The sequence below is a fragment of the Odocoileus virginianus genome, chromosome 4 (genome assembly GCF_023699985.2).
Source record: "Odocoileus virginianus isolate 20LAN1187 ecotype Illinois chromosome 4, Ovbor_1.2, whole genome shotgun sequence".
Lineage (NCBI taxonomy): Eukaryota > Metazoa > Chordata > Mammalia > Artiodactyla > Cervidae > Odocoileus > Odocoileus virginianus.
In genome coordinates this window covers 7,856,164-8,109,310 of record NC_069677.1, presented here as the reverse complement: position 1 = coordinate 8,109,310, position 253,147 = coordinate 7,856,164, and the positions used below count along the sequence as shown (strand labels likewise).

The 253,147-nt window shown below is 39.9% G+C and overlaps 4 protein-coding genes, 2 long non-coding RNA genes, 2 other non-coding genes and 1 pseudogene across 11 annotated transcripts; 5 read left to right on the top strand and 4 right to left on the bottom strand.

Annotated features, from left to right (window-relative positions):
• Positions 1-10,050: 10,050 nt before the first annotated feature.
• On the bottom strand, positions 10,051-51,638 carry GTF2E1 (general transcription factor IIE subunit 1). Of its 3 annotated transcripts, none has more exons than XM_020911424.2 (6): positions 51,499-51,638; positions 45,689-46,166; positions 28,539-28,740; positions 22,395-22,636; positions 17,329-17,749; positions 10,051-10,269 (listed from the first exon to the last, which is right to left on the bottom strand). In XM_020911424.2, the coding sequence occupies exons 2-6, from the start codon at positions 46,134-46,136 to the stop codon at positions 10,263-10,265; spliced, it is 1,320 nt and encodes a 439-aa protein (XP_020767083.1). In that variant the 5' UTR covers positions 46,137-46,166; positions 51,499-51,638; the 3' UTR covers positions 10,051-10,262. The 3 variants fall into 3 exon arrangements, with proteins under 3 accessions (XP_020767083.1, XP_070322129.1, XP_020767084.1); XM_070466028.1 differs by lacking the exon at positions 51,499-51,638 and adding an exon at positions 46,633-48,427; XM_020911425.2 differs by lacking the exon at positions 10,051-10,269 and having other exon boundaries at positions 16,015-17,749; positions 51,499-51,637.
• Positions 37,662-37,800, top strand: LOC139034923 (small nucleolar RNA SNORA70). Its single transcript, XR_011487494.1, has one exon. It is a non-coding gene; the product is annotated as a small nucleolar RNA SNORA70 (small nucleolar RNA).
• An 88-nt stretch (positions 51,639-51,726) lies between the features above and the next one.
• On the top strand, positions 51,727-89,339 carry RABL3 (RAB, member of RAS oncogene family like 3). The gene is made up of 8 exons (XM_020911426.2): positions 51,727-51,829; positions 58,590-58,681; positions 72,675-72,804; positions 76,717-76,831; positions 79,179-79,329; positions 84,088-84,159; positions 87,409-87,447; positions 88,048-89,339. The coding sequence occupies exons 1-8, from the start codon at positions 51,784-51,786 to the stop codon at positions 88,111-88,113; spliced, it is 711 nt and encodes a 236-aa protein (XP_020767085.1). The 5' UTR covers positions 51,727-51,783; the 3' UTR covers positions 88,114-89,339.
• Positions 82,645-82,716, bottom strand: TRNAC-ACA (transfer RNA cysteine (anticodon ACA)). Its single transcript has one exon. It is a non-coding gene; the product is annotated as a tRNA-Cys (tRNA).
• A 7,236-nt stretch (positions 89,340-96,575) lies between the features above and the next one.
• Positions 96,576-138,933, top strand: HGD (homogentisate 1,2-dioxygenase). Of its 2 annotated transcripts, XM_020911428.2 has the most exons (14): positions 96,577-96,805; positions 103,450-103,521; positions 104,280-104,368; positions 108,144-108,249; positions 119,847-119,906; positions 121,506-121,597; positions 123,029-123,063; positions 123,901-123,980; positions 124,530-124,629; positions 126,692-126,816; positions 128,613-128,717; positions 131,059-131,185; positions 135,936-136,117; positions 138,583-138,933. In XM_020911428.2, the coding sequence occupies exons 1-14, from the start codon at positions 96,791-96,793 to the stop codon at positions 138,730-138,732; spliced, it is 1,338 nt and encodes a 445-aa protein (XP_020767087.2). In that variant the 5' UTR covers positions 96,577-96,790; the 3' UTR covers positions 138,733-138,933. The 2 variants fall into 2 exon arrangements, with proteins under 2 accessions (XP_070322128.1, XP_020767087.2); XM_070466027.1 differs by lacking the exons at positions 124,530-124,629; positions 126,692-126,816 and having other exon boundaries at positions 96,576-96,805.
• A 15,582-nt stretch (positions 138,934-154,515) lies between these two features.
• NDUFB4 (NADH:ubiquinone oxidoreductase subunit B4) lies at positions 154,516-160,477 on the bottom strand. Its single transcript, XM_020911429.2, has 3 exons — positions 160,231-160,477; positions 156,129-156,275; positions 154,516-154,638 (listed from the first exon to the last, which is right to left on the bottom strand). The coding sequence occupies exons 1-3, from the start codon at positions 160,408-160,410 to the stop codon at positions 154,576-154,578; spliced, it is 390 nt and encodes a 129-aa protein (XP_020767088.2). The 5' UTR covers positions 160,411-160,477; the 3' UTR covers positions 154,516-154,575.
• Positions 160,478-160,510: 33 nt separating this feature from the next.
• On the top strand, positions 160,511-160,956 carry LOC139034714 (uncharacterized). The gene is made up of 2 exons (XR_011487213.1): positions 160,511-160,602; positions 160,749-160,956. It is a non-coding gene; the product is annotated as an uncharacterized lncRNA (long non-coding RNA).
• Positions 160,957-188,067: 27,111 nt separating this feature from the next.
• Positions 188,068-210,262, top strand: LOC110149095 (uncharacterized). Its single transcript, XR_002317345.2, has 4 exons — positions 188,068-188,173; positions 198,886-199,098; positions 208,500-208,682; positions 209,373-210,262. It is a non-coding gene; the product is annotated as an uncharacterized lncRNA (long non-coding RNA).
• On the bottom strand, positions 196,378-196,968 carry LOC110149093 (mitochondrial import receptor subunit TOM20 homolog; annotated as a pseudogene).
• Positions 210,263-253,147: the final 42,885 nt, after the last annotated feature.

Here is a 253,147-nt window from a genome sequence, read left to right as displayed (position 1 = left end):
ATACATATATACATTATTATGTAGAGAGAAACTTTAAGTATTAGCTACAGCACAATGAATCTTATGCTCAAAACTTCTTATAAAAAAAAAAAAAAGAAAAAATAACCATCTTTACTAAGCACCATGGAGTCATGTGCGGAAGGGGCATAGGACTTGGAAACTGAGTGGGCCTGGATTCTAATCCCAATTCTACCACTTACTGCTTGTATGAACTTTAGCAACTCATTTAACCTCTTTGAGGTTAAATTTCTTCATCTGGAAAATGGGAATACTAACCCTTAACAGGGGCTTCCCCGGTGGCTCAGACAGTAAAGCATCTGCCTACAATGCAGGAGACCCGGGTTCAATCCCTGGGTCAGGAAGATCCTCTGGAGAAGGAAATGGCAACCCACTCCAGTACTCTTGCCTGGAAAATGCCATGGATAGAGGAGCGTGGTAGGCTACAGTCCATGAGGTCACAGAGTTGGACACGACTGAGCAACTTCACTTCACTTCAATCCTTAACAGTAGCTTTTGTGATGCATAAGGCTTATCAACTATGGAGACAAAATAGCTGTTATATTGAGATACCCACCACTTGTTGGCACCCCTCCTTAGATGATGCTCATTTGACTCCCCTGATGTTGGTACTCTTACAGAAGCTAGCCACTGCCAGGTGCTGGTAAGATGAGAACCATGTTTGAGAGGAAAGACAATGACGTGTTTTCTTGGCCATGAGTGGGATGGATACATGGTCCTTAGAGTTTCCATCAAGGCCACTTGTGGGCACAAGGTTGTTTCCTATAGGACATCAGCTCAGGAAGGATACCAAGACCCAGCATTGCTTACTACAGCAAAATTGTCTCTGGATTGTTTCATGTCAGGCCTTGATTTCATTGGCTGGCCTCATAGTGGTCTATGCACTGGGATTACATACCCTAATCCTCAAAGTCTACTATCACCTAAAAACAGCTTTTGCTTTTGGCGCTTGAAGTGTTGATCGCCACAATCTTCTCTTGGTAAGCTTCCTTATGCATTGGGTATTTATAAATATTTATGGAAGAAAAGAAAGAAAGAAGACAGGGAGGAAGGAAAAGGAGGAAGGTTGGTTCAAGGATGCAACACTGATTGGCCCTTGAGACCTAGGAAATAACATTCTGTTCTCAGAGTTAACCTATACAATCAGTTCAGAACAGATCAGATCAGAATATGCAAAGTCATCTTAAAGGAACAGTATTGATTCTTAGCCAAATAAGTGGTTCCCCAACCTGGCTAATGATCAGAGTCACTTGGGATCCTGTAAACATTCAGATTCCTATGCCCTTCCAGATCCAATAAATTAGAATTCTTGTTGAGAAAAAAAAAAAAAAATCTTTCTTTGTAAATCCTCTAGGTGCTGTTGTGGCAATAAACCCCAGCCTGGCTAGCAGACTGGCTCTGGGAACCATTGCAGGAGGTCTGAAAATGATCAACATATATAAATAACAATGTGTCGGTCAGAAGAGGGCTGGTAGAGCAAAGGGAATGCTTGGCACATTCTAACTCATGTAAGCAAAATTCTAGAATTGGGTGCCTGCCAGGGTGTCAGAAACATCAGACTTTCTGAAAAGCAGATTCCTTTTAAGATAGCAAAGCCAAATGAGCAGAACCTGATGTTACTCCCCTTATCAAAGTTCCTTGCTCACTGAGCAACCTTCTGATACTTCCTATTTCCTTGCAACTGGTCTACAGGGAGCAAAGGTACAGAGCAGGCTAAATGTTCCCCACTGTAAATTAATAAATGGGCATTCTGGTTATGTATCAGTCTCCTGTGAGTGGGCATGAGTCAGCATCTCAAGGCTGATCAACTCAGAGTTTCTGCCAAAACTGAATTCTGATGCTGCAAAACTGAGGGCCTGACTCTAGGCCCCACTGAATTCATCAGAGTAAGAGCATCCCATGTGGGCCCAGGAAGCCAGCCAGTTAGCCTCTCCTGAGGAGGAAAGTGAGAAAGGGCCCACTTCCCAGGGAGACACACTATAGAAGATTTTTTTTTTTCCCCATATATCTGTTCCCCAACCAGGAATCAAACCTGGACCCCCTGAAGTGGAAGTGCAGAATCTCAACCACTGGGCCTCTCCTAGACGTTTTTGATACTGTATGTGTTTTACTGGGTACATGAACTCAGAAGGGGTTAGGTTTTTACAGTAAGAGTCATTTACAGTGCTTTGTCTCTTCTCAAAGGACTTCCATATATATTAGCTCATTTGACACTTGAACCAACCTGGAAGGTGAGTCAGTCATATATTATTACTATACCTGAGATGAGGAATCTGAGCACATACTCACTTACCTTAGATCCAAAGAAAATGGTCCAGTTAGGACCAGAATCCAGAACGTCTGACTTATACATTATTCTTCTCACTTCTCCTCTAATTAAAAAAAAATATTCTAAATAAAAGCCTAAAGAGGCAATAGAATAACCCAAATGGGATAGATAATAACCCCAAGTGGGACTGTGTTTCCATGTGTATATGCGCAGCTGAGTTAAGGACATGGGTATGGAGGGGCAAAGTTGACCGTAGAGCAGAAGAGAAATCAGATCAGTGGTGATAATAAGAAAGCACATCACATTTTTTTCTTCTTAGCCCAGGAAACTGAGAAATGATTCATGTTAATTGGACAAACTATTTATTGAGCATCTGTTGTGCACAAGGACTCATGTCCTAAATGTTATCAGAGGAATAGAGCTTCAGAAAGAATATTTTTTAACATGTATTTTGGTGTGGTGAAGAGTGACCCCCCAAAATTTTTTTCTTTTTTTAACGCAGCACCAAAGAGTATGATCCACATCCAGGGTATATCAGGAGAGGTGGGAAAAGGGAGACAGTGTGGTTGAGAAGTTAACTGTAATTAGGACTCTGGCAGCCAAGACCATTTGGAAATGAGGGCTTGATGACACCTCAGCAAGGATGGATGTCTGTGCAAAATCTTTCTTGGGGAATAAAAAGAAGGCAGCTTCCTCAACACTTTTCTATCATTGTATTTTATCTTAGGTCTTTAAGTCCTTGCTGACTTCACCAGTGACAGTTCCCAAAATAAAGCTGTTTTTTTAAATGCTTTTTAACAATTGCATGAAAACAAAATCTAGATTCCAGCGATGCAAGAATTATGGAAGGGGTAAGTCCCTGGGCTCCTCCTTCTGCTCTGACACGCCCTTCAGCATGATCCACAGCTGGGACAAGGACTCCAGCCAGACCTCTGTTGATTAGCCCACAGACACTGCCCTGTGGCATGCTTCAGTCCTCACATTTTGCTAACTGGTTTCTGTTCATGAATCTGTACATTCTGGCATAAGCACTCTGGGGTGGCAAAGGGAGACAGAGCTGCCTGTTCCCCACCCGATTGGTTCATGTCTAGCTGGATCAGCCTCCCACCTCTCTGGCTGATTCATCAGGCTCGGTCTATTCAAACAGATGGGACTTCTATTTAAGTATTTTAATAGCATGCATTTAAGATACCCTATTGAGAATCTGATCTGACAGAGGTTTGATGAAGTGTTGATGTACTGAAAAGCCAGGCTCACTAGGTAAAGAACTTCCCAAGCCAGATAATTTGAATCAATTCAATCAAGTACTTAACTAAGGTCCGACTGTGCAACAGTATGTGCCCAGCATTGAGTTAAGAGAGCCAGAAGACATGTGGAATGCTTGGCAGACAAGCACTCAGAAACTTCTTTCTCTAGGGAGAAATAATGCATTAATGGATGTCTGTAATTTTACAAACATCTGTGACTGCTTACTATGTGCAAGGGGTTTGAGCAGGTAAGGAGATAAGCAGTCAGGGTAGTGGCCATAACATCTCTTTTATATCAAGCCTGCATCAATTATTTCAAGGGAAAAAGGATCTCTACTGTCTCATGATGAGAAAAAATATCTAACATTTATTGAGCACCTAAATTGAATGTACTGAATGTTCTTCAGTACACCATATTCCTTGACACCATACTCTTGTTTCTTATTACACTAACTTTAATATACACCCTCCAACTCTATGCTTATCCGTATCTGCTTTTGTTTTTTTAAAGAACAAATCTGATTTTCTTCAAAAGCTTTTCACTTCCAAGCTGGACGAAATAATGCTATCTTTTCTTCACAGCCTTTAACATGCCTTTTGGAACTGCAGTTCAGTACCTAACAGCATTTATGATGTCTGTGTTGGTCTCAGTCTTTTAGGTTTGTGAGACCTGGATAGTCAAAAATACTATAAGCTCTGTGAGACTAAAACAATTTATATTTGTTCAATTATTCAATATTTGGTTAGCATCTGTTTGTACCAAATCAGCACTGTGGGAAAAAATAGATATAAATAAGAAAAGAGTTCTCAAGGAGCTCACACATATATTCTCTACTCTGAAATGGAATCAGAATCTGTCTAGAAAGCACTTAGAATAGTGCCAGACACATAATAAGTCTTCTATAAATGAACTATCGTTAGCTGTTATTTCTCTGATACTACATAAATGAGTGAGAAGTAAAGATAAGAACTAAGAAAGGAAGTTACAACTGTTAGGTTACTTTTGTGGAGATATATAAGAAACCCAACTCAAAGAGCTTAAACAGTAAAAGGGACTTATTGGCTTATCTAACTGAAAAAATTCCAAAGAGTAATGATTGGTTATGATTCCATCAGGGTTTTGGCACCATTTCTTTGAGATTCTTTTGATACCACTCTCCCTTGTTTTGGCTTTATCCCTGTAGAAAGATAATTATAGTAACTACAGGCTTCACATTTATACATAACATCAAGAGGAAGAGAGAATTCAGCTCTTCTGGTAGCTCTCTTGTAAGTCAGGAAACTTCTTTGCTCAGTTCAGTTCAGTCGCTCAGTCGTGTCCGACTCTTTGCGACCCCAAGAATTGCAGCACGCCAGGCCTCCCCATCCATCACCAACTCCCGGAGTTTACTCAAACTCATGCCCATCGAGTCGGTGATGCCATCCAGCCATCTCATCCTGTCGTCACCTTCTCCTCCTGTCCCCAATCCCTCCCAGCATCAGGGTCTTTTCCAATGAGTCAACTCTTCGCATGAGGTGGCCAAAGTATTGGAGTTTCAGCTTCAGCACCAGTCCTTCCAATGAACACCCAGGACTTATCTACTTCAGGATGGACTGGTTGGATCTCCTTGCAGTCCAAGGGACTCTCAAGAGTCTTCTCCAACACCAAAGTTCTTTGCTCAAGGCCCCAGCAAATCCCCCTTCTCATTTCACCTTCTCATTTCAGTGTACCAAGTGAGTCACAGCTTTTTTTTCCAACCAATTTCTTGACCAAGAAATGCCATGACTACTTAGCTTAGACTGAGCTTCCCTGGTGGCTCAGCTGGTAAGGAATCTGTCTGCAATGAGGGAGACCTGGGTTCAATCCCTGGGTTGGGAAGATCCCCTGGAGAAGGGAAAGGCTACCCACTCCAGTATTCTGGTCTCAAGAATTCCATGGACTGTATAGTCCACGGGGTCACAAAGAGTTGGACACAACTGAGTAGCTTTCACTTCACTTGGCTTAGACTAGGTTTTTGACCCAGGCACTGTTATAAAGATGAGATTACTGTATCAGTTAGAATGTCCTGCTTATACTGATAATCTCAGTGACATAACAGCAAACATTTACTTCTTGTTCTCACTATATGCTGGTGTATGTCGGCAGGGGGAGCTCTACCATAATAGTCACCCTTGGACCCAGGCTGATGGAGGCTTCATCTCAACACATGCTTTAGCAATCACTGTACCTGGGCTCATTGACCAAAGCAAGTCACATGGCCACACCCACCTTCAACAATCTAGGAAATGCAATTCTATTATGTATATAGGATAACTAGAATATTTGTTAAGAGCTACAATCACTACTGGGCTTCCCAGGTGGCTCAGTGGGAAGAGCCTGCCAGTGCAGGAGACACAGGAGACGCAGGTTCAATCCCTGCATCAGGAAGATCCCCTGGAGGAGGAAATGGCAATCCACTCTAGTATTCTTGCCTATAAAACCCCATGGGCAGAGGAGTCTGGTGGGCTAGAGTCCATGGGGTTGTAAAGAGTTGGACAAGACTGAGCATGCATGCATGCACAATCACTACTACTATTACTCTTGGCCCAAGTAGGACCTGTACAGGTGACTATACAGGAACTTTACAGGAACTGTACAGATGACTATAGAATTAGCTTCTCCTGAAGCACATGTACTTCCTTGGGAAAGGGATCTCTTAGCAAAAGTTAGGTACTATTAGGAAGCGAACAATGAATGCTAAGCATGCAACTGATAATGTTTACTATAGAAGTTACATAAATGCAAAATGATCTCAGACATCAAACAAGTGGAGAAAACAAGATCATGAACAGACTGGCAGAGATTGAGGGAGAGAGAAACAACCACTGTAGGTCTGTAGCCATCTAGAGATCCGCACAGGAGGAAGGGTCCAGATGGAAACAGGCAGCATGGCCAGGGCATGAATTAGCATCTTTGTGGCTATGCTCCCCAGCCCTGCCATGGGAGCATAAAATGCATTATCAGGAAGATATATAGGGATGGTAGATGATTTGAGGGGCTTTCTCAAGTGAAGTACTGGATTGTCAAAGAAGTTGAAGAGCTGAAGCAGTTAAGAAGTTCTCCAATGTGCATGGGGGGGGCCAAAGTCATAATAGAACCCAGAACCAGTCATATTCTTAGACTAGGTTAAGTCCTTGAGAAGTAACCTATAGCAAAGACTTGTGACAGCTGGTACAGACAGATGAAATGAATCCAAATGATGGCAAAGAGAGGAGAGCCAGTACGAGATCTGATGCAAAGATGAGGCCTTCTGTCCCACTGGATCTACAAATGTTATAAGGAGGTCTCCATGTGAGAAGAGTGTAAATTTACATTAAAGCCATGTTTCTACCCAAAAGAGGCAACAGAATATAGAAGAAAGAGCTCTTCTAAGTCAGCAGTCAGGGAACTAATGTTTGAGTCCTAACAGTAACTGTAAATATGATACAGACGAATCATCATAAGCATCTTTCGACTTGTTTCCTTAGCTGAATAAGGGGATAATCATGCTTCTATCTTCCTCAGAGCTTTATGTGAATCAAATATGAAAGCCCCTTGGTAGACTACAAAGCCCTAGATAAATGTATGTATAGGACTGTAACAGAGAAGGGAAGAGTTGAGAGTGATTAGAATACAAGTGAGACTATTTCCAACTGAATGACAGAGGGAATAACAAAGTGAAGATGAAGTAGAGATATCAGTGGGCTGATGGGTACTGTCTATTAAGTCAAGACTTTTTCAATTACATTACAAGAGATAGAAACCCAATCCCAATTGTGTGCTCAGTTGCTCAAGTTATGTCTGACTCTTTGCAACCCCATGGACTGCAGCCTGCCAGGCTCCTCTGTCCATGGAACTTTCCAGGCAAGAATACAGGAATTGGTTGCCATTTCCTCCTCCAGGGCATCTTCCCAACCCAGGGATCGAGCCCACATCTCCTGAGTCTCCTGCATTGGCAGGAGGATTCTTTACCACTGCATCACCTGGGAAACCCCAACCCAAACTTGCTAAAGAATAAAACTAAACATACTGACCCTTATAATAGAAATAATTACAAAGGTAAAAATGGATTCAAGTATGGTAGGATTAAAGTGCTCAACCACTGTGATTGGAAATCACTCTTTCTCCATCTCTATAGTGTCTGCCTTCCTCTGCGTTGGTTTTATTTTCAGGCAGATTGTCCTCAAATGGTAACAGATTGTCGCCAGCTGCTACCAGCTAAGTAACCCTAGTAGAGAAAGGCAGTGCCTTTTTCCCATTTCAACCAAAGTCCTGAAGTAACTCTCATTACCTGGCCTGGATCATATGCTCCTCTCTGAATCAATCACTATGACTGGCATCAATCCCAGCTGAATCACATGGAGGGAGAGGGGGGATACATGCACACTGTGCGAGAACAAATGAAAACCTCCCACATCCACCATAGGAAGTAGGCTTAAGAAGCTTGTTCCTGAAGTGATGATTGTGGAGAAGAGGACACAGGACAGAGGAGGGAAGAACATCAAGGGAGGATTTGAAGAGGGAGAGTACCATTCATTGCAGAAAAGCAAGTTTAAAAAAAGGGATTTACCAAGTGCACTTTGGGAGATGGGGAAGTAGTGTAATAAGACAGATGGTAATCACAGATATCTGTTGGTCAAAACACTGAGAATATATTTAAGAATTCCCAAAGTGGCCCAATACACTCTTTGAGAAATAGTAGTTTAGGAGGCAAAAGCAGACACTGTCACAGACTTTGAATTGGTTCTTTGCTTGTTAGGTGTTTTTGTTCCTAACTGCTGAGGTAGGGGAGGGAGGGAAAAGGACTGTGTCAGTCTTGAAGGAACTAGACTAATGCAGGAGACACGGGCAGAGGTCTCCATATCACTGCCATAATTTTATAGCTTAATGAATCTCAGTGGAAAAAGCAGTAAAGAAATTATCCATAAATTTGCTACAGTTATAGCCTGTCAGAGAGATGTGAAATGTGAGTGACATACACAGCAGGCCAAGTCCTCTCCACCCACTCACTAAACATAAAGGCCCACCCTGTCTTGTCTTTTTTCTACCCTCCTACATACACATTATACCTGCACACAGGCATCTAACAGCAGGGAAGGATTCTCTTGGAACACTGTCAGAATCATTCTTTAGACCTCCCGGGCAGGTCACTACCCTGAAATGAAAAACTGCCAGCCTCCCATTTTTGAAGCTGGTGGAACAGGACTGATTAAAGCTGACTTCATACTGAGCGAATACTTGTGAGAGGCAATTTAGTTCTGGATCCATCCTCTGGATCTTAACAGTTTCATCACTACCACCCCTGATACTGGCACACTCCCAAGCATGTTCAAACAAAGGACTTCACCTTGTGCTTGACCAAAAGAAGACATTAGCCCGCTATGACCCTGGACTTAAAGGATTGGCTCTGTGACAGAGAACTGAAGCACAGAGATCACAGCCCCAGGTGAGTACTCAGATGGCCAGAATGAGTCTATGTTATGACTTAAAAGTCTGAAACCCAGGAAAGGATATAAAGGGCAATGCAGAGAAGCTAATTCCTTCACAAAAGAAAACCCAGGTTGCTTCAATTCTTACTTCATACACACACCTACTATTACTTGGCCCTCTGTAGCTGTTGCTCTGGTCACAGACCCTAGAGCTCGGAATATTCTCTGTTGATCCTCACTTCCAAAACAGACATCTTGGTTACAAGGCCCTGTCTACTCCCCAATGATTGCCAGTAATTACTGCACACAGTGCTGGGAAGGTGGTATGTTATAAAGAAACAGCACATAGACATTATCACAAACTCAGCAATTTCACTCTTAGGTATAGGCCCCTGAAATTGAAAACAGGTACTCAAATACATGTATATGAATATTCACAGCAGCATTATTCACAATAGCCAAAATGCTGAAACAATCCAAATGCCCATCAACAACTGAATAAATAAACAAATTGTGGCATATACACACAACAGAATATGACTCAGTCATAAAAAGAGAATGAAGTACAGACAAATGCTACAACATGGATGAACCTCTAAAACATTATGCTAAGTGAAAGAGGCCAGATACAAAAGGTCACATATCAAATGATTCCATTTATACAAAATAACTAGAATACATAAATCCATAGACAGAAAGAAGAATGGTAGTTGCCAAGGGCTGTGGTTTCCCCAGGAGAAAGGAAAACAACTGCTTAATGGGGAAGGATTTTGTTTTGCAGTGATGAAAATGTTCTGGAACTGGATAGTGAATAAACTAAATGTCACTGAATTGTTCAATTTAAAATGATTAATTTTATGTCATATGAATTTCACCACCATTTTTTTAAAAAGGGAGGGGGATACTAACTTAGCTGTTATATACCTTTATCGCCTTACTCCCTCACGTCTACCTAAAGATGTATGTAGAAAGATGAAGTACTGGCCATTATGGAACCACAAAGCAACAAATACTTGCCTCAAAAAAGAAAGACTAAGTATAAAGATAAAAGGAAGTTGGGTCTTTGATATCATGAAGGAAACCACGGAATCATCAATTTTAATTTATTAAGAGATAAATAAAATCTCCAGTTGAAGAAATAGCACAATCTTTGTTCCTCACAATTTCTCCTGTGAAGAATGACCTTAACACAGATTAAGTGAACAAATTCGCTTTAGTTAGATGCATTTGTTAGATGTATTTTGGTTAGGTTGGTTTCACCAGTTGCTGGGAAAAATGCACTTTGCTGCGTAGATCAGCACTCACCATCTGTAAGCATTCCAAACAGGAAGATAATTAATACAAAATAGCATCAAAAACATTAGGTATACAATTAGGTATACAAATGGAAGAGTCTTCTGTATAAAGGCCATGGCTTACTCCTGGCCTGGATAAACATACTTGTTTAATTCATTCAGTATTTATTGATGAGTACTTACTATGTGCCAGGCATTGAGTCAGGGATATGAGACAGAACACTGCAGTAAGCAAGAAAGATAAAGCCTTTGCCCTCATGGAGCTTACATTCTATAGCAAGGGGAGAGACAGAAATAAACACATGAGCAATCTCACATACACTGCCTGTTAAGATCACGCATACAGAGCACCAATTTAGGCTTCCCACTACTCTGATTTAGGACTGGTTCTGAGCTCCTCTGTCTCTGGTGTGGTTGCTTCACCAGATGCTCAGGTTCCTCACTTATCCAGGAGTCAGCAGCACTTTCAACATCACAAAATTGGTCTAGGTAGTCAACAATTCTCAGTTCCTTATCTCCAGTGCTAATGTCATCCCTAATATTTCATCCTACTTCAGGAAACACACAGAACAAAAAAAAAAAAACACCTCACCCCAACCATTTTCACCCATGAAAGGGGAAAAATTAAGCCAAAAGCAAAATTCACTATTGTTCCCAAGAGAAAGAGTCTATCAACAAAATGTAGCCTAGCTTTCTAGTAGATGATAGGGAGGAGTGGAACGTGAGCACAGCATTCAGGTCAAAAACTTGCACACGAGGAAAGATGTATAGTCACTAAGTACAATACATAATTCTAGCACCTGATGAGAATGTCCTAGACTAGTGCTGTTCAACAGAAATACAATGCAAGCTACAAATGTCAGCAATATAGGCAATTTAAAAATTTTCTAATAGCCATATAAAAGAAAGAAACAGCTAAAATCAGCTTTAATAGCATATTTCCTCTAACCTAGCATATCGATGGTACTATCTTTTCAAAAAATAATCAATATAAAAATTATTGATAAGGTATTTTACATTCTTTAATCCCACACTGAGTTCAAAATTTGGTATGTGTTTCATATTTACAGCACATTTCAATTTGGACTAGATACAGTTCAAGTACTCAATTGTCACAAGTGGCTAGTGGCTACCTTATTGGATAGGGCAGTCCTAGACAAAATACTAAGTTCTCTTTTCCATGAACATTGAAGCTAATGGCTCCCCAGAACTAAAGCTTCTAGGCGTCTCATTGGTTGCACCAAAGAAGCTATATTCTGCTACCCTGGGGACACAGTCCTAGGTACCATGAACCACAAGTAAACATAACTAATTGATTAAGAAACATATATATAAATAAAATTCAGGCAGGAACAAAATGATATGCCTTGGTGGAGAAAGAGTATGTTCTCCTAGTGCCAATTCATCTGTCCATTCATCCATTCAACATTTGTTGAGAGCCTATCATGTGCCAGAATTAATTGCACATGCTAGTATTCTGTCCTGAGTCTTTGGGGGCGGGGGAGTTGAGAGACATAAAAAAATAAACAAGTTCATTGTAAACAGCAATGTTATTATGAAGAAAATAAAGCAGGAAAATATCACCATGACTGGGAGAAGAGATTAAGAGAAGGCTTTTCTGAGAAAGTGTCATTTAAGCTGAGAATCAAATAAAAGTGACAGGAATGGAAAAGAAAGTTCTATGCAGAGAATATAGTTAGGGCAAAGACCTAAGGCAGGAAAAACCTTGGCATATTTGCAAAGCAGAGAATGCCAATGTTGTTAGAGAGTAGTTAACAGGAAGAATAATAGGTGTGCTCATAAAAGTAGTCAGGGGCCAGATCTCTTAGGACCTATAGAAAAGGGTCAGGAGTTTAGTCTAGATGTTATTCTAAGAAACAGTCAACGAAGTGTTTTAAGTGGGGGTAGGGGGAGGTATTAATATGGCCTGTGGTAGGCTGGTAGTGGTGGAAGTATAAGAGGTGAGATTTAGAATATATTTTCAATTTATTAGCAAGTCCCATCAGCTCTACCTTCAAACTTAGGTTATATAAATTAGATTATATTTTGAGTCTGACAGGATTTGCTGATGAACAGGATGTGGGATAGAAAACAGAAAGGATGGCCAACTACTAGACTTTTGGTGTGAGCATGTAGGTGAAATGATGGTGCCATTTATGAGATGTGAGCTGAAACAAGAATAAACTCTGCTCTCCCTCCTGTATTTCCAATCTTGATAAATGGAACAACCATTCAGTCAGAATACAGCTTCATCCAGGGTAGTGCCATATTCAAACAGACACCAAGTACATTAATGCCACCCCTCCAAAGTTTCTTAAACCTGTCCCCTCTTTCCATCCCCACAGACTTGTGTGTGTGTGTGTGTGTGTGTGTGTGTGTTGTGTAGTTGCTTAGTCATGCCTCTTTGTGACCCCATGGACTGTAGCCTGCAGGTTCCTCTGTCCATGGAACTCTCCAGGCAAGAATACTAGAGTGGGCTGCCATTCCCTTCTCCAGGGGATCTTCCCAACCCAGGGATTGAACCTGGGTCTCTTGCACTGCAGGAATATTCTTTACTATCTGAGCTATGAGGGAAGCCCTTTATTACTAAGCCTATTGAAATCACCTTAATAATCTCCAGGTTTCAACTCCAACCCAACAGCAATGCTACAAATTGTTTCCCTGCTTAAAATTCTCCAACAGTTTTTTTGAAAAGTGATTTGGCAAGAGCTATCAGTTTAAGATGGACATGTCCTTTGATTTGCTACTTCTCTTTTATGGTTCTATCCTATAGAAATATAGAATAAGGATATATAAGGGTAATTCATTATAGCACTTTAATAGTGAAAAACTGGACACTACCTAATTCAGCCTAGTCCTTATTTTTAAAAATGAATCAGATTTAAATATACAGATATAGAAAGATCTTCAAGATATTTCAAAAACAAATGGCAATGTATGTATGGGCAATTTATATATGATTGTATTCACTTAAAAAGCATTGCAATGTATTTGTGGGTATGAGTCTAAGTATGTTGTTTCTAAAGGTCTAGAAGAGGTCTGGGATGATACACACTGTCAACAATGGGATGGGCTGGGTGAGGAGTCCTCATTTTTTACTATATATACATATATATCTTATTGGATGAATTTTTAAATAATATATTTGAGTAACAACAACAAATTGTACAACTATTCTGTATGCCTTAATGTGATTAAAGGCACTTTAGCACCTGGCACTAGCCTTTGTTTCTACACAAATTTCTCAGACTTATTTACATCAGGTAAGTGATAATGTACTTTCGTGTGATGGGAAATGTGGGTTGAGTGCTGAAACTGGGTCATGTTAGAGACCTATTTGCTTTGCAACTGGAATAGGAATGGCAGCCTCTAGTACTCAGAAGGACAGCAAGATCTTTCTGAAGAGAGGTTAAGGTGCTTGTTCCTTTCCTTGAGGACCCACTAGAATTAGTTCATTCCTTTTTAGCTCTTCAAAGGAAGAAACAAAATTTCAAGGCATTTCCCGTTTCAACCCATTCGGCTTTATATGTTTTAAGAATACCTGTACTTATTCACAGTTTACTTTGTTTTCATAATATAAAAAGCCAATAGAAAGGACAGTAAGTTTAGTGCCACAGTTCTAGTTCCTTTCTGAAAATCTTCCTCATTTCCCCAAGAGATTTAAAAAAGAAAAATTTTTAAGTGACAGTAGCATAGCTCTGCCAGAGATAACAATGTGAAACAGCTTTGATGGAAACAAAATGCTAAACAAATAGAAGGTGGAATTATACCAATTTATAAATTTTAAAGATTTTCGTATTTGTTTTTTGACTGTCATCTCCTAGCTACTTTTTTTATTTTTAACCCAGGAATATGGAGAACAAGAAACTACACATATAAGTTCTTCTATTGCAGTACTGGCTGGGAATCTAGCCAAACAGCCAACTGGTAGAAAGAAGAGGAACTGCTCTTCCCAATCTCATTCCCATTCACTAATTATCTCAAAATGATACCAAAAAGAGTTATGAAATATTCAATTATTTCTTCCTCAGTTATTGAGGTCAGAAATGAAGTACCTTGGCAGGACCAGAAGACAAAAACCTAGTGAGTAATTGTTTATGCTCTGTTTTTCTACATTCTAAATCCTAAAGCTGCTACCTACACCAGCCCTTCCATTAAAATATCCTTCAACTGGCTTGAATTGCTATAGCACATCAAAAGACTTCTTCTTGTTATTTTGTTATTATTATTCAGCCTCACTTTAAAACATGTTAGCTACCACTTACCTTCACATAAAATATCAGAGCAGAAAGGAATATTGGTGATCCTACCATAATCCTCCCATTATTGACAACTGAGAAACTAGCCCAGGAAGATCACATCAGGTAATAGTGTCACACTGCAAGTGTCTAGTTAACTGGGACTAGAACCTAGTCTCCTGACTTCCAGGCTATGCCAAATTGGATATTTCCTTTTAATCATTTAAAGTTAATGCTCCTTAAAGTGTTCTGGAAAAAAAGTGGTATCTAAACGAGAAAAAGGGTTCAACTATAAGGGCAGATAGATTGGAAGCAATCTTCCAGCAGATACAAAGCTATGCATCACCTAGGGCCAAAGTTGTTTACTCATCACCTGACTTTGGTCAAGTGTATGAGGAATATTTATCTAGTGCAGAGAGAGAAGAAAAAAGTGGCAAAGTGAGGGGAGGGGGAAAAAGTGGGTGGAAAAATGGTTTCTTAGTTAGGGAAACATTTTGATAGACCACTTTGGATATGATAGGATCTTTCAAGGTCATACTTCGAACAGAAATAAAATAAAGAACTAAGTTATTTTTTCTAATACATTTATCACTTTCCAAGGCCTTTGGAAAGAAAAAGGTGATGAAAGGTGATGAAGGAAAAAGGAAGCTGAAATATTACAGCACTCTACTTGGGATGAAACATGTGAAAATGGCAAAGACACTCTTTAAGGACAAGGATGTGTATCATATTCCTTGACCACTCAATTCTGAATCCCTCCCATTGACCATCCCTTGCCCTCTACTATAATACAAGACTTCAGTGAAAATCTGCCACACAGACTTGTGTCCATGGTTACTGTGAGTCAGTACAGATGGTGCAGAGGCAAGGTAAAGAAGCCAGGGAAGCATGGAGGCCTCCTGAAGTAAGGAGAAACCTGGCCAGTGTAAGGAGAAACCTAGGATACCAAACAAAAAATGTTTCAAGGAAAAGATGGGTTGACAGCTCAAAGAGCAGCCAAAGAGGTTGAGAAATAAAGAAAATAAGAAATAAGACATTAAAAAAAAAAAAACTGAACAATTTCAGCACAGTCATAGGTTATAACACAGACTCCAAGAGGGAGATGAAAGAATAGATAACAGATAAGAAAAATAGAATGGTAGCTTCAGGAAAAAGAACATGCAAGTGAGATCAAGAAAAAAAAGCAAGAAACAAGTATTCGCTGAAATGAAGAGCTGACAGTTCACCTAGAACTACATTTCAAAACTTAACATCTGATTACTACTGAACTTCTTTCTAAACTATCATTGTTTAGAAAACAACAACAATGTTTAAAAGTTGAATAGCCCTATTTGCACAAGGTACATACTTAAAGTCATTCTTAAGGCAACTTATGGCCAGAAAAAGTTTAGATCACATACAACTGCATTGACTATTTGAAACAATGCCAATAAGAGAAAAACTTCTGAAACATTTTTCTTCATTGGGAAGAGTATTCACTTTAATTATGCTCCAAGATGTCACAGCTAGAAATTAACAAATTTCAGTCAGTATAAAATAGATTTATTGTCAATATTTAGTCATTAATACAACCCAGGTTAATGAAACATTACTTCACACAAGGCTCAGATGCTCGGAAATCTATCTTAACTTTACACATGTACTAAAAAACGATAAATACCTAAAAATGACAATGCAAGGAAAAATATTACAAAAAATACAACTGTAGACCCTTGTATGAAAATTTTTTAAAGTTCTGCCTTTGGGAATAATACCACGCTACATATCAGAATCAAAAATAAACTATCTTCCTTGAGGTTACAATGCTCAACAATATACTGGATGCACTCTAAAATACCATGCTTGACAAGAATCAAAAGAGACAAAGAAGGCCTTCAAAAAGGTTGAGAGAAAAAAACAAAGGAGTAATCAATTGTTATATGCTGATTTCTGCTGCGATGACCTCTTTAAACAATTTATAACACTGTGGAAGAACTGAAAAAGAAGGGTACCAGTCTCAGCTTTCTAAATCAGCACAAAGTCAGACGATTCTAAAGGGTACTGTTCCCAATGCTCTCAACTCTTCAATACTTCACATGGACTCCTTATCCTAAGCCCACATTTTTTTCTCTAATTTATTCCTAAGGACTTTCCAAACACACTTTCTGTTTTCTATTATCCAATATACAAACCACAAGGCAGTAAGCAAAACAATAACATCTGCCAGTCAAGTCAGTTCTAAAGACACCAGTTTTGGTTTAGATATTAATCATGAGACATAGGCATAACCATCCTCCTTCCAGACATACTCTCATCTCCCCTTACACAATGACTCCATCTTCAACCGTGAGGCAATGTAATACTTTAAGTTTTTTTTTTTTCCTACATCAATGACTTGCCTGTTGTGAAGTTGCCTGGTTGGCAGCAATATCAGGGGCTGTTAAGAATGCTTGGTCAGAACAGATAAAAAGGATGTGATCAGTGAATTACTGTAACCTATCATAATGGGCTTCTACAGGCAGACAGGAAGAATTTACCTTATAGACTTGTCACACTCATTTCAGAAGGGAGAAAAATGTGTCTTAAAAAGGAAAGGAAAAAGATTAGATAAGGGAATATAGCAAAATATTAATACTGTAGTAATAGGAAAGGGAATGCTTATAGCCAACCTACCTTGTGGGGGAAGTTTCTGGCATAAAATAATCAAACTTTCTCTCCCACTATTGTTTGCCCAAGATTAACAGTTGCTTTACATCAAAAGGGGCAGAAAGCCACTAAACACATTTCTTCAAAGGTAGGAAATCTCTTTTTGAAATGAGCATTAGAGAAAGGAGGAAAAGGTAGGGAAAGCTCACTCAAAGAGGTCCTCAAACATGCGTTGTCCCATTGCTATGTATGCTTCCTTTTCCTCTGGTGTCATTTGGGCCACCAGCTCTGGCTTCTGGCTCACTTCACTATACGAGAACGGACGGCCAGCCACCATGACAACGGGGTCATCTGCTACTTCCTCAAATTCATCGTCTTCCTCATCCTCTTCCCCATGATGTGCAGCCACAGTGGCCATACGGGGTGGAGAGTCATCATCTGACTCGCTGGTCTCACTCTCAGAGTCACTGCCGTTGGCAGCAGTCACGGGAGCAGCTGCCCCCACTGAACCTGCAGGGGCAGATGGGGTCTTCTTCTCATGAATAAGCAACGCTCGCATAACCTCCTCATTATCATCTGGCCCTGCACGGCCTTCTTCATGCTCCTGAAATGAGTCTATATCTATGCCGCCTGCAAAGAGAAAATCAGAAAATCAATATTCTTAAATATAAAAGGCACTCCTTTACAGCTTATAAAAGTTTAATATATTTAAATATAGGATAATATAAGATAACACAGATTCCGCTGGTTCCATTTTTTTGAGCTACTGTCCAAAAGGTATTCAAAATGTTTCTCACAAACTAGAGCTTAAGTAACATAAGCCTTAAGTATAGCTGACCCTTGAACAATGTGGGTTTGAACTGTGCAGGCCCACTTATACATGGATTTTTTTTTTTTTCTAATAGTAAATACAACAGTAATATATGATCCATGGTTGGTTGAATCCATGGATGTGGAGGAACTATGAACGTAAGTTATACTTAGATTAATCCCTGTAGTGTTCAAGGGTCATCTGTACCTGGGTCTGTTTTGATTTGTTTTGTTTTTTAATATCTACTTATTGATTGGGTTGGGTCAGGTCTTAGTTGGGGCACATGGCATCTTTACTGGGCACACAGGGTTAGTTGCCCTGTGGCATGTGGGACCTTAGTCTCCCAACCAGGGATCGAATGCATGTTCCCTATATTGCAAGGTGGATTCTTAACCACTGGACCATCAGGGAAGTCCCTGCACATGGGTTTTAAGAGACATATAGCTTGGATCTGAACCCTGGTTCTTCCAACATGCAAGCTGTAACACTTTGGGCAAGTTATTTAGTCTCTAAACTTCGGTACCTTTTTCTATACGATGGATGATAAAAGTGTTTGGCTTCTAGGGCTCTGGTTAAGAACATGAAATAATGTCTGTGAAGGACCAAGTTTGTAGCTGGCATAACAGGACATCAAAATAAAGCTCCTCGTCCTGCTTGGGGCAAAAGCCAAAGGCCTTACAATAACCTATAAAGTCCCACATCATCTGAACTCCTCCTGCCCAACTGCTTATCCCTTCTCTTACCCCTTGCTCGTTCTGCTCCAGTCACAGTGGCCTCCAAAGCATTCCCCGTGCACACCACACACACATTCCTACCTCAGGCCCTCTCCACTGCCCATTTCCTTTGCCTGGGATATTTTTCCTCTAGGTACCTCTACTCCCTTTCATCTCTCATGTCTTGATTCAAATTTTACATTCTTTCAATTCACCCCACCTCTATATTCTTAATGTTCTATTTTTTTCCCTATAGCATTTATTTTCTAACATAGTAATTTATGTCTAGTGCCTCTGTCACCTACTTTCCACAAATGTCAGTTCTCCACAAAAGATATTTACCTTTTCTACTCAGTGATATATCCCATGCACCCAGAATAGCGCCTACTGCTTGTTAGGTACTGAATAAATATTTGATGAATGAGTAAATAAACGGCAGCTTATTTTCCTAAAGCAAATTAAGTGTACTTTGAACTGTATCTAGGAATCTAGTATCAGAAAGGAAACTTCTCCTATCACATACTTCCTATCATTTTGTGTACATGTTACAAATGAAGAATTTAAGAAAAATATTTGCATCCTGTATTCTGAAAATAATACCAAATATAATGCCATTTAAAACACATAAAAGAAATTAAAATGTTGATTGAAACCTGACTCCTTTATTCAAATCCTGAGTAACATTTATTAGATGTGCTATTTTAGCCAAGCTACTTCATCTTTTCTGCTTCAGTTTTCTGAAGTACAAAAAGGGTGGAAAATAGTATTTATGTCACTGGATTACAAGGATGATTAAGTGAATATTTGCAAAGGCCTGGCACTTAGATTAGTGTTATCTATTATCATTATCAAGAGAAGACCTGTGTATGCTAAGTCGCTTCACTCCTCGTGGCCGACTCTGTGCAACCCTATGGAGTGTAGCCCACGAGGCTCCTCTGTCCATGGGATTCTCCAGGCAAGCATACTGGGGTGGGTTGGTTGCCATGCCCAATTCTGGTCATAGATAAAGTGAAAGCATCTTCTCACTAACATATGAGAATGAATTAGTCATAATCTTGGACATTTTTACAATTTATTGATAAAACTCCCAAGATGAGACATAAAAGAAAGAGAAAAGGAAATAGGAATTGAGAAGTTAAAAAGTTTAGATCAGAGAAAACAAGTTTTTGATAACATGGATGTAGAAGTGAGAATTGAAATCAAACTTAACCATTTAAAAATAGTGCCAAAGGCTGAACCTCCTTCTTAGGGCCCTTATTGCCAATGTAGTATTTCAAGGGGAAAAAAAGACAAATAATGTATGCAAGTCAAAACTAAATGAAGTCATGTCTAAAAGATTTCTGACAAGGTTCCTGAGAAACATAGGTAAAAAAGGAATTGATCTATTATAGAGAGAAGACAAAAAATAAGGATAAATGAAATCTCGAAATGGTAAAGCAGAAAAACTAGTTCTAGGAACAGTCTTATTTAACAGAGTTATAAATTACAAAGATGATGTGTACTGGGAAACTGTCAAGTTCACTGATGAGGCTAAGCAATTCTGGGTACTTAAAGGCCAAACTAATACCAAAAAAATATAGTAAGAGCTGAAGGTTGAATAAGTGGGCATAAGTGTGTCAGACCTAGTTTGTTTCTCAAACCTGCTGAGTTTGGGGGATTTTTTTTTTTAGTTTAAAAATTTTTTTTGGCTATGCTGTGCAGCAAGAGGGATCTTGGTTCCTTAATCAGGGATCGAACCCATACCCCCTTCACTGGGAATGCACAGTCTTAACCCCTGGCCACTAGGAAAGTCCCTAGATCTATTTTAGTACTGGCATAGTGTAAGAAAATCTGCTAGAGAAAAATAATCTAAAATATACTAAAAAACCTGATCTAAGCCATCACATAAAGGGAAAGAGAGGATCTGAAAAAAATTCCTGCATATAATTCTAAAGTTGTCTTAATATGCTTCCAGAATCAAAGCAATAAAGAGTCATGTAAAACCTGAAGGATATTTGAAATAAAATTCAAATAATTAATGATAAAATCATTCATAAATAATATGCATTGTTCTGGTCACTAGGTCTCAAGTAAAGTATATTACAATTGGAGATAGTCCAGAAAAGGACAATTAAAATAAGACAAAAAATGTAGGTGGAGATGACTTGGAAGAGAATGATTTGTAAGGAGAGTAGAAAAGAATTAGAATTATCACTAAAGTAATGAGGTCATGATTGAAGTCTATGAAATTCTTAAAGATATTAAAGTAACTTGAACTCTGAGGAAAATAAAGTGTAGGACAAATAAGACTCACTTTACAGTTCACTGGATAGAGTCTATTCAACTATCATAAAACCTAATGAAAGCAAATTTAGACCTAAGAGCATACACTATTTTATACACAGAAGGAAATATTCACAAAAGGGAACCAAGACTAGATGACTTTAAATAAGTCCTTATGATTTAAATTCCACCATTCTTGGAATTATAAACATTGAATGTTAAACTTATGAGCCTAATGGTATATAACACTGGCTAATAATAGTTTTATTTCATTCGATTTTGTTCCTAAGTTCACAGAAAAAAAGGCTTGTTGCTTCAAGAATAGGCAAGAAGCCAAGCTGGGGAAAACAAACCATTAAATAGTTGACAGACTAACTACGATGTAATCTAAAATAACTTCACATCAAAATAGCTAAACATCACAGCCAAGGTAACCAGTGGGTAGAAGGGAGACTGAAGTATGACTACCAAGGAAAATTTTTTTCCAATTGGAATTAAAAGACTAGAGAATCACACTAGAAGTATTACCTGCTTTTACCATCACTACCCAACCCCACACTACTTTTACAATTCTCAGCATACACAGTAAAAGAAATACTAATTATGAAGGGGAAAGAGGTTAGGGAAAAAGTAAAAAAAACAAGTGATTTTTAGTTACTGATGATTCTTTCAGCATTAAAGAACCAGACTCAGTGATACACTGGTAATGATACATAACCTAGGAACAGGGGTGGGTAGGTTATAATACTAATGAAATCTCACTAGAGGTACAGACTCCTTATTTCACCCCTGTTTCCCAGCTTCTGAGTAATATTTATCCAGTTTTAGCTTCCCATTTCCTACCTACTCTTAAAGCATCATAATTCAAAGTCTCTAAATCCAGTAATTTGAGACTAAAATTTATAAAGTAAAATGGTGCAACTCTCAAACTTCGGATTATTATGCAATTGTTAACACTTCAGGGCTCACAGAGATTTCTAAAAACTTCTGGTATAAAGTTCTGTCAATCTTCTTGGATGGTGAGATACTTGTTCTTTATTCATGTTATATCTTTTTATGTATTTCAAGCAGTACAACTCCTTTTTATTTATGAGGAGGCAACATAAAAAGTTGGGGCTAGTGTATAGTTAAGGCTCCCAATTCAAAGAAAAAAAAAAAAAACGCATGTAAAAAGGCAACAGAAGATTAAAGAAGAGATGAATCTGGCCACTTTGCATCCAAGAGTACTTTTGCAAGAAATTAAGACAAGACAATGACAATTTCTCAAATCTAAAAACAGAGATTTAAAAAGTTGTCTGTTATTTCAACTAAGTTGAAGGCTAATACAAGAATACTGGTTGGTTTTACTGCTTATTACTCAAGTTACTTTCTGCTATAGGGGATGGTTTTCAATAAAACTAAGAATTGCCCAGGCAAAATTTCTTTACCAAGTCAAGTTTATTTTCTACTGAACTCAAGACATATTCATCTTACTAACTTCTACTCTTACCTTCTTTCATCTCTTCAGAACTATATGCTCCTTGGACAGTGCTCTCTCTTAACCAAATAGGTCTCTCTTTGGCAGATTTCCCCTCCAGTGAGGCTCGATGAAGATCTTCTTGGTCATCCATGTTAATGACAACATTCTGAGTGTATAAGTCCTCATAGGAGGGACCCTTGGTGGTCCACGCCTCCCGGTGGTGCCCACCTGCCAGGCCAGCAGCTCCAGCAGCAGTTGCTGCACGGTCCTTGCTACATAAAGAGATCAGAGGAGGAAAGAAAGAAAAAAACTTGACGTCTTAGTGCAAGAAAAGAAGGGCAGCTGGGGAAGTGGTTACTGAAGTATTACATATAAATGTAATCATGCACACATGCTTTAATAATTCTGAGAATTTGCTCTTATACCTTTGGGTGACATTTACATTGGTTAGATGAACACGTCATATTTATATTTAAGTTCCTCAAACTCTGAATCCTCTGGTGTATACAAATGATTGAGGTTGGATAGATTAAGATGTTTCAATAAATATACTTAGTGAGAGGGGAGAAAGATATAGTGACATAGACCACTTAAAGACACTAGTCTGGCAAAACTCTCTCCCAGTAAAATCTTTGATGAGAATTTTGTTTTAAAACAAAACAAAACAAAAACCCAAAACAAAACACATGTTATATTTTTAAAAGCATCTTCTCAGCTGAATGCGGAAGAATTCAAAGTAGTTCTATGGGCTTTTTCCTGTCTTTCGTGTGCTGAGAAGCTAGAAAAGTATTCTACAAAGCCAGACTTCAACTCAGAAATCAATGTTCTTCTGCATCTCACCAAATAAGGCAAATCTTCATGCAGAGATTAGCCTCTTTTCTGTCAAGTTGTATCTCTGTCTCTGCACCTACACTGACTCTCCATATCCAGCTCCAGCTATTATTTCTACTCCATGGCAACCATAATCTATTTCTGAGTCTATTTTGTTTAGCATTTTACCTCTACTAGACATTATTTTCTTAAAAAACAATTTTATTTATTTATTTTTGGCTGTGGTGGGTCTTCACTGCTGCATGGGTTTTTCTCTGGTCGCAGCAAGCAAGGACTACTCTTCATTGCAGTGCAAGGGCTTCTCATTGCAGTGGCTTATCTTGTCGCGGAGCACAGGCATCAGGGCCTGAGAGCTTCGAAAGTTGCAGCACGTGGGCTCAGTAGTTGGGGCTCTCAGGCTCTAGAGCGCAGGCTCAATAGTTGTGGCCCACGGGCTTAGCTGCTCTGTGGCATGTGGGATCTTTCCAGACCAGGCTTTGAACCTGTGTCTCCTGCATTGGCAGGCAGATTTTTTACCACTGAGTCACAAGGCTCATGATCATCTTAGTCTACTTTAGGTCAGATCACTCCTTATTTTTCTCTAGTCACTTAATGTTTTCTCATCTCTGTTAAGTTTTAGTCTTTCTGCTGCTCCTTCTGCTTGTTTTACTTTCAATCTGCTCCATACTCTTTTGACTATACCTGATTTTCTGTGTCTAAACTCACCCATTATCTTTCTTTGCCTGTTACTGATGCCTTCTGCATCAACATCTATGCATGACTCCCTCCCTTTCTGTTTAGACAACTCTGTTTTATTCCATAAATTATCTCCATGTTTCATGAACTACCTGCTTACTTAGTACCTGCCCTGTATCTTTCTCCATACCTTTTGCTGTGTTCTTGTCCATGTCTATTGATTCCCTCGCTCCATATTTCTCTTACTTCTCTGCCATTTTTTCCCTAAATTTTCCCCATGAATCCTGAACTGTCTCCTGTGCAGTACCCTTTCTCATTCTGAGCCTAAGCAATACTTCATTTGTCTTTAAGTTCTGAATCACTTCTCTCAGAAGTCACTCACTCTTTTTCCTTCTCTTTGATCCTACTTCATGTCTGCTTACTCCATTGCTCCTCAATTCTCCCTGGGCCCACTTACATCTAATTAACTTTTTAGTCTGTTTAATTAAGATTTCTCTGATATATATGGGGGTCACAAAGAGTTGGACATGACTGAGCAACTGATATATACTGTGGTCCATGTATCTGATTGGCTCATTACATCTCTCCCTGAGAACACTATGTAGGTTCTCTGTAGGTAATCTTGGTTTCATCCCATACCTCCTTGCCTCTGGATATCTACAGACCCATTGCCACTTTTTCCCTCAAAAGAAGAAAAAAAAAAATGCACCCTCTCTAGCTGTACAAACCATGCTGATCTGGTCACTTAATCCATGCCTTCTAACTACTGCCCTTAGCTGTACCAGGGCTGCTTTGTACATCATTCTTTCCCACAGACTTTCTATTAGTTATCTCCTCACCCACTCTGAGTTTAGGCCTAGGAGGCATCTCTCTGTACCAAATCCATCTACCTGTCTTGCTATAGTTTAAAGTCTTATGTTACAATTGCAAATAACTGGTTTCTTTCTAGCTTTTATTCCTTTCTGCATTCATTCTAATGTTACTTTTTGCATTATTTACAATGTTGATCTCAATTTAATCCATATTTGTTCTTCATTCCTTTTCTGTCTTCCATGTTGTCTTCTAAAAGGTTGTGCTGTTGCTTTCACTATGTGAGTCTACTTAGTCTGGTGTAAGTTGTCTTTTTAAATGTTGGTCTCTCTCAAGCATTCAGTTTTCTCTTCTCTCTTAGCCTGATTTGTGTTTTCATGTTTCTGTGCTTACTCTACATTCTGAGTCTTTCCTCTCTCACCCAGTTGTCCCCTTAACTCCTTTTAATGTCTCTTCTATTTTCAGCTAATATTCTTAACTTGTGCTGAGCCTGTCCTATATGCCTGTCTGCACCCACATGCATCTCCCTGAGTTAGCCAGATGCCTTTTCTGTCTCTCTCCACCCACTCAGTTTCTCTAGTTCTGACCTGGCCAACTCCACCCTGTCCTTTTTCTCCTTCACCCAGAATCTTAAATGATCCACTCAACCTTTCTGAAGCTATTATTTCTCCATATCATCTTGAACACATAGTTATCATTTATGCTGTATCTTTAGCATTGACTCTGAAGACTCTTCTGAAGGTTGTTAAGTGTTCAGTAGTTTGGATAGGACAATTCAAATAAATGTGAATATAAGACTACTTTTAAAAACTCTTTTGTTTTCATTACTCCGTTACAGAAACTCAAGATTGGTTTTATTTTGGTTTGAGGCAGGAAAGATTTGGCCACAAGTTAAACAAATTATTAAATTTGGAAGAATTTTTTTAAAGATATCTTTAAGCATGGAGAATTGACTACACAGATTTTATTTATATCTTCACCAAATATACAGTCAAATCATCAGCAAATGTGACACTAAATAAAGTCCAGGTGAGAGATATCAGAATTTACTTCTTCTGCATGCTTAAATTTCTCCTATGGAGAGAATGTACACATTTCACTTAAAGATGACCAAAGTGACAATTCAGTTTTGAATCCTTTTACATTACTTAAATTGTAGAATTTTTAAAAGATGTATCTCTCACTTAGGGGTGAAGGAAGAATATTATTTCAAAACTAAGTTTTTAAAGATCTTTAAGGTGAGTATTAAATAAGAGATGATGGAAAAGGAGAGGTTACTGACAAGGAATTCCATTTAGGAAGGATAGGAAGACTTTAAATATCACCAGTGGGTTGACTTGCTGAAAGGCTGGAACTGTTCATCAGTTCTTGGGTTAAATCTACTGACAGTTTTGCAGAGGCAGCCTCTGGTTCCTGTTCTAGGGATAAGCTAGAATTAATTGGTTACAGATCAGGAGCCAAACAACAATCACACCACCAATTTTTTAAACAAAATAATGCCTTACTATTGTCTGTGTATTCCCACATCACTCTATTGATGTTTTCCTTTTCTTGTGCTGGGGCAGGGTGGCTACTACAAAACTGTTGTGCTCTGAAATAGAGCCTATAGTACAGAAAACCTAAATAAACACCACTTCCAGGATGTTGGATACAAGCAGTGGAACTTGTCAAATGCTGGTGAGGCCACCCTAGCCAGAGTAACACCTTCTAACCTAGCTCTTAACAGTCTTGTTCCTAACTAAGTAGAAGCAATTGTATTTTGTTCTGGCTGGAAGTCCAAGTACCCCATTCTATATTTCTTGCCTAGCTTCATTTCCCCCTTTCTTTTTATTGACCAAGCTATTGAGTAGCCTCTTTTTTGATTAGTATTTCCATCACTCCTAATGAGAAGCAGGTGATCTGATATACTGAGCCGCTGTTGGGCCTCTCATGTTGCTCAGACTTATCTCCAGCATGGACTGAGGGATACCTAAGTAAAGATCCTGGGATGGGAGGTGGACTGTGGTAAGTTTGGACAATAGAGGTAGAATGCCAATGGTGGTGGTGAATGAATACTACTACAGTGGGGAAGGATCTTAATAAACAAGAAGATAACTATATTTAGAGGAGGAAACACAAGTATAATTCACAAATAGTATTAATATTATACACTGTAAAGAAAGCAATCAGAGAAAATGTCTAAAACACACTTCAATATGAAATAACCAATAAGCTTAAAATGTATGTATTTTTGTAAAACAAATTTCCCTCACAGGCTATTCTGACAGGGTTGTAGTATTATTTAAATGCACAGAAAAAGATATAACAAATAAATTATTGATAAGAGACCAACAACCAGTAAGAAAAATTTAAGGCTATCTGTAATGTGGATGATACTGGCTGCCTATCAATTATGGCTCCTCTCTTTCTTTGTTTATCGATTTTATTCAAGTACTAATGGCTATTTGCTTCAAAGGACTCTGGGACCTTCCTTAGTCCTAGGAGGTAAACCTTAACCAGTCTAAGCACCAATCATGTGATCTCATTTTCTTTGTGAGATGCTGGCTTAGAAACAAGCAAATAAGCAATTCTGGCCAGTGAGACATTGGTGGATACAGCAGGATGAAGGTGGCCCTCTGAGAAAGTTTTCTTCCATCTTTAAACAGGACACAAGGAAGGGATGGTCCCATTTTTTGCACTTGAACATTTTCATCTACATGTGATACCTAGAAAGACATGGCCATCTTAGCTAGCTCCTCTGGTGGTTCCAAGAGGAGAACAGGCTGAGTTCAGCAGAGTAAATATGGAACAAATCTAGATCCTTGAAGATGTAATTGAGCTGTGAAATTAATTCTGAGCTGTGCTACCTAAGGACTTTTGGTCATGCTATAATGTTTTTCTTACTGTTCAAGCTATTTCTAGTTGGTGTTCTATTATTACAGATAGAGGCATTCTAACCAACACATATGCTAGGAAAGAAAATTCACATTGATTTGTTTAGATACAAAACCTTCTATATAATTAGATTGTTTTTAACCACCGAAATGAAATTCAATTTGCTCAGAACTGCCCAGAACTGGCTTTTCTGCAACATCTGTACCAGAGAACATAAAATACTAAGAGTGCTCCCAAAATCTATACAGTTACAATTTGGACTATTGGGTTCTATGGAAGGGAGTAGATGGGTATAAACTCTAAGCCATCAGCTTGAAACTGGAAAGAAGAAAGAAAAAGTGTAGAATAGGCGAGCACTCCCTGATCTCAATTCTTGTTTATGCTCTTCAAAGAAGAAGATAAACTGCTTTTTATGGCATGAAAAAATAAAGCTGCCTCTACAATTCAAACATTAGAATACACTAATAGAAACAGAGAGCCATAGAAAGAAGTATTAACCCATAAGTAACACCCACTTATACTTCACTGTCAAGAAAGTTGCACTGAAAGCTAAGGAAGGCAAGAAATGTGTGGTTAGAATGTTTCAAATACAAATTTAAAAAGTGATGGCTGTATTTCTTAAAAAACTTCGGGTTTCAGAACTTGACTAGGAAAAATTCAGATATTCCCAAAAGGCAGAACCAATTTGGGACTAACCAACAATTAGCAGAGTTGCAGCAGGCCCAACCAGATTGAGTACTTAAAATCAAACCTGACTATTTAAAGATTTTTGCCTAAGGCCCACACTGTTCTGCATTCAGTACAAACAAATTTCATCAAAGGCACAAGTTAATACAAGTGTGGCAGAGCTTAGAATCCACATAATCTTATAGTTTTTAGTCTCCTAGTAAATTACTTACCTAATCCTGTTCTCCAAAGTACAGGTGGTTAAAAAAACGGCGAGCTTAAAGGTGTTCTTGGTAAGAGTACAGAGCCTATACTCACCTCTGTTTCAGGGCTGGAATTTCTGTAGGTTCTGGTTCAAGTATTTCATGGGCCAAGTTTACATCCTCTGTCTCTCGAAGCAAGGCATAAATGGGCTCAATTTGTTCATTAAACCTTGCCAAAAGTGTGCGTGCATCTTTTTTGGGCATTGCTGATTCATCTTCTTCTACCTCTGTCTGGCAAAAGGTACAGCGGAAAGTTCCTACAGAGAAAACAAAAATCTTAAGTCAGGGCACACAAATTCTTAAGATTAACCTTTAGCAAACAGCATATATCTCCACTCTTCCTCCAACATTTTATTATCAAAACTTTCAAAAATATTCAAAAGACACATCTCTGTGCTCACCACTGAGATTTTAAAATTAACATTTTTCTATTGTTGATTTATCATATATGTATTCACCTATCATTTTTTTTGAAGCATTTCAAGTAATTTCACCCCTAACTACAGCATAGCAAACAGATTTTAATCATAACATTTCTAACACATTTATACTTATTTTAACTTGAAATCAAATTCTTTACAGCTTACCACTGAGACCTATACCGTGAAATCAACACTTTTCTTTTTGCACTGTATACACCTGAGTCTACATTATGGGGAAAGCCGAATAAATACCTAAAACCAAAAGTCTCCAGTAATTCTGTATATTGCCATAAGGCTATTTCTTCAAACTTACTACTTAGGTCTAAATCAGTTCAGTTCAGTCGCTCAGTCGTGTCTGACTCTTTGCAACCCCATGGACTGCAGCACGCCAGGCCTCCCTGCCCATCACCAAGTCCCAGAGTTTGCCCAAACGCACGTCCATTGAATTGGTGATGCCATCCAACCATCTCATGTGCTGTCACCCCTTCTCCTTCTGCCCTCAATCTTTCCCAGCATCAGGGTCTTTTCAAATGAGTCAGCTCTTTGCATCAGGTGGACAAAATATTGTAGTTTCACCTTCAACATCAGTCCTTCCAATGAACACCCAGGACTGATCTCCCTTAGGATGAACTGGCTGGATCTCCTTGCAGTCCAAGGGACCCTCAAGAGTCTTCTCCAATATCACACTTCAAAAGCATCAATTCTTTAGTGCTCAGCTTTCTTTATAGTCCAGCTCTCACATCCATACATGACTACCAGAAAAACCATAGCCTTGACTAGACAGAACTTTGTTGGCAAAGTAATATCTCTGCTTTTTAATATGCTGTCTAGGTTGGTCATAACTTTCCTTCCAAGGAGTAAGCGTCTTTTAATTTCATGGCTGCAGTCACCATCTGCAGTGATTTTGGAGCCCCCCCCAAAAAAGTCAGCCACTGTTTCCCCATCTATTTGCCATGAAGTGATGGGACCAGATACCATGATCTTCGGTTTCTGAATGTTGAGCTTTAAGCCAACTTTTTCACTCTTCTCTTTCACTTTCATCAAGAGGCTCTTCAGTTCTTCTTCACTTTCTGCCATAAAGGTGGTGTCATCTGCATATGTAAGGTTATTGATATTTCTTCCGGCAATCTTGATTCTGGCTTGTGCTTCTTCCAGCCCAGCGTTTCTCATGATGTAATCTGCATATAAGTTAAATAAGCAGGGTGACAATATACAGCCTTGACATACTCCTTTTCTTATTTGGAACCAGTCTCTTGTTTCATGTCCAGTTCTAACTGTTGCTTCCTGACCTGCATACAGATTTCTCAGGAGGCAGGTCAGGTGGTCTGGTATGCCCATCTTTTTCAGAATTTTCCACAGTTTATTGTGATCCACACAGTCAAAGGCTTTGGCACAGTCAATAAAGCAGAAATAGATGTTTTTCTGGAACTCGCTTGCTTTTTTGATGATCCAGCGGATGTTGGCAATTTTATCTCCGGTTCCTCTGCCTTTTCTAAAACCAGCTTGAACATCTGGAAGTTCATGGTTCACATATTGCTGAAGCCTGGCCTGGAGAATTTTGAGCATTACTTTACTAGCCTGTGAGATGAGTGCAACTGTGGGGTAGTTTGAGAATTCTTTGGGATTGCCTTTCTTTGGGATTGGAATGAAAACTGACCTTTTCCAGCCCTGTGGCCACTGCTGAGTTTTCCAAATTTGCTGGCATATTGAATGCAGCAGCACTTTCACAGCATCATCTTTTAGGATTTGAAATAGCTCAACTGGAATAGATGAGACTAATCCATTTTCAAAATTAAAGTTCAAGAAGCCTGTGTTGTTTTTATATCTATAGCTTTAATTTCAGCTTAATTACAACTTCAACTTGTAATTAAATTGTAATTCTTTAGAAATAACTCATATTTTTCACTTATACTATCACTTCCCTAATCTGGGGCACCATTATCTACTTAGCCTGAAATTAAGCTTCCTAGATCTAGTCTTTGAACCTTTAGGCTCTGTCTTTCCTATTCCAAGTTCCTAGGCCACTGTTTTCTTTATCTCATCCTCCTGCTCTGAAGTCTGTCTGATAGCTGAACCTCTAAAGTCCACAGCATCAAATTGAAATTTCTCATCCTAACATTCAAGATCCTATATAACTTGATCCAGAAACATATAACCCAACCATAGTCCGTTACTTGTCAAGTAAATTCAAACACTTGAGAGGCAATATACATTAACATCTATTTTATTGTATGTAAGTGCTTTCTTTCTAAAGTACTTCCAGGTACACTTTTTGATCCCTATACCAACCCTGTAAAATGATGTCAGAACTGAGGATGTGAGTTTTGTGATTTGTCCAAAGGCACACAGCCAACAAGAGAAATGCAGTAACAGCAGCTATTGTATACCCAGTGTTTACTAAGTGCCAAGTATGGCCAATCATCTGAAGATGGTATTATTATTAGTGCTCATTTAAATCTGTACAGTACAGAGATTCTAAGTGGTTAGGAAACATGTGAAAAATCTTATCGCTACTAATTGGGAGGTGATGACAGGATTCAAATCCAAACTATTATGATGAAACTCATACTCTTAAACATTACTTAATACCACTGGCCCGACTCAGACCTCCAGTTTGGTTCTTACTCTCAAATGCCAGGGATAGCCATCCTTCCTTTCTAACCCAATCAACCCAAGAGATTAAGAGAAATCACACAAGCACTTAGTGTCTGGCACACAGTAAATATGTAAAACATTTCGTTTTAAAAAGCCTAATATGTGATTGATATATAACCCCACCCTCAACCCCACTTCCCCTAGTAAAGAATAAACAATCTAGACATTTCTGCTTCAACATTAACACTAGACTCTACTGATATATTTCAAACAGAATAAGTTTCTCTACTGCCTCTCACACATAAAATATCCAATCACATGTAAATTCTTTGCTCATAAACCCTGTCTAAATACTCTTAATCCATCTTCCTGCTATCCATATGCTATCTCATCTTCTACATCTATTCCAAATAAGTAAAAAAGAGAAAACAGCCTCTCAGAGCTAAGAAGTAGCCCAGCACTCATATGTTAGACTGTGGCGCTTTTCTGACAAATGGAATCCACAAATCACCAGTATCAGATAAAAGGTTCTCTGAGACCACGATGAAAGTGAGGCAAAACCAAGTCAATTTCAGTCTGTCTGAATACAGATAAAAGCAAGGTCTGCACAAACACCAAAAAAAAAAAAAAAATTCTAGCTAACACAAGTGACTGCTGCTTCTTTACCAATTATAGTTTTAGCCTCAGCCTGGTCATCTCACTTCTGGGATAAGATTTATGAAGATATCCAATCAAAGAATTAGTCTCACTTCTTTTCTTTTTTTTAAAGTCTTTATTGAATTTGTTAAATATTGCTTCCATTTTATGCCTTGGTTTTTTTAGCCACAAGGCACGTGGGATCCCAGATCCCCAGACAGGGCTTGAACCCGCACCCCCAGCATTGGAAGGCAAAGTCCCAACCACTGAACCACCAGGGAAGTCCCTTAGCCTCACTTCTTGACAGTACCTAATCCACAGCAAATCTCCTCCAATTACCTGAATCCTCCCCAAAATCATCTAACCAAAGCCCATATTCTCTAAGTTTGTTTAGCAAAGTCTTGCTTAGTCACCACATGGTTCCCTATGGTGTGTGGCTTTCTTGCTACAGAAAGCATCAACAAACCCGATTTTGTTTACTGTGGGCATATATCTGATGGTCTTTGACTAATGGACATCAACACAAAGACTGACTTAACTGAACAAGGATACTATTTACCAAAACAAAGAGGAAGAACAAGTTTGTTTTTCTTTGTGGGAGAAAGATATCAAGGTGCTTTAGATCTGAATCCATTGGCCTTCAAAATGGATTTATTAGAAGTCAACTTACTATAACTTCTCGGAGAAGGCAATGGCACCCCACTCCAGTACTCTTGCCTGGAAAATCCCATGGATGGAGGAGCCTGGTAGGCTGCAGTCCATGGGGTCGCAAAGCGTTGGACATGACTGAGTGACTTCACTTTCACTTTCACTTTCATGCATTGGAGAAGGAAATGGCAACCCACTCCAGTGTTCCTGCCTGGAGAATCCCAGGGACGGGGGAGCTTGGTGGGCTTCCGTCTAAAGGGCTGCACAGAATTGGACACGACTGAAGCAACTTAGCAGCAGGAATGTTATAACTTCTGAGAGCTCAACAGTGCAATTTAAGATTAGAAATTTTGATGTAACCATCAACAACATATAGATGGTAACTGAAGCCATAAGGTAAATCAGAGTATCCAGAGATTAAGGAGAGTGAGAAGCACAAACAGTCAAGGTATAAACCCAAGGAAAGAGAAATCCTTGAGAGATAGAATTTGGTACAATCAGAGGGATAGGATGGTGTTTCAAGGAGAAAATGGTATGGTGCTAATTTTCAAGGTCAACAAGAATTGAAAGCTAGCTTTTATATTTCGTAAAGTCAAAGTAAAAGTGAAAAGTGAAGTTTCTCAGTCATGTCTGACTCTTTGCGACACCATGGACTGTAGCCTACCAGGCTACTCCATCCATGGGGTTTTCCATGCAAGAGTACTGGAGTGGGTTGCCATTTCCTTCTCCAGGGGATCTTCCCGATCCAGGGATCAAATCCAGTTCTCCCACATTGCAGGCAGATACCTTACTGTCTGAGCTACCAGGGAAGCTTTATATTTCGTAACAAAAGCTAAATAGAGACCTTGGCTAGAGAAGTTTTAGTTTATATGCTATCTTAGGGTGCATACATGCTAAGATGCTTCGGTTGTGTCCGACTCTTTGCAACCCCATGGACTGTAGCCCACCAGGCTCCTCTGTCTATGGGATTCTCCAGGAAAGAATACTGGAGTGGGTTGCCATGCCCTCCCCAGGGGATCTTTTCAATCCAGGCATCAAACATGCATCTTTTACATCTCCTTCACTGAGAGGCAGGTTCCTTACCACTAGCACCACCTGGGAAGCCCCTATCTTAGGGTATTCTCTAACTACTCCAGGCTGCCTCAGTTTCTTTATCATCTTTCACTCACCTCAAATAGGACCAAAAAGGCACATAAGGGAGAACATGCAATCTAGATCAAAGAATGTGCCAGCAGAGAGAAAATGAAGGGTACAAAGGTCCTTTAGGCCAAGTTTGACAAATGATGAGATAAGGAGGAAAAGATGAGTTCAATCACACTTATGTTTGATCATACACACCCATAAACTATACACACACACACACACACATATTTAAGAAAGTTACTTTACAAATAATCCCGTGTATTCATCAAAGCCAATCTGTGCAACAGTATTATTCAAGTCTAACATATGCAGGAATAAAGACTCGGAGGAGTTAACGTTTATCAGGTCAGAGCTTAAAAATGAAAATCACAAAGCCTAGATTCAAATACAAATCTTTCTGACTCAAAAGACTAAATTCACTGTACCATCCTGAATAACACATCCCTTTCCTAATCTATCATCTCTGCCAGCCACAATTTAGCAAACTTTCCCCATGTATAGGAAAGGCTCCAATTTTTAAAAATATGGAGCAGGGGAGAAGATTTGTAACAAAAAATATATTTAACAAACATTAAATGTATATCACATGCCTGGCATTTACTCTGCTGAGTTTTAATGTATTGGGATTGGCAGAATGATTAAAATATATCCAGATGTAGATAATTAACAGGTACTGAAAATAGGGAGAAAAAGATTTCTTAAAAACAGGTATTTCAAAACTATAATTTAGGGCTGTCCATTCAGTAGTATCCGAATTCTATGACTCAGGAATTTCTAGTGAAGGTAAGTTAAATGAGAAAATAAATGTAGACCTACTTGTTGGGATAAGAGGAAAAGAGGGAGAGTGAAAGAGTTTTATACAATTTTAACTTTCTCCCAAAATAATAAATGTAACAACCAAAATGAATCTGGGGCATGGTAGGAGGGGAGAAAAAGGACTGGGAACAAAAGGAAAAAAAAAAAGTCACATTCAACAAAATTCAAACTTAACACTTTCCTTTGCTAAACACAGAAAAAGAAAATTTAGATGACGTCTATAATGCTGGCCAAGGTCTTTGACTTAACTGTATACTCATTAACACATGGGACTCATTTTAATTATACAAGTATTTAGTCAAGGGAACAATGAATAAGTACAAGTAAAACAAAAGTGAAAAAATTGTTTATCCTCCTTAGTTTAACAAGAAGAAAATGCTATGGAAATTTATCACAATTGAGGAAAAGGGATGAAGACGTTATGAGTCAAATCCCCAAATAATTAGACATTATTTGGATTGTGTTTTTCCCTTTTTCATGCAAACACACAATGAGTAAGTCATTGGCTAAAGCCTAGAGTTCACTGTCAAAGATCTGCCAAACATATTCATTGCAACTGGACTATTACTCAGCCATTTTCCTATAACCCCCCCCCAAAAATCAATCCATCAATCAAAATAAAATAAGCCCAACTGTTTTGATATGCTACAGGTGCTGCAGTGCTGAAGCAGAAGTTATGCTGCAGCCCAAGTTCTCAAGGTTGGCCAAAGAAAGAGGCAGGATCAAATGTTTACTACTGCAGAGCCCTCACTCCAACACAGTGAAACTAACGTCCCAAGGATTTCCCACATTCTGCCTCCCTAAATCTTGCCAATCATCTTCTGAGCTGCTTTTCTGGAATTCATATTTTACTGAGGAGTGGTGGTGCTTTAGTCACTAAGTCCTAACCAACTCTTGTGACCCCGTGGACTGTAGCCCACAAGGCTCCTCTGTCCATGAGATTCTCCAGGCAAGAATACTGGAGTGGGTTGCCATTTCCTTCTCCAGGGGATCTTCCTGACCCAGGGCTCGAATCCATACCTCTTGCATTGACAGGTGGATTCTTTACCACTAAGCCATAGTCAACCCACTCTAGTATTCATGGGCTTCCATGGTGACTCAGACAGTAAAGAATCCACCTGCAATGCAGGAGACCTGGGTTCAATCCCTGGATTGGGAAGATCCCCTAGAGAAGGGCAGGGCAACCCATTCCAGTATTCTTGCCTGGAGAATCCGTATGGACAGAGGAGCCTAGCGGGCTCCACAGGGTTGCAAGAGTTCGTTAGGAGTTAGTGACTAAACCACCACCACTCCCCATGGGGTCACAAAGAGTCAGACATGACTCAGTGACTAAGCACAAGCCATAGTCAAGACAAAAAATTAATATCAGGTGTTGAAAAGTATAATAAAGAAAAGCAAAAGAGGGAAAGAGGATAAAGAAAAAGGAGGGTGGTAGAAAGGGGTATCATTTAATATACAGGAAATTTAGGGAAGGCTTCTCTGATACAGCAATGTGTAAGCAGAGACTAAAAAGATATAAAGGAGCAAGACATAGATAAGATAATTCCGCAAGAGAAAATAGCATATAAAAAGGCAAGGAACAATAAAGGGATGTCTGACGAGCACAAGGTGTAATGTGGTTGCTGTAGCATGAGCTAAGGAGAGTGGTAAAAACAGTCTCTGAAATCAGGGATAGGGTGGAGTAGAAGGGGATGGAGGAGAAGGGAAAAAGAGAATAGATAAACCATCTTCTAAGTTTTATTAAGAACTTTGCCTTTCTAAGGAGAGAAACCTTTTAAGGCTTCTGAAAAGAAGAATGACATAACCTAACGTGATTTTTTTCCTATTTGCTACAGCTTTATTCAGATGTAACCCACATACCATACACTTCACTGATATGTTTTTTAAAAGGGTCAGTGGCTGTTGTGACAGCTTACAAGCAAAGCAAGAGTGAAAGCAAGGAGACCAGTTAAAAGAGTGGTGCAAAATCTAACCAAGAGGTAATGACTTAATGTTTCTCGACAATTCAAAGAAAAAAATTTGAATAAAAATTTTTTACTTACCCTCACTCAAAAAGTTTCCAGGAAAAACAAAACAGAAGACAATTCACTTCATGCTAACACGAAGTAACTGGACTATAAATCAGTAGAATTTCAGTGAAATAAAGGGGAAACTATAAAACTTCAAGATATAGTACTAACATATGGGATTAATTTTACCATTCTTTAAAAATCCAACCACTATATATTATATATGTTAGAAATCAAATTTGGACATTGGTTCCCCTCCCAATGACTATTTTATGGATTATGTATTATGAGGAAAGGAAATAAGCTGAGGAGCTTGGGAAAATAAGATTGCCAAAAATTCTAAATATTACTTTCCATTATGCCACAATGTGTTTCTGAAGATAGCCTAATTAAAAAGAACATATCTTCTATATGAATGCTACTATAGAAATTTCAGTTCCTAACCAAGGCTTTCAAATTAACCAAAAGTGACTAACATTACCCTCTAAAAGCAGTGATAAAACATCCCCAAGCTTCTCTATATTTTTAAAATGTCAACTATTCTCCAAATAAAAGGGTGCTTTGAAATTAAGAGTTGAGAGACACCATATATGGTATAGAATAGACTGACCTTATCATTTTACATATCCTTAAAAAAAGACCTACAATGATTATAGGATTTTCCCAAGGAATAGTTATTAATATAGCTCAAGACTGGAAGCAACATGGCTCTGGAACCCAAATACACGGTCACTTTGCTGTCTCATAGGCACTGCTTAAAAAATAAAATGAAACAAAAACAACCTCTGAAAATGACATAGCCACTGAACACGCTGATAATGCAAAAAAAAGATCCACTGAATTAATAAGTGCTTTGAAATACTCTTACAATATGAACGTAAGTTGGTCAAGCATTAATAACCACAGCTGTTACAATAACAAAATATTTCATTAAAAATCACTTTCCCCATAGAGGTCTGATGTGCAGTGGCTGCAAACAGCACCCTCCCCAGTAGTGTATACGTTGTGCTGCATATATGGGTTGCCCTAAGGGACCCTAGAGACAGCCTTTTCTGGTGGACATTCAAGTCTGGCATGCTGTCCCAGACAAGTATGTACAGTGCCTTTGGAAATCCCCAGGGCACAGTGGCTATGGTCCACACTGACCAAGTCATACTGTCGATCCGTACCAAGCTGCAGAAGAGGCATGAGATTGAGGCCCTATTCAGGGCCAAGTTCAAGTTCCCTGGCTGCCAGAAGATCCACTCTCCAAAGACGAGAGATTTACTAAGTTTAATGCAGATGAATTTGAAAGCATGGTGGCAGAAAAGTGGCTCATTCCAGATGGCTACGGGGTCAAATACAACCTAATCGTGGTTCCCTGGAAAAATGGTGGGCCTTGCACTCACAAGAGCCTTGGCGCTTTCCCTTCCTTACTCATGCCCACAAATAAATCCTATTTTACTATCAAAAAAAAAAAAAAGAATTCTCTTGCTTTCTCAGATTTAGCTTACAGAGGAGGGAGGGTAGGGTGGACTTGGGTATATAAAGTAAAACTTTATATAATCATAAAACTTACCAATTGTCAACACAGATAAAGATGGAAAGAGCAGGGACTGGGCTGAGTGGGAGAGGAAGAAAAACTAGGTTTGCCATTTTAGTCTATATATTTTGAATCTTTAACAAGTTTACATTCATATATTAATTATTTATTTTTAGAAGAAAGAAAACAAATGCTATTTTGAATCTCCAAAAACACTCAACTAACTCCCTCTTAATACACAAAAGTTACACAATCATCCTTGGGATATTCTTTGAAAGCACTATCAAGTCCTTTGTTAAAACCTTTATAACTCAAAATGTTAATGGGTGGATCTATTAAAATGTTACACCAAATACTGAAGTCTCAAAAAGTTACCTTTTATTCTAATTTCCAAACTTCTTTCATAAAGCAAATTTCTTCAGTTTAACCGGACAAGGGTATGTGCATGAAAAAAGGAATTGCTATTATAAAATAGTAACAGACATGAGAAGAACATAGTTATATATTTTATACAATTATTTTACCTATAATAAAAATGAATTTGAAAAACCAGACTTCAGCAATCTACTGCAGAACATATAAGTTACACTGTAAAATATTCATTCATTTGCATGAAAAAGGAATAAAAACCTAAAGCAGATTTTATGTGCTTTTAAATTCAGAAGATCTCAAATATATTAATGATGTACACAATACAATTCCACCCCCAAAACTTCAATCAATGAAATTGGCTTCTGTCTTTCCTTAAATCAATACATCTAGATTTGGTCTAATCATGCATCATTCCTAGATTCTGTAACTCATTATAAAGGGGAAAAAAATATACTATGCCTGGGAAAGAAAACAAATTGAAGTGTAGTACTTGAGTGAATACTAAAGGAAGTTTATAATATATTCTCTGACTTAGGCCTAAATCAAATTTATCTCAACATACACTGAGCGGGCAAAAAAGATTCTCATTTTTGATATGACTATTTGAAAGACAATAATCAGTAGAACATTGTACACCAGCATCAAAACTAAAAAGCAACTCTTCACAAATGAATTTGCTCCTATGTAAAATACAAAAAGCATCAAAATACAAAAAAAGATAAATCACAGATAACTTTTTTTTTAAGTTTTCAAATCCTTAAACAAATTTTTTAAAAAATCAGCCCTAAAGGTTTTGGTGGAAAGTTAAGGGTAGAAGAGGTAAGACACTTATTCCTTACTTACTCTAATAATCACCTTCCTTTGGCCCCATCACCAATCTCCCCCAGTTCACACTTCTGAGCTTCCCAGTATAATTTTCTAATGAATCCATCCTGAGCAAAGATTTCAAATCAGCAACTGAGCAAAGCAATCCTAGAAAGATTCCTCTTTATGTTTGCTTGTGTTTTTAGCATTTCAGGAATTGAACACACCACTTATCAGACATCTTGTCTTAAGTAGAAAGAGATGAAGAGAGGAAAGAGCAGCCTGCTCTATGAAGTTAGTAAACATGAAGGCAACAAGTCTTGGGGCTTCCCAGGTGGCTCAGTGGTAAAGAATCTGCCTGTCAATGCAGGACACTAGGGTTTGATCCCTGGGGTTGGGAAGATCCCCTGGAGAAGGAAACGGCAACCCACTCCAGTATTCTTGTCTGGAAAATACAATGGACAGAGTAACCTGATGGACTACAGTCCAAGGAGACTCAGAGAGTCAGACATGAACCGAGCACTACACAAGCGAACAAGTCTTGAACACACTCACAAAAACAGGACTCTGACAGTTTTGAACTGAAGAGGAAGTTCAATGACGTAGGAATCAGGAAACCGATCTGTCTATATCAGAAAGCATACCTACAGTCACAAAGGAAGGAGGGACTCATGATTTAACCCTAAACTTAGAAATTAATATCCCAAGAAGAAAAGGAGTTTACTTGAATATTCTGAATGACCCAAAACTAACCACTGAAAGAGGTCCGTTTCCACTGTTGCCTATTTTTAAGAGTTATTCATTAAACACTTTAGTTTAGTTATGAAAGATTCTTTTACACTAATCCTAAACTCTGACTCTTAAGTCTTTTCCAAGGAGCCACACAAAAGGTGAATCCCCATGAAAGCTATTGTATCTCCCCTACACTCAATCTAAAATATTCCAGAAATCTAAAACATTCTAGAAATAGCCCTACATTATTACTCGAAATATCCTCTAGAATACAACACAGACATGTGTATAACTACCCCCACACACATTTAACGAGTTGAACTAGATAATCTCTAAGCTCCTATTTATAAAATTGTATTAAACACTCATTTATAAGATTCTTCTTTAAGAAATTAACTTATTTCAAAGTTTATTTAAAATGGGACCCCCCCCCTCAATCTCTAGGTGAATTCAGTAACAGGGGCTTTCCTAACTATTTTTAACCCAAACACCAAGCAATTTTATCCAACCCACAATAAAACTACACTTATCTGCCTTTACATAAGTAATAAAACTATATTTTTTTAACTTATTAACTTTTAACTTTAACTTTAATTTTTTAACTATAATTTCTAACTTATTTTTTCAACTTTTTTAACATTAATATATATATATATTTAATGGGAATAATAGTATTCCCATTGCTAAGAATCCTCTTAAGGAAAAACTTAAAAAACAAGAATAAAATGCTATATGCACAAAATATTTAAAGTATCATACCTATATCAGCTAAAAAAAAAAAAGAACAATAAAAGTGGCCCAAAGGGGTGGAAAGGAAAATACGGGAGAAAAATAACACCTAAAAACACATTTAGAACACTAGAGAGAAACAGGAGAGTTGCTGCATTAAGATACCAAGAGATCACAAACTATTCTTTGCTATGCAATCATAGATAATACACAAAAGGCTGGTGGTTTTGAGGTAATCTTTTTCTCTTCAGAACTTTTTCTGGCACTATGGCTATGTAATTTTTAAATTAGAAATGGAAAATATTTCCATATCATCTAACTTTTAACACCTAAAAAGAAAATATAATCTCCGCCTCCCTTCTGGGAAACATATTGCTGAATTTCACTTACAAGCATCATTAACAATATCATGGTGGCTGAGATTACAAAGTAGAAATGCTAAGTCTATCCTCATGGTCAGAGGCTTGCTAAATCTAAAATATGCATTTATGGACCACAAGATGCTATTTTGCTGATTGATGGGGTTTAATGCCATGATACCTTTGTTTTCATTACAGAAGACTCCCATATTTCAGGAAATAAAACAACTGGTTTTGTCTGATTAAGTTTCTGAAACCAAGGACTACTGGGCAAAAGCTAGACTATTCCATTTTAATAAAATTAGCTATACATATCAAGCATCAAAAATTTGGAGTTCAGGCCCTAGTCTGAGCTTCCATTTCTCAAACTACAGCTACTCTCCAGGTTTTGTGAATTTGCCTTCCCTCTTTTTCCACTTCAGTGACTTCTCTGATAGCACCTTTTGCACATTTCCTGTTGTTGTTCTGAGTCTTTGTGACTCCATGGACTGCAGCACACCAGGCTTCCCTGTCCTTCACCATCTTCCCAAGCTTGCTCAAACTCATGCCCTTTGAGTTGGTGATGCCATCGAACCATCTCATCCTCTGTCGTCCCCTTCTCCTCCTGCCTCTGATCTTTCTCTGTATCAGGCTCTTTCCTACAGGGGGCTTAAGAAAAAAAAAATCTGCAAGTTGCCTATTGAATGCCATTCAAAATGAGAACAGGGAGCTCTTTTAACCTGGATTGTTCTGTCCAGTATGACTTTTTGCTACTCCATGGACTGTAGCTGGCAAGGTTCCTCCATCTATGGGATTCTGAGGTAAGAATACTGAAGTGGGTTGCCAATTTTCTTCTCCAGGGGAGCTTCCAGACACAAAGGATGGAACCAGCATCTCTTGTGTCTCCTACATTGGCAGGCGGATTCTTTATCACTAGCACAACCTGGGAAGCCCTTTAAACCTGGAAAGTGAAAGTGAAGTCGCTCAGTTGTGTCAGACTCTTTGCGACCCCACGGACTGTAGCCTACCAGAAAAAAAAAAAAAAAAATTTGGAGTTCAACCCCAGAACACCAAAGACAGAATCTAAGTGGAAAGTATGGAAAGAGACTACACTCTTTAGGAAAAAGAAATGGGGGAGGGAAAAGCTATAAACTAAAGTGAGAAATCACTGGCTTCTATGTGAATTAACACTGGTAAAACAATTCTTGCCAGACCCAATTTCCTGGCCCAGAATTTCTGGATACTCATCTAGGAGTCACTACTCTCTGTCCCGTGGCAGAGTTGACCATACACAGTTAAGAACTTTTGATCAGGGAAGAAGTAAAACCTAGAGGGCTTCATCTAATTCCTGTGTACCATCTATTTAGTAACATAAATCACAGTGTATAAACCTAAGAACTGTTGAAATGGGAAGGGAAATAGAAGCCCATTAGATAGCACTGTCAGAAATACCATTAATCTCTAATAGCAACCAAGAAATAAAATAGCATTGAACAGCTCTAACTGAGAATGAAAACTGTACCAATTCAAATAGAGTACATTAACAGCAGAAAAACTTCCCTCCTTCTCCTCTGATACACATACCAAACATTTATTTCCCATCTTCTTCAAAATGAGGAGGAGAGAAATGAATACTGAGCAAAACAGGAAGGAAACAGACGGCAAAAGACCAAGATTTCTAAAGGGAATATACAGAAGAACAAGGGAGGGTGTCGAGGTATTAATAGTGGAAAAACAAAACAAAATCAAACTGACAAGCAGGTTGAGAAGTCTAATATCACCCAATCAGCATATTCTTTCCATAAAGGAAAAGGCCAAATGAAAAACCGAATCATAATCAAAAGGCAAGTACTTTCTTAGAATGGGGATCCCCATTGACTAAGAATTTTCAATCATGGCGTCTCAGGCTTCACTAAAGGGACATAACTGCCAATTAAGCTGACTATTAGTGTTGGCTGATCAGGGCACCCTCCCATGAGTGATACCAACGTAAAGGGACTTACTCTTGCTCTGCTGAACCCCATCTTTCCAGCTTCATGTTGACCATAATCCCTGTATTAAGAATACAGTGAACAGAACAGGCCTCTCTTCACACTGGCCACAAACAACTATTTCAGTTTTAGCTCTCTTATAAAATGTTTTCATGCTCCCTGATGCTGCTAAGCTAAGTCACTTCAGTCGTGTCCGACTCTGTGCGACCCCATCCCTGGGACTCTCCAGGCAAGAACACTGGAGTGGGTTGCCATTTCCTTCTCCAATGCATGAAAGTGAAAAGTGAAAGTGAAGTCGCTCAGCCATGTCCGACTCTTCGAGACCCCATGGACTGCAGCCTACCAGGCTCCTCCGTCCATGGCATTTTCCAGGCAAGAGTACTGGAGTGGGGTGCCATTGCCTTCTCCGTTCACGCTCCCTACTCTATCTCAACTCCCTCATACAAATAATCTTGACTGTATTTGGTTAGGTTACTTCTTCTACAAGCCACCTGTTAATTACAACTAATTTCTTTCAGACACAAACCCTAGGTAAAATTTGAAGAGCATCATGAATCAAACTCCTGAATACGGATATATAAGCAGTGGGATAACTTCCTTTTAGAAACTTTCATGAAATTAAATAAGAATCAAGTTGAGTAAATGTAATAGAAGCATGTTGCTTTAAATTACCCTCTCTGAGGGACTGGATAACACCTTCCACTGCAGTCAAGAGTGACGAAGACGACCACTTGTAACACCAACATCTGCAGAAAATCACAAAACCAAAACCCAGAGCTCCTTTAAGAAATCTGTTACAGTAAACAGCAAAAAAATCATGAGACTTTCTAGTTTATTTCGAAAGAGCTCCAGATAAAATCTACAATCTTCCTCTATAGTACACTCATCAATACTCACGATGGTTAAGATTTTCTTATAACTAAGACCTCTGCTAGTCAAGCCCTTTCAAAGTAAACAGTTAGGTTTAAACAAATTAAATATTTAACACAAAGGTGAATTCTTTAAATGATTTTTCATCCAAAATGACTGCCTCACAATAGATAAGGAAAAAAGTCATAGGCCATCATGCTCTTTTTGCTAATAATCTTAATTGATATTGGTATTATTTCCCATTAATTACAATGTACAATATATAATATATACACAATTAAACATGTACACAAACCTGTAATTTTTTTTATAATAAAGCATTTCATATGTGAAAAACTTAGATTATATTTTTAGACAGTTATTTTAAAGTCAGATCTATGAATGAGAAAGTCACCTGTATTTCTGAATTCAGTCATAACAAAGGGACAATCTAACATAACAGCAGTGATTCTTTCTATAGACTTTTTACAGATTTTTAATATAAAATCGATCTACTGAGTAATTAGTAAAACTATAGTCTCTTTTCCAATTTACAAATAGCAACACAACTATACAAGTGAGCAATTTAAAGTTTCTCATGTTAATGTTAGACGTTGTATTTTCAGAAAACACGTTTTGTAAATTCTATGTTGATCAGAAAAATCCTTAAAACTAAGTATTTAATCAAATGAAGCAAATAACTCTTGGTGACAATTCTCTTCTATCAATGAGTGGCTAAGAAACTAAATATATATTGTTAACTTAAGGGGAAAGGGTGCTGCCTCATTTCATCTGGTTAACTTTTACTTATCTTTTAGGTCCCTGCTATTTAACTTCTTTCAGAGGCATTCCCAAAACCAGATTAGCTGCCCTAGTTATGTCCTCCTGATAGCACTTTGCACTTCTAATATCCAAGTATTTAAGTACTAATAATAAGCATTTATTATAACTGTCTGGCAGTGATTGGCACAAGAAGGTGCTCAAATATTTGTTGAATGAAGAGGTCAAAAGTAAACTCAGTAAAGTCAGAATAGCCTCAAAGTTGTAGAGAAAGTAAACCCTTTAGATTAGGCTTCAGTTGTAAATAAGGGATGGGAGTGGAAGGAGAGGTGGAAGGGCCATGGGTGAAAGAATAGTCCATGGATGAGTAAACTCCCTTGTAAAGGAGAAATGCTTTGCAATAGCTCCTAAAAGTAGTATGACAAATAGGACATTAAGACTAAGAATGACTATATGCTTACTTACACCAATATATTCACTTTTATAATGATATATAGAGCTTCCCAGGTGGCGCTAGTGGTAAAGAATTCACCTGTCAATGCAGGAGATGTAAAAGATGCGAGTTTGATCTCTGGGTCAGGAAGATCCTCTGAAGTAGGGAATGGCAACCCACTCCAGTATGCTTGCCTGGGAAACCCCATGGCCAGAGAAGCCTGACAGGCTACAGTCCGTGCGGCCACAAAGAGTTGGACGCAACTGAGCACACAATGATATATATAATCAGTTTAAAAACTATATAAATCAATTTAAGATAAAGGATATACACTTTATTCTAAAAAGTTACTTAAAAGAAAGATTCATTAACTGGAAAAATCTCACCTGTCATGGGATCAAAGAGCTGATTCGCTTCTAAGTCTGTAAAAGTACTACTACAGACAGGACATTTGAAGGAAGCCCGGTTGGTGGAATCTCTCTCATCAGTTTCAATTCTCCTTCTCATGTGGTCCAATTTATATTTTACCACATTAACAAGAGTACGATAACTGATAAAGTAGTAGTTGTGGCGAGTGGTTTTCCCATCAGCAGCAGTCTCTACCCTCATTCTGCACTTGATGAACTTGTCTCCCTTTAAATTATTCAAGACTGATCGAAGTTGCTTCCGATCAAATTTGAGAAGCTCCAGCATGTCCTCCTCTTTCACACAGGGGTTTCGGATCAAGATGTCCAAGGCCAAAGCATGCTCAATGCCATAAAATCCCCGGATCACGTACTTGGCTAGCCGCTTCAATGCTGCAGGAACTTCAGTGACGACATCTGGATCTGCCATCTTTAGCAGCAAACTTCAACTTTAAATGTACTGTCAGAAAAAAAAAGAGAGAAAATTAGCTAGAATATGGACAAAGCAATCATTTTTTTTTTCATTTATTTTTATTAGTTGGAGGCTAATTAATTTACATCATTGCAGCGGTTTTTGTCATACATTGACATGAATTAGCCATGGATTTACATGTATTCCCCATCTCGGTCCCCCCTCCCACCTCCCTCTCCACCCGATCCCTCTGGGTCTTCCCAGTGCACCAGGCCCGAGCACTTGTCTCATGCACCCAACCTGGGCTGGTGATCTGTTTCACCCTAGAGAATATACATGTTTCAATGCTGTTCTCTTGAAACATCCCACCCTCGCCTTCTCCCAGAGTCCACAAGTCTGTTCTATACATCTGAGTCTCTTTTTCTGTTTTGCATATAGAGTTATCGTTACCATCTTTCTATATTCCATATATATGTGTTAGTATACTGTAATGGTCTTTATCTTTCTGGCTTACTTCGCTCTGTATAATGGGCTCCAGTTTCATCCATCTCATTAGAACTGATTCAAATGAATTCTTTTTAATGGCTGAGTAATATTCCATGGTGTATATGTACCACAGCTTCCTCATCCATTCGTCTGCTGATGGGCATCTAGCTTGCTTCCATGTCCTGGCTATTATAAACAGTGCTGCGATGAACACTGGGGTGCATGTGTTTCTTTCAGATCTGGTTTCCTCGGTGTGTATGCCCAGAAGTGGGATCGCTGCATCATATGGCAGTTCTATTTCCAGCTTTTTAAGAAATCTCCACACTGTTTTCCATAGTGGCTGTACTAATTTGCATTCCCACTAACAGTGTAAGAGGGTTCCCTTTTCTCCACCCCCTCTCCAGCATTTATTAAAGCAATCATTTTAAATCTAAAAAAATCAACCCATTAAGTAGCTGATAACCAGTATTCTTGGAGTGCCACAAAAGTACTCAAAACGTTGTTTTTAAAAGACTATAATGCCCAAGCATGTAACAGAGAACAAGATATTCCTCTAGAGTACACAAAAGATCACACCTAAAAAGCCTGACATATTTCTTTAATGGTTATTTTCATGACCTACAGAGTATTTAATTCCAAAAAGCAACATTATTTATAGCAATGATATATTGTATCAAGCCCATTTTATTTCAGAAAGAGAAACACAAAAAGGCTAAACAAAGTCTCATTCATTGTTCTTCATGCTACAGATCTTTGGGAATGCTGGGGGGAAAAAACCCTGAGAAACTTAGTTAGCAGTTAGCATATTCTTTTAAGTGTCTTTATTTCTTGAGTAAAATTTTTCGACCAAGATTAGATTGTAGGATGTTCTACACAGTCATGCTCTCATAATAAAATCATAAGAAACCAATAAACACCTAAATGACCAGTTGGGTTGTTTGGAAAAATTACTGTTATAAATCTGAAAGAAACGAACAACTCCATACCGCTTTACCAACCTTGAAAAGATAAATGACCAAATAAGCAAATGCTATTCAGTTCTTAACAACAACAACAAAGACCAAAATATCCTTAAATACTGGATCCCCTGCAAGCAGAAGCTAACTGTACCCAGAGAACAGACTTCTAGAAGCCCAAACCAGCATGAGCTAGACTTCCATGTGATTGTTAAAGAGCCTGGGATTTGAACTTGTGGCTGTGTGATTCTAAGCAAATTCCTTAACAACTTCAAGGCACACTTTACTCTCTGAGAAATAAGGATAATATCAACTGCCTCAATAAGGTTGTGGTGAATTAATGAGAATGTAATGTGCTTAGAGTGAAAAAAGTGAAGTCACTCAGTCGTGCCTGTCTTTGCGACCCATGGACTGTAGCCTACCACGCTACCCCGTTCATGGGATTTTCCAGGCAAGAGTACTGGAGTGGGTTGCCATTTCCTTCTCCAGGGGATCTTCCTGACCCAGGGATCAAACCCGGGTCTCCCATGTTGTAGGCAGATGCTTTACCATCTGAGCCACCAGGAATGCCCAATGTGCTTAGAAAGCACTTGTTCATAATAAAGTGCTTAAATATCAATTTAATATGTCCCTACACTACAAGGAAATTTCTAACAGACATCCTGTTGAACTGTTTCAATAGGGAATCATACTATTATTAATACTAGCTCCTCCTGACCCTTTTATTTAAAATCAGTAGTTATTAACCCTATTAGATTTAATACCTCTTTTTATAAGAAATATCTTTATATCCACAGTACTATAAAGGTATTTCTAAATAGTCAATAACATACACATACAGGGGGAGGGATATAATACCTGACCTGTAATAAAGGAAAAATAAAAGGAAATAGTTATAATATATATTTTGGATTATAAATACTCAGGCATGATGAAATATAAGAGATAACAAAGTAGCACCTAGATGGTGCTTGTGGTCCTTGAGGCTTTCTGTCATCCCAAGGCTTAAGGATGCCAAGCAACTGTCTGGGCTCAACACAAAAGCAGTATCATAATATACTAACAGATGTATTTTGTTCTCCTTTCCAATTTGGTCTATATGTTGTACTTGAACCTACTTTTGGGGGTCATGTTTTACATGCTCAACAACTGGCAGAACACAGTATGTGCTTTCAGAAACAGACCAAAGGATGGCAGGCAAATGTGAAGATAACCTACTTTTCTAGTATTATTTCCTACTATTATATTCCCCTCCCTGACCTTCTACCCCATATACTCCATTTTCCAGGCCAATGATTCTCAACCCTGGCTGTAAAGCAGAATCACCCAGGAGCATTTAAAAATACCCACCCTGGACCCGTTCCCAGAGATTCTGTTTCAGCTGGTCTGGGAGGGCCAGATTAGGCATCACACTGATTTTTTAAAGCTCCTTAGGTGACAAATATACAGAATAAGTCCCTGACTACTGCTACCAACAAACTGGGTACCTAGTTATTACACACCCCCACCAAAGCACATCCCATATGGGAAGAGCCCTGTACTATGATTCATTCAGCCTGTTACTTTTGCCTGAAACATCACAGGGGGCACTAAAGATTTGAAAAAGGGAGTGACATGATGACTCCAATAGGTTTAGGTTTTGAATCCCAGTTCCACCATTTCTTAGCCCATGACCCTGGAAAATTCTCAGCCTCCATCTTATCAGATTAACAGTGCCTTCCTCATAGCACTGATGTGTGAGGATTAAATGAGACAATTCATATGGAAGTAATGATATTAAGAGCTATAGTAATCAGACTTATACTATGAAGGAGAAGAAGAAATTACCAGAGGACAGGATGAATGAAACTTATTAGAGAAACAAAATCAAAAGGCCCCAACAATATATTCCAATAATATACTGGAAATGGAGTATTTTTAAAAATTTTAAATAGCTATTTGGGGTTTTTCCCCCATTTTTTAAGTGATAAAATATACATAACAAAATGTACCAGTTAAGCATTTTTAAGTAATAATTCAGTAATGTTAAATACATTCTTAATGATATCCACCTATCATCACCAACCACTTCCAAACTTTTCATCCTGTAAAACTGAAACATTATATCTATTAAACAATAATATACAGCTATTTGATTTAAGCCACTGTAACTGGAAGAAAAAAGCACTACTATGAGAAGTACATTAACTCCTGAAGAGAAACAGATTTGGAAGAATTGAAGCAATCAGTGTTAGTTGCTTGTCTTTGAGGAAATACCACAGGATATTACTGTGAAGATACCCAGGAGGCAGCTGAACAAATGAAACTGGAGCTCAGCAAAGAATCACCTTGTTCAAAATCTCTACATTCTAAAATCCTCCTTCCTGACCATGTGTTCTGTCCTTTTCTGCCTCTACTCCCCTAATTATGCTGAATCTCCTCAATCTCTGGATTTCATAATACTGAGCTAAGAGGTCTCAAACTGGCAACATCTACCACATCACTTGATTCAAAGAATGTTTTGAAAATTTTCTGAATTACTGGTCAACAATTAAAAATCATGAGATTTCACATTTCCATTTTCAGACACTCTTGAAAATTGGAAATATCTGAGGGAAAAATGTGACCATGTTCCCACACAGAAACAATTAACTAAAGAGCAGTTGACACTTCTAAACAGGGAAGGAGTTGGATTGGCCTCTGTTGACTTCTGAGTGTGTGACCTCTGGGGACCAGCCCATGTTTCTTTTTTTTTTTAGCCTCGGAGTTCATCAGTTACCTCTCAGCCTCACCTATGACCCTACCCAGCCCAGAGCCCCAAACGCAAGTCGGTTGTTTCTGAAGTATATGTATTACAATCATACAAACACTGGGCACAGAGGTGGAGAAACAAAGATGAAATGAATGCACTCTTTGCACTTGGTCTATCCTCCTCAGTCTCATTTCCAGGCATTCTCCAATTTCACCAGCCACACATGCGTTCCCCACTTCCAGGCCTTTGCACATGCAGTTCTCTCTGTCCCCACAGCTAAGCCTAAAGTCCCTTCTCCTAACAATCTGTCACATCTCGAATGACATTTCCTCTGAGACATCGTCTCTGGTTCCCCTTAGTAGATGAAATGAGCCCCCTTTCACAAGTTCCCACAGCTCTTTCCCCTTATTTTTTACAGTGAACCGGATACAGTGAACATACTTTCTCCATATCTACCTCGGAGACCAAGGGCTTAATCTTGTTCACCACTGACTTTCCAGCATGTGCCACAGCTGGTCAAGTGTCCCACAAAACTTTCAATAGATCCGCTAAGCACCTGTTCTTCAAATATGCCCACCCAGCTTCCCCTCAATTCACTTCCCCTACTGCGGCTTCCAGAGTAGAAAAAGACAGGGTATTGGAAACCCTCTTCTTAAACTTCAGATGGTTTTAGGCAGGAGGTGCCTAAAACAAATTCGTGTTTTTAAGGGCTTATGCAGGCTGCAGCGTGTAAGAGAAAAAATGGAAGGAGTGGATGTGGGGAGTCCTGTCAGATATTTCAGTTTACTCCTATTCCAGTTTCAGAGGAACTTGGACTTCCACCACCAACCGGCTTTCTCGGTCGCCACAGTGCTCGGTACTCTCCACGCCTTCGTGCAAAAAGCGGCATGATAACGCGAAACCTCCGGGCCAGCGGGCCTCCACGCGCCCGGTAACGTTTCTTCTCCTCCCCACTGCGACACCCCGACACCCTAAATTCCCTAGGACTCTACCAGCTGAGGACACACTCGGCGCAGTCAAGCCCGTCCTACCCGAGGTCGCATATGGGCCGCTCCGGGGCCAATGGTTCTTTGGAAGACCGAGAACCGAATCAAGAGGGTAGCTAAGGGGGAGGAGGAGAGCTAAGAAGAAAGGAGCGAAAAAGAGAAGACACCCTAAGAGGCGGCGCCTGGTCAGGGAACCCAGAACAACAGGGAACAAGGTTTACCAAAGTGAATCCTCGAACACTCCCACTACAGCTTCCCTCAGCGCCTCAACTACCGGCTTATCCGAGCCACGCCACTTGTGCGTCAAAGAAAACGCTCTATTCCTGCGACCAGCTTTAGAAACCACCCGCTACTTTCAACCAGGGGGGCCAATCAGCACTGTGAGGCCTTCAATCAAGAGTCACGCTCCTATTGGCCAATAACGTTGAAGGCGCTGCCTTTCAAACCCAGCTCTGATTGGCGTATAATCCCGGAATAGGCGTTAACCTCAGGAAGGCAATGACAAGATGGCGTCTCTGGATCGAGTGAAGGTACTGGTTTTGGGAGACTCAGGTGAGCGCCTTATCACAACCCTGGGGCTCCCGACACTTGTGAGTTATCCGAAAACCCTCCCCTTTCACTCTCCCTCCATCCACCCACCGACTAACTGATCCCGGCTCGTGGCTGAATTCCTTCTTAAGCCTTAAAGACTACACTTCCCAGAGGACTTTGCTCAATTTAACGGAGCGGCTGCGTCGTCCGGGTAGGGGGCGCGAAACCGAGGCCTTTCCTCTGCTTTCGCAGGTCTCTACGTCGGTTTCCAGGGTGACAGAAGCCCAGTGAGTCTTTGTTTTAAAAGATGTGCAGATACTGAGCGTTGAATTGAGCGCCAGGCTGAGACAGGGGCGAACCTTGCCTTTGGGAGATTTTAATTAAGGAAATCAAACATGCTCTAGGAAGAATGACACTGTTCCAAGTATTATTGACACTGTTCCAAACTTTGCACGTATTAACTCATTTAATCCTTAGATCGGTCCTATTACCCCATTTACAAATGATAAAAGTGAGGCGGAGAGATGCATGATTTATGATATTTACATTGTAAATGACAGAACTGGTTTGAGCTGCAAGTCCTCGTATCTAAAACACCAACCCATACTGTTTCACGAAACAACAGGTGGTAGTCCTGTTCTACTTTCAGTTGCACTTCTCTTTTCTTTGTTCTCTTTAACCTTAATTGAAAACCTATTATGTGCTAGGCTGTAAGAAATAGAAAATTTAAGATAGAGGCCATATTGTGAAGCAGCTAGAACAACGCTGAGCCTACCTTAATCCTAGTGTTAAACTTCTTACCTTGGACACTTGAGAACTGGAATTGAAGTCTGTGTTTCTCTATCCCCTTCACTATCTTTCTGTTTCTCCTAGCCTCCATTCCTAATCTTCGTAAGAACTTGGAATAGATGACAAACTTTGCTTTTCATGTGGTGGTGGTTTAGTCGCTAAGTCGTGTCCGACCCTTACCCCGGTGGACTGTATGTGGCCCGCCAGGCTCCTCTGTCCTTGGGATTTCCCAGGCATACTTGGGATTTTCCAAGCGTACTGGAGTGGGTTGCCATTCCCTATGCCAAGGGATCTTCCCGACCCAGGGATCAAACCCGTGTCTCTTGCATCTCCTCATTGCAGACAGAATACCGCTGAGACAGATTACCCTGATTACCAGGGCAGCCTGGTGCATTTCATAGATGTACTTTTCTAAATTGACCTTTGGATATTTGCTATGAGCAAAAACATTGTGTCAGATGCTTGGAGGTGGAGAGGATGTACTCCAAAGAGCTTGAAATTAGCCTTACCAAATGGAGTAAAATTGCCGTGGGGAGGAGTTTGAGTACCTTTTCAGATTACCTGAAGATTATTTTGCATTACAAAATATTTTACAGAGAGCATTATTTAATATTCCCTTCAGAAAGTTGCATAATGGAACCCTGTGAACATAATCCAGTTTATGTCAACTTTAGTTTTTTAGCTTGAAGTGATACTGAAGTTAATTTAATAAAAGCACTCAGTTTCACAGATAAATAAAGCAGTGGTGGTCTAAATGGACCTCACAAGAGTATCACCAAGTAGGATTTAGAAGAATCCAAAGCTAACACTTCCCAGTTGGCGCTTGTGATGAAGAACACACGTGCCAGTCCAGGACACATAAGAGACCTGGGTTCCATCCCTAGGTCAGGAAGATCCCCTGGAGGAGGAAATGGCAACCCACTCCAGTATTCTTGCCTGGAGAGTTCCAGAGATAGAGGAGCCTGGTGGGCCACAGTCCATGAGATCTCAGAGTCAGACAGGACTGAAGCAGCTTAGCACAGCACAGCACAGAGCTAACACAGTTTTCCATGACATGTAAAGGTGGGTGCTCTCTCTCATTTTTAATTCCGTTTCTACTGCATGTAGCAACCCATTCATGTTGACATCTTGTGCAAACTGTCTATTCTCCCCACCCCAATTTTTAAATACCTATTACATATAACACTGAGTTAAGTGGTAGGGATATAACTGTGGAATCAAGGCATTATGCAACAGGGTTGAAATGGCTGCTCTATTAAATGTGGAAAAGTGATCAGGCAATTATCAATAGAAAGCTTTTTAAAATTAGTCTTATAGTTTAGTTGTAAAACAGAAGACATAGCCATACCCACTAGGAAAGTGATTGATCCTGTCACACATTCACTGAAGTTAGGCTTTATGTGCAAAGTCAGTTCTTGTCTTTTTATAGTTCCCTTTTAACAGTGATTTGCTATCTGACATGTTAGAATATACTTTTTACACTTCATCTGACTTTGTATTTAAACTTCAAAGTTTACTTTTGAATAAAGGCTTATTTTTCCCTGTGAAATTTTGAGGGTTTCGCAAATATACAAAGGAATGACTTTGGATTTAGAAATCTGTTTGTATCACATAGAGTTACTTGATAATTGAATAAGGAATCCTGAAAATCTAACATGCACATACTCTTTTCTCTTTGATCCTTTGGCATAAGGAATGATATTAACACATTACCAACTCTGTTTGGCCCTGGCATTTATTTGATTATATTGAACTTTTTTACCCAGCAAATCAAGTGCATTCTTTTGATCTAAATTAGTTCTATTGATGAAAACATAGAATTAGAACCTCCTTAAATTCTTAAAGTTAGCCACTATTCTTAGTACTCAATTTGTTCTTACTATGTAAAGTTCATACCATGTTAGCTAACCCTTGTCACCCAAAACACCCAAAAGTTAATTCATGGAGAGCTATACAACATTATTGCATAGAAATGTTTACTCTGACAGAGTTAAACTTAACTTGAAATTCAATCTTTGTATCAAACTGATAACTAAATGCCTAGCTATGTGCCTCCAACATAAACAAGCCTACTTGCAAACACAAAAATCAACAATATGCCCTAAAGGCAATAGATAGCAGATGCAATGCAATGAATAAAAGACAAAGCTCAGTTTGAGTATTCAAAAATCTTACTCGCTTGTATATAAAAATAATAAATGAAAGGGAAATCTGAGAATATGTTTGGTTCAATTATATGAGCATCTAGTATATGAAGAGGTCACTAAAACCCAGTAGATAAATGGGTAGAGCACATCAATAGATAATTAATAAGAGAGGAAAAGCAGCTGGCTTGCAAAGATGATCATAATGTGTATCTTTACCAGAAGGTAAACAAATGCAGACTAAAACAAAAATGTCTCTTTTTTTCCTCTTATAAACTAACGAAGATGAAAAAGCAACTGCATACTGTTGAGGTGCAGTAAGACCTGCAGGCTTGTGTATATGGCTGGTGACAGAGTAACCAGATACAAATTGTCAGTGTATAACAAGAACTTTAAATGTTGATTTCCTTTTACATATTAATTTCATTCCTGGGAAGGTAATTTTAAACAAAAGTTTAAACAGACCTTTTCTTAGTATAGTGAAAAGTTCAAAGCACCCTAATATCTAATAATGAGAAAATGTTTAAATAAATCATTATGTCTACTCTCTGAACTTGGAGACATTAAAAATGTTTCTGAAGATTCTGTAAGAACATGGAAACTTTTAGCCAATAAATAAGTACTATTTGAGACCCTATTCTGTGTACTAGAAATAAAAAAATGAGTAAAACCCAGTCCCAGGCCTCAAAGAACTTAAAATTAAGCAGCAGTAGTAAAATCTAAATGAGCTGATATAATAGGTGTTTACGTGCTCTGTGGGAGAGTGTTCAGGGAAGTTGCAGAGGATGATGAATGATGTGCTCAGTTCTGCCTGTATGGAATATGGAAAGACTTTTATCTAGAATGATGCTGAGTCTTGAAAGATTAGTTCACAAGGCCGATGGGAGAGCGGAAATAGAAGGAGAGGCTGAGTAGAATATTTCAGACAAAACCAGCTGTATAAGCAAAGGCTTTTTCTTTTTTTAAAGTACCTGCATTGCATCACTCAGTCCTACTCTTTGCAAGCCCATGGACTGTAGCCCACCAGGCTTCTCTGTCTGTGGGATTCTCCAGGCAAGAATACTGGAGTAGGTAGCCATTCCCTTCTCCAGGGGATCTTCCCGACCCCAGGGATCTGTCCTGGGTCTCCTGCATTGCAGGCGGATTCTTTACCGTCTAAGCTACCAGGGCGCTTCCCAGGTGGCGCTAGTGGTAAAAGAATCTGCCTGACAGTGCAGGAGATGCAATAGACTGGGTTCCATCCCTGGGTTGGGAAGATCCCCTGGAGAAGGGAATGGCAGCCCACTCCAGTATTCTTGCCTGTAAAATCCTATGGAGAGAGAAGCCTGGTAGGCTACAGTCCATGGGGTCCCAAAGAGTTGGACATAACTGAGGGACTGAGCACACACGCACATGTATATGTTCACAATAACAATCTTCTTATAGAAAAACTCTGCTTATAATATTAAATCTGCATGCTGACAGTAGTGTTCTTCAGGTGAATTCTTTCTTCTTTTTTCTATACTTTCTACATAGTCTGAAAATAAAACTTATAATAAGAAGTGATAGGTCCATACACAATAAGGCACACAAAGAGGTATTTTATCTTTTATAACAACTAGTGACGCATGAAGACTTACCAAATGTGCTTGTTATAATAGCATCCTGAAATGTGTTAATTGAATGAGTAACCCTGCACAGAAACGTACATGGGATAGTTCATTCCCTTTCCTCTTCCTACAGATCTCTAAATACTAGCCCTAACATTAGTAACTATATTATCCTAAACCCAGGAGATCTATAATCAAAGAAAATACTGTCCTATGAATGGGAGAAGATATTTGCAAATGACATATCCCATAAGGGGATATCCAAAATATGTAAAGAACTTACACAACTCAATATCAAAAAATAATTAATTTTTAAAAATATGCAGAGTATCTTAATAGACATTTTTCCAAAGAAAACATACACATGAAAATATGCTCAGCATCTCTCATCATCAGGGAAATGCAAATCAAAACCACGAAATATTGTCTCACACCTGTCAGAATGGCTGTTCTCAAAAAGGCAACAAATGACAAGTGTTGTCCAGGATGTGGATAGAAGAGAACCTCAGGTACTCATGATGTAATTGTAAATTGGTGTAGCCACTGTGCAAAACTATGGAAGCTCCTCATGAAATTAAAAATAGTTGCCATATGATCCAGCAACTACTTCTGGGTATTTACCTGAAGAAAACAAAAACACGAATTTGAAAAGAGGTATCCACCCCTATGTTGCAGCATTATTGACAGTAGCCAAGATCTTGCCATTTATGACAACATGAATGGATCTGGAAGGTATTATACTCAGTGAAATAAGTCAAACAGAGAAAGACAAACTGTATGATCTCACTTATATGTATAATAGAATCTAAAAAACAAACAAAATGAAAACAGGCTCAAATACTGAGAACAAACTGGTGTTTGCTAGAAGGGAGCTATGGGGAAAGGGGTGAAATAGGTGCAGGGAATTGAGTTACAAACTTCCAGTTATAAATAAGTCACAGGGATATATTGTACAGCATAGGGAATATCACAAATGGTACTGTAATAGCATTGTATGGGGACAGAGGGTTACCAGACTTACTGTGGTGATCATTTTATAATGTATTTAAATGTTGTATACCTGAAACCAACATAATATTGTACATCAACTATACTTCAATAAAAAGAAAACTGCTGCCTCTAAAGAAAAAGGGCCATAATGTAGGTGGAGAAAAGTTGTTCTCCTTTTCCAAAAGATAAGTCTAGGCCAAGAAGTTGACAGCTTTCCAAAGATCACTGTATGGGAGAACTGAAGTATCTAAATATGAATTTGTGAAATGGTGAATCCCTGTCACTGACAGTGTTCAAGCCCATTCCAAAAGAGCAACTAACAGGATCTGTGAAAGGGACCTCTGCATTGGTGGTCAGTATAGAGGAGATTACCTCTAAAGTATAAGAGTACAATTCTAAAATAAGCTGAATAGATGAAATCATTCCAAAGGAAAAGGATTAGTTAATTTGAAATTGCCCTGGATGAATAGATCTCAAAGTGAGTTCCCTGGATCAGTAGCATCAACATTACCTGCGAATTTGTTAGAAGTGGCCAAATCTTTGGCTTCCATGACACACCTGCTGAATTGGAAGCTCTGGGGACAAGATCCAGCATTCTATGTTGTTTAGCAAGTCCTTCAGAGAATGCTGATACTAAATTTGAGAGAACCAGTGTCCTTAACCATCTTCTCTATCAGTGAAGCTTATTAAATCATTGGTATGTTCTGTTCAGTTCAGTTGCTCAGTCGTGTCTGACTCTTTGCAACCCCATGAACCACAGTACGCCAGGCCTCCCTGTCCATCACCAACTCCCAGAATTCACCCAAACCCACGTCTATTGTGTCGGTGATGCCATCCAACCATCTCATCCTCTATCATCCCCTTCTCCTCCCTCCCTCAATCTTTCCCAGCATCAGGGTCTTTTCAAATGAGTCAGCTCTCCGCATCAGGTGGCCAAAGTGTTGGAGTTTCAGCTTCAACATCAGTCCCTTCCATGAACATCCAGGACTGATCTCCTTTAGGATGGACTGGTTGGATCTCCTTGCAGTCCAAGGGACTCTCAAGAATCTTCTCCAACACCACAGTTCAGAAACATAAATTCTTCTGCTCTCAGCTTTCTTTATAGTCCAACTCTCACATCCATACATGACTACTGGAAAAACCATAGCCTTGACTAGACGTACCTTGAACACCCTTTAAACAACCATGCTTTGCGTAACATTATTACTGGTTATTCTCAGTCGTTTCAGCATATCTTTTATATGACTAGAGTGCTTGTATCTTTTACAGGTGTTGGGAAATCTTCCTTAGTTCATCTCCTGTGCCAGAATCAAGTGCTGGGAAATCCATCGTGGACTGTGGGCTGCTCAGTAGATGTCAGAGTATGTGTTTCTTATATTTTAGTTTTTCAGTGTCATATTAAAGATAACCTCTTCAAACTTGTGGCCAGATTACAGCCCTGTAGTCAGGAATAAATAATAACTAGCCTTTATTAAATACCTACTGTGTGCTGGATACTATGCCCAATGTTTTACATATCTTTGCTTATTTAGTCTTTTTTAAACTGTGAGATATAGCTATCAAAATCAAGGCACAGAGAAGTAAAGTAACTTGATCAAATTCATTCAGTTCATAAGTAGCAGAGTCAAGATTTGATTCTCATTAGTCTGATTCCAGAGACTTCACTTTTAATTACTGTGCTGTATATATCTAGAGTTCACTTAATGTGCTCCATAAATAATTCTGCTTAAGCCTTTACCACTAAGATAGCCAACTTTGGCTAGAAATACAGTGTAAAGGCAAAAGCTTCTGGAGTCTTATGTCTAGGTCATCTGTTCCACATCACATTTAGGAAACACAAGTGCTGTTTCCACTGAATTAACTACCTTCCCAGATATTTCGTTCTTGCTAATTCCAGCTAGTCCTGTCCAAGCCCCTCTTATATTGGCACACCTTTCTCCATTGAGTTAAGAAATAAATGAGGAGGGAATAGTAGTTTGCTTGATTGACAGCTATTATATTTTCCTTCAGTTCTTTGCACCTTTTGTTCCATAGTCTGTGATGTATATTGCTGAATATTAGAAATCTTTCAGCCTAAGTATTCCTTTTAAAGATAATTTCTTCTCTCTAGTTGCTTTAGAAAAAAAAAATTTTTTTAATCTTTGATGTTCTGTAGTTTTGATGACCTATATCTGGGGGTAGGTTAGTTTTTAGTCATCTTGATCAGAAGTTGTACACTTCATGTCTATCTTCAGTTTTCAAAATTTTTAGCCGTTATCTGTTTGCCTTGCCTTGTTCCCTCTATCTTCTCCTTTTGAACTTCCGTTGGATGTTTGTCCTCACATATTTTAATTGCACTTTCATGTTTTCTATTGTTTATTTTTCTGTGGTGCATTCTGGATAATGTACTCATATTCACTTTCCAGTTAACTAAGAATCTCTTCAACTATGTCTAATCCATTTTTTAATAAATCCACTCAATTTTTTTAATTTCAGTAACTGTAATTTTTAATTTCTAGTTGTTCCTTTTGGTTCTTTTTCAAATGTCAAAATTTTTCAAAATATTCTGATCTTTCATTAGGTTTTTTTATTTTAATCATTTTCAACATAATATTTCATGGTTTCTTTGGATCGTTCTATTCTTTTTTCTGAGTGGATGGCAGATCTCCTACTTGCTGTATATGCTGACTCGGCCTCATGAAAATGGACCTCCTGTATGGTTTGTAGCTCTTTGAAGAAGACCACATCTTCAAACAGAATTTTTTTTCCCGCTTCCCTTTTGAAGTCTTATATTTTATGTTTTGAGAGTACCATGTCTTTTTGTTCCGGTTGCTGCAGAGCTCCAGAGATTTCAGGGGTCCCTATAATTTCTTGGGTTGAAATGTCCATGCCATCTTAATAATGTTAAGTCCCCCAGTATCCAATTGTGGTGTCCATTTTTTGTAGATCTTTCATCAGCTCTGTACAAGGTCCCTGACAGAAAGTTTATCCTGCTTTCCTGATCCAGTGAACTGTCTTTCCTACTCTTTCACTGACTGGGCTGCTCATGAAGGGTCCACATTTCAAGAAGGGAATCTGTTCTTTGTCACTCATCCACATATACTCTCACCTTGAAAGTTGGAAAATGGATCCCTATTCTTGTCTGGGCACTGTAACTCTGGGGACCAACCCTTGAAACTATATCTGAATCTGGGTAAGCTCCCACTTAACATTCTACAGTTTTTTTCTTCATTTCTAGCATCTAGGGAATTTCCTTTTTTTCTTTCTCTCTTGAGCTTGTCTTTTTTATTTTAAAAAAAATTATATTTTTTGTGGCATTTCTATGAGTTGAAGTCAGAAGGGACTTGTCTGTGTCATTTCAGCCTACCATGTTCCCAGATTCTTAGCTATGGAAAGAAAAAGAAATTCTAGATAATGAGTTCAGTGACAACTTTAAGTTTGGTATACCCAGTAATAAGTTCTGGGCATGATTTCCCTTTGGACTTTTCGAGCTCCTTTTCCTTGAGAAAGTATGACATACTGAAAAGAAACTTAAATTTGAACTCTCACTTCCTTGGTCAGTCCACATATTGCCTTTGCTTCTTAAAGAGAGACAGACTAATCAGTTTACTTCTCTGAGCCTGTGTGTCATTTCCAAAATAAAGGTAAGTAATACCTGCTTTATCTAGCCTACAGGCTTGTAGGGAAGATCAGAGAAGCTTAAAACGTGTGAAGTTACGGTCTAGTGCTTTACAGTTTGAAGTTGAAATTGAACTTAAAATTCAATTTTCTGCCCTGCTTCCACTTGCCCCTCTTATCCATCCAGAGCCCAGTCTGCTCATATAATTTATGTTTTGTCTTATTTGGGTTTTTTTTCCCCTTTTCTTACTGAATCGGCTAAATCTCCAGTACGATGTTAGGTAGAAGCAGTGCTAACAGGCATCCTTGTCTCATTCTCAGTCTCAGGAAATTTTTCATGTAATACCATTAAATATGGTATTTGATATAGGACTTTTTGTAGATATACTTTATCAGATTAAAGTTACCTTCTCTTTCTATTTTAATGAGAGTTTGTATCACAAACTGGTGTTGGATTTTATCAGGTGCTTTTGCATGGTAATCATAATTTCCCTTCTTTATTTTGTAACTGTGGTAAGTTATGTTGATTGATCTTTAAATGTGAGACCAACTTTGCATTCTTGGAGTAAATCCAACTTGGTCCTGATGTATTCTTTGGTAACATTACTGGGTTCAGTTTGCTGATACTCTTTCAAATGTAGTGTGTTAGTCACTCAGTCGTGTCTTACTTTTGGTGACTCCATGGACTGTAACCCCCCAAGCTCCTCTGTCTCTGGGATTTCCCGGGCAAGAATACTGGAGTGGATTGCCATTTCCGTCTCCTGAGGATCTTCCTGACCCAGGGATCAAACCTGGATCTCCTGCATTGCAGGCAGATTCTTTACTGTCTGAGCCACCAGGGAAGCCCTCTTTCTTTTTTTTTCCCTAATATTTACATCTAAACTCATGAGAGACATTGGCCTATCACTATTTCTTATGATCTCCTTGTGGGATTTTAGTATCAGCATTATGCTAGTTTTGTAAAATGAGTTGGCAAGTTTTATTTCTGTGTCTGTTCTCTGGAAGACTTTATGTTTGGTTTTGTTTCTTCCTTAGGTATTTGGAAGAATTCACAATTAAAAACCTCCAGGCCTAAAGTTTTCTTTGTGGGAAGTTTTTAAATAATATTAAAGAAAATATGAAAATGACTATATTTCTTCCAAATCAATATTGGTAACATGTTTTTAAAATAACATCTATTTCATGTAAATTGTCAAAAAAATTATTTTTATACTCTGTCATCTTTCATTATCTATAGGATCTGTAATAATATTTCTTTTTTTTTTTATTGCTGATAGGGGTAATTTGTGGCTTTTTTCTTATTTTCCTTGTCAGTCTTTCCAGTCTATCAAGGAGCAGTTTTTGGCTTTGTTGATTTTATCTACTACCTGTTTGTTTTCTATTTTATTAATTTCTGCTCTTTTCTCTATGATGTCTATGCTTTCTTTGGGTTTAATTAGCTGTGTTTTTTTCTAACTTCTTGCACTTGGTAGTTGTTTTGTTGGGTTTGTTTCAGGCTTCCTTTTAGAGCTCTAAGGCTCTAAATTTCTTTCTATCCAGGCACAGCTTTAGTTGCCTCTCTGAAATTTTGTTCATTATCATTCAGTTTAGAATAGTGTCTAAATTCCATTACGATTTCTTCTCTGACTCATAGGTTGTTTAGAAATGTACCACTTAATTTCCCAACTTTGAGAATTTTTTTTACCTTTAAATTATTGATTTTTAGCTTACTTTCATTGTGCTTAGAACATATGATATATGATTTCATTTTCTGAGATTTGATGACATTTGCTTCATGCCAGTTTTGGTAAATATTTCATTTGCACTTGAAAAGAATGCAATTTTGTAACTGTTGGCACACATTGTTCTAACTGTATCAATTAGGTCAAGTTTGTTAATCTTTTGTTCAAATCTTGTCTATCCCACCTGATTTTCTTTGCTTGTTTCATCAGTTGCTAAGGAATGAGAATTTTATAATCTCCAACTTTAAGTGTGGATTTGTCTATTCCTCATTTTAGTTCTGCCAATTTTTTGTTTATATATTTTGAGGTTGTTTTACTAGATGTATACTAATTTAAGATTGCTTAAACTTCCTGAAGGATTTTATCATTGTGATATATCCTCTCTGTATCCAGTAATATGTTGCACCTTGAAGTCTGTTTTGTCTGGTAATAAAACAGCTAAATCCACTTTTTCCCCCAGTTTTATTGAGATATAATTGACATGTGACTTTGCATTAGTTTAAGGTGTAGCACATAATGACTTGATACATGTATATATTGAGAAATTATTACCACAATATCTTTATTATCATATATCACCTCACATAGTGACAGGTTTTTTTCTTGTTTTCATGAGAATTTTTAAGATCTAAGTGTCATTAATGAATGAATGGATAAAATGTATATGCAATGAAATATTATTCAGCCATAAAAAAGAAGAAAATTCTGCCATTTGAAATAACAAGAATGGACCTTGAGGGCTTTATGCTAAGTGAAATAAGTTAGAGAAAGAAAATCACTGTATTAACATACTTAGTTGTGGAATCTGAAAAAAAACAAACTCATGGGAACAGAGAATAGATTGATGGTTGCCAGAGTCAGGGGTGGAAAAGGGGGAGGGTTATTATGGGTAAAGGTAGTCAAAAGGTACAAACTTCCTATAATAAAATAAATAAGCTCTGGGGATATAATGTACAACATGGTAACTATAGCTAATAGTACTGTATTATATAAACCAACTTATTTTTAGTTAATGTTTTGTGGTATATTTTACTTTTATCTCTTATGTTTCCTATACCCTTATATTTATAGTGTATTTCTTGTAAATAGGATACAGTTAGGTTTCCTTCAGAAACCTCTGCTTTTGAAGAAAGTGAAATTAAAGTATCCTTGAGTTAGCTTATGATAGACTGCTGAGTTTTGAACTCCCTTCATAGTTCCAGGAAACACTGGAGAAGATGTAAAACTACCCAAAGGGAGTCTGGAATAAAGGCTATAGTAGATGAAGATGGTGTCATGTAGTAATGTGACAGATTTTACTGGAATGAGTGTGTTGCTGCTGCTGCTAAGTCACTTCAGTCGTGTCCGACTCTGTGCGACCCCATAGACGGCAGCCCACCAGGCTCCTGTGTCCCTGGGATTCTCCAGGCAAGAATACTGGAATGGGTTGCCATTTCCTTCTCCAGGAATGAGTATGTTACTGACTCCTTTAAAGCCAGGCTGGCCTGAATTGTATTACTGTGGAAGAGTGGAGCATGTGGGGCTGAAAATGACCTTGCTTTTATTACTCTTCATTGAATTGGGCTGGTTGATCTGTCTTCTTTGAGAAAAAGGCATTTCTTGAGTGACAACATAAGTAAAAGGCATTTTTAAACAATTTTAAGGAAAGTTCTGATAGACGTATAAGTTATTGTGACTATTGTTATAATAAGGTGAACAGTTCTTCCCCCTAGCAAGAATGATTAAATCTAATAAGACTTTTACCCAGATAAGTTGGAAGAACACATTCTTCTCTGGCAGCTTTTATATTGCAATTACAGCCTCTGTATTATTGAAACCTGTGATGAGTATGTCCAGAATCAGTAAAGATCCATAAATATACACTCTTCAGAACTCTTAAAAACAGATGCCCCATTTAGCTCATTTCACATCTGTTAAGAGCCAGCTAAAAATAGAGATGGTAAAGGTGATAATATAATTGTTTAATTTCAAGTGCTGAATGAAGCTAATGATGTTGAAGTATGTGAGTGAAAGTGAAAGTCGCTCAGTCATATCTGACTCTTTGTGACCCCATGGACTATACAGTCCATGGAATTCTCCAGGCCAGAATACTGAAATGGGTAGCCATTCCCTTCTCCAGGGGATCTTCACAATCCAGGGATCGAAAGTATGTTCTCAATAACTATTAACTTTTTGGATTTAGTATGCACTGCAGAGATGTTCATAACTGAATTGAAGGCAAAAAGGAGAAAAGTTTTATTTTGTGGTATTCTTCATTCATTACTGTGTTCTTATTTTGTTGCCTGAAGTCTAATGGGACCAATATAATGCATGGTTGTGCTTAATTATGAAAGTAAGACTTACAGAATTTAATATTTTCACAAACTATAAATAAGGAAATTGATTTGTCATTTCTAGTTTAATGGGATTTTTAACTCTTAATTTACACATTGCATACAATCAGTATTTATTGAATTCCTCTTGGGCATCATAACAATATGCAAGCAGTAGGGAGAAAAAAATTTTTTAGAGGCAGTCATCTTAACACTAAGAATATGAGGTGGGAACTAGTAGGTGGGCCAAGGGTTTATATAAATGATCTTTAAAATAATAGATTTATTGAATGATTGCTAACAATTTTTTTAGTGCTTACTTTGACTAAGCACCTATTTAATATACTAATCCATGACCCTTAATGCTCACAGCCTGTCAAGGTAGATACTGTTAGCTCCTCTATCTGACACATGAAGTAGCTGCGGCTACTTCTTAACTGCTTTGTTCATAATCACAGTGCCAGAAAGTAATGGAAATGGAATTCTAACGCAGACAGTCTGGTTCAAGGGTCTGTGCTTTTGTTCACTACTCTGTACTACCTTTTGTTCCAGAATGGTATTAAGAAGAGGTATTCTGGTGTTGTTAAATATAGTAATGAGTAGATTCATGTGAAGATTTAAATTTAAATGAACTAAAATTAAAAATTTAGTTGTCTAGTTGAACTAACCACATTTCAAGTGCTCAGAACTCACATATTGCTGGTAATTATTATATTTGACATTTCCATCATCACAGAAAGTTCTGTGGAATAGCTCTTATATAGAATATAAGTGTTACAGCAGTTAATGAGAAAAAGTGAAGTGCTTGTGAGGAACAGAAAATTATACTTAGTGTTAATGATTGAATGGGTAGCCTGGGCAACAGACAGCTGGACTGTTCCTTAAGAAGGGGGATATATATTACAGGTGAAAGAGAAGGAAATGGAAATTCTACTCTGGACGTGATGAATGGCAGGATCTATGAGCTATCCACCTGAAGCTGCCGAGAAAGCATTTGACTTGCTGAAGCTCAAGAGAGAATTCTGAGACGGAATCCTCTCTGTGGGGATAATCTTGAACCGTGAGAGCTGAGGAGGTTTTCAGAAAGGAAAATTTAGAAAGAGAAGAGCTGAGGGAGAGCCTTGAGGTATCTTTACTGAGTTGATGGTGAAAAGCGGGTTCAGAGAAAGGAAGAGAGGAGGGATAGCCAAGTGATGGAAAACCACAAGAGCGAAAAAGAGCCGAGACTCATGAAGGAGGGATTGCATTTTAGTGTGAAGTAGTATAGAGATGATGACTGAGGCCTGCATTTGGTAATGACAGTTAGTGCTGACCTTTTAAAATGCAATGAAATGTTAATAGAAACCAAATGATGTGAGTAGGCAGAGAGAAAATATAGACAGAGGTTTAAATCAATCTTTCACAAAGTTTAGAAGTTAAGTAAAGGAGCAAGTGAGTACAGAATAGAAGGGGAAAGTGAGGGTTTTGTGTTTTTTAATAGAGGAAATGAATGTGGCTGAAGGCAAAACAGTTAGCAGAAACCTTCATGATATTCATTCATTCATTCATTTGTTCATTCAATATATATATTGCATACCTCCTAGGTATCAGACACTGTGAAGAATGAGGTAAATTCAATTCCTGCTTCCCTGATACACTCACATTGTTGACTTTTATCTATCCTTCTGTCTTTTCTCCCGACTGTCTCCTAAGACACCTACCTTCCTGCCGTCTTTAATAATAGTTTACAGGCACACATATCAAACAAACTTATTAAAGAACATTTAAAACATATACTGCTCTTTCCTGGTGTGTATCATTTTCTTTACTAAATTTATTTCTTCTTTTTAAAAATTACAAACAATGAATAAACTCTTCAAATGAGACAAAACCTGTTATACTTGATCTTGATTTGGTTTCCAATAAAAAGTAAAGAGGTGAGTAAGTGAGAAGTACCAAAGTTACAGTATGGCTCCTTTTCCCATTTGATGATCAGCACTTACTGTTGCTGCCTGTTGAGGAAAACTGTTCCTTCTGTAGCTGTAAAGTCTGTCATGACTAAGTATTGGATCCCTGATGACCTGATTTAAATATAAAACACATTTCTTAGAGTTTGGCATTACCCTCCATCATGTTGAACTCTTAGAATAGCAGCAAGGTACCACTTACTGTGTCAAGAGCAATACTTGTTATAATGTCACGCTTTCCGTTGGAGATCACTCACCTGTATAAAAGATATAATGTCATAGCTGCAAGCTGTGATTTAAAGTTCTTAGGACTCGTTACATTTGAAGTAAGTTAAACTTAGTTTAATTCAGCAGTTTGGAAAGGAAGAAGGGCATCTTCTCTTCTAACTCTGGAAGGAAACATGAAAAGTTTTGATTAAGGAAAGTATTTTGTAGTGAAGAGTACAGATGAGTAGGTCAGTCCAGTTTGGGAGTATGTACTGCCAGAAGGGAACTGCCTAACAGACGTGGTACATTGCAAGTCTAGGAGGGCATGCTACCTGGAAATTGTGTTACATGGTGGCTGTTATGGAAGGAGGTACAGTCATTTAGGGGAGGCAACATTAGACATTTGAAATACCATTAGAGACAAAAGTGATGTACTTAAATGGTTGTCCAACTTAATTATGTATCAGAATCACCTAGGGAGCTATCTTTCAAAATTCAGATTTTTGAGCCCCACCCTGGAGGCATCGGGAGTTGTCCAAGAATTATTTTTTTTTAATAAGCCTTCCTATTGGTTCTAATTTAGTTTGTTCTCAAAACTGTACTTGAGAAGCACTGGAATTCAGTAAAATAATAAACAGAATATAATAAAACCTTAGAGGATGAGACACCCTGAATCTTTTCCTTGATTTAACCAAGTATATCCAAGTATCTAATATGTGCTAGGTATCATGCTATGTTCTAGGCTTACAAAGTTGAATAATATAGTTCCTGCTCTTAAGCTTAGGAATCTAATAGAAGAGATACTGGCAGATAAATGACAGTGTGGTTAGTGAAATGATAGAACTGTGCAGCATGTTATGGGAGCAAATAGGAGGAGTACCTAACCAGCGCTGGTTGGTTTTGAAGCCAGGGAAGGTGGCAGGATCAAGAGAACTTCATCAAAGTGTTGAGCTTTTTGATACCAGATAACTAATACCTTATAATAGCTCATATTGTTCCTTTCAGTGGTTATGCTTAGAAATCTTGATAAAATGTATTAAACATTTTCTTGCTTTCAAAACAGAATTCATGTAGTTTGATCTTTTTATTGATGATTTAACATGATCATTTATTATCTGTTATTTATGCCATATAATTGCAAAATAGTGATAACTTTTATCACATTCTACAGAATTACTTTCTGTTATCCACAGTGGTCCACAGCTACTGTGATTTTGCTATTGCCATTTGTGTTTCCTATCCTCTTTGTTGCCATTCTAATCATTGTCTTCTCTTAATGTCATTGTGACTATCTGTAGAATATCTTATTTATTTAAAATTTTCCTTGGACAAAGCAATTTGGATCTAAAAAAAATATGAATAAGTAAAAAGTATGAAGCATTCTGTGAAATATAGTACATGTATTTTATGATATATATTTTAACTACTCAGCTCTCTTTTTAAAATTGATTTTTATTGGAGTATAGCTGCCTTACAATGTTGTTAGTTTCTGCCCTGTGCTATGCTCCACTTAGTTGCTCAGTTGTCTTCCACTCTTTGCGACCCCGTAGACTGCAGTACGCCAGGAATCTGTCTGTGGGATTCTCCAGGCAAGAATGCTGAAGTGAGTTGCCTGCTCTCCTCCAAGTGATCTTTCTGACCCAGGGATAGAACTCAGGTCTTCCATCTGAGCCTCCAGGGAAGCCCAAGAATACTGGAGTGTGTAGCCTATCCCTTTTCCAGGGAATCTTCCCAACCCAGGAATCGAACTGGAGTCTCCTGCATTGCAGGTGAATTCTTTACCAGCTGAGCACCAGGGAAGCCCAATTTCTACTCTATAGCAGGGTTAATAAGCTGTATGTATACATGTATCTCTTTTTGGATTTCCTTCCCATTTGGGTCACCACAGAACACCGAATAGAGTTCCCTGTGCTGTACAGTAGATTCTCATCTGTGTTAAACATAGTATCAGTAGTGTATGTATGTCAATCCCAATCTCCCAGTTCATTCTACTCAGCTGTCTTACTTTTTATTTCAGAGCCATTTGATGCACATAATATAACTTCTTCATTTTAATTTTATAAGCAAGGAAACTGAGACTCAAAGATATCAGGGATTATCAGTAACAGTCAAGGAGTATGGTCTAGGCCTCCTGATACCAAAATAGTTCTGACTTTCTATAAAATCAGTGATTCTTAATTCCTTGGGGTTATAGCAAAATCATTTGGAGAATTTTCAAATTATGCATGCTGAAGACTGGACCCAAAAGTAACTGATTCAGTAAGTCTGGCATGTATATTTCTTTTTTTTTCTTAAGGACTTTTTTTCAACTTTGTTTAGATATAATTAACAAAATTATAAGATATTTAAAGTGTTTATTGTGATGATATACTATATTCTTATGCATTGTGAAAGGATTCCTCCCATCCAGTTAATTAGCACATCCATCATGTCACATGTTTATTATTTATTTGGTGAGAACATTTACATTCTGCTCTCTTAGCATATTTCAGTTATACAGTAGAGTGTTCCCAACTACACTCAACCACATTGTATATCCTCAGACCTTATTACTTTAGAGCTGAAAATTTACACCTTTTTACCAAATTCTCCCTATTTCCCCCACCTCTGCAACTCCTGGCAAACACTTTTCTGTTTTCTGTTTCTATGAGTTTAGCCTTTTATTCAGATTCCACATATAAGTGATAGCATGCAGTATTTTTTTTTTTTCTCAGTCTGGCTTATTTCACTTAGCATAATTCCCTCAAGATCCAACTATGTTGTTGCAAATGGCAGGATTTCCTTTTTTCTCATGGTTGAATAATGGAAGAATATTCGCTTCCCACAGTTTTATATCCTATCTTCTCTATTCATTCATCATCCATTAACAGACACTTGAATTGTTGTCATGTCTTGACTGTTGTGAAGTAGAACATGAGATTGCAGATAATCTCTTCAGCATCCTGTTTTCATTTCCTTTGGATATATACCCAGAAGTGGAATTGCTAGTTTATATGGTAGTTCTATTTTTAACTTTTTGAGGAATGTTAATTCTGTTTCCATAGTGGCTGAACCAGTTTACATTGCCATCAGCAGTGCACAAGGGTTCCCTTTTTTCCACATCCTTGCCTACACTCATTATCTCTTTGTCTTTTTGGTAACAGCCATATTAAAAGATAGGAGGTGCTGTCTCATACCTTTGATTTGCATTTCCCTTCTGATTAGTGATATTGAGCAACTTTTCAGGTATTCATTGACCATTTGTCTTCTTTGAAAAACTCTGTCCATTTTTAAAATTGGGTTGTTTGGGGGTGTTTTTGCTATTGAATTGTATGATTTCTTTGTATATTTTGGATATTAACCCTTTATCAGATATATGATTTGCAAATATTTTATCCCATTCCATAGGATGCTTTTTCACTTTGTTGCTTGTTTCCTTTGCTGTATAGAAGCTCTTTTATTTGATGCAGTCCCACTTGTTTATTTTTTTGCCTTTGTTGGCATGTATATTTCTAGAAAAGACAAATTCTTAAAAGATTCCGATGTACACCCCTGAACCACCATGTTATAATCTGGTTCTTGTCTATATTCTAATAGATAGAGTTGCCATATATCAGATTTCATTTCTGAGTAATAATATGGTACAAGCAATAAATGCTTATAAAGTCTAGACCATAAGAGAGAAATTTTAGAGTTTACTCTGAGTAAACATCATTGGAGAGTTTTGAACTGAAGGGGGATATGACCTAAGTTGCATTTTGAAATGGTCACTCTAGCTACTATATGCAAAACAAATGAAGAGTGGTGGGAAAGTGAGTCACTGAGGCTCTAGTGGGGAGAGCAGTTAGATGATTACATTAATTCAGGCAAAGAGGTAGAGGTCTTGAGGGTGTTAATAGTAGAGATGGTGAGAAATGAATGAGTCTTGAATATATTTCTAAGACAAAAGCAACAGGATTTGCTGACAAATCAGATATGTAGTATGAGAGGAGTTAAGTTTTAAGTTAAGAATTCAATCTTAAGTTTTTGGTCCTTCAAGTAACTAGAAGGCTAGAATTGCCTCTTACTGAAGCAGAGAAAATGGGAGAAGAATGGTTTTGGGAGGAAGATTGGGATATAATTTTTAAATATTTAAAATTTGAGATGCCTTTTAGACATCCTAATTGTAATCTGGTGATATGGACTGATAAGTCTGAGGTAGAACGGACTGATCCAGCACGGATGTATATTGCAGGTGGATTCTTTACCATTTGAGCCACCAGGGAAGCTCATCAACATATTTATGACATTTTAAATCATAAGGTTAGATAATATTGTCAAAAAAGCAGATGTTTATAGAGACTCAAGAACTAAACCTTGGAATACTCTAACAATTAGAGGTTAGAGAGTTGAGGACAACCCAAATGGAGACAGTAAAAAGCAGAACAGTATGATATCCTATAAGTTAAGTGAAAAAAGTACTGAAAGAGGAATGATTAGTTTTATCAGATAGTAGAGTAAGATGAAAACTGTTCATTGATCATTGGATTTAGCAATATGGAGACTATTAGTGACCTTGATAAGGAACACTTCAGTGGGGTGATTGGGTCAAAAGTTATGACAGGAATGGGTTCAAAACAGAATGTAAAGAAAAGAACCAGAGACAGTTGAGAAGAGACAACTCTTTGGAGGGCTTTTGTTATAAAAAGTAATAGAGAAGTGGTATGGTAGCTCAGGGAAGACATGAGTCAAGTTTTAAGATGGGAAAAATTATGGCATGTTTGTTTGATGATGGGAATTATCGAACAGAGAGGGAAAATGTGATGATGAAAAAGAGAATTGATAGAACTACCTCTTTGATAAGAAAGAAGAAATGGGATTTCATGCTTAAGAAGGGGATTTGGCCTTAGGAACACAGACAGTTATCTATAAGAGCTGCCAGGAAAGCAGATTATATGGGTACAGATGCAGAGAGTAGATAAGGGAAGAGCAAGTTGTAGACATTCTTTTCTGATTGCTTCTGTTTGGGGAAGCAAACTTATTAGCTGTGCTTGAGGATAGGAGAGAGTTATAGGAAATTTGAAAAAGAGGAGTAAGTGTGAAATAGTTATCTAGGAGAGGAAAAGTAGAAATCGACTATGGAACTGACTAAAGGACAGCTTCAAAGGTAGACTGGAATTTAAAGTGAATCCAGTTAGCTTGAATTTATATTTTTCTGAACATTATATTCAGTCGCAGACATGGAATACAGGAAAAGGTGGATATAATCAAGATTGAAATGTTGTTTGGTGAATACTATGTTGGGGGGTGAGGTAGGAGTGACAAAAATGACAAATCGTGGAATTTTTGCTTTGTTAGGAAGGAAGTGAAGATTTGGAAGTGGAAGGGAGAACTTCGGAAGATGTTAGGAACAATGAGCTATAGGAACCTTTGGGGTCGGAGATTATTATTAGAGTTGGTGTAGTAGAGAGAAGCTGAAAAGACGGGAGGTGGTAATCAGAGTCAGGGGGCAAGCTGCTGATATGGAAAGGTCCAGTGCTTTAAGCTGGAATGAGGAGGCTTACCAGTTTTCTTAGTGGCTATAATAATTATTCTGATGGATTGATTTGTTAGGTTCATGACTACAAAGAAGGAACTCCAGAAGAGAAGACCTACTATATAGAATTATGGGATGTTGGAGGCTCTGTGGGCAGTGCCAGCAGTGTGAAAAGCACAAGAGCAGTATTCTACAACTCTGTAAATGGTAAAGCTTTTTTTATTTTTACCATATTTTAGTGGTCTCAGATCATCTGATGTGGAATGCTGGACTCAGTTTAAGAAAGATATAGTATATTCACAGCTCTTAAATCTGCATAACACATTCCAGTTTGTGTTTTCTAGATTCTGACTATGTATTTCAGAACATTAGATATTTGCTTTGTCTAAGTACTTCTGTTTACATTATTGTCATAAACTAAATATTGAGACATAAAATTGTATTTTAGGTACTTGACATAAAACATGGAACTTTCAAAACACTGTCCCCTGGGAGTGCTTGCTTTTGCTTTAGTCAACTGAGTATATACCATTAGGAGTCTCATGGTCTAAGCCAGATGTCACAGAGATACTGAGATTTCTTTTGTCTGCTCCTTAGAGAGAGGCCTATGTAATTATAAAAGCTACCTAAGGATGTTTTCAGGGGTGCAGAAATTTCATCCAGTTACGTACAAATACCTGGAACAGACTTCCAGATAGAAGTATGTAATAGGACATGATTGCAGTTCATAGAGTGCCTACTCTGTGTCAAGGAACTGAACTATAGGCACCTGTGATTTACCTGTGGTTGTTTTTTTTTTTTTTTTAATCTTTTTTAAATTCAGTTTTTACCTTTTTTTTTTACTGTGAAATATAATTTCAGCTTCTCTTTGATTGATATACCAACAGATTTAGCATCTTACCCTTCCTTTCTGATAGATGCTTAGTTATTAATTGGACTTCATTTATACTATACTTAGATCTCATTCAATAATAGGTAAGCATTGTAATTATTCAGTACCATCTTCATTACTTATATTCCTCTTTCAATATCTTATCTCCCATATCATAAGGTTTTGTAGATACTACAAAAAGTAGAGAAGGCTCTTGTCACTGGATACATACTATAGAGTACAGGATGAGTTGTGTTAGTTGTATCAGACCTGTGTCCTATTTAACTCAGAATTCTATCTGAAAGTGTCACAATCTAACTGAAGAAACAAAATATTCATAAATGAAACAAAATAGTTAAAGATGGTGACATTAGTATATGATATCATAATACATGATAAAGTACATGATAATAGCATGTATTAATAGAATATATAAGTGAAAAAACATATAAGACTGGTATAGTGTTAGGTGACTAATGTTAAAGAGCAGGAGAGAAAGAAATGAGGCCTGGTTTATTATACTGGTCAAACGACTTGTCAACATTGGTATCAATCTGATTTGGCAAAGAGAAGTTTGGATAAATGACACTTTTGCTGTTTGATCTTTTTGAGAAAGAATTAGGATAAAAATTATAAATAAATAATAAAGTTAAGGACTATTCAAACCCTAGAAACTTCATGGAATTCTGAGTTGTAAACTTAGTAAGTACTGAAGAAATCCATCTAAATCCATATTTATTTGGTTATCTTTTTTATACCTACTATCCATTAGTGATTTGTATCTTCCTTGAATATTATTGAAGTAATTTCATATACGCTGTGTTAGTTTTACAGGTAAGACTGAGATACATTTCTGCTTCTTAAAAAATAATCCCTGTTAAGAAAAATCTTAATAGGGAAATCACAGACACAGAAAACAAAATTATGATTACCAAAGAGAAAGGTGGGGAGGGATAAATTATAAATTTGGGATTAGCAGATACAAATACTACGTATAAAATAGATAAATAATAAGGTCCCACTGTATAGCACAGAAAACTATATTCAATATCTTGTAATAACCCTATAATGGAAAAGAATTTCATATATATATGTATATATGTATAAATATATCTGAATCACTTTGCTGTCCATTTGAAACTAACACAGTATTGATTGATAACATTGTTATAACATTGATAACAAAGTATCAATGATACTTTAATTTTTAAAAAAAGAGAAAAATCAGTTTCTGAGTTCTTTGAGCCTACCTCTGGAAGATTTCTCTTGTTAGAAGCACATAAGGTTCTTTACTCAATCTACCATCCTTAGTTTTCTAAGAAACAGAGCATAAGGATCATTCTATTCAAATATACAGTCTGTTCTTAGCAATAACTTTCTTCTCTCAATATCCTAACTCTTCCCACTTGATGATTGAGGCTGATAATCCCTAAAGGAGACTTGTAAAGTGTCCCTCGCTTTCTGTTTTTAAAGATTTAGCACATATTCTGATCAGCTGTCACCCTTACTTCTTTCCTTTGGGCCTCACTGTGTCCTTTCTAGCTCATAATCTACAAAGCATGGACTCTCAGCCCAAATGAAAGAAGGGACATAAGGAAAAGGGTGCTCAGTGCCCTTAAAAACTCAAAAGCCATAAATAGAGATCCTCAAAACATCTAATAACTCATTTAGGCCTTTGTAATTTTTCACTCCCCCAGCCAAACCCACTCATATGTTGGTATTTATACCTAGGAAATAAGGAGAGGAGAAAGTATCTGCCATTCCTTTGCCCTGAAGTGACTTTATTCTGCTTTCCTCCAGTCTTTTACTGTCAGATTACTTGATTTCAAATCCTGGCTGTCCCACTTACCAGCCTCTCTGAGCCTATTTCCACATGTGTAAAATAAAGATAATAATTCTTATTTCATAGAACTGTTCTGAAAATCAAATTAGATGACACATGGAAAGCACAATATGTAGTACATAAATACTGAATAAATATTAGCTATGATTTTTAACAGTAGCTCTTGATTCCTTTTTAAGTCTGTCCCTGTTTCCTTAATGCGTATTAGAGCCCCTCATTGAGGAAGGTAGAGTGAATGCAGTTGGACCGAGGGGCCAGTGTCAGATCTCTATTTGTTCCAGATGCCAGGAGAGATGCAGATTTAACTTGAGCCACCTGGAACTAGTCAACTATAACTTGCGCAAGCGCCTTAGTTGTACAGTGTCTGTAAAACCTAGAGGAGCCAAATAATTCTAACTCTCATGCCCTTCTTTTTTCATATTTACATATCTTACATCTTGAAGATGGAAGAATCATCAGTTTCACATTCTCTCTTCACAGTAGAATCTGGGTAATATAAAAAGAGTTGGGGTTTGTTTAAAAACATATAGTCTCTTGACTCTAAATTTCACTCGGCATTAAAACATTTCCTCTATTGTATATATTGTATCATAATTACCTGCTTTGCCTTTCTGTCTAGGGTCTTAGCTGATTCTATTTAATTGTACTTCTCAACCTCATTATATTTTACAGTTTTCCTCAGTCTCCAGAAAGTCCATCTATTTTCTACTGTTTATACTTCTTAACTATCTTTTCCTGTCTCCTTGTGGCATATTTCTTTTGCTGTGTTTTAACTAAATCTCTTACAGATTGAGCAAGCTTACATAGCTAGGCATTAATTCAGAGAACTAAATGATTAGACTTTTAAGTTGATTAGGTCCAGGTAACCTTCAAGAAAACATCTTGTCAGCTAAAGAATAGAAGTTTGTATTAAATTAAATCAATACCACTTAAATAAATTTTTATTATTAAATATTTTAATGAGTGTAAATAATAGGTATATGTATGGTGTGTATGACAGATGCATAGTGTAGAAAAATAATCTTTTTGAATGAATATAATTTCTTCTATACTTACAGTAATTTTGATTCTTTTTATTGATGAAGTAGTTCTTTAATTAGGACCAGGCAGAGTAGGCACTCATTAAGTGTTTAATGAAGGAAAAAAAAGACATTCTAAGAGCTTAATGAAATTTTTGTCAGCTCTTGTAGAATTTTTTTTTAAGTTATATAACTGACAAGGAAAAAAATTTAGTTAATTACTTGTGAATAATTATTTGCAAGAACTTACAGAGGAAATTTTTAAATAATCATGTTTGAGTTTGTTAGCCATACCAGAATGCATTCATTAAGCAGTCTAATGCTTTGTCACTTGTGAAATGAAGAGGAAATGTTAAAATATTGACATTATTTTCTGATTATTTTAGGTATTATTTTAGTGCATGACTTAACAAATAAGAAGTCATCCCAAAACTTGTACCGTTGGTCATTGGAAGCTCTAAATAGGGATTTGGTGCCAACTGGAGTCTTGGTAACAAATGGGTAAGCCCAAATTACTTCACAATTGGTTTGAAATGCTATAGCAGTCACAAGAATGTACCTTCCAAAATAACCATTTTGTAAGATGTTTGATTAACAAATATTTTCTCCCAGTCTGTAGTTTGTCTTTTCATTCTCTTAGCAGTATCTCTCACAAAACAATAGTTTTTCATTTTGGTGAAGTCTAGTTTCTCTTTTTTTCCTTTATGTATTGTGTTTTGAGAATCATGTATAACAACTGTTTGCCTAATCTGTGTTTCTTTTAGAAGTTTTATAGTTTTTGGTTTCCTTCTAGATCCGTGATTCACTTTGAATTAGTTATAATGTTGTGAGGGTTTAGTTGAGGATGACTTTTGTATCTGAGTGTCACATTCCAAATTATTTGTTTTTCTGAATTCTTATCTTCTCTAGAATGGTAGATAAATACAGTAGTCTGAAAGATGCAAGGTTTTTTGTTTTTGCCAAAGTGGTATTGTACATATAATATGAAAACCTGGTTATCTGCCTCTTTTGATGTTATTATCAGGCTTATCCATTCATGATAAAATTCCTAATTTGTTTTTTACCTAATGATTTGAAAAGAAAAAAAGGATTTCCATACCAAATTTCAAATTGGATATAAGATTTAATGAAAGAAAATGAGCGAAAAGGAAAGCTAAAACAAGAAATGAGAGAACAGATTGTGTGTATATATTTATATATATATTTCATGTAACATATATGTTATGTTACATTTATACAATAAATATATGTATGTTAACTTGCAAAAGATTATGAAAGACTGCAAGTGACAAAAAAATATATGTGTCGAAGATGATGTTTGTTAAAATACATACAAAAATTTGTATGTAAGCCAAAGGTAGAGTATGGGGAGGGGAGTCCTAAAGGAGGACACTTTCAAAGCTTTATTCTCGGGACTTCCCTGGCAGTCTAGTAGCTAAGACTTCACACTCCCAATGCAGGGAACCCAAGGTTCAATCCCTGGTCAGGGAACTAGATCCTACATGCCTCAACTAAGAATTCACACACTGCAACTAAAACTTGGTACAACCAAATAAATAAACATATACTTATTTTTTTTTAAGAACTTTATTCTCTAATAAAGCAATTTTCAGTTTTGGACCATGTCTCCTAAGTCAGCATTGATGTTGGTAAGAAGAAACAAAAGCCTTGAACTCAAACTGTTATTGGTTTTGATGCAGTAATTAGAATGATAACATTTTTATGAAATGGGAGGTAAAATAGTTCAAAACAATTGAGCTCCAAGGCTGAACAGTAACTGAGGCTCTGTAAGATTATTGTGAAGAGCAAAGAGATTTGGTAATTTTATAGACACATATACACAAGATTTAGATTATTTAAAGAGAAAGGAAAGTAATGCCAAAAGAAGGAAAAAGCTGTGTTCACCTGGTTTGTATTTGTTGGGTTATGCAATATTGATTTATTGACATAAGGTGTTGCAACCAGACTTTGCTGACTGTTATAAACTGAGCTATGTCAGAAATCAAAATCTGTTTTATTTCTCATACGTGAGTAGAATTTGTATTAACTGAATAACATTGGGCTCTATGTTCCTTTCAGCAATAGAGTGACCCAGGGCCACCAACCCCAAGTGATTCTTACTGCCTGTTCTTTGTCTCCATGGCTCTCATGTCAGGGCAGACAGCTATTTGTTGCTTAATTCTTTCCTTTTACTAATTTTACATTTAAACTGTTTCCTGTTTCTTTCCCTTTCCATTTGTTGAATCCATCTTTCCCCAGGCAGTAGCATCAGCTATGGTTGATTTATTCTGGCCTTCAGCATTCCTATTTCTTATTTTCCTGAAATGATCTATTTTTCTTTGCTATTCACAGGCAGAAATAAGTATGGTGGATGTAAAGCTTATGTGTACTCCAGAAGGTACCCAGAAGCTTGGCATTCCCCTCTGCCAAAGGCTTGACTGCGTGCTAGGTTCCTGGGTTTTCTGTCCACTGAGGTTTGAATCCACTGTCTATATCTCCTCAGAAAAATTTCTGAGCTGTTAGCCTTAGAAGACAGAGTTTTAGGGGAAGTCAATCAGCCTACTTTCATATACCTAGTGGGCTCTCAATTTATTCAAGTAGTCCAGAAGACCCAGGGACAAATTTTGAGTAGTTGAATTAATAGTTGGAACTTGAAAGATGGCGAAGACGGACTAAAAGATGAACAGGCATGTGTAAGAAATTGGGAGAAAAGTAGGTTTACAGGTGATGGGTGAGCAAGAGTTAGTGAAGTATATGTAAAATAGTATAAGCTAGTTACATTTAAATATTACACATCTACATCAGAAAAGGTAAATTCTATTCACCTCTTCATTATTATTTATCACAGGGATTATGACCGGGAACAGTTTGCTGATAACCAAATCCCATTGTTGGTAATAGGGACTAAACTGGATCAGATTCATGAAAACAAGCGTCATGAAGTTTTAACTAGGACTGCTTTCCTGGCTGAGGATTTCAATGCAGAAGAGATCAATTTGGTGTGTATTTTCACTAATGCATGCTTGTTTTATTATCAGGAAAAGGCAAAACCAAAGACTTCACAAATTACATATTCACAGAAGAAGCTTTATATTTGAATCAGGCATTTGGGTTTTAGTCCAAACAGTAGTGAAGACTGGAGCCATACAGATTATGAGATGGGCACAGCCTCCTTGTGTGCTGATCTGTTGCAATGTTCAGACTTTGTTGTAATGTAAATCACAGGCTTTTTCTTGAAAAGATCTTCAAAAATCACACCAAAATCAAAATAATTAAGATGACAAAGAGTGGTCACTGATACTGTGCGTTGTTTATTCTTGCTTTAGAAAAGCCTCTTAGCTTCTTAAACTAGAGAGTTTACCTTAAAGGGAAAACAAACATACAAATGAGAAAGTTACAAACTGTAAACTAGGAGTGCTTCATAAGAATTAGTTTATATATACTTATATGTATTTATACCATGAACTGAGTCCCTTCTTGAGATATTTAGGTCAATTAAAACTAGACTTTAAAAAGCCTAGGAAAGTTCTCATATAAGCCAGTTAGTGTTGCTGAGGGAATGATCCTGGCCAGCAGTTTCAGTCATGGTTTATATGTCATTGTTCACAAGTAGGATTTCTGCAATATATCAGTGTACTGGTATTTCAGCCATGGTGGTGCTGGTTTAATACAACTAAGGGCTAGCATTAATGAAGCACTTATTGGTGCCAGGCACACTGTTTTAGTACTTTATGTACATTGTCTCACATGCATCATTGTCGCATCAACCCTAGAAGATAGGTACTATACGTATCTCCATTTTAAAAATGAAGAAAGAAGGTAATGATAACCCTATATGTGAGACAGCAAAAGAGACACAGATGTGTTGAACAGTCTTTTGGACTCTGTGGGAGAGGGCGAGGGCGGAATGATATGGGAGAATGGCATTGAAACATGTAAATTATCATATGTGAAACAAATCACCAGTCTAGGTTCGGTGCATGATACAGGGGTGCTCGGGGCTGGTGCACTGGGATGACCCAGAGGAATGGGATGGGGAGGCGGGTGGGAGGAGGGTTCAGGATGGGGAGCACATGTACACTCATGGTGGATTCAAGTCAATGTATGGCAAAAGCAATACATATTGTAAAGTAAAATAGATAAATTAATGAATTAAAAAAAATAAAAATGAAGACTAGAAGCAGAGAGGGGTAACGAAGCCAAGGTTACACAAGTGGAACCAGGTGCTCTAACTCCAGAGCCTGTGCTCTGCAACTAAACCTATTTTCCACTTAATTATCCTTCAGCTAACATTTAGAATCTTGGATCTGAAAGAATTATTAGAAATCATCTAGATCACCAAGTACCCAAACCTGACTGCATATTCTTATTACCAACAGTATTTGTGAAAATTTTTGAATAAGTGCCCTACAACTGGAGCTTTTTATTCATAAGGTGTGACAGAAGGACCAGGACTCTGTAATTTTAACGAATGACTCAGGTTATTCTGATGCCCTTTTTCTGTCTTTCAACATTGGTGAACGCTGCTAGGTTCAACCCCACCTCTACCCGCCATAACTGAGTTAGCTTCTGCCTGACATTCCACTGTTTTGTTTTTTTTTTAAACAATCTGCTTTGCAGTGGAGGTGCTTTTTTTTCCTCAGCTGTCAGCATTATGTCCCAGGTAGTCACCATCATAGTCCAAAGAATTCCTATTACATAGAATATATAATATCTTTCTTGAAGAAGTGCTGAGGTTACTTTTTTGAACATTGTTTCCAAAGGGAAAATTGCCATTCAATATGCTTAATTTGTTCCAGCAATTACTTTTAATGTATTTTAGAATGTATCTGTTTCAGTAGCTGTGAGTTTATGACAATCACCTAGCTATATGCTTTTCCTGTTTTACTTGCAAAGGCAGGGCCATCTTTAATTGTTAACAAGATGTAAAGGTACTCAAATAGTGGTACTTTGGCACACGTGGTCTCCACAGTGTTCACATACAACATACTTAAAGCCTTCAATCAGCGTACACTTTCCAGAGCACAGAAGAAACAGCAAGAGGGTCTTGAGGATGCAGCGAAGAAAAAAATGAGGAGGAAAGTTAGATAAGCTTTTCAAAAAGAGATAGCAGTCAAAAAGACTCAGCAAGTAAATATAAAGTCTCAAGTAAAAACTGATTTGAACAGTATTAATGTTAACGTCTTTGGTTCCTATATGAATTTACTTAACATTATTAAACAGTAAGAATTAACATAATTGTCTACCTCAAAGATAGAATCAAAGCTATCTTGTGTTTGGGGTGGGGGAAGGCAAATTGTTTAAATTATAAACAGGGAGGCGATTACTTATTGTTTTAAATCCTGCTAGGCTTGTTGTGGGCTTCCCTCATAGCTCAGTCGGAAAAGAATCTGCCTGCAATGCAGGAGACCCAAATTTGATTCCTGGGTTGGGAAGATCCCCTGGAGAAGAATATGGCAACCCACTCCAGTATTCTTGCCTGGAGAAGCCCATGGACAGAGGAGCCTGGCAGGATACAGTCCATGGTAGCAAGAGTTGGACATGACTTAGCAACTAAATCACCACCAGGCTTATCATGTCTAGCACAAATTTTTCTCTGTTATGTGTTTACTTCAAAGTGATCATTCTGAAGCATCTTCCCTAGTTAAGATTTCTTTCTCAAGCTTAGGCAAGCATTTAGAGCTATTAGTTTTCAGGCTTTGCCCTCAGTCATGATCAATAGCAGATAGTTTATAGTTCTTTGAGATCAAAAATTCTCATCCTAAAATTATAGGATTTCTCTAGCCTGGTCAACTTGAAATTGTTGAAGTAAGTTTTGGAGAGGTTTTGTTTTTTGTTTGATTTAATTTTTTTATTTAGTACTTTAGCTGTATGTGGAATCGTCTGAAGTCTTTTTAACAGTCTGACGATTATGTAACCAATATCCGTTTTGTAAAACATATCTACTTAAGGTTTGTCTTTTATACGCCCCAGCTACTATATAAATGTTCAAACATTATTTCAAATACAGTGTATTACACAATATTTCAGTCTATTTAATCCATATATAGAATTATCTTTTATTATGTTAAGTGCTTTTGTGTCTAAAAATTCAATCTGATGGCATTTTCTTGGAATGAAGAAAGAAGGAAACTAGTATTTCAGTACCTGCTATGTGCCGGAGATGCATTAAGAAAGTGAAAGAAATTGAAGTCGCTCAGTTGTGTCCGACTCTTTGCGACCCCATGGACTGTAGCCTACCACATTCCTCCATCCATGGGATTTTTCCAGGCAAGAGTACTGGGGTGGGTTGCCATTTCCTTCTCCAGGGGATCTTCCCAACCCAGGGATCGAACCTGGGTCTCCTGCATTGTAGGCAGATGCTTTACCATCTGAGCCACCAGGGAAGTCCTGGACATGCATTATCTCCTTTAATTTTCACAAAAATCCTATGAGATGAGTATTGCTATCCCCATTTCACAAATTAGTAAGCTTAACTCTAAAGGTTTTGTAACCTAACCAGTGTCACACAATCTAGAGATACTGGGATAGATACTCAGGTTCAGAGCCTACTGGCTTCTGAGACCTCTGATTTTTCTTTTACTCTACAATCTTTGAAAAGTTATTGTAGTCTCTTTTTTTCTTTTGAGGTTTTGGAAAATGTATTTTAGCTTCTAGCCAAAATTTAAAACGTGAGCCTTTAAATGTTGTATATTGGTAAAATAGATGATTGTTATAAAATATATTGGAAAGGAATCATGTGGGTATTTATCAGAATAAATTACAAATAAATTACAGTCAGAATAAATCCAACAATAATTAGGTCCCAAGGAACACAGATGATTTATAACTGAAAAATTAAATACTGTCCTGGCAAAGAAGCCTGTATCATATCCCCATGGTTGGGTTTTAAGTGGCATTTGAGGTAAAAATCATAGTCAGTCTCTTGAGGTGGCAAGTCATTATTGACAAGTGAAGGCAATTCAACATTGGATTTCCAGGAAAAGGATAGTAAACCATTTAAGATCTTTACTAATCATTGGAATGTACTATCATTATACTATTTCAGATTATTTTGTCTTTTCAGAGCCCCATTTTCTCTTCTTTATTCTGGTAATGTCTGTTGTTTCTTATTTAATTACTATTAAAAATAATAATGGTATTTTAAAATAAACTTATTATCTGTTGTTTGTTACTATCACAGTATATCTCTTGTTTACTGTTATCTTTACGGCCCACCACGGATGTGGCGCCTGTATTCGGTGAGTGAGGAGCCCCAGCAACTGCTCTGTCTGTTTTTTTCTCCTGTTACTCCTTTACTCCTTATTTTCATGCTTCCTACTCTTCCCAAGAACTTCAGAGTACTTAAGTTAGATGAGTACTGGTAAATAACTAGTATTAAATAGTGAAGTGTTATTTATTTTTGATAGCTCTGTTTCTGCTTTTCAAGGTAAATACAGGTAAGTCACGTAAGTAGTATCTTAGTTTTGTTGTTAGTAAGACATTACCAATCCTGTCTTCCGTTATGAAGTTATTTGATGATGAATACATTGGTCAGTGTCCTCTAAAATTGCCTAAATAACAAAGAGTAAGTGGCCTTGTCTTCCTTTAGCACTTTCCTTTTGCTCTGTGTATCATAATTTGAAAAATTACTTGAATATTTTATGAGTATGATGCCTAATATTTTATTATAGAAATGTGCAAGAGGAACAGTAATGACTAACAAAAAGCTTATGTTTCCTAACATTTAATTGTGGATCTTATGTTTTATCTCCTAGGATTGCACAAATCCACGGTACTTAGCTGCAGGTTCTTCCAATGCTGTCAAGCTCAGTAGGTTTTTTGATAAGGTAATGGCTTCAATTAAGTTATTTTTAAACTTAATTTATGTACCATGAGAGTTTAAATTCTTTGCAGAATGCTTTGTCTTTTTATTCCTTCATCCTGCACGTCACAGCTTGAATAATACTTGTTTTGAGCTCTCTTATCTGTTTGTATAATTGCTCAAGACCTGCTGATGTGTTTATTCTATCCCCAGTGTTCTCTAAGCAAAGGATGAAACCTACCAAATTCAAATAGTTTTTTTTAAAGTTACCTAATTCCCTCCTTAAAACAGTTTATGTTGGCATATTTTCTAGCTCTTTTTGTACTCATTCACTACCCCGAAGCCCCCATAAAATGCACTAAACTGAGGAGATTCTACTTAAAGTCCTGAGTTATTTTGCTCACCCAGCTACTGATATTCTCCCACATAAATGTTACTATTACTTTTAAGGCTATGTCATCATCTTGATTCCCTAATTTTCCCTATCAGAAACCTTTGCATTCCAGTTATTGACTCTTACCAGCATCATCTTATTGTCCTGAACTGGAATGAAAATGTAGAATGATTCAGCATACTGGTAAATTAGAGCGCTGTTTGTCTTTCCTTCACAAGGCCATGTCTCTGCATTGTATATAATATTGACCAAGGTAAACTGTTCACCCAATGTTGACATTGTGCAGTAAAGTGAAATAGGATGTATTTCTATATTATTATTGAAAAAAGATTAATTTCTATATTATATTTCCTTTTATAAGTAAATCTCCCAAGGAAAAAACTTCCCTCCTCATAGCTCTGTCTATGAGTCTTTTTTCTTTTAGCTATTTAGAGATCTAAATATTTGGCTCTTTTGTCTAATAGGTCAACATGAGATAGGCCCCACAGCTCATCCCTGTTTAAAATTGGACCACTGGGAAATTTTTGCTTCATTGTATAAGCTCCCAACTGGTGTGTGGCAGAAAAGGTACAGGTGTACTGAGATGGTGATCCCTTCCATTCTCAGAGCAGCCAAGGCCCCTGGGCCGGCTCTGCCGTTTACCCCATGTCACACACACATATTAGTATTCTCTAAATGTGCCCTGACTGAAAAAAAATGGTAGGAAGCACTACAAGGAACCAAATTTTCTTTCCACATTGTTTTCACAGTTAAAATATATGAGCTCCTATTTGGTTTAGATCCATGACCACCATGGTGACTCAGACAGTAAAGAATCCACCTGCCAATGCAGGAGACCCAGGCCCAATCCCTGGGTTGGGAAGATTCTCCTGGAGAAGGGAATGGCTACCCACTCCAGTATTCTTGCCTAGAGAATTCTGTGGACAAAGGAGCCTGGTGGGCTAGAGTCCATGGAATCAAGAGTCAAGACACAACTGAGTGACCAGCATATACCATCTGTGTCCCCTCGGAACATCTTATATTCATAGATCTGTGTCTGACATGGAAAGATCCCACAATATATTGTCTTAAATTTAAATAATTTGTTAATTTTATTTTTTACTTAAAAAAAATTTTTTTTCTACTCTCTGGCCATACCTCATGGTATGTGGGATCTTAGTTCCCCCACCAGGGATCAAACCCATGCCCCCTGCAGTGGAAGCACAGAGTCTTAACCTCTGTGCCTCCAGGGAAGTTGCTTAAATCATTTATTAATTTTAAAATTAATAAAATGTGATAAGTTATATCCCAGAGAAACAATGGATTATAGGCCAGTGTGATTCAAGTTGTCAGGCAAAGCTTTACTTAAAAGAAAGATATTAGAGGGAACTTGGTTGATTTTAAGAAGAGAGCAAGGTTTGATAGAATAATAACACAAGTTGAGGGCAGGAAATTGTGAGCAAAAGGGAAAAGTAACTTCTCTCTTGATTTCCTAAATCACAACAAAAGGTAGGTGGATTAAGAGGTTGTCCAGACCTCCAGATTGCGGTGGTTAGCTGAAAGCAAGGAACCTGGCAGCTAAATTTAACCCAGTTTTCTCTGCATCTTATCTTCCAGAATTTACAGGATTTCTTTTCCAAGAGGGTATCTAATCCTTTTCCACACTTCCTTCACTAGTAGTAATTCCTCTCCACTCTAGAGTAATAGAATTTTCCTGTCCTACCCTGGAGAGAAGAAAGAGAATCAGTTCTGTCATAGTTTTTGTAGGGTCAAGTATTTTAGATGTATACTAATCACTAACCAGCTTTTCTGTCTTTGAGGCCAATGAATGCAACCTTACCCTAAGTCTCTTGTGGCTAAAAGTAACTGAGCCATAGTCTTGAAGATAAAAAGAATCCAGGTGAGATGGCTGTCAGGCCAGTGGGAGCAAGCTGGTACAGGCCTGGAAGAAGACACTCTGCTTTATTCAGAAGAAATTCCTAGCTTCATAATTCTAGACTCTAATCTCTTAATCTCCAAATAATCTGTGTTCTAATCTGCTGAACTTTTCTTAATCACTACAGCTCTGTGTAAAGAAAATAATACTGTCTCTGGTGACATTGCAGTTTCTCAAGTGTTCATCATGTAGACATGTAGTACTCTTAAATTCATTATATAAAGGCGTATGTTTTGAAGGCTTCTTTTCAGTAATAGTGATGGATTTTGCCTTATTTCTCCCACTGACCAAATACAAACAGTTCTGAAACTAATGAATTAAGGGTGCAGATTAAGTCCATAAGAAGTTAATTGACCGATTTTGATATTGTGTCATCTGTCTCCATTAAGGACCTACAGAATTTACAACTGTGGTTACTGGAGGGATACGGCAGTTGACTACGTTATACAGACAGAGACCTCTTTAAAGAATAGTTGTGCTATTGTAGTAGCAAAAATTCTTTGCTTTTTTTTTAATTTGTTTTTTAATTGGAGGATATTACTTTAGACTGTTGTGTTGGCTTCTGCCATACAGCAGAGTGAATTATCTTATGGATTCTGTCTGGTGTCTTTTGGGGCTGACTGCTAGAGAGTTTTGAACCAAATTTGCAGCCAAATTTCCAGATTTACACTGGGAATTGCATGAGATCTCATGTCATTTTCTCTCGTTATTTAGTCATTTTTGTTTGTTCATTTATTTTTTGACCTAACGTTAATGTTTTCTGGAACTAGAGACAGGTCTTTATAAAAACACTTCCACAATCCTGACCCCACTAGCACTAGACTTAACTCGGTGTAGCAGATGTCTGTTGCTACTGAAACGACTCTTCACTTGGGTGTACTCCTTTCAGTGCCATCGGTGGTCAGCGTGCTTACTGCTTTTTCAAGGTATACATGCTAAGCCCTTGATATCTTTGTTTCTAACAGGTCATAGAGAAGAGATACTTTTTAAGGGATGGTAATCAGGTCTGTATCTATCTTTTTTGATAAAATGATTTCTTGAATTTGTGGAAAGGTTTGATTGATCTGAAATTAACTTCCAAATTCATTTTTTAGTTTTTTTTTTAAGAAGTTGGGGTGACGGGGGAGTACTTTGCAGGCCCAACCAACTGACTTTCTTCTGTCTTCTTAAATACAGAAGAAAAACTCAGATCAAGGGAAAATAAGGGTCTTAGAAACAAGAAGAATCCAGGAATAAAGTTACATTATAAAATAATAGGAAATAATTTGCTTGAGACTGCAAAGGTACATATCCATAGTCTATCACAATGCAAATAATTCATATGAAAGTCCAGCAGGTGAGTATTGTGAGTTTCACCTTCATCCTGTCTGATTTAGATGACACTATCACCAATTGCTTGGCAAATGTTTTTCATTTTAGTAGAATTTATTTTTATTACTTAATCTGCTGTGATTTTCTGAGTAAAACCTCAAAAAGAGAGTTCTTTTAAGAACAACAGCCTAATAATATACAGAAACAAAAAATAAGGAAAACATTTTAAAGGCTATTAGCGTTTGAACTTTGCCTGTTTTGAGTCCTAACATGATTCTCTTTCTTGCCTGCAGATTCCAGGCTTTCCTGATCGAAAAAGGTTTGGGGGAGGAACATTAAAGAGCTTACATTATGACTGAATTACACTCATCCTTTGGAAGAGTGAGCAAGCGGTGGCAGTTTTTCACACCTTTCTTCTTGCTGTATCGATTATTAATGTCTCAGCCTTTTAATGAAATCATCTTAAAATGCTACCCTTCAGCCTCACCCTTTAATGGAAAACTGAAAGGAAGTAACAGCGTAGGAGATCCAGACTTTGTCCTCATTCTCTCTATTCTTCACCTTTCTGTCCCTGTTTATAGATTATATAAAAACCTTGTGGAAATATGAGATGTCAAAATGATGCAGTAAATGAGCAGTGACAGAATGCTGCAGAGAAAATTTACTCTTGCCTAGAACTGGAGGATTTTTATGGGTCTGTAATTTTCCCACACTCATTGCTAAAGGCTTAATTAAGTACTTCAGAAATGTATCTCCATTGTTTTGCCTTCTGAGGGGAAAGGTTATGTTAACCAGCCCTGAGTTGTCCACCCCAAACAATCTCTGTCATTTTCAAAGAAGCAAAATGGTATTATTTAATTGTCTCCTCTTTCATCACACACACAAGGATGCCTAATAATAGCAACCCTTGTCTCTCTCTCTTCTCTTTTGCAAATGGCTCAGTGGCTGGAAGAGGCAAACTAATAGCTGGAGTTAAATATAAATAGATTAATAATACATAGAGAACAGCAGTACCAGTAAAGAAGAATTCTGCAAGAAATTGACAGCTCACTAAATCCTTCACTCTAGGTTACAGCTGTCTGCACCCTCTTACTGTTTTCTGTTTGGAAAAAGGCAGGGTGAAATCGAAGACCTGCACAAGGGAAGTAAGAGGGATTTACACCTTCTTCAGTTTTTATTTTTATTTTTGAAGGAAAAGTCAACTCCTAAAATGTCCCTTAACTATAGTCCATAAACTAAGAATATTATTCTTTGTGTTAACAATGCATTTATGGAGAGAAGTAAAAATAAGTTCCACAGCAACACATTTACATGAATTATGGACTAGGATTCTTGGATTTCATAATCTAAAATTTTGGGGGTGGTGTGTGTGTATATGCATAACTGTTCATCGTTACTTTTTTTACCCATCTTTTTTGCTTGTATAATTCCCTTTGCCCCAGTTCTTTATTAATATATAAACCTGTTTTACAAAAATTGTAATTTGCTGCCTTATTCAACAACACCTTTTCACACATATTCTCTCTCTAGCTTTGCTATAAGACTCCACACTCCTGATTTTGCTCCATATTAAAGTATAATAATAATATAATACACAGTTTCAGATTCTCCTTTTAAAACTAGGAAAAAAAACACTAAATTCTCTTTCTGTTCCATACTCTGGAAGTCAAGGTGTGCTGAAAATGGATATCAAAATCACAGTGTTAGAGAGTGCTTTTAGAAAGGCAGTTTTGGGGATTTGAGAAAGGATTTTAAAGCACTTTTCATCAGCTAGAATATTCTCCAGTCTTTCTTCACATCCTCCCCCACAAGAGTTAGCCCTGATTTCTTTTTTGACATAGAGGAGAACTATGTAAATCAGGATCTGTATGTGGAATTTGGCACAAGTATGTTGTAACAAAGGCTGTGCAGTTAGGAAGTAGAAACCAAATGCATACACAAAGACCTAAACCAACTGAAGTTCTTTGTGTTCCTTTTTTAAAAAATAAATCAATAGCCCTTCTTCCTCTTTCTTTCCCTTAATTAAGAAAAAGATCTATTCCAATTTCTGTATTTTCTCCCTTATTGAAAAATAACCCATCCCTGATGGCTTCAGGATCAACTTTGAAAAATTAACAGTACTCCACTCCATTTCTTCTTGCTGTCAGGCTTGACTCCTGAATTATAGTTTTCTAAGGAAAAATAATTTTTAATACTCTGCAGTATAAGTAGCAGCAAAATAAGGTTGTTTGCCAAAATGAATGTTATTAGCCAGAGTTCAAAAAGAATCTTTTGAAGCATAATTTTTGCCAAGACTTCCTGAGACCTCATAAAATTTGCTTTTAGGTAATAAACAAGTGTAAATACCAAATACTTTCTTAGAAGTGTTAATTAAATCTTCAATTTTCTTGCTTTCTTGATGGAACAAATTGCTAGCAATAGAGAAAGTTTTTTGTTTTCCCCTGTAGTGATTCAGATGTCTAACCAGTGTTCTTATTCACTGTGGAGGCACCCAGATACGAAAACCTTTGCCCATTCATCTGCCCCTCAGGTTGCTTGGTTTGCAACCCAGCTAAGGATATGGGTTGGTCTTTCTACTTTAGTGCTCTAAGGAAAGAGCTGCTCCAAAAGGGGTTGATCCATATCAGCTTTATTCAGGTTCTCAGAAGTCCCTGAACTTGAGGCATCTTTGATATAATCCAGGTGCCTTGACACTGCTGTTTTTCTATCCATTCTGAAAATGGACTTAATAGAACCGATGTGCTGGGCTGGGTCGTCAGACTGAGGTAAAGAGTTCCTAACCGGCCTCTATGATCAGAGGTTTTGAGTCTTCATTTCAATAGTGTGTGCTTTAGCACCCAGCCCAGGTAGGGCCTTGTATGTATATCTGAATGCTGGTTTAAAGCACAGGTAGCAACTGTTTTGAGAAGTTTGAAGGTCTAACAGGATGTCTGCATTGATTTAATATCTGTTAAAATTCAAAGGAGGATACCCTTTGCAGGGAGGAGGAGAAGGAAATAAAAAATTCATTTCTCCCTAATCCCAAAACTGAGTTAAATTACTGTGGTAGGAGAGGAAGGGTTGCAGGAAGCCTAGTCCTGGGAGAACCCTGAACCTCACATATTACCCAGTATATTGGCCTGATGCAGAATTGGGAGTTGGAGCCTGTCAGGGCTGCTCCATAGAGTAGGAAAGAGATCCAACTTTGAGTTAGTTAATTAGCACCTTCATTTAAGAACTCAAAGAAATGACTTTCAAACTCAAAAATGCATGAAACTCCTCTGAAGTGTTTATTTAAAATGCAAAGACTGAAATTTCTTCTGCCCCCTTCACTCAATTCTATGTATTGGGTTGGCCAAAAGGTTTCTTTGGTTTTTCCCATGAAGTCTTATGGAAAAGGCAGAATGAACTTTTTGGCCAACCCTATTATATGACATAGGGCCGGGATTTTGTATTTTTAACAGGCAAATTAGGTGATTTTAATGCAGGTAGTTCAGAATCCAGCCTTTGAAAAAAAAAATTCATATCTAAAAAAAGTAAGGAATACATGGATTGTAGACTAATGGCACCAGTTTTGCAGAGTTCATCAAAGTTCATGTTTGGGTTCCTCTGCACGATCACCCTGTAATGAACTGAGCCATGCCTCCCTCTCAAGACTATACACACCACAGCAATCGTAACCGATTGTCACATCCTCTGTTCACAAAACAGGAGATATTTGTCTTGATGTACTACTACCCATTTTTATTACTACTACTTTCTACCTTTGGGGTATATCTATTTCTAATAAAATACCATGTCATCTTATACATAGCCCCTCTCTTATACCATATTTGTTTTCTTAGCTGGCTAACCACTAAGGTTTACCAAGGTCATCAATAAGTCATGGTGAAGAGTGAAACCCCTAAACTTCAACAAAGATCTAAAATCTTGCTCAGTACCATCAAATAGATCAGCTAATCTATCAGTTTCATTTTCTTCTTGGAGGCATCAGTTCTGATGTCCTCCATCCTCTTAATTCAGGGGTCCCCAACCTCTAGGATCTGAGGCCTGATTATCTGAGGTGGAGCTGATGTAATAATAATAGAAATAAAGTGCACAATAAACGTGATGCTCTTGGATCATCCCAAAGCCATCCCCCTGCCTCATTCGTGGAAAAACTGTCTTCCACGATACTGGTCCCTGGTGCCAAAAAGGTTGGGGACCACTGCTGTAACTGCATTCTGGAGTGACTGCTCTCTAGGCGTGCCGCTCATCCTTCTCATTACCCTGTGACAATCCCCAGCTTCCTGGATGCAATGTTTTCCACTTACTTGGTGTGGATCAGTGGTCTTCCAACTGAGATGTGTGCATGTATCTCTTCCAAGAGGTACAAAGGCACAAATAGTTTAAGGGAATCATTTTCCAGGTCATTAATTCCCATATGAATGTATCTTTATTAACAGTACTTGTGAAGCAGCTCAATGCTGGTTCTTACTTCTTACCTCTACATTCACAATTGCCCTTTTCCCACTATAGAAAAGGAGCATCTCCCTAGTATTGCAATAGAAATACGGCTTATTGCCCCAGGGTGTAAATATCTTCAGGATGCCAACAAAAGGGCATTTCTAAATACTAGTTTTATTTAAGGATTTTGTCTGTTCCACTCCTCACAATTACAAAAAAAAAAAATGCAGAGCTCTTAAGGAATAGCTCCTGAGGACAAAGCAAAGAGCTTTCATAAGAAACATCCATGGCTATATGGCACTTTCTTTCATGTCAAGGCTTCTCACCATGAAAGAAATCTATCAAAATATGGAAGTAACATTTTTATCAAAAATAATTATACAGGCAAAGTATATATAATTAACATTTTTATTTTCCTAACCCTTTCTGAGTAAATGAGTTAGACAAAGCACCTCCAAGTGAAAAGGTGACAGTTACAGTAATGGTTCCAATAACTGGGTAACAAAGCCGATCCAAATCAGGTTTCCAATTATTTGCTTGCAATAAAATTAACCTCGTTGAGTTGTTAACTGATAAGTCATTAAAATAATATTTAATGGTAGATCAGTGTGTAATTTTTGGTGTTTAATTCAGAAGGAATTTCAGTGATATAAAAAATCCCTTCCATTCATAACCATTTATTTATGCAAACAAATTTTCTCAACATTTATGTCTGTAAAAGCAAGAACTAGGATTAAAAGATGTGGAATCCTGTGTCTTTCTAGAAATAAGAATTATTAATTCATGAATATATAAATTAAGGTGGGAGGGAGCCATTCACCTCATTAAAAGAAGCATTTCCAGAAAGACTTTATCTTTTATATTTAATAAGTATTTATCAAAATGTATAGTATTTATGGAATACTGTCCTAGAGAAGAATCCTCCAGGGTCCTGTCCGGAGGGTAAAACAATTGCTGGTAGCATTCTGGAAGTGCAATCAGAGAAGGAAAGTGGAGATTTCATCATCACTACACTTGGTTTTGGTCCTTTTCCCCACTCCCTGGTGTGTGTGAGTCCAGAGCTTCTGCAGAGAGTAAGCCTATCTTGTGCCAGAATCCAGAGGTGGCATATATCTGGTGTCTCCAATTCCTGGTCCTTTTCATATTCTTCACTTCACCTGTTCCCCACATCCATTCACTGGATCCCTCTCCCTCTGCCTGGTTTTTAGCATCTTTATTATTGCTCGCCACTTGGATACTGTGATTCTTCTCTGGTCCAGTATATGATTGCCTTACCCAGTATATTGTATGCCTTACACACAACCTGCTTCTTCCACTGGGTGTCTTTTTGAATGTTAATCACCCTGCCTCTTTCCCTTGCTTTAAATATCTGTCCAAACTCTCCTTTCTGAAAGACTTCCCTCACTAGACTCCACTCTATCCCATCAGTGCACTAAAAATAGGTTTTTGAATGCACTGCACTTCTCTTTGTACACAATCCTCCCTCGATGCATCCCCTACTGTATGTGACTTGGCTCAGCTATTGCCTCCTCAGGAAGCCTTTCCTGCCCTGCTAGTCAGAGCTCCGCAGTCTCTAATCCCTCCCATAACACCATGGACTCCTCTTCCTTGTCACAGGAAGAGTCCAGGCACCCTATTGTAATGGCCCATTTATTGGTCAGTCTCCAGTGTGCACCCTCCTAGAGGACCAGACTCATCTCTGTATCCCCCACATCTCACAGGGCCTGGCATATAGCAGGTCCCCAATAGCTGTGAAGTAAATATGTAATTAGATTAAAATAGAAAGCCATCAGACATAGAATCAAAGCTGTGTGTTTCTGTGTTTTATGTGTTCTCATTTCTCCTAAGTGTATATGGCACAATACCTGGCACATAGTGGTGCAAAGCAAATATTTGTTTTATTGAGTTATTTTTACAAAAACAGAAGACAGGAAATAAAGTGAACCCACTTGGGAAAAAACCTTAAATAGGATAGGTTTATTCGACCTTAAATATTTTCAGTCCCCTAAAATGATTTTCATTCTGTCAAGGATCTCTTACCACTTTCTTACTCTTTCAGAAATCTCTCACATCTTAGGAAAGAACTAAAACACCTCTTAAATCTGCCTTTAATGCTGATTCAGAAAGAGCACATGAAGTTTATGGAAAATCAAAGCAGTAAAGCTTTTCCTTTGTCTCTTATTGGTTCCCATCCATTTTTCCCCCTAATCACCATACTCTGGCTTCCAGGATCAATAGCAGTTCAAGAGCCAATGTACTCATAAACTCAGATATGCAAGAAATATTTTTCCTGAATTCACTTTTAATTTTGAGTCTGCATATTGCAGGAATAATAAAAACCTAGCCTCAGTAAAGCTGGGGTTTACAACTTCCCCCTTTGTCCCAGGTTTGCATATAAATTCCAGGGAAGCTTGTGTAATACCACAGTGTCAGCTGTCTGTGCTGACATATGCTGAGATGTGCTGTAAGTCCCCTGGTCTGCAGGCAACAATCCACACAGTGTGCTTCCAGTCTGTCACTTGTTTCTATCAACATGGTGCCTTTGGGCTGGTCTTTCTGCACTAACACCTCAGACACAAGCAAATCATTCTGCTGCTACTGCAGTATGCTGGAGCCTGGGGACCTCTGGAAGATGCTTAGGCCCATTTATCTAAAGCAGAAGGTGTCAAACTGGCAGACCATAGTCACTCACACCTATATGCATGCTTTTTTTGACATAATTGTATCAGTTACCTATCACTGCTGAACAAAACACCCCAAAACTTTACTGGCATAAAATACGTCATTCTATTTGCTCACAATTCTGTGTGTCCACAATTTGGGCTGGGTTTAGCTGGTGGTTCTCCTGCTGGTCTCACCTAGGGTCACATATGTGTCTGCAGTCATCTGGGAGCCACATGGCTTCATTCACACATCTGGCAGCTAGTGCTGGCTGTTGAGTGCCTGGACAACTCAACAAAGACAATGTGGTATAAATTCTTTAAGAATCTTATTTTCTTATGCCTGTATCTCTCTAATAAGAGACCCAAAGGTTATTTTATCCAGGTGGTATCCCATTCTCTTTGTCCAGATGGTGTCTCACTCTCAAGGAGGCTAGCCTGCATGGTGGTCTCAAGTAGCAAGAAATGGGAAAATCCTAAAGCACAAGCATTTTTCAAACCTCTGCTTATGTTGTGTTTGCTATTAGCCAAAGTAAGATTCAAGGAGATAAATTAAAGACTCCATCTCACTTTGGGAGGAGCAGCAAAGTCACATTGCAAAGGAGCATGTATGCAAGGTTGAAAGGAAATTGTGGGCATTTTTTACAATCTGTTATAGTGACTTCATTCATTCATTAATTCATCCATTCACTTGTGTAAGTTGCCAGTGTTTAAAAATTGGAACTTCATTTATATATCTTTAAAACTTAGCCTACCTTACCCATTTACATGTCCTACCTGGTTTGCTGCACTTGAGTTTACGATAATAAAGCCTAATTTACAAGATTGTTTTTGTGCAATTAAATGAGGTAATGTCTGTGGGAAAATCTGGCATGACCAGCACTCAATATGTGGTTTCTTCCTTCCTGAATGCCATTAGCCATGAAGTTGATACCTGACCATGGCTAAGGCGAGTAGCCAAGATGAAGGACAAGGGAATCATGGAACAGTGACTGGAAGATAACCCTTGGGTCTCTTGTTAGAGGTATACAAGCATAAGGAAATAATATTCTTAAGGAATTTATAAGAACACTAAATATATTTGAGAAATTAAGTGGAACAATAAAGAAAGAAAGTGAAATCACTCAGCCATGTCCTACTCTTCTTGACACCATGGACTGTAGCCTACCAGGGTCCTCTGTCCATGGGGTTTTCTAGGCAAGAATACTGGAATGGGTTGCCATTTCATTCTCCAGGGGATCTTCCCAACCCAGGGATTGAACCCCAGTTCTCCCTCATTGTGGGCAGACACTTTACAATCTGAGCCACCAGGGAAGCCCAAGTGGAACAGTAGTAAACATCTAAATTGGCTTTAACTGGAGTGCTTCAGGCTCTGAACTGTTCACCCAGCTCATCCCTGGGAGGCAAGTGTGGAGAGCTGTCCAGACCTGGCCCATGTTTCAGGCAGCTATGTGAAACTTCTGTCAGGGCGCAGCTCGTTTCCTCACTGCTCTCAGAGAGTGAACACTCTGCTGTGCTCCTGACCTGAGTCAGGACTGAGTGGAGAAGCCTTTGCCACACACACCAAGCACTAACTGCTACAGTTCCTCTCAGAGAGAGCTTTAAATTCTCTGCCATTAGTGATAAGCCTCCCTCCTTTACCTGAAACAAATAAATGATCAACCTTTATCTTGGGTGAAGAGGAGACAGGCCTCTGCAAACTCTTTAGAAACAGCCCAGGTTTACTAAAAACCAAAGGCAATTGTGAAAGCAGTTTGGGAACAAACATGCTGGACTTTCTCGCTAGCATAGGCCAGTTATTGATTTGAAATGCCTGTGACTGATTTGAGTGACCTGCTGACCAGTAAGCACAGTGATGAAGTGGAATAACATCCAGAGGGTGGTTTGCAGGAGAAGCAGAAGCATCAGGGCCTGGATTTCCTAAAATCATCACACCTGCAGCAGAAGGAAAATGGCTGAGTTGAAGGTAAGAAACTATCTGTCCACTTTGCTGTGGCTTTTTCAGCCACAATTCATGGAAGCTTCTGAAAATTCCAGAGAGTCAGAGTTAGCACTAACTTAGAGAGGCCCTGGTCCAAGCTACTGTATTCAAATCTTTGCCGTAAGCATGGCTGGGGCTGGAGGATGACAAAGAAAACAGATGACAGTCTAGTTGTCCATCTCTTGTCTTGTTCAGTTCATATATTATCTTGGGAATCTGTAGAACTTGTAAAGGCTCTCCTCCACTACGGACAGACACATTTCTCCCTGTGACTGTTTTCCAGTCCCTACTCTCACACACCTTCCTGTCGCTGCAGTTTCCTGGACAGCCTCCAGCCCACCAGTTAGATATGTTTATTCAGTTATTTTGAGGCTCACAATCAGCCCTTGACCAGCAGAAGTCCTAACACTTCCTCTAGGAAATAATCCCTTATTATTTAGTCTGCAATTGAAATATATGTATGATCGATGTGCTATTAATGAATTAACTCATAATCTTCCAAATAAATCTAGGATGGAGCTACTTTACCATTAAAGAATGTAAACTTCAGAGAGATTGAGTGTCTTGTTCAAGGTCACTGCTAAGCAAGAAAGGTGATGGAGACTGGATTAGAAATTAGGTGTGTTTTAATCCATGCCCAGGCTCCAAAGGGAGCCTTAGTGGCACCTGCTAGACTGAGTGCCTTAAGGCCAGGGAAAGGGAGTGTGTCCTCAGTTTCTAAAACCACACCTAGTGTCCACCTCAGGCTTGCATCAGTGCCCAAGACAGTTATGTGGAACTAAGTAGAATTACCCAGAATCTTGACTCAAGCCAAGTATGCCAGACTCCAGGCTTCTTTCCAGGGTATGAACACTTTCTGAATGCCCTCCAATTGATGCTGATTTTGAAAATCAAACATCTCCCTAGTTGATGGGGGTCCTAAAACTACTCAACACTGAAATAAAATCATTTGCTTCTTCATGTCTGATTGAGAGAAAGACTGAGAAAGAGTTCTCACTGTTTCATTTAGCAAATATTATGTGTTAGTACGTGATGCCACAAAATGACATAGGAAAGGAACGGAATCTGGACTAGGTGAGACCGAGAGAGAGTTCTTAAAGGAGGCTGTTCCTGAAAGATAAGTGAAAACGCTCAGTCACCTCTGTCCATGGGATTCTCCAGGCAAGAATACTGGCAAGGGTAGCCATTCCCTTTTCCAGAGAATTTTCCCAGCCCAGGGGTCAAACCCTGGTCTCCCACACTGCAAGCAGGTTTAGCATCTAAGTCACCAGGGAAGCTCTTCCTGAGCTCAGTCTTAGAGAGAGGTTGAAATTGACTAACTTAGAAGGGGTGGGGGCTAGAAGCAACCGCGAGTGCATAGGCACAGCACACAGACATCCCTGCGTGTTCTGAGATCCAAGCGTCAAACTGGAGTTGCTCCAGAGACAACCAAAGATGAGATACCAGGATGTGGTCAGTTGTATGTGTTTGGAACTTAGGGGGGAGGGGACAGCTAGAGAGACGTATCTAGGAGACTAGATACGTGTATGTGTGTGTTAGTCACTCATTCATGTCTAATTCTTTGCAACCCCATGGGCTGTAGCCCACCAGCCTCTTCTGTCCATAGAATTTTCCAGGCAAGAATATTGGAGTGGATTTCCATTTCCTTCTCCAGGGGATCTTCCCAACCCAGGGATTGAACTCTTGTCTCCTGCATTGCAGTCGAATTCTTTACCATCTGAGCCACCAGGGAAGCCCAGGAGACAAGACACAGGAGGTCATCATATCAATGATGGTAGTTGAAGCCTTAGAAGAGGGGGAGTACATAAAAACTTTATTTCCTGATGAAAAATCCTATAGGAAGTTCAGCAGGATAAAGACATCCTTACCATTTATAAATAAATTATATACAAAATCCTATCCTGCTGAAATTTTTAAGAAACTTAATATGCACAGCACCAGAACACCAATGTAAATTGCATGCTGGTCTTTGTTCTCAATTTCAAAGGCATTCTTCCAAGCCTGCTGTCTAATCTCTGCAAGGAAAGGTTAGCTCTAGAGATCACAGATCCAAACACAGAAAGCCAGATTGCATCATTCTAATCAATACACATTTTAAGTTTAAAAAAAAAATTTCTGCTTTTATTTATTCCTTGTAATGGATATGCCAACCCAAAGCCTCAAATGAAATCACATTTACATAAAAACAGCACAATTGGGGGAAGAAAAGTCAAAGGATATAATAATAAAGTTTAATTTTAAATGAACTTCACTATGTTCTAAAGTTGTTTCACTTCTACAAGTCTTGATTTCCTCATTTCTATAAGAAGAGATGTTTAACAAGCAGACTTTGGGCCCCAGGACTAAATATTTTGATTTATTAGGTTTGGGTCTGTATTTTTGGGTCCAAACCTAGTAAAGCTTTGGGAGTGATTTTAATGATTAGTTGGAGATGAGACCCCCACTCTACATAATTATTGTATCACTTTCCTGTTTCTGTTGTAACAAATTCCCACAGATTTAATGGCTTTAAATGACTAAATTTATTTTCTTATAGTTCTGGAGGTCAGAAGTCTGAAATACATTTCCATGGATTAAAGTCAAAGTGCTGGCTGGTTCCTTTTGACGACTCAAGGGAAGAATCCATTTCCCTGCATTTCCAGCTTCTAGAAATTTCTTGATTCATGGTCCCTTTCTTCACTTTCAAAGTGCATCACTCTGATTTCGGCTTCCATCATCATATCACCTTTTCCTCTTCTGTTGTCAAATCCTCCTCTACCACCCTCTTTTATGAATATATATGATTACATTTCAGTGAAGTGAAAAGTTGCTCAGTCATGTCCAACTCTTTTCTACCCCATGGACTATACAATCCATGGAATTCTCCAGGCCAGAATACTGGAGTGGGTAGCCTTTCCTTTCTCCAGGGCATCTTCCAAACCCAGGGATCGAACCTAGGTCTCCCACATTGCAGGTGGATTCTTTACCAGCTGAGCCACAAGGGAAGCCCAAGAATACTGGAGTGGGTAGCCTATCCCTTATCCAGTAGGTCTTCCTGACCCAGGAATCAAATCGGGGTCTTCTGCATTGCAGGTGGATTCTTTACCAACTGAGCTATCAGGGAAGCCCTGATTACATTTAGGGCACACCCAAATAATCCAGGACATTTCCCCATCTCAAGATTCTTAACTTAATCACATTTGCCAAGTCTCTGCTATATAAGGCAACACTCACAAATTCAAGGGATTAAGACATAAATATGTTTGGGGAGCCACTCACTCTTCAGCCTAGTGCAGTTTAATCTACTTGCAATAATCGGCAAGTTCACCTAGCAATCTATATTCTGTGTTCCCAACAAGGTTAACTAAAAATACTGGACCCTTTACACAGGGGGAAAAGGTAGCTATAGTTCCATCTCTGCCCTGACTTCTCTCTCTTTTCCTCATGCCCTGTAAAAGGAGGTGAGCTACAGCATCTGCTCATCCCATCAGGGTGTTATCCCAGAATCAGAGTCAGGCAAAAGCACCTCATAAAACTACTCTGACAAATAAATCATATCCTGGGGACCAAGTGAGAATTAGAAATCTGTACACTAGGGAGCTGCCAAAGAACTGACGCTACTGAAATTCCATGGAGTTCAGTCATTTGTTCTTTAGAAAGGAAGGATGTATAGAATTCTCTTGGAAGGAAACAAAATCATATTTTTATGTTGGATAAAATTATTCAGAAATCCAGATTGAAGAAAGCATATAAATACACACAAGACTAGCGCCATGACAGGCGCCCTGAGCTAGGAGGGGGCCTGAGGGTGGGGTGATTCTCCTCCTCCTCCAACGGGTCACCAGAGGCTAGCCAATCAGCACGCGCCCAGACGCGCCCAGTAAGCCGCCGGAAGAGTCCCCTGGAAAGTCCCGCGCGCGCGCGAAGTTTTAAAGTGTGTTTGACCAATGAAATTGCTTCACAAACATGTAACCAATCAGCTTGCGCTAACTACCCACTGCTTATGTTTGAAATCGAGCACCCTATAAATGTGTGTGGAAACTGGGGCTCAGGGCTCTCTGGCTTTGCACCACTGCGTTGGTTGCAGCAGGGGCCCTGACTCGAGTCAGCAATAAATTTCCCTTCCTTTGCATGTTGCATTGTCGAGGAGGTCTTCTCTTTTCCCGCTGGGGAATTCGGACATCGGGCATAACAAATGTCAGATTTATTTATTTTTTGAATAAGGTATATTTGTATAGTCACTGAATCAGCTGGGGTTGAAAGCTTGGATTTTCACAGCCGATATGAGCAGAGTTCAGATTCTGTCCTTGATCTCAAAGCCTTGGGAAAGCAGCTACAGAACACTGCTTCCTCCATTCTGATACATTCAGCAGTGAGGCACATGATATTTAAAGCTCTAACAAACTCATCTGTAATTTTTCTCTTAGGAAAACCAACTGGTCTGAGAATGACTCAGCAGTTTCCACCCTCCTCTTCAGCCAATGCACAGCAGCAAAGAGTGAGAAACCGATTCAGAACTCACACCTCTCTCCGAGCTGGGTTGGCTCCCTTCCAAACCACCAGCTGTTCTTTCTACTTTCTTTTCTATTTTTTAAACCAGTCTGAAGCAAATGCTTTAAAACTACACATAGCAAGTCTCTTTTCCTCTGTTTCCAATGTACAAATAACCCTGGACTCTGCTCTGAGGCCAGGAGTTGCAAAGAATGAAGCAAGTTAATGAGTAAACCTACCCATTCCTGCCAGAAACCTCAGCTGTCTTACTCAGCACTCGGTCCTGCCTGCCTCCCTTTGCAGAAACAATGCAGCAGTGGGACAAAGTGAAGGCATTGTGATACCCTGTGGCTTCAGTCAAGATGGGTCTAAAATTCCATCCCACAAAGCTGAAGATAAATCTGGGGTCATTATCATTTCTCAGCAGCTCAGATTCAATCCTCTTGATGGTGAGCACGAGTTTCATTTAGAGAGAAGAAAATTGTATTCAGTGGAGAGTCATAATGTTGGATGGTCTCTGCCATTTCCCCAAAGAAATCATTCCAAACTGCATGCCACTGCTGTTAACCAATCTGTGTGTAATATAACTTGCTGTTTTTAGTGCTGATAGATTTTCAAATATAAAAAAATACTGTGTCTGAAGGCAAAAAAGGAATATTTTCACTTCCATTGCTTTCTAGGTTCTAACATTTCACATTTGATATTCCTTCCAAGTATGGGCAGCTGTTGCGCTGCTCGGTGCTCACACATGCAGGTATATTCCATCCAGCTCATCCTTCTGCACGCTGCTGAGAACTCTGGAGGGCTTATCCTCCACCCACTTACATCCTTCTTATATCTCTTAGACGCTGTGCTCAGATGGTGGTATTTCACTCACTGAGTGAGGCTGCACTTTCATTTTCATGGGCTTAAACTAAGTACATTTAAGAAACAACTATGGGAAGAAAACAGCCGTTAAAGGGTGTGGGGGGTTGGTCCTAACCCTACTTGGGCTTCCCAGGTGGCCCTGTTGGTAAAGAACCTGCCTGCAAAGGCAGGATACACTAGAGATGTGGGTTCAATCCCGGGGTCAGGAAGATCCCCTGGAGGAGGGCATGGCTACCCATTCCAGTATCCTTGCGTGGAGAATTCCATGGACAGGGGAGCCTGGCAGGCTGCCGTCCATGGGGTCACACACACACACAACCCTACTTAGAGCAGGATACATACTCTTGCGTTGGCATAGGCTTCAAAGGAAAACTAAAACAATAGGTATCTATTGGGTACCTTCTATAAACAAGGCACAAGGCTATATATATAGAGGTAAACAAGATGCCATAGTTCCAGCCTTTATGGAGCTTATAAACTAGCAGAAAAGCCAGAGAGTGAACAAGAACTCACAGGTGTGTTGAGTGTTGTCAGAAACAGTTTCAGGGTACCTACACACTTTGTTGAGAAACTCTCTTTTCCTCTCTCTGAACGTAAAGTAGACAGATGGCAATCAGGATGCACTCCTTTGTGCCACTGAGGACAGATTCCGGTCAGACCCTTCTCCTGAAGGCCACCCATATCTTCAAATTTTGTTTTCCTGTATCCACATAGATGCAAACATATATACAAGTGCTCCATATGTGAGCCAGATGATATAGGCTTTTGCCTGCAGCCAGGTTGATTGGACGGCTTTTTCTCAAGGGTTTTGCTGTCAGATTGGATCCACATGTCTCCTTGTAGTTGCTTGTTTCAGTGTATGGAGGGGGAGTGGAGCGCCAATCTCAGGGAGGTTTCTGTCTAGGCAAGCAAGATCTTACTAACCTGGAGTTGAGCCTGAGCCATCTCCCCTCTCAGGAACTCCCTGATGGACCCAGAATTAAAGAACCTGTTCTTGGAGTGGGACAATTAAGAACAAGCCCATAAATCAATTAAGTAAGTACAGCTAGGGGTGGTGAGTCTATGCAATATCCAGCACTCTTCTCCCAATCTATTGTGGGTTTTTGAAATTCACACAGGGAAATTATCTTTCCTAAATGGGTCACATGCCAAGACATAGCAAAGATATGATGTATAGAACATGATACATAAACACATGTCCATCTAGAAATTTCTTACCTTCGTAGACTGTCAAATAGCAGAATACTCTTTAAGTCCCATTAATGCTGGCCTTTGTGTCTTGTCACATGCAGTACATTTCTGGATTCGGGAATGAATGTGCCTCAGAGGACCCTCGCTGCCCAGGTGCCCTGCCAGAAGGACAGGTATGACTAAATAAAATATTAATTAGAGAATGTATGACCAGCCTTCAGGTCAAGTGCCTCTTCCCACCATGGCTATTGTATTAGCCTGTGAACTGTCTAAAAGTTTTACTGATTGTTAAGACAGTTGGGATACTGAACAGCAATAATGCAAAAGTTAAAGTTGGATGATGGTTACCTATGGCAAAACACTTACCCCAAAATAAGTAAGACTAACTGTAGGGCTTTCAGGAGGATCCCCAGGTTCAGAGTTAGGGGACTTTCTTATACTTCTTTGAACAGCATAAGGTATGACAATGAGGAGAAAATAATCAGCCCTTGTTTTAAAATGTGTACACAAAGATGTTCACAGTAGTAAGACTATGGCAAACAAAAATCTTTCAAAAAAATTTGCAGACTATTTCATGGCATAAAAAACACTCATGACATACTGTTTCCTCTTTTTTAATGTGCTAATTATTAATAAGACTACACATATCATAAGGTCCCCATTTTGGAGGGTAAGAATAGAAAGAAATATACTCATATGTCAGCATTGGTATATTTCTGAAGGGTGAGATAGGTTATAATTTATAAATTTTATACAATAAGTTACCTAAAACATTATTACAAGAAGGATATATAAGTTGGAGATGGTCATGTGCAGTAGGTGACCCAGAGCATCCCCATCCAAGCCAGAATTCCCCCCACTGAGTTGTTTCATGGGAAGGTGGGATACCTTTCTGATGGAGTGATGTCATTTATTGCCTCCTCTGTTTTAGAATAATCCTCAAGTTTGCCCCTACAATCTGTATGCTGAGCAGCTCTCAGGATCAGCTTTCACTTGTCCACGGAGCACCAATAAAAGAAGGTATGGAAGCTATAACTAGTATTTAATTCTGCCTCCTATACCTGGGCCACAACCTCCCAGGGCTGCCCAAAATCCTGCTTCTTATAGGCTATGCCTTGGGTCATTGTCAGGGAAGGATGAATCTCATCTCCAGCTAGAATCAAGTGACTGTTGGAAGTGGAGAGAAGTGGAGAGAACAGCTGCATAGAGCCTAGAAAACAGACATATCTAGTTACATTTACAAACTATTGCTTGTACTCAGAAAAAAATGTGCCTCATAGTCTGGCCTTCCCCTGGGAATTATCCAGTTTTACTTGTTTTGTTTTTTTTTTTTTTTAAATACTGATTAACTCAAAGTTATAGGATATTCAGTGCAATATCTTCCTCAGCTGACTAGAAGTATTATGTTCTTTGGATGAAAATATTGGATAATCCAAGCATGGGTTAGATGAAAGGTCATGTATTATGGCCCCTTGTGGTTAGAATTAATAAGGTTTTTTCTCCTTGGAATTTACCTTTGCTGGAAACCAGCATGTTCATTGGCACAATGTGTCATGTTCCATGTCCTACAAGCCAGGTCAATGAACACACTCCCTTGGTTAACTCCTATGGTGCAGATAAGACACAGTAGATGTTGTGATTTGAGGAGGCAGTTAAGTGTTGTGACTTAAACAAGCAGTGTCCAATTGCAAGAATTTCAGACCAGATGAAGGTTTCCGAAAAGAGAGCTGCTACTTATCTTGGAGGTTGGGGGCCGAGGGTAAGCAGTCTTGTACTGCCTAGTGGAAGATGATTAGGTTTATCGCCAGAGAGTCTTCCTGAGAAGTAAATGAGACAGTGAGTACAAAAGCATCATGGACCACACAAATGATAGGTTGTTCCCCTTACTGATTAATCATGCCCACACTGCAGTCAGGCCTCCTGAGTTTAAATCCTGGATCCTTCTCTTTCTAGCTGTGTGACTTCAGGCATGTCATCTACCCTCTTAGAGCCTTCTGGTTTTTCATTTGTTAAAAAGATAATAATAGTACTTCTTTCATAGTCTTGAAGAGGATTAAAGGAAAGAATGTATGCAAAGTCCTTAGCACATTGCCAGGTATGTGGTGAGTGCGCAATTAACACTAATTACCATAATCATCATTATTGCCACAATAGCAGAGTATCTGCCTTTAATACATGGTATCCCTAAGAAGCTGTCAGAAAATTGAGTGGCAGGTGCTGTTATCACATCAATATCAATATTGCTTCTCTCTCACTAGATTTGCACGTGAAGAGGGGAAGAGATAATTTCCCATACTTGTCAAATCAGGATTAATTCTGTCACTATTTAATCATCTCTCTCTCTCTCTGCAAACCCAGATAGCCAAGGTAAGGTAAGCACACAGACAATTCTTGTCCATTCTAATTTATGATGGCCTGGCCTCCACGGCTATGTTCTTGACTTTATGACCCATTCACTAACGGGACACCTGGACTCTGAATTCTGCTGCCTGCCCCCATTATTCAGCAATATCTTCAGCCAGCGGGAGTAGAGCTCTGTTCCAGGAGGCTGAAAAGGAGCTGTTGGCATTTCATTAAGATGCTGGCACCATTCCCTGAAGCAGGATTAAATCTCTGTCCAGAGCAATGTACTGCTGCCTGGGGAGTTTTACAAACTCGACTGAAAAACAAAGGACCCTAGGCATGGTTCACCCATCTGTCTAGAACTCTTCAAAGGTATCCACAAGAGTTTTCTGAAAATGCTCAAAATCCCCAGGGGGAAGATGGAGCCAACCCCATCCATAAGTGAGAAAGTCTGGTATTCCTACATTTAGTCACTACTCATTTAAACTGCAGAGTTCAGGACTCCTCACCCACACCCAAAAACTATCAGAGAGTATATCTATCAGGGGTTGGTTTTTATGATTACTTAGCTGATCCTTTCGGTCCTGAGAAGGTAAAAGCCAGGACAGAGAATGTGGAAAATCTGGACCATCATAACAAACTAGATGATAGGGGTAGACAGATAAACAATTCAACGCACACCTATTAAGTGAGCACCTACTCTACTAGGCATTCTTGGTACATAAACTCTGAATCCTGACAACAATCCTAGGAGATAAGGATGAGGAACATAGACTCAAAAAACTTGCCCAGGATCTCACAGTTGGTTCTAAGATACACATGCATGTTCTCAATTTTGTATACTACTAGATGCTAGTGAGGCATAGTCATTAATAATTCATGGTCTGTGGTCCAATGCCTGAAATCACTTCACCTAGAGCTAGAGGCAACATAAGAAAACCGAACAAATCTAGCTTGATCTCCAGAATGACTCAGTTTGAGGCCAGGTCAGCTCCACCTCCTGAAGTAGGCTGTCCTGGGGCTTAAAAGGCCAGAACCTGTTCGAGCAGATCTAACCTTCCATCGCCCCAGGTGGTATTCCTCTGCCTGCTGTACTCTGTCGGGGTAACAGCCTCTGAGAGGACTTGGGTCCCTCTTAGTGAGTTTCAGTGTCCCTCTCAACTTCTGGATGGGCCTCCTCCTGGCGTCCTTCATTAAGATCATCTCTTACTGAAACAAAGCTCTGTGTGTGTTGGTCGCTCAGTCATGTCCGGCTCTTTGTGACCCCATGGGTCACAGTCTCCTCTGCTCACAGTCTGCTCGCCAGTCTCCTCTGTCCATGTAATGAATTCTCCAGTCAAGAATACTAGAGGGAGTTGCCATTCCCTTCTCTAGGAGATCTTCCCAACCCAGGGATCAAACCCGGTCTCCCAATTATAGATGGATTCCTTACTCTCTGAGTCACCAGAGAAGCTTGAAACAAAGCTATAAATGTGCTGTAGGAAAATATGGATAGTTTTATAATTTTAGAGTACAGTTGTGTTAATTTCCTAAATCTCTCACAAATTAACATAAAAAAGACAACCCAATAGAAAAATGGTAAAGAACTTGGGCAAGTAATTCACAGATAAATTACAAGGGGCCCATAAACATATAGATTCTCAACCTTACTCATAAATAAAGGTAATTCAAAATAAAAATGAGATAGCATTTTTCACCTAAGGTCAAAATTATTCATAATACTGCATATTTGTAAAGATGTGGGTAATCAGCCACTTCCATACATTATTGTTGTGAGACTAAAGTGGTACAGCAATTGGGCAATTTTGCTTATTATGCATTGGAAACATCTGAAAGAATATACAAGAAAATTGTTAAACGGTTCTAATGCCTCTGAGAATTGGCGTTGGAGAAATTAGAGGAGAAAGTCTTTTACCTTTTGTGACTTTTTAAATTGCTTGAATTATTTTTAGCACTGGCATGAATTAATTTTACAATTTTAAATAAGAAAATTGATTAATATTTCAAAACTGACAAAGAAACCACCTGTATTGTCTCAAACTGTGTGGGCTTCATTTTCCTCACTTACCTGAGCCAGAACAAAGATTAGGATCCAATGACATATATAAGCTAATGTTTTCCTGTGGGTATGCCTGTACAGATATCCCTCAAGGTACTTTCCCTTCCTTTATAGTTGTCATTGGGAAAGACAATTCTTTCTTTGCCAGCATGGAAACAACCGAAGGCTAGAGCCTCCAACTCTTCATTTGATGGGTAGAGTTGAAAGGTGAGAAGAGGCAGGGCTATGGGCAACAGTGGCTATTAAGAAGTGATGCTGTGTCATTGCATCTCACATTAAAGCCCATGGATCACTGTGGACCTGAGTGTCTTCCTGATGGTACTTCCTGAGACAGTCTGGGCATCACCCATAACATCACCCTAAGTCTTGTGTGTCCTTGTTTCCTCCCCACAGCTGGCTGTATAGGATCCTACCTTCAGTTTCTCACAAGTCTTTTGAATTCATTGACCAAGGCCACATCACTCACAACTGGGATGAAGTTGATCCTGATCCTAACCAGGTAACCTGGTCCTATGAGTTGGAGAACAGCATGTAACCAAAGCCTTAAATATAAACATTTAAGTCTAACCTGGGTCTTTGAGAAATCAGACAGATTTTTAAAATAAGTGCTACAGTGTATCTGTTCCTTTGCCCAAACTTGGGTAGGAATTTTGGAAGTGATTGACTGTGCCTATGCACATGTATGTGTATAAGCTTTCGTTTTTCTAGCTTCAGGAGTGCCCAGGTGAATGAATGGAATTTATATAGGTTGGTGAAAATATATCTACACATCTGTAGGCTGGTTTATTTTCACCTAAATTCACCACAGAAAACACATTCAACACTTAATCTATCTGAAAAGAGGCCTCTGATATAGAGATGAGAGGCTTGTTGTCTGACCTGGATTCTGTAAATCTGTTGTCACCTGCAAACTTCCATTCCTTGTCTGAGAGTTTCCTTCTTTTGGTCTAGTGACAAATGGGCTTTCCCTCTGCATATCATTTATGTACTGTGCTTTCAGTAATGAGAGACACCCAGTGCTATAGTAGACTGAGCTCTTTTTTTTACCTTCTAAGCACCCGAGTGTATTCTCTTTGTCCCTGAGTTTAGGTACGTGTCACTGATAACAAAAGGATAATGCAGAAGGGAAAACAGACCTAGGTTTGCCTCCCTGGGCTTCTACTTAACCTGTTGTCTTTGAGCAATCAAGTCACTGTTCATTCTCTGAGAATCTGCTTGATTCCTCAATGGGTTATATCTCAAATTCTCCAATTTCTCCTTTAGAGTTACAATGGTCATACTTATTTTAGATTAATAAACAGACCCAATGGCTTAATAACAGGACTCCATTATATTAGAAAAAAATAAAAACAAAGGATGGATACCTATACTTCTAAAGGATTCATGGTCAGGATAGAAATTAAGCATTTATTGGATATTTGTTTTGGAAAGTTGAGAAGGTAATTGAAGCACAGTAAGTTTTCTAATTCTTTTCTTGTTCAGCAAAGAGAATCCCCAATTAAGTTTCTGATAGTTCTCTCAAGTGGAGCCAAATTTCATATTATACAAAGGGACAAGGTGGCTGTTAAATCAGCAAGGAAAACAAGTTCAAACCAAATCATCTCTGAAAAATCCCTTAACTCCCCATTAAGTATAAGATACATGGTTTTGTGTGTGCTACTCTGTATGGTAATTCTTATGTACATTAAATTTGAGAACCATTGAGCTAAATTTGAAAACCATTGAGCATTAATTAAAAGAAGGATTACAGGCAAAATCCGTAGGCAGATATTTGGGAATTAAATCATGGGACCCTTAAGATAACTTTTAGCCATGGTACATGGGGTGAAGAGGGGAGTTCCACTGTGCCTGCTGCTAATGTCATTCACACAGTTATCTAAGACGCGATAATCTATGTACATCATCTTAGATGTGGCTGTGTGGGCAACAGTGGGGTCAAACATGTCAGTTTTTGTGGGGTGAGGGTGAAGCTTTAAACCTAATCTTTAAGGAAAATGTGTGTGATGTGTAATATGCTCAGTAATATCCTTTTATTGTATTGTATTTTTATCTCTATGACTATTATGATACATTTTATTTAACATGAGTGCAACCCTTCATAATGATTATTTGGGGTACAAGTGGCTTTTCTATGGAAGCTAACCTCATTCTGATAGAATTTTTCTGATTTTGTCTTATTATAAGAGTAATATATATTTATAAAAACTTAAATGATATAGAAATTAGCAAAGTAGAAAATGGAAGTCTCCCACCATAGGTGAGAGTCAAGTACATCAGTTGTGCATGTTAATTCATTATTTCATAAGTAGTTGGCACACACACATTCTGAGAGAGAAATCTGAGGAAACTGCATTTTTAAAAATTTAATTGAAGTACAGTTGATTTATAATGTATTAGTTTCTATTGTACAGCCAAGTGATTTATTTATAGATATAGACTTTTTCATATTCATTTCCATTATGTTTTATTATAGAATATTGAATATAGTTCCCTGTACTATACAGTAGGACCTTGCTGTTTATCTATTTTATATGTAGTGGTATGTATCTGCTAATAAGGAAACTGCATTTAAAAGCCTGAGTTAATCCAGAGGCGTCCAAATAGATGCATTGAGAGTTTCTGCTTGTTTCTAGGAGATCCTCAGTACACACTTGTTTCTTCCTCTCCTTCCTCATTTCCTTGCTTTGCATTTCTCCTCAAACTTGTTACCTCCCTCCTGTTCTTAATTCCTTCAAACACTTTCTCCATAGTGCATTTCTCCAAATGCGTTTCTTCTTCAATATTTCTCCTGCTCATTTTTGACTCTGTGCTCACACAAATGGGGACAGATGTGCCCCAGAATTCAATCGTACTTCGGGTTGGACACCAGTTCCATCAACGTGATGGTTTATCCTCCTCCAACTCTGTAATCTACACCTGCCACCCTGCTCCCTCTGTCCTGATACACACCCTGGCTGTTCTTGAAAAATTTATCCTTTTGTCTTTTTGTTTACACCTTCTTGACAAGTTAATATCTCTTTCCAATTTTATGCTTCATTAATTAACCATATCAATCTGCATTCATCACCCCCCCACCCCCCACAACCTCTTTCAAATATGTACTGCAGACTCTCACTGAGAAAGTCTGAGAAAATTATTTTTAGGTATCCATCTGACAGTCTTCTCAGCTGAAACCTGTACAGTAGGTATGTCTTTACCCATCACAGACCCAGCCCAATGCTTCATCAGCGTCACCAACTCCCTGTATTAGTCATCTCTGAGTATTTGAAGACATGACAGTTACTTAATGTTTCCTCCAAGGGAGCATTTTGGGATATGCTATCATCACCATCATCTGTGATTCCCTCCCAGGAAGATTGGAAATGATGTCCTCCAAGCCTTCATTTTCTTTTAGTGTATATTTAATTAATCACCTAAGAATTAATGCAAGCTTTGACTATATTTAGATTCAGCTGTGGACATAAGTCCAAACCATTAATATCTCACATAAGAAATATACCCAATTTTGTGCATTGTGCACCTTCCTCTAACTTCTGGAATTCCAGAATTTAACAAACAAATATACATCCAATTTAACTGTAAGTTTACCGATTTCAATTAGCATTCCTGAATCAGTGTTCCTCTTTACCAGTCAGAGTCCTGTAAAGTTTATCTTTGTTATCACTATAGCCCTAGCCCTAATGTCTTGACTGTTGGAAAATCAGTCTATTGACCCAGTTAAGCCTCAGCTGAGGAAATTGCCTATTAGATCTCAACCAGTATTATTTGGACCAAGTGAGAAATACTTCAAAGCTACTAAAAGATCACATCATAAAACTCCCTCTGCCTCCAGGACACACAAATTATCATAACTATTTCAAAACAATATCCTTACAGAGTGTTTGATGTCTAATTTGTCACTCTTCAGGTTTCACTATTCTAAACCCCCCCCCCCCCCCCACCAAAAATGTCTTGGATTTCCTGCCTCTTTAAGCTTTTGCCTGTCATTCCTATTCATAGTGACTCCTTGAGAAAGTAATCTAAGCCCACTTTATCACCTCTATTCACTCCTAACCTTTTGCGATACAACCTGCCCAGATCACTCTATTGAAACTACTACTATGTGTATTTTCTTTAAACAACAATAATAGCCCCTTACTATTAAGTCATGTTCTATTCAAAACTTACATAGAATGTCAGTGCCTAATAATCATACCAGTGCAGAGTTAAGTACTTCCAATGTTTTGGTTTCTTTCTTTCCAGTCTTCTTCTTTGCACATGTATGTAAATAAATAGGATCTGAAGTCTCATGCAGCCAGAGACCAAAAGTAATCAAAAATAATCCTAATCTTCATTTGCTCCTCCTGAAAACACTAAAGAGCATCCAGTATATGACCCACAGCAACACTTTTTAAAATCCTCTTTCCCCAATTTTCCCTGGACTCCAACCCTCTCATACCACTTTTCCGAGCTCTTATCTTTCCCAAGCAACTCAGGCCTGGACCACAAGTACCTGGCTTGCCTCTGCCTCTCCCTACCTTGCACCACCAGAAAATGTCAGAGTAGGTCCATATCCACTTTTCACAGCACATGCACACACACACATGCACAAAACATTGATTTACATGGTGAGACTGAAGTTCAAGGATTGAAGGAGTGGGAATGAGCGAAGCAGAATTTTCTGTAGGGATCAGGTAAGGGACAGAAAAGAGGCTATGAAAACTCTTAAATTAATGATGTTTTTTAAAAAGTATATGATGTTGTCTTTCTCTGTCTAACTTCACTTAGAAGAGATTATTATACTACTTACATGTGTAATCTAAACTGTAATACAAATGAACTTATTTACCAAACAGAAACAGGGAATTCTCTAGTGGTCCAGTGGTTAGGACTCCATGCTTTCACTGCTAAGGTTCAGGTTTGATCCCTGGTCGAGGAACTAAGATCCTGGAAAACATGCATCACGGCCAAAAACTGACTCACAGATTTAGAAAACAAGTGGGATGGGGAATAAATTAGGAATTTGAGATTAACAGATACAAATTACTATACATAAAATACATAAATAATAACGTCAATCTGTATAGCACAGAAGGGCTTCCCTGGTGGCTCAGTGGTAAAGAATCTGCCTGCAATGCAAAGGACATAGGTTCAATCTCTGGTTTCGGAAGATTCCCTGGAGGAGGGCATGGCAACCCACTCCAGTATTCTTGCCTGGAGAATCCCACGGACAGAGGAGCCTGGCGGGCTACAGTCCATAGGGTCACATAGTCAGACAAGACTTAGTGACTTAGCACGCACACACAGTCATGCTCTAATACAATTTTACATTCTGTTTTTTTTAACGGAAACATCATATTTTATGCTTTGTCCCATGTCTTTTCAAACTCTTTGAGTATAGATAGTTTTTCATGTGGCATAATTATCCAGTACATGTTTATGAGATAACTCCTTTATTTTCAGATAATTAGATTGTTTCTATTTTTATTATTATAAATCATCCATGGCTAAACACAACCCTTTTCTCCTCAATATCCCCAAACCTGGAATAATTGACTTGCCTCTTTTCTTCCTGGATCTCTGTCCTTTCCTGTGTTCTATGACATCATGTAAACCTGCCAAATAGGCCATCTCCAACGTCCTGAAATACTTTCTTGTCTCTTCCTTGTGTCCATCACCCTCTCGGGAGAGAGAGAAGTGCTTACTCTCCTGCTGCTCCTTTCCTCTTCCTTCTTGTCTTTCTTATCTTCTTTTCTTCTCTTTCTTATCCTCCACATCGGCTCCTCCCCTCTTTATTCGTTTGCAAGGGACTGACAACATCATAACTGTAAAGGCATAACTGCCTTTACAAAGTACCACAGACTGGGTGGCTTAACCAATAAATCTTTGTTTTCTCACAGCTGTAGAGGCAAGATGTCTGAGATCAAGGTGTCAGCAGCTGGGTTTCTTCTGAGGCCTCTCAACTGACTTGTAGTTGTCTGCCTTCTCCCTGTGTCTTCACGTCGTCTTCCTTCTGAATGTCTCTGTGTGAATTTTCTCTTTTTATAAGGACACAGTAGGTCGGTCAGGAGCCACCCCAACAGCCTCATTTTAACTTAATCACTTCCATAAAGACCCTATCTCCCACTGTGGTTATATTCTAAGGTAGTAGGGGTTTGGACTCACACATAGGAATTTTGAGGAGAAAACAGTTCAACTCAGTTCACCCTCTGCTTCCTCCATTTTCTTTCCAATTATCAATTAGTGATTCCCACTTTATTGGACCCTCTTTGCCTTAGAAGCAAATGGTTAATTGCTGTTGATAAGAAATATCCAGCTTTGGTGAACTAAGAAGAGGAATTCCTTGAGCAGCAGAGGGTTTTTCTAGCCCACTTCATTTCCTACCTATCCCCCAAATTCCCCACATATATACATCTCTGCAGGCAGAAATTTAACTTCACCCAACATAATTCCAGCCCAAAACTTGGTATAACTTGTAGGCCATATTTCAGGAAGTCAGTCCCAACAGTCAGATTTGGAAGCCATTCTACCTTCACTATGGAACCTCATTTACACTCTATCATCTTCTTCATCTTCCTCTCACTATCTTCCACATCTCCCATATTTTACATTTTAAAATCTAACAAACATCATTCATTTCCATGACATTAACTGTTACCTCTCTACAATATGTTTTACAAATCTCTCTCCCAACTCCAAACCCCATATGGGACATTGCCATGAGTATGTCCCACCTCAACAGGATCCATACTGAAGACATCATAGTCGCAGCCCGACTTTTCTTTCTCTCAGGCTTTATAGATTGGTTAATGACACAACCGACTCTTTCACACTCAACCTGCTTTTACCCCGCCACCACCCACTGCCCAGCCACTCCCTGGAGTCATCATGAAAATATCTCTCTCCCTTTACATTGAATTATGTGCCATGTTTATAAGATGATGATTCCCACCTACATAAAAGTTACCAAGGTGACTTGTTGAAGATGTAGATTCCCCAGACTCCCCCACCCCAGAGATTCTAATTCAGTAGGTCTGGGATGATACACAGGATTCTCTCCAGATGATTTCCGTTCAGATTGGCTCTAGACCACACTTTAAGGAACATTGGCATAGAATTGCTCCCAAGATGTCTTTGGTATCTATACTCTCCTTTCTTTTCTTAACACCATGTGATTTGGACTTCACTTCCTCTTAACTGACTGTTAAAAGGGCCTCCTAACTGATCCATGTGTCTTCCCACCCTTTCCTACACCTTACTGCCAGACTCAGCTTACCAAATTATTACTCAGAAATCCTTAAATCCTGCTATTACCTCTCTCTCACTGCCCAGCCAATCAAATGCAGACTCCCAAGACAGGTAGTTCACTATTGAACCTTTCGAACACCTCACTCTTCCATGTCCATCAGCCAACCTGGAACTTTCACCATCCTAGGAAAATAGTCTAAATTTTCCTGCCTGGGTGCCTTATGCTCTTCCATTTACCTAGAATTTTCCCTACTTCACTCACAAGTATCCACCCATCCAAATTTCACCCATAATTTAAAACTCCTTTGAGGCTCAGCTGGTAAAGAACCTGCCCACAATGCAGGAGACCTGGGTTTGATCCCTGGGTTGGGATGATCCCCTGGAGAAGGGAAAGGCTACCCACTCCAGTATTCTGGCCTGGAGAATTCCATGGACGGTATAGTCCATGGGGTCGCAAACAGTGGGACACGACTGAGCGACTTTCACTTTTATTTTCTTCTTAAATACTACTTTCTTCACTGAACTCTTCCAATATTTTTCTCAGAGTATTTGAGAGTAAGAGCTATGTCTCCCTCATTTTTTTACAACCTGAAGTACCCAGCATATGCCTTCTTCCAGACAGTATAATCACAAGTATTTGTTGAAGAATCTCCCTGATAGCTCCAATCCCATTGTCCTATAAATAGACTAGATTGCATTTCTCTAAATGCATTCACTGACGTTTGCCAACACCGCAGTGCACATTGCCCTGTTCAACCCTTTTAGACAGCATGCTGGCTCTTTTTACAGTACGTCTCCATCAACTTACATTTAATTCCTTGGAAAAGATGTTGGAGCTATCTGAAAACCAGATTATTCTATTGTGTGTGTCTTTTATTGTTCATGTGTAAGAATGTTAAATATGCCCTGCACCAGGAATTATTCCTGAGGGAACATTCCTCATTTCCAGTTACCCATTTCCTTGTTTTTCTATCATAATGTGCCCATATTGCAGGGTCTTCTCTTTCCCCAAGGGCAGAGACTATCATGTTCACCTCTGGTACCTAGCACAAAACCTGGCATGTGGAGAGGGATAGTAAATCATTTGAATAAGTGAATATATAGGGATTGGACAGGAATGCTGACCTTGAACGACCTTAGCAGGATTTGGGTCCCAGGAGTTAGACTAGGACAAGGCAACTCAGCCCTGGAGGAGCAGTAGGTAAGGGCCCAGATTAGAAGACCAAGTACAAGGCCATTAAAAGGAGCCAAAACCTGGGTTCAGGAGCCATGGACATCATGAATGGTTTTGGAAGCAGATCAAGACAGCTGAGATTAAAGGGCTCAGGGTTTAGATTACTAAAGGAGGTTGAGAGTGTTAGCGTCAGTTTTGAGTAAAGGAAATTTAACTGTTCTAAACTATTAGTTTTGTCACTATAAAATAGAGATAATAATTAAATTATGGGAGCCCTAGAAGGTTGTTGTGAGAATTAAACGTCATCCAACAACTATTTGTTGAGTGACCACTATGTTCCTTGCTCTGTGCTGGGTGCTGAGTAAAGGGTATAAAGCCCTTAGCTTTACACTCAAGGGCAAGGCCAACTATCCAGGTTTCTGTCCATGAACAAGTGTCATCTAAATACAATGCTAGCTCATCTTTTTTCAGCTTCTCATGAAAGACTTTTAAAAGTCTAAACCATTTAAAAAAAAAGAAGTCTAAACAAAGTACAGTGATTTAAATCTTCTTTACCCATACTCTTACTTATTACCTCTAAGATCTCCAATGAGTCACCCAAAGCCTGATTTCTTGCCATGTAAATTATGCTGCCATTTCCCTCAAATTCTAGGTTTTCCAAAGAACTTACTGAGCCACTGTTTTATTTTATCTCCCTCCCCTATCTCTTCTAGTCTGGGCTGAAATTCTCAGTAGTGAATTACCCTGAACCTCACCTAGCCATAGCTGTTGTTAACAATTGTTTGTACATTGTGATCACAACTGCATCTACAAGGAACTTCCAAATTCTTGAATAGATATTACCAACTTCTAGCAATATGTTTACCTCTAATCCACCAATGTTGTTGAGAGTATCCAACTCATACAATTTAGTTGCGACCAGCGCAACTTTGGAGGGACTCTCAATGAAGCAAAGAAACCAACTGTGGGAGGTGATACTCAGATCATCCAGTATATCTCCCAATCTTCTGACTTTAGAAATACTGAGTCCAATTCTCTAGTTTCATTTACATCCCTGAGCACAAATTTCGAATCCTGATCATTAAATGTTACCACGGATTCTCTTTCTCCTTTGATAAATTGAAAGAATTTTTACTTCTAACTTCAGTCTCTGTTGAAGATGCTTTTCAAGTTATTTTTGACCACCTCACTTATACTAAGCAAAACTTTATTTTCTAGTAGAATTTGCAGAACACAGTTGCAAAATATGTAAAGTATTGATAGAATTGAAAAGAGAAATAGATTAAATCCACCATTATAGTGGGAAACACCAACACCTCTCAAGAGTTGATAGAACTGAACAGAAAATCAGAAAGGATATAGAAAAACTGTGGGTTTTCACATGTATAAAGAATTGACTTATATTTTAGAAACAATTTTAGGACGTTCAGAAATAATTTTCAATTTACTAGCTATTGCCTGAATGTTACTGGACTTCCAAAAGTCTCACAAATTTGCTTTAGTCTTGTTCTTTGAGATATTAGTAATGTTCTCAGTGTCTTATATTTGCTCGTTCATTCTATCATTCAGTACAAATATATTAATATCTGCAATAGTCAAGATATTGTATTGGATGCTCCAATGGATTTCATTGTCTTTGAAATGTTAATAATTGCATTCCATGGCGGGGGGCTCTTTAGCAATAATATACAGTATGAATAAAATAAACTGTTAAAAATTTATAGACTTAAATTAGTTAATAAGAATGAAATGACTTTTCAGAAGTCACAGAATAAATAGGAACAGAGGGAGCAACAGAACCCATGTCTCCTGGGTCAGCCCAGTGCACAGTGCCCTTGGGCTGGCCTTGTATCAGAGAGTTTCTGCTCCACAGCATGCAGTTAGTCTGAACATCCGCGTTTAGTAGATGTTTCCACCCTCTACTCCAGGGCCTCTTCCTGTTTATCCTCTCCTCAAATTTGCCTCCCCACATTCAACATGATATTGCACCAAAACTCTTGCCTGAAGAAGACCCAAAACTCACTTCTTCTTCTGGATTTTGGGTTTATCAGAACCGCCTTGGGGTCTTTATTATTGTTTGTGATATGCCAAGTATAGTAAATTCTTTCCACTGGGAAATCTAGAATGATGACTTTTCTTAGGGTCAGGATTCTAGGTTGTATGATCTTCCAGGCAATCTTCCTGGATGCTGCTACTTCCATGTTGCTACTAAAGAGAGAGCAGCACATAACGGTTTGTGGTAGACCAAAACCCCCCTCAGTAAGCCAGCGGCACTTAGCTTTGGCCCTGGCTGATGTCGGGGGACTATCCTCCTATGTCCATGGTGCTCGACCAGGGAAAGTTTGTCCCCTAGTGACATTTGACGATGTCTGGAGACATTTGGGGCTGTTACAACTGGGGGAGTGCTATCAGCATCCAGTGAGCAGAGGTCAGGGATACTGGTAGACATCCTACAGTGCACAGGACAGCCCCCACAACAAAGAATTATCTGACACAAAATGCCAATAGAGTCTGAGAGGAGAAACCCTTTCCTTGATTCTTGCTCTCAGGTCCCACAACTCCTCCATGAAATGTCATCTTTAGTGGAATTAAGACTTTTCCTTCTTTCTGAAGCATGATTTCAATGTTTTTCAAATCAATGTCTTACATTCTTTTAAGGTAGCCCTAGAATGTGACAATCCTGCTTTGCCTTTAAGAAGTAAAGGCTGTTGTCTGACTGTGTGCATCAGAGAGCCAGGATCATCCCAGAGCCGCCTTTTTGCTGTTTCCTCCGGCTGCCTCTCTGGACTACAGAATGAGCTGAACCCCAAGACCTGCTGGAGGGCCAGCCTGGCTTGCGTTGACCAGGCACTGCAGCCAATGGAGCTGGCCCTTTGGGTGCAGGTCCCTCCCTGAGATGTCCTGAGGCTCCTGGGGCTATCAGCTGCCAGCCTGCCTGGGTCAGGCCTGCTGCCAAGTTGATTAATAAGTGCTGGGCTGATACTTCTAGTAGAGCTCAGACCTGCTGATTTTATTTCCCACTTGCTTAGATCATTTCATTATTAAATTAAAGATTGTTGTGATTTAAACTGCACTGTCAGGCAGCCTGGGGACAAGCACAGGGTTGGTGAAGAAACTGAACCTGGTACTGCACTTACTAAAGGCAATCTCAATTTTTCCTTTCTCTCAAAGAAATAATTCAAAACTCCAAGGGCTGGAAGTAAGAACTAGAACCTTCCCCTGCAGTGTCAGGAGCCCACATACTGAGGCTGCCACACCAGGAAAGGGAGCTGATTATAAATAGCACAAAGAGCAGCATCAGTCAAAACTCAATGATGTGCCTGAGCAAAATGTTAAAAGAAATAGTTTCTGAAATAGGAAACAGTGATTTTTCTATATTTTTGTAATTTAAAATGCTAAGGAATGAAGACAGTATGTATACATAAAGGTTAAATGTTCTCTCACACACACACACACACACACACACACACACACACTCACACACACCCACCCACCCTGCATACCCACACAAAACCCGACTGAGCCCCTTTAAGGAAATGATGGATAATTATTAAATTGAAAACAGCAAAATCACAAGTCGTCACAGCCTCACAGAGGGAGCAGCTGTCCTTTTTTATGCGATTTCTTTAGAAAGTCAATGGTTTCCCCTTTTGAAATAACTTTCCTGTATGTGTCTGTGTGTTTTTTTTTTCCAGCTGCGATGGAAACCATTTGAGATTCCAAAAGCCTCTCAGGAGAAAGTGGACTTCGTGAATGTAAGTCCATACTATCCACACCTGCCCACCACTCTCTTCTCTCCCATGGTGGGCAATACAGCCATTTTCAGGCTGGATGCCAAGCAGAAGCAGCCTTGGAGTCAGGAAGCAGACAGCACCACCTGCCTCTGCCTTCCAGGCTGGCCAAGGGATGTCTTACTTACCAGCACCATATGGCCCCTGACACCAAAGGGCACTCGTGAATTATTTACATCTCCAAACAGCCAGTGGAAATTCAGCATTTACCAACTTCAGGTTTCTTTGTTCTTGGCTACAACAGGGGTTCTGAGCTTTTTTGTTCCAGGGACTTCTTTGATAAGTCTGGAAGCCTATGTTTTTAAATGCATAAAATAAATTACATAAAATTACAAAGTAGCCAATTATATTGAAATACAATGATAAAAATATTCAAATAACAAATTTGGCTTGCTTTAGAGTAATATATATGCTGCCTTTTTAATGCACTAAATCACAAGATCTATGAAAAGATCTAATAACTATGGTTATTAAATATATAAGCATAAATATTTTGAGATATCTGAAACAACTATACTGTTACAGGCACTTCTAAAACCACTAGGGTTTTTTGCTTACATTCATTCACATTAATTCAAGGAAATGATAAATTTCAGTCAGAGGTTAGAGAAATACATATATCATTTTTTTCTCATCCAAGGTCATGAACTCTCCAATATGGATCCCTAGATTAGAATAGCATCAACTCAGGGTGGCAACTTCAGTTAGTACAATGAAGATTAGAAGTTCTGCTTGTTAGTTACAGGTGCTGCGAGTATTGGAACATCTGTGCTCAGAGAAAGCGTATGTGGGGGAAAGGCCAGGAGCTATAAGGAGGTGGGGCTCAAAGAAGCCGGGGGAGGGTTCTACAGACCAACCTCAGTCCTTGGCTTACTTAGGGAAGAGTCCAGGTACTTAGGCCAAACTGTTTGTATCCTATTAAATTCTTTATCCATATTAAATGCTCCAAGCCCTGTGCAAGACTCATCTAAACAGGCCCCAAACTTGCAAAATGAGTTAAAATACCAAAGGAAATCTCTCATCCTGGGTGAATTACGAATAATTCAGAGCTCCCTCCTTTCAGAAAGGCTCGTTAAGGTCTTTGGGACTGTGGGTTATTAGCAGAGAGGATTACAGTTGGTCAGAATACTTTCCTCTACCCTGTTCTGGAAAGAGTAGGGTTGACCCTATTTTTAAGCACACAGTTGCCCAGGTAGTGACGTGTTATCTGAGGTTCATTCATTGGGCCCTAATGCTGCAACCTTCCTCCCCAAGCTTCCTAGAGGCCTGATTTTACCTCCAAAGGAAACTCTATTTCAGGGTGATCTTAAGCACTACACTGATAAAACATCAAGTGATGAATTGATGTTCTCTAAGATCAATTCAGATGGAGCCATTAAGACAATCCAGATCTAGGGCCATGCCTAGCAATGAGGGTGGACTGACATCTACAAAACATAAAAGGCTCCCCATAGGCAGCCTGGTCCCAAAGGGAAGACCCTAGTAGAACTTGCCTCTGATTCTCAGGGACCTGGGGGAGGGCTGGCTGCATTCACCCTTCCCTCTTTTGCGGATCTTTCCCAGGGCCTGCATACCTTGTGTGGAGCTGGAGACATCAGGTCTAACAATGGGCTTGCTGTCCACATTTTCCTCTGTAACACCTCCATGGGGAATAGGTAAGTGCTCAGACCTACAGCAGGTCAGCCCCCTTCCCTAAGAGCTGCTGCCCAGAGGGTGAAGCCTGGGTGGTTGTTTCTGTTACTGCTTTTTTTTTTTTTTAACCCCAGAGCAATCTTAAAATACATTTAAAAAATAATGACAATAAATGAGCATTTCTATCTTGACTGACTCCTGTGACATAATAAGAATGTCCTATGCGTGTGTGCTAAGTTGCTTCAGTCATGTCTGACTCTTTGCAACTCCATGGACTGTAGCCCACCAGGCTCCTCTGTCCATGGGATTCTTTCCATACGAGAATACTGGAGTGGATTGCCATTCCCTCCTCCAGGGGATCTTCCCAACCCAGGGATCAAACCCGTGTCTCTTATGTCTCTTTCACTGGCAGGGGCTGGCGGTGAGGGGTGGGGGGTTCTGTACCACTAGCACCACCTGGGAAGCAAGAATGTCACATAACAATGCAAGCAGAAAAGGAATAATGGGGCACTGAAAGCTGGAGTAGTCCAAGAAGCATTTAGACTTTAATCAGGCTTGAGTCAGAATATCCTTAACTTCTAAGGTTCCCCAGGGTTGTTCTTGAGTCCGAAGTCATACTACCTGAGCAGCCATTAGGACTACCTGTTGGTGGCAGGTCAAGCTGACAGACTAATAACTGTGTAAACTTAAAGATCCTGAATAGGAGAACTTACATATTAGATTTTTTTTTCAATCAGAAAAACTTTTATATAAAAGGTATTTTCCCTTTTCCTTGGGAAGCAAAGTATCATAACAGTTTTGCCCACTATCTCTGAAACCAGACCACTGTGTTCAAAGCCCAGTCCATTCTTCCTGGCTGAGCGAACTTGGACAAGTCATTTAACTTCTCTGAGCCATGAATCAGGGCCAAGATCATGGCCCTATGACAAGACACTAGAGATGTCCCTCAGAGTTCAGTGTGATATGAGGTACCTCCTCTCTCTCTCTACCTGAGCTATCAAATACATTAGCCTTCATTCAGTTCCTGTTACCTTCCATCCACCCCCTTGCCTCAGAGCAGCCTTCTGCCTGAAATGTTCTCCTATATCACTCCCATCCCCAAGTCCTTGCCTAGATGATTTCTTCAGATCTCAAGTCAAACATCCCCTCTTCAGGAAAACCTTGGCTGCTGCCTCAGACTAGATCAGGTTCATTATTCTTTCAGTCCCCTGAACTGGACTTTTATGGCACCATTACAGTTTATGAGATGGTTCTGTAATTGTTGGATTGCAGTCTGACTTCCTACTAGACTCTAAGGCTCCATGAAGGCAGAGATGAGGTCATTTTGCTCATCATTTTATGCCTAGCACTAAGCCTGGCTTAGCCTATCTACTGAGCAATAATTTGTGCACTGAATTAATTTGTCTGGACGTTGTTAAAATAGAAAGTCATAGGAATTATCCTATATGTTTCAGATGTTTTTACAATTCAGATGGAGACCTCTTGATTGGTGAGTTTTAAAGACTTCAGACCCTTTCATTGATAATTGATCCCTAGTTATAAGCTGCTTTTTAATTGTATATATATTACTTTCCTTTCAATCCGTCTTATTTAATGTAGTCTACAGACTGAGGTGTAAAGGTAATTGGTGGTCTGGAAAAGATTCCTTGTACCTTCAAGCCCCTACCCTATTTCCTGGTATCCCTATCTTTGCTCATTTCTTCTGGGCCTTTCTGATCTGCAAGCTCTGGGCAACTTAAAAGAAATACAGGGTAAAATCAACATGTGATTAACTTATTGAGATAACTCTATTTGCCTTCAAACTTACCCAAGTAAAGATCATCTGTCATTGATATCTGCAATATAAATACAAATTTTCATGAAACCGTGAAGATGGAAAGTCTAGTAGGGATTTCTCTGGTCTCCTGATTCTTTCTTTTTTTTTTTCTGATTCTTTTTTTATGATCTTAGTACTGATATTTTGGAATGAACATTTTGATGTAAACCTTAGGCACGCAAATGCCAGCTTCCTGCTGGAACTATCAGAGATGGGTCTTTTTCCATCCTATTTCTGCTGCCCTTTCTGGTCAAGCCACAGAACTGTGCAAATACAAGCTCCTTATCTGGCAACCAAAAATAAGAAAAAAGCAGAGTCAATTTTTTCATTCATGCTTTTCTAGAAATAGCCAACTTAAGTTGTCAATTCTGACATTTTCCCCCATAAAACTCAATGAAGCACTTTTCATTTGGATTGAAAAAGCAAATGCCACCCTTAAGCCTTTCACTCTTCATGAAGTGGTTCTTACATGGAAAGAGTTACTCATTGCTGTCTTGTCTTTTATGTTAGTTCCCCAGAAAGGGAAACTTCTCATTTACACTGAGTTTGGCAAGATGCTTGTTCAGCCCAACGAGATCTGCGTCATTCAGGTTGGTGATGTGTCCCCCTCTCCTCCCAGCTTCTCCCTAATTTGGGAGCAATCAGATGTTGCAGCTGCTGCTATTTCTAACTCTGAAATTTCTCTATCATGTCTGGGCAATGGGGAGGGGAGTTTGAGTTATACAGAAGGCTCCCTGTGTAGAAGGATTAGCAGGCTTCTGTGCCTACTTTGTTTTAAAATAGCACACAATCACAAAGCAAAGAACATTGTCAATTCACTTTCCTGAATATTTATGCACACTCTGGATGATACTCTGGAGGGGACAGAAGGCAGTGAAGATGGATTTCTTTAAATTTTGGTGAAATCAAGGCACTGTTATCTCTGAACCCAGTGAAAGTGTAGGCTAGAATTGGTTTGGGTCACATATGTGATTAGAAGTTAAATTTTTTAAACTTGTCTTTCAGCTGATCACCTCTCCAACATAGCTCAGCAGACTATAGCATTACCTGTGCATGTGAAGTTGGCTGTAGCTCTCGGGCAGCTTCTTTATAACTATAGGTATTGGTGAGAGCACACCAGTGTCTACTTCCTGTTCCAGAGAGGAATGCGGTTCAGCATCGATGTCTTCGAGGAGACTAGAGGCTACATCCTGGAGGTTTATGGAGTCCACTTTGAGTTGCCTGACCTGGGACCAATTGGTAAATCTTCAATGCAGGCTTCTAAGCCTGACTTGAACTATAGGACACAAATAATTGCATGAAAGTTAAACATCCATCTCTCCTCCTTATCTCACTCAAACTGCAACTTTCCTCTCTAGACAACTTCTCCAGACCAAGTGTAGTTGGGAATTTCAGAACATATTAGAGCCCCCTGAGCAATCTCAGACTTCTTATTTCAGGTCTCTAAGTTCAGAGGCTCCAGGTGGTATAGTTGACCCATTTGATGAGATGATAGCTTCATTAATTAGCTGGTCAGTGCACCAGTTCATCAGCTTGTCCCAGTTCCCATGCTGTGCTGAGGGTAATGACCAGAACCACATCAAGGATGGCACAAGCCTCTTCCCATCACATACACGCATAACAGAGAACAATCCAGCCAAACCCACAATAAATCTTTCTCTAGAATAGCATACAGACCATTGGAGAGCAAGACAATCTGTACTAGAGTTCAGGTTATACAGGGTACACCCTAGAGGATATAAAGTCTGGGTTACTGTGAGCCAAAGTTTCCAGGAACAGCTTCATAGCAATCATAAAATATGACTAATCCTTGATGAAAAGTTGAGGAGAAATAGAGGAAAGGGACCAGTTTAAGAAAAAGTGTACAAGTGGGAATGGATTTCGTGGATAGAAGAGAGATCATTTTCTTGTCAGTGACTTATGAGTAGACAATAAAATGGGAAAAACCATAATAATGGCAGGGGCTATGTGACTATGGAAAGGGGAAATGGACTGAAAGAAAGACAGTCTATGGATGTCACATTCCTACTGAGCACCTTCTACAAAATCTACATACTTAAGAGTCAAAAAGCGTGCCTCACTCAGTGCTGTGAAGGAGCTAGAAACCACAGCCTCCATGAGGCAAATGAAAACTTTCCAAAGTGAACCAAATCCCTTACCCCCGATTCTTCTGGCAGGCTGGAGACAAAGAGAACAGGGGTCTGAGAAGTGAAGGTGGTAGGAGGGGATGTTCTCAAACCATCACTCGAGTGACAGGAGTGGTTGGGGAGATCGGGCCCTTGGTTTCATCTTTGGCTTGTTTGCTGAAGGTGGCGGCCACACCTCCCAGCTCTTCCCTTTCCTTGTCAACAGATTTTTTTAGAGCAAAACAGGGACAGCCCAGCATGTGCCTTCTGGTCACTCCTCTGGGGGATCCAGATAGTCAGAGGAAGGTGGGAGGCAGCCGAGAGGCAGCTGGAGCCACGGTGGGCCGTCTGTCACCTTCTCTCCACCCGCTCTGCCCACTTTGGTCTGGCTTCCTGCTGCTCCACAGCCAGCAGAGCCTCCGGGCGCCGTGCCACGTGTACCCTCTGGAAAAGATAGATAATTTGCTAACCAGCCGGGGGCCTATTTTTTTTTTTAACCCCAGGAACTAGAAATGATAAAACACTCCCTAGGTCTCTTCTCTCAGAGTTAAATTATGTTTTTGCACTTAGATTTTTCATTTCTGGTCTTCTGATTTATTTTCTTTCTCTGGAGGGAACACTCACAAAGCAAAGGTGAGCAGGCAGGTCTCCCTCAGCGGCAGACAGATTTGTCAGGCTGCAGGGCAGCGGTGCAGACGTGGATTGATTTTGAGTCCTGTCTGAGGAGCAGAGGCACGCCTGAGGCTACAGTGTGTAACCTTCTCCTTCTCAAGGACTGTCGATGAGTTCTAGAGTTGTCAGAGTTTTCTTGGGAAAAAAGGTCTGGTATTCGATCGTATCTTCCCTTTTCCTCTTTTGTACTCTTCCTCTCTTCTCCTCCCATCCCCTATAGTGATGAGGTAAGGCATGGAAAATGTTTATAAACCATATTCACTCTACAACTTTAGGAGGTAATGCTGGTGATGATATTTTCAGGATTTCTTTTTTCTGACCAAATTTCTTGGGTCCTCCTTAAAAGGTACCAGACTGGGATTCCAATGAGTCTTTCAACAAGGATAGCAAATTGTGGAGTGGCTTTTGACATAGAAGAAAGCCCTTTCTCTTTGTGCAACAGTGGCATCTTTCCTGTGTGATTTCAGAAGTGTCTAAAAGACTTTTGGATCATTATATTCTAGGAGCCAATGGCTTGGCCAATCCTCGTGATTTCTTGATACCTGTTGCCTGGTATGAAGATCGCCAAGTGCCAGGTGGTTACACTGTGATTAATAAATACCAGGGCAAGCTATTTGCTGCCAGACAGGTAAAGTAAGTGGCTGGACAGGCAGGGGAAGGAATGAATAATTATTAAGCACCTTCTGATTGCCAGGGCTTGTGTTAAGCATTTACATACATTATTTCACCTTTACTACATCACTAAGATACTACAATAAGGTGCTATTTGCCCTGTTTGTAGTCCTGAAAACAGTCCAGGTAGTGATAACTTACCAAATGTCACAGTAAATGACAGAATCAGCATTCAAACCCATATCTTTCTGACTCCAAGGGTCATGCTGTTTCTATTCATCAAGCAATAAAAAACCCCACAATATCTAAGTCTCTATAAAAGGTGGGGGGAACATAATAAACAGGCATGGTAGTATGGCCTGAAAAGGAAAATTAATTAATAGCAGTTCATCTAAGACTTATATTTATCAATAGTCACCATATTTCAAATACAAGCAATGACTGATAGAAAACAAGCAAAACTCAGTTAATTACTTTGACTTGGTTGATAGCACCAGACTGGTAAACTCAGGAGTTAAACAAAGGCATTGTCTACAGTCATACCACCCGGAACATGACCAATCTCAACAGATAAACAAAGGCATAGATAATAGTAATTTTAAAATAATAGTATAATATGTAATATACATTGTTACTTAATTTACTGGATATATAATGTAGTAGAATACAGTAACCATATAATAAAAATAATCCAAAGATCTATTCTATTTACCATTATTCATTTGATTTATTTTTGTCCATTTAACTTATTGCTTATATGTTGCTAAGGCATGTTATTTTCTTTGGACAGCAACTAGAAGGTATGCTCACCAGCAGAGGCCAATGAGTTTGGCATTTAAAATTAACTTCTGAGGGTTAATTGCCATCCTCAATGATACACAGTCACCTTCATATTCTCTGGATTGGATTTCTTAAAATGTATTTCAGAGACCATTTGCATCAGAAATTCTCAGGGTAGCTTGTTTAAAATGAACATGCTTAGATACTACGCCAGCCTTGCATAAATGATAACCCCTGGAAATTCAGTATGGAAATCACATTCATTTAAAGCATGTTCCCTGTATTGTATATGACATATATTTGACAGAGAAGCACCATTCTAGAGGCGGCCAGCAGCTCCATGGGTTTCCACTTTCTAAGTGAACTCTATGAAGGTTGTTCTTCCTTGTGTGCCATGATCTGTGCCCTGGGAGACTGATCTCCATGGACTGTATCACCTGGACTCGCTAGCCTAACTACCTTCCTATAGCAGAACACTGATCCTCTCTTAGGGCAGACCCAAGAAGCATCACCTTAGGATTGCTCTGAAATCTCAAGTCCTTGGGGCTGGGACTATTAGAGAACTCCTCAGCATCCTCACTCACCAACTCAGGCACTAAATCTATCAGACACTCCTTTGAGCAGCAGTTACTTGGAGAACAGTTGCAGCCAGTGCCTGCCCTCAGCACCAGGAAACCCAGATGGTGGCATAGGTTGTCAAAGAATTGCTGGCATCCACAGATTCTCACCATTGCATTAGTATTGTTGAAAAGGCACTACTTGGCCGTGCTTCTGCTGCACGTGTGATCAGAGGCAGCTATAACTGATGTACTGGAAGAATAGGGTCAGTGGCTCAGGGAGGACAGTTTGAGAGAAAGTGAAGCAACCATAAGATGATTCAGGGTGATATTTCTCCCAAAGGATGGTATTATTAAGTTATGCAAATAGAATCAAATTGAGAGACAGTAATGCCGAGTACAAACTGAGGAATCATAGCTACAAAAGCATTATGTGCTAAAATCACCCTCCCTGCTTTTTCTTTTTGTCACTTAGGATGTCTCCCCATTCAATGTTGTGGCTTGGCATGGGAATTATACCCCCTACAAGTACAACTTGGAGAACTTTATGGTCATCAATTCGGTGGCCTTTGACCATGCAGTAAGTCTGACCCATGGAGGAACCCTGGGGAGAGGGTCCCTTTAGGCTGGACAGGTCCACAGTAGACACCTGGTGTTCACAGATTCAACCTTTCCAGTGTTGCCTTGGAAGCCCGAGACTTAAGTCATCTGTCATTGTGCTGACAGAAATTTGAATCATCTGCTGCAAGGCTTCAGTGATGGAGTAAACAACTTCCCAGAGGGAGATCAAGACTAGACACTCAGCATTCACCCTGCCACACACCTCAGTTCTCTACAGGGTATTCACAGGAACTTTCCTTCCTGGCTAAGAACACGATTTCCTCCTAGACAATGTATCCCAATAAGAAAACCAACTGCTAATATCAGTGATGGAGTATTGAGAAAGGAAAATTCCCAAATTTGGAAATTTCTCTGTCCTCCTCATAAATACCAAAAGTCTGCCTGCCCACTTCAGAACTTCTACTCCTGGCTCTTTTTAGTTGAGATGGGACTGACAGCTCTCTTCTGAAGTTACTCGTAACATTCAGTGCTTGAATTTAAACCAAAAAATTCTAGAGTATGAACTCGGTCATATTTTTCACTCAATCAGGGGCTGCAAATAGGTCCCCAGTCTACAGTGCAGGCCCCCAAGGACCCACTTTCATGATAAAGTGCTAGCTCTGAGATCCTGGGGGAAAGTTCACTTTGCATAATAGATTAACTTAACCCACAAACTGGAGGGACAATTAGAGCAGAAGTCAGAGAACCAAAGACAGAAAGATTACTCTAAGCCAGTTCAGTTTATCTCTCGGGGCTCCAAACTACCTTCCTGAAGAGCAGCAACTCGATAAAACCAAGAGACAAGAAAACAAGGCATCATGCCCAAAGCAGCAAAAAAAAAAAAAAAATGGATCCCGAGACACTGAAAGAGCTTTTTTTGAGCCTCACTGCCTTTTAACAGTTTCAGATCATTTCTCATGACAGATGAAGAAGTATTCATTCTCGCAGCATTAAGAGTTTCTTGACTTGCATTTACACAGACATTCTTTGTACTGCAGCTATAGTTATTTTCCCAAAATTCAGACCTGATCTTTCTAACACTACATTACAAACCTTTGCAGGCTCCCTGTGGTTTAGGATTAAGTCTGAGCTTTGAAGCGTGGTATCCTATGCTCGTCACCATCTGGCCCTGGACTTATTTCCCAGGACCACCTCTGCCTCTCTCCCTCCTGCCAATGCACTCTGGGCTTTAGTTTTCTTGCTTCTTAACAAAATCTCTGTGCATTTTGATGTCTTTCCTGTTTTCTATGCTTAAAATTCCTTTTTGCCTTTTCCTTCCTTCCCTTCCCTTCCCTTCCTTTTTTCCTACCTTCCTCCTTCCCTCCCTTTCTTATTCCCTCTCTTTTTCTTTCTTTCTGCATTCATTCTTCAGGACCCACCTCAAATATCACCTCCTTTGTGAAGCCTTCCCTGATCTTCTCAGGAAGAGATAAGCACTCTGTACCCCTTTGGATCTCTATTTACAAAGATAGATCGCCCTTGGCACCTTGCTGTGATTCTTCAGACACTTGTTTCATTACTCCTTCTGTCCCCTTCACACACACTTGCCACCACCACCAATGGTGCTGAAGGGCCAGGAATAGAGTTCAGTCATCTTTGAATCCCCAACCCTCACATGACATCAGAAAGCAGACCTGATCACACTGACTGCCATTAAATTTGAATCTCAATCTTTCCACTGAAAGAGTCTAACATTCTTTACAAACACTGAAAGAGTCTAACATTCTTTTCAAATCATAATATTGTCCCCAAACCTATTCCCCTCTACACTACCACCACCCAGATGAGTGATGTATTAATATTTTAGGCCTGAGAGTCAAACAAGGATAAAAAAGCCATGAAGATACCGTCTGGAATCTCAGTGATTCCTCCAAAGAGATGTGCATCCTACATCTATCCCAACACTCAGATATTATTTTATTTCTATTTCCACCTCACTCTGAGCATCCCTTCTGCCAAGAGCTCCCTGCAGCACATGTTGGTTCCAGTCACTCTGACCTGAGGTTGGGAGGCAGGCACTGCTGGTTCTCAGACCCACAGGGTAGTATTTACATGAAATGGGGGCTCAGCAGGGTGAAAAAGCTGCTCAGAATCCCCTTGGCTGCTGTTAATTTATTTTGCTTCAAGCACAGCAAGAGGGGAAAGTCAAATGAGTGATTACTGCACCTCGATGACAAGCCCAGACTTCGTAGCCTGGCCTGCAGTTTGATCAGAAATTACAGTGTCACTTGAAAACCCCTTCAGCATGGGGGATGTGTGTCATTGTTGGTCACCTCCCCTTTCATCATGTCTTCAGGCTCTTTTTGTCCTTCCTTTCCCAGGACCCATCCATTTTCACGGTATTGACTGCCAAGTCTGTACGCCCTGGAGTGGCCATCGCTGATTTTGTCATCTTCCCACCTCGATGGGGGGTTGCTGATAAAACCTTCAGGCCTCCTTATTACCACAGTAAGTCATCTGCCAAGTTACATTTGGGGGAAAAAAGAGAGAGAGAGACAGCCAAGTGGTCAACATAAACCCTGGGGAACACTGCTAGAGGTTTTTCTAGAGGCAAGATGTCCTGCCCTGGCTACAGTTCAGAATCCTGCCTCCCAAGGCCCATTGCTGCTCCCTAGACTGTTAGCTTCTTAAACATCACAACTTGTGATGTTTGGCATCAAGTTGGCAGTGGCGTGTTGACTCTGAAGAGAAAACCCTGTGTAATGCCTAGAGCCCAGTTCCTCTGGCCCCGAAGAGAGGCACAAAGGCTGGTGAAGCTTGAAGCAAGACATTACCTTACATTTCAGGTGCAAAGGGAGGTGGATCTGTGGGCTGTTGTTTCTTAGTTTGTTGTTTTGGGAGAGTTCATTATCTCAGTCTGGCTCAAGAGCCAATAAAGTGTGCCTTCTCCAATGGTTTTGGAAGGGTAAAGCAGATTGCAGTCCACACCAGGGGAAAGATCCTATTCTGGAAGCAGTTTCTGCAAAGCAGTTGTTATCTAGAACAGATAACTTGTCAAATCTATTATTTTAATTTTATTAATATTATTTTTATTTGGTGAAAAGTGAAAGTGTTAGTTGCTCGGTCATGTCTGACTCTTTGCAACTCCGTGGACTGTAGCCCACCAGACTCTTCTGTCCATGGAATTCTCCAGGCAAGAATACTGGAATGGGTAGCCATTCCATTCTTCAGGGGATCTTCCTGACCCAGGGATTGAACCCGGGTCTCCTGCATTACAGGCAGATTCTCTACTGGCTGAGCCACCAGGGAAATTAAAAATTATTGACCCTTTCTTTATGACTCTGTAATAAGTTCTTCAAAAGTATTAACACATTTATTTCTCATAACTGTTGTTAGAGATAGGTATCATTATCCTTTCTTTTTTTTTTTTTTAAGAAGATGCAACTGAGCTGTGAAGGGTCAAGTCCTCACAGCTAGTTAAGTGGTGGAGTCAGTGAAGTATTGATGAAGTACTGGACGTGAAGACAGTCTGATGCCAGAGCAGACAGTCATGGGCATTAATGGATGTCCCTAGCACAGTGCCCAGTGCATGATATGCATCCAATAAGTATTTATTTAGTGGGTGAATGCATCACCAAGAATGAATAAGGTACCTCATGGTGTACTTAATGAAGGTAGCATTTTTAATTGTGCAGTAGCTAGCTATAAATTCAACCTAAATGTCAATGCACAATTCTCCTTCCTGGATATTGCACTTTTGTACACAGAGTTCTGGAAAGACTCTGAGGTGCATTTCAGCTGTAACATTCTTTTTTAAAAAGCCCCTTTCTTTAGTTAACCTCAGCACTTTGTCTCTCTGGGGCTCTTCTCTATATGTGCCCAGGTGCCAGGGCTTTGGCTAAAATGAGCAATGTAGGTGTTTCAGAGGGTGGAGGACAAAGGCCTTCAGAATGAAAGAAGGTCACTTCGTGGTCAAATGTCAGCATTGCCTTTTTCAGGTGACATCAGCTGAAAAGGATGCAATTAGTTTAACGCTTCAAAGACACCAGATACTTTGTGAATAGAGCTATAACAAATTTTGTCCTTTCTGAGGAATATCAAGCCCATCACATGTCCTAACTCTTCTCCTCCTGGAAGTTAGTCCCCTAGAGGACTTGTTGTCAAGGCGAGAGGCTTGGTCTGAACTATAGTCTGACCCTAACATACTAATCCTTGGTACTTCCCTATTTCACATAGTTCTTTATGGAGGGTGCTGTATATATGCCAGAGGCACTGGTTTTCAAATTTTAACATATGTCAGTGTCACCTGGAGAGTTAAAACATAGATTCCTTGGACCCACCCTCAGAGTATCCAGTGTAGGGCCTGAGAATCGGTGGGTTGTTTTTGCTTTTTTAAATTGGAGTATAATTGCTTTCCCATGTTGTGTTAGTTTCTGCTGTACCATGAAGTGAATCAGCCAGATGTATCCATCTATCCCCTCCCTCTTGGACCTCCCTCCATGAAAATTTTGCATTTGTAACAAATTCCTGAGTGATGTTAATGCAGCTGTTCCAGGAACCACACTTTGAGAGCATTAGAGGATATAAAAATCACTTATTAATAGAATGCCTTTAAAAAAATTCCCACAGGTCTGCTATCAGAGAGTTGAACTAGTTGATGTTGAGGTGGAACCTCGGAATCTGCATTTTGAGCTAGCAAGTCAGGGATTCTGATGCCAGAGCTCCACAGACCACATGCTGAGATATGCTGGCCTGGGGCTTGTCTTCCCCATCCAGGTCCCCTACTCTGCTACAGCGTTCAACCCACTGCTTGACTTTAATTTGTAATTCAGACTGCCTGAAACAAGTGACTTCATGAATGCTTCTTATAACTTCTTTTTTATAAATAACTCTGAAATAAATTTGGCTCAGGAGAGACAGATCTCAGAAAGGCTTGATTGCCCTGAGTTAGTTGGAAAAACCACAGAACCCTGAGTTAGAAATTATTTTTTACCAGAGACATTAAAAATAATGCTTTAGCAATAACCGAAATCTTTGCTACTTTGATGTGACTTTACAGAAGTGGAGAATGATTTCTGTAGAAATATTGCCTCCAGTCATCTTAATGCACCTTAGTCGACTGGATTCAGCATTAATCAAAAAGGCAAGGTCTACCTTCCCACTGTCCTTTGAAATATAGAAAATGATGTAGAAATGTCATCACCAACTCATTGCTACCTAAATTCATATTCAGATCAAAGCTGAACTCATTCTTGTTCTCTTCTTAAAATTAAGCCTTGAAGGTGACCCTGAGGACACATACTAGATAGAGGAGTATGCCAGAATATTTAAGTCATGAGCAGAACTGCTTTTAAAATGTAGACACTATATGCTTACAGTTACTTTTCCCCCTCTATTTCTGCTTCATGCAGAAACAAGTAGTGCTATAATCTAGGTCTTGCGTTTTCTGCAGGGGCCTGCAGCAACATTTTGGTTTCTGGGCAAAATGGGTACGATTGTGTGGGCAGTTCCACAAGGAAGAGAAGGGGACAACAGAGGATGAGATGGTTGGATGGCATCACCAACTCGATGGACATGAGTTTGAGCAAGCTCCAGGAGTTGGTGATAGACAAGGAAGCCTTGTGTGCTGCAGTCCATGTGGTCGCAGAGTCGGACATGACTGAGCGACTGAACTGACTGACGAGTATTTTGCCACTTGCCTATATTCACATGTAGGGAAGATGAGTGGCGTATTTATCATGTCAAATGTTAAACTTTGCAATGTTTGCCAGTGCCTTCCATATCTCTCTACTCTGTCTATGATTTGCAGTGTCAGCACTCTCACAGGACATTAAAGAGGCTGCTTCTTACTCATTTCTATCACAGTACTTAGCACAGTGTCCATATATGCTGGTTGGATGGATAAGCAGATGAATAGGGAGGGGAATGGACAAATGAATGGATGGATGCATAGATGAGTAGGTGTTTTCAAGGTGTTGTATTTCTTTTAATTCTTGCTCTAAATAAAAAGCTTTGTTTAAACAGAAATGTAAGATAGAAAGAGTGGGAACATGGTGATTTTTGTCAATTTTGTTGATTCCAGGAGGCACAACAAGGACCAATATACTCAACTTACATGAAAGCAAGTTTCCATTTGACTTAGGAGAACTCTCTAACGCCCAGAGTCCTCAGTAATATGACAGATTCCTTTGTTGAGTAGGGCACTTCAGTTCACAGGAGGCACGCAGGTTATTTATCAGGAATGATACACAGATTATTTCTGTATTGAGTAGAAGAGCGGAATCCCCTGGGCTTCCCTGGTGGCTCAGATGGTAAAGAATCTGCCTGCAATGCAGGAGACCTGGGTTTGATCCCTGGGTTGGGAAGATTCCCTAGAGAAGGGAATGGCTACTCACTCCAGTATTCTTACCTGGAGAATTCCATGGACAGAGGAGCCTGGCGGGCTACAGTCCATGGGGTCACAAAGAGTTGAACATGAATGAGCGACTAACACTTTCACTTTTTTTTCAGGGATCCCTTCCAGTATTAAGATTTTCAGGTTCTTTGAAGAGAATGTCAATGGAAAAGGAATGAATCTAAGAAGCATTTTGGAAAATGAAAGAATAAGATGATATTAGATTCAGATACAGAAGACATTTGCTAAAATATATAGTATTTATGGATTAGATTATAGATAATAAGATTTTTTCACACAAATTATTATTTGATAATGGAATCCAAGTCCAGGGTTCTTTCCTTATATCCCATTTCCAGCAATGTATACACACACACACACACACACACACACACACAGCCCACCACTTTAATTTTCTAATTTGTAACCAGAAATATGGTGATGCCCTGTACTACTGTGAGGCTATTTGGGAAGGAATTCAGATCTGGGAAAGTGGATGATTTTTATATGGGGCTTGTAAGCCTAGATGATGGAGTACATTCACTCTTTATCATGATTTGTATGTTAGTTATTATTAAAATTCTTGTTTGGGCCCTGCTTTTCTTTAGATCTAACATAAATTCGTTCAGGCAGTGAAACCTAAGTCCTCTGTTAATCTACACAGCCATGGAGTAGGGCTTTGCATACCAAGAATTCCACACTAATGAATGTTTTGTGGTTGTTTTCATGTCTATGTTCTTTATTATTTCTATGAAATTTTATGATTCTCCTCTCTTCTTGACATTCTGTGGAAATAATGTTTGAGAAGTCTTGGTGTTTGGGGTCCTTGCCTTGGATAATAAGAATACTTTTCAATCTTCCCAGGGAACTGCATGAGTGAATTCATGGGACTCATCAAAGGTCACTATGAGGCAAAGCAAGGTGGGTTCCTGCCAGGGGGAGGCAGCCTGCACAGCCCAATGACTCCCCATGGGCCTGATGCCGACTGCTTTGAGAAGGCCAGCAAAGCCAAGCTGGCACCTGAGAGGATTGCTGATGGCACCATGGTAAGCAAGTTAGATACGAGGCTCTGGTGGTCTCTGGGATCCCCAACCTTGTTGAGAGGAATGGTTATTTTTTATTTCTCCAAAGTCACAGAGGAGAAGTCTGGAGAGGAAAGTGTCTGTCTGTATGTTCCCACCTGTGTATGCACACACCCTTGTGTGTGTACTAGATGCCTGACGTGTTAGGATAAAAAGAGCTTTGTACTTGGAGTCAGGTCTAGGTTTGAATTCTAGCTCTTGGTTCCTGTGTGACCTTGAGGAATTTACGTAACTTCTCTGTGCTTCTTTTTCTCCATCTGTAGAAAAGTTAGGGCATCCCGTGAAGCTGGTGGCTGTGATTTAACCCTGCTGACTGCACCACACTGTTCAGACAAAAGGGGAGACATTATTAACACTGTGTCAGGAGTCTTCCCTCATCTGTATGTGGCCCTGTATATATATAGTCTATATATATATGTTCTGTCTCAGAGTCATCTCCTGCTTTTTTAAGTCATCCTCCAGGACCACAGCAGCAGGGTTTGCAGGATGTCACTTTTAGCTGGTTTCTCAAGCCCAGGAGGGTCAGGAAGCATTTGCCTGACTATAGTCAGGGCTTGTGAGCAGCAGTTCTCTCATTTTCTTTTGCTTTCCTTTGGCAAGGGATGAAACTGATGAGATTTAAAAGCTATTTTGTATTCTTCCTGTGTCACGCTGTAAACACTGAAACTGAACACAATTGCAGCTGGCTGTGGTACTTGATTTCATTTTATTTTTGCATTCTTGGAGGTAGAGTTTATGAACCACAAGGAGTAATTTTATGCGACATCATATGCAAACTTGCTTTACATTTTTAAACCAATGCCTTCAATGTTATCTGACTTTAAAATCAATAGCACAGACCAGCCAGACTCCATGCCCAGCTTGCAAACTACCTAAGCAGAGAGCTTATCTGCCCCTCTACCCAACACAATGCAGATTGCTTTCAGTCCTAACTCAAGGACCAGAGTCGATGAAGCTTATCTTCAGGGGCAGGGTGTGAGTCTCATCTGCCAGACCTCAGCTCCGTTTCTCCTTGCAAGGGCCTCTGCAGTTTCTGTAGAACACTTTGATCTCTGTGTGAGAGCTCTATGAGATATTCATCATCTTAAGCTACTACCTCCGAAAGTTCCTGGAGGTACACAGCCTATCCCATAGTTACCACTTAGTAACCTTGAATGCCCAACCTGGCTTTGGATAATGTTACCAGGGAGCAGTGTTCTGCAACAGTGAAGCACAGGACAGGGCTGTTTTTATGAGGAACAAGACTTTGGGTCTCCCTCCCCTTTTCCCATTATGTAATTTGGATTCAGGCTCATCCACATGCCTTATCCTTATACTACTTTGGAATAAATTAACTTTATAATACCGCCTTCATAGCTCAGCTGGGATGGGGCTTTGTTAGTCCAGTCAGACAGGAAGTCTCCTAAGAAGCAGTTAGCAAAGAGACAACAATAATTATGTCCATAATAATGATCTTTATATCTGAATAGTGCTTTATAACATGTCCAACACCTCACATCAAGTTTGTCATGGGAAGTCAAGCAGGGACCATCATCTCTATCATTATAGACAAAAAGAAGTTAGTACATATTAGAATGTATGCCAGACATTAACAGGGGTTCTCTGAGTTGTGGCACAAAGAGAATTTTTATCTTCCTTTGTCCATCTATTTTTTTAGAATTTCCAACAATATGAGTACATAAGAATTGTAGGGTTTTGTTTTTTTTAAAGCCATAATTGGTCAGAAAATCAGCAGTAGGTGAAGCTGGAATGTCAAGGATGCACAGGGCACTTGCATATGCTTTCTGTTGCAGACAAAACCTGCCTGAACATAGAAGGACACCCACCATTCAGAACCTTCTGGGACAGGGCTTTTAAAAGTGCAACAGCCATTCCTGCTCCCTTCTTCCTGCCTCCTCAGTCTCTTTTCCTTCTTTTCCCTTCCCTAGCCTATCTCTTGGTCAGAGTCCTGCAAAAAAAAGGCTCAAATCCCAAATCTGCAACTTCTCATTACTACCATCTTAGACAGTCACTTCCCAGCTCTGAACCCTAGTTTCCTCATCTGTTAAATGGGAATTATGTTCTCTCTCACATGGACATAGCCACCATAATGGCCCCTGAAAAGAATAATCCCAGGACTCTCCCACCTCTGCCCTTGGATCTAGCAAATTTAGCTCCATGGTGCTACAAGAACAATGTGATGCTTGTGTGCCCAACTCCAGTTTAGTAAGAATAAAACTTCAGTGTCAGAGAAGCTGAGGGTTTCATACAAGCTATCACCCACTTGTAAGTAGTAGAACCAGAGTCAGAACCCAAGGCTTGAGTATTTTCTCCTTCCCATGCAAGCACATGTGATTTATTACTCATATCTTCTCTCTTGACATCTAATCAAATGTGTTTTACTATCCACCTCACTTCCTCTTTCTTGTCTCCATCCTCATTCCCTACAGGCATTTATGTTTGAGTCTTCCCTAAATATGGCCGTCACCAAGTGGGGGCTGAAGACCTGTAACTGTCTGGATGAGAACTACTACAAATGCTGGGAACCTCTCAAGAGCCACTTCACCCCCAATTCCAGGAACCCTGCAGAAACTAATTGAGACTGGAGCATGATGCAATAGTTGAGAATGGATTTGTGTGATTGCCTTCAGAATCCCATGCCCTTTGGCAGTGTTTGGGGAGGGGGGTTGGTTAAAATGGGAACTCACTTTTTCATAGTCAAGGAACTTAAACATTTTTAGAAATGTATTAAGTTCTGTCAGCTTAATTACTCAATAAATACTTGCTGGTGTTCTGTGAAAGTGACAATTGGTCATAATCAGGCATTGACGAGGCAGGCGTGGGGTGAATGGGAAGGGGAGTCCATGAGATTGGACCAGGTGATTAGGTTCTCCTGGAATGAGAAGACAGGCAAAAGAACAGAAAGAAATGGGAAGTGGTATTTGTCACTACTTTGTAGTTTGAACACATTTCCCTCACTTTGTTGCCATAGTAGCAGTTTTGATATGCTGCTACCAAATTTTTATTTAACATTGAGTAATGAGAGTTGGGGCCTAGGAACTAGGGTTGCCAGATAAAATAAGATATCCAGTTAAATGTGAATTTCAGATAAATCATGAATAATTTTTAGTATATGTCCTGTGCATTACTTGGATATACCTATACTAAAAATTATTTGTAGTTTATCTGAAATTCAAATTTAACTGATATGCCTTTATTTTTTTTTTTCCCCCTCACTGCACAGCATGTGGGATCTCAGTTCCCTGACCAGGGATCGAACCCTCGCCTCCTGCACTAGACAGACAGAGTCTTAACCACTGGACCCCAAAGGAAGTCCCACACCTGTGTTTTTATTTACTAAATTAGTCAATCCTACAAGGATATGGAGGTCAAGAGATAAGCATGGTCATTGCCCTTACAGAGATTACATTATAGATAGGGAGACAAAATACGCAAACAAAATAATTGCAAATTGAGAAACATGCAAAGAAGAAAACAAGTAGGAACTGAGATGGGAATGATGGGTGGGAGGGGGACATCTTTCTTCAGGTCTTTGATGAAGCAACATTCAGCCAGACCTAAAGGATAAGACACCTAGGGCTCCCCTGGTGGCTCAGACAGTAAAGAGTCCACCTGCAATGTGGGAGACCTGGGTTTGATCCCTGGGTCAGGAGGATCCCCTGGAGAAGGGAATGGCTACCCACTCCAGCATTCTTCCCTGGAGAATCCCATTTTGCAAAGAGTTGGACAGAACTTAGCAACTAAGCATGATATACAGGTGCTTTGGGACCTGGGAAGGGATAGGAAGGAGCAAGTCATAGGAAAAGTAGGGTTGGTCTGGGGTGGGGTGGGGAAAAGGAACATTCCAAAAAGAAGCCTTGTGAATTTAAGGAACTGAAAGGAGGGTGAGTGTGGGGAGCCCAGGACCAGGCCATTGCAATAGTCCAGGCAAAAGACACCATTGTCCTGGACTAATGAAGTGGCAGCAGGGACCAAGTGGATAAATCCATGAAAGCTTTGGACTAGACCTGAAAGAACTTGTTAGTGGACTGGATGTAAGGGGTGTGGGAAAGAGGAGCTGCAGATGGTGTGGGACTACTGTGGGTTTCTGGCAGTGGCATTTCTTGGTCTCAAATGTTGAGGTATCTTAGTAGCTGATGTGCTTTCCCAAAGTTCCATACCATATTAAGATGTCTTTATTAAAAATTAAACATTGTAAACTAGTAAAACAGTTAATATTTTTAAATAAAAATTTTTTTAATTTTTATTTATTTGCCCAGCATATGGGATCTTAGTTCTCTGGCCAGAGATTGAACCCATGCCCCCAGCTCTGGAAGTGCAAAGTCTTAACCACTGGACCACTAGGGAAGTCCCTAGATAAATTTCTAAATTGACCACTACATCAGGTTGCCAGTGACTCGCCTAGACCCCACCAGTGATCACCATCCTGTGTTGGCCAGCTGCTTCCAGTTGCCAGCAACACACTCACAATATTGCCTGAGGCCCAAACCAGAACAAAAGTTCTGAGGAGTGAATGGCCCTGCACACAGTCCTCAACCAACAGAGTGGAAATTAGTGGATAAATCCGCCAATTCTCTTGCTCCATACCTCTGAGGCTTGTGTTCAGCCAGGGTATTAAGCTTCACTGCTCAAAGTGGCAACTTCTGAAAACACATCCATTAGTAGCTTCCTTCCCTCTTACCTACCCACACCCCTGCAGTGCTTGCTGGAATCTTCTCTCAACCCCAAAACAAGACAACCACTAAATGTTCCCAAATTCCAGCGCTTACATAATGAGCTCATTCTAGCAATGGCTCAGCAGTAAAGAAAGTGAAAGTGAAGTCGCTCTGTTGTATCCGACTCTTTTCGACCCCGTGGACTGTAACCTATCAGGCTCCTCCAGCCATGGGATTTTCCAGGCAACAATACTGGAGTGGGTTGCCATTTCCTTCTCCAGGGGATCTTCCCGACCCAGGGATCAAACCCGGGTCTTCCTCACTGTAGGCAGACGCTTTACCATCTGAGCCACCAGGGAAGTCCTCAGCAGTAAAGAATCCGCCTGCAATGCAGGAGATGAAGGAGACTCAGATTAGATCCCTGAATCAGGAAGGTCCCCTGGAGAAGGAAATGGCAACTCACTCCAGTGTTCTTGCCTGAAGAATTCCACGGACAGAGGAGCCTGGCAGGATACAGTCCATGGGATCATGAGTCAGACACAACTTAGTAACTCAACAATAACCCTCCTCTCTTACACAAACCTAGACTCTCACCTATTTTGGTTCACTCTGTTATCAGTGTGCTGGCAAAACCTTCCTAGAGCTAAAGAAACATTCTGGGTTTACATCCATTTAGCATCCAAGCCCGTGTACTTTATCTCCCTGTTGCCGGCAGCAACTTGTCAGCAGGAGACAATATTTCACCCAGGCCAGGCTGTTCACACTAATTAAAAAAAAAGATATAGTTTCCTTCTGTTGTGCTTCAGATCAGCTAGAAAGATCTGTATCATTTCCTTAATTCTCTACTCTTGAATATACGTTTCTCTATTATTCTCCTAAGAAATAAACCATCTGTTTGCTTAGAAATTTAAAACTCTTCTTAAAAAGAAAAAAAAAAAAAAAAAGCCACCCTGATTAGGTTTCCTCCAATGACAGGAGAGTTTTCTGCTAGGTATCCCTGACATCTTTATATATTTTCCTGTTAGAGAGAATGCAACAGAAGTCTCCCTTCTTTTTTTTTTTCTTTTTGGGAGACTTCTCACAGCCCAGGCTACTGGCAGTGGCTCTAGACAATGGTTCACAATAAGGGTGATTTTGTATCCCTCACCCAAGACATCTGTCAAAGCCTAGAGACATTTTTTGTTGTCACAACTGGGGAGGGTGTTATTGGTATCTGTTAGGTAAAGGTTTGAGAAGCTGGCAAACATTCTACAATGCACAGGACAAAGAATTATCTCGTACTGAATGTCAATAGTGCCAAGGCTGAGGAACCCTGCGGTGGTTTGCATCTTCACCTGTGCATTGGAGCTCCTGGTAGTTTCTGAAAACTGAAACTGAGTTTATCTCAGATCAGTTAAATATATGGCAAAAACCACTACAATATTGTGAAGTAATTAGCCTCCAACTAATAAAAATAAATGGAAAAAAAAAAAAAGAAATACTGAGGGTGGAATCCAAATGAGAATTTTCTTGAAATCCCTCAGGTAATTCCAATGCGCAGGCAAGGCAGAGGGCCACTGTTCTATTAAAGGAAACTATCTTAAAATCAGTATCCAAAACATTCTGTTTGCAATCTTTGATTCTGGTCCAAATCTGGGCTTCTTGGGTCTACAGAAAGGAGGTGAGAAAAGCTCCCAATGTTTCAGTGAACATACACTGAAATAGGATAGGATGGGGTATGTAACGAGCAACCACCCAGGAGGAGAAGCCACTATCAGGCAGTGGTGGGAAGGGCCACTGCCTGCCTCCAGAAAACACACACTTTGTTGACCAGATGGGGCACAGAGAGAGACGGAGCGGGAGAGGGAAGGTAGGAAACCTAAGGCCTAGATGTAAACTATAAAAATTAATGTGTCGTCTCTGTGTTGTAATTTTCTAGAGTGACACAAGAGTTATCACTTCTGAGTTTGAAGGAAGTTCTGCCCTTCCAGAAAGATATTTTACTACTAAAATGGAAAAAAAAAAAAAAAAAGGCTTGAGAGCTGACATTTAAATTTCTTTGTTACATTTAGTAAATAGTTAGGCTTCAGTTTGATATAATCAACTTTATATAATTGTGTGACAATCTGAAGTATATCTAAAATTAATCCTTTTGTGAGTCAGTGCGGTACCTAATTAAGAGGGCAGATGCTGAAACCAGACTGCCTGGATTCAAATCCAGGCACAACTACTTGTTAGCTATGTGATCCTGAATGAGTTATTAACCTTCCTGAGCTTTTGTTTCCTCAGCTGTAAAATGTGGATAAAGATAATACTTACTTCATGAAGAATTCTTACTCTGGAATCCAGACTGTACTTATAGCTGAATGAATTTGAGCAAGTGACTTAACCTGTGCCTCACTTTCCTCTGAAAGAAGGAAATGATTTATTTCACAAGAATTTGGTAGGGGTTTAAATGAGACAACGGGCTTCCCTGGGGGCTCAGTGGGAAAGAATCCACCTGCCAATGCACGAGTTGAGAGTTCGATCCCTGGGCCAGGAAGATCCCCTGGAGAAGGAAATGGCAACCCACTCCAGAAATCTCGCCTGGGAAATACCACGGATAGAGAAGCCTGGTGGGCTACAGTCCATGGGGTCTCAAAAGAACTGGACACGACTCAGTGACTAAAACAGCACAAAATGAGACCATGCATTGAAAGCACTCACACTGCTTTTGGCACCTAGTAAACATGGTCAGATTTAGATATTATTGTGGTTATTGTTGCTATTGTGATCCAGTGAATACTTATTAGTTTCTGCCTCAGAGAGGCTATTGTGTAGCCTACTGTAGGATATACTGGAATGAGTAAGCCAAGGGCCTTGTCCCTAAATAACTAGCTTTTAGCTGTGGAGGAAAGTATGCACTCTTCTAGTGCAATAAGTAACAGAAGCCCGAAGTGCAGAAAATTGAGAAGTACATATTGCCTTTTTCCATCATCTTTTAGGTCTGAAGAAAACCATATTGAATTTCAATTTAAGATCTCAACAGTGCATATTAATAGCTCAATTAAAGTGAAAGCTAAGACAGAATCTAAAGTGCCTTTGATATAAGTAGTTCGCCTATGACTAACTATAGAGCTTTTTCTGGAGGAGTCTTGCCTAACCATGTGGGCCTTTGGACTCTAATTAGCCTACTCTAGGTTTTTTTAAAACCTAAAATTATATCAGAAGCTTTGACACAACCCACTATAGCACTATAACAGTGATACCTCACAGAAAAACCAAGTGTGTGCAATTCTATATAGTTGCTGGAAGAGAAATTTAGCAAATGGAGCAGTTTTGCTCATTCATGAGCATTTACTGTCCTTATTTTGGATTTTTTAAATAAAATTAAAATCTGAACAATTATATTTTATAATAAATAAAAGGACATTGTGTCAATTAAGAGTGCATTCAATTATAAATGAAAATCTAACATTAGTTTAACAACTAAGACTTTATCTCATAAAAGAAGTCTGAGGTTGGCAGGTCAGGACAAAAACAATCATAACACAAAGTTAGTTGGGAGCCAAGTTCATTCTGGTTTTCTGCTCTGCTATTCCTGAATATTTCATTCCATCCCCAAAGAAAGGCAATGCCAAAGAATGTTCAAAATACAGCACAATTGCACTCATCTCACACACTAGCAAAGTAATGCTCAAAATTCTCCAAGCCAGGCTTCTCCAAGCCAGTACGTGAATCATGAACTTCAGGATGTTCAAGCTGAATTTAGAAAAGGCAGAGGAACCATAGATCAAATTGCCAACATCCGTTGGATCATCGAAAAGGCAAGAGAGTTCCAGAAAAACATCTACTTATGTTTTATTGACTATGTCAAAGCCTTTGACTGTGTGGATCACAACAAACTGTGGAATACTCCTAAAGAGATGGGAATACCAGACCACCTTACCTGCCTCCTGAGAAGTCTGTATGCAGGTCAAGAAGCAACAGTTAGAACTGGACATGGAGCAACAGGCTGGTTCCAAATCAAACAGTGGTGCTGGAGAAGACTCAAACAGTGGTGCTGGAGAAGACTCCTAAGAGTCCCTTAGACAGCAAGGAGATCAAATCAGTCAATCCTAAAGGAAATAATCCTGCATATTTATTGGAAGGACTGATGCTGAAGCTCCAATACTTTGGCCACATGATGCAAAGAACTGAATCATTGGAAAAGACCCTGATGCTGGGAAAGACTGAAGGCAGGAAGAGTAGGAAACAATAGAAGATGTGTTGGTTGGATGGCATCAGTGACTCGATGGACATGAGGTAACAAGCTCCAGGAGTTGGTAATGGAGAGGGAGTCCTGGTGTGCTGCAGTCCATGGGGTCACAAAGAGTCAGACACAACTGAGAGATTGAACTGAACTGCACTGAACTGATTCTTGGATATGTCTTAACTTCACCTCACTTCCATGTTCTAGGTCAGAGGAAGGGAGGAAAGCAAAAGGGTACAAGTACCATACTGTCTTGAGGACTGTGGCTTTGTAGTAGAGCCTGATGTCAGGCAGGTTGATTCCTCCAGTTCCATTCTTCTTTCTCAAGATTGCTCTGGCTATTCAAGGTTTTTTATATTTCCATACAAATTGTGAAATTATTTGTTCTAGTTCTGTGAAAAATACCGTTGGTAGCTTGATAGGGATTGCATTGAATCTGTAAATGTAGATCAATGGAACAAAATAGAAAGCCCAGAGATAAATCCACGTACCTACGGACACCTTATCTTTGACAAAGGAGGCAAGGATATACAATGGAAAAAAGACAACCTCTTTAACAAGTGGTGCTGGGAAAACTGGTCAAACACTTGTAAAAAAATGAAACTAGAACACTTTCTAACACCACACACAAAAATAAACTCAAAAGGATTAGAGATCTAAATGTAAGAACAGAAACTATAAAACTCCTAGAGGAAAACATAGGCAAAACACTCTCCGACATAAATCACAGCAAGATCCTCTATGACCCACCTCCCAGAATATTGGAAATAAAAGCAAAAATAAACAAATGGGACCTATTTAAACTTAAAAGCTTTTGCACAACAAAGGAAACTATAAGCAAGGTGAAAAGACAGCCTTCAGAATGGGAGAAAATAACAGCAAATGAAGCAACAGACAAAGGATTAATCTCAAAAATATACAAGCAACTCCTGCAGCTCAATTCCAGAAAAATAAATGACCCAGTCAAAAAATGGGCCAAAGATCTAAACAGATATTTCTCCAAAGAAGACATACAGATGACTAACAAATACATGAAAAGATGCTCAACATCACTCATTATCAGAAAAATGCAAATCAAAACCACAATGAGGTACCACTACACACCAGTCAGAATGGCTGCTATCCAAAAGTCTACAAGCAATAAATGCTGGAGAGGGTGTGGAGAAAAGGGAACCCTCTTACCCTGTTGGTGGGAATGCAAACTGGTATAGCCACTATGGAGAACAGTGTGGAGATTTCTTAAAAAACTGGAAATAGAAGTGCCATATGACCCAGCAATCCCACTCCTGAGCATACACACTGAGGAAACCAGATATGAAAGAGACAGGTGCACCCCAATATTCATCGCAGCACTGTTTATAATTGCCAGGACATGGAAGCAACCCAGATGCCCATCAGCAGACGAATGGATAAGAAAGCTGTGGTACATATACACTATGGAATATTACTCAGCCATTAAAAAGAATTCATTTGAATCAGTTCTAATGAGATAGATGAAACTGGAGCCCATTATACAGAGTGAAGTAAGCCAGAAAGATAAACACCAATACAGTATACTAATGCATATATATGGAATTTAGAAAGATGGTAACGATAACCCAATATGCAAAACAGAAAAAGAGACACAGATGTACAGAACAGACTTTTAGACTCTGTGGGAGAAGGCGAGGGTGGGATGTTCTGAGAGAATAGCATTGAAACAAGTATACTGTCAAGGGTGAAACAGATCACCAGCCCAGGTTGGATGCATGAGACGGGTGCTCAGGGCTGGTGCACTGGGAAGACCCAGAGGGATGGATGGAGAGGGAGGTGGGAGGGTGGATCAGGATGGGGAACACGTGTAAATCCATGGCTGATTCATGCCAATGTATGGCAAAACCACTACAATATTGTAAAGTAATTAGTCTCCAACTAATAAAAATAAATGGGAAAAAAATTAAGTATGAAGAGGGAAAAAAAAAAGAAAGCAAAAGGGTAAAGGGACAGAAAGATTTCTCTTTGGGAAATGTCTTTTATTGAGGAAAGAAAGCCCTCCCTAGTAGATTTCTCTTATGTCTTAGGTTTAGAACTGGGTTACACATCCACCTTTAGACCAAACCAGGTTCATCCCCTGGAGTGGGATCATGCCCACTTTCTCTGAGTTAAAGGGACTTCCACCAGCCTAAATAAACCAAGGTTCTATTAGAAGAAAAGGAAGGAGAGTGAGTGTTGACAAGTAACAGTTGATGCCTGCCATGGATATCTTTTTATGGGAATTCAGCAAGAATAACATGAGAGGTATTGGTTTTGAATCAAGTATTTTCATGTTCAAGCTCCAAGAAGAGATAAATCTTCTAATACTTGCTTTACACAGAAAAGTGCTCCAAATATCTGCCTGATTTCTCTCCAAATACATCCTTATTAAAGGTACAGAGATTTCCCAATACCCTCTACCTTCAGTTATGCATCAGTTCTGTTCAGTCACTCAGTCATGTCTGACTGTTTGCGACCCCATGAACCGCAGCACGCCAGGCTTCCCTGTCCATCACCAACTCCCGGAGTTTACCCAAACTCATGTCCATTGAGTCAGTGATGCCATCTAACCATCTCATCCTCTGTTGTCCCCTTCTCTTCCTGCCTTCAGTCTCTCCCAACATCAGGGTCTTTTAAAATTAGTCAGCTCTTCGCATCAGGTGGCCAAAATATTGGAGTTTCAGCTTCAACATCAGTGCTTTCAATGAACACCCAGGACTAATTTCCTTTAGGAGGGACTGGTTGGATCTCCTTGCCGTCCAGGAGACTCTCAAGAGTCTTCTCCAACACCACAGTTCAAAAGCATCAATTCTTCTGCTCTCAGCTTTCTTTTTTTTTTTTCTTTTATTTGAAGAACTGATGCTGAATGCTCTCAGCTTTCTTTATAGTCCAACTCTCACATCCATACATGACTACTGGAAAAACCATAGCCTTGACTAGACAGACCTTTGTTGACAATAGCCCACCCCATTATCAACATCCCCCACCAGAGTGGTATGGTTGTTATAACTGATGAACCTACATTGACACATCATCACCAAAAGCCCATAGTTTACTTTAGGGTTCATTCTTGCCATTGTACAGTCTATGGGTTTGAACAAATGCATAATGACATATATCCATCTTTATAGTGTCCTACAGAGTAGTTTCACTGCCTTAAATGCTTTGCCTATTCTTCCTTCCCTTAGTTGCTTCCAGATTATGGCCATTACAAATTAAGCATCTATAAACATCCATATGCAGGTTTCTGAGTAGGCCTAAGTTTTCAACTGTTTTTGCTAATGACAAGGAGTATGGTTGCTGGATCACATGGTAAAAATATGTTTAGTTTTGTAGGAAACCAACAAACTGATGAACTGCTGAAGTGACTGTATCATTTCGCATTCCCATCAGTAATGAACAATAGTTTTTTAAGCAGGGTTCTTGAAGAATTGGACAAGTTGTTGCTCCTATCCAAACCTTTCCTGTAGAGTTAGGCTGTGAGACTAGCGGATCTTTAACAATCCTTCCAGCTCTAACATTCTATGTACCTGTGAATGTGCTAGAAAACCTAAGAAAGTGCACATGGGGGTCCCTGCTCTTGAAGGCACCATCTTTTAATCCCTCCAGGCTGGACTGGCTGTCTTTCCTCAGTATTGGGCTTCTCATAACATCTATCTTTATCCCTTTCAAAGAATGGATAAAAATTGCCCTCTGAAGTCAGGTTGCCCAGATTTCAGTTCTATCTTAGTCCTTATTAGCTAGAGGACTTGAGCAAATTATTTAACCTCTCAAAATCTCATGATTATGAGATTTAAGGTATCATTCTAGTGATGATTTTTAATGTATGTTGGGAGATATGTAAAGCCCTTACTTTATCTTAGTACCTGGAACACAAGTAAAAGTTTAATAAATGTTGGCTGCTATAATTGTTCTCCATTGTTAATTCCTCTAAGAAGAAGCTGTACCTTCATACTAGTATCCTCAGTGCTTAGTAAATGACTGGAGCTCAATAAGTATTGATATATGATCAATGCAGAGGGGACTTGATGGTGAGTGTCCTACTAGAATTTAACAGGACACAGGTTCCTCCATCCCACTGCCTCCAGGAAACCAACCATCTTTAGAACCGGAAGGCCAACAGCAACTCCTTCTCCTTGTGGTCTGGCATTTGTCTCTCCTCTTAAAGTCCCTGATGGGACCAAACTGCTTCTGGACCACTCCTGCAGAGCATGATTTTGGAGCAGAAGCTGCCTGCACAGCTTCTAAGACATGGCACTGGGGTTACTGAAACCCTTCATGTCCATCTACCTTCATCCAAGCTACTCCATATAAAATACTACTCTTTGATACTGTCTCCATCTCACATAAAGAACAAAACCCTCTTTAGAAAACTTTCATTCATGTGAAACATATAACGTAAGTAGAAAAAAAGTGTTTAACTGTGCAAATGTAGTTTCGTAAGTCCCGTCTCCCACCTTTTCCTCCTACCCACAATTGTCTATCAGATTGCAGTCCTTGAGTCCCTCCTGTGTTGATTTCTGGAGCAGCCTTATTCAAGTTGCCTGTTTCCCCCATCCCCAAGAATTTTCCAGAGCCTAATTATTAAATAAAAGGAATGATTTAAATGTGATTGGTGGTAAAGAATTGACCCTACAATGATAAGGTGATAACTCCTTGTGATTATAGGAGAAATAAATTTGAACTCTAGTGCAAGTTTGCTCAAGAAATCTCATGTTGCACCAGCCATCTATCTCCAGGGGTACTCAGAGATCAAGTGTCAGATTTTCAGCTTGACTTTAATCTTATAAATCCTGAAACTTGGCCATAAGATCACTGAGTCTTCTAGGGATCATGGTCTCCAGGTGAATGATACTGCTCAGTTCCCTCCAGGGCACAGTGGGTATCAGCAGAAGGGGCCATCTCTAGCTCAGCTAGAGAAATGGCAGTAAACAAGGCAGCCAAAGAGGGAATTGTTGGATATATTACAATCATAGTGATGGGTACGAATGGATCCTATAATAGAAACATCATAAAATCCTATTGGTCCACACAAAGGTAGAAAGTTGGCAATGAAAGCTTTGGAAATTCAGAATCTTTGAATGTATTTGTAGGATTATATTTTTACTAATTTAAAATGCTGCTCATATTTTTAAATCATGCATTTGATTAGGACAGATTCTTTTTTAAATTTTATTTTTTTAATTGGAGGATTACTTTACAATATTGTGATGGTTTCTGCCATACATCAGCAAGAATCAGCCATACATATGTCCCCTCCCTCTTAAACCTTCTTCCCACCTCCCTCTCTGTTCCGCCCCTCTAAGTCATCACAGGCACCAGCTTTGGGTCCCCTGTGTCACACAGCAAATTTCCACTGGCTATCTATTTTGCATATTCTACAAAGTGAAATAAATCAGAAAGACAGATTCTTGTTCAGAACTCTAATATCTTCAAATATCCCATTAATGATCCTGAAGAATGTAGAGATAATCAATACCCTGTATTTTCCCCAAAGTTATGAGAAGACTGTGTGCCAGGAATGAGAAAGAAGAAAAATAAATCAGGGGCTGAACCCAATGGGATTTTGATCAGAGCATGAATAATCTTTTTCTTCAGGAAGGATCCATAATAAAGGGTAAAAAAAAAATAGTACTTAAACAAACGAGGCTGTTAGAGAAGCAATGTTGTTCCAGAGAGGAGAAGAGATGTCATACAAGGATAAGGAATTATTAAGAAAGCTGGCTCCTCATGCATGAGTATAAAGGGAAACTAATAGAGATAATATATTTAGAATCTTATAAAGCTTTCGACAGGTTCACATCTGAGTGAGTCATCCTGGGATTGGGAATGGGCTGCTTTATTCTGCACTGAGAACAATCTCAAAAATTGAAAACAATTTCTGGCCTAAAGTCTTACAACAGTCTGGTTCTGGTCATCCTCCAGCCTCTGTTACCCCAAGGTGTTCCTCCAGGATCCAGAATGATCTTTCAGGAGTGCAAATTCAATAAGCTTACTCCTGCTTAACACCTTCAAAGGCTTTCACTGCTTTAGAACTGCTTTAGAGCTGAACATACTACATGTTTGCTTTTTCAGTCTCCCTTGCAGCTAGAACTCACCCACATAACCTAAGCTCAGCCACTCCCATGCCCTGGATTCAGGAGCAAGTGACGGGAAAACACAATGGCCTTAAGGAACTTTTCCAGTGGCTGTACTTGTAACAAACTTGAGTTCTTGGGCTAACAGAGGCAGCTTACCTGTACGGGCTTCTACGCCCAGTGCCCAGGGCTAGTGGCATCAGTCACATATGGCAGCACTGAATGCTCACATAAGGCGACAACTCCTGAGTGTGATTTGGGGCAGTTTATAATGATAAGAACACATTGTTGAGTAATTCTCAATGTTAAAAAATTGTTTAAAAAATTCTGCCTATGTCTTTCTGGATCCTGCCTTCTTAATTATTCATTATTGGTTGTGCTAGGTCTTCCTTCCTGTTCATGCAGGCTTTCTCTAAGTGTGGTGATTGGGGGCTACCCTTCTTGGCAGTGCGTTGAGGTGGCTTCCCTTGTCGTGGAACACAGGCTCTAGACACAAAGGCTCAGATTGGAGCGTGTGATCTTAGCTGCTCCACAGCACATGGGAATCTTCCTGGACCAGGGATTGAACCTGTATCCCCCGCATTGGCAGGCAGATTCTTATCCACTGTACCACCAGGGAAGTCCTACTGTAAATGTTTTTCCTGTAACTAAGGTGTATTAGAATAACTCTCACAGGAAAAAAAGATTGGTATAATCGAGGATTCATATTCATAGTCACCTGTCTAAATCTGAAATCACTAAGAAGACATTTTACATCAGAAAAATTTGGCAGTGGATCTGAGCAAGCAAATAACCAAATAAACATAAATGGACAAAAATATATGAAGTTATATTATACTTCAATATTATGGGCTTCCCTGGTGACTCAGATGGTAAAGACTGCCTGGAACATGGGAGACTCAGGTTCGATCACTGGGTCAGGAAGATCCCCTAGAGAAGGAAATGGCAATACCCTCCAGTATTCTTGCCTGGAGAATTCCGTGGACAGAGATATGAAGTTATATTTAATAAATGAAATGCAAACTAAAATATTTTCATTAATTAGGTTTAAAATAATAGTTTTAAACTCAGAGTTTAATAGTTATAATAATAGTTAATACTCACCAAGACCTGAATGTGTGCCACTGTTCTAAATGTTTTATAATAACTCATACAATGAGTTTAATAAAAAATGTTTTACTAGTTTATCCATTTTAAAGATAAGGAAACAGAATTTAAATATATTTCAGGTCACTTAACCAGTAAGTGGCAGAGCAGGGATATAAAGCTAAGGAGGTCAGGGGTGAGACTGAAAGTTCCAAACAGCCAGCCCCCATCCTTAGGTGTGGTTCGAAAGTCACCTTAATAACATAAGACACCTTTTTGTTATCTCACTTAGGAAATCCCAAGGGTTTTAGAAGTTCTGTGCCAGAAACAAAGACTGAATACATACTTATTATAAATCATAGAACTAATGTTAACGGGATTTCACTTTAATTTGAAGTCATCACTAACTCCTGGCCATCTGGGGTTTCTTGTACTTCGGAAGCTGTAGATAAGAGAAAAAAAAATGGCTATTTATACTGGCAGCACTAAATGACCTTGATTACAAGGAACTAGGGTTGCCGTTACACAATGGGGGCAGACAGGGATACCCCTGACTCCCAAGGGATTCACTGGCTCATTTTCATGCTTCCATGCTCCGTGAGAAGTATAAACAGGCAGCTGCTGCATCAAAGGCCTGATGATGCTAGAGTAACTAAGGTTCTGGCCTTTGGAAATGAAAATCCTGGTAAGCAACCTAGATCTGCTAAAGTGATGGCCAAGAGAAGGGAAATCTAGAGAGCATGGTGAGGGGAAATGATGATTATCAGCTAGGGCCTCAACCAGTCTCAACTGTGGACAGCAGCTTGCTCCACTAGCCCTCCTGTGACACTGTACCTAACCCCCACCCCCCCAAATGACAGATTCAGTGTGTGCACAGAGGCAAGCTGTTCGAAGAGTGGATGAGGAAATCCTATGCCTCTTGTGCCTACTTCAATTCTGCTTGACCCATCTTTTTATTCCAATTGCTGCTAACTCTAAGCTGCCTGCAGGTGTGACTTCACCTCAGCTTCACAGCATGTCACCTGCCTTCTGCCCTAACCTTCCTTCATTCTCCATGAGATGCCTATAAGAACCCAGTCAGCCCGTCTGAGGCTTGCTCACACCTGGCAGTACAAGAGAATTAACTGCATGAGACAACTGTGGACCAAGAGTGAGAGGAGTGAGTGGTATATATTCACTTTTTCAAGTCTGAGGAAAAGTTGTGTGTTCATTCCACAGTGCTCCTCAGAAAGCCCCTATAAGAATTAAGCCTGTTACCCTCAGGCCAAGAGCACACAGTTGATGGGTTTTCCCTCAATCCCTGTTTCACTCTTAGCAGTCTGCCCCTTGTTCTTTCAGATCACTTCCTAACATAAAAAATCTGTACAAGCTTTTCTCTTGGGCTCTGCATTTTGGGGGTACACCAGATTCATGTAAGGATCAAATGAGAGAATAGTTGTAAATATGCTTTGAAGCTAAAACAAAAATACTCATGTAAGCCAGCCCCATAGAGCATGCTGTTCCCCCTACATTTGATTTTACTTTGTTCTCATAGATGAAATTGTCATCCCTTGTTTCAAAACTGAATTACAAAGTATGGGGCAACTTTTACTGAGCAATACTCTGTTACTTCATTTTCATCTTATGAGGTAGTAGACATAACTATCTCCATGCCATGGATGAGGATGTGGAGGCCTGGTATTACAAATGCTAAGCTCAAGCTAAGATTCTAGCCCAGATCTGACTTCCAAAGACCATGCTCTGTATCTTTTTACTTCTGTTCTTCAGCATGTCCTCCATTCTCTCTGTCTTCTCCCTAACAGTGGTCCCCAATCTAGCCATACCCAACACACCTCACCCTTTTGTGCTCCTGTTTTGCTCTGTCAGCCCCTGTGATCTTCAGGACCGAGATCAAATGCCATCTTCCTAGACAGAACTGCTTCTTCATCAGCTTGCCTACATCACTTTCCTGAATCACTATCTTTTTTTTTTTAAACCACAAGGTTGTTAACTGTTCTGCTGCATTTATGACGGGCTGGAGCCAGACAACAGCTTAGGTCTTAAATAGTACTAGATGCATAATAAGCACTCATATAATAACTGTTGAATAAACACTTGTCAGTGTGTGTACTCCTAAAGCACAGGGCCTAAGTTTGTCCTACTGACTGCTATACTCTCAGCATGTAGCACAATGCCTGGTTTATAGCAGACACTCATTTGCTAAATGACTGGATGAATGAACACGAATGTTTCTTCATTAAACTGTGAATTCTTACAAAGTGGGATTCTACAATGTTCAGTAAATGTTTGCTTATTCCAAGTAATATTAAGAAAGAAAAACTATTTATTTAATGATTAATTGATTTATTTAAACAATAGTACATATAGACATCATTGTCAGACTTAATATGAGATGCTAAATGTTCGATCCAATTTTCCTTCCTGGATAAGTTTTTCTTTCCTATCCTGCACAAACAGAAAAAAAAAAAAGTACATTAAAAACAATGCATTCTGGCACAATTAATTCATGGTATAACTCTGAAAAACAAGAAGAAACACTCCCAACCTAATTCCAATCTTTCATTGTCTAAAGTCTGCACAGTATGACTGAGGAAGCAATAATCTGAATAAGGGATAGTAAGAAAACACTCCTATTGAAAAATATCTACATTATCCCCACCAAATAGCATACACTGAAAGCAAAAGGCATATACCTTCTGGTAAGTGTGGCCTACCTTTCTGTTAAGCAATAAATTATCAGATAATGAAAATTTATACACTCTAACAGGACAGTGAATTGACCGGTTTAAGGCAGAGCTATTAACACATTGGTGCTAAGTGTGGCCTACCTTTCTGTTAAGCAGTAATTTATCAGATAATGAAAATATATACACTCTTAACAGGACAGTGGATTGACCAGTTTAAGGCAGAGCTATTAACACATTGGTGGGCTCCAGTGTAAATGGCAACACAAGGCCTGCGGGCTCGGGTTGGGGATCTAGTATCAGACTGGTCTAGTGTCAAAGATAAGCTTGGCTTTCTATGCAGTCACATACCCAGGCCTCTGATGTCAGTGATCCCCACACAGGCTGCTTCTGCTACTCTACTGTTGGAATATCAATGTTTTAACATTAACTCACACAATATGACCAATATAACTGAAATTCTTGCAGAGCAGACAGGGAACAAAGTGATACAGGTATTCTGCTAATATGTAACCCAATAAATATCTCTTTAAAAACAACATCTAAAGGTTAACCAGAACGGAAAATCTTAACTTCTGCACATCTAATGAGAAAAAAGCAATTAACTTTTAAAGTTATTTCTGTATCCTCTTGCTTAATATACACAGGTGGTGCAGTGGTAAAGAATCCGCCCACCAATGCCAGAGACACAAGAGACACAGGTTCGTTCAATCCCTGGGTCAGGAAGATCCCCTGGAGAAGGAAACAGCAACCCACTCCAGTATTCTTGCCTGAAAAATTCCATGAACAGAGGAGCTCGGTGGGCTACAGTCCATGGAGTTGCAAAGAGTTGAACACAACTGAGTGCACACACACGAACACACACACACAACTTCCTTACCTCATCTAGAATACACCAGGAAAACTCTTCCATGAGCTAAGTTCAAGTCTTAGATATTTAAAGGGACCAATTCATTATTTTAAATTCTAGAGCAGCCACTAATATTAAATTTGAAAAACCAAGAAACAACTGTGGTTTTTAAGAGGGAATATTTCTACATGACTTGAAATGATAGAGCAATAAAACTAAACATGTAAATGAAACTTCTGGTTTTTAATTCAGCTGGAAGGGGATGAAGGTAGGAGAGGATAAAAGAAAGGTAAGGAGGAGGAGCAGAAAGCCAAGAAGGGAATTATCGAGTGAGAGACAGCTGCAGCCAGCACACCAGGAACCTATCACACAGTCACCAAATACAAGGTCCAAGTACTTACTCTGTCAGTTTTGAAAACATAATACCAGAAGACGAGGGGCCCAATTCCAAACAGAGCTCCTAAGAGGGAGGTCTTGGTATTGGGTCTGAAATTGGGATAGACATTTGCTGATCTTGCGTAGGTCCAACGAACCAAGGCAGGATCTTCCTAAAATGAATGAAAACAAAAGATACAGGAAATGAAGTTCTACACTGAGAAGCAATCTCATCAGGACTTTTGTTCTGGAGCATAGGAGACACCCTTTCTTCTCTCCTACAGTTAAGGGTATATCCCAAATATTCCTACATAGCTTCAGAGACAATCACACATTTCTAGCATTTGTTGACTAATTTCCTGATGATCCTGTTCAGAATTTAAAAACTCATATTATCCTTCAGCTTTCTATTGATTTAAGAATCCTAATCATTTTAAGCAGTCAGAGAAGGCGCTTTTTTTTTTAATCCTTTTTTTTCTTTTTTTTTTTTCTGGATTGTTTTTGGCTTCACTGCCTTTCTTGAAGTATGACCAACAGAATCACACAGTATTTCCAATGAAGACAAACATTTCATATGCTCTATCATACTGTCAACTTTGTTTCCAGGACCCTTTCTAATGCTACACCCATGCCAGTCTCTCCAGGCTACAAATAAACTGCAGGAAGGATGAAGACTGAGGTAGGCTAACTCTGAACTTAAAAGTTTTTTGAGCTGCCTTGGCTGGTATTTCTAAGAGCAAAATTATTACATTTCACACTACTAAAATAGTTTTTCAAAAGGATAAAGTTGTTAAAGAAAAATAATCAGATCATCTCAGTTAAAAAAAGTAGTTGTGATGTGAGGGCCTAGTTAACTGGCAGCATGTGGGTTCTTAGTTCCCCAACCAGGGAACAAACCCAGGTGCCCTGTGTTGGAAGGTGGATTCTTTACCACTGTACCACAAGGGAAGTCTCCCAAGGTGACATTTTAAATGAAACTGTTTGCAGAGACAGTAAAGAAGGTAAAGACACAAGATACAGGTTCAATGGGACGTGTGAGCTCTATACCTGAAAGGACAAAACATCTGTCTATTCTTATATCTATCCCTTCCAGGGCACACACCAGCTTGGCTTTTCTCCGAACTCTCTGGCTATTCCCTTAGTCTCTTTCACTCACTTCCTACCTCTCTCTCCAATCTCTTAAGGGTGAACCTCAGACCTGTGGGTCTTCCCTATCTACATTCACTCCCTTGATAATTTCTAGTCACATAGCTTTAAATATCCACCTATAGGCAATTCAGTTCAGTCGCTCTGTCGTGTCCGACTCTTTGTGACCCCATGGCCTGTAGCCTACCATGCTCCTCCGTCCACGGAATTTTCCAGGCAAGTGTACTGGAGAGGGTTGCCATTTCCCTCTCCAGGGGATCTTCCTGGCCCAGGGATCGAACCTGGGTCTCCCGCACTGTAGGCAGATGCTTTACCATCTGTGCCACCAGGGAAGTTTAACCAGCAAATGTGATGCCAAATGTGATGTATCCCAAACCGATTTCCCAACATGCCATTCCACCTCCATCCCTGATCCTTTCACACTCTTCCCTATCTTGGCAAACTGCACCTTCATTCTTCACTTCAGTCAAAAACTTGAGTTATCCTTGAGCCCTCTCCTTCTCTTACACCACATATCCAATCTACCGGCTAACCTGGCTGGCTCTACTTTCAATACATAACCAGAATGGATCATGTCTTACCAACTTCACTGCCATCACCCTTGCAGACACCATCAACTAAGAAATCAGAATACTGCAAAAAGGTCCTAGTCTCCCTGCTCCTGCTTTTGCTCCCCCATAGTCTCTTTTCAACTAAGCAGCAGAGATGTTAAAATATAAGTTCTGATTATGGGACATCCGACTCAGAAAAGCCCTTTCAGTGACCTATGAGACCTGGTGTGATCTAGTTTTCAATCACATCTCTTCCTACTCTGCCCTCACCTTTCTCTATGTTAATCAATCACAACAGTCTCTTCAGTATTTGGGAGATTAACGAGGCACACTCCTGTTGCAGGACCCCTGTACTTGCTGTCCCCTCTACTAGAATGCTACCCTCCCAGAGCCAAGTGGTTAGCTCCCTCACCTCAGTTTTCTGAAATCTTCAATGTTACCTTCTAAGGGAGGCCTTTCCTGAGCCTTTCTAAAATTACAGCTGCTCTCTGTCCCTTCTACATACACACACACCCTAATCCCCCCTTCCTTGCTCTATTTTTTCTTCTCATCACTTACCACTACCTAACATGCTAAACAATTTAATTTTTTAACTTGTCTTCCCTCTGGAAACAAAGCTTTATGAGGACAGGAGTCTTTGCCTGTTTGTTCTCCACTCCAGCCTGTTTGTCACTCCAGTATCTATAAGAGGTCCTGGCATGTAACAGACTCTAAGCAATTACTTATTCACTAAATAAATCATTCTTAAAAGATTAGACAAAGAATTTCCATGAACTGCTCAATATAATAACCAGGCATTCATTTATTTAGGGGCTTCACAGGTGGCACAGTGGTAAGGAATCTGCCTGCTAAGGCAGGAAACAAGAGACACGGGTTCAATCCCCAGGTTGAGAAGATTCCCTAGAGTAGAATAGGGCAACCCACTCCAATATTCTTCCCTGGAGAATTCCATGGACAGAGGAGCTTGGCAGGTGGGCTACAGTCCATGGGGTTGCAGAGTGGGATATGACTGAGCATGCACGCATTTACTTAACAACGAACAAGGCTGGTATAAAACCTGTTTTACATGGCAAAACTATAACTGCTCTGGGTCACAGGACTGAAAAAGAGAAAATCTGTAATTTAAATCTCAACTCTGTCTGACTCAAAGACTCTTTCTTTGAGTCTTTGAGAAAGACTTTGAGAGAGACTGACTCTTTTTTTAAAAAACTACATCTTAATATCTAGCATACCAAACCCAATCACGTGAGTATATGTATAATGAATGTCTCTCTCCGCACCCTCTTCCAAGTGAAGGAGGTTCTGGCTGGAGACAATATAGCGAAACGTAAGAAGATGCTTTGCGTTACACAGACTATAGTTCAAACTCTGCTCTATCACTTGCTAGTTGATATCACTCTATGACATACTTGTCCTTCCCATCTGTAAAATGGGGACAGTAATAGAGCTTATTCTTCAAATAGCTGTGATATCTGAATATTATTCAGCAAGAGTTTCAATAGTGCCTGGCACACTGTAAATTCCCTTCAATCCTCATAACTTCCTAAAATTCCTACAGAATACCAATGTAATTGTTGGGAAAAGTCTATCTTTAAAAAATATCATACATCATATTTAAACAGCTCTTGTACAAAAATTATCTAAAAGCATGCTTCTTAATAATACCTTTCAGTTTACTGGGCACGTATTATGTGTCAAGAGTGTTATACAGACTATCTCATTTAACCTCACAAGGATCTATAAAGAATGTACTAACATTTTCATAAATGAAAACTATAAAACTAAGTTTCAGAAGGGTCAGGGATGTTGTATAGTCATATAGTTTGCCAGTACTTAGAGCCTTGGCGTTTGACTCCAAAGCGCAGAGCTTCAGTAAGCAGTAGCCTGTTTGGGTCTTTAAAAGGTAACAAACTGAAAAATCACTATATTCCCATCAGGAGAGAGCAGTACTGACTTAACTGTGAATGAAAAGTAGAAAACAGCTTAAAAAAAAAAAATACACCCCTTTCCCCCCAACGTTTTCTGAACACAAGCCAGGCACTGTGCCGGCCGGTCACTTGCCTTATCTCGTTTAATCCTCCTAAGAGCCTCATAAGATAGGAAGTACCATATTATCCCCATCTTTCTGACAGGAAAACCGAGGCTAAGCAGCAGGGTTCAACAACTGTTTCAAGATCATTCAGGGGGGAAGTGATCAAGCCGAGACTCAAACCCAGCCAGGTTTGAATCCAGAACCTGTCCTCTTTACCACCAAACATTCTGCCCAAGGTCAAAGGGCTAATGAACCGGCCTGCTCTCTGGGCCTGGAAGAGGACCTATGTCTAATGGTGACCACCCCGCTGCCTGGTCCCCCTGCAGGTCTGGACTGAGCAGTCAGACGGGACCGTCCTGACTCTGGCCCCTCGATTCCACCCACTGGCCCCTCACTCACGATAACCCCTCGGCGACTAGGGTCGTTGTACTGAAGCTGGTATTCCCGTTTAAGCCGGGATCTTATGGCCAACCGCTCGGCTTGTGCTTTCCGGGTTTCGGAAGATATGTCGTATTCAGCTGGGTCGAGGGTAGTAGGTAAGCTGGCCAAGCGCGACGGCTTGTACTTGGGGAACGACATCTTGACGACCCGGCGCAAAACTGCGCTTGCGCGACTCCAAGGCCCGCCCTCTTCAGTCTGACCTTCGTCCCGAGGAAGTGCGCCTGCGCGTTAGCCAGAGGTTGTAGATGCGTTAAAGTTCAGCTAGCTTCTTTCCTCACCCTTCCTTCCTCACTGTCCTGGCCCTCTAGTGGCGATCTGCGCTTGCGCAAGGTACTTTGCTCGCCTTCCGCCGCCTGTTTCCCTCGTGTGTGTGAGTGTATGTCCATGGGATTCTCCAGGCGAGAATACTGGAGTGGGTTGCCATTTCCTTCCCTCCCCTACTCGCCTCCAAGTCTGTCTTTTTTGCTCATTCCTAGCAGCCTTGTCTCTACTGACAAACAGAGCTGATTACGTGAAGTTCAGCTGACAGAAACGGAACTGACTGCGGTTCATCTCTGTGACCTGGGACAAGTCACTTCAGTTCTCGGCGTTTCCTCTTGCTTATCCTGGAGATAATGACCCTTATTGTTTCTACCTAGCAAAATTGTTGTGAGGATTAAAATAAAACAATGAATAGAATGCCAACACACTTTACAAAACTCAATTTCTTATCCAAGAAAAAGAAAATCTTTTCTGTACGTTTGCCACGTTAGATCCATACAACATAAGCAGAAGAGTGTTTTTCATTGGCATAGAATAATGTCTAACAGAATGATGTTAGAAACATTCCCTTCCTGACTATAGGTCAGAAAAAAAAAGAGGGGCGCGGGTTATTGAATAGACCTCTGGAATACAATATCTTAGTTAAAATATTAAAGCCTCAAAAAAAAAATTACTAAAGCCGCTTAAGTAAAATTCCTAGCAGTCTTCAGGGGCTAAGAACAATGTTTCACAGAGGTATGAAAACAAGTATGGGGCGTTGTATCTTGCTGTGAAAGATGATTTGGGGAAAAAAGAAGGGCAACCTAAAAGGAAAAGTTCTCCATCCCTACTGTCCTTCTCTTTCCCACACTATCACCAAAAAAAAAAAAAAAGGCGGGGGGCGGGGGGAGGCAACTTCAAATTGTATGCCAGGGTCTTTGGGTACTAATGATATACTCCTTTGGGTAAGACAGGTGAACAATATTTCCATAACTCAGGCAGGGAAAGCTGGATCAGCTTGGGTGAAACATCTGGGGACATGTAGGTATGGTTAAGAAATGGTTGCTAAGCAGAGAAGGGATCTAGAAAGTGCTGACACTTTAAGTGATGAGGAGCAGCACTACTGTCAAATTTATTCAACATTTTAATACTGTTTTAAAATATTTATTAAACACTCATTGCATGAAGCACACTGCACACTAATCAGTCAATCTTCTAGGCTCAGCGAAGGGAACACAGAAGTGAAGGATGAGATGTTTGTCTCTGAGGAGCTGACAATCAGTCGGTACAGAAAGAACAGACAGAATATGATAATATTTGCTAAGCAGTTTAATGTCCAAATGAATATGGAGCAAAATGGGTTCAGGAGAATGCAGGCTGAGGGAATACAGAAAAAACGAAGCTTGAGACAAATCACTCATACTCGATTTTAAAGGAGCAGGGGGAAGTTCCATTTTTCTAAAGTGTTTAAACAGATTAAGAAAATAAAAGCAAAATGAAAAGAAGGAACAGGTTGGAAATTCTAAAGGCTGTGTTGATAGCTTTGGAAACCTTTGTTAATAGATTAGACCCTGAAGGAAGAAGGACATGTAGAAAAAAGAAAAGAAAGAAGAAGTACAGTGAGTACAAACTAACTGACAGAGTTTTTAAAAAAGACTTTTTAAGGTTAAGAGAAGAGGAGAGACAGAATAAATTTCATCATTTCATTTGGATGAGTTAAGGGGGTTATCTCTACATTTGCTTGGTTACCATAAGGATCCCTTTAGATGATTGTTAAAAATATGAAGTCCTAGGTTTTGTTCTGCTCTTGTACACTTAGAATTGGTCTGGCAGTTGTAATTTTTACAACTTTCTGAGGAGATTCTTACAACATTGTGTGTTTGAGGAACACAGAGATAAATACAAGAGGCCTTCCTTTTCCCAGAAATGGCCATCTTAGAATGAATCTATTTATATTGGAGACATAGATTCTATAGTGAAAGGAAAAAACTTGATTGGGATTTTATCTTGAAGCAATGCAACCAGTAAATTATGAAACTGAATTTATCTTGTATTTATCACATTTTATTTTCCAACTGTGTGCTAATTCTGATAAATGAAGTGTTAATTTGTGGGGACATTATTTTTCTGTACCTCATTATTTTTCATTGCATTTGATTTTTTTTGTAGTAGGGTCAAATTTGCCAAAGTGTTGGAGGGCTTTGTCCAGTTTTCCCAACACTCTATCTTCATTCTTTGAATCCAAATTATTTCCTTTTGAAGCACTGATGTCATCATCATTCTTATTGATTTTTCTTGTTTTCACTTGTTACCTGATTTAGCTCTAAGATCCTCCTGTATTAGTGACTTTGCATGTGGATCTAGCAGTTCATCAATGTCACTTTCGTCAGTTTCATAATATTCCACATCTTTTGTAAGATTTGCAATAGACTTCTATTGCATTTGAGGACTGGATATTTTCAAATGGATGACCAAGACTTTGACAGGGTAGATGCAGGCACTAGGGTTAGCAAATGGAATAATTTCAGTGAGTAACAATTTCACAGGTGGTCATATCATCAATGAAAATTTTATGTTTTGAAAATTTTTACTTCTCTAAGAAATCTAATAGAATTTATCAGAATTTATTACAATATGGATTACAGGGACTAAGTACATGTGTCTGTACTTGGTCAGAAGAGAGTAGATGAAGTGTTAACGTGTAGAAGGAGAGAAGTACATGTGCGCAGGGGTGGTCAAGCTATATAAATGGGGCAGGATTTCAGGGAACAGAAGGTGGACAGGTGAACACAGAAACTATAGGAAGCAGATTAGTTCCAGCTTGCGACAATATGAAGAATGTTTCTTCTCTTAACTGTGTAGGATATTATGTAAATTTGTTAATAAACTCTTCACTCTGGGTTGAAAGTAAACCCAATGCCCAGAGATTTAGTTGATCGGTGATTAATAGGAGTTGACATTTAGTGAGTATTCTCTATTGTTATTTTTAAAAATCTTATCCTAACATTGAATGTTAGCAAAGGATATACTGTCAAGCTAATGAAAAGTCCCCTCTTCACAAGAGCCCTCTCTCTACTACCCTGGGAAGGACCCTCAAAATGTGTTCACATGGTCATTCTGTTTTTGTAAATTAGAAAAGGAAATCTATTTGAATGACAGTTTTCTAAGACTGCTGTCTCTCTCCTCTGTGACTTCCCCCTTCTGTAACATTTTTCACCTGTTGGGTAGGTATTGCAGTGACCTTAGATATTTGAGGGATCTTGACCACAAAAAGTGGAATTTAGTAAGGTATATTTATTTGATTCACAGCTACGCCAAGTGGAGTTGTTACTAGCCATTCAGGTACAAGATGTCTTCCAGGAATACTGTCATCGCCTAGTGTGCCATGAAGGTGCAGGATCAGAGTTTGTATTGTGATATAAACTTGTCCTGTGAAGCCTGGCCCTGGAAATAATGAGGGTAGAGGAAGAGAACAAGGTTTGAAAAACAGAACCAGAAGCTAATTTGTAGAAAATTCTTCTAGTCATCAGTGAATCATTTTTTCTGGAAGAGGGTGCCTCCCCCATGGGACAGCTCCTTTTCCCCCAAATTGTATAAACTTCAAGTCCCATCAAGTTTCTTGATGGATCTTCCTGTTTGTCAGTCTTGTTTAAGGCTACAAGGAAGAGACTCATAATGCTAGGTGAATTATTTTAATTGCATGGAAATCAAGGAACCTGGGGGTAGCAAGGAAAGCCATCTCTTCAAGAGCTGCATAACATCCTGGGAACTTGTTTTCCAAAACTGAAATGAACAACAGCTCAAAGAGAGAATAGGAAAAATACTCCAGAGTTTTCAGCATGCCACCTAAGCTCATGTAACCCACTTTCCCTTTGTTTACTTAGCATTTACTCTTCCTTTAAAAGAGGGCATTATTGAGTCAGTTTGACACTATTCAATCTAGGTTACCGCAAAGCACCACATGGGAGATTGGCTTTCATTATATCCAACTCATCTGTGGTTCTTTCACTTGGGCACTGTCCAAATGAGTTGTGAATAAGATTGCACAACATTTTACCCTAACAGATACACCTAAGTCAAAGAAGCTTATCATATTTGGAAAAGATTCACATAGAACTACTATCTTCAGAAGTAGATTGTATCCAGAAGATGATTTGAAAGTACACAGCCTCTTACAAACATACATCACTTTCTACATATTTCTTTCATAGCTTTTAAATAAGTCTTACTATCATGGAGCAAATCTCTCCATTTTATTATAGTTCAAAATTGTCTCAGCTACTTCTCTTTCCTTTTCTCTTTCAGAAGAGTTTTAGTATTAAACTGTCAAGTCCCATGAAAAAAAAAAATCCATTGGGATTTGTGTTGGAATTGCACCAAAGTTGTAGCTTGACTTGAGAACAAACATCCTTATAATATTTTATCTTCCCATATGTATTCATTAGTTAGGTCTTTTATTTCCTTCAATCATATTTTATAACTTTATCCATAAAGAATTCTGGCCTCTTCTTTTAGATTAATTCCTGCTACATTATAGATTTCATTGATGTTGTTAACTGTTTATTTTTCCTATTATATGTTCTGAATGATTATTGCTGGCATACAGTAATATTATTGATGTTAGTATGCTGATCTTGGAACCAGTATGCTTGCTGAACTTTTTAACCAGTCCTATTAGCTTTTCTATACATTCTTTTTGGTTGTTCTGTATAGTCAGTCATTATCTTATGAATATAGCAGTCTTGCCTTTTCTGTTCCACATTTTATACTTCCTTTTTTCTCTCTTATTGCATTAGCTTGGACCTCCAGGACAATATTGTACAATAGTAAAAGTAGTGAATCTCCTATCTTGTTTCCAGATCTAATAGGAAATCTTCTGTTAGTTCACTGTTAAATATGTTTGCTATGGGGCTGATAGAATCTCTCTATCATATTAATAAAACTCCCTTTTATTTCTTGCCAAAAGTATTTTAAAATAATGAATAATTGTTTAATTGATCAAATGCTGTTTCCACATTTCTTGAACTGTATGTTTTTTCTCTGTTAATTTGTTGAACAAGACAGAAAACCTTGGTAGGTTTTTCTGATGTCATGTGATTTTGCATTCTAGAATTAACTCTCCTTCATAGTCATGTGTCTTTTAATATATTGTTGAATTAAATTTATGAGCATTTAAAATAGAATTTTACCATTTATGTTCATAAGTGAATTGGCTCTTATTTTGTTTTTACCTACTTTTGGTAATATATTGAAATGAAATGAGTTGGATATATTTCCTTCTTTTTTTTCTTTTGGTTCTCCAAAACATTTTGTACAAGACAGGAACTAGAATTCTTAAAAGCTTAGTAGATTATCTTATAAAATTGTCTGAGGCTTCCATATTTCTTCAAGGGAGACTTTTGGCTTTCAATTCAATTTTAGTAATTATTATTGGCTTGTTCAGGTTTTCTTCCGGAATCATTTATTATAATTTACATTTTCTCAGGTATTTTTCTTTAAACTTATTGTCATAGTTTCTCATCTTACGGTCTCTTCAGTCTCCACTGTCTTTATAGTTATGATCCTATTTTTGCTTTTATTACTATTTATTTATTGCTCCTTTTTATCTTTCTCAATATTGTTAGAGTTCTGTCTACTTTGTCTTTTCAGAGACCTTATTTTTCATTTTTTAAAATTATTTCTAATCAGTAATTTTTTCTCTTATTTCTTCTATTTTTCTTGAGATTATGCCAGTGTTCTTTTTCTGGCTTCTTAAGCAGAATGCTTATCTCATCTATTTTTGTTTATGTGTGTTTTATAATTTTTATGCTTGTAATTCAGTATATTTTCGACAACATCTCTACAAGTTTTATTAGTATTTTCCTCATCATACAGCTCTGAGTATTTCATAATTTCCATTATGTTTTGTCCTTAACCCGTAATTTAGAAATGCAAAAGATGTTTTGCTTTGTCTCTTTTTTTTTTTTTGTTAATTTCTAATTTAATAGCATTATTGTCAGATAACTGTATAATATTAGCCCTTTGGGACTTCATATGTGATCAGATTTTTGTTCAGTTTGTTTTGTTTTTTAACACACCAGTTTTTAAAGGTTTCTATTTTATAATGCAGTGTTGCCAATTAATAATGTTGTGATAGTTTCACTTACACAGCAAAGTGATTCAGCCCTGTATATACATGTATCCATTCTCCCCCATTCAATCTGTCACATAACATTGAGCAGAGTTCCCTGTGCTATACAGTAGGACTCTGTTGGTTATCCATTTTAAATATAGCAGATAGACCATTTTTTGAAATATAACCTACATATGCACGTGCTATATATATATATAACTCTGTCATTTACATAACAGAGTTATGGCTCAGCCAGTAGAGAATTTGCCTGCAATGCAGGAGACCCAGGTTCCATCCCCGGATTGGGAAGATCTGGAGAAGGGAATGGCAGCTCCAGTATTCTTGTCTGGAGAATTCCACAGATAGAGGAGCCTGGTGGGTTACAGTCCGTGGGGTCACAAAGAATCCAACACGACTGAGTGACTGACACTTTCACTTTCATGCAAGTGCTAAGTTACTTCAGTTGTGTCCAACTCTTTGCAACCCTACGGACTATAGCCTGCCAGGCTCCTCTATCCATGGGATTCTCCAGGCAAGAATACTGGAGTGCATAGCCATCCCCTCCACCAGGGGATCGTACTGACCCAGGGATTGAACCCACGTCTCTTGTCTCCTGCCTTAGCAGGTGGGTTCTTTATCACTAGTGCCACCTGGGAAGCCCAGCCTACATATAGAAAAATGCATTAATCATACATATGATAGTCAATGAGTTATTATAATGTGAACACACCCCTGTAATTGCACAGTTGTTTTTTAATTGAAGTATAGTTGCTATACCTTATTATGTTGCAGGTGTACAGTGATTCACAATTTTAAAGACTAAATTCCATTTATAGTTATAATAGAAATTATAATAATATAAAATATTGGCTATATTCCCTGTGTACACATAGTCATTTTTATAATAGTTCTGGTGTAGCTTTAAAAGAATGTGTATTCTGTATTCATTGAGAGCAAGGTTAGATCAAGCTTGTTAATTTTGTGGTTTGGATTTCTCATATCTTTATTCATCTCTCGTATCTTTGTCTGCTTGATCTGTTTCTAACATGGAGGTGTGTTATAATCTTCCAATGCCATTGTGGTTTGTTAATTTCTCCTTGAGCAAAATTGGAATACCCAGGGTGAATTGAAGATGATATGAAAACGTGTTAATGTGCATGCATCCGTGAATTGTTTTTACCATAAAGACAAAACAGTTCATACATAATGGTTCGCTCACTCCATCCATTTATTGTGCTGTATACAAACCAACCAGAAAAAAAGATTTCTGCTTAAAATATACAGTGCACTTAGAAACACATCTGTCACATAGACAGATCCAAAAGCTTATGAATATTACATTTTGCATTCCTCTTCTTCAGAGACATCTTTTCATCCTAGTCATATATCTGTTCTTATTCCTAAAGTCACTTACATAAGCACATATTTGTACTTGAAAGGAACAATAAGTTTCCTACAGAGTGTAAGGTGACATTTTCTTGCAAGTTGTCAGTTTAACATAAAAGAGGGTTAATCCTCTTACCTGAGGCTATGTCATGCTTTCTTCTTGGGATAAAGTTCTGCCAAAAGATGCCCATCATCTTTTGCTTAGGAAAAGCAATAGCCTCCTAGTTGGTTTTCTTGTATACATGCACACATGCTACACTTCCATTTTTTTTCCCCACACAGCATCCAGTTGTTGCTATTCAGCCTCTTAAGTCAGGTCCAACACTTTGGGACCCCAAGGACTGCAGCACACCAGGCTCCTCTGTCCTCCACTGTCTCCTGGAATTTGTTCAAATGCATGTCCATTGAGTTGGTGATGCTATCTAGCAGCCAAAGTGACCTTTTAAAATATCTGTTATCTATCTCTCATAATTAAACTCTTACATGACTTCAAGATCTGGTGAGGTGTGCTCCCTACCTCTTCAGCTACACTTGGCCCCATGCTCCCCTTCACTGTCTGTGCACCAGCCACATTGGCCTGCCTTGAGTTCTTTTCTTCCACAAGGCCTTTCCACATACTTTTCCCTCTGCCATAAACATTACACTTCTATTCATCCTTCAGAACTCACTCAATTCCGTATTCCCTTAACTAACCTACAAGGTCAAATTCTCCTATGAGCTTTCATAGCACTATTGACGTCTGCTTTACAACACTGACTACAATCCTAACTTTACATTTGGTTTTATTTAGTTAATCCCTGTCTCTCCCCACTCCCCACATTAGAATATAGATTCTTCAAAGTCCAAGACCACATTGGGCTTGGCTCAGCCTGTATCCCCACACTAGCACAGTGCCTGGCATATCATCACAGTAGTGAATGAATAAATGACCAGTGGTCTTTCTTCACTTCAAAGAGAACATATTGATGAAACATGCTTACCCTTTTCTTGCTGTCTCTGCTTTCATCCCATCCTCACTTCCACACCATACTCCATGCTCCTCACCTCACCCCCTTCTGCTCACAGCCCCAAATTAAAAATTCCTGTCAAAACCCATAATGGTCTAGTAATGTAGACTTTTACTAAAGATTTTGTGTAGTAACAGAGGAGGGGTACATCACAAAGCAAAATGCCTTAACGATGCCCTTTAACATCTCTGCTTTTCCCCCTGGTCCTTATTTCTGCAGCAACTTTCTCATCCCTTTTCTTTTGCCCCCTTGCCACGTCTGCCCTGGGAGGCTTTCTAGCAAGCTACCTTGTCCTCTACGCACCTCCAGGTGTGAACTCAGCAAAACAAAGCAAGCCATAGACCAAGTCACAACTCCTAGAGTCCTCAGTTTATAGGGCCTCTTGCATTAAAGAAAAAAATTTGGAACAGAAAGTGTTGCCCTTTTATCATTTTTTTCCTTTGCTTGATGATCTTCTTTCCCTTAATGCCAGCCTATGCTCTCCCTGCAGTCTGTGGCCAACTGAAATATTATATCCATCAAGGTCCACTTCAATGCCAATTTTCTGAAAGCCTTTGCATAAAATGCCCAAGTAGAGGTGATATTTCTCTTTCCTAAGTATGTTTACTACTTCTTTTACTTTACTTACTATAGGCAATGTCACAGTTGTTTTTCTCTCCCTCTCCTTTAAGAGCAAGTTTGGTTTCTTATTCTACATGTCCCACTGGCTCAGGACCCTGTGCACAGCCCGCTCCAGTCCTGCTTAGATTGTAATGAAATTGTTCATGTGTCTTTTCTTACACTTTAGGAAAAGCCTCTTCAAGAAAGAGACTAAATTTCATGTTTCCAAATGACAGCTAATATTTCAGTGTTGGAGTCAGCTAGCAGAAACAACTCCTTGCTGTAAAGGAACTCTGTAGATCCTGTGAGTGACTGCAGCACAGCTTTGGTTTAATAGTCTTGGAGAGAAGTTCTCTCTCCAGGTAGAAAATATAGCTGACATTTTTGCCTGGGTTGACTCTAGCTTTCTAAAATGCAGCACCAGTCTTGCCCCTGAAAGACTAACAGAGCCCCTAAAAGAATTAGAGTCTAACTCTTACAGCTTCTTTGAAATGCCAGCGAAAAATGTTGGTGTACAAATTTAAGCTCCTGAGGTCTAGAGAGAGACCTGTTGCTAGCAGTCTATATTCTGCTACCATTAGTGTAATCTTTAGTCACCTTGATCATGCAAAAGGGTTGGAGGCCCAGTGATGCGATTGCTTCATGTATATATGGCTCACTGAGGGTAGTTAAGATATAATTTACCATCACTTAATCAAATTTCCTACCAAGCTGTATTTATGTTCTCAACATGAAACCATAAATATCTTTAGCTTCTTATTCTTATTAGCATCTTCATTACTCTAGATTAAACAGCAATAAAAAGTAAAATGAAGTTCTTTGGTTTATTTTTTAACATTTTTCCATTCCAAGAGTAATACATGTCATTATAGGAAAATATAAAAATAGAATAAAAAATCAAAAGATATTTTAAAATGCATAGTTCTACAACCTAAGGACAATCCCAAGATTTTTTGTCATCTTTTCCCACTTTTTTCCATGTAGAAGATATTTTTAAAACATTGTCATCATGCTATAGATATACTGTATTCTGCTTTTGCACTTGAGATTTTATGTAAGCATTTTTCTTTAGTATCTATTGTGGATAATAATATCCATAATATTAAGGATATATAAAATTCCAACAAGAGAAAATAATTGGAACTTACTTTATCTCCTATATTTGAACTAAAAAAAGAAGAAAGTATAATCAGTACTTAAAAAACACTGATTTTCTAAACATCTTACACTTACTCATGGAGTTATTTGCTTTTTTCAATTCGGTTTATCTTTGCTTCTCACGCCCTGTTGGTTCTTCCAGATGTTGGGCTCACGTCCAACTTTCCTGGCATCCTGTCAGTCCCATGAGGCTCCGGGGTAAACAAGCTCAATGTTTCCTTGACACTCCCCAACCTGGTCTATGAACTCTTATCATCCTATCATCCCTAACCCAAAGAGCATGCTTTTCATTTTTCTTGGTTTAGGCTCATTCTGTGCAGAAGCAGCCAATTCCTGAAAAATCAATTTCAATTGGAGCTAGTTTGCGAATGACCACTTAAGCTGCTGTAATTTATCATCCCACGATCTTTAGGAAAAAGACCTGACCTCTCTAATCTCCATTTTCCCAAATGGATCCCTAGACAGAGTTTTGGAGATAAATTAGATCATGCATTCAAAGCACCTGATGTAGGACCATTGTGGTAGGAGCCATGATAGAAAACGGTTAGATAGCATCTTCCTCTTTGGAAAATGGGGAGAAAGATCAAACAGGTGGCAAAATATATGCTGTTCTACCTCTGAATCCTAGTTTCTTCTCTCTTTTAAGATCCAGCTCTTAAAAAGTCTATTTCTTAAAAAACCTTCCTTTTCTTCTAAACATTCTAAAAATATAAATTCAAAGTTTTAAAACACACTTTTGTGGTTGTTTTTTCACAAGTGGTAAAGACAGTTGGATGTAATATCCCCCCAGAATCATTATTAAAATATCAGGATAACTTCTGGGTGGTTTTTTTTTTTAATTGGTATCTTCAAATATACACAAAGGAGAAGAAATGGTATAGTGAACCAACCCCATGTACTCATTCCCCAACTTTTACAATTTTAAATATTTTGTCAGTGTCATTTTATCTATTCCCCAACTTACACATTTCACTTTAGTTTTTGCTGGATTATTTTAAAGCAGTCTCTAACAGTGTTTTGTTTTACCCATAAATACTTCAGCATATATTTCTAACCATTAAGAAGGTTTTTTTCTCTACCTAACCACAATGCTATTATCACATGTAACAAAATTATCAATAATCTCAGTAGCATTTTAAAAATAGGATTCTGGAAAAAGCAAGCCAAAGGAATGAGTAATATAGAATTTCAAGCACTCGGGTAAGCAGTTTGGAAAGATGCTTTTGGCAAAATGGGTACTTTCACTCTTGTAGATGACATCACAGAACCAGATGCTGCCTTCTCCTACATATCCAAAATTGGATCTTCTTATCCCAGAATGTATTTCCTAGTTCAGTTCAAGGCATCAACCACCATCCAGGAGCTCAAGTTCAAGATCCAGAGTCCTTGTGTTGTCTTTTTCCCCTCCCCTCTCTCTGGCACTCCATTTTACCAGTTTTGAAGTCCTAAATCTCAAGGGGAATATTACTCATATCCATCCCCTCCTCTCCAATCCCACTTCTGCTCCTTTTGAACCCCCATTGTCTATCTCTACACTGAGGTATGGAAAGGTCGTCTTCTGAGTTCCCCAAGCAACAGAGCCTGAAACAAGGATTTGAGTATTGGTAATTTATTTTAGAGGTGATCTCAGGAGACCTAGGACTCGAGTAGGACAGGGAAGTGAAAGAAGCCAGTGCAGTGTGTGTTATCAAGCACTGCAGGAACTGGAGCTCCATCCTTCTAGCAAGTTCTGGGGCACATTACAGAACACACCTCAGAATCATCCCAAGTGACAGGCAAGGGAACTGGGATATTTATCCACCACCTCTCTACCTATCAGCGCTTAGTGGCTGCTCCCAGGGGCAAGAAGTCCTGCATTGTGTAAAGGCTGAGCATGCTACCAGTCAGAAGGCAGAGGGTCACAGGCCTTCAGCGCACAGTGGTGAATATAGAGGGGTACTAACAGCGCTCAGTACATCCGCCTCCCTTCTTGCTCTCTCCCCACACAAAGGCCACAGGCAACTTTCCAAAGTGCAAATCTGGCTCTAACACTTCTCTGTTCAATAAAAAAAGGGTATATGGATGATACTAAAAAAACAACCTTGTTCATTTCCCCTGATGGAGGTGACTGTCTGGAGTGGTACTTAACCATTTGATGCTGGGCACTTTTGGCATACCTCTGCATGGGGACAAGTTTTCAACTGGAGTTTGAATCTGAATGAGTCCAGTTGTGAATTCAGTGGAGAGAGAGAGAGAGAGCTTTATTCATATGTTTATCATTTAAACCTTACTTATTTACAGAACAGGTTGGGAGGGGAAGGAACAAGTGATTGCTTCTTGTTTGGATTCTGCTAGTGTAGCCCTTTACCTCTCTACAGTTTTCCATAATCCTTCCCAGCGGTGGAGTTCCTCTTTGCACCAATGCCACTGCACCAAAGCTATCATGGCAATACTTTGTTCTTCTTTACGCAGTCACATTATCTGGGAATCTCAGTGTGATCTACAAGCTTACATAACTTCCTAAATGAGCCAGCATGCTCATCAAGAAGGCAGCATGGTAGATCAGAAAGAACACAGCATTTGGTGTCAGATACAACAAGTCCAGTTCCTGCATCTGCCACTTCCTGACAGTATGTCAGACAAGTTATTCTGCCTCTCTGAGCCTTGGGTTCTTCCTCTTAACGAACAGAGATCAGAGTCCCTACCTAGGAGGGTTATCCTAAGGATTAAATCAGGTAAAGAACACTCAATGTGATAGATCAGAGACCCTGAACCAGTGTTCACCTTCCCCCATCCTACATCCTGATTTTACATATCCGGTGGCAAGTTCTTGAACTTTACCACCCTGCAGTGAGTGAAAAATGCTGATTTATCTTTGTCTGCTTTTAGCAACAGTAGATTTTAGATGAAAGTCCAGGTCAGTTCTTTGTAAAAGAAAACTGCTCTTGCTTCACTCTGGGCAAAGCAGCCACAGTCACATTGTATGTGAAATAAACCCATACCAGAAAGGGTAGAGAAGCTCTAGGAAGGACAGGGCTGGCACAGCCTGATCCAACCCCAACTGCAGTGGCAGCCAGAGGTCGCTGGCGTTGAGAGGCGACTTTGTGAGCACACAGTGAGACAGACGGCCAGAAAGACAAAATGTGCAGGAGAGGATGTGAAGTCCCCTCTGCATATGAGCGTTAGAAATAGTGTAGCAGAATGCCTTTTGCTGGAAGTGGCAGCGTGCAGGTGAGGGTACTGCTGTGCCAGCCAGAGCTGGGGCCCATGATGGAACTGTTTTTTCCAAAGTGCTTGGAACAAACAGCTCTGAGTTTAAATAAATAAATAAAATCCCAGTTAGCAAATGAGCACTGCTGCAAACGCTGTTCCCTGCTGGTCGCAGTACTGTTGGGGCAGGATTACCAGACAAGCTCATTTCCAGTATTTTTACAGCCAGCATAATACATAGTTAGCAGTCAGCTAGGGAAAATATTCATTTTTAAGTGGTGATCAGTGAGTGTACTGTCCCCATAAGAACAAAGAAACCTCTAAAAAGGAAAATCAAGAGCTAATCTTTGAAGGTAGAAACAATAGAACAAGGAAGGTTCTTTCAGATCATCAAGCTGTTCTGGTGATATTTAAATGCTAAAAAAATAACAGAACCTTTTCTTCAAATAAAATCTTACGCAGACTCTCCCCTTGGGAGGCAAATAAAAGGGCTGCTCCTCTGAGTAGGGCTGGGGAGGAAGACAGAGGGCAGAGTGGTTCTGGAGCCCCAGCCTGTCTCACTTTAGGTTTCCCCATGTGGCCCAGAAATAATTAGAAATCCTGAGGCCCCACTGACTCCACTGTGGAAATCTCTAGTCTAGTCCACCCTTCATATTGTACAAAGGAGGAATTTAGTCTCAAAGCTGAAACATGATTCATCTAAGGTCACCCAGCAGAATTGGGACTAGAGCCTAAACCTCTTGATTTTAAGTTTCTTGCTCTCCTAAAAACCACGTCCCCTTAAAAAATAAAAAAAAAAATTAAAAAGGTGTCTTTAAAGATAAAGTTACCTCATGAAATAGCTTGTTAAAGTAAGTGAGAAGGCCAGAGGCATCCAAGTATAAACACTGGCTTTGGAAGAGATCCCACTCTATCTTCTTGTCTTTTGGACCCAAGTACAATTTCTTATTACACTTATTTTAAGATCTTTGGTATGGCAGTCACAAAATCAAAGGAGAATTTCTAAACTAATGGTCTCTTAAGGTAGGATAAGTTTAACCAGTTGTGCCTTCTAGAAAATAAGAAAACAACTACAACAGCTTAGTGTTTTTTAATTAAAATATATAGATTTTATATATATATATATATGCACGATAAGAAGGGGATCTGAAATGCAGGGTGGATGAAGATGTCCAAATCAAGGTGCTCACACCGGGGAGCACAGGCACGTCAGACTTCTGATCCTCTTCTTTTTGTGAGACCCTGGACAAGTCACAGGAGAAGGCAATGGCACCCCACTCCAGTACTCTTGCCTGGAAAATCCCGTGGACGGAGGAGCCGGGTAGGCTACAGTCCACGGAGTCTCGAAGAGTCGGACACAACTGAGTGACTTAACGTTCACTTCACTTTCATGCATTGGAGAAGGAAATGGCAACTCACTCCAGTGTTCTTGCCTGGAGAATCCCAGGGACGGAGGAGCCTGGTGGGCTGCTGTCTGTGGGGTCACACAGAGTCAGACACAACTGAAGCGACTTAGCAGCAGCAGCAGCAGCAGGACAAGTCACAACCTCTCTGGACCTCAATTTCTTTTTAATCCATAAAATAAGTAAATCATCATAGTCATTAAAAGTTGATATTCGACAGAACCCTGACTTAGAACTTCCCAGGGCTCTGCGTCAGCCAGCACTGTGGCTGTTTCTTGTACAATATAGATCTCTGTCTTCAAGGCTGAGGACCTGGCCATATAATTACTATAGAAGACAGAGAAGCAGCAACGTGGAGACCACTGTGGGATAAAAGGAAAGAGGAAGGAGGAAAGCAGATGGAGAGGAAAGCAAAGGTTCTCCTTTCATGCTTCAGGGAAATAGATATGGGTCAGTATCCACCCTGTACATTTATGTGATACCTATTACCCTGAAGTTCTCTAAATGGCAAGACAAATGGCATATGTAGATGAAGAAAGGTCTGTAAGGCATAAACGGAAATGTTAACAGTGTTTTTTTCTGGGGTGCCTGATTGTGAAAGCCCTCCACTTTTGTTTTCTCCTTCCTTCCTTCCTTCTCCTGTGTATTTCCTAAATTTTGTATCTTATCTGTATATATTACTAGTGTCTCCCCAACCAGACGGTAAGCCAGATAACTGCAGGAATTTTGGTCTGTTTTGTTCACTGCTATATTTCCAGTGCCTAGAACAGTGCCTAGCCTTTGGTACTCAATAACTATTTACTGAGTGAATTAATGAGTGTATAATTGAAAAATTATATAAAAACAGACAGATCAATGGAACAAAATAGAGATCCCAGAAATAAATCCATGCAAATATGAACAGTTGATTCACCACCCAGGAGCCAAGAATATATATAATGGGGAAAAAACAGTCTCTCCAATAAATGGTGTTAGAAAAACTGGACAGTGAGAAAAAAAAGAATGAAACTACACCTCTGTCTTACACCATTCAGAAAAATCAACTCAAAATGGATTAAAGACTTAACCACAAAATTCCTCAGAGGAAAAAAATAGGATATAATTTCCTTGACATTGGTTTTAGCAATGTGTTTTTTTAAGATCTGACTGCAAAGGCAAGGGAAACAAGAGCTAAAATAAACAAATGGTACCATATCAAACTAAAAAGCTTCTGCATGGCCAATGAAATCATCAACAAAATGAAAAGTCAGCCTATTAAATGGGAGAAGATACTTACAAATTAAATCATGTATCTGATAAGGAGTTAATATCCAAAGTATTAAAGAAGTCATATAATTCACCAACAAAAAACAAAGAACCCAATTTAAAAATAGGCAGAAGATAGGAATACATTTTGCCAAAGAAGACATACAGATAGCCACCAAACATATGAGAAGATACTCAACATCAGTAATTATCAGGGAAATGCAAATCAAAACCACAATGCAATATCACACCTGTTAGAATGGCTATTAGTAAAAAGACAAGAAACAGTAAATGTTGGAGAGGATGTGGAGAAAAAGAACCTTGTACACTGTTGGTAGAACTGGAAATTGGTGCAGCCACGGTAGAAAACAGTATGGAGAGTCCTCAAAAAGAAAAAAAGATTGAAACTACCATATGATTTGGTTATTCTTACAATTTTAGGTATTATCCTAAGACTATTAAAACACTAATTTGAAAAGATGTTTGCACCCTATAATCTATTGCAGCATTATTTACAGTTGCCAAGATATGGAAACAACTTGTGTCTATTGATGGATGGATGGATAAAGAAGATGTGGTGTGTATGTATATACACAGCTTCTCTTCAGAAAGACATTGTGTCTTAGAACCTTGCATATTTAGCCAACTCCATCACACACATACACAATGGAATACTATGCAGCCCAAGAAAGAAGGAAATTTTGCCATTTGCAGCAACATGGATGGACCTAGAGGTTATTATGCTAGGTGAAATAGACAGAGAGAGACAAATACCATATAATTTCACTTATATGTAGAATCTAATAAAACAAACAAAACAAAACAAAAGCAAACTCATAGGTACAGAGAACAGGCTGGTGATTACCAGAGGGGAAGAGGGTTATTGGGGGAGGGTAAAATGGGTGGTGTGAATCAGTTGTATGAAGATGGATAGTAACTAGATTTACGAGAGTGATCACCTTGTAATGTATACAAATATTGATTTATAATGTACACCTAAAGTTTATATAATGTTATATACCAAATTTGGGGCTTCTCTGGTAGCTCAGTTGGTGAAGAATCCACCTACAATGCGAGAGACCTAGGTTCGATCCCTGGGTTGGGAAGATACCTAGGAGAAGGGAACAGCTATCCACTCCAATATTCTGGCCTGGAGAAGCCCATGGCCTTTACAATCCATGGGTTGCAAAGAGTCAAACATGACTGAGCAATTTTCACTTTAATATACCAATTTTACCTCAATTAAGAAAAATAGTGGTTTTTTTTTTTTATTGCAGGCAACTTAGATAATGTCTTAAAGTAGTAGCAGTGACTTTCAATTCTTTTGGACCATGGCCCACAGTAAAAAGTGTATTTTAAACTGTGACATCAGAATACATAAATCAACACACATGTATGACATGTAACAAAGATTTCACCAGCTAACACTTTATTATTGTTACTTGAGATGCATTCTGGTCTTTCTCATTTAACCTCCCAATAACTCAATGAGGATAGGGTTCTTAGCCTCATTTTACAGAGAATAAAAGTGAAGCTTGGAGAGGTTAAATAACTTGCCCCAAATCAGCAACTAACAGAGTTGGTTTCTACTGAAGACCTCGCTGATGTCAACCCCAAGATTCCTCCCTACAACACGTACTGTTTGGGGTTTCTAACCAAAGCCCTGACCCATTAGGTGTCACTTTAAGCTAGGAATGTTCAATTAAAGACAGTAGTAGCATGTGGTAGCAAATGTTAAAGTTTACCAGTGGGTGTATGTAAGGAAAGAAGAAGTAACATTTTTTCAAATGCAATATTCTAGGCATTTTACATTATTCAACTTAGTTCTTCCTACAACTTTCAAATTAGGTATCTTTTTTTTTTTCATCTTACAGATTTGAATGCAGAGAGGTTTATCAACATTTTAAAGATAAGTATTTACATAGCTACTGGACAGTAAGCTCTCCAAGGATAGAGACTGACCTTCTCATTCGTGTTTCTATTGATATCTTCAGTGCCTGGTACCTAGTAGGAGATCAATACACATTTCCTAAAGAACAGCAGAAGGAAATGGCCAAGTGTTAGATCCAGATCTGCCCAGCTCCCAAATCTAATTATTTTACTTCTGAATTCATAATTTATTAAAAACAATCGGTATTTGGCCTGTGATTTTTTAAACCCCGTACTTACTGCATAACTGGAAGTGTTATGAGCTCTGGTTCCAATGTCTGTTTGAAGCTCTAGGTACATAATTAGTTACCAAGTTCCTGTCTCTTGACTGAATCTATAATTAAGCAGGTTTCGTAAGACATACTTCAACATAGTCCCTGGTTCCCTAAAATGCGTTAACAGGCACCCAGAGGACCAGACTTGGAGAAAAACACAGGGCTGGAAAATATTTACTATATTCCAGTATCATTGCTCTCCTTGGTCACTATAACCAATTACAGAACAGGAAGGTGCTTTTTCATTTGTTTGTTTGTTTTAAATTAGTGAACACATTTTAAAAGGCATACACTCTTATAGAGTTTCTTCACAGTGCATCTTAGAAGTGAAACAAATTTTGACTCACTAGCACACAATGATATTAACATATTACAGTTTCTGTTCAGGAATTGGATAAAGGTGATAAATGAAAGATAAGTCAAGCATCCTGTTCTAGGAGGATGTGTGCCTGGAACCTTGCCCTTGCCTTCAGGACTCAACAAGGCAGGTCCAGAGGTCTGTGAATCGTCTTTATCTTCTGATGAAGAGTGGGTGAATAAAGTCATTTCTTCTTATCTTTCTTACTCATGTGTTGACCAAGGCTGTTGACCATGGCCCCAGGCATCCCAAGTCATTTCACTGGGGCTTTTCACCTGTGTGCTCATCTATTTCTTCATTCCTCTACTTTTTTCAGGTATTTACTAAGAGTTCTTATAGGCTCAGGCTCTTCAAGGTGCTGTGGGGGCAACAAGAGGAACAGAGCACAGGCTTCTAGACTCTGCAGGCATTTTTAATAATATACCCGGGACACAGGGTGACTGTGAGGCTCCCGGAAACTGAGCTGGTGACTTAACTATTATCACCTTCCTTCACCAGCTTCTGAGAGCTTGGGAAGTCTTTCCTGTTACTGTGGCCTGAAGAGTGTGATTCTCCCTTATTTCTCTCTGCACAGGGGTCACCATGACGTCAACACAAAGGTGGCCCTCTTGCCTTGAGTGAAATAGCACCTATGACTGCATGATCAGAGAGGTGTCAGCCCTTTACACGTTAGTCAGCGGGAGAAGATGCAGGATCGGTTTACTTTGTGGATAATTCTCCTTGCTTCCTGCAGTGAGTCTGGCTACCTTTATTTTCAGTCTGCACTAAATCTGCTGTTTTCATACAAAATATGTTTTAGCTTGAGGGGAAGACTGTCTCTCCTAAAATCAAATATTCTCTTTATATTCTCCGTATTTCCTGCTCTAAGTTTCTCTCTAGTAACATCTGCCCAGCTCAAAATCTCATTTTATTTTTTTAATTAAAAAATGTTTTTCTTTATTTGGTTGTGCCAGGTTCTAGTTTCGGCATGCAGCATCTTTGCTCTTCATTGTGTCACGTGAACTCTTAGTTGTGGCTGTGGGCTCTGATCAGGGATCGAACTTAGGCCCCCTGCATTGGGAATGCAGAGTCTTAGCTACCGGACCACCAGGAAAGCCCCCCAAATCTTTTTCCTTTAATTTTAAAGTTTTCTTTATTTATTTGAGTTGCACTGGATCTTTGTTGCTGCACGTGGGCTTTCTCTAGCTGTGGAGAGCAGGGGCTATTCTCTGGGTGTGGCGTGCAGGCAGCCCATTGCGGCGGCTTCTCTTGTTGCAGAACACGGGCTCTAGGCGCACAGGCTTCAGCACAGGCTAGCTGTGGTGCAAGGGCTTAGTAGTTGCAGCTGTGGGCTCCAGAGCGTGGGCTCAGTAGTTGTGGTGCTTGGGCTTAGTTGCTCTGAGGCAGGTGGAATATTCCTGAATCAAGGATCAAACCTGGTTTGATCCCTGTCCTGACAGGTGGTTTCTTAACCACTGTACCATGAGGGTAGTCCCCCCCCCCAAACTTTTTTTTTAAATAACAGTCTATTGAGATATAATTCACTCTTTTAAGGTATATAGTTCAGCGGTTTTTAGTTTATTTGCAGAGTTGTGCATCCCCATTGTCTATTTTCAGAACATTTTTATCCCAAAAGAAACCAGCTACTCATTAACAGTCATTCTCCAGTCCTTCCTTACCCCAGTCCCTGGCGATCACTAATCTATTTTCTGTTGCCATGAATTTGCCTATTTTGGACATTTCATACAAATGGACTCACACAATGTGTGGTCCTTTGTGACTGGCTTCTCTGAATTAGCATGAAGTTTTCCAGGTTTATCCATGTTGTAAAATATGTCAATCCTTCCCCCCTTTTTAACTGAATAATCAATTGTATGGATAAACCATATTTTGCTTAATCAGTCATCAGTCAGTGGACATTTGGGATGTTTCTCCTTTTTTTGGCTATGACGAATAATGCTGCTTATGAACATTCCTGCCCAATTTTTTGTATGGACATATGTTTTCAATTCTCTTGGATATATCTAGAAGTGGGGTTGCTAGGCTAGCTCAAATCTTAAATAAATATTTCTAATGGTCTTCATTCTTATCTGTTTCCCAGGGAGCAGGTTTCTCCATGCTCACTAAACAAAAGGGAATGACCAACAGCAGGACCTTCTTCACCAAGTCCTGGATACAGTACCTGCTTTTCCAAGTCAGATACAAAGCCCAAACATCTCCACTGTAAACAGTATGCGGCTCTGAAGGCTGTGGCAGACCAGGGTGGGGACAAGTCACTGCAGTGACTCACAGTTAACAGCAGCTTGCAGCTGCCAGAGGATGTATGTAGAAGCCACCTTTTCTTATAAATGAAGGAACATTTCCAGTTATGTCATTCTCTGCTTATAACTGATTCCTTGAAATCTAGTCCTTCATAGCCTGTCCAGGGTCTTGGACTGTGATCTCTGATGGTATGCGTAGCATGGAATAAGCAGTTTACAACCTTGGAATCCTAAACTGCCCTTTCCCCACCACCATCCACCCACTGCAGGTTCCCGTTTATAACTGAAGTCTGCCCTCTGCTGGTCATAGGCAGCTCAGCCCCACACCACAGAGCGGCTGAGCAGGTTTCTTACAAAATCATATCTTCTCCAGGAACATTTTGGAAATTGCTACAATTTATTCAGCTATAGAATATGGAGAAATGACATCTGCAGAGCATACCTCTTTTATTTTTTACTTTTTGATGTTTGTGGGTTTTTTCTTTTATTCAATAGTAGCAGGATTGGGCCAGTTTCAGTTATATTTGTGGGTCACTCTCATCTGTGATAAATAACCGTTATTTGTATTTATGCAGTGCCTGCCCAGGCCCTTCTGCTCCTACTGACTCCTGAGTCACTAAAACAAGCTCCTATGGTAGGAGTGGACAAGGGCTGTTCGAGACAGGAGATACTGCAATTTACAGGCTGTCAAGTGTCCCGTAACTTTCCAGAGGTGGTTTGTAGACTGAGTGGTGAGTAAAGAAAGACCCAGACACTGACTCTCCTCACGTTCTGTAGGGTGTGCTCTTCCCATGTTAGAAGGCTTCAGGGCATCAGGGATCCCAGGGCAGACATGGCAATCCTTTCTTCCTGTTCCTTTCACCCGGGCACTCTGGCCCAGACAAGCACGTGCAGGAGGACATGAAAGGTGAGTAGGGAAGGAAGCCAGAGCCCAGAAACCACAAGACAGTGAGAGTGAAAGTCTGAATCAGCGATCAGGGGAAAGCAAGAAGCTCGGGGAGGGGAGGTGGGTGAGAGAAAGGAAGAGTGGGCAAGGGTGGAACAGGGCACTGAAGAAGAGACTCCGTTTTTCTGAGGTCTATTCACTGCTTTCTGCAGTGCGGGTCACTGTAAAAATTTGTTCAGTTTGCAGTCAGTGAAGAGAATCCTTTCTGATATTCTGGAGTCTTTGAAAACAATGCTGTGCTTCTGACCTATTGTTTTGGAACATTTATACTTTCTGCATTAAGAGAAAAGCAGCACTTTTATGAAAGAAAAACAATTTTTAGAGATGGTTTGGATTTCTAACCTCTGAGTGAAGGGATTAGGGGGAACAAGGGCTCCTTATTGTGAGCATACATCCTGGCCAGAGGTCTGGAAATCTGTCCCACCCTCCAAGGTGATCCTCAAGTACAGCCATAGTGGGGGCCCCACTCCCCACCCCAGGGAAACCCTCCCCACAAGGGTCTGACTACCCCTGTCAGTCTGCTTGGGCCTGCAGAAGTCCGGGCTCAGGGTGTAACAGAGATCCCTGTGTCCTGTTCTTTCTCTTGCCCTCCGTTTCCTTCTTGCCTCCTCCCTCACCTCCTCACCTCGTCCTCTGGACTCAAGTTCTCTTCTCCCACAATGCCCCTCTCCAGACGTTGTGACTTAGAACTTAAGCACTTTAGGAAAGACAGGGCTCAGTATACTCTTATAAGAGGGTGGTGCTGCCCCTTTGAAATCCACCTGAGGGGGAGGTGGTGGAGAGAAAGAGAGAACCAGATCTTCTGCCTTTCCTCCTAGAGATAAAAGTTATTCTTAGTAAGATCAGGTTGGCACTGGGGAGACATGTCCCTTCCCGTCCCAGGGGCTTTCTTTGCACATAGCAGTTCCTCCTCTTCATGCAAGGAAGAAGACAAACAGGGAGAAAGAAAAGGAAAAAAGGAGGAAGGGGTCATCACTGTTGCCCTGGTGGGCTCTTCTCAGGACGTACTTTGGAATGCTGGTTCTGGTGGGCAGAACTGGACAGCGGAGTGCCCTCAGCCCAACCTCAGAAGGCCAGTTTTAATTCTAGCAGTCACTTTTGAAGCGAGAAGACTAAAGGCCAAATGAGTTCGCTTCAGGCCTTTGCAGGGCACTTTGTATGTGGCACATGTTTAATGTTTATTTATTAGCCTCCTGCTTGCACCCTCCTTAGGAGGAGTGTTCTAGCACTGCCCTCATTGGGCGTAAGGACGATTGTAATCAGTCAGGGAATTCAAGCCCTAGTATTAGCTTCGGAGAACCAAGAACTTGAGAAATTTTTTTTAAAAAATGGAAAAACTGAAAAGAGTGGGTAAAGCTCAAGAAAACTTACATAATCCGACTCCTTTAGAACCAGATGGTGAGATTCTGCAGAGTCGCCAGTAGGAGGAGCTCAGGCAGTGTATCAGAACACCAGCGCCCGGGTGGCCAGGAGCCAAAACCTCCGGATAAACAAAGCAATGAACCTTTGTGGTTTCTCTTAGGTTCTTAATCCTGGGAGGCTCAATCCGGGCCCTTCTGATTTTCGTCCTAGGGGACCCAGCTAGCTTCTAGTGGAACATTACCTGGTCCTGGATGTCTTTAAAACTCTCTCTTTCCCTTTTTATCCTTGCTTTCTCTCTTCCTCTGTTTCTAGTTCCTTTTCTCAAACTCTTTCAGTATCTCTTTGTGTGTATCTTCTTCTGCAATTTCCATTTTCTCTGAATAAATCTTTCTGCCTATGCTTCTTTCTTGTTATTTCTCTGTAACATCTGGCCCACTAGTAAATGCTGTGTGTGCTGTGGTCCCTTCGGTCCATGTCCGACTCTTCACGACCGTATGGACTGTAGCCAGCCAGGATCCTCTGTCTATGGGAATCTCCAAGCAAGAATACTGAAGTGGGTTGTCATGCCCTCCTCCAGGAGATTGTCCCCATCCAGGGATCGAGTCTGTGTCTCTTACGTCTCCTGCATTGCAGGTGGATTCTTTATCTCTAGTGCTGCCTGGGAAGCCCCTAGTAAATGTTAATAAAAAATAAATGGAGATGAAACCATTATAACTGAGCTCTGAAGACTTCAATATTTGGCACACACACACACAAAATTAATTTGAATATATCATATTCAAAAATTAAAATATATTGTACAGCAAAAGTGGCTAATTCTGCCACAACTTACAGTTCAGTCACATCTTCTGTGTGTATTCTGTCTCTGTCCTGCAGACCTGCTGCCCTCAACAGCCTGCAGTTCTCTGTTGTCCACTGTCTGCTGCCAAGCTGCTGCCCACCTCCTCCAAACCATTGACCTGCAGCAGTCATCTCCCTCCCTGAGCAGCCTAACAAGGTCTTTCAGGTCCAGAATAGTTGCACCTCTCTCTAGTGACACAGTTTGTTGTTTCCTAAGTAAGACCCAGCCCAGAACTCACTGGAACTCATAGAATTGGGAGTTGAGGCACTCCAGGTGAGAAAGTGGGGAAGGACTCAGCTTGCGCTCTGTTTGAAACCTCTTGTTCTCCAATATTCAGGTGACCCGGCTGGACCTGGTCTACTCTGCCAAAGTATTTTTGCTCACAGTGACTTTCTCTTGGGGAGCTTCTTGTCTTTCTTTCTCTCTAGATTGACACGTGGGGACCTCTAGCTTATCACACAGTATGTATCTGACCCCCTTTAAGACACAGAGTTTGCATTCTTTTTCTGGGTTTTTGGGCCCTAGGGACTCAAGCAATGCAACTGAGTGTGTGTTTTAACTTTCCAGAACATCTCATGGCAGTCAAGACACACCTCTAGTATCTTACAAAAGGATGCTTTGCCTGGACTTCACAGAGGCCCTGTGAGGGTCCTGAGCATGAATAGTATGCAGATGGCTCTGGGCAAAGCCACTCAGCAGGCGCTGTCTCAGCTCCAGGCCCTTGGTAGAGATGGAGGTGGGAAAGTGTCCACCCCATTTCTACATTTCGTGCTCACACCCTCGTTAGGATTAATCTCCCAGGATCCATCCTATGTCCAAATCTATCCTGTTCTATCCAGGTTCTCATTATTTTTCAGACCCTAATTTTCTATGTCCCTGAGAGGCAGATTCTAACATTTGATCTGGTAGGACGTGAGACTCTTTAATCTTGGCACTTTAACTTTCTTTAAGCCCCCTGGAGCCAAGGAAGGTGGTGGTGGTATGATCTGATCATCCCTCTTCCTGCTCAGTATTTGGTAACCATTATCATCTCCTAGTTTGAGACCTGTTTGGATCTAGTTGAGGACCAAAGTAGGGAGTAGGGGCCAGACGGGCAATACAATCCAACGTTTAAACGCACTAACCATTTGCTTGCCCTTGCTAGGCCCTGACCACACGGACAGCCTGAACAGGACATAGGCCCCACTATGTCTCCTCAGGGAGTAAATGCTTCAACTGGACTGCCCCACTATGTCTCTGGACAGAAATCAAAATGAAACTGCTACAGAAAAACCCAGTGCTGCAAAGTGCTAACATCATCAGGCAGGTTGGCTCTGCAGTGCAATCCATAATTTCTGTGAATTCCAGAACCAAGTGGGCTGTCCTATGACTTTCTAAATTAAGCTTCTGCATTACTTTGGAAACTTAAAATGCATTGCTTCCCACAGACATTGCTCCCAAATTAAACACTCTGTGCTTGTGCAGCTGTTCAGATGTTAGTGAATTGAGGATGGAAAGGTTCTTAAGAAGGGAAGGGTGGTGGGTGCCTAGAAAGGAGAAGGGAGCACTGCAGGGGTGGTTTGTTTTGGGTTTTTTTTTTAGGGGACTGGATTGAAGAGGTGGGGGTCAGGTAGCAGGGATTATATGAGTTGAAGATTATAATCAAGTAAGTACATAAAATGTTTTTTAAATTATTAGGTCTAGATAAGTATAGGTTAAGGAGATGCATTTATTATGATCAGGTATTTCAAAGCATGATTTTAAATGGAGAACTTGGTGAGCAGCTATTCCCTACCTCTAATCAGTAGGAGCCAGAAGGAATAAACACACATTACTAAGGTGGTATCTTAAGGTTATTGTGAGGCCCACTTCTGAAGATTGGACAACAGTTGAACTAGAATGGGTCACAGAGATTGTCTGGGCACTGTCCTCTGGAGGCCTTCACTGAAAGCAGCAGCCTGTGTTTCCTACAGTGCTGCAGGTGACATTTAGCATAGACGTGGGCATGACTTGCAGAAGCTGTTCTCCAGGTTCTCTTCTAGATTGGGAGAGAAAAGAACGCATGTAACATCAGAGGCTTTAAGCAGCAGCTGGAAAGAAAAAAACAGATAAAAGGCCCAGTTCCCTCTGGCCCACCTCTCACCAATATGCTGGGGCCCCTTCTATGAAGCCACCCTTGTGTCATTTGTTTCATAACTTGCACTTAAATCTTTGCCTACAAGAATGTGGGCCATTTTGGCAAACGGTTGTTCAAAGAGCCGTTGCTCACAAAACTTGTCTTCAGTATTTGGACTGGCTACCAGGGCTCTCACATTCCCACACATGCAGTCCCCACCTTATTGCTGGGCCTCTTCCAGAGAGGCAGCAGTTATTTGGTGCTGATGTTAACTGCTCAGTCTGTTTCCAACAGACTCCTCTTAGAAACCATTTTCATAGGGGTCAGCTGAGTGGTAGGGGTTGGAAACAGGGGTTGGAGCTGAGTAGAGTGAAGAAGTAAAAAAATCCACAGTTAGCCAGATAGTATCGCCCATGCGGCTGAGGAAGTAAGAGCCCCAGCCTGCAGCAAACTAGGCCCCAGGGATCACAGACACAGAGAGAAGCCCTGGACTCTGGCTGCCTGGCTCCCCCAGCAGTCCCAGGGCAGAGCCCTGAGGAGGCTGTTCTCTGGTCTTGCTGTGCCCCAGATTAGATGTTGTCCCTGGGCCACTTAATCTCTCTGGGTCTCGATTTTACTATCTGCAAGAGGAAAACACTTGTGCAAACACCTCTAAGGTTCCAATAAACTATGTCCTGTCATTCCATATGGACTTGTGTTTTGGTTTTAAACATTAATGACACCTTTTACCTGTATGGTGCTTTATGATTTATAAAGAACTTTCACATACTTATCTCATTTGATCCTAACAGCCATGCTATACGATAAGTAGGACAGAAATTATTCTCCTTGTTTTCGAGACTGAGAAACTGAGAATTAAGGAGCTTAGATAATTGTTATCACACAAACAGTAAGTGAAAAGCCAGGACTCCAGCCCAGGTCTTTTAAGTTGAGCTTAATTCTTCATTTTTTTGGGGGGGACGGGGGTGTTGTCCTGTATGCTTTTAAAATTGGGTAATTATGGATCATCTACTAGAAAAACGAACTTGGGATTTTTAGATGCTTAAACTCAGCATAGGCTCCAGGTAAAGTCCTCTTACTCTCAATCGCCCTATGAACTCACAAATGTTTGAATGCCTTGCTTCTCTGACCAGACTGTAAATTCCTTGGAGGTTCAGGCCATGTGTTTTCTCTTCCTTCCTATATTCCTTCAGTAAGCGTGATGGAGCCAAGCACCCAGCAGGGGCTGTTGCATTGCCAGGAGAAGGAAAGCAAAGTAAGACTATGAAATACATACATGGGACAGATGTCTGTTTCCACATTTGACCACTTGTCCTACAAGAACTGTTATTCTTGTACAAGTTCTGCCCAAGACAGTTACGTGATTGCCATATTATTCCTTGAGTTCTGTAACCCAGCATAGTGTCCCCTGAGAGCAGCAGTCATATTCTCCTCAGCATGATTTTCCAGGCACAGGATGGACTCATAGGTTCAAAGAGACATGGCCTCAGTGATCTCATGCCCCAGGAACATGATGTAAGTAAAAGAGGCAGACTGGCTGCCTTAGGTGGGGAATGGAGGTGAATTACTGGGCGGGGGGTTGGGGGGCGGTGGGGGCTGGTCTGAGCTAAAGCTGAGAGTGGAAGGAGTAATGAGGCAAAAGTAGCCAGAGCATCTGAGGAAAGTTGCCAAGGACATCTGGGTGCTGAAAGGAGGGAGTGCCTTCTGCCAGTGTAGGGGGGTGGGAAGGCCAGAGGGATGAATCAATAGGGCTGAGCCCACAGCCTGTGTGGGTTCTCTGACCACATGTGCACAACTGACACCAAGCCTCAGTGCAGTTTTGCTTCACATCCCTAGACCTCCACCCTCATCAGCGACTGTGACTTCAGCCCCTTCTTCAGTACTGCGAGGAGGGAATACTCGGTGAGAAACCAGAGGTGGGGACATTGACTTGATAAACAGAGATGGCCCCAACTTTAGACCTTTGCCTCATTATTACCCTGACATCTCTTCATTATCCTATTTGCCAAATCCTTACTTTCCCAGATTTGGTGGAGAAAGAGAAGGATTCTGAGATTTGTAAGCAGGACCACACCCAGTAAATGAGATCATCCCATACCCTAGGGACTGACTCAATTGAGCTCAACTGCCCAGAAGAATCTTAACTCCAGATGAAGGAGGTCTCTGTCTCTCACCTTGTAGCTGCCTAGGACTTCACTAAGAGAACACTCCTAGGGTAATAGAATATTAGAGATAACAGGCACCCTAGAAGTTACATATTCATCCAACACCCTCACTTACAGATGAGGTGTGAGAGCATGGTGATGACGTAAGTGTTCACCATGAGCAACACCCTCACTTACAGAGCATGGTGATGACGTAAGTGTTCAAGTCACTCAGGAAGTTAGTAAAAAAGCCTGGACTAGAACCTGAAAGTCTTGACCCAATACCAGGCTAGATCGTCTTTCTTATCTGATCCTGGCCCTTTGAGATGCCAAAAATCTCCAGCCAGGGACAACTCTAAGCAACCAAGCAAGAATGATCTGAATTTACAAAACTTCCTTGTGGAAGTACCTGCTCTTTAGGAGACTTTTTTTTCTTTCAAGCCATAGAAATCTATTTTTATTAAATAGATGTGTAACTTGGATTAAAGTAAGTAAATAAAATCAGTATGATGGCATAATACACAGCATTCATATCATTTTTTAGTTTTGCAACAAGATCCAAGATCTTTGCGTAAGAGTTCAAGGAAGTTCAAGGCTTCCTTTGTGGCTCAGCTGGTAAAGAATTCACCTGCAATGCAGGAGACCTGGGTTGAATCCCTGAGTTGGGAAGATCCCCTGGAGAAGGGAAAAGCTACCCACTCCAGTATTCTGGCCTGGAGAATTCCATGGGGTTGTCCATGGGGTTGCAAAGAGTTGGACACGACTGAGTGACTTTCACTTTCACTTTTTCAAGAGATCAGCCAGTTTAGGAGACTGTTTATGTTACAGCCAGGACTGGGAACCCTGTCCCTGCCTCCCTCTAAAACTGCCATTCTAAAAGCCTTTCTAGTGGCCAAGGCTGCCCCTTCTGGCCAAACACAGCACCTGATCTCCTCCTCTAATCAGACAGTCCTGGTGCCTCATGGTGGTGGGGGTGACACTTGTCAGATGAAAGGTGGAAGCAGAGAGCCTTGCACAGACACTCCATAAATGCTCTACAAGCGAATAACCAAGGTTCCAGCTCTTCTGCACTCCGTTTAGCTCCCCACTTCCAAAAGCATCTAGCAGACTTATGTCCAACCTGCAGATTAATCAAGTCAAATAAACAGAATTTATTGAGCTACAATTGGGAAGGCAGTCTACAGGGTGCTGAGCTTTATACAAAAACCAGCCTGAGTTCCTACCTTCAAAGGACTCACAGGCCAGTTCGGGGAGACCAGGTGAAATTATATGTGAATTATATCATAAGCAGCAATATAAGTGCTATGAAGCAACAAATGACCATATGCAAAATGATTGGAAGAGATAATCTGTGTATTGGTGCACAAAAGAAGGAGGCAATGGCACCCCACTCCAGTACTCTTACCTGGAAAGTCCCATGGATGGAGGAGCCTGGTAGGCTGTGGTCCATGGGGTCGCACAGAGTCGGACACGACTGAAGTGACTTAGCAGAAGCAGCAGCACAAAAGATGAGAACACTGAACTACACAGGTCAGGGAAGTTTATGGAAAAGGAAATATCTGGTAAGGACTTTAAAGGATGGGAAGAATTTAGAGGAATTTGGAGAGAAGGGATGGCATTTCAGAAACTGTAAGAAAAAGTACAAAAATAAAAAAATGCAAGTGTACTGAGGGTAGTGAGTAATAATAATCATAATAGTAGATGATGCTTATCATGTATCAGACTCTTTTCTCAGCAACTAACATATATTCTCTTGCAATTCAAATTATTTCTATTATTAAGCCATTTTTACAGTTGAGGAAACTGGGGCATAGAGGGGTTTAAGTAACTCACTTCAGGATACAACCTCTAAGTGACTGAGCTGGCATACCAGCCCAAAGGCTATATATCCAGCCACAGCTTTGTACAGCTTCTCTCATTATGTCTAGAGGAGTTGATTTGTTGAAAAGGTATGTTGGGAAAAACACAGAGGATCTTGATTTTGTGGGCAGCAGGGAACCATTAAAGCTTTCTAGATAAGGACGTGGATCTGGATTTAAGTTTTTAAACTGAGATATACACAGGAAGGGGCTTCCCTGGTGGCTCACATGGTAAAGAATCTGCCTGCAATGCAAGAAACCCAGGTTCGATCCCTGGGTCAGGAAGATCCCCTGGAGAAGGGAATGGCAACCCACTCCAGTATTCTTGCCTGGAGAATTCCATGAACAGAGGACCCTGGTGAGCTACAGTCCATGGGATTGCAAAGAGTCAGGCACGACTGGGTTACTAACACTTTCGCCTTCATACACAGGAAGAAAATCCTAAGTACATATTCATATAGGAAAAAACACAGAGAAATATATTAACTCATACATTTAGATGAGTATTAACTCATCCATTTCGTAGAGTGTGTTGTGCAGAGTTACTTCTGGTGGCCTCTCAGATCTTGAACTACCAGATAATCAAATCTGTGATTGATGGCACCAAGGGAACAACCAAAAGGTAAGGAGCCCCCAAATCTACCCAGGCATGTGCTCAAAAGCTAGGGACAGAGATACGCTGGGAGGAGGGCGTATAAAGGGAAATAGGAGGCATCTGGGTCAGAGAACAAGTGAGAAGTCAGCAGAATGAGCTGGGACCTCACGTGTATAATTCAACAATACCTTAACCATGATTGGATCAAAGCTTCTGGAAGAAGAAAAAAATAGTGCCAGCTATCTTCCTGAATATTTTATAATAGCAGATAATTTCTTCAGTATTTTTCTTCAATTTACAGGCTGAAATGGAAAATTCTATTCATGCACAGAATGCCATCTCTCTCTCTCTTTTTAAAACTCAATTTTGCTAATATATTCCATCAAAGACCTAAAGCTGAACTTGTTCTCATGACCATCCCCTATAATGAACATGGGACAGATGAAGTAATAAGACCTCTTAAAAGGGTGGTAATTGAAATGAGAGCGTCTTTTCTTTTTTTCCTCCAGGAACTGATGTACAAAGGAGCCTGCTCAATCCAATGAAGTAAAAACATTAAGTAATTGGAATCCTGAGCAAAGATTAGATAATTGTCTTGGATGGGACTTTGGGAATAGTCACGGGAGATGAGGCATCATCCTGTTGAGATGGTTTTTAGGGAATATCTGGTTTGTGTGAGTGTTGTTTGGCCCCTGAGTCACAAAGCAGGGGTTGAAGAGTTGCCCTTGGTCTGGGCTCCAGGCAAAGTTATGTACTTACCCTTGTAAATTGTGGTATTCAGTATAAGCATTGTTGCAATTTATGGCCACGCCTTCATGACCCCACTTTTGGAAATGGGCTCCAAGTCTGAGTTCTAAGCAGCTGTTTTATGTCCACCCACAGGAAAGCAGCACATACATGGTGTGGGGGTGGTTTGAGGAATGGTTTGTGAATGCTCATATCTTGTTCTCTTGAACATGTATTTTTTTTGTTTGAAGAATGAGTTGATTCACTTATGTTCAAGTGAGGGCAAAAAAATCACTCTAACATAAGAAAATCAAATGTTGTGTAGCATTCTCTCTTCAATCACGTGGCATTGAGAAACTGCGGCTGTTAGTCTCTTCTGTATTTGCTTTCTCCTCAGCTGCTACTTTTGAGAAGACATAAGCCCATGCCATACATTGAGTCATTTCTGGCTGAGGCTGTCATAATGGGTTTGAAAATGTCACATTCCCAGACCCACATTCTAGGAACCAAGTCATTACTTTTGGGCTCCTCTGTTGACATAAATTCTTCCCCTTCAGCCGGATCTCGAATATTTGGCACCAACAACAAACCTGGGCACCCATGTGGCCCCAGAGCCACAGTTCTTTCTGTGTTGACCCTTCTGTGTATGTTGGCCCAAGTCCCAGAGGTGAACTGTTACCCTGGTTTCCCCTCCTAAGTTCTGACTTATTGTTCTGCCTGTATTTCTGCTTCTCCCTCTAGCACTACATGTTCTCCCCAGTTTCATCCATCCTGCCCTTCTTTCTGCCAGTTGAAGTTACCTGCCATGTCAGGCCATGGAATGATTGTGCCATAGGACAGGCACACTTGCCTTATTGGGCCCTCATGTTGTTTCCTGTTCACTTAAGTTGGGGATTCCCTGGTAGCTCACATGGTAAAGAATCTGCCTGCAAATGCAGGAGACCCAGGTTCAATCCTTGAGTCTGGAAGATCCCCTGGAGAAGGGAATGGCAGCTCACTCTTATATTCTTCCCTGGAGAATTCTGTGGACAGAGGAGCCTGGCAGGTTACAGTCCATGGGGTCGCAAAGAGCCAGACACAACTGAGTGACTAACAACTTCACTTCATTGTTTTCTGTTCACGTAAATCAGTGTATCTCAGTAAGAAAGGTACCAGCTTCTAGGAAATGTATTGGAAACTCTAGGGGGCACTTTTGATTGTCACAGTTATTAGGAGGGTTAGTAGCATTTAATGAGTGGAACCAAAGGTGCTGGCTATTTGATCTTGTGCACCAAGTGTCGTGTGTCCTGTGCAAACGTCAGAAGTCACACTGGATATTTGTGTGGGAAAATCTGTTTGTAATTATGTGGTGTGAAATTCAATCCCATTTTACTTGGAAACATAAGTTACTTTTGTATATTTTAATATACACTGATTTTTCTGTAAATGCCTCTTAATCCTTTTTAAAGGAAGAGAAGACGGCACTGTGTTTGTTCAGAACTTTACCAATAGTATTCACAATTTCAGAAAATCATTTGGCTACCAGCAATTTCGCTATTCTGAGTTGTCAGCAAACGTGTCTCTATTACATTTGTCTCTGTCACATTCACTCAGATTTCAAAGCAACTGCTTCATTCTACCTCCTAGTTAGTCTTCCCTAAATATTAATATACTCCAATACATATTAGTTAGTTATAAATTATTCCTCTTCTACCAATAATTTTTCTTTATCTTTATCATTAGGACATTGTGTTGACTTTTAGAAAGATGTGTGTAGGAGGTTTCCCTGATGGCTCAGCGCATAATCAGCCTGCTGTGCAGGAGACATGGGAGACATGGATTCAACCTCTGGGTTGGGAAGATCCCCGGAGAAGGAAGTAACAACCCACTCCAGTGTTCTTGGCTGAAAAATCCCATAGACCGAGGAGCCTGGCAGGCTACATACAGTTCAAAGTGTCCCAAAGAGTCAGACGCTACTGAGCAACTAAGCACGTATAGGAGGTTTATAATTTGTGAATTCCTTTTCCAGATAGTAAGTAGGACTTAACAAAACATTCACTTAAAAATAGGTCGTTGGCTCTGATGGGGTTAAGAATCCTTGATCTAAGTGGATACTGTGGTACTGTCTAAAGAAGGCAGCAAAGGACTGAAGATGAGGTCAATGCATTCCTGGAAGGAGGCTGCAGCTGCCCACCAGGGTTTGCTGTAGCATCCCCTTGAGGAGCTGACCACTTTCCAAACTCCAGTGTTTATCCTCATCAGGTTTCCAGAAGTTTTCAGAATCCAAGGTCACTTGAATCACTCAAATTCAGGAGGTTACTCATAGCCAAAGTAGAAATTTATAGTGGGAGACATTTCTTCCCAGGGACTGAAAGCTTATGTCCACTGCCCAGGGCAGCTAGTCCCAGGATCAGAATGAGCACAGATGCTGAGCATAGGGCACACGGGATACTGAAGAGAGATGAGAAGAGGCACTTCTGTTCCACAGCAACCACAAAAGGCAGAATCTCTCCCCTGCACAGGGATTGGGTGTGCACTACCAAGTTAAGATGCCTTGGGGTTTTTATTTCCTGTAGTCCACACTGACCACTTCCCATTCTACCCACACCCTCAACTACCTTCACCCAGTCTTCCCCCAGGTGATGGGCAATTCAATTGATTATCTTCTATGCAATGACATTCACATTCTGCACCTGCCTTCCTCTGATTACATCCAAATTTCCTCCCTTGATTGGAGTTTCATGAGGTCCATGCATTTCAGTCTCTTGATTTACTCCCATGGGTGACTAATCACATCCATTGTCTGTGAATTTTACTATTGATAATTCAACTCTGAAGGTGACCTTATGTCCCTGGTCTCCAGAGTCATGGAGAGGGAGACCTCCCACTGCTGCTTCTATATCTGGCCAAAACTGATGTCCGAAACGAGGACTCAACCTCCTTTCCTGCTCTGCACCAATCCCTATAGTTGGCACAGTTCTCCTGATCGCTATCTCAGTCTGATAGAGAATATTCCCTGGTGGCTCAGTGGTAAAGAATCTGCCTGCAATGCAGGAGACACAGAATCGATCCCTGGGTCAGGAAGATCCCCTGGAGAAGGAAATGACAGCCCACTCCAGTATTTTTGCCTGGAAAATCCCATGGACAGAGGAGCCTGGCGGGCTACAGTCCATGGAGTTCCAAAGAGTCAGACACGACTAAGCAAATAAACAACAACAGCAACAAATTCCAGTCTCACTCCAGCTTCCTAGTGACTCTCTTCCCCTTGTCCTGAGTGGCAGTTTCAGCACAAATCAAGCTGGAGACCACCCAAATTATAACTGATTATGGATCAGAAAAGATAACATGGGCATCAGGATATTTGGTTGGGGGGAGATTGTGTTATTTATTTATTTATTTTTATTAAGCACCAAGGATCTTTATTCTTAGGTCTGATATTCAATCTGTGGCTGCAGGTAATATGTCACTATTTAGAGAATAAAAGGTCCAATTATCTTCATTCAAGTCTTCAGCCACAAAGTTACACCTTACTCTCATACAAGATAAGGGTTGGTAGGGGATTAAGGAGGTACACTGAGGATAAAAGCAAAAGGGAACAAACACTTTTACAAGCATATCGTCCCAGTTACCGTGAGGGTTACGTTTCAGGTTAATTTACAGAAGTAGTGACCGAACTATGATTTCAGTGAAAATCAACACATTATACCTTTTAAAAAACCAATTCAGAAATACTAAGTCAGGCAAGCATGCAAAATTCAGAGTATAAAAAATGCAAGGGCTGGCTGCCCAAACAGGTATTTCCCTCAGAAAGAGGGATTTGAAAATGCTGCACAGAACCAAAGGAATTAGAAGCTGAATTAGCAGACCCATTTCCTCAGTTTATATATGAGGCAAGTGAGCAGACATTAACTGGTAAAGCTTACTTAGCCAAATTAAGAATGTATAGACATCTAATTCCTGGTGCTATCAGCAACTACATGTATCTAAAATACAAGGAGATAAATATACAGAACACATCAAACCCACTGATTTAAAGAAAACATTTCAAGGGTGAGGGTGAAATTGTTACAATAGCATAGCAGCACATTACACATATTTAAGAGATTAAATGGAAAGAAATAATCTCTTATTTTAATGCTCAGTTTTGATGAACACAAGTTTCCAGCCAACTTTCTGATGTAGAACAAAACATGTACATTCTTCAGTTTTCTTCTATACTTTTTTGGGCCTATCTTTCAAAACTGAGCACTGGGTATTTTTAATGTAAGTAATGGGATGTAATTACATTCTAATTACACATTTTAAGAATAAACAAAATGCATATTTCAGTAATTCATAGTATATTTATAAAATGAAAAGCTCTCTATCAAAATACACTTTTCACTGGGAAAAATAAATAAAACAGACAAATGGATCTACACAAAGTAAAAATTAACTTTGGTAGACTTCACTGTGGAGGACAGTCCATAACAAGCTCCTCTGCCCTTACTCCCCCAGAACCGATCACCTTCAGAGTTAAGATTTTAAAAACATGTTTTAATTGAGATCATTATGTTGATATTTGTTTCTCATTCCACATCATCTTCAGCCAAGCTCTGAGCACTTACAATTCGCTGACCAACTGTTGGGAGCTTCGTCAGAAGCATCTGGAACACTGGCGGTGGAAGAGTTTGTTGCAACACGTGCAGTAACTGCTGCGGCTGTCCACACACAGCAATTGCATTTGTCAGATGGCCCACACCCTCCTCATATTCACCTTGAGCTAGTCATTCTTCACCAAGCTGTATTACTTCTAGAAAGAATTTCTGAACGGCTTCAGCATCTTTAAGGTCAGGTAACTTGGAAAGCCCAGCTTTCTCCTTGGCAAGCTTTTGTTTCTTTCTTCGTTCTCGCAGCCTGTTCTTGAAGTTGGGGTCACTCCGTCTCTTGCGGTCGAAGTAAATGCAGTAAACCGATGAAAAGGGCCCCGCACACACCGGCGGCGATGGCGCTGCTGCGGCCCACCATTGTCTCTCCACCGAGGAGCCGGTCGGCTGTGGCGGGGCCGCGAATAAGCCGCTGACCGCGAAGCCCGGATCAGGATCCGAGTGAGCGGCTCAGCCCCGACGCCCTGTTTGTTATTTATTGTTTTTGAATATACGGTGATTCTACTCATATAGATTGGTCGGAGGTGGAATGATGAGCTGATTAACGAACAGTCTAGTTAATTAAGAGAGTATATATAACATAGATGAACAATAATTTTTGAAGAATTAGTAATGAAATAGTTAATTCAAAAAGTATATTAATTATGGTAGAGTTGTTTTTCCATGGTTCAGAAGGGAAAAGCTCAAGGAAGCGTCCCCCCACTCCCACACCATTCGTTTTTGCATTACAGACCGAAATGATGTTTCCTCAAGCTCCTCGTCTCAATCACCTGAATCCTCTCAGTTCTTACCAGTGTTCTCTGTGCTCTTTGACTTCCCAGAGTTGAATCTTTCAGTAATATTTCCACATCAATAAGAATCAGTCACTTTAACCTCTTTGTAGCTTCAGCTCATTCTTGTATCACTTTCACTAACTTTTTTGTGAAGAAGCTCCCCTAACCAAATCAAGAATTTATGTTATGGTATTTCTGTAAGGCTTTAATTTAGTACTGTCCATCCTTCTTCATTAACAGAAGATACAGTAAATATAGCACAAGCTCATAGCTTTCTCCAAGAACTTTTAAATATTGAATAAACACTGAATGGAAATTTAAGTGTAAGAAATATTTTAAAGTGTACATCATTTATTCATTCATTTAATTATTCATTAGATGAACATTTATTAAACATCCATCATGTGACAGACACTGCTTTAGGCATTGGAGATACTAAGAGAGAAAGTCATGATCCTAGCTATCAAGGAGCTTATAGTTTAAAAGAAGAGAGACTGATACATAAAAATATGATTTTAACTCAGTGAAATAAGTACTACTGTGGAGGTTTGCTGATGATCAGTTGTGGCATAAAGGGACTAAATGATCAACTCTACTTTTTAAAAGGTGCTGCTTAGAGAACAAACTTATGGTTACCAGAAGCCAAGGGTGGGGGGAAGGGATAGTTAGGGAGTTTGGGATGGACGTGTACACAGTGCTATATTTTAAAATGGATAACCAACAACTGTATAGCACAGGGAACTCTACTCAATATTATGCAACAGCCTAAATGGGAAAAGAATTTTTTAAAGAGTAGATAACATGTGTATGTATAACTGAATCACTTTGCTCCACACCTGAAACTATTACAACATTATTGCCCAACTTAATCCAATATAAAATAAAAATTTCTTAAATTCAAAAATAAAAAAAGATTACAAGGTTCACAGAGGAAGATGCTTATAATGAATTGTGAAGAAGAGGTAGAAATTTTCCCGCTAGATAACAGTAAAGAGAGATGTTTCAGAAAGATGGAATAGTGTGTGCTAATGTAAAGAGGCAAGTAAGAGTAACTATTACTTGTTCCCAGTAACTGGGAACTGGAAGCAGTGTGATGGGACAATCCCTAAGACAAGACCTCATGAGACAGGGTTGGAAGGGCTAGATCCTAAATGGTATTGAATACCTTGATAAAGGGTTTGGATTTCATTCACTTGGCAGTGGGTAGTAATTGGGTGCTAAATGGGGAAGTGGTACAATCAGATCTGTGGTAAGAAGACTATGATCGATTCCATGTGGATGGATATATGGTAAGACTAGAGGTAAGGAGCTACTAGAGATAGATGAAATAGTTGGCTGACTACTGAAGATTCATGACGCTAGAAGGCATTTGCTCCATGAAGGTCAACATTTCCTAGATCTCTCCAGGTGGAATTGTGGCTAAAGGAATATGAGTAAAAGTGTGTAGCGCATTCTGAGCTAAGGTAGTTAAGGGAACCTACCTCATACTGTCTTCCCTTCTACAGCACCCCTGAACACCTCATGAAGATGGCTATGCCATAAGATGGAAGGAACCTGGATCGCTGAGTCAGAGAAGAGAGAGCTACCAAGAGATCCACCCAACCAAGAACACATACACTGAACTTTGCCTGCATGCTAAGTCACTTCAATCATGTCCAACTCCTTGCGACCCTATGGACCGTAGCCCACCAGGCTCCTCTGTCCATGGGATTCTCCAGGTAAGAATACTGGAGTGGGTTGCCATGCCCTCCTCAAGGGGATTTTCCCGACCCAGGGATTGAACCCGCATCTGGCATGTCCTACATTGGTCCTACATTGGTAGGTGGGTTCTTTACCACTATCGTCACCTGGGAAGCCCACACTGAACTTTATATGAGTAAAAAAGTAATTTGTGTGTGTGTTTAGTCTCAGAGATCTAAATATTGTTAAAACTGTTAGATTACCCTCCTCCAACTAATCTGACTAATACAGGAGGAGTATTAGGAGATGTTTGCAATATTTAAGATAAGATAGAGGCTTTCCATATTATATCCTGAGTATAGGATCCTGTGGAGAAAATAAGTGGAAGATGGAAGAAATGGGGATAATAATTTATGGAAAACATTAAGAAGGCAGAAGGAGATAGGATCCAGAGCACAGGAAGCATTAGCTCCTTCAGCAGAAGGTGTAAGGAGGGATGTCTCTTCATTTAAAACAGAAGGGAAAGCATATCTATAGGTGAGCAGTAAGAAGGTGCCTGGTTTTCTCTACAGCATAAGAGGTAAAGACATGCTGAGAGAGTGAAAGGATAGCTGTAAAGGTTCAAGACAAATATAAATAGCAATTTCTGTGAAAAACAGGAGAGTTGTACAGAGATATTTAACAAGCAAAAGACCACCAGCCCACATGGTTGGATAAATCTAGCTCATGATTCTGGGTGGAGTGGGCAGATAGGTGGGTTTTAGGGTGAATGAATTACAGAATAAATAGGTGTAGTGCAAGAACAAAGGAATGGTGGAATTGGCTTAATAAGTTAGGATAGGCCTATCTGCTGAAACCAGGGCCCCGACAGTAATTCAGTGGTTTAAACAAGATAGAATTTTCCAATTCCAGGTACAATAGAGTATTCTGCATATGCCACAATGGATGCAGCTAAAAAAAAAAAAAAACTTGAACATAATGTACAGAGCAGATTTTTGAGGACTCTGAAAATTAAATTGTAGTTGGTAATTGGGGAAGAGAACTAGAATTTGAAGTACCATCGAATTGGTAGACAGTTTATCATCTTTTTCCTCCAATAAGCAGCACAAAACCTGAATGTGGGCATCTGCATAGAGGGAGCTCCAGGAGAAGCCCTCTAGCTCTGGCTCAAAGAGCAGGGAAAGGTCTCCTAATGCTCAAGAGAGTCAAGGAGAGCCCTCTTTCTTCTGGTCTCTGTTTTTCTCATGGGATTTAAATCCCATGATGGCAATGGCAGTGTCTGTAGTGACAGCTGGACCTGCGGGATTCTAAATGCTGACAGACGGGAACTTGCCTCTCTGGTCAGAGGAGCTGTGATCATCTGTGTGGGACAGACTCCTGTTGCTTTTTGTCTTCTCTCTGTCCTCCTGCTGGTTGACCCAGGACATAAGTGTAACTGCAACAGAGTGAATAAATATAGCTCCAACTTTTTGGTTACAAAATTTCAGGTAACCAGAAAATGCTGAAGAGATTGTCCCAAGGAGAGGATTGGGAAAGCAGGCCCATAAAGTTGCCTATGAATTCTTGGGCTCACTTCCAAGTCCATACGCCCATGCCCATGCTGACCCTAAAGAGCATATAAGTTTAAGAACTGAACTACAGGACAGATCACCAAGGTTTCAAATTAGCCACTGGGTGGTGCACATGCAAGAAGGATCTGAATAGCACTGTTTTGAAATCAGCCATCACACTGAAACCACAGAAAGCTGATTGAAACTTGTACCTGAACTCAACTGGGTCAATTATCTGTTAAAACAAATATCCATAATCCCATTACATAATATTCAAAATGTACAGGATACAATCTGAAAATAATCAGCATACAAATAACCAGGAATATCTAACCTTGGACAAATAAGAGATGCCAATGCCAAGATGACATGCAAGTGAGAATTATCTGATAAAGACTTTCAAGAGCAACTATTATAATAGTGCCCCAAAAAGTAAGGGCAAATGTTCTTAAAATATAAAAAGCTAGAAAGTCTCAGCAAAGAAATTGAGGATATAAGGAAGAAACAAAGGGGAATTTAAAAAGCACAAGACAAAGAAAAAGCTGAATGGTCTCAACAGTAGACTGGAAATAGCAGAGGAGACTGTAGATGAACTTGTGAACCAATCAAAAGAACTTACCCAAAGTGAACAACAGAGAGAAGAAAGTTGATTTTGTTTTGTTCTGGTTTTTTTGTGCCATGCCGCACAGCTTGTGGGATCTTAGTTCTCTGACCAAGGATTGAACCGCGGTCTTCAGCAGTGAAAGTGCAGAGTCCTAACTACTGGACTGCCAGAGAATTCCCAGGTTGTTTTTAATGAATAGAATTTCAGATATCTGTGGAATGACACCAGAAGATCTAATATTGATGTTGTCAGAGTCCCAGAGAAGATGACAGTGCAGTGTAAAAAACTATTTGAAGAAATAATGGCTAACCAGTTCCCAAATTTTGTGAAAGACATGAATCTCCAGGCTCAAGAAACTCAGCAAACCTCAACAGAATAAACCCAAATAAATTTATGCCCAGACACATTGTAAGCGAACTTATAAATTAACAGCAAAGTGACCAGAGAAAAATAACACATTATTTATAGGAAAACAATAATTCAAATGACTGTGGAATTCTTATTAGATAATATGGAGGACAGAAGAAAGTGAAACAATATTCCTAAAGTGAAAAAAAGAAAAAACACTGTCAAATCAGAATTCTATATCCAGCAAAATGCCTTCAGGAAATAAGGTAAAAAAGAAATTCTCAGTGAAAGAAAACTAAGAGCCAACAGGCCTGCCCCAAAATAATTGCTAAAGGAAGCCCTTCAGAATGAAAAAAAATAATACCAGAAGAAGAAAACCTGGGATATCAGAAATGAAGAGAGAGCAACAAAAATAACAAGTACGTAGGTAAATATGCTCTTCTCTTTTTGAATTATTTAAAATGCTTTCTAAAGCAAAAATTAGACAATATCTAGAACTGAACAAAAATGAAAATACAACACATCAAAATTTGTGGATGCAGTTAAAGCATTGCTTAGGGAGATATTTATAACATTAAATGTTTAGATTGGCAAAGAAGAAAGTTCTCAAATCGATAATCTAAACTTCCACCTTGAGAAACTTTTAAAAAGACGAGCCAAATCAACCCCAAACAGCAGAAGGATGGAAAAATAAAGAGAAGCACAAAAAGCAATGAAATTTAAAACAAAAAACCAATAGAAAAATATCAGTGAAGCAAAAAACTCAATAAAACTGATAAATCTTTAGCCAGAAAGAGAGGGAGGTAGAGGGGAGTGTGAAGTAGTGCGCAGGGATTGCCAGTATCAGGAATGAAAGAGGAAAATGAGTATAAACCCTACAGACATTAAAAGAATATTAAGGTGATACTATAAAGAACAACTCTACACACAAAAATTCAACAACGTTCATTAAATGGACTAATTTCTTAAAAATTACTATGACATGTACTAAAGAGTAAATAGATATTAAAGAGATTGAATTCATGGTTTAAAATCTTTCAGAAAAAGAAAGCTACAAGCCCACATGATTTCACTGGTTCACTTGGTTTCATTTGCCAAATGTTTAAAGAACAGATAACATTATTTCTATACAATTTCTTCCAGAAAATATAAGAGGATGGAACACTTCCCAACTTACTTTATGAGGACAGCTTTACCCAGATACTAAAATCAGATAAAGATAGTACTTGGAAAGAAAACCGGAGACTAATATAATGTAGAAAAACAAAAATTCCCACAAGATATTAGCAAATTGAATCCTGTAATGTTTAAAAAGACTAATACACCACAATCAAGAGCATTTATCCTGGCAATGCAATGTTAGTTCAATATTTCAAAATCATTCAGTATAACCCAGCGTACTAATATCAGAAGACAGCATTAAGAAAATGAAAAGGTAAACTGCAAATAGAAAGAAAATATTTGTAAAACAAAATATGTATATGATAAAGGACTTGTATTCAGAATATATAACTCTCAAGACTTCACGAAAACACAAAAGATCTGAGCAAACATTTTACCAAAGAAGATATGCTAATAACCTACAAGCCCATGAAAAGATGCCCCAATTGTAGTCATAAGAAAAATGCAAATTAAAACTATGGTTTACTCAGAGGGGTAACTGAAATTAAAAAGATTGATGATATTAGGCCTGGGTGAATAGGGAGAAACTGGTTTTCACACATTATAAGCAGGAATGCAAAATGGCAGTCACTTCAAAACTCAGTTTGGCACTGCATGTAAGTACATATAGTCCAGGCTTTTCATTTCTAGATATTTACCTAATAAAAGTAAAGCTATGTCCTCACAAAACTTGTATATGAATATAGCATAAGCATTCATAATAACCACAAATGGTAACAATACAAATGTTCATCATCTAGTGAATGAATAATCAAAATATAGTATATCCATGCAATAGAATATTACTCAACAATTAAGAGAAATGAACTACTGATACATGTTAACAGCCTGGATGAATCTCAAGAGCATCATGCTAAATGAAGTAAACTAGTTGCAGAAGAATCATCACACTGTATGATTCCATTTATATAAACTTCTAGAAAAGTCAAAACTATAACAACCTGAAGCAAAGTAATCATTTCTAGGGGAAAGAATGGACTGCAGAAGGGAGCTTTTGGTGGGTGATAGAGTGTACTGGAACTGGATTGTGGGGGGCTGCCTGCATGACTCTGTACACGCATACATAAAATTTACCAAAATTCATCAACCTATACATCTAAAAGTGGGTGAATTTTATTACAAGTAAATCATGCCACAATACAAATGTAAAAATAAAAATGAAGGTTAAGTAAAGTTGTTTCCAGACAAACAAAACCTGAGAGAATTCAATGCCAGCAGCTGTAAACCAAGAGAAACACCAAGAAGTTCTTCAGGTTGAAAGAAAATGGTCTCAGATGCAAGAGCACTGACTAGGGTGAAGTGTGGTTAAAAATATAAGAATGCTAACTGTTTACATCAAAACAATAATAATCACACATGTAGAAGTAATCGCACATGGAAACAATAGCACAAACTGTGGGAGTGTGACAAATGCAGTTTAACTGTTGCAAAGTTTCTTGCCTTATTTAGAAAGTGGTAAAATCAAAAGTATTCATTTAAGGTAGACTATACCAGACCACCTGACCTGCCTCTTGAGAAATCTGCATGCAGGTCAGGAAGCAACAGTTAGAACTGGACATGGAACAACAGACTGGTTCCAAATAGGAAAAGGAGTATGTCAAGGCTGTATATTGTCACCCTGCTTATTTAACTTATATGCAGAGTACATCATGAGAAATGCTGGGCTGGAGGAAGCACAAGCTGGAATCAAGATTGCAGGGAGAAATATCAGTAACCTCAGATATGCAGATGACACCACCCTTATGGCAGAAACTGAAGAGGAACTAAAAAGCCTCTTGATGAAAGTGAAAGAGGAGAGTGAAAAAGTTGGTTTAAAGCTTAACATTCAGAAAACTAAGATCATGGCATCTGGTCCAATCACCTCATGGGAAATAGTAGGGGAGACAGTGGAAACAGTGTCAGACTTTATTTTTGGGGGGCTCAAAAATCACTGCAGATGGTGACTGCAGCCATGAAATTAAAAGATGCTTACTCCTTGGAAGGATGACCAACCTAGATAGCATATTAAAAAGCAGAGACATTACTTTGCCAACAAAGGTCCATCTGGTCAAGGCTATGGTTTTTCCAGTGGTCATGTATGGATGTGAGAGTTGGACTGTGAAGAAAGATGAGCACTGAAAAATTGATGCTTTTGAACTGTGGTGTTGGAGAAGACTCCTGAGAGTCCCTTGGACTGCAAGGAGATCCAACCAGTCCATCCTAAAGCAGATCGGTCCTGGGTGTTCATTGGAAGGACTGATGTTGAAGCTGAAACTCCAGTACTTTGGCCACCTCATGCGAAGCGTTGACTCATTGGAAAAGACCCTGATGCTGGGAGGGATTGAGGACAGGAGGAGAAGGGGGTGACAGAGGATGAGATGGCTGGATGGCATCACCGACTCGATGGGCATGAGTTTGAGTGAACTCCAGGAGTTGGTGATGGACAGGGAGGCCTGGCATGCTGCGATTCATGGGGTCGCAAAGAGTCAGACACGACTGAGAGACTGAACTGAATTGAACTGAACAATACATCAAGAAAGCATATTGTATTATCTAGCCTGTGTGTGTGTGCTGAGTCGCACACACAAAGAGTCAGTCCGACTCTTTGCCACCCTTTGGACTATAGCCCGCCAGGCTCCTCTGTATGTGGGATTTTTCAGGCAAGAATACTGGAGTAGGTTGTAGTTTTCCTCTTCCAGGGGATCTTCCCAACCCAGGGATTGAACCTGCATCTCCTGTGTCTCCTGCATTGCAGGTGGATTCTTTACCTGCTAAATCTCTAGGGCAACCACTAAAAAAAAAAACATGTAAGAATGTATAACTAAAAATGGAATAAAAAAGAAAAATGGAATAATAAAAAAATGTTTCCATACTCCAAAAGAAGGCAAAAAATGAGAAATCAAAGAAAAAACAGAAGAGGACAGATAGGAGAGAAATAGCAAGCATTAGACTTAAACTGTATCATTAATTATTAATTATTTTAATGTCAATGGTCTGTGATCCAATTAAAAGACAGTTTGCCAGACCAAATAAAAACACAAAAACCAGCTATATGCTATTATTAACTAGAGCCACACATTAGATGAAAAGATAAAGATTGAAAAATAAAAGGGTAAGAAAAGCTATCCTACCCAAATACTAATCAAAGTAAATCTGATATAGTTCAATTAATATCAGACAAAGTAGATGCTGAGGTTAGAAGTATTGCTAGAGATTAAAGGGGACAGTTTATAATTAAAGATATTTAAGAATATTACTCATTTCTACCTTTCTTTCATTAAGTGCTGTAATTATCTAATAATAGAATAACTGTATTCAGGTAGGAGAATGATTCCAAAATGCTTTGTCATTTCAAGCACAAAAATATGATGAAGTCAAGTTTAAAAAATTATTGCTCACCCATGCATGCCATTAAACTTTTAAGAGTGACAGCTTTGAAAATGTTAGGACTATTACATTTGCTGATCACCAAAGATTTTATTTTACTTCTTCCTATATAGCATTAATGTGCAGAACCATTCACTGCATCTGTCCTATGTAATAGTCTGCTTCTCTTTCCTCTTTATTCTTCTGAAGTCACGGGTAATGAACTCACTCAGAAAACAGGAGTGAGTTAGCACTGCCAAGACAGACCAGTTTCATTAGCTTCATGAAAATGGTTCAGGGGAAAGACCTTCATCAGCTATTATGTCCTGATGAGAGTTCAGTCATTACCTGTCTTAAAAAAAAATATCTTAAGCTTTGAATTCAGCTGTTTTCTTCTTGGCATGCATCTAGTTTCGTATACACCCTTAAATAGAAAGTAATAAATGTAGTGCTATAGAACTTTGTATTAATGTCAAGTTCTGTTATTATTTTTCACCAAACTAAGAATGCCATAATTCAGAAACCACATATGGCCCAATGAGATGCTTTTGCTCATGAAACCATTTAGTTTCTCTCAGGGAACTGTAGTCAGAAGTAGAGATACTGTCTAAACATTGAACCGGGAGCTATTCAGGTCGAATGCTATGGAGGACACACAGAATGTGTCCATCATTCAGCAACTTCATTTGAACCAGAACCAGTAACCAAACAACAACAAACTGGACAATCTGTCATTTCCAAGCTTTGATGTTTTATAAGCTAGTGGAGATAAAATTCACTGTAACTGTAGGCACACTTGAACTCAGAGAGTTGAGGTGTGGCCAGGGTGTAGGGCCCTCAGAGGAGTGAGTGGTTATCAAAACGCAGAGGAAGCATCCTGTGGAGAGGAGCTAAGACTTTTTTGGTGGAGCAGGAGAGAGCTGGAGAGGGGAGCCTTACTCTCCCTCTTTCTCACCTCCTGCCAATAATTTCTATTGACCAAACACAACTGGAAACCAGCAAGCAAGTTGGTGCATCCTTTGTGGGAACACAGCAAGATGGAGAAGCGTATAGAGGATGTGGAGGAGCACAGGGAAGCTATCTGGCACAGGGGCTGTAGATAAGAGACCACTGCGTGTGTGCTAAGGCGCTTCAGTTGTGTCCAACTCTTTGCAACCTTATAGACTGTAGCCTGCCAGGCTCCTCTGTCCATGGGATTTCCCAGGCAAGAATACTAGAGTGGATTGCCATGCCCTCCTCCAAGGGATCTTACTAACCCAGGGATCAAACCCATGTCTCTTGTGTCTCCTGCATTAGTAGGCATGTTCTTTACCACTAGCGCCACATGGGAAGCCCAAGAGCACCTACTGAATTTGAATTCCAACTCTGCCATAAACTGTGTGCTGTGTGACTTTGTGGAAGATACTTAACTGCTCTGAGCCATAGTGTCCTAGTCTTTTAAAATGAGGTAAATATACTCACCTCACAGATTATTGTCAGGATAAGGTTAATGTGTATCATTTAGTGCTGTGCCTGCCACACAGTAAGTGCTAGATAAATGCTAAGTTATTTTCCCTTCTTCATTGAACTTATTCTCTGCTTGCCTCTTTTAAGCCAACCCTAGAAATCTACTTTCTTTTCAACATTAACATGCTTTAGAAAGATCCTCTTACTCATAAAGGCCCTGGGAAAGTGTCAGGATCATTCCTATGTCAGATACATTACTGCAGTAAAATTGTTTTGGATCAGAATATTATTTAAGCAGAAAAACATTTACTTTTAATTCTTCCGAAAGAATTACAAGGACTAATTTGGCCTTCAGCAAATAGTTCAACATAAATTACCACCTACTTACCAAAAGCAGCAGTTTATGTTTCCCTCCTAGCTCAGTTGGTAAAGAATCTGCTTATAATACAGAAGACCAGGGTTCGATTCCTGGGTCAGGAAGATCCACTGGAGAAGGAAATGGTAATCCACTCCAGTATTCTTGCCTGGAGAATCTCATGGACAGAGGAGCCTGGCAGGCTACAGTCCATGGGGTCACAAGATACAGACACAACTTAGCGACTAAACCACCACCCCAGAAGCAGCAGTTTTATTTCCTAGGGCCACTGGACACTGGCATCAGCTGTACCTTATTCGTTTGTGTCAGACAATGAGATACTCTGCATGGAGAACACTTAACTGGGTCGCTGTTGAGTGAATCTCAGAAGACTTGCTGTAAGCCAATTGCTCATTCCAAGCACCTGAGGAATATTTTTTGTTGTAAACCTCACAGCAGCTTGCCAGGTCATTTCCATAGTTCTGATGGAAAGTCTATAATGTATTCCTAGAATTGTCTAATGTTTTTATCCATGATTCCTCAGGCTGAAATGTTTTCTGCCGTTTCATTCACTCAGTGTAATTCTAAAACAATGTTGGTCGCCTGCAGGCTGGACCATCAGAGAAGACTGGACCATGCTCAGGCCCCAGGCTTTCCTTGTGGGCTGCTCTGATGACGGAGGAAAACTGAGGGTATTGAGTGCAGTATTGAGAAAAGCCCACAAAATGATAATTGCATGTGCATCTGCTTCTCTCTTCACTAAGCAACTTCACAGCCATTATGCCAGTTGAGGTGGGTAAGATAATTACTTCCTTGCTCTTTACAGATGAGAAAACTGACTCCCAGGGATGTTAACTAGCTTGCCCAAGGCCTTCCAGCAATTTGGGTTGACACAAGGGTTAGAATATAGCCTTCCAATTCTAAAGAACTTGTTCAGGGATGAAAAAGAAAACTTACATTGCAGAGTCACTGTTGACTGCCTGTTCTCTGTAAATGAAGAAAAGACCACCAGAGCTTTAACAGTAATAAAAAAAAAAGAGAGAGAGAGAAGAAGAAGAAGAAGAAAGCAAAGTTTATTTCTTTAACAAGAAAGCACTAATCAGTTAAAAACAAAAACAAATTCAGTGACTAGTTACTGAGAAGGAAAAGTCAGAATTTTATAAGTGCTTTAGACAGATTCAAGGTGGTTATGCCAAGTAAGCATTGAAAACTACTTCTTTGGATAGAATGGAGCCAGACCCTAGGTCTTACGTGATTGATTTAACAAGCCCCATTGTTCATTGGTCTGGAGAGTCTGAGTGAGGGTTAACTAGAACTTGATGTTCCTTTTTCAGCTTCAACCAGTTACTATGGTTAAGTATAGCATTCAGGTATTTTTTGTTTTTTTAGGATTTTTGATGTGGACCACTTTTTAAGTCTCTATTGAATTTGTTACAATATTGTTTCTGTTTTGTTTCTTTGTTTTGGTTTTTTGACTGACAGGCTCATGGGATCTTATCTCCCTGACTGGAGATCCAACCGCCACCCTCTGTGTTGGAAGGAGAAGTCTTAACCACTGGACCACCAGGAAAGTCCCTAGCATTCAGTTTTGACATCTTCTCAAACTCTCAAAATCCTCAACTATTCACTGGAATTCACAGAGGGCTTGCTGAGGCACAGGTTGCTGGGCCTAACCCAAGAGTTTCTGATTCAATAGTTTTGGCATAAAGCCTGTATCTCCAAGTTCCCAAATGAAGTTTTGTGGCTATCATGGGGCCATGATTTGAGAACCTCTGTCCCAGACACGTGATGCTATAAAGGGGGAGTTTTCATTTTATACCTCTTTGTCACCAACATCCTCTCTAGGATCTAGCTACCAGATGACTCCCTCACACTCAGACGGGACAGAGGTCTCTCCTGATAATAACCTTTATATTACCCTTACAGAAGATCTGCCCTTTTTCTTCTATCAGTAGGGAACCTTTTTTATGGGGGCAGAATAGATAAAGAAATTGCTCATGGAATCTAAAGTCAACACAACTTCAAACCACAAACTTTATCTTTTCATTTCCCTTCCTGGTGGGGAATCAGTACTGAATTATTTGACTAGCCTTTTTTTAAAAATAGCATTACATGCATTGATTCAATCTCATTACCTTTAGAGTTTGCTTTTATTACCTTACCCTCTCTGATCAATAATCACATTTTTCCACCCTCATAACCTTTTCCCATCTGATTTTTGATGAGCATAGAATCTGACTTATCTCTGCTGCAATTCAGCCTTACAGTTCTCCAAGCTTACAATTCTCCTTGTAAGAATCCAGTCTTCTCCATTTACACCTTCATTGTTCCTGTGTTAGGCACATATTCTAAGTAAACAGTAGTTATTTTTGTACCTGTTTGTGTCTTGCAGTGGACTGATGCCTACGGAGAGAAGGAGCTTACCAGAAGGCTTTGTTTTCCTCACAGCACTAGTCCAGGCCCTACTCATAATGGGTGTTTAATAAATACCAGTTTGAATTTGTTGGCAGTTCTTAATCAGATTCTTTTAATTCACATAAGTAAACTTCATACTTTTGGGCATAGAGTTCTGAGTCATGACAAACATAAAAAGCCCTGTAACCACCACCACAATTATAATAGGACAGTTCCATAACCTTAAAAAGATCCATCATACATGCTATTGTTTGTAGTAAAAAATTTCCCTTTTCCTTAGTTCCTGGAGACCCCTAGTCTATTCTCTATCCCTATAGTTTTACCACTTTCTGATTGCCATATAAAGAGAATGGTGAAGAATGTAGCCTTTGAATATGGCTTATTTCACATAGAAAAGTGCTTTTGAAAGTCATCCATTTTGGTGACTCTATCATAGTTCATTCTTTGTTACTGAGTATTGTTCCCGTATATGGATGTTCAACAATCCATTCACTAGTTGAAGGACCTTTGGGTTGTTTCTAGTTGTAAATATTTGCATATAGGCTTTTGGGTGAACGTAAATTTCCATTTCTCTTGGATAAATACCTAAAAGTGGGATTGTAGGGTAGTGTGATATGAGAAACAGGCAGTTTCTTATAAAGTTGCTGTACCACTTTGTATTTTTATCAGCAATGTACAAGTTCCTATTGCTTTGTATCCTCAGCATCTCTAGGGCTTGTCAGCTTGTTTAGTTTTAGACATTCTAATAACCCATTCTCATGGGCTTCCCAGGTGGTACTAGTGGTAAAGAACCCACCTGCCAATGTGGATTTGATCCTGGGAAAGATGCCTTCGAGGAGGGCATGGCAATTCACTCCAGTATTCTTGCCTGGAGGGCTATGGTCCATAGGGTAGCAAAGAATCAGATACAACTGAAGCGACTTAGCACAAACACCCAGTTTTTTGTTAATCTGCATTTCCATAACAAATAATGATATTGAATACCTTTCCATGTGTTTATTTGACACCCATCTATTAACTTCTTTAATGAGATATCTGTTAAAATCTTCTGTCCATTTCTTCCAGTTGTTTCCTTCCTTACTGTTGAATTTAGAGAATTTCTTATATACTTTGGATAAAAATCCTTTGTCAGATTTGTGATATGCAAATATTTCCCCCCATCTACAACTCATCTTTGCAGTGCTTTAAATTTTGATTCTTAAGAGTCCCTCGGACTGCAAGGAGATCAAACCATCAATCCTAAAGTTAATCAGTCCTGAATATTCATTGGAAGGACTGATTCTGCAGCTGAAGAAGCTCCAATACTTTGGCCACCTGATGCGAAGAACTGACTCACTGGAAGAAAGATTGAGGGCAGGAGGAGAAGGGGACAACAGAGGATGAGATGGTTGGAAGGCATCACCAACTCAATGGACATGAGTTTGAGCAGGCTCTGAGAGTTGGTGATGGACACAGAAGCCTGACATGCTGCAACCCATGGGGTTGCAAAGAGTCAGACATGACTGAGCAATGGAACTAAACTGACTGAAATTTTTATCAAGTTCCATTTATTAATTTTTTTCTCTTGGGAATCATGCTTTTGCTATCCTATTTAAGAACTCTATGTCTAACTCAAACTCACCAAGATTTTCTCCTCTGTTTTCTCTTCAAAGTTTTATAGTTTTACCTTTTGTATTTAGGCCCATGACCCATTTGGGGTTACCTTTTGTATAGTTTGGAGCATGGTTTGAGATTCACTTTCATGGCATTTGGGTATCCAGTTGTTCCTTCACCTTTCTAAAGAATATATTTGTTCATTTATTTGGCTGCACTGGGTCTTAGTTGTGGCATGCCAGATCTAGTTCCCTGACTCGGGATTGAACCCAAGCCCCCTGCCCTGGGAGCTAGGAGTTTTAGCCACTAGACCACCAGGTAAGCCCCATTCCTGCACCTTTTGTTGAAATGACTATTCTTCCATTGAATTGCATTTACCCTTTTGTCAAAACCCAATAGATCATATTTGTGTGGGTTTATTTCTGGATTCTCTATTCTGCTTCACTGATCTACCTACTTATCTTTTTACGAATACTGCAGTTTTGACTGCTATATACCCATCTTCTTACCAGTACCACAGAGCTGATTTAATAAGACTTCTAGGAAGTTGTGAAACTGGGTAGTATGGATCTTTTAACCTTGCTTTTTTCCAAAACTGTCTTTGTTAACCAACCCTCCCAAGTTAGTCCCCCAACAAAGGTCCTTTTGCCTGGTGTCACTAACACTGATAGAACAAGTTACAGTTTGGTTCAGAAGCGTAGGGAAGCTTCGTTACTTGATCAAAGAATCAAGATGTGAGCTCAAGTCCTAGAGCCCCTTCTCTCCCCAGAAGACCAACCGTGGGGGAGGGGAGGGTGCTGCTTTATATGGATTTAATCAGCTGAGACGGGGCAGAGTTCTCACAAGGCATGCGCAGCTCTGCCCCTTCCGGCCCAGGTCACCACGAGGAGAGCAGCGTCTCTAACTGCGGCACTCTGCCGCCACCTTGAATTGAGTGTTATGAGCAGTCTTTGTACACACCCCTGAGCTGAGGTACTGGTGCAGCCATTTCAACCTAGGAACTTGTTTGAAGTGCTGGGAACAAGACCTTTGCACACAGCACCCTGTAAGCAAGTGAAACTGGATGAAGCACAGAGGAAAAGAAAAAGGTTAGACTCTATGTTACTACCACATTCTATTTTTATTGCCTGGGAATTGTTAGTGGGCTTTGCCAGTGACAAATCTCTCTTCTGTCTTTTGTCCAGCTCCTCATTCTTGAGGGGTGTTGAGGGGCTCAGGTCCATCTTCTGCTTTCTGTTGATTTTGGGCAATGTCATACCCCCGGGTAGATGAGCAGGACTTCTCAGCTGCCTTTAGGTGCATTTGAGGCTCACCAGACCTCAGCCCTGACTGTTGGAATCCCTGGGCCACCATCTTTTGTCTAACTTTCGCAGTATCACTGGTGGCTCAGACTGTAAAGAATTCACCTGCAGTGCAAGAGACCCTGGTTGGATCCCTGGGTCAGGAAGATTCCCTGGAGGAGAGCATGGTAACCCACTCTGGTATTCTTGCCTGGAGAAAACTGAACAGAGGAGCCTGGCAGGCTATAGTCAGTGAGGTGCAAAGAGCTGGACAGGATTAAAGTGACTTAGCACACATGCAACCTTTAAAAATTATGAATCACTGTATTGTATGCCTGTAAAATATAATACTGAATATCAACTATATGTTAATAGAAATTAATTAACTAATCAATTAATTCAAAATACATGGCCCAAAAGAATGTGATCACATTGAAATTGTTATCACAAGAGAATATGATCACATTAAAATTGTTTTCCTAAAAATGCCGTTATTTAGGTCTTTTGTGTTGTGTTGGACACTCAGTTGTGTCCGACTCTTTGCAACCCTGTAGACTGTAGCCCACCAGACTCTGTGCATGGGGATTCTTCAAGCAAGAATACTGGAGTGGGTTGCCATGTCTCCTGCAGGGGATTTTCCCAACCAAGGAATCAAACTCAAGTCTCTTACATATCCTGCATTGGCAGGTGAGTTCTTTACCACTAGCACCACCTGGGAAGCCCATCTAGGTCTTTTGCCTATAGGCTAAGTGTGCCCTGACATTGAGGCTCATTGCCAAGGCCTGAATATCCCTGATCACACTTTTGTTGTTTTCTGCAAGAGAAGCCTCAGGTCAGAGAGGTTCTCACGAATAGTCAAGGTGTTTCATTGTCCCAGGTTGTTCCTCCAGAGGTTGGGGCTTGGGGGCCTCTGCACTCATGTGATGTAACCACAGAGTGACCCTGGCAACTTCAGGATGGAATGGGTGGTTAGGATCACCAAGTGGGGTCCATTCTCCTTAGGAATGAATTGGACTTGCAGGCTGCCACTTTTCTAGATTTTTAGGTTACCCAGTCTCCTGCCAGAAGTAGTGTAGTGCCAGGGCAGTGGGTGCAGGCAGCACCTGGTTACTCTATTTCATGAGGGCTTTCATGGTTTCTCCTACCTGAAGGGCACACTTGAGTTGTTCCATTTCAAGGCAGTTAAGGTTTCTGTCCCTTCCCTCAGGCTTGGGAATAGGTCGACCATACATGAGTTCAAATGCACTGAACTTTTTTTTCTCATGTTTTTAAATTTATTTTTAATTGGAGGATAATTGCTTTACAATGTTGTGTTGATTTCTACCATATACCAATATGAATCAGCCATAAGTATATATATGTCCCCTCTCTCGTGAGCACTTAACTTTATCTCATGGAGTTAACTGAATAAGGAACAGGGCAAATGGAAGCAACTTAACCCAATTTTCTTGTGTTTCTTGACACAACTTGCCTAAAGGCCTGCTTCAAGTTCTGACTGGATCTCTCTTTTTCCCCAACAATTGGGGCCCCCAGGATGAGTGCAAGGTCCATTATATGGACTCCTTATCTCTTCATCACTTGAGACACAAATTCTGGACCATTATTACTTTGTAGGGATCCTGGGAGTCAAAACTTGGGGATTATTTTCCTTTACTATTTAGCCACTTTGGCTGCAGTTTCAGGTCTAGTGGAGAATGCTTCTACCCACCCTGAAAATGTATCCACTAGCACCAAGAGATACCTGAAGTTGCCAGATGCTCTTGGCATGACAGTGAAATCAGCCTTCCAGTCTTTCCCAGGATATGTCTGACTGGTCTGACAGGCCTTATCTGGGGGAGGGGATGGAGTCTGGTGTTGGAGTTGTTCATTGTGCAGATGGGGCACCTCTCAACCATCTGACTGATGATACTTTTCACACCTGGAGTTACCATGATCTCAGCTGATGAGTTATATAGAGCTACCCTCCCATAATGAGTTCCTTTATAAACCTCCCTGGCAGCTGGACAAGCTGAAGTTTGAGGAAAGAAGTATCACCCATGTTCATTAACTAACTGCCCATGGCCTCCTAGAGCTCTACTGAAACTCCATTTTCGGGCTCTTATTCTTCCTTTGTGTAGATTGGAGAGTAATTGGATGGAGCTGGCCTTCAAGGTATGAGGGATAGTTGCCAAATTACTGGTTTGGGGGCCACCCTTTTGGCAGTTGCATCTTCTTTGTTGTTTCCCTTTATAACCTCTATATCCCCCTTCTGATGACTGCCACCTTTTTGAAAGCTTTACTGCTTTGAAGAGCATCAATACACTTAAGCCTTGTTTTGCCTGTTTATTCTCCACAGTGAGCATACCTCTTTCTTCCCAAATAGCCCTGTGTGTGTAGGATGGCATACACATGCTGAGAATCTGTATAAACATTCAAGGTCTCCCCTGACCTGAGCTCTGAGGCCTGAGTGAGGGCAATCAGGTTGGCCTTTTGGGCTGAAGTCCCTGGGGATAGTGCCTCTATGACTTGGGTCAGGGAGGCTAATGCGTATCCCACTAAACTTTTCACTTCTCTCATAAAACTGCTCCATCTGTAAACCAGTCCTCTTCGGCACTTGGGAGAGGACCACTTCCTAGGTTGGGGCAACTGGAATAGATGGTGTGTATGGTTTCTATACAATTATGCCCCAGGAGCCCCATTTCTGTGGGTAGCAGGGTGGCAGGATTTAACATGTGTTAGGTTTTTAGGTATGGATTGTCTGGACTTGACCTTCTGAGGGATAGCCATTCTATTCCCTTAGAACTTACCACAGCTGAACCTGTTGTGGAGTCCATATAATGATTGACTGACTGAACATTAAGCTTTTCAGCCTCCTTTGGCAGGGTTGTAGTAGCTGCTACTGCCCATGGGCAAAAAGGCTGTCCCTTACCAGTTTGATCCAATTGTTTAAAGAAATAAGCAACCACCTCAGTAAGTGATCCCAGTTTTTGAGCTAATAACCTCAAAGGCAAGTCCCCTTCTCTTGTGAATGTGAAGGTCAAAGGATTTAGCTAAACCTGGGAGGGCCACGGCAGTGGCCTAAAGTAATTGCTTTTCCAATTCTTGAAAGGCCCCTTCACATTCTGAATTCCATTCAAAAGGATCATCGCCTTTTCCTTTTAACATTTCATACAGAGACCAAGCTATTAGATCATAGGGATTCAGACACGGTAAAACCCGGCCATGCCCAGGAAATCTCTAAGCTGTCTTCCAGTTTAGGAGGGGCAAAACTGAAAATGGCTTATTTCCTTTCCTGGGGGTAGGCTTCTCTGACCTTCTGTGAGAGTGAAGCCTAGGTAAGTCACCCTAATTTGTGACCATTGGAAGGGCCAACTTTCCCCATCTCCCAGCTGGTTTTGGGTCTAGGCTGTATTACCTAGAAGATTAAATGTTTCTGCAGGATGCACCCTAACAGGCTGTCCTTAGGTATGGTGGACATTTGATTCCCAACACCTTAGATGCTCTGCTTTGGTTTTGTTTCCAGCTACTGAGGGGGCAAGAAGTTACCAGGAAGCTCAGTGGTAAAAAAAAAAAATCCACCTGCTAATGCAGCTGACCCAAGAGACATGGGTTCGATCCCTGGGTCGGGAAGATACCCTGGAGAAGGAAATGGCAACCTACCCCAATATTCTTGCCTGGGAAATCCCATGGACAGAGGAGCCTGGCAGGCTGTGGTCCATGGAGTTGCAAAAGAGTCGGACACGACTTAGTGACTAAACAACAACTGAGAGGGCAGTTGGAGTGATATGGCACAAGATTTGACCCAAATAAGATTTCCAGTTGAGGAAATTTGGAACCACTGCCAGATTAACAGATTCCTTTAAAGACCAAAAGAGGAGACATCCAGATGGCATGCACTCTGATGTAACTGAGGTCCCCCTTGAAATGTAATGGCTTGTGCTTGAGACAGTTAGTCCCTCCTCAGTCAGAACATCCCACAGGCAGTCAGACAGGACTACCTCCAGGCCAGGGCAGCTGAGCCACGTTAGTTCCTGACCCACCTGGTCCGTCAGAGAGTGGCACAAATGTCTGAGGCAGGCGTCTTCTTTTTCTTCCTTTTGGCCAAAAAGGAGTTTTCTGACTTCCCATCAGGTGAGAGCTAACAACATGAGTGATTCTCACAGGGTACTCACCAGAACACTGGGGAGGGCAGCCCGTGGAAACTCAGTCAGTGAAAAATCACCCAAGTTTCTCCTTATAAATAGAAGATGGCAGAGGGCAGGCATTGGTTGTTTACTCTTCTTGTCAGCAGCTCACAGGGCTTCTCAGTAATATAGTTCCTGGTCTTGTGAACGGCTCACAGGGCTCTCCAGCCCATTTCAGAGAAGCTCGTGCTGACTAGAAGAGGTCAAGTCACCAGTCACATACCTACACTGGGACCGTCTCTCACTCAGACAGCCCTGCTGCCTCTCCTTGAACTCTGCATTCCATTTTGTCAGGCAGTCCTTAGTCCTGGGCCTCTTCCCAGTCTCACCTCTGGGCCACTTTACCAAATGAAAATGACTGGAGAATGCTACTGTTGACTTCTGGAGGTTAGCAAGGAGGGCAGTAAGCCCTGGTGTGGCGCTGCTGCCTTGTGCAGGAGTGGAGAGGACGGCACTTGTTATGAGGCAGTGGGCAGGACTGCCGTGACTCCCTTATTCTTGTGTCCCCCCATCCCCAGGGGTCTGGCACCACGGGAAGGCCAGCCAGAGGCAGCAGGCAGATAGGCATGAAGTTTAGTCTCCTACCCCGAGTGATGCCACAGTGTGAACCCTCAAGGGGATACAGTCCAGATGACCCTGGGGGTTATGTGCTACGTACACCACACCCTTGTATTACTGGGTTGTTTGGCAGAGTTGCTCTGAATTTGGCCAAAGACTGCCGCCATTATACCCCATCAGTCTAAACTCAAAGATCATTATGGACTATGATTTGGGAAACATGGCCCTCGCTTCCCTGGAACCTAGAGAATGCTCCACAAGCTTTGAGGAAACTTACTACATCCACAAACTTGGTGAAAGGACATGGCATTGGGTTCACAGTAAAACCGAACAACTGATACCATATATCATACAATATTATTACCAATCAGTATTGTCCATCCAGTGCTGGTACACTAACCAAAATTTCATGGATGTCTAACTACCCTGCTTTAGATGACGAGAAAAATGATGTGGATTTCCTTGTCCCATGAGTAGCTCCTCTGTGATATGTATGCTATGGACCTCTTGCATGAACATTTTCTTATACTCAGGGCAGAAATTCATAACTCATTCTCAGACAAGGAGAAAACTGGATTGGAGGGATTCACAAGGTAAGTGAGAGAGTTACAAGGAGAAACATTAATCAAATGAATAGACTCTCTAGAGAAAAATTAGATTAACGACCGTAAATATTAACTTTGCTTTACATTGAAATATGAATTGACCAGCTTGCTCGGGGAATTGGACATTCTTGTTAATTTAATTTTCTGTAATGGGAGATGGAAGGTTAACTGGAAAAAGCTTCCAGTAGAAAAATCTTTCTAAAATGAATTAGTGCACTTTTCATGTTAATTTATTACTAAGCATTCACTGCTTTGCTTGTTTCCTAAGGGTTGAAAAAAAATTTACAAAAAACTAAAGTGAATTTAAGAGGATTCTCACAGGTACCTGAACCAAGAGACTCACTGAATAGGCTTAGCAAACAGGTGGAAAGAAATAAATTATTGTAGAATGCCACTGGGGTAGTGAACTCCTTTCCAGGTGTTAATTGCTTTGCTAATAGGCCAAGGCTGCTTAGGAAGGAGGAGGGGGAAGTAAAAATTTAGAAGAAAACCAGTTTTCAGTCTTAAAAGAGCCTTCTCAGAAGCCCCAGAGTCAGCAGCCCTTGTGAAAAGGTGTGGCATACCAAGTAACCATGTATTCTTTATCGGGTAACCATGTATTTTTTACTCTTCTTTTAAGTTTTCTTAAGGCACCATAGGGAGGCTTGATGAATCTTTCCCTGGGTGTCGTAGTCTAGGGGTTCCTAGGTGGGTTGTACCCAGCTGATATCATCTATACCCTGGCCTCACCTTTTGTTGGTTGTATCAGGGGTCCCCAACTGTGATAGGAACCATGCTCACAGCAGGAAGTGAGTAGTGGGTGATCTAGTGAAGTTTCCTCTGTATTTATAGCTGCTGCCCACTGATTCTGCATTATGGTGAGTTGTATAATAACTTCATGATATATCACAATGTAATAATAATAGAAACAAAGTGCACAATAAATGTAATGCACTTGAATCATCCTGAACCATTCCCCTGCCCCTGGTCCATAGAAAAATTGTCTTCCACAAAATTGATCCCTGGTGCCAAAAAGATTGGGGACCACTAGGTTATATGACCTTGGAAAAGTCATTGCACTTTCTCTTTCCCTCAGTTTTCCTGTCTGCAAAATGTAAGAAACAGTAGTACCCACTAAATAGAGTTTATTGTTGTGAAGAGCGAATGGGTTCTTGTATGGTTCTAAGATGTGCAGAAGAGTCCCTGGATAGTAATCACTATCATGAATTTGAGCAAACTCTGGGAGAGAGTGGAGGACAGAGGAGCCTGGTGTGCTGCAGTCCGTGAGGTCGCAGAGTTGGACACTACTTAGCTGCTGAACAACATCAGCGATGAGTATTAACCACTACTACTAATAAAATCATTTATTTATAAGGAAGAATTTAAGACTGAGAATACTCCCTGAGGAAGATGTTGTGAGACTTGCAGTGAATCCTGTTCCTGTCTTTGCCTGAATCGGTACCATTTATTTGTTGTGTATGTACAAGGTGGTTAGGTCTGCAGCACAGTCGCAGCTCTCTCCGCCCAATTATGCTTCTTCTCTACTTTCCTTTCACAGCTGTCAGAACTACCTCACAGTCTGAGGTCTTTCCCTGCCCTAGTTTGCTTCCACCCCCTTTATCCTGACTCTTGAACTCTTGATTCTGACCCACTGCACTTCCCGGAGGACCCAAACTAACACACTGGGGTCTCTGGCCCCCAAGCACACTTCCGAGGACAGAGCCCACTGAGGGGCAGTGCCTCACTCTGGATCCCCTCAGACAGCGGACCCTGAGCTGCTGGTGGGGAGGGTTTCAGGCAGAGGACTGAATGGACCAGCACTGTCTTAGCTCTTCCACTTGAAAGTTGTGCCTTTGAAAGATTAAGATTACTGGAAGTGAATAGGTATCTCAGAAGATGGTGTCAATACTTTTTCTTCTCAACTCTGATTTATAATTCCAAAATGACAGATTTCTGGCAAAACAAGTGACGCCTGTTAGGAAGATTAGAAAAAAAGTTTTAGGGACAAAGCTTACTAGCCAAAGGGCTCCACATGAAGTTTGAAGGGAAGGGAGAAAAAGACTTAGAAGAAACTTCTAAATTACAGAAATGGTCGTTAATATGAGTGGTGTAGAAAGAAGATTCACTCTTGGAGAAAAAGAAGCCCAGTAATTTGAAGAAAATTACAGAGAGCCAGGCTGAGAATAATACTTAAGGCTCATTTTGTCATGTTTCAGTGTATGAGATAATACAATATAGCTGAAACTTTAAGACATGCAAATTGTCCCAGGTTGGACTTCTCAGGAAACAAATGCTGAGATGGAGTTCAGCTTGCAGGATGCTGACTAGGGAGTGCTCTTAGGATTAATACCTGTGAACTGGAAGGGAAGGAGCAGAACTGAGCAAAGGAACAAGGGGAGTTTCATTGCCGCCTCAACGGAATGTCTCACCACCTTGTTGAGATGACCCTCCAGAGCTAGCCTGAACAGAGGCAAGAGGGACTGGGCTTTATTCCCACACTGGTCAGTCACTGAGTGCAGCCTACTCTGGAAGGGTAATGGCCTTGGGAGATGACACAGCTCTCCTCAACTGAGACCATTCTCAAAGAGACTGACAGGTGAAGACCAGCTTCGGAGTCATTCCCAATAGCTGAGTAATACTTCCTTTATTCCTAAAGGGGAATGGGTGGTACATCATAGCATCCACCACACAGATAAATATAATTTCTTAGATCTTACTGAAACTTGGAGAAATGAAACTGATTTAAGCAATGAAATGGTATGTGTTTCTCAGTGTAAGCAGATCTGATAAAAACGGATATATAGTACCACCGTGTGTCAAAACTGCAAATGTATGGAATCCACAAGTACAGCATGCAGCATATGGAGAGGATTAGATGAAAGTGAAAGAGTACTGTTATTTATAGGAGCATGCTAAGAACGCCAGGCTAAACAGGAGGATGCTTCCCTAAATCAAATGATAAAAATGTCACAGAGGCAAGATATAATATGGCTATGTTACTTCAACTACTTAGACATCTGTTCAAAATCTCTACAACAATCTTAGAATTTAATACATTCTTGGCTTGCCTTCCTAATAATTTGATCTTTTAAAAAGTGTAAGAAAGAATGAAGGGAACTGCTACACTCGACTCAGTCTGATCAGCAAGGAAGGATTTGTTGGTGCTGTTTATATGCTAGAAATCTTTCAACAAGCATATGAAATAAAATGCAGTCCTTGCCTTCCTAAAGAAGAAAGAAAGGAATTGTGTCAATCTAGAGTCTGTAATAGAAAAAAAAAAGAAACCTTTGTCAAAATAGACATGTAATTGAGGCTTTAGGAAAACAAACTTCAACAAGTTCACAGAAATATAAATATAACCCCAGGGCCAGAGGCAGTAAAAAGGGCATCCATTTTCCTTAATAGTGAAACTCAGAAAAATTAAACTTTGTACTGTAATAATTACCTGCGGAGGCCAATATGACCCAACATAGAGTTCTCCAATGAGTCTATGTTTTGAGATGACACATACAAAAGATGAAAGAAAGACACACCAAGATGAATAAGGAAGTTATAAAGACTCTGTAAGAAAGTGACAAAAGGCGAAAATTCAGAATGAGCTGAGGAGTGCTAAATGGCGAGGACCACAGAAAGGGCTTTAAAAACACACACACAGTTTGAAGTAAGATGAAGGAACGGATAAACTGACTGACTAGAGAGGATTCTGTTAAATGATTATGGAGAAAAGGCAGAGCTACTCAATTGCTTCTTTCTTCTCCAATAGGGAACATGATCTTCAAACTGAGAAGGGTATAACAGATATCACAAAGAATAAATTGAAATGCAATCTAAGTGAGGAGAGAGTCAGAGAGAACAGGTATGCAGGATTTGCAGTCTGAACAAAAGATTATAGGTCTCAGGGAAATAGAAAATAGGACATGTGCCAGAAATCTAAGGCAGGCAAAAATACAGATTCTCTAAAGGAGAAAAAAGTGGATTATGGAATCTATGAAGTGAGTGAGCTTAGCATTACTTTCTATAATATTCTAGAGTGCATATTACATAAACATTTGTGAACTAAACTTTAAGTCTCTGAGTTGGCATCACATTATTTCCTGATAGAGCTGAAAAATAGAATGGAAGAATACCAGGCATAATTAACCTTTTTTGCAGCACAGTATTTTGCAAAGATGCTTGTAATATTCATTTTAATAAGATGGAGGGATTTTGCCAAGTTTGTGTGCTGGTCGGAGGGGTCCACTGCTGACTAGACAATTGCATTCATATGTCTGTTAATAGATCTATACCCATCATAAACAAGGCCCTCTAAGGCTGTAACATATTGTTCTGTACGTGTTCTTGTACTATTCAACATTTTTTGGGAGAGGTTCATATGAAGACTCTATAAAACAGAGTAGAAAGAATATTATGAAAAGAATAAGGATAAGCAGTTCATACGAAAGATGTTATGGAAAAACCCCAAACGAACTTTTTAGCCAACCCAGTAAGATCCTCAAGCTCATTAGTAATTGGAGTAATTCAGATTAGTAAAAACTAAAGCATGTACAGAAGTAAAGAAGTGCATAGGAACAAGTCTTGATGAATACATACCAAGCCAAGTTGAGTAAATATCTCTGGAGAAGGATGTGGGGTTAGAGGAAGAAGGGCCAAAGGAGATGTTCACTAAATCTGTGGTGTTTGGTTTTGTGCCATGTTAATGTTATAAACTTAGCATGTTACTTGTAAAATTAAAAATTAGTGAAAAGACCCCTTTTAAAAAACAATATTTTAAAGAAAGAAAAGGCACCAAGGCACTATCCTGTAGACGGAGATCCTCGTCCTGGCCCTGCACTTGCTCGTACGTCACCATGCTGCTCTGAGTGCCGGGCCCCTGTAAGAAAGGGAATGAGCACTGCCTTGGAACTGATAACAAAACGAGATGTAAACAGCAAGGCTTCACAGACTGTGCACTGAAACTTCATATCCATGTTGCAGTTTCAAGTGGCCAGAGTTGGAAGGGAAAGCTAATCAATTAACTGATTGAAATAGGGTCCAAATTATCCTAATGATTTGAAACAGTGGGCCTCACACAGCCAGAATGGACTAGGGATGAGTATAAACTTTTAAAGGTTCAGAATGTGAATTGTTTAAGTGCAGGATATAAGACACCTAGATGTTAGAATCATCACTGTAGAAGCAGTTCTCTGATGTAGATGATAAAAATATAACATAATTTCAAGCCATATTAGGAGAAACCTTGGGAAGAGAGATGTAGTCACAGTTGTCAGCTGGGTCATCTACCAGAACTGACTGGTCTAAGCTTGTTAACCAATGAGAAACACAGAAATATGTATCATTCAGGAACATAACAGATTTCTCTGAACGTCTCTCCATTGAATGCCATACCATTTAGCATTTAACATGATTTCATTAATTATCACTGTTATTCCCATTATCTCTTCCTGTGATTCCCAGGTATCTCTGTGATAAAGAATCTGCCTGCCAATGCAGGAGACACGGGCTTAATCCCTGGGTCGGGAAGATCCCCCGGAGAAGGAAATGGCAACCCACTCCAGTATGCTTGCCTGGAAAATCCCATGGATAGGGTAGCCTGGTGGGCTACAATATGGCCCATGAGGTCACAAAGAGTCAGACATAACTGAGCAACTGAGAGGATCCCATTACGTTGTAAGCTCCTTAAAGGCACACATGACTGATTGTACTTTTCCATTCCCCATAAAACTTGGAGGAGAGCTGAGCATATAAGAGGCATTTAGTAGATACTGAACGTAATAAAACAGATTTTGTGTTTTTCTTTTTTAACTTTTTGACCAGGCCACACTGCATGTGAGATCTTAATGCCCTGGCAGATTTTTAAAGACTGGAGATAATGCAAGCTCTGCATCTGTCATTCTGAAGATTAGTAATAACATAATGATTCTAAGAGTAGATGTAGGGCATGGTTATACCTATACTGTCTGTTGATTGTTTTGTTACCTTTATACGACCCTGTTTTCTTGAAGCTTTTTTTTTTTTTAAACACAGTCCAGCGGAAATTCCAGTGGATTCATTATTGTATCATATTGCTAAAGGTTTTACATGCAGAGGATTTTATGTTACTGGTGACAGAAATAGCTAAGACATCTGTAAGAATATAAGAGCAAATTATCCATCAATCAGAAACAACTGGGAGAAACAGCTATTTAAGCAAGGACGCCCTTTGTAGGGTTTTGTGAGAATTCAGACACATACGATTTTTCTGTTAAAAAATCTACTCGGTACTAATTTTAGCTTTCTCAGAGTTGTGATACTCTTGAAGGAAGAAATATGTCCATTGGAATACGCGAAAAGGTGGGAGCTGTGTTTATCACTTTGTGTTGTTTCAGTAAATCCTTCTTCCCTAGCATCTATATGTAGTTTGCCTTAGAATCAGCTGATATACTTTTTAAAAAGATACATATAGCCTGGTCTCCCTCCTCCTGGTCTGAAATGGAGCCTCAAATTCATGGTTTTTTAAGTGTTTTTATGATACATGGCCAGGAATGAAATGAATTTGGCTATAGCTATAGAAAATAAATTTTGAAACCTTAGTGATATGTTTCTCCTCCTGTCATATTTTCAATATTGTCTTCATATAATTCAGTTAATCAATGACTTGGGTTTGAGAAGAAAACAAAAGGAAATATATTCAGGAATTTTATTGGTGAGATGAGAAGATAAGGTCAGGCATGTGTCACAGTAAGGATGGATATATTTGTCATTTGGGACCATGTCAGGGAACTGATAGAACATGCAAATAGGATAATTGGGGAGAGTTTAAAGATACTATTTACAAGGTGTTGAGGGGGTAAGGGAAGTCATAAGGGATGGGTAAGTGCCTCCACTAGCAATGGTGGGAACCGCTGGGCCTGGAGGGGTAGGAGAAAGAGGTGGTGGTCAGAACTCCAGCTGTAGGAGAGGGTCACCCAACAGGGGCCTTCAGGAGAGGAACAACCTGCAACCCAGCCAGGAGGGAATTGAGGTGCTAAATGCCCAAACCTTGCCCTTCTGCTACCTTCCTATCTTCTGCCAGCCCCTCTCCACTGGCCAAAGTTGACTTGGAGCAGAGGGCAAGGAAGCTGGCTGATGCAATTCATGTAAGTATGTCTTGAGTGGCACAGTGCAGGGAGGAGAAGAATGGAAAATGGATCTAGAAGGATAAGTGGAGAACATCTGGCACAGAGTATGGTCCCCATGTACCACCGTGAACACTTCAGCTTCTTTATTTGTTTACCAATTTTAATTTATTAAATCTATAAAACACTGGCAAACTTTCTGGTCGCTTAGTACCTGATCATTGTTGCTATATTTGGGGAGGTTTCCATGTTCAGAGCTTTGGCTCTGTAAGCTAGAAAACTTGCTTCCCCTGCCCCTCATTTGCAGCAAGCTTCAGGTGTGAGCCGGGGTATATCAATTAGATATATCCAAAGCACAGCAGATTCCTGCCTGAAGAAAAGCTTTGCATATTTTGCTGCTCAGGATGGCAAGAATGGTGATTGGCTTTCGGGATCAGTAGAATTATAGTTGAGCTCCCATAACCGGAGGAGTACAAACACACTGCACAATGCCAGCAGATGTCATTCACAGCAAGGTGTGTTCTGCACAGAAATAGCACTGATGCCAGAGGTAGTCATAGTTTCAGTAAAGCCAAGTTTCTTTAAGCATCTAGTTCACTATAACATCCAGTGCTCAGTGCTTGAAACAGTAGCCTTTCTCAGCAGGCTAATTCTAAAGTTTGGAGCCCTGTTTAGCCTCCCCAACAATTTTGTGAGCTACACAAAACCCTAGTAATAAATTTTTTCTGCTCAATCAACCAGAGTCAATTTCTGATGCTTGTAACTGTGAACCCTGATATGTGTAATACTCTTTTTTTCAATTCTATTCTTATCTTTTATTCTCTTATATTTATCTAAAGTGAAAGTGTTAGTTGCTCAGTAGCCCACCAGGCTCCTCTGTCCATGGAGTTCTCCATACTGGGTTGCCAATCCCTTCACCAGGGATCTTCCTGACCCAGGGATTGAACCTGGGTTTCCTGCATTGCAGACAGATTCTTTACCATCTGAGCAACCAGGGAAGCCCCATATTTATCTAAACTGAACACTTAATAGGGCCACGTGAGAGACAAAATAAGGAGTAGCCTCCTAACTCTGCTTTCTATCAGAAGCAAGAAAGGCTGGTATGCACATATTTGCATTCGAAAAACTTGCAGTAGATTGAAACTGAGACCTTATGAAACCTGGATGTGATTTGTTCTGTGAAATTCCTCCACTTTTTAAATAGTTAAGCATTGCAGTAGAAATCATTTATCAAGTATCCTAGTTCCATCACTTCTGATATATGCTACCGACAGCTTTGTTGAAGAAATACAAATCTAAGAGAACTCAATTATTAAGCTCTAGCTTTGCTGTCAGTATACCATGTAACCTTGAGCAAATATCACATATTTTTAGAATCAGCAAGTCATTCCAAATTTGCTAATTACAAAAATTCCCATTCATACCTTAAACATTACAGCCCATGGTGTATGTTATTAATGGTCACTTTGTCACAGAAAATTGAAAACTTCCCAAGGAAGATTTTTATGAAACAGCTGCTGGACTTGAATAAGATGAGACAGGAAGTTCACACTGACATTGCTGTTCTTCCCTCAAATACATGGTGATGATAAACTATGAAAAAGAAAATTAAAATGATGTTGCAGAGTTCAAGGGGGGAAGAAAGATTGCTGTCTCCATGGATGTCTCTCAGATATGCAGATAACACCACCCTTATGGCAGAAAGTGAAGAAGAACTAAAGAGCCTCTTGATGAAAGTGAAAAAGTTGGCTTAAATCTCAACATTCAGAAAACTAACGTCATGGCATCTGGTCCCATCACTTCATGGGAAATAGATGGGGAAACAGTGGAAACAGTGGCTGACTTTATTTTTCTGGGCTCCAAAATCACTGCAGATGATGACTGCAGCCATTAAATTAAAAGACACTTACTCCTTGGAAGGAAAGTTATGACCAACCTAGACAGCATATTAAAAAGCAGAGACATTACTTTGCCAACAAAGGTCCGTCTCGTCAAGGCTATGGTTTTTCCGGTAGTCATGTATGGATGTGAGAGTTGGACTGTGAAGAAAGCTGAGCACCAAAGAATTGACGCTTTTGAACTGTGGTGTTGGAGAAGACTCTTGAGAGTCTCTTGGACTGCAAGGAGATCCATCCAGTCCATCCTAAAGGAAATCAGTCCTGGGTGTTCCTTGGAAGGACTGATGCTGAAGCTGAAACTCCAGTACTTTGGCCACCTCATGCGAAGAGCTGACGCATTTGAAAAGACCCTGATGCTAGGAAAGATTGCGAGCAAGAGGAGAAGGGGATGACAGAGGATGAGATGGTTGGATGGCATCACCGACTCGATGAACATGGGTTTGGGTGGACTCCAGGAGTTGGTGATGGACTGGGAGGCCTGGCGTGCTGCGATTCATGGGATCACAAAGAGTCGGACATGACTGAGCGACTGAACTGACTAATTGACTCCATGGATGATAAAGAAAACAATAGAATGCCAAAGAATGAGTTGGGTTAAAGCCATGGACATGTCAGTCTCCATGTCAAAATTAGGTGGTGAAGGTTTTGTGACTGGAAGTCTACTCCACTTGAGACAAGGGGCCTGGATTAGAATAATTGCCTTAGCCAGAAGCTGCCTAAGCTGTGAGTTAGAAAAGTCTATATAGCTGGGGAGATGGGAGGACACAGATCCAGCCTTGAGAGCAGGAAAAGAACCAAGCCACATGTTGGCCTGGTGAATGGACCTTTGGTACCTATAACATCACCATGGCCAAGAGTCCTGAACTGCCTTTAGAGCATGTGGTTCTGAAATGGAATTCCAGGGGGCCAAGTGAAGTGACAATCACAAAACCAATGAATTTATTAAAGTAGACACAGGGAAAGCAGAGAGGAAAAAACAGACTGAAAACAACAATTAAAAACAATTTAACACAAAATTAGCTCGCAAATCAGAATACCAAGATCCGTGAAATCTAATCCTAAAAAAATAAAGTCAATAAAATATGAAATCAGAATATGAATTCACTCCAGAAGGAAATTTATTATAATGAATGCATAATGGGTATAACAAAATGGTTAAAGCAAGAAAGCACAAAGATAAGAGAATGACAGTCGTAAAAAGAAGCAGCCATTACTGAACAAAAACAGGATAAATGAAGCAAGAACAGATGGATATGCAAAATACCCAAATAGAACTACTCTTCAAGTAGCCCTCAAAATTTTTAAATTACTTAATAGATGGACTGACCTCTAGAGTCAGTGAAGAAAGTGCTGGTCACTGGAAAGTTCGCATTGAGGAATTCACCCTAAATTTAACACAAAGAGATAAAAAGTTTGAATACACAAAAGAGTGGTTACATGCATAAACTATGAGTCCCAGAAAAAGAGAATGAAAAGAATGACAGATAAGCTATACAAGTTGTTTCACATAAAAGTAACGGCTGAGAATTTTCCAGAGCAGAAGAAAGACATAAATCCTCTGACGGAAAGTTCACTCAAAGGATAAATAAAAATGAATCCCCATCTAGGAATGTTGTCATGAGAGTTAGAACACAAAGAATAAAAGCAAATCTTAAATGTGCCAAGGAAAAAAATCCAGATTGTTTAAAAAAAAAAAAAAAAAACCCAGATTATCAGATTTAGCAGCAGCAACATCAAATGCTACAAAACAATAGAGAAAACATTCCTCAAAATGCTGAATGAACAAAACTTTCAACTTAGACTGTTATATTCAGCCAAACCACAGTTTGAGTGATGAAGAAAAATAAAGATATTTTCAGACACACAAAACTAAAACTATTTATAATCCACAGACCTCCACTGAAAGGACATTTGCTTTGCCAACTGGGCTTCTCACCCACCCTTTCTTTAGCAGTTCTCCACCTCAGAGCACTCCTACCTCACTCTCCTCCCAGCTTCTGCCATGTTTGGTGCCCTGGTAGTGTACACACCATTAACCTTTTCCCTCTGGTCTCTCTCTGCTCTTCCTCAGTTGACCCTCCCCCACCCTTTGACCTGGGTCTCCTTATCTGCATGGTACAGGCACCAAGCAACTGCCATCCCCTGCATCTCACCCCCACTAAGCAACCAGCCACACATTGGTTGATGGATTTTCTGCTATCTAATTCCCTAGGGTATGCAATGCGGGCAACCTAAGCCTGGAAACATCAGAAAGGCTGCCCCATGATCTTGTATGCAGTTGGGTTAGTGCGGGACATAGAGTGGAGGTAAGAATTATGAGTGCCAGGGAGAAAAGTAAGAACACCAGGTCATAATACAAAAGATGTAACAGGAGGAAACCCTGAGAATTCCAACTATTGCTTTAAGTCCTGATCCTAAAATATCTCTCTGTTTCCACTGGAGGGTGTACATGTGTGTGTGAGAGAGAGACAGTGGCAAAGACAACTGAGATTGGGGATTTTGCAGTTTTTAAATACAGTACATGTGTCTCAGTTCGGGAGCAGCTAATACAGTAATGCTTTAGTTTCCTGACCATCTTGGATAATAGGGTTTAATGGAATTTCCCATGTAAACATGAGTCATTCCCATTTGTGCTGTGAAATTGCCATGGACAGGGATCCTTCCACACAAGAGTGTATTGACCTAAGGCCTGATCTTCCCCCAGTGCCCAGTCTTACTGGTCAAAACCTCAATTCTCCATCTTCAATCAAACAGCTTGATTTGTGTCCTGCAGGCAAGAGCATTCTGGCTTAGCATGTATGCCTTCTTTTCAGTTTCTAGGGTTTGCATATTTCTTTGAGGGTGGAGTTTGTCCATAGAGGTTTTTGCAGTAATAGAGGACTGTTTTATTTCAGGCCTGGTGGCCTCTTGACCAATTTAATGGCCTATTAACACCACCTAACAACTTTTAAAGAGGCTTCACAGAAATAAAATTAGGACCATTTCTGTTGACTTTGGCACAATCAAATTTAATTTCCCCAAAGCATCGCATAAGTAAAGAGCAGAAAACTTCCAAATATGACAAGAAGTGATAGGTATTTTTTATTGATAAGAAATATAAATACATAGGCCTCTTAAAAAGCCAAGTAATTTAAAAGTTCTAATTTAAAAATAAGAGATTAACATATACACCATTTCTCAGCAGATTTTACAAATGAAATGCCTCTTTGTGGCATTTATTTCACTTTTCTTTGATTATGGAAAAAGGCAGAGGGAAGAAATTCAGGTTTTTCTTTCATTGTTCTAGTGGTGGCCACTACTGACTTTTGGAGTCTTATTTTTTTAACCTGCTTTTTTCTCTCAATACATATAATAATTAGCTTAATATATCACAAAATTTTCTTACGAAATTTAATATTACTATAACATAACATTATTTTATGGTTGTATAGTATGCCACTGTGTGACTATATCATGTGTGTGCTCAGTCGCTCAGTGGTGTCCGACTCTGCAAACCTATGGACTGTAGCCTGCTAGACTCCTCTGTCCATGGGGTTTCCTAGGCAAGAATACTGAAGTAGGTTGCCATTTCCTTCTCCAGGGGCTCTTCCCGACCCAGGGATTAAGCCCATGTCTCCTGCACTGCAGGCAGATTCTTTACTGTTGTGCCAGTTGGGAAGCCCTAAGTATATTGTAATTTGTTTAAAGGAGGATTCTCTTTTTGGCTATTTGGCTGTTTCCAATTTCTCACAATGATAAATAATGTTGCAACAAACAACCTTCTACAAAGTTTTGTTTTGTTTTTGCACGTCTTGGATTGTCTTTTTCCCTTCCTGAAGGCTGGAGTAAGTGACTTGAGAGATAACTTTTAAGTCCGATTTTTTCAAGCTCATGCTTTCCCTGAAGTGTTGACCTTCTGGTTCACAGTTGTGTGAAGGCCTAGTGTTAGTAAGTTAGTAGAATGCCTAGTGTTAGTAGTAAGATGGTGCATCATTCTTAACAGACAGGTCCATAGTAAGTAAACTCTTCATTTCCATCTTGAAACCCTAGATTTTTTTTTTTTTGCCTTTCTATTCAAATCAATTAAAAAAAAAAAAAATCCTGAGCTAGCTCACATGCCAACTTTTTGAAGCAGCTGAAATTAATTTTGATGTGTTTAATATGAGTTTGGAAACTGTTCTCTTAGATTTGTTATTTTTAGAGTTTTCATAGCTGTTCCTATGCCTTCCCAATGCCAATTCATTGTTAAAGTGTACCAGATCTATAATGTACATTTTAATTAACTCCATAGTTGAGCCAAATAGAATTCTGCAAGACGTAATTGAAATTTTGGAGACATTTAATGGGCATCTTAACACACAGTTCAGTCCTATTTAACATGAGTCGAAAAAAAGGCATCTTTGGCTCACGAAATTGCCGCCCTTACATTAGCAGTCTCTCTTATATCCCAGCAGGCAGAAAATGAAGTCACTTTGGAACAAAGCCTAAGAACACAATGACTTCAGAACACAAATCTTCACATAGGGAGGAGTTTGAACATAAACAGTTTCACTAATGTCCAGGAAGTTTAAATCTACTTCTTGTTAGGATGACTATTATAAATAGCCAAAAATGTAGGGAGGGAGGAATCGGGATAGAATTTTATCCTATTTATCTGTTTCATTTGATTATTTCTCCTTTATTGGTGCTTTTTGAAAGCATGATATCTAAATACATAATCATGGAATACTATAGTTCTCATAATTTCATCATCAGAAATGTAGGTTTATTCAAGCTGACCTAATTACTATAAACTAATTCTCATAATTTCATCATCAGAAATGTAGGTTTATTCAAGCTGACCTAATTACTATAAACTAAGCCTGATAGATTAAAATAAATTTTTTTCTGAATGTAAATAATATTCTGAGTCAAAGTGCAGCAGCTGAAAATTAAGTTTACGGCCTATGGCAAAAGCAACATATCTTAAGACATGTCAGATTTTCTGGCTGAAAACAAATAACTGGGGAACGTGGGCATAATGAAAGCTTAGAATTTCCAAGTTAATTCCTAATATTTTTAGCAGTCCTGACCCCAGAAGAATTATAATCAGTTTTTAATAAAGGCCAATTCAAAAGCAGCAGTGTAGAACTGGATGTTCATAGCACCATCCATAATCATGCCTTGTTTTCTTATAAACCTCTATCCTTTCAGTTTATAAAAATTGGGTAATGCTGCTTGGCTCATTAATAGTCTATATGAGTTCAGGCTGAAAGGATGCCAGAGGAAGAGAGACAAGGCCTCAGAAGAGCTGGGAGAGGAAACCAGAGGAGAAACATAGCCTGTGCTGAGAGCTTTGTGGGCAGGAGTGGGGCATGATTTCAGTCACCCCTCCACCCCCACACCTGAGGAACATGTGAGGCGCACAGAATGTCTGTAAGAATAAAAACTCCTTCATGTTCTGTCCTTACAATCAAACTGAAGGAAACCATGTGGTCTTCCATCATTCATTCATAACCCAAGGTGAATTAGAGTTGGGAAATTAATGAAAATGCTTAGGGTCAATGGCTAAGACCATGGGGAGAAAGAAAAGACTCAGGATGTAGTAAGATGAATCTGGGCTTATTGCCAAGCTGGTCAGGCTACAAGGATGGGATTGGACTTCTCCCTGAGGAGTATGAGCACATCTGTCATCACCAGGTGACAGTGCCCACTTCCCTGAATAGAAAAAATAGAAAAAAAGGAACCACCAGGGAAGTTTCCATGGGGTGTCATATACCTATAAGAATAAACAACACTAGCACTCTAGAATTTACAAAGCACTTTCACCTTCTTTTTCTCATATCTAGTCCATGAACCCCTCACATTTCCATCAATGGGTAAACCCTTAAAAGAAGTGATGCCTGAAATAGTGTGTGATTTTCCCGTTACCAGGAAAAGATTCAGTAAAGTGTTCCAAATAAAAGCGTGAGAGAACTAGGTTCTGACAGAGTAGTCAGTATACAACAGTGTGTAGCACTCTGGACTGGCTGCCCTGGTAGACGTGCTCAGCAGGCTCGGTTTCCTTCTGCTCCCCCAGGGTGTCCAGAGAGATCGAATGTTCAGCTGCTTGTGGAGAGGAGCACATGCAGGCCAGTCCTGCTCAGACTGTGGTAGAGAGATACCAGACGGGGCTGGGAAGATCTTGCTGCCCACAAGCCTTCACTCCCCTCCTAGATGGTCACATGACGTTTCCGGAGGCAAAGAACACTATTCATCCACTTTCTGATCAAATGAGGCTGGTATCTCCAAGTGTAAGTCAGAGGCCAAGGTTGAACTGTGTCCCGCACTTCAGATTCTCAGAGGACTTCCCTGGTGGCTCAGACGGTAAAGCATCTGCCTACAATGTGGGAGACCTGGGTTCCGTGCGACCATGGGGTCACAAAGAGACACAATTGAGCGACTTCACTTTCTTTCTTTTCAGATTCTCGGCACATGGGAATCTGGTTTGTCCCTGGGAAAGAAGGTTCCACATTGACACAATAACCTTCATGAAGTTTTACAAGCAGCCTTCATCTTCCAGAGTCTAGTTTTACCCTCAGTGTCATAGCTCTGTGTTTTGCTAACACAAATATACATCATCTATGTGAAAGTGAAAGTGTTCATCTTTGCAACCCCATGGACTATAGCCCGCCAGGATCCTCTGTCCATTGGATTTTCCAGGCAAGAATACTAGAGTGGGTTGCCATTTCCTTCTCCAGGGGATCTTCCTGACCCAGGGATCAAACTCGGGTCTCCCACATTGCAGGCAGATTCTTTATTGTCTGAGTCACTATGCATGCATGCATGCTAAGTCACTTCAGTTGTGCTCAACTCTTTGCAACCCTATGGACCACAATCCGCCAGACTCCTCTGTCCTTGGGATTCTCCAGGCAAGAGTACTGGAATGGGTTGCCATGCCCTTCTCCAGAGTATCTTCCTGACCCAGGGATCGAACCCACATCTCTCTTGTCTCCTGCATTGGCAGGCAGGTTCTTTACCACTAGTGCCACGTGGGGAGCCACTGAGCTACCATACAGGGTATTAAATCCTGGAGAACCAATCTCAAAGCCAACAGCTCTTCAGTGTTACCACTCATGGCAAACCTCCAGCATGTTACAGCTGACTTTGGCCTTGCCCTCATTATGAAAGCCTATGACCATAAAGGGTCCTGGACTATGCAGGCAGCAACACCAGGGATGGGTCCAGCAGTCTGAGCTATTTCAAGCATTCACTGAATATTGAGGGCTTAGGGGTGTTCTTATCTTCAGAGGATGAGGGAAGTGGAGGTATCTCACATCTCTTCCTCCTCAAGCTTAGTAAGTCCTCATTTAGCCCTAGAACCATGGGGGTAAGTGAGAAAGGCCCCTGTGGCTGCTAGAGATGGCTCTGGAGTTCTCTAGGCCTTGGGGTTAGCCCTGCAAGTGAGTCAACAGACTACTAACCTGAAGTTTAAGGTAAGGGAGCAACAACCCCTGGGGGCCCTATGAAGCCTAACGGGTGGCAACCAGGGCTTAGAAGGCTCCCTCCCAGTTCCTGGTAAGCAGCTGTGTAACAGGATGGAACTTCTCTGGGCTTTTCACTGTTCTACCTGCCACCTTGGTTATACATGAACATTCACAGAAAGAAGACCCACTAAGGGTGATTCAGCAAGAGAGAAGCAGAGACAGAGAAGAAGTAAAGCAAAGAGAAAGTTGGAGAATGAGCAATTTAAGGGAATTCAGTAAAGAACAGAGGTGAGATTGAAAAAGAGCAGTTACTGTAGCTGCAGCCCCCTTAGCACCTGATACTGTTTACATCCCACATTTTGGCCAAACTTCTTAACAAAGATTTTTGCCTTAACAGGTAAGTGTCCTTATTTGTGTTTCATAGAAAGAGTCATGAAGGGTGAGGACTAGAGTGTTCTTGCTCAAGGGCACACAATATTAGACATTTTCCCAGTTCCTCATTTGTCTTCTGGCCTCGAAATTAAAATGCCTTATTGAAGAGGGATGGGATGGGAAGGGAGGTGGGCGGGGGGATCAGGATGGGGAACACATCTAAATCCATGGCTGATTCATGTCAATGTATGGCAAAAACCACTACAACATTGTGAAGTAATTAGCCTCCAACTAATAAAAATAAATGAAAAAAAAAAGCCTTATTGATTTAGCTTTAACTATTTATGTCCTTTGAAACCTTTCTCTTCACTGGATTCCAAGACACAGTCTCCCATAGCTGTTCTGTACACTTCTTAATTAGAGAGTATTATAGCATTGTTTTTTCCAGAATTGTACCAAAGCATCAGAATAGTGAAAATAAATCAAAGGGTCTAAGAGACGGAAGCAACTTTAGAGGTCACTGGGGTCACTGAACTCGGTCTCCTCACTTTCTACATCAGCCACCTGATGGCAGTCCAGAGAGGTGAAGAGGTTCCCCACAACTGCCTGGTTGCGCAGGGAAGGCAGGAATTGAGGTTTAGATATCTTGATTTCTAGGAAGCTACCTACCCAAGAGTCTTAGCAGACACAGATTTCTTTCTTTTCTTTATACCTAGTCCCAAGTATTTAGCATTCCCAGAGCATTCCAAATTGATGAACGAAAGCAAAGAACTCAGTGTGATCCAAAGCACTGATTTCTAATGTTTCTTCAGGGGTGTTTTTGGCTTTCAATCTGTTAACCATAAGGAATATTGAGTTTAGCAAAGTACATCGACGTTTTCTATGCAACATGTTAAGAACAGCTGAAACCAATTAAATGCTAATCAATTTTACTCTGTCTGATGCAGAATGGAAAAAATGTTCCAGAGGTCTCTCCACCCTGAGATGTTCTTGGCAATGGGTCTCTGTGCTGTGGGCCCCCTCCCATCTCTCTTAGTCATGTACACTCAGAAGAGGAGAGCTGGCCAACTCCCTTCACAACTGGGAGGAGAGTAGAACCCAGCCCAGACTTTCCTTTGAAATGAAAGTTCATCATGGGAAAAGAAGGCTGCAGACTCTGAGACAATGCACATCACAACTGAGAGAACAGAAGGGACTGGGGAAGGCAGTGAAGTCACATTTATCAATCCTCCATGACCACTTCATGGAGTTTACCAAGATCTCTATTACCTTATCTACCTGCCCTGCTTTCCCCCAGACCCCATCTTCCATGAGAAATAGGTAGCAAAGAAGAAAATGTCCAAATATGATAAACTGGGGTTTGAATTTGGACTCTGCAATTATTAGATGTGATGCTAGGCAAGTTAACCTCTCCTGGCCTCAGTTATTTACTTATTGGTTAAAATTGAGTAATAATATCAACTTTTAAAAATTAAGTGAGTAATGTTTATAGAGTATCTGATATATAGTGGATGAGCAACATGCCTTTTAATTAATTATTCACAAACTCTCCTATATTCAAGCCATTTCGTTCACTTTTCTATCAACCTAGTCCAATGTATCACAGTGTGTATGTATATTTGTCTGTCTTCTGACTATCCTGCTCTGTCTGTCCTGAGGATGCATGGATGAGAATATGTATATTAGGAAACCACAAGACAAAGGGCCCTGGTTCTCTGCTTGTGGGCAGAATAGGGAGTGTATTACCCTCCACTCTGCCCAAGGTTCTGTGTCCAGGGTAATACTCATCTTCTATCCCTGAGGCCTGAAATTCAGGACTTCTAGAGGCTACTCACCACTCTCCAATTCACAGCAGTAGTCTAAATGTATATATTTTTTTAATCTGTTAACTTTCATATACCTATGTGTATAAAAATATCTACATGGGTAGATAAACATGTATCTATATCTTTATTTTTATTTAAATAAACTCACCTATTGATTAATTAATTATATTTATACTATTAATTTATTTTACTAACTTGATGATTTACTCTTTTATATTTCTGTAAAGAGTAGGAGTGGGAAGCAGGGAGGGTGGTGTGCCTGAGTTAAACTGCCAAGTGTTTACTAAGACTTGAAAAGGACCCAGTGACTTATACTTCCAGGAAGATAGAGGAAATATCCTTTTCCCTATTACCCCTGCTCAGCACAACTGAAAACAAACATAAGAAGCCTCTGAAAGGTGGAGACTTCTAAACTCGAAGAATGACATGATGGTAATTCCCTGGGCTTTCTCTTCGCTTCACACATTCCAGATGGGGAGCTGAAGAACATACAACCCAGAAACACTAACAGGTGCAGGCAAAAGAAACCCTCAACAAAAACCTGCTCTCTAACCAAGGGACCAGAAACTGAACATTGTAGCTAGACAAAACTTTTAGACAAAACCTACTCTCCTCCAGTGAAACACCAAAGAAAATCCATGCTTCAACCTCTCTCACACCAGCAAAGCCCTGGTGGGAAGCTTAGATTTCCACCGTTGGGAGGCTAAAATGAGGCACCCCAACCCCTCTGCTAGGATGATGCAATGGAGACCACACAGAAAGCCTGGAATTCTATCCCCACCCAGCAGTAATGAGACATCCTTCAGCCTTCCTGCTAGGGTGTTGTCAGTGGAAGATTAGTGAAGAGTTAGAATGTTCATCATTACCCTGTGGAAACTAAGCCACCTCTACCACAGTTCCAGTAGAGACCACCAGGAGAATCAGAGCTCCCAACCCGGTCCCACAGTACTGAGAGGCTCCTCACCTTGGGTATCAGTGGAAGTTGAGTGAAGAATCTGGATTTCTACCTCTACCTGACAGTAACAATGTGGAATTCTCCTTCTCCTGCCAGAGCAAGGTCCAAAAAAAAAAAAAAAAAAGCCAGCTAAAAGAGAAGGTTTAAATAAGTTTTAGAGTCACATAACCTGATATGAAAATGTTTAGGTATCAGTCAGAAATCACTCATCATAACAAGAGCTAGGAATATCTCAAATTGAATGAAAAGAAATGATCAACAGATACCAACACTGAGATAACAGAGTTGTTGGAGTTATCTGATAATGAGTTAAAAGCAGCCATGATAAAAATGCTTCAACAAGCAATTATAAACATGTTTAAGACCTGTGAAAACAAGAGAATTTCAGCAAAGGGACAGATGGTATAAAAAAGAATCAAATAGAAACTTGAGAACTGAAAATACAAAAACCAAAATAAGAATAGCAGTAGATGGGCTTAATTGCAGAATAGAGGGGACAAAAGAAAGAAATCATGAAATAAAATATAGAACCATTAAAATTACCCAATCTAAACAACAGAGAAAGACATACTTGAAGAAATGAGCGGAACCTCAGACTGTAGGATCATAACAGATAATCTAACATTTGCCTCATTGGAGTCCCAAAAGAGAAGAAAAATGAGGGAGCTGAATAATTATTGAGAGCAATAATAACAGAAGACTTTCCAAATTTGTCAAGAGATATATATTTCCAGGTTTAAGAAGCTGAGCAAACCCCAAACAGAGTAAGCCTAAGAAACTCATGCCAAGACACATTACAATTAATCTTCTGAAAACTAAAGATAAGGAAAACTTGAAAGAAGCCAGAGAAAAATGGCACCTTATCTATTATAGACAATTGATTTATATGTCAGCAGATTTCTCATTAGAAATCATGAAGGCCAAAGGGAAGTGATACAATATTTTTTCAAGTCCTGAAAGAAAAGAACATTTAACCCAGAATCCTACACCCAGTGAAAATATCTTCACCTACAACCACATGGAATGTGGGATCTTGTGGGATCTTAGTTCCCCAGCCAGGGATCAAACCCATACCCTCTGCATTGGGAGCACAGAGTCTTAACCACTGGACAACCTGAGAAGTCCTGAAAATATCCTTCAGGACAGAAGGGGAAATTAAGACTTTCTCATGTGAAGGAAAACTAAGAGAATTTGTCACCAGATCCATGTTAAAAGAATGACTAACTGAAGTTCCTTACACAGAAAGGTAACAGTAAAAGAAGGAAGATTGGAAGACCAGGAAAAATGAACACAATAACAAAATTAGGGTAAATACAATAGAATTTTCTTCTCTTCTTGATTTTTCAACATTCTGCTTGACTATCAAAGCAAAAGAATTATAACACTATCTGATGTGGTTCTAAATATAAGTTATTTAAGGTAGTTATACACGGGGGAGGGTAAATGTACATAGAGAGAGGAGGTAAGGTTTCTCTAACATTATTTAAACTGGTAAAATGATGACACCAAAAGACTGATAAGTAGATATGAAGTAATATTTAGAGCAACTGTTTTAAAAAGCTATGCAAAGAGATACACCACAGATAAATCAGAATGGAATTTTTTAGAATGTTTGAGTAATCTACAGTAACCTGTAGGAGGATAAGAACCAAACAAACAAACAAAAACCAGAAGGGGGAAAAAAAAACAGAAAACAAAAAATAAAATGGAAATAATAAAATAGTGCTCAGGAGCTCAGTGGGCGCACAAGTGCACGAACCAGCACACAAATGCCAGGGTTGCTAAGCCCCCACTCGTAGGCCCAGCTTCACCACTGCCTCACTCCCAGGCCTTCCCCTGGCTGCAACCAAGTGCTGTCGTCACTGATGGGGTGGGGAGAGGAGGCATGTTTTCCAAACTAGACTGCACAGGCCTGTGGTCTTGCTCAGCAAGGCTGGAAGCATCCCCTCATCTTTCATCTTGGTGGCCATGTCTTCATGGTCCTGTCTCAGCTGCTGAGGGCCCACAGGCCGCCATCCCTAGGCTACACCCAGGGAACTGGGAACAGCCAAGTGCCTCAGAGCAAATATGCGGAGCTGCCGACCGGTAAAGAGTTGAGGAAAGTGATCAGACCCACCTACCCTGAGGCATCATTCACCCTAAAGGACTGGTTAAGGCGTACTTGGCTGAAACAGAACACAATACCAGACCCTAGTCACCTTGTTAGTTCTGAAAGATTTTCCATATATATTTTTTTTTTAATAAAATGGGAGGTTACAGTTTCTCTTCTGTTCAAAGGAAACATGCTTTCAAAATGGTAACAGTTTGACTTTTTCTCCCCTTTTCCCTCTCAGGGTTCCTTAGGCTCTGAACCTACAGAAAAGATTTTGCTTTTAATTAGAATTTTCATCTTAGGATGAAAATAGTTAGGAACTATTTGGGTTAGTTTTTAAAGTGTCGATTAAAAAGATGCACATGAAAGTTATCTACACTTGTAGCAAACTGTAGTTTGCCTCCCAGATACCAGTGTCTCATTTTAATCTCTCTTGATAACAGTTATGTAGCCCAACTTCTTCCTTGTGCCTTTTCGTAAGCCAAGACCATCCTAAGGATTTTGTTTGTAATGAATAGTGACAGATCCCTTTGTTTTTAAATTTTTATTTTACTGACAGCTGTACAACATAGATGCTACATAACAGAACTTTTTTGCTTAAGCACTTGCATGACTGTTAGTGCTTTGAAGTCAGCTTTGAAAGTCACAGTTTATAAATACAGATAAAAGAACAATCAACCCAACAGCGACTTTCATACTGACTGTATGTAGATTTCAGTACTGCCTTTACTGTAAGTTGATCAAAACATCTGTTAAAAAAAAGGACTAAAACTGCTTTCATCTTTGTGCATATTTATTAGTTTAATAAAGCTTATTTTCATTAACTAAAAATTAAAATAAATAAAATTAAATGGAAGATTAAGGCCCTAACATATTAATAATTACATTAAATACAGACAGTCTGAATACACCAATTAGAAGACAGAGGTAGGCAGATTGGATTTTAGAACATGACAAAATGTATATGCTATGTACAAGAGATTTCAATTTGGATGATATAGGCAAGCTGAAGGTTCAGTTCAGTTCAGTCGCTCAGTCATGTCCAACTCTTTGCAACCCCATGCACTGCAGCATGCCAGGCTTCCCTGTCCATCACCAGCTCATGGAGCTTGCCAAACTCATGTCCATCACATTGGTGATGCCATTCAACCATCCCATCCTCTGTTGTTCCCTTCTCCTCCTACCTTCAATCTTTCCCAGCATCAGGGTCTTTTCCAATGAGTCAGTTCCTCGCATCAGTTGGCCAAAGTATTGAAGTTTCAACTTCAGCATCAGTCCTTCCAATGAATACTCAGGACTGATTTCCTTTAGAATTGACTGGTTTGATATCCTTGCAGTCCAAGGGACTCTCAAGAGTCTCCTCCAACTCCACAGTTCAAAAGCATCAATTATTTGGTGCTCAGCTTTCTTTATAGTCCAACTCTCACATCCATACATGACTACTGGAAAAACCATGGCTTTGATTAGACAGACCTTTGTTGGCAAAGTAATGTCTCTGTTTTTTAATATGCTGTCTAGTTTGGTCATAGCTTTTCTTCCAAGGAGCAAGCGTCTTTTAATTTCATGGCTGCAGTCACCATATGCAGTGATTTAGAGCCTAAGAAAATAAAGTCTGTCACTGTTTCCATTTTTTCCCCAACTATTTGCCATGAAGTCATGGGACTGGATGCCATGATCTTCATTTTTTGAATGTTGAGTTTTAAGCCAACTTTTTCACTCTCCTCTTTCACTTTCATCAAGAGGCTCTTTAGTTCCTCTTTACTTTCTGCCATAAGTATGGTGTCATCTGCATATCTGAGGTTATTGATATTTCTCCCGGCAATCTTGATTCCAGCTTGTGCTTCATCCAGCCTGGCATTTCACATGATGTACTCTGCATATAAGTTAATAAGCAGGATGACAGAATACAGCCTTGACATACTCCTTTCCCAATTTGGAACCAGTCTGTTATTCCATGTCCGGTTCTAACTGTCGCTTCTTGACCTGCATACAGATTTCTCAGGAGGCAGGTAAGATGGTCTGGTATTCCCATCTCTTTCAGAATTTTCCACAGTTTATTGTGATCCACACAGTCAAAAGCTTTGGCATAATCAATAAAGCAGAAATAGATGTTTTTCTGGAATTCTCTTGCTTTTTCTATGACCCAACGGATATTGGCAATTTGATCTCTGGTTCCTCTTCTAAATCCACATTGAACATCTGGAAGTTCATAGTTCATGTACTGCTGAAATCTGACTTGGAGAATTTTGAGCATTACTTAACTAGCATGTGAGATGAATGCAGCTGTGTGGTAGTTTGAACATTCTTTGACATTGCCTTTCTTTGGGATTGGAATGAAAATTGACCTTTTCCAGTACTGTGGCCACTGCTGAGTTTTCCAGATTTTCTGGAATATTGAGTGCAGCAACAGTTTCAGAGCATCATCTTTTAGGATTTGAAATAGCTCAACTGGAATTCCATCACCTCCTCTAGCTTTGTTCATAGTGGTGCTTCCTAAGGCCCACTTGACTTCACATTCCAGGATGTCTGGCTCTAGGTGAGTGATCACACCATCATGATTATCTGGGTCATGAAGATCTTTTTTGTATAGTTCTTCTGTGAACTCTTGCCACCTCTTCTTAATATCTTCTGCTTCTGTTAGGTCCATAAGGTTTCTGTCCTTTATTGTGACCATCTTTGCATGAAATGTTCCCTTGGTATCTTGAATTTTCTTGAGATCTCTCGTCTTTCCCATTCTATTGTTTTCCTCTATTTCTTTGCATTGCACTTTAGGAATTCTTTCTTATTTCTCCTTGCTATTCTTTGGAACACTGCATTCAGATAGGTTTGTCTTTCCTTTTCTCCTTTGTGTTTTGTTTCTCTTCTTTTCTCAGCTATTTGTAAGGCCTCCTCAGACAACCATTTTGCCTTCTTTAATTTCTTTTTCTTGGGGATGGTCTTGATCATGCTTCCTGTACAATGTCACGAACCTCCATCGTTAGTTCTTCAGGCATTCTGTCTATCAGATCTAACCACTTGAATCTATTTTTACTTCTACTGTATAATCGTTAGGGATTTGATTTAGGTCACAAACCACTAGACCATTCAGCTATGGCCTAAATTAAATCCCTAATGATTATATAGTGAAAGTAACAAATAGATTTAAGGGATTAGATATGATAGACAGAGTGCCTGAAGTTGAAGGTAAAAGTATTGAAAAAGATATACCATGCAAACATTAATTAAGGAAAGAAGAAATGTTAGTAACAAATAAAGTAGACATTAGAGCAAATAAAATTACTAGAGACAGAGAGGGACATTATATAATAATGAGTCAATCCATCAGGAAGATAGCTGTTGCTGTTTAGTCTCTAAGTCATGTCCAACTTTTTGAGACCCCATGGTGAGTAACCTGCCAGGCTCCTCTGTCCATGAGATTTCCCAGGTAAGAATACTGGAGTGGGTTACCATTTCCTCCTCCAGGGGATCTGCCCAACTCAGGGATGGGACTCAGGTCTCCTGCACTGGCAGGTGAAAGTTCTCTACCATTAAAGTCACCCGAAAGAAAGTGAAACTGAAAATCGCTCAGTTGTGCCTGACTCTTTGCGACCCCATGGACTATACAGTCCATGCAATTCTCCAGGCCAGAATACTGGAGTGGGTAGCCTTTACCTCTCCAGGGGTTCTTCCCAACCCAGGGATTGAACCCAGGTCTTCCACATTGCAGGTGGATTCTTTATCTCCTGAGCCACAAGGGAAGCCCAAAGCTAACTGGGAAGCCTTAAATATGTTTGTACTAAATAACAGAGCTGCAGAAACCAATAGAACTGAGAGGAGAAATAGAGGAATTCTGAAGGAAGAGCAGAATCACTGGAGAGTTAGAACCCAGAAAACAGGACAGGATTGGAAAGCGGTAAAGATGGACTTTGCACTGATGAGCCAGGCTGGGCCCTGTGAGAGATAGAGTCAGCTAGATATGATGGGACCGGAGGACTCTGGCAGAGTGTGGTATGCAAGATGATTTCAGGAGGCTTACCACCACAATTTTTGTTTGCTTTTTACTTTATGCGTAAGTATTTTAATGTTATTAGGGGCACAAGTACTTGGGCACAGACAATAGAAACATGGTCTCATAGACCACCTAGATTAACAGATTGCCATGAATATTTCAGAACTTTATGTATTCAACATTTCACCACAACTTCTTGGAAGTAGGGATAGAAAGAACGACTGCTCTTATCATCCCTCCCTTAGTGGTCATGGTAGGTTATCATTTCCATATTGAGACTGCTGTCAGGGTGGCCCGACTGTGTCACACCACCAAGCAGGGCCCCACCCACTCTGAACCAAAGAATCATCTAGGCTTGGTGGCATCATCGAGCACCAATTGGACAATCGTGAACTTAGACCAAGGAGTTTTTCACATGTTTAAATTAAGCACTTTTCGTATATGCATTTAAGCACTATATTTACTACTTGTTTATCATTTTTTTGTTTTAATTTTTTTTTTAAGTACAACTTTTGTTTTTGCCGTGTTCATGTCAGCAGTGTTTTGTTTCCCAAGTCTCCTTAAAACCTGACCCGGTGGGAAGCTTTTTTTTTTTTTAATTGCTAACTCTTAGATAAAAGACAGTACAGTCTTTTATGTTCTAATTCAGTCTTAATTTGGTGATTTGAATGTCGGGTCCTTGATAGTAACCAACCTTTCAACCTCCTCCCCCTCCCCTGGGCAAGGCCTCTACTTGACAGCTGCCTGCCTTCCAGGAAAGGAGTGTGTTTGGCATCTGCTCTTTCCACTCACTTCCTCCTTCACTTGTTAGCTGCTGTTTTACTTCTTCCCTGGTTAGAAAAGGGGAGGTCCAGGACAGGAGAAGTAAAGGCACTAGGACAGTATTTTCTGACAGGTGGCTGAGTGCTCTGTGGGCCAGGGAGGTCACATCTGAGTTCTTCTTGCCTGAGTACCTTAATAGAGATTTCTATCACTCCCTGGAGCAGGGCACTTACATATTTCTAGTCTTGTCACAGCATTCCCTCCTAGCTTCTTTTTGCTGAACTTTCTTCAGGATCCTAGATGATCTGACCCAACTTCTCTTTCTCTCAAGTGGCCCAAATCTGACCCATGACAAAGAGTAACACCTTCCTTGTCCCCAAAATGCTGGAAATTCAGCCCACTCCTAACAGCCGCTTCTACCCTTCATAGGGTGGGAGTTGGTTGCAATAACTCTATTTCCCTTAACTGTAGGAAACATGGTCCACAGTTCTGTGTGTTTATATGGTCACGAGGAAACTTGTCACTCTAAGTCTGAAGAGAAGGACCCTCTTGGATCTCTGCAATAGCACCAGAATCCTAAGAGCTCCTCCTCCTCCTTTCCCTCCACAAATTCTCCTCTCCCCCCACTCCCTCATTTTAAGTATCATTGATCTAAGGGGTACAAAAATCATGGAACCAGTTCTCCACAACTTCCTATGCAAACTTGCATATGAGGACTCCATCTTACACTACTTTGGCAATATATATTGTATATTGCATTGGAGTCTTAGTCAAAAACCATGGTTGGAAACCACATTCTAACATCCTGCTATATTTATTTGCATGATTACTTTCTATTTAAGGAAAGTGATATCAGTTGTTATGGTAGAGTGTATTTTTTAAATTAATGTATTTAGTTATGACAGAGTTTTTTTTTAAGATATTAAGTAATGAAATAGGAGCAGTAACATAGATAAGGCTAAAACACAGAGACAGTAAATGAGTAATAGTCATCATAGATTGGGCTTCCCTGGTGGCTCAGTGGTAAACAATCCTCCTGCAATACAGGAGACATGAATTCAATCTCTGGATCGGGAAGATCCCCTGGAGGAGGAAATGGCAACCCACTCCAGTATTCTTGCCTGGAGAATCCCATAATAGAGGAGTCTGGCAGGCTACACTCCATGGGTTTGCGAAGAGTCTGATACAGCTTAGCAACTAAACACATACATACATACCATAGATTATAAATCTAAGGTATTTTATTGAGATTAATTCAGTGGAAGTGAGAATAATACATTGGAGGAAGGAGAAAATGTAGTTTTCCCATAAATTCCCAAAATACAAATACACAATCATGAAGAAGGCTTAGTAGATAGTACAGGGAACTTTTGGAACTAGAAAGCCTTCTGAGAGTTAAAGTGTAACACAGCCACGTGGGCTGTTGTGTCCTTTGTTTGCCACATTCTCTGACTTTTGAGGAAACTGCCCTGTTCCTCTCAAATGAACATAAAATAAAAGTCGTATATTCAAAGGGACCTTGTTCCCTAGCCACAGTTGATTGTTCCAGGGCAGGAAATTGACTGGAGTTTGGCTAATTATACTCCTTCCTTAGGAATTTGGAATTAAGACCAAGAGATTACAACTCAGTTTATCCTGCAGGAATGCATTAACCATGAGTGCGCTGGCAGATTGTATTTCTGAACTTGTGAAATGGACAGCCCCCATCTCAGAACCTGATGATATTCATTACCCAAAGTCATGAAAATTAATGAGTGAAAAGCCAAAACTCTGATTTTTAGATTTATATCGAGAAATATAATGATCCAACAGACTAAATACTTAGGCGTACGGAACAGCATATCCTGTCACTGCTTAATCTGCATAAGCAGCCAAATTATTAGAAAATTACTTGAAATCAGAACAACGAATGCAAACTCAGTAAGCATAGTGGCTGGTGTCCGGACCAAAAAAAACATGGTGCATTTATCTCCTCCAGGGGAATACGCAATCTGATGGGTCACAACCTGTGTTCTTTGCATCTGCAGGACTTTTATTCCATCTGGTGCTCTTTGTCATGACACTCTTTGTCATTCCATTGCCAGCTAATGCCTTTTTTTTTTTTTTAAGTTCAATTTATTTATTTATTCTAAATGAAAAAAAATGAATATTTTTAATGATAAAAGGTACAGTTCACAAAGAAGATAGCTAACACCATTTTTAATTGGCATTTTATTTTTAACTATGCCAAATGTTGTAGGCCATATGATGGTCCCCTAGAAGATATTGATGTCCTAATCCCTTGAATCTGTGAATATTACCTTATATGGCAAAAGAAGTTTTTGCAGATGTGATAATATTACATATCTTGAGATGAAAGATTATCCTGGATTATCTGGGTGGGCCTAAATAGAATCACTGTGTCCTTTTAAGAGTAGGGAGATTTGATGCCCAGGCAGCAGATGGGAAAACAACATGACTCCAGAGACAGAGATTGAAGTGACTAATGTGGCCACAAGTCGAGGAACTGTGGCAGCCACTACAACTTGTAGTGGAAGAGGTAGGAAGCAGATTTCTCCTGGAGTCTCTGGAAGTAGCACGCCCCTGGAGTGAGCATGGCCCTACCAACACCTTGATTTTATTCCAGTGATACTGACTTTGGATTTGGCCTCCAGAACTTAAGAAAATTAATTTCTGGGTTTTTAAGCCACCGAGTTCATGGTAATTTTTTCTTACAGAAGCCATAAGAATCTAATACACCAATACTTACAGATTCAGCTTGAGAGTTACTCTTTCTCTTACAGATGACTTTACTTGACTGAATTCTAATTCATTATGTGTATGAAGTAACAGAAACTGATTTTAGTAACCGTAAGCAGAAAAGGAATTTGTAATTAGGGCCCAAGGGAACCTTACAAATTTTGAAGGCAGGAGAGTGATTGGATCTCAGGAATAGGTGGAACTATGTGACCTGGGAATCCTCTTTCATGATCTCTCATCTCTGCTCCTTTCTGAGCATCCCTCTGCTTCCTAGCCTCTCTTTCAGCAGTGCAGGCTTTCTCTGTTACTCAGCCCACATAGCAGGTAATGGCTTCTTCCTTCAAAAACTCTCAGCAGTAAATTTTGTTTTCTCAGCTGTTAAATAAAAAGTTGGATAATATGCTTTGCAGGCTCCCTCTGGCTCTGAAATTCGACGGAATTCTATTAAGGGTCCTGTGTGGTAAATGACGGAAGGAATGGAAAGCCAACTACAGTGGGTGTGAGGAAACAGAAGTGCCACAGAGAAGGTAGCTATGGGGTGAGGCTCAGAGCTGGAATCTCTTAAGACCCACTGAGCTCATGGGCTTAGCCAATGGGAGGCGGGATTTTGACAGGTGACCTGGAGCGGGGGAGATTCACACTTTGTTGTTCAGTCTCTCAGTTGTTTCCTATTCTTTGTGACCCCATACACTACAGCATGCCAGGCTTCTCTGTCCTTCACCATCACCTGGAGTTTGCTCAAACTTAAGTCCATTGAGTTCGTGGATGCCATCCAACCATCTCATCCTCTGTCATCCCCTTCTCCTTCTGCTTTCAATCTTTCCCAGCATCAGGGTCTTTTCCAATGAGTCAACTCTTTGCATCAGGTGGCCAAAGTATTGGAGCTTCAGCTTCGGCATCAGTCCTTCCAATGAATATTCAGGATTGATTTCCTTTAGGATTGACTGATTGGATCTCTTTGCAGTCCAAGGGACTTGCAAGAGTCTTCTCCAGCACCACCATTCAAAAGCATCAATTCTTTGACGTTCAGCTTTCTTTATAGTCCAACTCTCACATCCATACGTGACTACTGGAAAAACCATAGCTTTGACTAGATAGACCTTTGTTGGCAAAGGAATGTCTCTGCTTTGTCTAGGTTTATCATAGCTTTTCTTCCAAGGAGAAAGTGTCTTTTAATTTCATGGCTGTAGTCACCATCTTCAGTGATTTTGGAGCCCAAGAAAATAAAGTCTTACTCCTTCCATTGTTTCCCCATCTATTTGCCGTGAAGTGATGGGACCAGATACCATAATCTTCATGTTTTGAACATTGAGTTTTAAGCCAGCTTTTTCACTCTCCTCTTTCACCTTCATCAAAAAGTTCTTTAGTTCCTCTTCCCTTTCTGCCATAAGTGTGGTGTCATCTGCATATCTGAGGTTACTGATATTTCTCTGGGCAGTCTTGATTCTAGTTTGTGCTTCATCCAGCCCAGCGTTTCCCATCATGTACTCTGCATATAAGTTAAACAAACAGGGTGACGATATACAGCCTTGACGTACTCCTTCCAGTCCATTGTTCCATGTCTGGTTTTAACTGTTGCTTCTTGACCTGCATACAGTTTTCTCAGGAGGCAGCTGCATACAGGTTTCTCAGGAGGCAGGGAAGGTGGTCTGGTATTCCCATTTCCTTAAGACCTTTCCGGTTTGTTGTGATCCACACAGTCCAAGGCTTTGGCGTGGTCAACGAAGCAGAAGTAGATGCACTGTTAGGTAGGCCCTGTGCACTTAAACGTAATAGTGGACAGAAACTCTAGCTAGATTGTTCCTTACCTGTAATTAGCATATATTATTTATGAATCCTTTCCCTTTTTTTTAGTAGGAGGACACTTTATTTTTAATATAAATGAGTCAGACTGCCCCATTCTATATGTGTTGTCCCTCAGAGCACTTCCTGTTGGCTTTGGAGGAATGTTCAGTCTGTACCTGGAACCACAGTGTGACAACTAGATGCATCTCTGCCCATGCCCTTCACCTGGATAGTCCTACCCACACACATGACACCTCCTTTGGGACCCTACGCCTGAGGTCATCTTATTCAGAGCACACTTATATGTACCCTCAGCACCCATGACTTGTTACTAAGCTTATCACTCTGGCTAGCAGTCAGCTATTCACTCCACCAGCCTATGTTTATAAACTGTATCTTTTCCACCTACATCTCCTGTGTCTAGCACAGAGCACGGAACATGGTAGAGACCCCGCAAATGTTGAGTGACGAGAAGGTTAAGTGTCCATTTACCCATCTTAATTATGCTGCTCGTCTGACAGAAATCACCAGCCTCTTCCACATTTCCTGCTTTCAAATTGTGATCCTATATATATTATAATGAACATTGCATCATGAGGTATAGTGAAAAATGAGATGCTTACTACCCTAAACAGAGAAGAGCTAATGTTTTCTTAGATTAGCTTAATTTTTTTGTTCACAAAAAATCTAAACGAGACTTTTTAGGCATGTTGAGTTTGAGGAGAAAATGTTCTAGGAAATGTAGGAAGGGATAGGGAGGAAAACCAGCCCTTCCTGCTCTCAACTTAGACCCTGAAAGGAAGCCTTTCCAGCATCCTCCAGTCTTGCTACAGGATGACATACACTTACCTACTCCAAGTTCCCCGTGTGGCTTTATTTCTTGTGTTCTCATAATTTGGAAAACAGAGTGAATTCATTTTGAGACTTCAGTTTATATGCAATATTTTCATGATTAAATCCATCTAGAGAAACATCACTCATTGCCTGACTGGGGTTATTGTTGTCTGGTTAGCTAGGCACATATTTTCCGAGCATGAAAGGAAAGGGTTGATATGTGGAGCCTCAGAAGAAATATCTTACTTGGCACCTGCTCCAACTACTTCCTTAGAACCACCCCACTCCCAGGCAACCTACCTTGTCTCAGAGGTCTCAAATCTTATCCAGGGCCCCAGAAGTTTAGAGGAACTGTGAAGCATCTTAGGGAGGGGCTCCCACTCAGGAAGGAGGCATTCTCCCATGAAATTAGGCTAGGTAAAATGGCTCAGTTTTACATGACTAGGAGTTTGACTTCTCTGTTTTTCTTTTTAATACTAAGCAGCATAGACATAATTATTGCTCTGTCAAGGCCATACTGCTGCTTCCCACACCAAAGTGAGTATCTGGGTAGAGGAACAGGATAGAAGGGTAGGTGAGGTCATGAGGCAATGAGGAAGAACCCTCACTTGACTCTGCAGAAGCAAGCATTTGCAGAGGTGCACACATTCACATGCTGACCTTCCAATGCTGCTTGTCACTCTGGATCAGTAGTTCTCAACTGGGAGCAATTTTGCTCTCCAGGCAACATCTGACAATGTCCAGGGACATTGTTGGTTATCACAAGCATAGGAGGTGATACTGGCATCTATGAGTAAAGTGTGGGGATGTCGCTAAATATCCTACAAGGCACAAGACGGGCCCCTACAACAACTATCCAGCCCCGAATAAAAATAATGGCCTGCTCTAGACACTTTGATATAGAGACCTCATTCCTGTCGATGGTAGTAGCAACCATCTTCCCTAACTCCAGAGCAGAACAGCCTCCGAGCTTCTGCCTTACACACCCAGCTGCTTCTTAGGTATCTTTACCTAGAGGTCTCAAAGGCTCTTGAACTCAGCATGACAAAAACTGATCTTTATTCTTTCAACAAACATAAATAAGTACTTTCTCTATGATAGGCAGTATACTCATGATAGAAACGCAGGAGTAAAAAAAATAGGCTCTCTGCCACCTCAAAAATTCTGGTTTGTTGGAATGTCTAAGCAGCCAAATAAGAAATTATAATATTGAGTGAACAGTGATCATTAATTAAGCAGAAAGCTGGGTTTTAGAATTGGTGAGGACTATATACTTGCCTGGGAAATCCCATGGACAGAGGAGCCTGGCGGCCTACAGTCCATGGGGTCACAAAAGAGGTGGACATGACTTAGGGACTAAGCAACAGCAACACTCAAATACACCATAGAGCTTGTAGGCGAATTTCATTCTACAGTTGTAGGCTTAAAGGAGACAACTTTCAGCCAAAGGAAAAGAGATACTAACTAAAGACTATCAGTTCAATTCAGTCGCTCAGTCATGTCCGACTCTTTGCAACCCCATGAATCACAGCACACCAGGCCTCCTTGTCCATTACCAATTCCTGGAGTTTACTCAAACTCATGTCTATCGAGTTGGTGATGCCATCCAGCCATCTCATTCTCTGTCGTCCCCTTCTCCTCCTGCCCTCAATCCCTCCCAGCATCAGGGTCTTTTCCAATGAGTCAACTCTTCACATGAGGTGGCCAAAGTACTGGAGTTTCAGCTTCAGCATCAGTCCTTCCAAGAAACACCCAGGACTGATCTGCTTTAGGATGGACTGGTTGGATCTCCTTGCAGTCCAAGGGACTCTCAGGAGTCTTCTCCAACACCACAGTTCAAAAGCATCCATTTTTCGGCGCTCAGCTTTCTTCACAGTCCAACTCTCACATCCATACATGACCACTGCAAAAACCATAGCCTTGACTAGACGGACCTTTGTTGGCAAAGTAATGTCTCTGCTTTTTGATATGTTATCTAGGTTGGTCATAACTTTCCTTCCAAGGAGTAAGTGTCCTTTAATTTCATGGCTGCAGTCACCATCTGCAGTGATTTTGGAGCCCCCAAAAATAAAGTCACCCACTGTTTCCACTGTTTCCCCATCGATTTCCCATGAAGTGATGGGACCAGATGTCATGATGTTAGTTTTCTGAATGTTAAGCTTTAAGCCAACTTTTTCACTCTCCTCTTTCACTTTCATCAAGAGGCTTTTTGGTTCCTCTTCAGTTTCTGCCATAAGGGTGGTGTCATCTGCATATCTGAGGTTATTGATATTTCTCCTGGCAATCTTGATTCCAGCCTGTGCTTCCTCCAGCCCAGCGTTTCTCATGATGTACTCTGCATATAAGTTAAATAAGCAGGGTGACAATATACAGCCTTGACACACTCCTTTTCCTATTTGGAACCAGTCTGTTGTTCCATGTCCAGTTCTAACTGTAGCTTCCTGACCTGCATGCAGGTTTCTCAAGAGGCAGGTCAGGTGGTCTGGTATTCCCATCTCTTTCAGAATTTGCCACAGTTTATTGTGATCCACACAGTCAAAGGCTTTGGCCTAGTCAATAAAGCAGAAATAGATGTTTTTCTGGAACTCTCTTGCTTTCGATCCAGCAGATGTTGGCAATTTGATCTCTGGTTCCTCTGCCTTTTCTAAAACCAGCTTGAACATCAGGAAGTTCACAGTTCACGTATTGCTGAAACCTGGCTTGCAGAATTTTGAGTATTACTTTACTAGCGTGTGACATGAGTGCAATTGTGCGGTAGTTTGAGCATTCTTTGGGATTAAAATGAAAACTGACCTTTTCCAGTCCTGTGGCCACTGCTGAGTTTTCCAGATTTGCTAGAATATTGAGTGCAGCACTTTCACAGCATCACCTTTCAGGATTTGAAATAGCTCAACT

Coding starts and splice junctions, on each gene's coding strand:
- HGD (XM_020911428.2), top strand. Junction 121,598..123,028: donor AACACCTCCATGGGGAATAG/GTAAGTGCTCAG, acceptor TATATGTTTCAG/ATGTTTTTACAATTCAGATG. Junction 123,064..123,900: donor AGATGGAGACCTCTTGATTG/GTGAGTTTTAAA, acceptor CTTTTATGTTAG/TTCCCCAGAAAGGGAAACTT.
- NDUFB4 (XM_020911429.2), bottom strand. CDS start 160,410: ATGTCGTTCCCCAAGTACAAGCCGTCGCGCTTGGCCAGCTTACCTACT. Junction 156,276..160,230: donor CTAGTCGCCGAGGGGTTATC/GTGAGTGAGGGG, acceptor CATTCATTTTAG/GAAGATCCTGCCTTGGTTCG. Junction 154,639..156,128: donor ATGTTTTCAAAACTGACAGA/GTAAGTACTTGG, acceptor CTGTTTGTGCAG/GATAGGAAAGAAAAACTTAT.
- GTF2E1 (XM_020911424.2), bottom strand. CDS start 46,136: ATGGCAGATCCAGATGTCGTCACTGAAGTTCCTGCAGCATTGAAGCGG. Junction 28,741..45,688: donor GCTCTTTGATCCCATGACAG/GTGAGATTTTTC, acceptor TTTTCTCTGTAG/GAACTTTCCGCTGTACCTTT. Junction 17,750..22,394: donor TTCTGAAGAGATGAAAGAAG/GTAAGAGTAGAA, acceptor TTCTCTTTGCAG/GCGGCATAGATATAGACTCA.
- RABL3 (XM_020911426.2), top strand. CDS start 51,784: ATGGCGTCTCTGGATCGAGTGAAGGTACTGGTTTTGGGAGACTCAG. Junction 72,805..76,716: donor ATTCTACAACTCTGTAAATG/GTAAAGCTTTTT, acceptor TGATTATTTTAG/GTATTATTTTAGTGCATGAC. Junction 87,448..88,047: donor TTTTAAGGGATGGTAATCAG/GTCTGTATCTAT, acceptor TCTTGCCTGCAG/ATTCCAGGCTTTCCTGATCG.